At 39.5% G+C, this 288,358-nt stretch overlaps 2 protein-coding genes, 1 long non-coding RNA gene and 2 pseudogenes across 7 annotated transcripts; 2 read left to right on the forward strand and 3 right to left on the reverse strand.

The window, feature by feature from the left end:
* The first annotated feature begins 986 nt into the window (after positions 1–986).
* On the forward strand, positions 987–1,502 carry LOC117694032 (NADH dehydrogenase [ubiquinone] 1 alpha subcomplex assembly factor 4 pseudogene; annotated as a pseudogene).
* An 18,929-nt stretch (positions 1,503–20,431) lies between these two features.
* Positions 20,432–21,812, reverse strand: LOC117694959 (adenylosuccinate lyase pseudogene; annotated as a pseudogene).
* A 7,938-nt stretch (positions 21,813–29,750) lies between these two features.
* On the forward strand, positions 29,751–199,888 carry Zc3h12b (zinc finger CCCH-type containing 12B). Of its 3 annotated transcripts, XM_076918464.1 has the most exons (10): positions 29,751–30,226; positions 49,223–49,288; positions 64,203–64,277; positions 158,834–158,941; positions 159,231–159,320; positions 159,923–160,680; positions 189,775–189,914; positions 191,893–192,127; positions 192,942–193,048; positions 194,189–199,888. In XM_076918464.1, exons 6-10 carry the CDS (start codon positions 160,079–160,081, stop codon positions 195,607–195,609), a joined length of 2,505 nt encoding a protein of 834 aa, XP_076774579.1. In that variant the 5' UTR covers positions 29,751–30,226; positions 49,223–49,288; positions 64,203–64,277; positions 158,834–158,941; positions 159,231–159,320; positions 159,923–160,078; the 3' UTR covers positions 195,610–199,888. The 3 variants fall into 3 exon arrangements, with proteins under 3 accessions (XP_076774579.1, XP_076774578.1, XP_034341533.1); XM_076918463.1 differs by lacking the exon at positions 158,834–158,941; XM_034485642.2 differs by lacking the exon at positions 158,834–158,941 and having other exon boundaries at positions 159,986–160,680.
* Positions 199,889–202,532: 2,644 nt separating this feature from the next.
* On the reverse strand, positions 202,533–224,173 carry Las1l (LAS1 like ribosome biogenesis factor). 2 transcript variants are annotated; one of them, XM_034485777.2, is made up of 14 exons: positions 223,880–224,173; positions 223,159–223,284; positions 222,389–222,458; positions 220,871–220,952; positions 219,418–219,699; positions 218,930–218,976; positions 217,952–218,061; positions 215,053–215,138; positions 214,684–214,734; positions 214,174–214,380; positions 213,715–213,862; positions 208,259–208,890; positions 204,591–204,741; positions 202,533–202,849 (listed from the first exon to the last, which is right to left on the reverse strand). In XM_034485777.2, the coding sequence occupies exons 1-14, from the start codon at positions 224,068–224,070 to the stop codon at positions 202,732–202,734; spliced, it is 2,301 nt and encodes a 766-aa protein (XP_034341668.1). In that variant the 5' UTR covers positions 224,071–224,173; the 3' UTR covers positions 202,533–202,731. The 2 variants fall into 2 exon arrangements, with proteins under 2 accessions (XP_034341668.1, XP_034341669.1); XM_034485778.2 differs by lacking the exon at positions 214,684–214,734.
* Positions 224,174–228,972: 4,799 nt separating this feature from the next.
* LOC143435486 (uncharacterized) lies at positions 228,973–240,242 on the reverse strand. 2 transcript variants are annotated; one of them, XR_013105828.1, is made up of 4 exons: positions 240,090–240,242; positions 233,519–233,593; positions 231,552–231,638; positions 228,973–230,809 (listed from the first exon to the last, which is right to left on the reverse strand). It is a non-coding gene; the product is annotated as an uncharacterized LOC143435486 (long non-coding RNA). The 2 variants fall into 2 exon arrangements; XR_013105829.1 differs by lacking the exon at positions 240,090–240,242 and adding an exon at positions 233,707–237,464 and having other exon boundaries at positions 228,984–230,809.
* Between the last annotated feature and the right edge of the window lie 48,116 nt (positions 240,243–288,358).

A 288,358-nucleotide genomic window follows, 5' to 3' on the forward strand; every position in this document is an offset into this window, starting at 1 on the left:
TTTAAAGGTCTAATTGTATTTGATATATAAAGCAAAAAACCTCCACATATAAATAGCATTGTCTATATCAATATAACTTCTCCTAATTTCTTATAAGATTTATTTTTATAAACCTCAATTTATATTTATACTACAGACCAATTAAGGAAGGAATTTATAGATATAATCATCTCTACATTCATTTTAAACACCCAAAAACATAAAAAATAAGTGAAATTCTTGCTAAGATTTTTATGTTGCATCTCAAAGTAGGTTTAATTTGCACTTTCCTAATTCCTAAGAATTTTGAATTCTTTAAAGATATTTTAAGTCATTTTCATTCCTTCTTTTTTAGAGCTACCTGTTAAGATCTGTCTTTTGATTGAGCTGTTTGCTCGATACTTTGATTGTTTTTAGTTCTTTGAGATTTTTATCTTACCTCAATCAGAATGGCTAAGAATACACTGACAAATGCTGGGGATAATGTGGAGGAAGGAAATTTCTCATTTGTTGTTAGTGAAATTGCAAACTGGTGCAGCCTCTATAGATATCAAAAAGCTAAAAATCAATCAAAAAGCTAAAAAGAATTCTCAAAAAGCTAAGAGAGATTGTCTAAGTCAGGATTTTACTGCTGTGAACCAACACCAGGACCAAGACACCTCTTATAAGGGAAAACATTTAATTGGGGCTGGCTTACAGGTTCAGTTCATTATCATTAAGGCAGGAGTATGGTAGCATCCGGGCAGGTATAGTGCAGGAGAAGCTGAGAGTTTCCATCTTCATCTGAATGCTGCTAGACCACTGACTCCCACATAGTAAGGAGTGGGGTCTTTAAGCCCACCCCCACTGTGACACTCTTCCTCTGACAAGGCTGCACCTACTCCAACAAGGCCACACTCCTAATAAGATCAAACATATTGGGTATGCGCATGCTCCGCGAGCACAGAGGTCACCCGCGCCGGTGTCTCCCCACGTGTGTAGTGCACTAAGGGCATCATGATGTAGAGATGGGGGCTCGCTTGACCGGCGCCTTCAGGAACTTCAACGTGGAGAAGCGAGCGGAGCGGGAGATCAGCAAGAGGAAGCCGCGGCCTCCTGCGAGAGCACCTGAGTCAGTATCCAGAAATCCAAGAAGTTTCTTCTAGAAAAGATAACAAGCTGCTGTCATTACTAAGAGATGTATATGTCGATTCCAAAGATCGGGTGCCTTCCTTGCTGGTAAAAAAAAAATGTTATACCACAGAAAGAATCAAAGGAATTCAGACTGCCGACAGGAAATCACTTTGATAAGACTCTCATGGACATTCCCAAAGACAAGATTACTGTTGTGGAGGCATTGACCCTTCTCAATAACCATAAACTCTCTCCAGAAACATGGACTGCTAAGAAAATCGCCCAAGAATACCATTTAGAACTGAAGGATGTGAATTCTCTTCTCAAATATTTTGTTACTTTTAAAGTCAAAGTCTTTCCTCCTGAAGACAGGAAAGCAATACAATCCAAATGAAGAAAATCACAAAACAATTTCCTATGGGCACTCCCAAGCTCCCTGTCCTTGTTTTTCATGTATTCAATTATACAAGTTACTGTGAGTTGAGGGCCATAATGTTGAGAGCTCTTTGACCTCTTCAGGGTTGTTCATATATTTATTTTTTAATTTATGTATGTGTAGTTCCTGGGTATATGTTGGCAGTATTGATCATGTGATCCAAATCATTCAATATTAAGTTTTACTTTCCAGTTGAGGTTGGTTTGTTCTTTGTAAGAGACATTGAAATCAAGTACCCTCCTGACTCCTATGGGACTGGCATTGTGTTAGAGACAGATACTCAGCAGGGAGACACAGTGACTTGACTGTATTTCCCAAGTGAAGAAAGAGGAGACTGATTGCAAAGGAAGGAAAATATATATTACTACTCTAGAGAATAAAATAATCTATGAGGTTTTCTAAAATGTTTTAAATTGGTTATAAATATGAAATCATTTTTAGAAGAATTAGTGGTGTCTGTGACTTGCTAGCTGTCTCTTTTGACAAATAGAAATACATAACTTGAAGAGTTTTCTGAGAGGCAATACTTAAGACCATTTGAGCAAATAACTTAATTTAGAAATGAGAGAAATAAGAAGAGGATCCAATTTGATAACCAAATGTTTCTACCTGTTTTCATTCTAGTAGAAAAAATAGCTAGTAGAAGTATAAAATCCCTGAATGGACCTAGGAAGTTACCAATTCATTCACTTAAACTCTGGAGCCTGACACATTCAAGTAATAGAATCTCAGATGAGGTAATATGAGTTTGGCTCATTCTGGCATGTTATACCTGTAGGTTCTTGGCCGTACTGTTGAACCTCTCTGAAATTGAATTTCTATAAAAGTATAACTGCCTTATGTAAATTTCAAGACAGCAGTGAAGATAAATGACAAAAGACCAGGCAAATACAAAGTCTTGTAGTTAAAATGGGTGTAAAACATACAATGGAGTTGTCTGTAGTTTATGATGCAAGGAAACCAGAATTTATGTTCTCAGAATCCTACTAGTACTTTTACTTATTCTGCCAAAATGAAACACATTTCAAGAGGACAGAATGGAGTTGGAATTGGGCTTGTCCATATTCTTTCAAGGGAATACACAGACATACTTGTCTCGAGATTCCCCTGGAAATGATACAGAAGATGAGAGGAATCCAGCATGGTGATGGAGGGAGGCAGATGTAACAGCAGAGATGGGAGATGAATGGAAAGTCTGTAAGCTTTTTCAGATCTAGTTCCAGTGAATAAAGTACCTACTTATTTGTAGTTCAATACAGAAGTTTAAGAGAACATGCTAATTCTAATCATTGCAAATTATATTGGAAAATGCAGTCAAAACCATCTTTCTTTAATTCAAAATGAATATGTGAATCAGTAGTACTGACTCATGTTTCCTGGGTGGCTAGCAGATGTAAATATGGTTTCTTATCTGGTATCACACAATAAAATCCTTCCATTTTCCATATAAAAAAAGATCAAATATATTCAAACCACCACAGAGATCTACCATATGAACCCAAAACATTCCACCATAAAACTTCTAGAAATGATCCACTTTTTCAGCAAAGTGTCAACATAAAAAACTTACAAAAATTAACAGCCTTTCTACATAACAATAATAAGCATGTGGAAAAGGAGATCACATATATACTCATTCATAGTAGTTTAAACAGTCCTAGAAAATCAAGGAATAAACCAAATCATTTTAAATCTCAGAAGGCAGAAATTTGCTAAGTCACTAGAAAATGGAAAGACCTCCCATAATCATGGTAAAACTAGTATTTTGAAAATGACCATACTACCATGATATACAGAATTAATCAATCCTTACCCCCTTAAAAATTATATACAGAATAAGTTTATCCTGTTCCTGAATGTCATTATTCATAAAAATTAGATTCTCTTGTACTTTATAATATGTAAGTGAAAATCAACAAAAGATATTTGACAAACATTATTACTTTATCATATAATAGAAATTTTATATTATTAATAAAAATCTTACATTATTTGTATATTCAGAATAGTACAACAAAATCATTTCATTCTACATTACTTAGAGGTATTTTGAGTCACATAAAGCAATTTCTGTCTACTCTTCTTTCTTTGCCCTTGATGATTCAAAATAGAAATAAAATTGAATTTTTCTAGAGTCTGTTTGGAAGAAAATTCTTATCAAACTCGAGCTGCCATAAAATTTTGTGTTTTCAGAAAAGTTTTAATTTGTCACTACACTGAATGCTATTTTGAGTAGCCTAGCTTTTGTAATTTAGATGCTTATTGTGTTTTAAATGCTGCTTGTACAATTTCAGACATCTATTAATGCTGTGTTTAAAGCATTTTAATGTTTTATGAAACACTTGTAGATACCAAAATTGTATTTTAATAAATGTTAAGAAGTTTTTAAAGTACTTAATATTAGAATATTATATAGATTTATTCGGTATTAAAATACATAGGTAAGTCCAAAATATATTTACAAATTAATATGATGTTTTTGTTGTATTGTTATTTGGTAAACATTTAGTTATAAGTGAGATAAAGTACTTATGTAACCAAAATATTCTTTAGTCATAAATTCTATAGAAAACTATTAAACTCCTCTATTTTAGCTATGTGCATCCTTTAAGAGCAAGAGAAGAGGAAGCAAAAAAAGAGACAATAGTTTTTCTGAATTTATATAGTCAAAAATTATCACAGAAGTACCCACACATATATTCACAGACATATTTTCAATGAGAAATGCTACAGTAGTAACTATGGTGCACAAGGAATAAAAATGTAAAACTTAAATTGGTCCCAGGTTTTTGTTTTATCCCATGTTGATTTATATAAAGTGATGCTTGGCAACAATAATTATGAATACACATGCCACAATTACATTAAATCAGAGTGTGTAGTCTTAGTAAAAAGCAATGTGGAAAGTTTATATCTCTATCTCTTTGAGATGTAAGAAAGCTACAAAAGGAAAAAGATCAAAAGTTAAAACTAGTTATCTACATTTAAGATAATATTCTTTTCAATTTTAAAAGCTAAACAGCAATGGGGAGATACACTTACAAATAAAAGTTCTTACTTGTTGTCATTTTAGGCCAACATTTTTACTTTTATATGTAAATTATAAAGGCAGGTTAAACAATATTCCTTTTGTTTGCTTATATATTTAAAAGGAAAAAAGAGTTAAAAGAGTTACAGACTTTGAATAGTCAATGCAATTTTCAGTTCCCAACATGGAATAGACAAACATCACTGGATGCTACATGTTTTCTAGACTAAACATCAAATGGCTTGTCATGTACTTAAACCTGTGATATTCTACCAAGCATGTAAAATCCATAGCCAATGTATGCACCCTATAATAAGTGTCACTACAAGCAAAAGTATGAACTTACTTAAAACTTTACGAGAGAGCACCCTAATTTCTCTCTCTTCTCCCTCTTCTTGCTGTTACCTTTGCCCTTATCTCCTGAATAAACCTCACATGGATTAAATAAAAAAAAAAAACTTTACGAGATTAGGTGGGCAGTGGTGGAGCAGAGACAGGTAGATCTCTATGAGTTAGAGGACAGTCTGATAACAAAACACCAAACCAGCCCCCCCCCCCAAAAAAAACCAAAAAGCCATTGTGAGATTTAAAAAAGATTACTGGGGGAGGGGCTATGGTAGGGATTCAAGAGATCAGGCATTATAATGATGTCTTCCAGAGTAAGTTATTTACTCTTGCATCTGACCCGAGATCAGTATATGGAAATATCTATCGAGTACCCTACTTTTGGTGCCAATGACATTTATTAAGTGATTCATAGTTTTCTGGTCAGAAAACAGAAGTTTAGAGATATGAAAAAAAGTATGAGCCAAAATAGTGAGACTGAGCATTTAATAAGGCAATCAAGAAAATTACCAAGAATGCTTCACAGGGTTCTTGAATGAGTCACCCAAAAGATGTCAGAAACAATATAGCAGAAGACTTAATCCAGCTGTGCTGCTACCAGCCCAAGAAATTCCCTGTTCTTTAGGAATCTCCACTCAAGATTTTAAAGTGCAGTTAATAAAAAGAGATACAACCAGGGAAAGAATAAAGCACATTTGAGAGCATCACTGAGGACTTTGCAAAAAAAAAAAATCAGACTTAAGTGTCTTTCCACATATGATTTTTTGATTACTATCAAATTATAGCTCAAAACATTCTTTCTTCTTTTAGATGAGTGAGGTTATAGAGATGCCTTGAGTGGCCAATTTTATGCTAACTTGACACAAGTTGGATTTATTTTAGAAGACGGAACCTCAATTGAGAAAATGTCCCCAACAGATCAGCCTGTGAAGAAGATTGTAGTGCGTTTTCTTGATGAAGATTGAGGTATGTTGGACCACAGGAGGTGGTACCATCCATAAGAAAGTGATCTTGGATGATATAAGAAAGCAGGCTGAGCAGTTATGAGGAACAAGTCAGTAAGATGCATTTCTCCATGGCTTCTGCTATAGTTCCTGCCTTGGTTTCCTTCTCTGACTTCTTGTTGAAATAAAATAAATCCTTTCTTCTCCAAATTGTTTTAGCAATGGTATTGTATTAATTTTTTAAAAATAGACATCATAAGTAAAATAAAAATGCAACGTTGCAAGAAAGATCATGGGCCTCAAGAGTTTCACAGGCAACTATACATGTCTTTTACTGTAAAGGAGGTTTGGTACATTTCTAGAAATTTTCATTATTGCAGATAAGAAATGAGAATGGCTGCATACACTTAAGCTTTAAGTACTGCAATTTTAACATTCCCATTTCACATATTTATCTATAAAAGGAATTTTCTCTGTTGGCAACCTTTACAATAAATATTAATTATGTGTGAATTCTTGACGTTTTGCTATTAGAGGCTTCATAATAGAGAGCTCTTATCCCTACCTTTGCCACCATAATTGTTCCTGTCTTTCTATCATGCCTAAAGAACCAGGCTACCAATGAAAGGAAGAAAGAAGAAAGGAAAAATGAATGCCTCTTTGTTCTTTCTGAAGCAATAAGTAAGATTAACCTGTAGTCAATTTAGTATATTTCTACACAGTGTATGTTCAGTTGTCAAGTTATCAGAAGTATGTAATGAATGAAACAATGGTTAGAAATATGCTATCAATGAATTCTACCATATGTTATAAGTACTGATTAATTTGAGGCCTTAGAAATAGAAAATCTTACCTCTATAAGGGACAATATTATTGTTATTACTAATAAACATGTAAGGAAGACAGAGTGTGCTAGAATAAATACAATTAAAATATAAGAAACTAGTAAAAGAGAAGTCAATCAATGGTTGATATATGTATACTTTTATGGAATGGATCATAAATGCAAACCAGGATGTTTGAATGCACAGTTCTGTTCTATACTTGAACAGTGAACTGACCAAAAAGAAAATAAGACAGTAGAGAAGCAATAATATTCCTGACTATGAATTAGCATTTGAAAAGCAGTATGACTGCCTAGAATTCTAAGAGATTTCATGTTTCTTAATCAGCATTTGTAAAAGAAAAATGAGACAAAAGCTTTCAGTATACAGTCAAAATATTTATTGTGTGGATATTATGCATTATGCACAATCATTGGCAGTGAATCTCCCATAGTATATACTACAAACATAAACTCTGCTCTCACCAAGCTTTGACTTAATGTCAGAAACCAAGCACTATAAAGACAACACGTTACCATGGTGTTGTATTGAGAAAATATAACTTGGAAGCAGAAATCTAAGTTTCTAAGAGCATTCATTAGAGAAAACCTAACTCAGAGAAGTAAGCAAATAGTAATGATAATAATTAGGAAAAGTCTTTCTAAAGGAAGGAAACAATAGAAAATTATAATCATGTGAGGAAAGGAGCAGGATTCATCAAGGATTTACTAATACATTTGGCCAACAAACACTACTGGGAAATTACAATGTGATAGACACTCTCTTAGGTTTGAGGATATAGTACATTGTTAGTTTAATCCTAACTCTACTACTCTATTACTATTATATTAGTCAGGGTTACTATTGCTGTGATGAAACACCATGACTAAAAAGCAAGTTGTGGAGGAAAAGAACTTATTTGACTTTATACTTCCACATCACTGTTTATCATTGAAGAAAGTCAAGGCAAGAACTCAACCGGGGCAAGAAGCTGGAGTCAGGACCTGATGCAGAGGCCATAAAGGGGTGCTACCCTGTAGGTCCCTTGTTCTGGAGGGTGTCCCACGACGATCTCCCGACTGGGAACAGGGTGAGAGCAGGGAGGGCTCTATACTGTCTCCACACTGCCTCTGGCCTGCGTCTCCACTGTATGTAGGTCTCCGGCCCGGCCTGATGTGGGAGGTCAAGGCCAAAGGACACAGAGTGCAAGCAGGAGGGGAGATTGCCTGCCCCTGCCACTGCCTCTGGCACCCTGTTGCTGACCGGTCTCTCCCAGGTGCTGCCTCTGTCTCTCCACACTGAACCGGTCCAGGCCGGCTAGCTGGCAAGGAGGCAGCTTGGTGTCCCAGGCAGGTTCCAGGAGAGCAAAGCTCTTCCCAAGTGTTACAGCTCTTGTGACAAAAACTCTTGGACACCAGGATGATTCTTGAACATGCGCCTTTACTTCCCCTAAATAGAGCCCTTATATACAGTTTTGGGGTGGGTTAGGGTCTGACAGCAGATAATGTCTATTGGCTTGACCTGAGAGCTTGGAGATACCTCATCTGCATGTGGGAGAGCCTGAGGGACTGTTCCTTGGGACTGATGGTCGTAAACCTCTCTGTGGGAGGGGTTGTTGGAGGACTGAAGCAAGGTAAAAAGAACCAGGGCCTGGGAGCAGAGCTGAACTCCTGCCATCCGATAAAGGTTACTGGGTTCGAAACTCATGCTCAACCAAACACCCAGCTGCTTCTCACAGCCCACTGCCCTACACTACCCATGGCTTGCTCAGTCTGTTTTCTTTTTGTTTGTTTTTGTTAATTGTTGGGTAACTCATTTATTTACATTTCAGATAGTTCCCCATTCCCCTCTCAAAAACCCCTTATCCCATCCCCCCTCCTCCTGCTTCTATGAGGATGTGCCCCCACCCATCCACCCACTCCCATCTCCTTGCCCTGGAATTCCCCCACACTGGAGCATCCAGCCTTCACAGACCAAGGCCCTACTCTCCCACTGATACCCAAAAAGGCCATCCTCCACTATATATACAGCTGGAGCCATGGGTCCCTCCATGTGTGTTCCCAGGCTGTCAGCCTGCTTTCTTAAAGAACCTAAGATCACCAGCCCAAGACAGGCATCACTCAGAATGGATTGGGCCCTCCTCTATCACTTACTAGTTTAAAATTTTTCTAGATCTAGATCTTATAGAGGCATTTTCTTAATTGAGGCTTGATCCTCTCTCTACTGAGTCTAGCTTCTGTCGAGTTAACATAAAACTAGCCAGCACAATGACATATGAACATTGTTATTATTTTCAAGAAAAGAAAGCTGAGCAACAGAAAGTTAATCAACACCCAAGTTTCACATAGTTATTCAACGGTAGAAAATAAATTTGACTTTAGAATCTGGCTCCAAAAGCCAGTGTAGTTTTAGCCACTATGTTGTCTCACTTCCATAAGATTGCTGATCTTATGAAATTTACATTTTGGTAGAGGGAGTAGTCAGACAATAATCACAGAAAAGATTTTTTAAACCCACAAAAATATAGTAGTACCTCTGTGGCAATAAGACATAAGAGCTGTCCTTGTCCCAAGTTGTGTACTAGACATCTCAAACAACTGCACCGAGATGGGACCAATTTTATTTTCTTGCTGTGAAGAGACACCATGAACAAAGTAACTCTTATATTTAATTGGGCCTGACTTACAGTTCAGAGATTTAGTCCATTATTGTCATGGTGGGAAGCATGGTGGCATGCAAGCAGACATGATACAGGAGAGGTAGCTAAGAATTCTACATCTGAATTAGCAGGCAGCAGAAAGAGACAGTAGGCCACTAGGCCTGGCTTGAGCTTCTGAAACCTCAAAGCCCACCCCCAGTGTCATACTTCCGATGAGAAGGCCACACCTATTTCAATAAGGCCATACCTCAAATAATGCCATTCCCTATGAATCTATGGGGGTCATTTTCATTCAGACCACCACATTCTACTCCCTTGCCCCCATAGGCTTGTAGCTATATCATATTGCAAAATACATTCAGTCCAATTTCAAAAGTCTCCATAGTCAGTCACAGTCTCAACACGTTAAAATTCCAAAGTTTGATGTCTCTTCTGAGATTCATGGACTCTCTTAAATGTAATCCCCTGTAAAATCAAAATGAAAAGCAGATCACATATATGTCCAACATACAATGGTACATGATATACATTACCATTCCAAATTGGAGGAAAGGGAGCATAGTGTGAAAATACTGGATCAAAACAAGACTGAAAAACAGTTGGGCAAACTCCAAACTGCATCTCCATGTCTGATGCCGAAGCACTTTTCAGATCTCCAACTTTCTTCAGCTTTGTTGACTGCAACACACTTTGTCTTGGGCTGGTTCCACTCTGTTAGCAGGTTTTGTTGGCAGGTATCCCACAACGCTGGCATCTCCAACATCTTGGGGTCTTTAAGGCAATCCAGGCTTTACCTTCACAGCTTCACACAATGGCTTCTCTAGGCTTCTCTGACACAGGCCTTGTCTCAGTAGCTTTCCTTAACCTTGTATAATTAGATATAAACTATTATACTACTGCTACTGAATACTAAACAATTTACTATACAAAGTACTATACACTCGCCTAAGTTTTTATGTATTTATTGTATTTATTAATTTGGGGAAATGATTGTATTTATTAAACATTTGAGAAATGATCTTGAAAGGATTGCAGCGCAAACCCAGAGACCATCCCCAATGTTCCAATTTTTGTATTATTTCATTGTGCAGTAGCTTGACTCTATCAGAGTTCACAGCTTGGGGTTGGTTCACTAGCATATCAATACCACCTTGAGGTTTGTTCATTAACATATCAAGACCTGTCCTAGACTAGGTTCCTATCTGAGCTGCCAGCGGCTTGCTTCTGAGCTCTTAATCACAGCTAAATTTAGGAATTATACTATTTTAAGTCACATAAAATGGCTTTTGAGTTACACAAAATGATTTTTTACTTTAAAATCTGAACTGTATCCCAAATTAGATATACGTATTACACTAATTTTACTGAATACAAATATTTATTAAAGCATCTTTGCCATCTTAAAATTTAGATTTGTTTTCTGAGAAATGATTTGAACGATTTGGCTTTCTTGTGTGTAGAAGAAATACAAGAAATTATGTCAGTTTACCTAATATTTGACATAAGTATATTACTTGTTTTGAATGCTATTCTGGGGGGATAGAGACCTGGAGAAATAGGAACAGTTGCTGTTTTCATGATATTCATAAACAATGAAAGTACAATGTGAGCTGTGTTACAATGGAGACATGAAGAGCATACTCTGGGTTTATATAGTAGCCTTACTTTTCAAGGGTTTTGTTCTATGCACCCAGAAGCCAAAGCAATGGCAACAGACATTTACAAAATTACATTTGAATGTTGTTGACATGCAAGGAATTAATGGGTCAAATTTGCCTCCTGAATCAGTTGATTGTAGGTGGATGTAGGTTTACCTAGAAGGTTATCCCAGTCTCTTGTGGTCTCCATGGTGTAGTTTGGGGGGCAGAGGTACTTGAGCAGCATCAGTCTTTGGCCACCAGGCCCAGAAGATGAGAGGTTTTTTTTTTTTCTGTGGAGGAGGAACATTTCGAACTGACCTTACTTTTTTTTAAGGCAAAGTGAAACAATCAACTCTCCAGTGTCCTACTTGTCCACAGTTTGAGCTGGGTCCTCATGGCAGTCAATGCATTGGGGCAGTGTTTCCCAGTGGTTAGCTTTACCACAATTCAGGTGGAATCATCATCCTGCCCCAAGTCATCTTCTTGAAGACCTTGGGAGGTCACTGCTAGGATGTGAGGTCTCTGTCATACTAAGTGTTTGGTTTCAGACCAAGGACAAGGGACTGAGGTGCATATTTTACATATCAAAGCAGACCTGGCTTCCAGGTCCTCCCTGCTTCCTTCTGTTCCTACTTGGCATACCCTGCCCCCAACCCTGAACTTTCCAGCCCAGGGCTGCCCTTCTCCCAGAACATAATCTAAACATTTGGTCTTTCTTTCTTCTCCTTCCCTACCTTCTGTCTCTTTGGGTACATTCTTTCTCTCTCTCCCTACCAACTTCCCAAGGTGACTTCCCTGTCCTAGGTCCTTGGGGCCAATGAACTTTCCCAAGAGCAGCTTCCCCAAAAGTCTGCCTTTAATATATTCTAATTTGGCTCGAATTGGCCTATTTCACCAGTGGTGGTGAAGAAATAACCTATCAGTAAGTTTAAATACCTTAAATGCCATATTTAGCTGATGATCTCTGACAAGTTTGAGAACCATTATCTATTAAGTATATTTAAGTTAAACAAACTTTGCTTGTCTTTAGTTACTTCTTTAGGCTTAACCTTGAAAACATACAGGAGGATAAATCAAGCATTTTTAACATAATTAATTACATTAGTACATAGAATGACTACAAATATAGTTCTGAACATATTAAAGCTTAATCATCTTTAATAATAATTTTACAACAAAAAATAACAATTTCTGAACTGAACACCTCCTTCTGTAAGACCCCTCATGAAGGGAGGACCTCACCCAAGCCTCAGGAATTCTCAGCCACCCAATAACTCACAAGCTACTGATCTTGATGCAATCAGCAAGAGGTATATTTCAGGATCAACCGGCTGATGGTCAACTCATAACTCTTGAAGGAGCAGAGGAATTGACAAGACAGCCTGGATAGGGGCAGTCTTATATAGGGGAACCCACAAACGGGGGGAGGGGTCGGGGGGGTTGTGGTGGTGGTGGTGGTGAAGGGGTAACCAAGGAAACATAACACAAAAACAGTAGAAAATCCCCAAAAGTCCCAACCCATAATTCAGCCAGAGTCATGTGGATGGGGAAACATCTTACATACTCATCTTTCACAAGAATGTAACCTTGCCCAACCATCTTGCTTTGGGCCTTCCCCACCCGCAGGTGGGTTCTCTTCCCAGAGGTCTGAGGAATGTTAATCAGCCTCTCCCTTCCTCTCCTGAATGTTAATCTAGCAAGTGTCCTCTGACTCAGGGATAATGTACCCCTCCCAGAATGTAGAATGTATCCCAAAGACCTAAAATCTCACATTTAGCTCTGCTTTCTTGGTGGAACTAGTGAACCGGCTAGCTTGTATTCTTTTGCTCAGGTATAGGGGTCATAAAAACTTTCTATAAAACTTTTCGTAAGTTTTTCTATACCTTTCATTTTTTACTACCAAAATAAAAATTTTAAATCATGAATATAGGAGCTTGGCAACTTTCCTTTCCTTGTCCTTACATATTATATCATTACAGAATATCACAGTTACTTATATGACTCAGTTTATCAAAATAACTAAAGCTTAACAAAGTTAGTAAAGACAAGGAGTTTAGACATTCACTCTTAAATCAGTCTGTTAGATTGAATAAACCTTGGGTAAGGCAAGACCCTCTCCAGACTACTTAGATGACTGTCTTGCTGAATCATAAGAAAGGAATACCCCGTCTCTGCTGGTTAGCATTTGGTGTTCATGACTATGGTCCTAATGTTTTAATTTTTTATCTATTTATTACAATTACATATTAATAACTCATAGTAAAATCATCATAATAAAATACCATTTAAAATGTCCCATAATCTTTAAATAATTTTGAAGCTTTTCCTTAAAATTATCCAGGTTTTTTTATTTAAGTATTCTGTAAAACTCTAATTTTTTCTCTAAAAGGGATTTAAAATCTTTCAACTGAAAGTTCTTGTAATCTCAAAAAAAATAAAGTACCTTTTTAAAAAAAAATTGAAGAGTGAAGATATAGGGCACAACCATAATTTGCACCAGGCAAAAAGAAGCTCCAACACTGCAAACAATTCAATACTCAATATCTGTAATTCCTCTGGGACTTAGGTCACCTCTCTGGCCCCAATCTTGGCAGCATACATAGCATGCTGTCTAGACCCCAATGGGCTTTATAGACACTATCTTTCTAACCTGCAAATCCTACCGTTCATAAAAATGTATTCTAACGGGTAGGAGATACTGAGTAATGGAGGTTATAAGAGAGTTCATGTTTGGCAAGGTGCAATAAGTTGCACTGAGAAAAGGTCTCCCTTCACCAGGTTTAAATAGTTTTTAAAATGAAAGCAATGGAGAAAGGGGGTCAGACTGTTGAGCGTGAATGAAAAAAAATGAGGACATGACTTAGGTATGGTTTACTGTAGATATGAGAGAGAAAACCTCCAGAGACATCTGGAAGGGTTCACATTAAACACAGCCAGCAGACTGAACCAGGGGAAGTGAAGGAGAAAGAGAAGAGAGAAGGGGGCAAGGAAAAAGAGGAACCAAGAACCAAAGACCAAGAGTGCAAGTGGCACACACCTTTAATCTCAGCACTAAGGCAGAGGGAGAGGCGGAGCAGAGGCAGAGAGGAGGAGGAGAGGAGGAGGCGGAGAGGCGGAGGCGGAGGCGGAGGCTCAGGAGAGTCACAGGAGAGGTGGAACAGAGGTGGAGGCGGAGGCCCAGGAGAGGCGGAGCAGAGGAGGAGCAGAGGCAGAGCAGAGGTGGAGCAGAGGCGGAGGAGAGGTGGAGCAGAGGTGGAGCAGAGGCAGAGGAGAAGCAGAGGCAGAGGTGAAGGTGGAGGCGGAGGTGGAGGTGGAGGCGGAGGCAAAGTTGGAGGCAAAAAGGCAGAGGCGGGGGAGAGGCGGAGGGGAGGTGGAGCGGAGGCGGAGCGGAGGCGGAGCGGAGGCAGAGGAGAGGCGGAGGGGAGGCGGAGCAGAGGCGGAGTGGAGGCGGAGCGGAGGCGGAGCGGAGGAGAGGCGGAGGAGAGGTGGAGTGGAGGCAGATGAGAGGTGGAGCGGAGGCGGAGGGGAGGCGGAGGGGAGGCGGAAGGGAGGCAGAGGAGAGGCGGAGCGGAGGCGGAGCGGAGGCGGATGAGAGGTGGAGCAGAGGAGGGGGAGCAGAGGAGGGGGAGAGGTGGGGCGGAGCGGAGGCGGAGGAGAGGCGGAGAAGAGGCAGAGCGGAGGCGGAGCAGAGGTGGAGCAGAGGCGGAGGAGAAGCAGAGACAGAGGTGAAGGTGGAGGCGGAGGTGGAGGCGGAGGCAAAGGTGGAGGCAGAAGCGGAGGCAGAGGTGGAGGAGAAGCAGAGACAGAGGTGAAGGTGGAGGCGGAGGGGAGGCGGAGCAGAGGCGGAGCGGAGGCGAGGCGGATGAGAGGCGGAGCGGAGGCGGATGAGAGGTGGAGGGGAGGCGGAACGGAGGCAGAGGAGAGGCGGAGCAGAGGCGGAGTGGAGGCGGGGCAGAGGAGGGGGAGAGGTGGAGCAGAGGTGGAGCAGAGGTGGAGCGGAGGCGGAGGAGAGGTGGAGCGGAGGCGGAGGAGAGGTGGAGCGGAGGCGGAGGAGAGGTGGAGCGGAGGCGGAGCGGATGCGGAGCGGAGGCGGAGCAGAGGAGGAGGAGAGGTGGAGCAGAGGTGGAGCAGAGGCGGAGCAGAGGCGGAGGAGAAGCAGAGACAGAGGTGAAGGTGGAGGCGGAGGTGGAGGCGGAGGTGGAGGCGGAGGCAAAGGTGGAGGCAGAAGCGGAGGCAGAGGTGGAGGAGAAGCAGAGACAGAGGTGAAGGTGGAGGCGGAGGGGAGGCGGATAAGAGGCGGAGGGGAGGCGGAGCGGAGGCGGATGAGAGGTGGAGGGGAGGCGGAACGGAGGCAGAGGAGAGGCGGAGTGGAGGCGGGGCAGAGGAGGGGGAGAGGTGGAGCAGAGGTGGAGAAGAGGTGGAGCGGAGGCGGAGGAGAGGTGGAGCGGAGGCGGAGGAGAGGTGGAGCGGAGGCGGAGGAGAGGTGGAGCGGAGGCGGAGCAGAGGCGGAGCAGAGGAGGAGGAGAGGTGGAGCAGAGGCGGAGCAGAGGCGGAGCAGAGGTGGAGGGGAGGCGAAGCGGAGGCGGAGGGGAGGCGGAACGGAGGCAGAGGAGAGGCGGAGCGGAGGCGGAGCGGAGGCGGGGCAGAGGAGGGGGAGAGGTGGAGCGGAGGCGGAGCGGAGGCGGAGCAGAGGCGGAGGAGAGGCGGGGCGGAGGCGGAGGAGAGGTGGAGCGGAGGCGGAGGAGAGGTGGAGCGGAGGCGGAGGGGAGGCGGAGCGGAGGCGGAGCAGAGGAGGAGGAGAGGTGGAGCAGAGGTGGAGCAGAGGCAGAGCAGAGGCGGAGGAGAAGCAGAGACAGAGGTGAAGGTGGAGGCGGAGGTGGAGGCGGAGGCAAAGGTGGAGGCAGAAGCGGAGGCAGAGGTGGAGGAGAAGCAGAGACAGAGGTGAAGGTGGAGGCGGAGGGGAGGCAGATAAGAGGCGGAGCAGAGGAGGGGGAGAGGCGGAGCGGAGGCGGATGAGAGGTGGAGCAGAGGAGGGGGAGCAGAGGAGGGGGAGAGGTGGGGCGGAGCGGAGGCGGAGGAGAGGCGGAGAAGAGGCAGAGCGGAGGCGGAGCAGAGGTGGAGCAGAGGCGGAGGAGAAGCAGAGACAGAGGTGAAGGTGGAGGCGGAGGTGGAGGCGGAGGCAAAGGTGGAGGCAGAAGCGGAGGCAGAGGTGGAGGAGAAGCAGAGACAGAGGTGAAGGTGGAGGCGGAGGGGAGGCGGATAAGAGGCGGAGGGGAGGTGGAGCAGAGGCGGAGCGGAGGCGAGGCGGATGAGAGGCGGAGCGGAGGCGGATGAGAGGTGGAGGGGAGGCGGAACGGAGGCAGAGGAGAGGCGGAGCAGAGGCGGAGTGGAGGCGGGGCAGAGGAGGGGGAGAGGTGGAGCAGAGGTGGAGCAGAGGTGGAGCGGAGGCGGAGGAGAGGTGGAGCGGAGGCGGAGGAGAGGTGGAGCGGAGGCGGAGGAGAGGTGGAGCGGAGGCGGAGCGGATGCGGAGCGGAGGCGGAGCAGAGGAGGAGGAGAGGTGGAGCAGAGGCGGAGCAGAGGCGGAGCAGAGGTGGAGGGGAGGCGAAGCGGAGGCGGAGGGGAGGCGGAACGGAGGCAGAGGAGAGGCGGAGCGGAGGCGGAGCGGAGGCGGGGCAGAGGAGGGGGAGAGGTGGAGCGGAGGCGGAGCGGAGGCGGAGCAGAGGCGGAGGAGAGGCGGGGCGGAGGCGGAGGGGAGGCGGAGCGGAGGCGGAGGAGAGGAGGAGCGGAGGCGGAGCAGAGGCGGAGCGGAGGCGGAGCGGAGGCGGAGCGGAGGCGAAGGGGAGGCGGAACGGAGGCAGAGGAGAGGCGGATCAGAGGCGGAGTGGAGGCGGGGCAGAGGAGGGGGAGAGGTGGAGCAGAGGTGGAGCAGAGGTGGAGCGGAGGCGGAGGAGAGGTGGAGCGGAGGCGGAGGAGAGGTGGAGCGGAGGCGGAGCGGATGCGGAGCGGAGGCGGAGCAGAGGAGGAGAGGTGGAGCAGAGGCGGAGCAGAGGCGGAGCAGAGGTGGAGCGGAGGAGAAGCGGAGGCGGAGCAGAGGTGGAGCAGAGGCGGGGCGGAGGCGGAGGGGAGGCGGAGCGGAGGCGGAGCAGAGGCGGAGCGGAGGCGGAGCGGAGGCGGAACGGAGGCAGAGGAGAGGCGGAACGGAGGCAGAGGAGAGGCGGATCAGAGGCGGAGCGGAGGCGGAGGGGAGGCGGAACGGAGGCAGAGGAGAGGCGGAGCAGAGGCGGAGCGGAGGCGGGGCAGAGGAGGGGGAGAGGTGGAGCAGAGGTGGAGCACAGGTGGAGCAGAGGCGGAGCGGAGGCGGAGGAGAGGCGGAGGGGAGGCGGAGCGGAGGTGGAGGGGAGGCGGAGCAGAGGTGGAGCAGAGGCAGAGGAGAGGCGGAGCAGAGGCAGGGCACAGGTGGAGGAGAGGCGGAGGCGGAGGTGAAAGTGGAGGCGGAGGTGAAAGTGGAGGCGGAGGTGGAGGTGGAGGTGGAGGCGGAGGCAGAGGCAGAGGTGGAGGTGGAGGCGGAGGCAAAGGTGGAGGCGGAGGTGGAGGCCCAGGAGAGGCGGAGCAGAGGCAGAGCACAGGTGGAGGAGAGGCGGAGGCAGAGGTGGAGGCAGAGGTGGAGGCGGAGGCGGAGGTGGAGGCAGAGGCGGAGGCCCAGGAGAGGCGGAGCAGAGGCGGAGCAGAGGCAGAGCAGAAGCAGAGGAGAGGTGGAGGCAGAGGTGGAGGTGGAGGCCCAGGAGAGGCCCAGGAGAGGTGGAGCAGAGGCAGAGGACAGGTACAGGAAAAGCAGAGCAGAGGAGGAGCAAAGGTGGGGAAGAGACAGACCAGAGGCGGACCAGAGGCAGACCAGAGGCAGAGAGGCAGAGGCAGGTGTATCTCTGAGTTGCAGGTGTATCTCTGAGTTTGAGGCTAGTTCTACAGAGCAAGTTCCAGGAGAGCCAGGGCTATACAGAGAAACCTTGTTGCAAAACAAAACAAAAACAAATTAAAACAAAGAAAGATACTGGAGGCAAGGAAAGCACATCCCAGTCACTAGGAGGGGGAGGTTTGATGTAAAACACAGGATGAGAAGCGCTGGAGGGAGCCAGGGTGCTGAGTGTTGCTACATATGTTAATAGTACCTCAGTTAGCCAGTTGCCAAGGTTTGAGACTTAGCACAGTGTTAGAAAAGCAGGTCTCTCTGTTTTAGAGATTCTGGCAACCTGAGCAAGAAATCAAAGAATGAGGAACGTATTAATCAGAGCTGGGGAAAGTATCAATCCTTTCAAAATTGATATATAGGCTCAATGAGAATAATATAAAACATCAGAAATATTTTGATAAAAACAAGATAATTCTAAAATGTATTTAGAAAAGGAATGGGAGAATATCTAAAAGTATTTCAAAAGAGAAAAAGGAGAAGAATGACTATCTGATTTCAATAACCATTAGGTAGTTACTTACAATAAACAAGACTATATATGACAGTGGGAAAATTCTAAACGTAAAGATCAATGGAACAGAATAGTGAACAAAATATGCTTGAATAGATTTTGACAAAAGTACAAAAATGATTAAATGAAAGAAGAATGATCTTTCAACAAATAATGCTGAAGCCAGTAGATGTTCATTGGTAAACAGAATTTCATCTCTTTGGGTTGTAATTTAGATTACACTCAGAAAACTAGAGTCATTAATAAATGAGGGGCCTCAGAGCACTGGTTCCTTCTGGTCTGGGCTCAAGCACTGAGCAGATCCTGGGTGGCAGCTCTGCCCCCAGTCTCACAGAACCCAGAGGAAGCGGGCCTTCCAGGAGCTCTAATTCAGGCAGTATCTTAGATAAGGAGAAAGCAACACCTGCCCCAAACAGGGAGTAACTGGGACCCACTAGGACCAACAAAAGTTTTATATTAAAGAAGATAATATACAAGCTATAAAGCTAGCCAAACAACTTTCAATTTGATTGCCAAAGCATAAACAAGAAAAAGGTTCAATAGGGTTTATTGATAAGATGAACCCTATTGAAATTGATTTTTTGTGAAAGATGAAACCATAACCTGTAGAATAAAAAAATTTGAAAACCACATATTCAACAAGAATTAAAATCTAGAATGTACAAAGAACCCTTGAACTTCATGTGTAAAAAGAATTTCAAGTGAAAAATGGAAAAATAACATGAAAAGACATTTCACTGGTGGGGATGCATTGATGACAACTAAGCACCTAGAAAATGCAAATTAATGCCACAATGATATATTGCTACATATCTATCAGAAAAGCTAAAATAAAAATTGGGGATAACACCAAGTGATGCCAAGGCTACAGAGAAACTAAATTCCTCATGCATTGCTGTTTGTCTCTCTTGAAAGCTTTTGCTGCAGTTCCTACCTATAGTAGGAAAGTTAACAGTCCTCAGGGAACACCACATACTTAAGATATGAACACTGTACACTTCAGGTACAAGACTTTGAGAAATTGATCTGGTTTTGGTCTGAAAGGACTATCTCATATTATCCAAAGAAGCCATGCAAGCTGCCAAGGAGAAAAAGCAATAAACCGTCCTAGCCTAAACCTTTGAACCTGTTTGCCAATTTTAAGAACAAGGACCATCATGTTAAAAGATTCTGAATGTTACAGTAGTGGCACTTTACTCTACAGCCACTTAATTGAACTTAAGACCTGCTTAATAGTAGGGACTGCATGCTTGGCACTGTATACTTATAGTTGATAGGCTCCATGGAACCTATAGAACCTACTACTGCCTCTTCCCTAAAGGAGTATAATTCTTAAACATTTTTAAAATTCTTGTCTTTATATCCATTAATAAGTGGCACTCTCATATTATCAAAGAAGCTTCTGTCATGCAGTAGATTGGAATTACCACAGAATTCCATAATTGGTCAAATGCAGAGAACAATTGACTGTAGAGTCTTCAGCCCCAACGGATACATCAACAACAGAACCTCTATACGTTAAGGCTCAGGGAATATTGGAGAAGATGAAGCTGAAAGATCATAAGGATCAGAAGAGGAGGACATCGGCTGTAAGACAGCATCTTCTGAAATAACAAAAGGGGTGGGGCACAAAGTGGAGGAAGGGGAACTGAGGAAGAGTGGATATGAGAAATGAGTTGTGGGAAGGAATAAGGGTGAATATGATGTTCTCAAAGAATTAATAAAATATTACATTATTTTTTTAAAAAAAAACTACTGATGGAAACAAAAGGGGAGATATTCTAATGATAGAGTCCCATGTTTGCCAATTTTTAGAACTTAATCATGTATTAACTAACTGTAAACCATTTTGATTTTTTCACTCACTCTTTCTTACATTAAATGATATGTTATCTTCTCTTGAAATATTTGCTCATTCTCAATTCTATTCTCTCTTTCTCTCTCATTTCTCAACAATATAATTAGCAAACTCTCAATTATTTTCCTTAATTCTGTTCTGCTGTACAGACATAGCTCTGCTTTCCTGCCTTCCTCTCCACTACATTTTCATAGAGATTTAGCTGGGGATGCACTTTCTCTTCTAGAAATCTGCTGTGGTGCTCCACACGTTAAAGAAGAGGGGTCCAACAAATGCTCTGAGTGAACTGGGTTGAAGAAGGCATCTGCCTGAATGCATTTTGTGAGGCTCCTTCCTGCTTAACCATGGTAGTTGCCTGCTGGGAAAGCACTCTTATTTTCTTATGACAGTCCCGTCAGCTGCCCCAGCTTTGATCATAGCCATGATATTGTTCTTTGTGGCCATGAAAGGCAGCTCTTGCCGAATGCGTCTTTCATTTGGCAAGAGCTGCCTTTCAGTTACTTTGAGGTATACCATTAATCCTTCAAAAATGTTCTGTACAGTATTTAGTATAGCATCTTCAGTGAGAAATGCTTCTGCCAAACAGACCTGTGGGTTGTGCTATTACCCAATGTGTGTTCAAACCATCACACAGAAGCTGTCTGTAGTAGGTCCAAGATAGGGGCCATGAGGTGAACGGTCAAGATGCAGCAAAGTTCAGAGTACATGGGGTTCTGCTTGTATGACATTGCACTTGAGCAACTCTATTGTTTCACAAACTGCTTCTCCATCTCCTTCAGGTTCACTAGGAGGCTTATGTCAATGCAAATCTTGTGTACTGATGCCACTAAGATAACCAGCACAGACAACACTTCAATGTTCACTTTCATGTAGAAGTCTGCCTTGTGATGATGAAAGCACTCTTAAGTCTTGCCTTTCTGTCACTGAACTTGTTCAGCTGCTTCACCTTCTGTCGATCTCCCTCAAATAACTACTGGAAGTGGGCCTGAGTGCCAGTAGTGCCTTTCGATCCCCTGAAGTGCAGCTCATCACAGATACACTTCAAGTTCTGGCGATCCATACAGAGATCTTGAATCCAAAGGCAGCATTGTTTTCTAATGGCGGTCAGCTGAGCAGGCTGAAAATATGTGAAACCTACGGTTGGCAGATTAGCGTGTTCCTTATGCAAGCCTCAGGATCACTCTTGCAAGCTTCAGCAAAAGCTTGTCAAATTCATTTCTCAGAATAATCAGACTGCATTGTCTCCAAAATAACAGGAGGTGGCACCAAGCTGAATAATACCCACAGCTCTCAGACAGCAGTCACTGAACGTGTGGATGTGAGCCGTCACATCCTGTAACAGAAGCGGTCTCTTCTTCAGCTGCCAGCTACAAGTCAATATTGTTCAGGTTTGATGTCATCTCCTGGATTTATTTATATGTGATAGGTAAACCAGTGTCTGCTAGGCCTCCACCAGCCACAGCCACAGCTGCCACCAAATTGTTCCTGTCACTGAACAAGAAACACATCTTGAGGCTAGTGCAGCAGAGCCCGTTGGAGAATGTCAGCTTTCAGGACTGCCAGGGTTGCTGACTGCAACCATTTTAAACGTGTGACCCAGCTTACGATTCTGTTTCTTAACCTTTCTCTTTTTATTAAGATGAACTTGCCTCCTCAAAAACCACAATCCTCATTCTTCAGCCCCCCTAAATCTTGGCTTACAGGACATAACATGACTTCTTATTAATCCTTTGTTTATTTATCAGAATGTGAGTGGATAATCATGGCTATTCCAGAATAGAATATGATACAGTTACAGTGGAAATCACTATATGGATTCATCAGGAAAGTAAAAATAGAAATACATTAAAGTCCAACCATAATACTCCCGGGTATATATTTGAAGGAATCTAAGTTGACATACCACTGAGATGCTTGCTTATATATGTATATGAAATCAGCCTATATGTACATCAATACAATAGATTGAAAAATACAGTATATATATACTTAATGGAGTTTTATTCACCCATAAATAAGAATGAAATTATGTCATTTGCCAGAAAATAAATCATCATGTTAACTGAAATGGGCCAGAATCAGGAAGATAATATCATGTTTTACATATTTTTATATGAGTGTCTGTGTGTGTGTTTGTGTGTAATATTAAAGCAGAAGGAAAACTAAAGAAGATCAAAGAGAGAAAGGAACAAGGGAATAATAGCTATGGACAATAAAGACAAACTAACTGCAGGTTTTCTCTCACATATGAATCTATATGCGAATGTATGTATGTTTATATATGACATGAAAGTAGAAAGAGGACTATTTAGGGGATGGAAGGGTCATAATTAAACCTATTATTTTATATACCACATAAAGATATTAATAAAAACAAGATAAAATGGAAAACCTATCTGCTTGTGTCTGCTTGAAGACTATGTAGCAGCCATATTTTCAGCAGCAACAAATAAGAAAGCCAACTATATGGAGTCTTCTCATTTTGCTATTGCTAAAATAAGTCATAGAATAAGTTATACCAGGGTCAGAGGTAGTAACATTACCCACATGCTTACACTATGGTTGTTTGAACTCTAACCATAAAAGCCACAGTTATGGTAGAAAACTAAAGCATTCTAAGAAATGGTTATCAATTTTTTTTTATATTTAATGACAAGGACTGATCATATGGCCATCTCCTGAGCTTCAAAGGGAACAAAGACATTCATCTAGATGTATCGCTGCCTTGAATAAAATCAAATACCTTCTAGTAAGGAAAAATAAAAAGACAGATTCTATGTGAGAAGCTAAAAGTGTCTTCCACACGTCATCTCAGGCTACCACATGTAACTTAGTATTTGTACAGTTTAATACAAGGTGTTGAAAGCCTATCTCTTTGAGGATGTGCCAGGTATAACTTCAAGAAGTATTAAAGGATCTAGGTTAGTAGCTAGACTAACCTGCTTGCTAGTATTCACTTCTTTGTGTAATCACAACCAATTGAATTTGGATTAGACTTAATAACTTTCTTCTACAAATTTGAAAGTAATGGGAAATCATAACTAAGATTAGGTTACCAAAGATCACAACTTCCTTTTACTACTAGAATCTCTCTGATCACTTTCTAGTTCTTAGGCTTAGATGAAATTCATTTCAATTTGGGTTTATTTGGCAGAGACCAGAAGACAGAGGACATCCTTTGCTGAACAACGTGCAGAGATCTGAGGTAGCCTAGCCAAACAGTCTGTGAGTGGCTGAATCATGCTAACAACAATGTGGACTTGGAAGCAGAATTTGGCAAAAATTGAGCCTCAAAATGTGTATAGCCCAACCAATACAAAAGACAGATATGTGTCTCTGCCTGAAAGTTACAGTAACAGTGGACCTAAGCTGTATCTAGATTCCTGACCTAGATAAATTGTGAGATAACAAGTGTGAGCTGTTTGCAGTTGTTAGATTTCAAGGATAATTTGTTACACACTAAAAATAACATTCCTGAAGTAAAATGATGGACTTGCTCAAAAAATCATGTAAACTTTCTGCAATTTGAACTGACAAGCTGTAATTTAGGGATTTTCGCATCTATGTTCCCTTCCTCCAACTCTAGAGGAAGAGTTTTCTAATATTCAGGTTAAAGCAGTCTAAAAATAAAACTCAATTCTTCCTTCACAGGTGAATGAGCTCCCCATCTCTGAAGGCATTAAAGCAGAAACAATGTAAACATCTGTTAGATAGTTTTTGTGGTAAAGCTCCAGACATCAAATGACCAGATTAACTAGATCAGTGCTCTTCACTCTCATGAAATAACATCTGTGTAATAGAATGGAAGTAAATAACAAGGCTATTACAAACCAAAACGACCAGTTTATATAGGTTCTACCCAATCAGGTCTCTAAGTATCTATAATTCATCTGTGGCACAACAGTGAGCCTTGTTCCCCAATGTAGAATGTTCAACATGAAGTGGCTTAAGATTTTTTCATACTTAGATTTCTGGAAGCAATAATTTTGTCAGTAGGATTGCCAGAACAGCAATATCAGCATAATCAAACACTGGTAAAATACAACCTCTCAACTCCATTCTATACATATTGCATTAGAAACTCTGAAAGAATCTGGAAATCTTTGTTCTATCAAATAAAATTGAGCCTAAACATTCACATTTGTATTTTATGGTTAGAATGTAGGGAAAATAATTCTTTCTTTCTATAGTTTGGCTCCATAACCTATAAAAGTAACTGCTAAGAGTGCTCCAGGGTGTAATGAGACATTGACACAGTCTTTGTGGTATATAACACAGAGTAGGCAATCAATTACTGATAGTTCTATTCTTATCAATAAAAGTGATCTGGAGAATAAAGAAATTACAGCTTTCAAGTTGGATAAAATTATAGAGTAAATACTATAATTTCGCCTCATAGAGATTTTCAATGTATTACACTGTTTATGATTTTAGTCTGTTTTTTTTTTTTTTTTTTTCCCACGAGATGACGCGGGAAGACGGGAGAGACAGCGGGACTCGAACCGGCGCACCAAGAGACGGGGCGCCCTCTGCGGGCGGGAGCCTTAAGGGCCGAGCCACCGGCGGTTCGCTGTCTGTTTTTATTCTTGATAAAATAATGAATAAATAACCATTTAAACAGCTTCTAATTGTAAATAATGGTTATATACTGCCAACTCGTGATTATATGCTTGAGTATCTACTTTGTCAATAATTGTCAGCAAATTAAAATTTCCATATAGTTTGTTTCTGCTACATATGTCTGTGCTGCCTTCCCCTGCTAGCAATGAATATTTTAGTGAAATGAAATATTTATTTCATTTTTATATTGTTCCAAAGGAAAAATGCCAAGAATTCAGTTGTTACATTCTAGGAAACGGTAGAAATAGGACTTAGATTATCTAGGGGTTTATCCCTTTTCATTAAGACGGGGCTTAGAAAAATGAACCTGTGTTTAAAGACATTACTTAAGAAAAAGGCGAGTCACATGAACCCTTACAAGGAAGTACAATTTACAAAGGGATTTAATATATGTATACTGAAGATTACAGAACAGGTCTGGTCAGTTTGATTCATTTTAACAAGTTACTATATAATACATACTAAGTTCAAGACATTTGAAAATGTTGGAATGCAATAATGAATAAGATGCCAGCCTAATATACAGTGAGCTTATCTTCACTTGGTAAGAATAAGCAAAGCATAATAAAGGCATTGGCAGAACTAGTTTTACATCTCAAAGATCTTGGATCTTGAACTTCTGAATAAGATGGCAGACTAGGGACTGACCCTTTTGTGAGCTAGTAAAGAACAACCAGACCAAGAAAAAAAATATGCTATATTCCAAAAGAGAGAAATAGCAAAATAGCTTCAGATCTTCATGGAAGAAGTGAAGAAGTATTGTAAATAAGTAGGAAAAAAAAGATGAAAGTTGCAGAGAAGTAGTAAGCTGAGCACAGTGTAGCCGAACAGTTCACTGGCATAGGGAGGGGGAAGCAGAAGGCCCTTCCAAGAGATGAGCCAGAAAAAAGATGGGCAGTCCTACATCAGGATAAGCCCACAACCCCATCAATCCTCAAATTCAGCTGTGGATTTTGATGGAGCAGTGGTTCCTCCAGAGGACAGGTCACATTGGCAAGGTGCATCATTTTGCCACATTATATGACTTAGAGCAGCAGTTGGGCACTGTCTGGAGGGAGAACCTATTGTTCAAAATTGAGGTACCTCAGAGGCCTGAAATCAGAAAATACCTATAGGTGAAGAAGCCACAGCTCTTGTGTGAGCAATGGCCCAGAGAGGAAGCCTCAATTTGGCATGCCACAGTCTTCAGGTGAGGGGTGTCTCAGAGGTGTAGCTGTGCATAGCAAGAACAACAAATTCAGATTAGCCAAAGGGTATAGATGACAGGTTGTATTCACCTAAGAAGTGTTTGACAGAGGTAGCCTAGCTTTCCATTTATATGAACAGATCAATTAGAGTTTGATGATAGCTCTGAGCCTGAAGCCAATAGATGGATTCCACTCTGGAACTTCCTATCTTCTTTTACTGCTATAGAGCTCAATGCCTCTGAAGTTCCAGAAATGGACATGGCATGCACAGCTGAATCCCTCAAACAGGGTAATTAATATGCAGGATGTGTTAAAAGTATGAAGACAAGTTCTCTGCCCATACCCATCTGATTGCTGTGGTTTCTTGCTACATGTTCAATGTATCTGAGAGACATCAATGAGCTAAAACAGGAGTACCATCTGGAAAGTCATGGAACTTGAAGGAAGGACCTGTCTACTATACACAATGCAAATATTAAGTGTGGCCAGTAGAGGCCCCTAGTACACAAAGGAAAACAACTACAGAGAAAACCATTGACAGAAAGGAGATACTTGTCTAATGTAGACTGCAATGCAAGAGTCCATAAATGCAATCAATCCCATTCTCACAAACAGAATGGGCCCTCTTCACTACTTTTATAATTTTTAAGTGTATGAGTCTTCTGCCTGAGTGCATATTTGTTCACCATGGGATACTAGAGTAACAATGGCTGTGAGGTGGCATATGGGGGCGGGCAATTGAGCCTGAGTCCTTTAGAAAGCACTGTCTGTGCTTTTAACTGTCAAATTATCTCTCCAGGCTCCATCTTCAATTCTAAAGAAACTGTTCCAGTACATTATCTGTTTAAAGTTCTTGTAATTCCCAAATCCTTTACATATTTAGCAGGATTTTATTTTATTGTATTCTTTTTCTTTTGAAGATCACTGACTTTATTAATCTAAAAATCTTTATAAGGACAGTGACTGCCTTGCTCCCAAGATAGAGCCAAAGGGCATCCAACAGATCTTGAAATGAGGGAGAAAAGGGATAAGAACTCATTCATGAAAGCTGATAACTATTGCCATAGAACTGCAGGGGGCTACACAAGGACTAGACATGCAAGGACAAGAATTCCAAAAAGGTTGAAATGCTGAGGGGAGAAAACTCCCAAAACACCCCAGAGGAGGTGAGTGTGAATCTTTTCCTTCATCAAGTATAGGCAGGAGCCCCACCTGTCTGTGGACTCTGGAGGCTCGATGCTGTGGCTAGGAGGACTGAAAAGGGGTCCTCAGAGAATGTTACAAGAAGGCATCACACCAGTCTTGAAGGCATCTAAAGCAAAGCAGTCCTGGGACTGCTTGGCATTGGCAACACATGTATTTTAGTCTTCATCTTTCTTTAGCACCAGAAACTGACCAAGGACCACATAAGCATTGTTGAAGTTCCTTTCATCCAGCTTCTTGCCCAGGGCTTCACCAATCCCAGCTAGGCTCCCCACTGACTTTCCTCCCATCAGCTCTGCCCATGAAGTCTTAGTACTATATCTTGATAAACACTAAGGAAGGTTGTCATCTTGATAAAGCTGAACCAGTAGTTGTGGCTCTAGTTATACTTCCAGAGCTACTTGGCTTCTCCTACCCATACCTCAAACTATTAGAACATTCTTTGACTTCCTAATGTTTTCTAAAAAAGACGCAGAAACACTTCAGTCAAACATTAGATGGAGCTCAGGGTCTCTTACAGAAGAGTTGGGGGGAGGATTGGGGGCCCTAAAGGGGATAGGGACTCCACAGGATAGCCAATGGAGTCAACTAACCTGAACCATTGGGACTCTCAGAGACTGAGCCACCAACCAAAGAGCATACATGGGCTGGACAGAGACCCCTGACACATATGTAGAAGATATGGAGCTCAGTCTCCATGTGGGTCCCAAACAAGTGGAACAGGCTCTGTTCCTAAAGCTGTTGCCTGTCTATGGAATCCGTTCCCCAACTGGGCTGCCTTGTCTAACCTCAGTGGGAGAGGATGAGCCTAACCCTGCAGAGACTTGATGCTTAGCTCTGTAGAGTATCTCATTGTGGATAAATGTCTGCAGGTATTACAAACTCCCATTTTCTAGCATATTTATTCTTAAAATGTAAACAAGTATCTTCAAAGTTACGGTAACACCTCATATTAAGCTGCAACCATTCAGGAATATGTGTGGTATGATTCTGGAGATGTTTTACTATTGTTTTAGAATAAGTCAATAAATTAGGTGAACAACTACCTCAAATCCCATCTAAAAGCTCATCTTAAATTTGCAGTGCCTTTAAGGCCACTTATCCAGATGTACTTTTTTGTGTTTACTCAATAAATCAGCCCTCTTTCTTTACAAATTTGTATAGACACTTCTGTTTGTTCATAGGCGTTACTTCTTTATCAATATAATAGAAGCAGATATATCATGTGACCAAAGGAATGCAATTTAGTGTTTACACATCACTGAAAATACAGTTTCTTTAATATTTGCTGCTTATATGGTTACCATAAATTTTTATTTTAAATTTATAGTTCATTTGAAACTTATATTTTATTAACACTTTTAGAGCTTTGCAAAGTTTTTACATGGCCTAGATTTTTAAACAGTACCTAAAATGTATCTTTCATTAGATTATCATTCAGTAGAGTGCATTTTGTAAATATGCACATATTATTTTCACATTGTATTATGTTAAGAATTAATTACATTTTTATCTTATAATTACACATTACAGAAAAGTTGAGCCAGATTTTAATAAGTTCAATAGCCAGCAGAAAATGACACAAAATGTTTTATGTATAACCACTGTTTATATGTCAGTTTTTAGTATTAGTATTTTAACACTAATGAGTAGTTTGGGCAAGATCAACAGATGTTCATTAGTTCATGGGTTCACATAGATTTCTTTTCCAGATGAAAATAGAAAAAATGTATGTAGGCATTTTGTGCATTTCAATCTGAGAAAGTGTAAAACCTATTACAGCTGGATGTTTAAGGGCTGGAATTAGAATGAAATCAGACTACACTTGGAGGACTTTATTAAGCTAGAATGTTCAACTAGAGAGCATGTACTTTGTCTTGTATTGTACATAATGATAAGCCATAATACCTCCTTTTTTATTGAGTGCTTACTCTGTGTCACAGTAGGTTATGTATGTTAAGTGCTTTACATACTTTCTCTATTCATCCTTGTAAGTATTCTGAGTACCGTGTTTCTCATTTACAGTTGAAGAAACAGATTTAGAGAGGTGAGAAAAAGAACAGAAATACAAATTAGGCTGTAATTCCATTCTCCTGACCAGAGGCAAGTGAGACTTGGGAGTTTTATAAAGATCACTCTGGTAAAGTAAGAGAAAAGACTGTAGGAAAACAAATCGAAAACCATCCATAGTTTTCACATGCCTACCCAGTAGTGGATCTCATCCTAAGTCTCCAGGTCTCTCCATTTCAGAACATCTTGGACCTCTCCTCACAATTCTTTTACTCTGACGTTAGGGCCTTCCTAGGAAATGGGATTTTGTTCACTTTTTCTAGGTCGCAAACCAACTGGTCCGAGATCAGACCGCGGCTCCAGTGGTCCCTGGCGGGGGTGGGGCGCATGCGCGCGGTTGCTAAGAAACGGCGATTAAGGCGCCGCGGTGGTAACTGCGCCCGGGTTGTGTGTGTAGGCAGCAGCGCCAGAGGAAGAAGAGCACGAGGATGCAGCTGCGACCGCGGCCCCAAGAGGGAGCAGCCACTGTTCTGTGGTCGCAGGGCCGGAGAAATTGGAATTAAGCCTGGGGGGTCCTGTTGCTGAGGGGACGGGGCAGAAGGTCCTGCCAGAAGCTCAGGCCTAGTATCCGGGAAGAGTTCCGTCTGCTGGGCGAAGGCCTGCCGCCTTTGCTTCCTCCTGGCCCTCCAAGTCGATGCTGGTGAAGTTGGTGGCCGCCAGGGGCACAAGCACCAGGCTGGTTTTCTTGCACCCAGCGCCTTTCTGGCCCTGCATGAACAGCTGCGACGCCGCCTCCTCTTGTCCGCGCGGATCCCACCCTCAGCGGCGGGGGAGGGGGAAAGTTTTCCCCTCCGCAGGGGCTGCATGGTGCAAGGCGACAACAAGACCTTAGGAGAGTAGGGGTGAGTAGAGGCACCACAGTCTCCTGGTGCTCAAGCTGTTTTCTGGTCTCCGGGTCTCTGGGGCCCCAGCAGGCCAATAAAGCTCTGTGCTCTCATTCAGAAGCTTCTGACACCCTTCCTGCATTTGCTCACGGGTAATTTCTTCCAGTTAGTTTTCCCTCTGAAAGCCATCACTTTGTGATCTCAACCCTGGCTTCCAGAAACATAGTGTCAGCGATTAAGGCCTGGGTTGCTTCTTAGATGCTGATGATTCTAAGTGCAGTCATGCACCTTAGTCTCTGGTCTGGAAACATTCTCCTAATGCCCTGTTCACATATTTTTCCTTGCTCTAAGTGTGGCTCTGACTCTTGATCTTAGGAGACAGCCGGACCTGACCTCAGGCTTGTCAAGAGCCCATCCTCCGCATTGCTGTTGCTTCATGACTGAAGAATTGACCAGATAGCTTGAGTGGTGCCTTCCTTTGCAGTATTGTTTATACTCATGTGCAGTAGGCTTCTGCAGACCATATGTCTAGCCCCTGATTCTTAGACTGTAAATCTAGGCAGATACTAATTATGTTAAATAATAGTGATAATAAGACAAAACTAGTGACATGTTCTGTTTGAAAATCAAAGTACCACCAAACTTGAGAAGTGGACAAAGGAAAAATATTGACAATAGGGGAAACATTTTACGAGGTATTCTTCATCAAGAATGGCTCACGTCTTCATTTTAAAATGTGCTGATGAAACTTAAGATGCTCTTAATAAAAATAAGGATAGTTGTGATCTATTTGTTCTTTTAAAAGTAGGATATAGTTTTAAATATTCAATTTCCCCCTAAAAAATTTGGCAGGAGACACCCGAAGTGAGACTTTGGATACCATGACTAGATAAGGTTCTAAACTTGCAAGGTGTTTTTGACAATTATTTTGAGGTGTGAGACTGTTTCTTTAAAAGTAGAAAATTTACAGTTCCCAGTTGACCCTTTTCAAAAGTGAATTCAATTTGAATTGATGTATAATTTTAATTGCAAGGCACGCCTGTGGGCTGACAACAAAAGATGGGTTCTTTTATTTCACTCTCTTCCATCCTGACATTTTTAAGCCATTTCAGGTCTCTTATCTAAAAAGAATTGGAGAAAAAGAAGCACATTGGTGGGAAATCTAAATTTAGTTTATGGTAACCCCTTTTAAGCTAAAGCACTTTAAAAAGTATATAGATGCCGTGTGTGGTTAGGTAGCTTTGGCTAGTGAATCTGTTAACACAGACAGTTTCCTGATAGTTTTAGAAGAAATGTCTTATATTGTTTGCTTTTGTGTTTGAGATGTTCTTGTGTTTAAAGTACAATCCCAGGGGAAAATAGTTTTGTATCTCAATGTGAATTATCTGTTGTGCATTGGCAAACAGGCATGCTTCAAGAGCCTAGATTTCAAACTTAGAGATGGTTTCTGTTTGGAAAAGATCTTAATGAATTCTACTCGTGATTATTTGAAATACTATTAAATCTAAAGAAAAAGAATTCAACATTAATGAATATGACCAAGAAGGTACCACATACCCCAGAGCATTCACACTGACTGTCCTAATCGTATGGGAAATTGATATTTTGTTTTGAAAGTGCTGTTAAGGAGCTTGATCATTAAATTCTGGAATAAAGTTTCTTTTTGCTTGTTTTCTTTATTTCATTTTCAGAGATTTTTAATAAGCTTTTGCTTTCTAGATTTTACTCAGTGCACATCACTATCGTGGGCAAGGAGAAGAGTAGATTAGAAACAGGTTCCAGGTTCTGTTGGTGTTGTTCGAGGCAGAATATCTAGCATGCTCCAGAAGCATGAGACACTGGATCTGGTTGCCAGTAACCAGTAATAGAAAAAAATTTTAAAAAGCCAACTGAAACAGTTTTGAGGAATTCAATTGGGAGAGAAGCATACAGATAACCTATATTAATCAGAATAAAATAAGAGCTAAGAAAAATTAAGAGTACAGAGAGATTATTGAAGTCTAGGGATTTCCTGAGAAGGCTTCATAGGAAAGTCACAGTTTTTCTTGAAATTGTAGGCTTTGTTGGAAGGAAGAAACATTTATGATAAATCTATTAGATTAACTAAAGGAGAAAAGGATTATTTATAGCAGTTAACTTTCTTGATGTGAGCAAACTTTTCTATGCTATATTATAATTTAATAATGAATTAAATAGTAATAACTTTATAATGTATGTGTTATACAAGTTAGTTTTAAAATGATCGTCCTATCCTGGGGCACATAAGAATGTTTTCTAAGAAGCTATGCTTTGTGCTTCCCATAATTTTAGTTAACTCAGTCACTCTGGATTTCTGACAGGGTTGAAAACTTATAGTCTCATAGCCAATCCTGGCTATTTACCTTGAGAGAAAAGATTTTAGTGGATGGTTTTCAGCTGACATTCATTCTAAAGCCAAGAAAAAAGCCAGGTCCAGAACTAAGTGTTTTAGTTAGGAGAGATGACAGAGGTTCTGGTTAGTCAACAAAATGATGGACTGGGTATTAGGACTATCTTGTACCTCACTGGTACAAATTGGCATAATTATGCTCTAATTGTATTTTGAGAGAAAAGTTTTATTTTAACAGGAAGGGTGATATGTAGGAGGAGCTAAAGTGAGAGGGGTACCGAGAGGAAGAGGAGTAAGGAGAGGAGGAGAAGAAGGAGAGGAGAAGCTAGGTGATAAGAGAGAAAGAGAAAGAGAGGGGGGCTATGGAGGCAGTTGTTCACGTGTCTTCAGTCAAAGATAGTTGATATATCTAGGCTGGGTATTAAGTTACACTTCTGATTGAGCATTACCAAACTTATAAAGCCTTTGATTAACATTTTTAAAAAGTGTAGAAAAGAAAAAAGAAAAAGGGGGCATGGGATAGGGGTTTTCTGGGGGGGAATGAGGAAAGGGGATGGCATCTGAAATGTAAATAAAATATCCAATAAAAAAATAAGAAGAAGAAAGAAACTGTGTTAGAGATATAATGTATGAGAGAAGAATCTATTTTTAATAAATAAAATATTTCAAGAAAAAGAATGTTTTCTAAGAAGATACAAATAATTAAGTTCCCATATTTTATAAATGTACATTTTTTCACTGACTAGTAAATCACAGCTATAGTCAAAGTGTTTTATACAAAACTGATACAATAAACACAACCTTGTATTATTAGTATTCTCCAAAGGTTACTTCCAGATACATTCTATGAGCAACATGAATTTTGATTAAGTTATATCATATACTACTGTGTACAATAAAGGGAAGGGCTGTATTAGAGTTTTGAAATTAATACTGGTCAAAGTTCTAATATGTTAATGTATGTGTTAATATTTAGCAAGTAACATGTTAAAATTTCAATCATAAATCTTTGTAAAACTTATTTTAGTGCATTTCTAAATTTTTTGCTATATTAAAAATTGGTTAACATGTTAACAGTCTCTAGGTTTTGGTCAGCCATTGTAAATTAATATTTTTATGCAGAAAAATAACAAATCATACTGCAATTAGAGAATATCACTGATTTACTATAATTTCTTTCACAAATGCTATTGCATTTGTAAAAATGCAATATGAATTCAGTAAAAACTTTTCTTTATTAAAATATTATTTATTTTATTTTTTGTCTTTTATTTCTTCATCAGATCATCACCATTACTACATCCTATCATAATAGACCACACATACGTAAAACCAAGTAAAGTGTAAAGTTCCATCTTTAAATGGACAACACATATGTAGTGATGGAACCTGAACAACATTTATCAAATTCAGTAGGCAAAGTTTTCACTTTGTATTATAAAACAGATAGGCCAGATAGCAACTGCTGCAGAAATGAGGTAAAATGGAATATTTCAAGCTCTTTAAACCATGATCTTAAGGAGACCTTCTCCAATGGCAGATCTTGGATAGCCTCCTGGTCTATCTTCTTCACAGAATTGATAAACTTGGCTTCTACTTTGGAAAGAGAACCACTTTTTCCTCTACATGCTTACAATCTTGCTTTAATGTTTACTGCAGAACTAAGTCCCTTTGGTACTTTAGGAAGAATTTTCTCCTCCTCCTCTCCCTCTCCCTCCTCCACCTTTTTCTCCTCCTCATCATCATGGTGTTGATAGTTTTAAAGTCTTTTCCATGCTGCTTTGAATTTTCTGCATTTTTAGTTGTCATATCTTTTTGTGGAGGTGTTTTGAGACAGAGTCTGTACAACCCTGACTGTCCTGGGACTCACTCTGTAGACCAGGTTGACCTCCACCTGCTTGCCTCTGCCTCTTGAGTGCTGGGCTTAAAGGCTTATGCTCTCAATGACAGGCTAGTTGTAGAATCTTGTACAGATTTCTTCTCTGGAACTTTGACTTTCCTCCTTGTACTAGTTTGGTTTTGTCAACTTGGCACAAACTAGAGTAATTTTTAAAGAGGGAACCTCAACTGAGAAAATGTCCCTACCAGATGAGCCTGTGGAGAGGCCTGTGGTGAATTTTCCTGATTGATGACTGATATGAGAGGACCCAGCCCATTGTGGGTGGTACCGTCCCTGGGCTGGTAGTTCTGAGTGGTATAAGAAATCAGGCTGAGGAAGACATGGGAAGCAAGCCAGTAGGCAGCATTCCTCCATGACCTCTCTGCGTCAGTTCCTGCCTCCAAGTTCTGCCTATGTACCTTCCCCAACTTTGCTTCACGATAGACTATTAGATGAAAGATACCCTTCCCTCAAAACTTGTTTTTGGTCATTGTATTTTGTCACAGTACTAGAAATTCTAACTAAGACACTCCTCATCATTGTTGTCTCATTTACCAACAACTTTTTTTCTGCCCCGTGGAATCTTCCTACCACTACCAGGAGCCAGGTCACTGTCCAGTTAGACTTAAGAATTTTCCATACTCTTCATCTTCATCTTCTGACTTTGGATCCTCTTCTACAGCTGCTATGTGTTTCACACTAGTATGCACAGGCCCTGAGTTGAAGAGCAAGGTATTGTAATTTCAAAGTCCCTAAGAGAAACTGTTAGTTTTAAAGACATTTTCAAAGTTGCCAGTGTTATTTTAATGTGACTGCCCTCATAATACACAGTTATACATTCTCTAGCAATGCTGGACACTTGAAATAATCTGTAGCTGTCAATCATCTATATGATCATGAGAAAAAATACTCTCCATTGTACTGTGTTGCTACATTGTGATGTTTAGTGTGTTATGTGTGTTCAGTTCAGTTTTTATTCATGAGTTTTTAACTTTTGACTAAGTTATTGAGATGTAACCACATCACACACAAGTTGAGGACCATTTGTATCATATTAAAAAACGTTTTATGTCCCCCAACATAAACTCACATTTTAGAATATGCACATTTACTTCAAGAAGCAAAATACTCAATTTTCAAATTTCATCTGTTATCTTTTGCTGCCCACAGAATTCGTACTTGGTAAATATGTTACTAACAAACAATAATTCACTGTCTCTAGGCTCAGCAAATAATTGCTGTTTCATAAAATTATCATTTCATTGTTATTGATGGTTGGAGTTTGGATGGAGTGTTTCCAGTTTCTTGGTCTCTTATTTAAAGACTTGAAATGCACTGATTGCAAAGTAGCATTCAAAGAAAAGTCAGGAGTGACTGCAAGTCATATGAATGAGTGAAAGGGTACTCAAGAGTTCTGATTACAGTTTAAAGTTTCCTTTTGTATGCAGATTTAAAGTTATCCTATTCTAAGTATGATCTTTAGTATATCAGTGGACTGAAATTTTTCTACTTAAGCACATCTTTAAAATTTTGTGATAAGAGCTTATTGGAATCATGATTTTTATCCAGAAATTCTATTTGGATCAAATTGTCCTAGAACATAAACTTATTCACTAAGCAAAAGATGATGAAAGCCATTTCAGTATGAAGGGATAAAAGCAAAGAGTGGAATTCAAGTATTTTAGCAACTAATCAAACAAAAACTTTCACATATAAATTGTAAATGGATCTTCATAAGGAACTGTTACACAGAGTTCTCATTATATTAATCTTGTATCTCATATTATGAGTTATTAGTGATCTTTGAACCGTTGTCATCCAAAATGTAACAATTCACACTAATTTCCTAGTTACAAGTGCATCACTGAAATTAATTTTATTCTGTGATAGAAATTTGTAACTTTGTAAAATACCATAAATATTATTTGGAATCTGAAACTTATTTTCACAGAATAATGAGAAAATGGACATTTTTATAATAATGTTTGTTAAAAACTACTATATAGGAAGTGTTAGTGTCTTTATAGCCTTTTCTAGCCCTGAATTGTTGAACTAATAATTCAACTCAATTACTGTAGATATTTGTATTCATTCTTACTTTTGAGCTAAGCATATTTTATTAAAAATGCACACAATACGATATAGACTATATTAGTTATTTAGAATATGTTCCTAATAGTCTGAAAAGCTGTGTGCATATAAGATAAGCTATTTTTACATCTAAGTAACTTGACTGAAAGTTGTGTGGAGAAACATTACTAGCTATGCATGATTAAAAAATACTTTAACTCAGGAGACTAAATCCTTAACTTGGTTATTTATTTATTTGTTTTCCAAGACAGTTTTTCTGTGTAACAGCCCTGGCTATCTTGGAATTCACTTTATAGAGCAGGTTGGCCTTGAACTCACAGAAATTTACCTGCCTCTGCCTCCCAAATGCTGAGATAAAGGCATGTGCTGCCACCACCTGGCTAATTATGTTTTTATTTTGAAAACAAAATCTTTTCTTTGTTGAATAAAGAAAATAGTCGAAGTTCAAAACTTCTGTGATGCCATAAGGCTTCTTTCATCCACATCAATTCAAAGTTCATTATAAACTTCGTATCTTCATATATTTACACTTCAGAGTTTTAAAAATTTTATAATAAAAATACTGTTTTCTGTTCTTCCATTCTGCCTATTGTCACTATTTTATATTGTCTTCAGAATTTTTTTTATTTTATGGTATTTCTTGACATCTACCTGAAACTACTGTAATATATATTAAATATATATAACTTAATATAATGTGTAATACAAATATTTTACACACACACACACACACACACGGAAGCTTTTTAAAAAATACTGGTCTTCATATAGCTTTTTCAAACATGATTAGTGTTCTTTATCTCTTTGCGTACCCTTCTTCTGCCCTATATTCCAATTCCCCTCCACACTTTAAACCCCACTTTGTTCCACTTTCTCAAACTGGAAACTAGTTCACATATGAACTCTGATATAAGATATTTAATTTGCCAGGACATATATAATTACATATTTGGATTTTTTGTTTCTTTTGTATTTTATTTTTTTTGAGACAAAGTCTTGTGTAGCAAGCTACTAGATAAGGATGACCTTACAGCCTACACTTCCCAAGGGCAAAGATAGGTGTATACTATCACACCTAGCTTCATGTGTTGTATACTATTATATTTAATGTTTGTTGCTGAATTTATTAAACCAATGACTGTGCTTATATACATTCAAGGCTAATATTATTAGATTATCTTATTTCAGTTCACATAATTTTTTTGTTTAAATATAATTAGGATATTTCTTTTGGGGGGGTGGTATACACCTTTTTTTTTTATTTTACATTTCAGATGCCATCCTCTTTCCCCATTTCCCCTTCCTAGAAAGCCCTATCCCATTCCCCCTCCTCCCTTTTGCTTTTATACATTTTTTAAAATGTTGATCAAAGGCTTTATAAGTTTGGTAATGCTCAATCAGAAGTGTAACCCAATACCCAAACTAGATATATAAACTATCTTTGACTGGTGGAGACACATGAACATCTGCCTCCATGTCCCCCCTCTTTCTCTCTCTTTCTCTGTCTCATCACCTAGCTTCACCCTTCCTGTTAAAATAAACTTTTTCTCTCGAAATGCAATTAGAGCAAAGTTATTCCTAATTGTACCAGCGAGGTACAAGATAGTCCTAATACCCAGTCCATCATTTTGTTGACTAACCAGAACCTCTGTCATCTGTCCTAACTAAAGCACTTAGTTTTGAACCTGGCTTTTTTTTTCTTGGCTTTAGAATGAATGTCAGCTGAAAACCATCCACTCAGATTTGTTCTCTCAAAGTAAATAGCCAGGATTGGCTATGAGACTATAGGTCTTCACCCCGTCAGAAATCCAGAATGACCAAGTTAACTGAAATTATGGGAAGCACTAAGCATAGCTTCTAAAACTTAGCCACTGAACACCTGGAAAGCCCCTATACTACTGAAAGTTGGAGCATCAAATCTTCAGCCTTCTGGCCCAGAATCATCTGATAGACATTAGTGATGCAGAATTATTAAGGGCTGATTACTCTGTCTAGGCAGATATAATCAGTCGACTATTCTGCAAGTGTGTCCTTTTCTGGACAGTGATTTGTCTGTAGATGAAAAGAGGCAATTCTTGCCTAGTGGCTGTCTCACCATAACTGGAGTAACTCCAAGGATGCACATAATTTTAAAGTATTATGTTATTATTGACACTAATTATTCTAAATATCTGTGATTCCATAGAAACATAAAAATTAAGGCATAAAAAATAAGCATTAGATTTTATACTTCAGTTTTTCTTAATTTGCAATAATTTTGGGAGAAAAGGTCTAAAATGGTTGAAAATTTAAATTTTTATGAACTGGTATGTCTTATGGTTTCCTTATACTTGGAGCAATCAGAACTGGATTAATCTTTACAGACATTATCTTAATAAATGGATGAGAATGATTTGTAGTTAATACATCAGCAGACAGTATATGAAGATTTCTAAAGCACTTAAAGACACCTTTAAGTAATTTAAATATCTCTTCTCCTATCTTGTTTATTGATTTATTTAATACATCCTTATGTAACAAATTGCAAAGTTAATTTAATTTTAGTAATTTTTGGAATTATATATTTTAACAGTAGTGTGTTTCAAATTGCAAAACAAAATTTTACTAATTTGCACTCTACTAATCAAGAATTTGTTAAGGTTTGGGTAGATGTAGCAGTCACACTATTTTTTTTCCTAGATTATCTGTCCTATGTTAATTATGGATTATGCTGGACAGAAAAAAATTGCCATAGCCATATTAGAGGTTAAGACAATTTGAAGTTCCTTGCTGTCACCAGAAACTTGATAATGAATTCAAGTAAGTGATAAGAATTAAAGTAGGGACACCTAGGTTCAATGTACTTTAAAACATTGTCTAAGCAGTCTATCAGTAGTTAGGATACTATATGCCTAGTGCTGTGAAGGGGACTCGAGCAGTAGTTAATAAAATTTGAGATTCCTTATTAGAAATGCTTGGGACAGAAATGTTTCAGATTTTGGAGTTTTCCAGAAATTGGAATATTTGCATACAATTATGAGTTGATTATCTCTATTCTAAAAATCAGAATATGTTATCACATATCTAAGATCAAGCATTAATGTCATGGTATGAAACTATTTGAATTTTGAAGCATTTCAGATTTTGAACTTTCAAGTTGGTGTTAATCAGTGATGAAAGAAAATTTAAGGCATTATTCATTGGAAACTGTTTCAGATATAGAAAGTGCAGTGGAAACATAGCTAGAATGTAAACTCTTATACATTTGTAAACACATACAGTTTCATTGATACATCAGAAGGAGAAAATAAAATGTTCATTAAACATTGCAACCCAGAATCTTAATATACTTATAGTACTGTCAAACATCTGAAAATAACAAAACTTGGGGACTTTCTTTCTTAGTTCTAAAGTAACAAATTGAATGAATCAATCAAGTATGGTGGTATATACTTGTAAATCTTTATACTAAGAAAGTTGAGTCAAGTAGATTCCTCCGAGTTCAAGGCAAGCTTGACCTATATAATAAATTATAGATTAGCCTGGGCTACACAGTAGGTCCTATCTCAAAAAACAAAAATACAAATACTAGTAGTGATTTCTTCTACTTGTGTTATGATGCAATAAGACCTAAAACTCAACATTTCTTATGTTCTTGGATTAAACACCTCTGACAAGAAAGGTAACTTCTACTCCAGTTAACTTTGACAAGTTAAGATTAACACAGCATAGTCAGGTACAAGTGATAATAGTTGGTGGGAGATTATCATTTATCATTGATACTTTTCCAAGAGGGGATACGAGCTAGTTCTTTATTTTTCTGACTTCTATAGTAATACTTTGTTTCTATTGTGTAACTCAGTGCTCTTATTTGACAGGTTTTAGATCTTATGTCTAACAGCAGGGGAAGCAATAGCATGGGCTAATTTCTATAAGAATAGAATTTTAGCTCATTTGTTTTTTTTTAATAATTATCATTCTTCCTCTTTCACTTCAGCTTTGCCATTCCTGTGACATATTTGATGAAACTTTGCCATATATTTACTTGTGGAAGAGAGAGACTTAAAACATTTTACAGAGCTAACAATCCAATGCACAGTAGGAAATCTGTTTAATTCTTAGTAGTCTTCATGAGCATAGGGGAGTAGAGAATTAGAAAAAGTATTTGGAAGATAATTTTGTGTTTAAATTGAATATGGGAGCTAGATAGATGGTTCTGGGGTTAAATGCACTTCCAGAGGACCCAGGTTCAACTCCCAGCACCTCAAGCATGTATAACTCCAGGTTCAACTCCCAGCTCTCAAGCATGTATAACTCCAGTTCCAGGGGATCTGATGCCCTCTTCGACCCCTTCAGGCACCAGGCACACATGCAGTACACAGAAAAATATAAACATCCATACACATAAAAAAATATGTAAGGAATTTTTAAAATTCATTTTATACTTGAGTATGAGTACATCTTATCTCAGTAGATATAGAGAATTAGTTAACTAAAGAATATGGAATTGATAATGAATTTGCTCATTAAGGAATAATTTAAGCAGATGATAAAGATATGGCTAGAATGCTTTATATAAAATATTGGAGCTTTAAGTTATGAATAATTTGTTTATCCCTCTCCCATAATTAAGATGTTTTATAAAGTCAGGAGTTGTATGTTTGTAGTCCCAGATACTCAGTAGACTTCTTGAGTCTACAAGTTTGAGACCAGCCTGGATAAAGTAAGTAGATGTGGTCATATTGAATGAATCTCCTTTATCTGCTTTCCACTCATCTAAAAAATACTTATTTTGGGTAATTAATAAAGATGTATTTAAATCAACTTAAAGCAAAATGATACATATATATTTTTTAAATTAATAATAGAGAATTCTCAAGGAAACAAAGAAAAGGAAGTGTGGCTTAGGCATATGTGGAACTTAAACTAGGAAGGAAAGTAATTTCTAAGGAAACTTGTTTGAGATCATATACACACAAGTAACAGTATATGTACTGAACAGGTTATATTTATGAATATGCATATAGGTAATAACAAAGAAAAAGAGGCCATGAGTTTGAGGGAGAGCAAAGGAGTTGCATGAGAGGGGTTGGAGAGAAGAAAGGGAAGGGTAAAATTAGTATTTATATTATTATTTCAAATATTAAAAATTATATACAAAAAGACACTTGTCTTTCTCAATCTATCAGACTATTGATACAATGGACCCCAAATAAATGGGAATTTCCTAAGGAATATCATGCTGAGAGAAGAAAAATACTTTAGACAGTGGGGAAATTTGTCTAAAAACTGGTCAGAACACGATAAAACTGAATCCCAGATAACGATGGGTCAACAGTAGGTAGAACCACACTTGACCAAGACTGTTTAGGTATTTATATCCTTGGCCGGCCCCCTATTTAAACTTTAATTCCATGTCAGGACCCTGAAGACTAAGTTAGAGGTCTTGTTTAATCTCTTCATCCCTCTTCCCATTGTGACCATATTAAATATTTTATCTGATTTCCACTGTTATTATTATTGGTTATTTGAGGATAAGTGGCCTGACTAAGTTGACACATAGGTTGTGACCCCTTAAGATTGATCACATGTACATAAAATATATGAACAGTGACTACTGTATTGCTATATTTTCAATGAAAAATCACAGAAACTTGAAAAATATAATGAAGTAGGCATATTGATGATACATGCTTGAGTGGAGCTTCTCTGACATTTCTAGATATTTCACAGCCAACTTCCTGGTCTCTGTTCTCCTGGCTCTTATAAATTTTCCACCTTCTCTCTTGCTATAATCCCCGAACCTTAAGCTATGAATTTGAAAGAGGGCAACAGGGTGGTATGTGGGAAGAGTTGGAGGGAGGAAAGAGAAGGAGGAAACAACAATTTCAGAAAATTAAAAAAATGTAAAGAAGTCTTGTGTAAACTTCAAATAGCCTCTTTCAGTGTTACCTTGTACAAACATGCAATGCCAACTGAGATGTTGGTCTTACCTAAAGTTCCCATTTTTATAAGCAATTGTTTATGGTTATATACATTTTCCACATGTGTAGCTTCCTATAATCCAACACCACATAGAGATATTTGATTATACCATCACCACTGAGCTCTCATTTCAGTTTTTTATAAAGCCTTATCTACCTCCTCAATGCCATTCTTACACCTCTAACTTCTAATCTTTTCTCTTTCTCAGTAATTATATATTTTTTACATCATGGATATTATGAAATGTTATTTCTCTTTGGTAATTTACTTTTTTCTTTGATATTTATTTTATCTGATTTATCTATCCTATCTATCTATCCTATCTATCTATCTATCTATCTATCTATCTATCTATCTATCTATCTATCATGCTTTTTTAAAAAAAAACCCTATATTTTAGCCTATTGTGTGAGCATGGGCTTGAAATCTCAGCACTTTAGAGACAAAGGCAGCAGGACAGAGGATTCCCAGCTATCTCAGTCTATTTGGCAAGACCCTGACTCAAAACCCTTGCTAGTTCTTTGGTGACTCTTTTCTATCCATTTACTGTCAGTACAGCCAGGTTTCTTTTTTAAAGTCAGTGTCCTGTACATAGCATTTATTTGTGTCTGTTACTCTTTTTTAATCTCATAGGATTGCTAAATCTTATAGTAGGTCTATTTTTAACTTAATAAAGAAATAAAATAACTTTTGTGGTGTATACACCATTTTATTGTTCATGCAATAGTGACTACAGGTCTAATGATTAATATTGAATGTATAATTAGATCTATTATTTTGTACTCCAATCTAAAAAGTCTTATTTTGATCAAGTGTAGAAAATGTATCATGAGGTATATAGAAGTTGGTAGTTACTATGGTAAAATAAATTAGCATAGCTATCATATCAGTTGGTTATTCATATCCCCTGTTTAAAAAGAAACACTATAAATCTAGTTATTAGCAAAAACCCACCACAAATATAATATACTATCATTAAGGATATTTTTCACATTGTAAGAGATAGGAACAATAGTTATTTTCTGTTTGTTGGGGTTTTTTTTACGTTTTAAAAACAATGATCACATTAAAAGCATGAAATGAAAACACTTGAATTTCTCTGGTGACTAGTATAGTTGGGATCTTTTCATACACCCATTAGCCATTTGATCTTGGAAGAATTGTCTATGTTATTTGTGTGTACTATAGTGGGTTTGTGTTTCTATTAATTTCAATGAGTTTTTATTTTGCATACTACTCTCTTATCTGAAATATAGGTTTTACATTTTTCCTAGTCTGTAGGTTGCCTCTTAACTATGTTGATAGATTTGCACGTCCCCACTCCCTGTCCTGAAACAGGGTCTCTGCATAGCCCCGTCTGTCCTGAAACTCACTCTTTAGAGCAGGCTGGCCTTGAAGTCAAAGAGATCCACTTGCTTCTGTTTCCCAAGTGCTGGAATTAAAGGTGTGCACCAGCACACCAGAAGTGTTGATAGATTTGCTACATAGAAGCTTTTTAGTTGAATAGAGTTCCACTTGTTTACTTTTTACTTGTCTTTCTTGTGCTTTTGGTGTCACAGCCAAAATTTCATTGCCAAACAGATGTTGTAAAGCTTTGCTCCTGTATTTCATTTATAGGAGATTTTACACTATCAGGTCTTAAATTTGGGTCTTAATCTATTTAATCTATGTTAATAGATTTAGAGTTTAGTTTTATGTATTGTGAGAGGTGAATATACAATTTTATTCTTTTGCATATATGTCCATTTTTTCAGAACCATCTGTTGAAGATTGTATCTCTATTATGCAGCTTTGGCATTGTTATGAGAGATAATTTGACTATATGGGTGTCCTTTTATTCCTAGGTTCACTATTCTTTTTCAAATTACTGTGTTAGTCTGCCTTTATATGTCAGTTTCATATTGTTTTATTTCTTTCTATTTGTCATATATTCTGGGAGCAGAGAATGTGAGGTCTCTAGTTTCATTATACTTTTCTCAGTATTATCTCAGCAGTTGGGTATTGGTAGATGAGCTATATAAATTTTAGAATTCTTCTGTGTTTTAGAGAAAAATATCAATTTTTAAATGCAAATTTCACCAAATTTGTATATTGCTTTGGGTAACAGGGACACTTTAATACTGCTAAGTCTTTCAGTCTATTAGTACAGTAACTTGATATGATTTTATTCTCTTCTCCTGTTTGTTAAGAACCTTATGATTCAGTGAGATTTATCTGGAGGTTGTTCTAAGTATATTTGAGAAAAAGGTGTACTCTAATGTTGGTTGGAATGTTGTATACATATTTATTAGGCTCAATTAGTTTATGCTATTATTCTAGACCCCCATCTGTGTTTGTTCTTGAGGAGAATAACTATCTTACTACAGGGGGCATATATGTATATGTATATGTATATGTATATGTATATATATATTAGTTTCACTTAGTTCAACGTGCTATTCAAACCCTCTGTTCCCTTTTTAATTTACTATTAGTTTATATAATTCCTTTGAAGAGTAGTTGTACATTTTTCCTTTCTGATATTATAATGTATTTTTCCTTTAATTCTTTCATTTGGTTTATATATTTTATACTTCATTCTCAGGTACATATATCTTTATCATTATTATTTATTCCTTTAAAACTAACCCAGTTTTTATTAGTCCAGAATGTTCTTTTCTCGTCTGACATTTTTGGCCTTAAATATTATTTTATATGAAATGTAATCACTCCTATTCATCTTTGATAGCCATTTGGTGAGTATGTTTTATTTAACATATTGTTAAACCTTATTTTGTCATTTGCTTATCCATTCAGTCACTGTATACATTTTGATTAAGGATCTTAATTTATTTTCATTTAATAAAATTGTTGGACAGGTAGGACTATCACTGTTTTGTTGTTTTCTTTCTAGCAGACAGCCCCTTGTTATTTTCTTTCATATTTCACTCTATTTTTTGGCAGAGATATTTTGATTTCTTTTTCATTTTCTTTGGTAACCTTTCATATATATATAATATATATATATATATATACATATATACACATTTTTAAAATTTTTATTGGATATTTTATTTACATTTCAGATGGAATCCCCCTTTTCCAATTTCCCCCCACCCAGGAACCCCTATCCCCATCCCCCCTCCTGCTTCTATGAAGATATGCCCCCACCCACCCTCCGGCTCCCACTTCCCCACACATGATTACCCCTACACTGGGGTGTCCAGCCTTCACTGAACCAGGTCTAGGTCCAGCCCTTGTATGTTCTTTGGTTGGTGGTCCAACCTCTAAGAACCCCAAAGGTCCAGGTTAGTTAACTCTGTTGGTCTTTCTGTGGAGTTCCTATTCCCTTTGGGGCCCTAAATCTTCCATAAGTGTTCCTAAGTTCCATCCACTGTTTGGCTGTGGGTGTCTGCATCTGTCTGAGTCAGCTGCTAGGTGGAGCCTCTCAGAGGATAGCTATGCTAGACTCCTGTCTGCAAGTATAACAGAATATCATTAATAGTGCCAGGGATTGGTGTTTACCCATGGGATGGATCTCTAGTTGGGCTAATTATTGGTTGAACATTTCTTCTGTCTCTGCTCCATATCCCAGTCCCTGGATTTCTTGTAAACAGGATAATTTTGGGGTCAAAAGTTTTGTAGGTGAGTTGGTGTCCCTATCGCTTCACTGGGGTTCCTGTCTGGCTATTGGAGGTGGCCTCTTCAGGTTCTATAATCACAATGCTGAGAATTATAGCTAAGGTTACTCCCATTGACTCTTGGGTGCCTCCCTTATCCCAGTTCTCTGTTGTGTCCTGGAGATGCCCCACCCCCACCCCATCCCTATCAGATGCAGATTTCCACTCATTCTCATGACCATCTGGCCATCTCTCCTGTCCCTCCCCACCCCTGATCCTGATCCCCCCATACCCCTACCCATGCCCTCTCCAACCCAGGTTCCTCCCTCCATATGCTTCCTAGGACTGTTTTATTCCCCCTTCTAAGTGAAATTCAAGCATCCTCACTTGGACCTTCCATCTTGTTTAGCTTCTTTGGGTCTGTGAGTGTAGCATGGGTATCCTGTATTTTATGGCTAATGACCACTTATAAGTGAGTACATACCATGCTTGTCCTTTTGGGTCTTGGTTACCTCACTTGGGATGATATTCTCAAGTTCCATCCATTTGCCTGCAAAATTAATGATGTCTTTGATTTTAATGGCTGAATCAATATTCCACTGTGTAGATGTACCACATTTTCTATATCCATTCTTCAATTGAGGGACATCTAGGTTGTTTCCAGTTTCTGGCTGTTATAAATAAAGCTGCTATGATTCTCAGACTTTGGATTGGGTATGTGGGCTCCTCATCCAAAAATTTATTTATTTTCCCCCCTGATTTTTACAGTGTTTGCTATCTTTGGTGTCTCTCTTTAGTATTGCACTTTTAAAGCTGCTGGGTTTTTTAATTTAATTTTTTCATATTCATTTTATATCATGTTCCCAGCCCCCCTCTCCCACAATCCTTCCTCCATCCCTGATCCCCCTCCCCTTCTCCTCTGAGGGAGTGAGGAGCCCTGGATATCCCCATCACCCTTGCACTTCAAGTCTATTCGAGGTTAGGTGCTTCCTCTCCTACTGAGGCCAGACAAGGCAGCCCAGCTAGAAGAACATATTCCATGAATAGTGCTGTATTTTTAATATCAAATTATATATATATATATATATATATATATATATATATATATATATTCATTCCTGAAAATGGATATTGAAAATCTTGTACATGTAAGTACATTGTAATACTATTTAACTGTAAAGAAAAATGAAACCAGTATTTCTATAAACACACACATGTGTATGTATACACACACACACAGAGAGAGAGAGAGAGAGAGAGAGAGAGAGAGAGAGAGAGAGAAGCAGTGGTGGTGGTGGAGGAGGAAATTATGTTACCTGAGCTGCCAGTGTTCCCCACAGGAATCATAGACTGACAACATCGACAACAACAAATACCTCTAGTACTAGGCATGTCAAAGCTCCTTTTGCATAGTTGGGCAGTGTAGACCAATTGACTCCTAAAACAATATAAATCATTGATATTGTCTTTGGTTAATTCTTGGTGTATTGCTAAACACACTGAACACTTAGGACACAGGGCTTGGATGATTTGAGCTGGTTCAAACCTGAAAGCTTCCTTCTTGTAATGTAGTTTCTATGGTGCCAGAAAATACTATCCAAAGTGCCAATGGAGGGAAGAAATTAATATTCTTATCCCACAACACAACAATGAATCACAACATGTCCAGCATGCTAAGATATCCATCACATATGGCACACATGTTGGTGGTATCCAACAGCTGTCTAGTTAGATTGAAGTCTCATCGTCAGGAAGGAAATCATACTTTGTACTGGAAATCTATCTTCTCAGGGCTAGTGAGGCTATGGATCTTAGAAAAGAATCTATTACTACTGCTTTGTTAGACCAGCATTCCTTAGTACATTATTAATTGTATCCTTATACCGACATATAAGTATAGCACTACCTGCATCAAAGAAGCTTTTCTTTTCAGCAAATGGAATCCATCACAGAGATAACTGGTCACAATAAGGATATCACGGGATTGTGGGCAGCCCAGCCCGATTAGATCACCTACATTCCTGTTCCTGCATTTATGGCTCAGGGAAAATCAATGAGGAGGGGCAGGAAAAAAACTCTTAAGAACCAGAATATCTAGAAGAGAGCTGTAAAACAGTCTTTTCTAGAAATGACTGCTTAAACAAGCAGAATAATGGTAGTATTAGTAGATACACTAATGTGTAAGAGGCAAAATTTCACAGGGTTCTACCCTTAGAAAAAGAACTATAGGCAATTAGTAACTGCTAAGAGATGGAAAATTAGCTTCTCCCAGGGATGAGGCCCCTTATTGATTATCCAGTATAAAGTGGTTAGCCCAGAAACCGTATACACACATAAAACAAAACTGGACTTAGCATGTTGTATTTATATATTTGTGCGTATATACATATGAATGTATGTAACAATAATAATCAAAGAATAAAAGACTATCATTTTGAGAGTAGGGGTCCTGGGAAGTATTAGAGGGAGAATACCTGGGAGGAGCTGATGGGAGAAACAGGAAGGAGCAAAGTGATATAATTCTATTTTAATCAACAATGCATTGAAGCAATGTGAGTTTACTAGTGATACAAATCATTTCTATGGGAAGTAGCCTTAAAAAATAAAAATTTGAACACTCACCCTACTGTGTTCTTCCCTTTCCATTAAAATAGAAGTCACTATGTTGTATTGAACTCTGTTCTACTACATTTCAAATGGAGCAACAGCAAGTCATAGAAATCTATTTTATTCTCGGTTGCCTTTGAGACATGGTGAGCATTCCGGTTCTTAGAGTTTTCATAGAGTGGTATTCTTAGTGTGGTGGTATTTGAGCCTCTACATTAGGTAACTATCTGAAAAGACAGCATTTAGACATATGTTCCAACTCTTTTCCTTCTCAAGGAGAATTTTAGAGTTGGAATTTTTTCTCTGTTGTTCCATACTTTGTGGGGGTGGGGATTTAGCCTAAATATTTGTGTTATTTTCAATGGTCCCTCCACTTGGCACCCTTTAATATCAGTGCTTCTACACAGGGAAGATGTAACTTACTTCCACATACACAGACCCACCCCCACCCCTGTAAGTCCATATGTTCAACATATGTTTAGTCTTTTATTTTTTTCCCTCACCAGGAAGAAGCCAACAATTGAGTTTTCTCCAATTATACTGTGCTGAGCTGGACAGAGAGATCATGGCGAGTAAGTACCATAGCCTTTCATCTTGACTTTAGTATGGCTGGATTCATGCTTGCCTGAGATGCAGGAACCTATTAGCTGGTTTCTCGATTTCTCTTGGAGGAAATCAGTCTACAGATTGTTGTTGAGTTTTGTTTCCCCACTGTAAAAAGGAAGGTCTCAAGATTTTCTTTTCTACCAGTTTCTTCTTGTAAGCAGACTCCATTTTATTGTTTTCTTTTCATCCCCCTGTTTTTTCTTTTAGAGCTCTAGATCTGTGACAATACAGGCAAATTTTTGATCATTTGTTATGTTCTACAGATGCCTAAGAGCCTGTGTTTCCACTATTTTTTTCTTGTTAAGACCAGGTAAATTATACCTAAATTCTGCCTTCGATTTTGATAACTCTATTTTTTCTGCACTCTACTATTGAGTGCAGATAGCTATTTAAAAGACATTAGCTATTGTGTTTTATTAGTCATACAATTTGCATTTAGGTTTTTAAATTGAAACTAACTCATTTCTTTGCTGATATTTTCCAATATTTTTGCATTTGTCTCAAGATTATTTTAAATTGCTTGTTGAAGAATTGTATGTGGCTTTTTCAGTAAACACATTTTTATTTTAATTAAAATATATTTATTTAACATCTCTTTAGTAACTCTCATGACCTCACCCCTTTAAATACTTGAAGTCATCTTGGTAGTTTTGTTCAGTTAATTATGCTTAGGGCTTCCATAGCTCTTGATACAAAGAATAATTTTTCATTACATCTTAGACATTTTGGCTACTGTTTAGGAAATTCTTAATCCTTTTTAAGTTATGGGTTTAATCAGGATATCGTTCTTTTAGTTAATAGTATAGGCCATGGAATACTTCATTTTTTATTTAAATTTTTAGATGGTATGCTTTGATTATATTCTTTCTCTTCATCCAGCTCCTCCAAGATCCTCCCAACTTTCATTTCCACCAAAGTTTATACTCCCTTCACCCTTTCTCAAAACAACAATAACAAAACCAAACCCCAAAATGGACAAAAAACAAACAAAACCCCAAATAAGACAAAATAGCAAAGCAAAACAAAAAGCACACACAAAAATCATGGAGTCTGTCTTGTGATACCCAAGTACTTATGGGACCGGCCCTGGGGCATGTAGTTATTCCCATGACACTCCATAGAAGAAAACTGATTTTCCCTTTCCCAGCAGGTATCAATTGCAAATAGCTTTTTGGTTAGTGGTGGGATTGTCTGGCTTGAATTTGTTCTGTTTTATTTTATTTTATTTCTGTGTGATGTCACAGTCTCTATGAGTTGTGTGTATCAGGATGATGTTTCCTTAATGTCCCCATCCACTTCTGACACTTAAAATACTTCTACCTCTTCTTCCACATAGACCCCTGAACCCCTGAGCCTTGAGTTTGATCAAGACATCCCATTTAGGACTGAGTGCTCCAAAGTCTCCTACTATACATATTGCCCAGCTGTAGGTCTCTGTTAATTAAAACCTATTGCAAGAAGCTTCTCTGATGAGGATTGACTGAGGAACCGGTAGGGGGTATAGCAATATGTCATTAGGATTCATTTTATTGCTATGGCTTTTTAGCAGAATAATAGTAGTAGGTTTTCCCCGAGGCCTGTGACCTGTCTAGTCTGCATCCTTGGCCACTTTATCAGTGTGAAGTGTAGTCTCTATCTGGAATGGGCCTTAAATCTAATTTTAAAAGGTAGCTGGTCCTCCCACAAGCTTTGTGCCAGTATTGCATTCATAAATTTTGTAGGCAGGTCTCTGTTTTAGATTACAGGATTCCATTCAGCTATATGAAATTGATCCTTACTTTACTCCTCTGATAATATGCAAAGTACCTTCCAGAACCATAAATGCTAACAAGTAGGGATGAAGCTTCAAATTAGGAACTAGCTTGATTTTTTTTTTCTTATTTGATGATGTAAGTTGTGTGTTCAGAAGTATGGCCCTCTGACAGATGTCTTGATTTTTAAGTTAAATTTTGAAATTTAATAATAGGTATCTTTCCTTCATTATAGATACCCCTCCTAGCTATGTTCTCTGAACTCTGACTCACAAGTGATGCACTATAAATACATTTTCACCTTGCAGGCCACTGATACTTCATAAAAAGCTACCATAGCTACCCTCCTCTACTCTGGACACCTTCCATGCCTTTGCATTATGCTTTTTGAGTTGTTTGAGAAATTTAATGAGTTAATTTGATTTAGCTAGTTTTGGCTATTTTCCAAGGAAAAGATTTCCAGGTGGCTGAAGATATATAGAATGGATAATTATAAAGATTTTCACATATATATGAATATATATGAAAGGATATAAAAGGATGATGGAGTAAAAGGTATGAGATGAACATATGATTAGTGAAGTTTGCTAGTTTCTAGAGAGTTACTAAAGGTGACATTGAATGCATGAAAGTGAGATTTGGGAGCCTGTTAGTTGGCTCAGTCAGCAAAGACACTACCAATAACTCACCAAGCATGATGTCCTGAGTTTGATCTCTGAATCAAACTTTGTGGTAAAGGGAAGGAGAGAGGCAACTCCCACAAATCATCCTCTGACCTCCACAACATGGCATGCATGCACGTGCATACACATGTAGTTAAATAAGTGCAAACTAATAAATGCATAGCATTTCAAGTCTTTGACTGTGATGTAAATAGAAGTCTAACTATGGGACAGGGTAGCTGACATAATATGAAAGATCATGATGAGTCAAGATGATCAGGGAACTGGACAGAAAGCTTCTATTTTTGTCAGCATAAAACCAGAAATGCTTTAGAAACAACAAGCAAAAAGTGATCTTAGCTCAAGCATTTAAAAATATAAGTTGAAACTCATTGATTAAATTATGAATTCAATCTCATGAGTTCTGATCAATGGTATTTCACAAGTTAATGGGATATTAAAAATACCACAGTTCATTGGACACAGTGAAGATACATATTTATGAAATACTTTTGCACTTAGCAATGATGTAAAATGTATACTATTATGAGTCATGTCCTTGTTTCCTAGGTTTCTTCCATCCTCACTGGCTCTTAAAATCTTTCTGCCTCTTCTTCCACAGAGTTCCTTGAGAGGAGGGATTTGATCAAAATCCTTCCATTTAGGACTGAGTGTTTAAGGTCATTTACTTTCTGCACATTGCCCGGTTGTGAGTCTCTGTATTTGCTTCCATCTACTGAAGGAGGCAACTTTTCTAATGAAGGCTGAGCAAAACACTAATCTATGAGTATAGCAGAATGTCATTAGCAGTCATTTTATTGCTGTGCTCCTTTGGCAGGAAAGTAATATTTGGTTTTACCCTGGGTCCATGGCCTAGCAGGTGGGTTCTTGAGCAGTGTCAAGCATGGGTTCCATCTCATTGGGTGGGCCTTAAGTCTGCACATACAGTTCTTGATTACTCATAAGCTTGTGCCACTATTGTATCCGCATATCTTGTAGGCAGGTCCCCATTGTAGATCAAAGGATTTGTAGCTGGGTTGGTATTTATCTTTCTGTTCTGGTAGTGGGCAGAGTGCCATGAATACATCAGTAGGGGTGAAGACTCTAGGTAGGCACCAGCTTGTCTTTAACAATAGAACCTTACCATCAGTTTGTGGGAAACAATCAGTAGCCTTGGTAATATCTCGAGGATTTTTTTTTTGCAGGGGTAGGGTATGAGGGTGGTGGTGGTGGGTGTTTCCATGGAGCCCATTTGGTTAACAATACAATTAGATACAACCTATTCTCAGCACTGGAAGTTTCATTTGATGGTAAGAGATATGTCTAGTTGGGGCTTCGTTTCTCCCCTTTTATTTGGTGATTCCATTTAGGTTTCTTTCATATATGTACATATTTTAAGAAGCTGAAATAGAGAGTTGGAGGGAAAGGGGGTTAGGGGAGGGAATACATGGAGGGACAGCTAAAACTAAGGGCTATTTGAGAGGTCCATATATGATGGTTACTTTGTCAACTTGATATAATTTAGAATCACATGGAAAGAGAGTCTCATAGGGGGACTGTTTAGATTAGATTTGCCTGTGGTCAGGTCTGAGGGAACTGTCTTGATTACATGAATTGATGTGGGAAGACTTAGTCTAGTGTGGATGGCCCTATTCCTTATGTAAGAGTTTCCTGCACAGTGTACGAATATTAAGAAAGGTGAACACAAGTAGGCACGCCTGTATTCTTTTCTCTCTACTCTTGGGTGTGAATGTGATGTGACTATCTGTTTTAAGTTCCTGCCACCTGACTCTCTACTATAATAGACTATATCTTGGAATTTGGGGCTAAAGTATACTTTTCCTCCCAAGTTGGTTTTTTTTCTAAAATACTTTTTTATAGCAACTAAAATGAAACCAGGCCAGGTTTGCTCCCCTTTTCTGTTTTTATTTGGATTTTTAGGATGTGTCATGGCATCAGATGCATGTTAGTAGCATGCGATTTAATAAAGCAGATTATGTAGAAATGCCTTTCTAATGAAGAAAAGGATAGTTAGCAAGTATTTTGATTAGTCAAGTTGTACCTAGGCAGTTTTCAGTGGTCATGTACAGTTCTAACATGAGCCTTTAACACTATACAGATAGCCCTGCCCTGCCCTGCCCTGCCCTGCTCACATGCCTATTTAGTTTATCTCAAGAGAGATGTGTAGTCCTTAGCTCTCCATCTAGATTTTAGAACATTTAAAAAATTACCTGTTCATCTGCCTTCTGCTCAATTTTCATTGATGGAAGATTCACACTCGTAGAGCAGATTCATAATGATGTAATGATAACTTCAAATGATATAATTTGCAGCCAATATTCTTGGTCTAGTTTTAAATAATGATACAGAATAATACCTCTTCTATGCAATAATAATTTAGTAACTTAAGGATATTCTTTTTCACCTCCTGAATGTATCATCCATTCTCTGATGTCCTATAAAGATACCATAGTGGCTGTTAGGTGCTCCAGAGCCAGATTGCCTTTTTTTGAATTTGACCTGACAGTATCCTGGAATCTGATTCTGAATGTGTCACTTAATTTGTACCTTACTTATTCTCCTGGAAAATGTTGATAATTAACACATAATCTCTTCATGATAGAGTTATAAGAAACAAATGAGCTAATGTATGTAATCTATTTAGAACAGCGTCTAGCACATCTACTGTCGGGATCAGTGAGACATGCAGCCCTACAGTGACAGCTAAAGCAGCCTGAGTAGTTCTTTTTAGAAACCTTTATTCAGCCTAAATTCTTGATATACACTACAGAAAAGAAATTCATGAGATATAAGTTATATGTATGATTTCAGAACTGACCACTTGGTATTAGATAACTAATTGTAGGACTTTCCCTGGGGAAAACTATTTCTCTGACTCTTAGTATTTCTTATTTGCTTGTAGTTCTTTGTGTAGTACTGGGGTCCAGTATGACATTCCCCTTCCATATTATCATGTCAGTTGTTGTTACTCTTATCCAGGTATTGTTTAGGCAGCATTACTGTTACAGTATTATAGGTGTGACTTCCTTCTTCTTTCTAGAAGATGCAGTCTTACATCACGCATCCTGTTCCAAGTAACATTAAAAGCTGAACAGATTGTATTTACATGTGTAGGAATACATACACATGTATTTCTGGTGCGTGTGTGTGTGTGTGTGTGTGTGTGTGCATGTGTAACAACAATTAAAGAAAAAGACCAGAGGCCATGTATTCAAGATAAAGAACAAGTAGTATAGGAAGAGTTGGAGGGAGGAAAGGTAGAGGGGAAATTATGTAATTATATTTTAATTTCAAAAATATGAGAGAATAATATATACAAATTAAAAAAGAATTTTGGAAGAATCAGTATGAAGAAAAAATGGAGTAAAGAAAAGCTTTCAATAAGTGCAAGTATTAAGAGCAGGAGGAGGGGGGATAGGATAGGGGCTTCCTTGGTGGGAGGGAAATGGGGAAAGGGGATTACATCTGAAATGTAAATAAAATATCCAATAAAAAATTAAGAAAACTACATGTATTAAGAAAGGGAAAGAGTTGTATAAAGAAAATAATTGTCTAGAGGAAGCAAGAGAGACTTATATTTAAGTGTCTAATTAAAATTAATATATTTATTTACATTAAACACTGCACCCTTCAGGTTCTGCTCTCACAGAAACCCTCCTCCATTCCCCACTTCCCTTCTCCTTTAAGAAGGTGAGCTCCCTGGTATCCCCAAGTGCATCAAGTCTCTGCCAGGGTAGGCACATTCTTTCTCACTGAAGCCAGTCAAGGCAGCCCTGTTGGGGAACACATACCACAGCCAGGCTACAGCTTTAGGGAGAGCCTTCACTGCAATTGTTTTGGGGGCCCACGTGGAGACTGAGCTGCATATCTGCTACATATATGCCACCTTTAATCCTTCTCCAGAGTCTAACATATGAGTCTCCGACCTCTGTGCAATGTTTGGCTGTGGGTCTCTGCATCTGTTTCAGTCAGCTGCTGGGAAGATCCTCTCAGAGGACAGTTATACTAGGCTCCTGTCTGAAAGCATATCATTAATAATGTCAGGGATTGGTGTTTGCCCATTGGATGAGTTTCAAGTTGGGCCAGTTATTGGTTGGCCTTTCCTTCAGTCTCTGCTCCATCTTTGTCCCTCCATTTCCTTTAGACAGGACAAATTTTGGGTTGAAAGGTTTTTAGATGAGTTTGTGTCCTTATCCCTCTGATGGGGTTCCTACCTGGTCTTTGAGGTATATCAGGAGTGTTCTGTACTTTATGGTTAATAACTGCTTATCAGTGAGTACATACCATGCATGTCTTTTGGGACTGGGTTACCTCACTCAGGATAATATTTTCTAGTTCCATCCATTTGCCTGAAAAACTCATAATGTCCTTGTTCTTAATAGCTGAATAGTATTCCATTGTGTAATGAACTACATTTTCTGTATCCATTCTTCAGTTGATGGACATCTGGGTTGTTTCCACCTTCTGGTTATTACCAATAAAGCTGCTATGAACATAGTAGAGCACATGTCCTTATGGTATGGTGAAACATCTTTTGGGTATATGTTAGGGAGTGGTATACCTGAGTCTTCAGGTAGAACTATTTCCCATTTTCTGAGAAACCTCCAGACTGATTACCAGAGTGGTTTTACCAGCTTGCAATCCCACCAGCAATAGAGGAGTGTTCCCAATTTTCCACATTCTTGCCAGCATGTGCTGTTGCTTGAGTTTTTTAGAATCCTAGCCATTCTGATTGTGTTGTTTTGATTTCCATTTCCATAATGACTAAGGATGTTGAGCATTTCTTTAAGTGTTTCTTGGCCATTTGAGATTCCTCTGTTGCGAATTCTTTGTTTAACTCTGAACCCCATTTTTAATTGGGTCTAACTTGAGTCTTTTATAAATTTTGGATATTAGCCCTCTGTTGGATATAAGGTTAGCAACAATTTTTTCCCAATCTGTAGGCTGCCATTTTGTCCTATTGACAGTGTCCTTTGTCTTGCAGAAGCTTTTCAGTTTCATGAGGTCCCATTTATGAATTGTTGATCTTAGAGCCTGATCCATTTCAGAATGTTGTCTCCTGTACCAATGCATTCAAGGCTATTCCCCACTTTTTCTTCTGTGAGATTCAGTGTATCTGGTTTTATATTGATGTCCTTAATCCACTTAGACTTGAGTTTTGTGCAGTTTTATTTGCATTCTTCTACATGTAGACATCAGGTTAGACCAGCACCATTTGTTGAAGATATTTTCTTTTTTCCATTGTATGGTTTGGGCTTCTTTATCAAAAATCAAGTGTGCATAGGTGTGTGGGTTTATTTCTGGGTCTTTGATTGAATTCCATTGATCAACGTGTCTGTTTTAGTACCAATACCATGCAGTTTTTATCACTATTACTCTGTAGTACAGCCTGAGGTCCAGAATGGTGATTCCTTCAGAAGTTCTTTTATTGTTTGGCTATCCTGGGTTTTGTGTTTTTCATAAGAAGTTGAGAATTGCTCTTTCAAGGTCAATATAAAAACTATGTTGGAATTTTGCTGAGGGTTGCATTGCTTTTGGTAAGATGGCCATTTTCACCTATGTTTATCCTATTGATCCATGGGCATTGGAGGTCTTTTCATTTTCTGATATCTTTCTCAATTTTTTTCTTGTGGAGCTTGAAATTCTTGTCATATAGGTCTTTCAGTTTCTTGGTTAGAGTTATACCAAGATATTTTATATTCTTTGTGGCTATTGTGAAAGGTATTGTTTCCCTAATTACTTTTTCTGCTCATTTATCATTTGTATAAAGGAAGGCTACTGATTTCTTTGAGTTAATTTTGTATCCAGCCATGTTGCTGAAGGTGTTTATTAGCTGTAGGGGTTCTCTGGTAGAATTTTTGCGGTCTCTTATGGTGATAGTATCATATTTATAAAAAGTGACACTTTGTCTTTTTCCTTTACAATTTGTATTTCCTTGGTATCTTTTAGTTTTTTTATTGCTCTATCTAGAGCCGTAAGTACCATATTGACTAGATTGGGAGAAAGTGGGCATTCTGGTCTTGTCTCTGATTTTAGTGGAATTGCTTCAAGTTTTTCTCCATTTAATTTGATGTTGACCATTGGCTTGCTGTATAATGCTTTTATTATGTTTAGGTAGGTGCCTTGAATCCCTGATCTCTCCAAGACTTTTAACATGAAGGGGTATTAGATTTTGTCAGAGGTTTCTTTTTAGCTTCTAATGTGATGATCATGTGATTTTTCCTTTAAGTTTGTTTATATAGTAGACTTTGTTGATAAATTTTCATATATTGAACCACCCCTACATCCCTGGGATGAAGCCTACTTGATCATGGTGATCAAGTTTTTGATATGTTCCTGGATTCGGTTTGTGAAAATTTTATTGAGTATTTTTGTGTCAATGTTCATAAGTGAAATTGGTCTCAAGTTCTCTTTCTTTGTTGAGTCTTTTTGTGGTTTAGGTATTGGGGTGATTGTGGCCTCATAGAATTCATTAGTTAGTGTTCCATATGCTTCTATTTTGTGGAATAATTTGATATTTGCTCTTTTTTGAAAGTCTGGTAAGACTCTGAGACAGTTTTAATGACTGCTTCTATTTCCTTAGGGGCTATGGGACTGTTTATTAGTTTACCTGGTATTGACTTAACTTTGGTAAGTGTTATCTGTCTTGAAAGTCATTCATTTGGTTTAGATTTTCCAGTTTTGTAGAGTATAGGCTTTTGAAGTATGACCTAATAATTTTTTAAATTTCCTCAGTTTCTGTTGTTATGTCTCCTTTTGCATTTCTGATTTTGTTAATTTGAATACTGTCTGTGTACCCTTTAGTGTCTTAATAAATACCTATGTACATGATTTTTATGGCTGTTGAAGTTACATTGTTTAAAATGTTTTAAATTAATTTTTAGCATACTTTTCTCTACTCTCTGTCCATACTAGACTGATTAAATGGTTTTAAATTTATCAAATTTTCATACCTAGAATCTACACATATTATATGGTACTGGAAAGAAAACTCTGAAAATGTTGTTCAGTTATGGATCATGAGATATGATGACCTGGATTATTTTGATATTACCACAAATGTCATTATATGAGTGAGACAGATGACACTGGGCCTGAAAAGAAGACAATGTAACTGTTACTGGAGCTTTTAGAGTGAAAGGTTGACCCTAACAGCTCCAACAAGCAAGACTCAGTCTTCCTTCCACTCATCCATTTAAACAAGACAAGTAATAGGAAAAGTAGAGAAAGAAAGTTTAGTCAAGGTGGTTATATTGGGAAGAGGAACAAATAAAGGAGTTCAGTGAACCTCAAATCAGTCTTCAGGGTATTAGAATGAGGTTTTACTTAGGGGTAAAATGTATGCATGTTTAGACAGTCGTGGTCAAAATGCGGCCCCTTTCAATTACTGACCTTTGGTCTCCAGTGTCTTGCAAAGTACTTTAGTAAGTTGTCAGAATTTCATCTTATCTCCTCCTGGGAGTCAAGTGACTTCTCTTGCTGTCACCAGAGTTTCCCTTTTCCTAGCATGAACTTATTGAGGAAATTTTCATTCACCGAAGTCCATTGTTTCAGTAGCCTGATACCCAAAATGAGGAGCAAAAGTATCTCTCTTTAGAGTATCTTCTCTCTTACTGGCTAAATGATGGCTAAATGATTAAACTGGTTAAATGATGACGTAAACATTACACTGATGGCTTTGAAAGTGAATAAGAGGCTACAAGGTAAGAAATGCAGCTTCAAACTTTGAAACTGTGGAGCAAATATGACCCTGCTGATACATTGATTTTTTTCCTAAGTGAAATTGATTTTTTAGCTTCTAACTTCCACAGAAGTAAGAGAATATTTGTTATTTTAAGCCACCAACTCTGTGGTAACTTATTTTAGAAGCTACAGGAAAATAATATGTAGCAGATTGTTACTGGAGTTAGGATCAGAGCATGTACTTAACAAGTCAAAGATCTGTCCTTGATAGTCCAGTTAACAAAGCCAAATTAACAATGGGGAGGGGAAAAGGGAAGGTGTACTGGCTGATTTTGTGTGTCAACTTGACACAAGCTGGAGTTATCACAGAGGAAGGAGTCTCCCTTGAGGAAATGCCTCCATGATATCCATCTGTAAGGCATTTTCTCAATTAGTGATCAAAGGGGGAGGGCCCCATCCCTGGGCTGGTAGTCCTGGGTTCTATAAGAAAGCAAGCTGAGCAAGCCAGGGAAAGCAAGCTGTAAGTAACATCCATCCATGACCTCTGCATCAGTTCTTGCTTCCTGACCTGCTTGAGTTCCTGTCCTGACTTCCTGTGGTGATGAACAGCAATGTGGAAGCTGTATGAATTCTTCCCCCCACCCCCACCCCATGCTTCTTGGTCATTATGTTTCTGCAGAAATGGAAACCCTGGACTAAGACAGAAGGGGAAGGGGAAAAGGAAGGGTGAGGAAGAGAGGGAGAGAGAGAGGGAGAAGGGAGGGAGGGAGGGAGGAAGAAAGAGAGAGATAGAGTTAGAGAGACAGAGATTGATTGATTGTTCATTCTGCAGGCTATACTGAGAAAAGGGACAGAGGTCCACTGATACCTACAAGTCTGTCTTCAGGACCCCAACATGAGTGTAAAGCTTAAATAGAAGGTGAGATAAATGCATAAGTAAATAGTCCCCCTAAGGTGTGGATCTCCTAACCACCACTGTCTCAGCTCCAATGTCCTACTAGGTCAGTCTGTCCTTCAATGCCATCTGACTAGTTGTAAATCTTCCATCCTCTGTTAGCCTTTTTCTCTTCTTGTCATGAGAATCCTAAGGAAACTGTAATTTCTTAGGTTCATTGTTTCAATAATTTGATGGTCAGAGCCAGGAGTCTTTCTTTAGAATATCCTTTCTCATTTCTGCCTGGCAGGCAGGAACATAATTATCTTTCATCTTGCTAACTTTAGCCATTATTATACCCTGTCAAAATTATAGAGGAAAAATGGAATAACATTGATTTAGGAAATGTAAAATACAGTTGTATCTTTGTTTGCATTCTATTGCTGTGATAAAGACCATGACTGAAAATAACTTGGGTAGAAAGGGCTCATTTTGTCTTACAGTTTACATTTCGTCATTTAGGGAAGTCAGGGGAGAAATCTGGAGACAGGAACTGAAGCAGAGACAATGGAAGAATACTTCTTGCTGGCTTGTTTTTCATGGATTGACCAGCCTGCTTTTCCATAAAAGCCAGAGGTACCATCACCTACAGTGGGTTGTGGCCTCCCATATTAGTCCTTTGTCAATAAAAGGTCTCCCACATATTTGCTCATGTCAGGGCAACAAAAAACTTAACTGTTAGAAGTTGAGAGGCCATGTAAATCAGATTCAGCAGGTAGAACCTTAAAGTGAGACTGCAGATATAATCATCTTGAGTTTGTATCAACTTTGGAAAAACTATTCACTTTTGCTGTGCAATAGATTTATGAAGTATAGTAGACTTTTCCCCCAAAACTACGTGAAGTTTGAGGTTATACCTTACATATGGAAAGTCACTGAGATGCTCCTATTTAACTGTTGCTAACATCGAGTAGTCGAGACTTTTTGTCAACAATTTATTATGGGGATTTTGTATAATCCTCAAGGACGAGATATTGTAGAAGAGGCCCATGGAACTTTAAAAGATTGATGAGACATACTTATGCTGAGACAAAGAATGATGCCGACCTGTGAGCTTGCTGAGTGCCCTGACAAGGGAGACTGTGGAGCTGTATTGAACATATGTTCCTGACCCACTTTTGCTTGACTATATCCCAGATGGGACAAGCTGCCTTGACTCAAGTTTTTAGACCTTGTGGGATAGAGAATGAAAAGAGAAATTATGTCTCTTGTATTCTTCTTAAAGGTGCTATTAGGACTCAATCATGTACTGGTCTAGAAATCAATCCAATATTGGAAATAACAGTCTACTTTTGGAAGACTGGTTCTGGACTTTGTCAGAGACATATTTGGAAGCTAGCTGTAGCTTGCTATGATGTTACAATAGCAAGAGATAAAGTTGGGACAGGATCTGGATTTCAAACAAGGGTTTGTGCATGTTTTAAGGCTCTTTTAGTTGTCAAGCTAAAATTGGTTTTGTCTCTTCTACAGTATTTATTGTAAGTTGCATTGACTGTATAATTTCCAATTATGTTAGTGTGTTGAAACCTGGCATGTCTGTTACGGGGGTCTATCAACCAGCTTTTGTCTCACTGCCCTGAGTATTAGAAAATCTTGCTTCTCTGAAAAAAAAAAAAGCTTGAAAGTGCTGAAAGAAGTGAGTTAGGCTTTAAATAGAAGCAAGAGGGTAGCAGGCTTGATTATTGCTGGTATAACAGCTTCAATTCCATTAATTGCTAGCACCACTGCTTCTGCAATAGCACTGACACAAGGAGTTAAGACAACTATTTTTGTTAACCATCTAGCAAAAAAAAATGTTACTAATGTATTGAGTATACAAAGGGATTTATATAGATATCTAGAACAACGAATGGTGCTCTATAACCCATTCAGATTTTCTGAAGGAGGTTCAGGGTTCAAGAGTTAAGAGCCATCCCAAGTGTCATGACAAATATCATTGGAGTAGTGTTACTTTTGAAATTCACAATGATTGTCATTATAATTAGAAAAAGTTTAAAGACACCTGTAGGATATTTGGCATAATCCTAACACCTCTCTGAGTGTGTAAACTTTGTATAGTGAGATTATGAATTTAAAGAATGCTGACCTGTTGAGCTTTGATGCTGAAGATAATGCCAATAAAATTATCCATGGCCTGAGGTCAGTATTTCCATTTTGGTCAAACCTCACAAATGGCATATATAGCTTGATCAGGCTAGCCCTTCTTGTCCTGGGAATACTTTTATTCCTGCCCATCATGTTAAAGCTTGTCTTTAACAACATCAGCATGTTGCCAGCCAAAGTACATGGCTTGAACCTGAAAATGGACCCCCAGACAGAGTTATTAAATTAACAGGCTGGCAAGCCAAGGACTGATAAGATTCTGCACAGAGCCTTACCAACCTAAGACAGAAGTGCATTGCTTTTGGTAATGCATATTCCATGATGGATAAGGAAGGCTTTCTTGTCAGAATGACCTAAGACAGGGTCAGTCTTGTTAATGAAATAAAAAAGGGGGAGAGGTGGAGAGCCTTTGGGGCTGCTTAGCAAGAAGCTGACATGGGCCAAGGACAAGGAAATGGGCTTTTGACAGGAATATGACATTGGCCAAGGACAAGGAAGTAGGCTTCAAGCAGGAATCTGACATTAGACTAGAACAAAGAAGTAATTTCAGGTAGGAAGCTAAATCGTCGGCTACAACAAAGAAGTAATTTCAGGCAGGAATCTAAATATTAGGCTAGAACAAAAAAGTAATTCCAGACAGGAATCTAAATTTTAGGGTAGAACAAGGAAGTAGGCTTTAGACATGAAAATGACCTTGGGCTAGGATAGGGAAGTAGACTCAGATACTTGGGTCATCCTGATGAGCCTTTAGAGACAGTGATCACTGGAGTGTTCATGTAATTGTGTTTAATGCCTTGCTTTTTCTTTGACTATTTGTGTTTATTGTATTGCTTGTTCCTTTTCTATTTGCATCTATTGTATTGCTAGACCCTCAAACTAGAACTGACCTTAATACATGCATGTAATCAAAATGATATAAAAGCATAAAGGAAGAGGGGGTATAGGATAGGAGGTCCTAGGGAGGGGAATTGGGAAATGTTTATGACATCTGTATTATAAATAAATAAAATATTCAATAAAAAATAACTGTTGCTAACAAGCAAAAGAAACTTGTCCTAAGTATTGCCATTTTGTTTTTAGATTCCATTTAATCATAGGGGAAAACTAAGTTCAAGGTTCCAGACCCCTAAAGGAGCTGGGGACTTCCCAATAGCTGAACAGAGTCTGTTATTCATCTTCTGTTCCATAACCTAATGACTGTTGCTAAACACAGTTCCTATTATTCATCCTTTGTTCCTCCAAATATAATAACTGTTTCTAACTACAAAAGAACAAATGGATTTGATTGTATGGACTCTAAAACCTACATTCTGTATCAGTTGACATATATCAACCACATAAGGAAAGCCCTTATCCCTAAATCCTGATTGGTGGGGAAATGTAATTACAACTTGGCACATATGTTTGAGGTTTTTAAGCTTAAATATTATGTAATATTCTGGCTCATGGTTCCAGTTCAGGTCCTGAGTTTGTTCTGCAGCCCTGATCTACCAGTAGCAGCTTGATTAAAATAAAATTTGTCATCCTAATTGACCTGGTGTTTGAATTGTACTGGATCCAAATGGACCCCATAACACAAAAATTTGGTTTCCAGGTGTTTATGCTGTTTTTGGAAGGTTGGGGGAACTTTAGGGCATAACATTGCTAGAAATGGGTTCCTTGGATTGCAACTTGAGGTTTTATGGCCTGATCATGCTTCTTATCTGCTTTCTGCTTCTGACTTCAGATGCAACGTGACCAAATGTCTCGCAATCCTGCTGCCATAGATTCACTGCCATGATGGACTGTATCCATTCAAACTGTAAGCAAAGATAAACTCTCTCTTATAAGATATTTTGTCATAGAGATAAGAAAAGTAATTAATATATATCCTGAGTTCCCTTTCCTCCCTCTCTTTCTCCCTGCCTCTCTCCCCCCCTCCCTTCCTTTTTCCCTTCCTTCCTTTCCAGACTGACCTGAAATTTATGACCTAGTTCAAGATGATCTTAAACTTGACTCCGTGTGCTGGAATTACAGTCATATGAATGTTGTTTTTTGTATGTGACCCAGATGAGGAAGGCTTTCTAGCCTTTCGCTAGAACTGATTACCTTACATGGATAGTTGGTTTTCAAAACATCTGAAGTCTACAGAATTGACATTACAATCATTTCTGTATTAATGTTCATTTTGATTAGAGACCTGTCTGCTCCTGACAGCTTCCTGTCTTGGATTCTAAGAAGAAATTAAGCATCTTTGGAGTTACTCCAGTTGTGGTGAGACAGCCACTAGGCAAGAATTGACTCTTTTCATCTACAGACAAATCACTGTCCAGAAATTACACACTTGCAGAATAGTTGACTGATTATATCTGGCAAGACAGAGTAATCAGCCCTTAATAATTCTGCATCACTGGGTCTGTCAGATGATCCTGGGCCAGAATGCTGAAGATTGGATGCTCCAACGTTCTGTAGTATAGGGACTGTCCAGGTGTTCAACAGTCTCTATAAATTGGCTAAGTTTTAGAAGCTATGCTTTGTGCTTCCCATAATTTCAGTTAACTCAGTCATTCTGGATTTCTGACAGGGTTGAAGACTTATAGTCTCATAGCCAATCCAGGCTATTTACTTTGAGAGAAAAGATCTGAGTGGATGGTTTTCAGCTGACATTCATTCTAAAGCCAAGAAAAAAGCCAGGTTCAGAACTAAGTCTTTTAGTTAGGAGAGATGACAGAGGTTCTGGTTAGTCAACAAAATGATGGACTGGGTATTAGGTCAATCTTGTTTGTACCTTACTGACACAAATTGGTATAGTTATGCTCTAGTTATATTTTTTAAGAAAAGTTTTATTTTAACAGGAGGGGTGATATGTAGGAGGAGCTAAGGTGGGAGGAGTAAGGAGAAGAAGAGGAGGAGTAAGAAGAGGAGGAGGAGAAGGAAAAGAGGAGCTAGGTGATGGGGGGGAGGGAGAAATGGAGGTGGATGTTCGTGTGTCTCTGCCCGTTAATGATAGTTGATATATCTAGGTTAGGTATTGGGCTACACTTCTGATTGTATGGTCATCTTGTTATTGAGCATTACCAAGCTTATAAAGCCTTGATTAACATTTTAAAAAATGTATAAAAGCAAAAAGGAGAAGGGGGGATGGAATATGGGGTTCTAGGGAGGGGAAATGGGGAAAAGTGATGGCATCTGAAATGTAAATGAAATATCCAATAAAAAATTTTTAAAAAGAAAAAAAAAACTTAATTCAGGAAGGAAAACAATAAATCAGCAATATGACATAATTAAAAAAGAAAATTTGTTCCCATTAGCCATAACTACATAGCTTCTTGATGAAATCATTCAGTAATATTTAATGAAGCTTGTATTTTTAGGTTATGCAATGGAATGGGAAGATCTGCATAACTCAGTGAGTTAATACATCAAAACAAAATGTCGCAGAATTATGCATGTGTAAAATTGGTATTCAAAGTGGAAGACAGGACTTCAGGTTTCTGTCTTGGCATGTAATTAGCGTAGGATTCATAATTCCATTCTAAACAATTAACCAAACTGAAAAACAGCAATCTTTTTTAAATGTAACAGAAAACTGACATGCTGTTGAAAACCACTGAGCCTTTAAATTGAATTAATGCGGCAAATACAGAGAAGCACATCTTAGCAGGTAAGAGACTTTCAAGCAGAACATTTGTAGAATACATGTCCTTATGAGGAAAATCTGAACCATGTGTCTGTAATGAAGATCAGAAGTGGACAAGATAAGAGCTTAATCTTGAGTATATGTTAGTAGAAACTTCCAGAAGTAGAAAGCAAAAGGACAACAAGACAAAGCAAAAATAAAATAAAAACAAAGAGTCTCCAAGCCTGAAAACTTTGTAATGTAGAATGAAAATCCAAGAACCTTGGGGCAACTAAAAATGTGTAATGTATGCCACGTGTGAGTGTTAAGGGTGAAAATAAGGACCAAAAAATATTTGAAGCAAAAATGACTAAGAATTTATTCAAGTTAATATCAGATACCAAATCATAGATGTGGGGAGCTCACCTAATGTCCAAACAGATGGTAGAACACCAGATGAACCAAATCAAACCAAACAAAATTAAGGCAAGGTGTATCATACAAACCACAGAAAACTGAAGGTAGGGAAACAATATTAAAAGAAGTCAGAGGAAAAATAGACCTTACTTAAAATATAAGACTTATATTTTACCTCTCAGAAAGAATGAAAGCAAAAAGAAAGTATAAGATACTTTAGAATTTGAGGGGCATAAACCATATCAAACTAGAATCCTGAGCCCTAAAAGTTATTCTTTAAATGTAAAGGAGACAAGAAGAAATTAAGGAGGTTTATTACTAGTGGTCCTGACCTGCTAGAAATAATAGAAGTTTCTTTAGAGAACTGGACAATTAACTAAATAAAGGCAAGATAACTATACCAAGAAACTACAAATGTCACAGCTCTAGATAACTAGACCTATGTGCAAAATCATGAACAACCAAGACATGTCTCCTGAGAAGCCAGCAACCCTACTGCAATATGCCCTGAGAAAAGCAATTTCACTGAAGCACAAGTTGAGAACTTCAAAACAGCAATTATGAATATTTTCAAGCACTTTAAAGAGGATATAAATTAATGCCTCATTTAAGACCATGAAAAAACAAACTAATTAAATAAGGAAAACAACTTTAAGATTTGAAAGTGGAATTAAAAAAGAAATAGAATTTAGGCTGGTAGGTGGCATACACCTTTAATCCAGGACTTGGGAGTCATGGGCAGGCAGATTTTTATGAATTTGAGGCCAGCCTGGTCTACAAAGTGAATTCCAGGACAGCCAATGGCACACAGAGAAAACATTTCTCAAACAAAATGAAACAACAAAAATAACAATAGAAAATTTAAAAACTAAAAATAGAATTCCTAAGATAAGCCAAATTGAAATAAACTCAAAATGAGAAACTTAGGAAATCAAACAAAAAACTCTTATGTAAGCCTCACCAACAGATTAAAAGACACAGAAGAGAGAATTTCAGGTCCTGAACATAAAATAGAAGAAATGTATAACTCAACCAAAGAAAATGTTATATCTTTAAAAATTAGGAACAGACTATTCAGGAAATCTGGGACATTATGGATAGACAAAAACAAACAAAACAAACCTACAAATAACATGAGAAGAGGGAGAAGAAGAAGGAGAGAAGGAGAGAAGAAGGAGAGGAGAGAAGAAGCAGAGAAGGAGAGAAGGAGAGAAAAGGAGAAGGAGAAGGAAGGAGAAGGAGGAGAAGGAGAAGGAGAAGGAGAAGAAGAAGAAATAAGTCAAAGGCACAGAACAAATATTATTATTATTTTTAAATTTAATTTTGGGATTATAATATAATTGGTGCATTTCTCCCTTTCCTTTTCTTCTTCCAAACCATGCTACCAAACTAACCCACCAAGTAAAACCCTCAGTGCTAGGAATGAGTTACATCTTGCTGAGTTTTGGCCAAAGGGTTCCTAGAGAAAAGGAAACACTCATCCATCACTGGTGAGAATGTAAACTTGTACAGTTACTATGCAAATCATTGTGGAGAATCCTCAAACTGTAAGAAGTAGATCTACCAAAAAATGTATCTATTCAGTGCTTGGGTATATTAAATGAGGAGGGTTGGGCAAGTAGGGTTAAGTGAGGGATGTGGCAAGAAACAATTAATACTAAAGGCCTTTTGAAAAACCATATGGGAACATACTTTAGAAGCGTTTTAAATAGATACATATATGACTGTAACTTAAATGTAGTTAACCGTATAATGGGGGATACTTGCTCCAAATATCCATTTAATTCTACCAAGTAAAATCCTCAGTGCTTGGAATGAGTTACACCTTGCTAAATTTTTGGTCAAAGGGTTCCTAGAGAACCTTCCAGATATTATAGGCTATTATCTTATGGTAAAACCCTATTGTTGATGCTAACATTTATGTCATTGAACATAGAGACGTTCAGCTGGTACCTAACTAGAAGTTTCACTCCTACTGACTAGAGTTTATGGTACTTGAAGGTATTATGGATGCTACCAGAAGAGAATGGTAATCATCAAAATCTCCCAGCTCTAAAACTTGTGACCTACACTAGTGACCTGCCCACAAGATATATTGTTGTAATAGTGACACAAATGTTATGGGAGTAATGAACTGGTTTTTAAAAATTTGAATTTAAGGCTTATTCCATGAGATAGAATCCATATCTGACACTGGTAAAGTAGCCAAGAACCTGGGACCAGTTAAGCCACAGGCCTTGGGGAAAACCTGCTACTGATATTTTGCTATAGGATCATAGCAACAAAATAACTCCTTATGACATAATTTCTGTATGTGTAAGTACAGCACTAAAACCTCAATATAGAGAAGGTTCTTCTTGTAATAGATGATAATTTGTTTCCTTTCTTTATTTTTATTGGATATTTTATTTATATTTCAGATGTCATCCTCTTTCTCCATTCCCCTCCCTAGAACCCTCTATTCTATCCCCCTCCTCCTTTTTGCTTTTGGACTATTTGAATTACATGCAAGTATTCAGATCAGTTCTAGGTTGAGGGACTAGCAATACAATAGATACAAATAGTCAAGGAACAAGCAATACAACAAACACAAATAGTCAAAGAATAAGCAAGACAAAAACAGAATTCTGTGAACACTCCCATGATCACTGTTTCCAAGGGCTTATCAGGACAACCAAAATATCTGAGTCCACTTCCTTGTCATAGTCCAAAGTCATTTTCATCTCTGAAGCAAACTTCTTTGTTCTAGCCTAAAATTTAGATTCCTGGCTGAAATTCCTTCTTTGTTCTAGCTTAATATTTAGATTCTTGCCTGAAATTACTTCTTTGTTCTGGCCTAAGATTTAGATTCCTGCCCGAAATTACTTCTTTATTCTAGCCTAATGTCAGATTCCTGCCTGAAGCCTACTTTTTTGTCCTTGGCCCAAGTCAGTGTCTTGCTGAGCAGCCCCAAAGGCTCTCCACCTCTCCCCCTTTTTTATTTCATTAACAAGACTGACCCTGTCTTAGGTCATTCTCACAAGAATGCCGTCCTTATCCATCATGGAATATGCATTACCAAAAGCAATGCACTTCTGTCTTAGGTTGGTAAGGCTCTGTGCAGAATCTTATCAGTCCTTGGCTTGCCAGCCTGTTAATTTAATAACTCTGTCTGGGGGTCCATTTTCAGGTTCAAGCCATGTACTTTGGCTGGCAACATGCTGATGTTGTTAAAGACAAGCTTTAACATGATGGTCAGGAATAAAAGTATTCCCAGGACAAGAAGGGCTAGCCTGATCAAGCTATATATGCCATTTGTGAGGTTTGACCAAAATGGAAATACTGACCTCAGGCCATGGGTAATTTTATCAGCAGTATCTACCACATCAACACCCAGCAGAGCAGCATTCTTGAAATTCATAAGCTTACTATATAAAGTTAAAACATCTAGAGAGGTGTTAGAATTATGCCGAATACACTGCAAGTGTCTTTAAACTTTTTTCTAATTATAGTGACTACCAGTCTAAATTTTAGAACTAACATGAATCCAATGGTTTGGCATGATATTCAAGATGGCTCCTTACTCTTAAATTCTGAACCTCTTTCTGATAATTTGAATAGGATAAAGAGCATCAATCTGTTCTTCCAAATACCTATCTAAATTCTCTTGTATATTCAACACATTAGTAACATTTTTTGCTAAATGATTCACAAAAGTATCTGTCTTAACTCCTTGTGTCAATGCTGTTGCAGAAGCAGTGGTGCTAGCAACTAATGGAATTAAAGCTGCTATACCAGCAATAATCAAGCCTGCTACCCTCTTGCTTCTGCTTAAAGCCTGACTCATTTCTTCCAGTACTTGCAGGCTATTTTTAGAATACCAAGGTTCTGTGATACTCAGCGCATTAAAACAAAAGCTGGTTGATAGACCTCGGTAACTGACATACCTGATTTCAAAACACAAACACAATTGAAAGGTATATAATCAATGCAACTTACATTAAATACTGTAGAAGAAACAAAAGTATTTTTAACTTGACAATTGAAAGAGCCCTAACACATGTGCTATCATCTGTTTGAAATCCAGATCCTGCCCCAACTTCATCTCTTGCTAACATAACATCTTAGAGAACTGCAGCTAACTTCCATGTATGTCTCTGAAAATGTCCAGAACCAGACTTCCAAATGAAGACTGTTATTTCCAATATTGGATTGATTTCTAGACCAGTCCATGATTGAGTCTGAATAACTGGTCACATTTAAGAACAATACTAGAGTCATTATGAATTCTCTTTTTGAGTCTCTGTTTCACATGTTCTAAAAACTTGAGGCAAGGCAGCTTGTTACATCTGGGATATAGATAAGCAATGGTGGGTCGGGAACATATGTCCAATACAGCTTCCCAGTCACCATTGTCAGGGCACTCAGCAAGCTCACAGGTCAGCATCATTCTTTTTCCTGGCATCAGCATGTCTCACTCATTGCTCTAGCAGCCACCATGCTCCTTCAGCATCCTACACTCCTGGGTATGTTAGAGCTCCTTGGAGTTTAGCCTCCTCTGGGTTTGGGGGGGATTGGGTACAGAGCTGACACCTTAGGACTGCTTCAGGCGCAGGCGCAGGCACAGGCGCAGGCACAGACTGGAAGGGCAATAGGTGATAATTAACACAGATACCCACAACTGAACAATGTGTAGAGAGTGAGAGACTTTAGAATACTCAGTCCTAAATGGGATGTCTTTATCAAATCCTTCCCTCAAGCCTCAGGGATCTATTAGGCAGAAAGATTGTAAGAGCCAGAGATAGTAGGTGATTTACAGAAACAGTATCTTATAGACACAGCAGAACTGATACACATATTAACTCACAGAGACTGTGACACCATGCATAAGACCTGTACAGATTCAAACTAAACAAAATCCCAGTGTTAAGAAGGGGAAGTGGACACAAAATCCCACCCCTAACCAAGAAACTTTTTGCAATCGATAACTTTTAAGAGAGGGAAAAATCAGTTTTCTTCAAGTGAGTGACATTGTATATATCAACTCTCTCTATATATACTTTAAAGCATTTCTCCTGCTCAGGAGTACTTGTCCACAAAACAGATTCTAAGTTTCAATGGTTTTGTTTTTTTTTTTGTTTTGTTTTTTCTCATTTCAGTTTTTGTTTTGACTTTTAAATACTTTTTAGAGATATAGAAAGAACATGAGGTTGGGTAGTTAGTGAGATGGGGGGTATTTGGAGGTGATAAATATGATAAAATGTACTGCCAAAAACATTTTTTAAATCCAATAAATGGACCCCTGGGGCTCACAGAGATAGCCATCAACCAAAGATCATTCAAGGGCTTATTTAGAAGCTGGAAACAACCCTCAGCCAAAAAATGGGTACAGAAAATGTGGTTCATTTACACAACAGAATACTACTCAACTATTAAAAATGAGGACATCATGAATATTACAGGCAAATGGATAGAACTAGAAAATATCATCCTGAGTGAGGTAACCCAGACCTAAAGGACATACATGCTATGTACTCACTGATAAGTGGATATTAGCCCCAAAGTTCAGAATACCCATGATACAACTCACAGACCATATGAAGCTTAACAAGAAGGAAGGCCCAGGTGTGGATACTTCTGTTCCACTTAGAATGTGGAACAAAACAATCATGAGAGGCAGAGAGAGAGGGAGGAACCTGGGTGGGATAGGGGAGGGAGAGAGAAAAGGGGACAGGATCAGGTTTTGGGAGACAAGCCAAAACCTGGGGACAGGAGAGAAGCCCAGAGGGCCAGGAGGATGAATAGAAATATGTAGCATTGTGGGGTGGCGTTGTAATGGGTAATATTTAGAAAAGCCGCTGCACGGGCTGGCTATCTAATCTATCACAATCAGCGGGGTGGCTCTGTTTAGCTCTGGCTGCCTTGTTCCTCACTAGAAGTGGCCAGAAGCCATTCGTGCCACAGCTAGAAGCGGCCAGAGGCCAAGCATGCCACAAGTAGACCCACGAGATGCCAATCCACCACGATGCATCCACAAAGCTTGGCTGAACCCCAGACAATATCTGCCATCCTTGTGGTACCTGGTAGAATGAAGACTCTTAATGCTTAAAAATTATCCAATGGATAATAATTTCCATATTTGCAAATGCTCAGTTAACAAGATGCCCACACAATTAGAATAGTTATCCAATATCTAACCTTAGATAAAAGTTGCTACTCAGGACTGTTTTTGACTCATCCATCTTTCTTCATGGCCTATCTTCTTCCTCTCCTTCTCTCCTCCCAACTCCTCACTCTGCCTACCTTTCATACTGCCCAATCACTGAGCAAATGTAGCAGGGAAAAATATCCCACTACATGGGGTGGGGGGAAACCTCTAGAAATTTCCAGCAACTAGGGTTGTAAGAGGCTCCCATCCCCAGTCGGGATGCCCTTAGCTGAAATTCCCAACAGTGGGGAGAACCTAAAGAGACCACCTCAAGTAGATAGACATGGCCCCCATTTGAGCCACAGGGTCACCCACTCATCTTTAAAATTTTTGACCCAGAATTCTTCCTGTCTAAAGGAAATGCAGGGACAAAATTAGAGCAAAGACAGAAGGAAAGGCCATCCACAGACAGGTCCATTTGGATCCATCCCATGAGCAGTCACCAAACCCTGACACTATTACTGATGTCATGTTGTGCTTGTAGACAGGAGCCTAGCATGGCTGTCCTCTGAGAGGCAAGGCAAGAATCTATTCTTGACATTTCTCTGGATATATTGCACCACATTACTATAAGTTTGTTGATCCAGTCACTTACTTGTATTCTATCCATTATAAATGAACTGATGTGAGAAATGTGTCAAATATTTAACTAAACAAGATATACCATATCTCTGCTGTGCATTTCCTCTTTCAATCTAATAATCCAAGAGAAATACTTTTGCCTTACTCATTTCATTGAATTGGCACTGGCTGTTGTTAAACACCAGGCTATTCCTGCATTATTAATAAATCATTAACTTTATGATATTGCTGATCTTTTATATTATGTTCATCATTTTGAGTTTTGGGGTTTTTTTGTTTGTTTGTTTGTTTGTATTTTGTTTTTCGAGACAGGGTTTCTCTGTGTAGCCCTGGCTGTCCTGGAACTCACTCTGTAGACCAGGCTGGCCTCGAACTCAGAAATCCGCCTGCCTCTGCCTCCCAAGTGCTGGGATTAAAGGCAGGCGCCACCACACCACTGCCTGACCATTTTGAGTTTTATATAGCTTTTCTTTTCTTTTTTTTCTTTCTCCTCATTAGATAACTACAACTTTATATTCAGTCTTCAGGTATCTTCCACATTTCAAAATTGTAGACATTTCTTATAGCAACTGTCTGATTTGAATGAGAGTGACACCCATAGACTTATATGTTTGAATGCTTGGTCCCCAGTTAATGGAACTGTTTGCGAAGGATTAGGAGGCATGTCTCTGTTGGAGCAGATGTGGCCTTGTTGAAGGATGTTTGTCGCTGGGGTTGGAAACCTACACAAGGCCCAGTCTCTCTCTGTCTCTCCCTATCCCCTCCCCCTTCTTCTTCCTCTCTCTCTTCCTTTCCATCTCTCTAACCCTTGGCCTACAACTTAAGGATCATTCTGAGCTCTCAGCTGTTCTATTGCCCTCCCTGTCTGCTGCTGTGTTTCCTGCCATGATGGTCATGGACTAATCCTCTGGAGCCAATGGAACAAGTGTTCTCTAGACAAAATGGGCTCCAACTCACTGTTTCCTACAGCATTTATAGGCTGTACAGCATCATTTAACCTCCTATGCTGCTAGTGGGTTTAGCCTCTATGACTAGGGACATGCTGTAAAGGGTTTGAATTTCAGCCTATGCCCAAGGTTCATGAGCAGGTATGTTTAGAGAAGCAGAAACAATGAGGTTAGAACAATTATTTCATAACTGTCTGTTTCTAACCAAGTAGGGGATATTTAGTTATGCAGGAAGTAAGATTATAGAACCAAAACATAACATATAAGAGTCATAGCTGTAAGTATAGTAAGAATTTTAACTCATTTTCATCTTTATCACCACCTCACCTATTATATTTCAGTTCTCCATTAGCCATATTTCTTTTACTTTCTCTGGTTATTCATTCTTAGAGAAAATTAAATAAACTAGAAATTAAGTAATTCTGCCTTTTCATCAGTTAAGGAGGTAAGTACTCAGAAGAGTGAATATATGACCTATGTGCATTTCATTCTGATTATATATATCACAAGACATTTTGTATTAGTATTAGCATGCTTATGAGACTGTTTCACTTTACGCTCAGCCTGTTATACAAGTGACAGGGTTATTATGCTGTGATGTGTTTAGTCTCATCTGTTGAATGTCTCCCTTTCATCTTTTACTCATTATACATGAGGTATGATTTCAAACTTTTAAATCATGGCTTATATTAAGAAATGTATTTCACAAAAAAAGAAAAAAATACAAATAAAAAAGGAATGTATTTTTCAGTCATGACCAAGTACACATGCACACATGTAACTGAAAGAATATGTATTGTTTCAGTCTGAGCTCAATCCAGACAATTCTACAAGGATTACTACCCCTGTCTCTGTCTGTCTATCTGTCTGTCTGTCTGTCTCTGTCTCTCTGTCTCTCTGTCTCTCTGTCTCTCTCTCTCTCTCTCTCTCTCTCTCTCTCTCTCTCTCTCTGTGTGTGTGTGTGTGTGTAGTTTTTCTATATTTCCTTTCAAGTAGTTCAATGTATATTTCCTTGGTTTATGAATTATAAAGATTTTTATTTAATGTTCAAATGCTTGTAGATTTTCCTGTTTGTACTGCTACTGTTTTCTGTATTTATTTTGTTGTATTTGCAAAACACTTGGTATGACTTTTGTTCTTTCAGTTATTTTTAGGTTTGTTTATAGTCTATCTGGTACACGTTTTGTTGACATTTCAAAAGAATTTATGCTCTCTGCATATGTGACAGTCTGAAAAAAATCAATTAGTTCCTGTTGGTTAATGATGTTCTTGAGTTCTCCTGTGCTTTTGTTTGTTTTGTACTTTTTCCATTATTTAATCAAAGAGAGTTGTTGAAGTTTTACTTCATACATAATAACCATAGTTGTTACTTCTGTTTTTAGTTATACTATATTTTGTTTCACATATTTTTCCAAATTTAATCTTTGGTAGATTTACATTCATGGTTGCTGTGTTTTCATTATAAATTGATCATTTTTTGCAATTATGTGATTTCCTTCTGTTCTTAGTATATTTTGACTTGTTTATTTTTATTTCATGTGCATTGGTGTTTTGCCTGCATATATATCTGTGTGGGGCTGTGTTGCAGACAGTTCTGAACTGCCATGTGGGTGCTGGGAATTGAATCTGAATCCTCTAGAAGAGGAGCTAGTGCTTTTAACTGCTGAGTTGTCTCTCCAGCCCTGGTGTGTGTGTGTGTGTGTGTGTGTGTGTGTGTGTGTGTGTATGTATGTATGTATTCTGATACTTGCGTTATTTTATATCAGTCTTGAAAATTGCTTTCCTTTGATTATTTTTTATGTTTAACTTCTTTCTACCTCTTTATTTTAATTTGTATGTTAAGTTTGAACTGATTATCTTATGGATACCATATAATCAGGTTAATTAATTAATTAATTAATTTGATTTATAGCCTTGACCTCAATTTCCTCTCCCTTCACTCAGTCCTTCTCCCCCCCACACACACACACTTCTCTCATACACTCCTCCTCCCTTTCTCTTCAGTAAAGAAGAGGCCACCCATGGATATCAACCAGATTTGGCTTATAAAGTGGTAGTAAGACTAGACGATTCTACTGACACTAGACTAGGCAGCTCAGTTAGGGGAAAGGGCCGCAAAGGCAGGCAACAGAGTTAGAGACAACCCCTGTTCCTGCTATGAGGACTCCCACATGAAAACCAAGCTATACAATTGTCAGTCCTATGCATGCTTTCTGGTTGGCAGATCAGTCTCTGTGAGTCCCTGTGGGCTCAGGTTAGTTAATTCTGTAGGTTTTCTTGTGGTCGCCTTGACCCCTCTGTCTCTTTCAATCCTTTTTATACATCTTCCACGGGATTCCCCAAGCTCTGCTTAATGTCTGCCTATGGGTTTCTGCATCTGTCTGCATTTGTTGCTGGGTGAAGCATCTGATGATGGTTTTGCCAGGTTCCTGTCATAATATCAATAAACAGTGTCAGGGTTGAGCTTCCTCTTATGGCATGGGTTTCTTTTCCAATTCTGTAGACTGATGTTTTGTCCTTTTGATGGTACCCTTTGCCTTACAGAAGCTTTTCAGTTTTATAAAGTCACATTTATTAATTGTTGATCTTAGTGCATGAGCTACTGGTGTTCTATACAGGATGTTGTCTCCCATGCTAATACATTCAAGAATATTTCTCACTTTCTCTTTTATCAGATTTAGTGCATATAGTTTTATGGTGAGGTCGATAATCCACTTGGACTTAAGTTTTGTGCAGGGTGATAGATATTGATCTATTTGTGTTCTTCAACATGCTGGTATCCAGTTAGGTTACCACTATTTGTTAAAGATGCTTTCTTTATTACATTGTATGATTTTTGTCTTCTTTGTCAAAATTAAGTGTCTATAATATGTGGACTTGTATTTCTTTGATTCCACTCCATTTATCAACCTATATGTTTTTATGCTAATTCTATGAAGTTATTATTACAGTTGCTTTGCAGTACAGCTTGAAATTAGGGATGGTGATACCACCAGATGTTCTTTTATTATATAGGATTGTTTTATATATCCTGAGCATTTTGTGTTTTTCCATATGAGGTTTAATATTATTCTTTCAACTGCTGTAAAGAATTATGTTGAAACTTTTATAGGAATTGCATTGAGTCTGTAGGTTAATTTTGGTAAGATGGGCATTTTAATCTGTTATATTGTGGATTACATTGATGGATCTTCATATATTGAACCACCCCTGCATCCCTGGAATAAAGCCTACTTGATCATAGTGGATGATGTTTTGATGTTGTTCTTGGATTCAATTTGTGAGTATTTTATTGAGTTATTTTTTTGCATCAATGTTCATAAGGGAAATTGGTCTGAAGTTCTCTTTCTTTGTTGAGTCTTTATGTGGTTTAGGTATCAGGGTGACTATAGCCTCATAGAATGAGTTTGGCAATGTTCCTTCTGTTTCTATTTTGTGGAATAGCTCTTCTTTGAAAGTCTGATAGAATTCTGCCCTTGGTGCTTGGGAGAGGGGCTTGGGAGACTTTGGGAGAATATTATATTTATTTTCATGTTTTTTAGAACATTCCAGTTACTTTATTCAAGTAAAATTTACACAGGTTAAGGCTGCTGTTGCCAGGATAGGCATGACCCCTGCCCATACCAGGATCCTGACCATCTCAGGATTTAAATCTGAATCTAATGAAGTCACGACTTTAACTTTGACCCCAACTTGTTTTTTAAATTTACATCCCAAATGTTGCCCACCTCCCGGCCCCCCTCCCAGAGTTCTTCACCCCCCCTTTGTCTCTGAGAGTGTGCTCCCCCTAGGTACCTTCCCTCTCTGGGGCATCAAGTCTCAGGAGACTTTTTAATTAAATTAATTTATTCCCTTTACAACTAATATCAGCCCTTCCTTGACTCCCAGTACCCCCTCACGCAAATCCTCCACCCATTCCCTTTTTCCCTTCTCTTTTGAGAAGGGGAAGACCCCTCTGGGCATCACACACACCGAGTCACTGTGGACTAGGCATATCCTCTCCTACTGAGGCTAAACAGAGCTGTCCATTAATGGGTACAGGATCCATAGACAGGCAGGCAGGCAACAGGCTCAGGGACAGCCCCTGCTCCAGTTGTTTGAGGGATCTGCATGATGACCAAGGTACTCATCGCTATATATGTGCAAGGTGCCTAGGTCCAGCCTGTACTCACTCTTTGGTTGGTGATTCAGTCTCTGGGAGTTCCCAAAGGTCCAGGTTAGTTGACCTGGTGGTCTTCCTGTGGAGTCTCTGTCCTCTTTAGGTCCCCCAGTCTTTCTCCCAACTCTTCTGTAAGACTCCTTGAGCTTCATCTATTGCTTGGGTGTGAGTCTCTTCATTTCTTTCCATTGGCTGCTAAACATTCTTTTATGTTTGCCTTTGTTTGCTTATTTTTACTCCCATGCGTTTGCTTTCAAGATAGTTGTCATAATTTTCACAAGCGTAATTTCAATGAAATGCACTTATTTTAATTTTTCTCAGCTTCATTAATTTGTCATAGTGGCATTGGAAACCGCAGTCAGTCACACAGTGTATTTTTTGTTCAAACAGCTTTATTAAAATATTCATTGTAATGAGTTATTGGTTTGACTCAAGATTTCTGAAACACTGTAAACACTAGACCATCTCTGAACTCTTTTGATATCCTGCTGGATCCCAGAGTCAGGATGATCTTGTAGCTAGATAGGGCATCTGGTAGCAGGTTCCATGCTGCAGCACACCTCCCCCCCCATCCCACCCCACCCCACCCCAACCCCCTGGACCTCGATGTTGGCTGCCCAGAGGCTTGCTGAGCTTGACCTTTGTGCTATCTTCCAGCAGAGCATGTAGCCCAGGCTGTAGCCACAGAGTCTCCATGCCTAAAACCAGCTCTATTCAGTAATAACTTCAGGTTCTGCAGGCCCGGCTCCTCCATGCACTCTGGCAGCTCATGGACAGAGTAGCTGTTGGGGTGGACTGACTCAAAGCACTGGACCTGGGCCCAAATGGCAGCTGATTTGGTCAGCCTGGGCTCTATGCACTAGTGTTTTTGTTTGTTTGTTTAACCCATGAAAAAAAAATAAAATTTGTGTAGCTCTCTAGTTTGTTGTGATGAGAAACTGATATGGTGGTTAGTTATTTAACATTCCTTCTAGAGAAAACAAACTTGGAAAATGTGAGTAATTACGGCATAGGCCTCTTTCATCATTACTTCCACTTAATAACGTTTAGGAATTAAAAATAAAGCCACCTGTTAAGCACTTTCAAAGTAAAAATTAGAAGAAAATATCAGTAAATTTATTGAATTACTTAAATATCTTGAATTTATTAAAAGTGTTTTTTCTAATAACTTATTTAATTATCTATAAATATTCTTCATTTCAATCTCTAATAACATATTTATTTAGTTGAAAAATTAAATTAATCTCTTGAATCCATGTTTTCACTTTTCTTTCCTATTATCACGTTTTTATTATAAGACATTATTATATCTTCCTTAGGCTGTGTAGCCTGATACTAAAGTTGACAGAAGTCCTTTTTTATAAATTTAATTTATTTTTATTATTATTAAAATTGTATTGTTATTATCATCACAGTGATGATGTGTGCAGGATATGTGTTTGGGCACATATACACAGCACACATGGAAATTAGAAAATTACTTTGTGGAGTTGGTTTACTCCTTCCATCATTATGTGGTACCCAATGTGCATAATAAGTACCTTTATCCGTTCAGTCATCTCACTGTCTCAAACGAGACAAAAATATTTAAGCAGATTTCTTCATGGAACCATATAGATGTCACATATTTATGTCTACAAATATTTTTCAAGCAAATAAGCTTGAAGCAATAAGTGAGTAATTACTACAGCAAATAAGTATTAACTACAAGTATATAACTATAAGTAATAACTACAGCAAATAAGTATTCATTTGGACTTTTAAATTTTCTGAGATAAAGGCTAAGGATGTCAGTTTTGTTGGATAAGAAACAACTAATAAAATACCTAGCCCTTTCAGTCTTGAGAGCCCAAGGTCATTTCTTTCTTTTGTTTATGATACTTTCTTTGCTTTTCTCTTATAATGGAACTCACCACCACTCATTCTTTCCTTTGACATTCTCTTCTCCATAAGTATGGTCCATAGTGTGCATGTAAAATCTTCTGAACCCACTTCTTAGACTTCTTCCAAAGATAAACACATAATACCCTTTTTAATAAAATATTTCTACTTGACAAATAATAATTTTGTGTATTAGTATGGTATAATGTGGTTTACTCTAAGAAAAACTCTGACTTTGTAGCCAATACTGGCCTCAAATTTATGCTCCTTCTCCATAAGCCTCCAAAATGCTGAGCTTATACATATGGTTTATGTCTAAGCAATATTATGTTTTGACATAGATATAAATTATAGAAAGATCCAATAAAATAAATTGATATTCTTCCCAAGCCCCTTTTATTTTTGATATTTTTTAATGACTCTGGATAACAGACAATTGAAAAATAACATGTAGATAATTCCATTTATTTCTGTAAGCACTTGTTATTGGATGTTTAAAATGTGTCAGAAAACTGGGTTGCTCTCCTTGTACAAAGCTCATGTCCAAGTGGATCAAGGACCTCCACATGAAACCAGATACACTGAAACTAATAGAAAAGAAGGTGGGGAAGAGCCTAGAACACACAGACACAGGGGAAAATTTCCTAAACAGAACACCAGTAGCTTATGCTCTAAGTTCAACAATAGACAAATGGGACCTAATAAAATTGCAAAGCTTCTGTAAGACAAAGGAAACTGTCAATAAAACAAAACGGCAACCAACAGATTGGGAAAAGAGCTTTACCAATCCTACATCCAAAAGAGGGCTAATATTCAATATATACAAAGAACTCAAGAAATTAGACTTCAGAGAATCAAATAACCCTATTAAAAATGGGGTACAGAGCAAATGAGAAATTCTCAACTGAGGAATCTCCAATGGTGAGAAGCACTTAAAGAAACGGTCAACATCCTTAGTCATCAGAGAAATGCAAATCAAAACAACCCTGAAAGTCTGCCTCACACCAATCAGAATGTATAAGATCAAAACCTTAGGTGACAGCAGATGTAGGTGAGGATGTGAAGAAAGAGGAACATTCCCTTTATTGCTGGTGGGATTGTAAACTGGTACAACCTCTGGAAATCAGTCTGGTGGTTCCTCAGAAAATTGGACATAGCATTACCTGAGGACCCAGCTATACTACTCCTGGGCGTATACCCAACATCTTCTGGGCAGAAGATGCTCCAACATATAACAAGGACACATGCTCCACTATGTTCATAGCAGCCTTATTTATAATAGCCAGAAGCTGGAAAGAACCCAGATGTCCTTCAGCAGAAAATATGGTACATTTACACAATGAAGTACTACTCAGCTATTAAAAACAGTGACTTTATTAAATTCTTAGGCAATTGGATGGAACTAGAAAATATCCTGAGTAAGGAAACCCAGTCACAAAAGAATACACATGGTATACACTCAGTGATAAGTGGATATTAGCTTGAAATATCCAAGATAAAGTTCATAGACTATATGAAGCTCCAGATGAAGAAAGACCAAAATATGGATGCTTCAGTTCTTCTTAGAAGAGGGAACAAAATACGAGAGTTGAACAGAAGTATGTAGCAATGAGGGATGGGGTGCAGAGGGTAGCCACCAGCAAGTTCCAGAAAGCAAGAGGCTCCCAGACCCAACAGGGATGAGATTAGCTGAAATGCCCAACCAAGGGGAGGGAGAACCTGTAGAGACCATATCCAGAGGTTAGGCAAGGTTCCGGGTTGGGGGATGAGGCCACCTGCTCATCTCCAAATTCTTAACCCAGAAGAGCTCCTGTCTAAAGGAAATATGGGGACAAAGTGTGGAACAAAGACTGAAGAAAAGGCCATCCAGAGACTGTTCCACTTGGGGATCCATCCCATCTGCAGACACCAAACCCAGACACTATTGCTGATGTCAAGAAGTGCTTGCTGACAGGAGCCTCTTATAGCTGTCTCCTGAGAGGCTCTGCCAGAGACTGACAAATACAGAAGTGGATAAGGATGCTTGCAGCCAACCATTGGATTGAGCCTGGGGATCCCAATGGAGGAGTTAGAGAAAGGACTGAAAGAGCTGAAGGGGTTTGCAACTCCATAGGAACAATAATGTCAACTAACCAGACACCCTAGAGCTCCCAGGGACTAAACCACCAACCAAAGAGTACACATGGAGTGACCTATGGCTCCAGCCGAATATGTAGGAGAGGATGGCATTGTCTGGCATAAATGCAAGGAAAGCCCCTTGTTCCTGTGAAGGCTGGATTCCCCCAGTGTAGGGGAATGCCAGGGCAGCGAGGTAGGAGTGGGTGGGAGGGTGGGTGGGTGTTCTGCTCTTCCTTTCTATAGTTTTAACATTTTAGACCAGATTGGTCAGTGTATCTTAGTGGACTCCAAATAGTCCTAACAGGGTTAGTAGCTATCTGTCCAATTGGGTAGCCTTCCTAGAGTAGTTTTTTTGAGTTCAGTATGGAGTACTGCTCCAGAATACTCCCCTGTACACCTTTTTTTTTCATGTGAGTTTAACAGCCATGCTTCCCTTGTGTGGATTTTAGTATATGAGGCCCTAGCTGGATCTGTTCATTTTTACATGGGCGTGGTTTTCTTAGTTTTTGGTGTCTACAGTCTTTCTTTGAGTAAGTAAGTTTGCTTTCCTTAGTTCCAATTCAGTTGGCTCGAGGTATAATATAGTTCTGTGATTCTCTGGTTCTTGTGTCCTTAGTGGATAGGGGTTGGGCTTTGGGTTTGGAGATGTAGTTAGGCCCACTCATCTTCCTGGTCAGCATTCTATGGAGTTTTGGAATTTACCATCAGTATAGTTTGCTGATGTTTAAGGGATAAAAGAGATACACAGTGCTCATCCTGGCTCAGATCTTTGTTTCCACCTACTGATTTAGGTTTGACATGTCCTTGTTTTTCTAGGACCGTAGTTGGATGGTTATTTGTTTGAGAGTTCAATTGCTTTAATGCTGGCACTTCAAACTTTTTTTGCTTTTTGTTTATTTTTTAATAGAAGAAGAACAATTTTTAAAATACCATGCATTGCCCGAGCTAGACAGATTAGTTAATCAGATAATGAATGTCTTGTTTTACAAAGGGTTCTATTTTAACCATTTGTTACAGAAGAAACTAAAAAGTTATCGAAGCACTCTATTTTCCTTTTTTTTTCAATCCTGTAATCAAATTACTAACCAAAGAGACTTAAGGAAGGGAGAGTTTACTTTAGCTTACAGTTTGAAAGGATGCAATCTCTCATGATGGGAAAGTCATGATGGTAGGGACCAGAGCAGGCAGGTTGCATCATATCAGGACATGCAGAGATCAGTTGCCAGGGTACTTAAACTTCCTTCTTTAATCTGCATTCATTGTAGCCTACAGGTTGTGATCTATTTTCATTTTCACTTGTTCCTAGGATGTTTTTTAACCTCTCCTTATTTCTTTGGTAATATGCTAATTACTTAATACACAGGAATTTGTATACTGCCTCTAATTTCTACTTTTGTAAATTTCATAAACCATAGTAAATTAGTTTTTAAAGAATATATTTTATTTTTAAAGAATTTCATACAATGAATTTTGAAAACATTTACCCTTCAAATCATCCCCTTACTACCCTCTCAACCCTTCCATCCCATATCAACCAGCTTTGAGATTACATTCTCCTCTTTCCCCCTTCTTCTCCTACTTACCTTATCAAGTCTATCTTGTACTATCCAGATAGTATTGGGACTGGGGCCTGTTCTCATGTGCACCCCATCTTCCAGTACCCATGAAATGATAGACAATAATTTTTTAGCTAGTGGAGCAATTACATAGCCACCTTTCTGCCTTCTGTGCTGGGATTTTGCCTGAAGTTGGTGCAGTTCTTATTCATGTTGTTCCAATCATTGTGAGTTGATATGTGCATTTGTCTTGTAGTGTCTAGAAAACATTGTTTCCTTGATGGTATCCATAACATCTGGCTTTAACAATCTTTCCAACCCCTTTTCCATAAAAATCCCTAAGCTTGGGGTGAGATATGAGTGTATAATCTTGGGCTAAGTATTTTATAGTATTTTGTTCTCAGCATATTAACTATTTGGGAGTCTCTGTGATTGTTGCCATTTACTTCAAGGAGGAGGTTCTTTTATGAGAGTTGAGAGAGAGAGTTTCTGTGATCTGTAGGCATAGCTATAGGTCATTGGGAGTCACTTTAATACTGTGTTAATTTTTCATGATAATACTATTGGATTCTCTAAGTCCTATGACCTATCTAGCCAGAGGTTTTGGGCTACTTTAATAGTGACATGTATGGGTTCCATGTAATGGAGTGGACCTTTGATCTGATCAGAAAGTAGTTAGCTACTCCCATAACATTCTACTAGTGGGCTTACCTTGTCAGACCAATCATTGTTATATCTTACAGGGTTTATGGGTGGATGATATTAAGACTTATGTCTATTGATTTCTAATGTTACCCAGTTGTGAATGGATAAATTCTAAGAAATTACTTTGATTTTCTGTATTTACTATGTATTTTTGTGTCCTTAAACGTGATCTGTTTTAGAAACAGTCCCATGAACTACTGGGAACAATGTATATTTAGTTCTTTGGGTGAAATAGCCTGTTAAGTTGATTTGATCTATAATGTTGATTTAATGGTGATGTTTCTTTTTTAATGTTTTTGCCAGGATGACCTGTCTGAGTTAAGGATATCGAAATCAAGGTGTATTTGAGGTTGAGGTCAACACATGCCTTTGTCTACAGTAGTATTTATTTTATGAAAATGGGCTCACCAACATTCAGAGCACATGGTTTGTGGCTATAAATTCCTTTAGTTTGTGTTCTTCATGGAAAGTTTTCCTTTCTCCAATTGTGAAAGATGGTGTTGCTGGATATAGTAATCTGATTTGGCAGTTAATGTCTTTCAGAAAACTTGGAGTACATTTTTTTCACACCCTCTCAGCTTTTAGAATTTCTTTTGAGAAACCTGCTGTTATTCAAATGGGTTTAAGTATATGTGGCTTCTTGGTTCCCGTTTCCAGCTTTCAATACTTTTTATGTTGTGTATGCTTAATGTTCAACTATATTCTAAAGAGGTTCTTTCCTGGTCTTCTCTGCTCAATGTTCAAAATGCCTGCTGTATCCAGACGGCCATCTCTTTCATTAGATTTGTGGAATTTTCTGCTGTGAATTTATTGAATGTATTATCTAAGCTGTTAGCTTGAAATGCTCCCCTTCTTTTTCATGCTTCAAAAATTTGTTCTTTTAATAGCATCGCACAGCTCTTCTGATCTGTTTGTAGTTACTTATTATTTTATTGTTGCTGTTGTATAGATGTTCACATTCTTCTTCCTTGGCTTCAAGACTTGCTATTCTTGAACTTTATCCAGTGTATTGACAAGACTTCCCACTGAATGTTTTATTTTCTTACAAAGCTTTTCATTTACAAAATTTCAATTTTCCAAGCATTTCTGTCTCTTTGTTAAAATTCTCTTTCAAATATCCAGTGTTGACTTTTTTTATTAATCATTTTATTCATTTACATTTCAAATGAAACCTCTCTTCCCAGTTGCCCCTCCACAATCCCCCATCCCATCTTCCCCCTCCCCCCTGCTTCTTTGATGGTGCTCCCCCACCCACTCACCCACTTCCACCTCACCACTCTAGCATCCCCCGACACTGGCGCATCGAACCTCTACAGGACCAAGGGCTTCCCCTCACATTGATGCCAGATAAGGCCATCCTCTGCTACATATGCAGCTGGAGCCATGGGTCCCTCCATGTGTACTCTTTGGTTGGTGGTTTAGTCCCTGGGAGCTCTGGGCGCCTGGTTAGCTGATATTGCTGTTCTTCCTGCGGGATTGCAATTCTTTTCAGCTCCTTCAGTCTTTCCCCTAGCTCTTCCACTGGCATCCCCATGCTTAGTCCAATGGTTGGCTGTGAGTATCTGCATCTGTATTTTTAAGGCTCTGGCAAAACCTCTCAGGGAACAGCCACACCAGGCTCCTGTCAGCAAGCCCTTCTCAGCATCAGCAATAGTGTCTAGGTTTGATGTCTGTAGATGGGATGGATCCTTAGATGGGGCGGTCTCTGGATGGCCTTCTTTCAGTCTCTTCCATTTTTTGTCCCTGTCTTTTCTTTGGACAGGAACATTTCTGGGTTAAAAATTTTGAGATGGATGGGTGGCCCTATCCCTCAACCGGGGTCTGTGCCTATATACTGGAGGTGATCTGTATAGGTTCTGTCTCCACTTAGTTGCATATTTCAGATAAAGTCATCTGTCATCCCCACTCAGTCCTGGGAACCTCTTGCTTCCCTGGTGTCTGGGACTTCTAGTGGCTACGCCCAGCTCCTTATCCCCCACTGCTACATATTTTTATTCGATTTCCTGACCCTCTATTAGTTCTCTCCTGTCCCTTCCAATACCTGATCCTGGCCTCCCTTTTTTCCTCTTCACCTCCTCTCTCCCTCCTAGGTTCCCCTCTCTCTCTACCTCCTGTGATTATTTGTTCTCCCTTCTATGTAAGAATGAAGCATCCACACCCTGGCCTTCCTTCTTCTTAAGCTCCATATGGTTTGTGGGTTGTATGGTGGGCATTCTGAGCTTTTGGGCTAATATCCATTTATCAGTGAGTACGTACCATATGTGTTCTTTTGTGTCTGGGTTACCTCACACAGGATGATATTTTCTATTTTCATCCATTTGCCTGCGAATTTCATGAAGTCATTGTTTTTAAATAGCTGAGTAGTACTCTATTGTATAAAGGTACCACATTTTCTGTATCCATTCTTCTGTTGAGGGACATCTGGATTGCTTACAGCTTCTAGCTATTATAAATAAGGCTGCTATAAACATGGTGGAACATGTGTCCTTGTTATATGTTAGAGCATCTTTTGAGTATATGCCAGGTAGTGGTATAGCTGAGTCTTCAGGTAGAACTGTTTCCAATTTTCTGAGGAACCACCAGATTGATTTCCAAAGTGGTTTTACCAGCTTACAATCCCACCAGCAATGGAGGAGTGTTCCTCTTTCTCCACATCCTCGCCAGCATCTGCTGTCACCTTGTCACCTGAGTTTTTTGATCTTATCCATTCTGATTGGTGTGAGGTGGAATCTCAGGGTCAATTTGATTTGCATTTGCCTGATGACAAAGGATGTTGAACAAGTGTTTCTCAGCTATTAGAGATTCCTCAGTTGAGAATTCTTTGTTTAGCTCTGTACCCCATTTTTAATAGGGTTATTTGATTGGAGTCTAACTTCTTCAGTTCTTTGTATATATTTCATATTAGCCCTCTATCGAATGTAGGATTGGTAAATGTCTTTTCCCAATCTGTTGATTGGCGTTTTGTCCTATTGACAGTGTCCTTTGACTTATAAAAGCTTTGCAATTTTATGAGGTCCCATTTGTTGATTGTTGATCTTAGAACTTAGAGCCTGGTTCAGGAAATTTTCCCCTGTGCTGATGTGTTGGAGGCTCTTCCCCATTTTCTCTTCTGTTAGATTCAGTGTATCTGGTTTTATGTGGAAGTCCTTGATCCACATGGACTTGAGTTTTTTACAAGGAGATAAGAATAGATCAATTTGCTTTCATCGAATCTTTCTCAGGTATTTTCCATAAATTGAATATATTAATCTAAGATAAATAGATGTTATATATATTTGGGAGTTGGTGGCTCAGAAGTAAGATTGGAAGCTATAGAGATGAATTAGGTCTCCTGAGAATAGAGATTATAGCTGAAGGGGCCAAGATAGTTTTATCATCCAAGAAAAAAAAAAACTCGGAAAGAACTTCACAAAATATTAACCCTCTGTTGAACCTACTAAGTTCCACTGGATGATCCAAATCCATAGCTTCATAGTCAGCTCTGGATAATCTTGGTGTGTCACGAAACAAAATGAATAAACATGAGCATGAAAGGTTTGTGAGGAGTGGATGGATAGAGATAATAGGGAGGTAAGAAATTAGAATGGTCAGTGTGCAAGGCATATACATTTGTATTATTATTATTATCATTATCATTGTAAAATCCAGTTCCAAAGAATATGATGACCTCTTCTGGCATCTATGTGCACACAGGCACATGCACACCTACAAACACACATAATTTTACATACACTCATAAATAAAATACACATGCATGCAGCATGCACACATAAAGAAAAAAGGCAAATAAGTAAGTAAATAAAAACAAGATTTAAAACATGAGTAGAAAAAGAAGAATTCATAAAGGTTATTGAATAGAAATAAGCCAGAAGTAGAATGGGAACTTGAATAGCTACTTCCTCAGCTTTTGCTATAAAGAGGTGTCTATTAAAGACGGTAAGTAAAAGGGTATCTAATGGTGGTTATGACATGTGCAAATTAGGAAACCATTGTTGATTTTTGCATGATTGTTGTTAGACAAATTATGAAAACCAAAGCCAGGTCTTATTCACTTGAAAGATGAATAATATATTAAAAAATAGAAACTACTAGTCTTTAAAGAAACATGAATATGAATGGAAAAGAATATTAGATACAATATTAAAATATGCTGAGAGGATTTTTTCATTTTGATTTCAACTATGCTATTTTAAATGCTCCTTTTTTTCTTGCCAGTTCCCAAATTTTTTCTTTTCATTTTTTGTAACTACATTATTACAATATCCCTTGGGATAAACATATTTGGACTGTATCTGGTTGCTGCAAAGGAAATTGTTATTCTTCCTTTCCTCTCCTTTCCCAAAGCAGATAGTGTCCATGCCCAGGGTTAAGGAAGGAATAGTGAAAGCAGCCCTAAGACTGATACAAAGCCTGGCCACTAAAGCTATGAGACCACTATAGGTTAAATCATAGGCTCTCAGCATGTTTAACCATATCATGAACTGCATCGTGTTATTTCCCATTGTGATAATAGGTTTCTAGAAGTTCAGTCTGTGGAGTTTCTTTCTCAGTAATGGATCTAACAGTGATAGGCCTGGTAGTGAGTTCCAAATCAAAGATCTACACTTTTTTTTTCGTACCCGAGTGGTGTGCCTACCCTTTTCTGTGTGAAATTCAGGGAGTAGCTACATGGACAGTGTAATTATGTCTTCCTTATTCACTGGGAGCTTTGCTTCTTATGATGCTAAAAGAAGTATCATTTCATTTACTTTGCTTCTATTAATGTATTTTAATGCATGAATGAATATTGAAGGTAAAATTTATGTGTGAAAATGACTGATGCATTTCTTATTTTTCCATCTTGATCCACCTGCACTCAATCTTGATACTTTAAAAAAAAACTGGGGAAGATAAGGGAGGGTAAAGAAGCCAGTTGAGAGAGAAAATTGAAAGATCTTAGAGGGAATAAACAGTCTTACCAGTAGGAAATAAAGATCACATTTAAAGCAATTAATCTTGTTGAGGAAGATTAATTCTTATTCCTTTTTTGGTATTAGTATACATTAATAGTATAAATCAATGGATTTCATTATGATGCTTTCATACATGTGTGTCCTATACTTTGCTACCTTTTTAAACCTTTGTTAACTTTTCTTATCTTCCCAATCCCCCTTTCATTCTTTCACTACTTAATAGTTTTCTGTTACATTCATGTTTTCCCTGCTAAATTTCACAAATGAGAGAAAACATGCAATATTTGGTTTTATAAAACCGTATAATTGTACTTAATATGACCTTTAGTTTCATCATTTTCCTGAAAATGACATTTTATTCATCATTGTGGCTAAATAAAACCCTTACCTGGGACTATTATCTGGGCTAAGAATCTTTGGACAAGTTATAGGCCTAGGAAAGACTCAAACATGATTATTTTGTTAAATGGACATAGCATTAAAATTATTCCTAATGACTTACTATTTTTTAAAGTTTTTCTCTCATATATTAGATCCAGACTGCAGTTTCAGCTCCCTCTTCCTCTTTTCCAAGTACCCCCTTTTCTGGAGGGCAGACCTCCCAGAGATATCAACCAAACATGACATATCAATTTGCAATAAGACTAGGTACCTCCCCTCATATTAAGGCTGGACAAGGAGGAAAAGGTTACCAAAAGGCCAAAGAGTTAGAGACAGCCCCCACTCCCAAAACCAGGAGTCTCACAAGAAGACCAAGCTACACAACCATAACATATATGCAGAGGGCATAGGTCATACCCATGCAAACTACCTAGTCTCTGCAAGCCACTATGAGCCCAAGTTAGTTGATTCTGTGGTCCCTTTTCGCATGTGGTGTCCCTAAATCCTCTGGTTTCTACAGTCCTTCCCCCACCCCTTCTTCAGGTTTCCCTAAGCTCTATCTAATGTTTGTCTGTATCTGTATAAGTTTCTATTTTTTTTCTTAATATAGAATAGAGTTTATTCAGGACATGGGGAGGGAAGGTAAAAGGGTAGTAGAGGCAGAGAAAGGAAGAGAGGGAAGGGGGAGTAGAGGCCAGCCATGAGCACGTGGAGAGAGGTGGGGGGGAGGGAAGGGGAGGAGAGAAGGGAAGGGAAGCAGAGAAGGAGCAAGAGAAAAACAAGAGACCAAGAGCTGCATCAGTTTTTGTCAGTTGCAGGATGAAGCCTCTCTGATGACAATTATGATAGGCTCTGGTCTATGAGTATAGCAGAGTATTATTAGTAATCATTTCATTGACTTTTTTCTCCAGTTGTGATCGGGTTATCCAGCCTCTGGTTCCTGGCCCTCTAGACAGTGTCAGGGGTAGACTCCCTCTTCTGGCATGGGTTGCAGCTACCAATTATTGGTTGGCCACTCCCACAATTTCTGTGCAACCTTTATTCCAGCATGTCTTGAAGACAGGAAAAATTGTAGATTGAAGGTTTTGAGGCTGGATTGGCTTACCAGTCCTTCCAGTGAAATCCTTAACTGGTTACACAAGATGGCTAGAGTCACCCTTAAAGACTTCTGGGAATTTTCATTGCACTAGATTTCTACTTCATCCCAAAATGTCCCCAAATTCAGTTGTCTCTTCCCAGTAAGTACTCTGGTTTCTTTTCAGAAAATATAAATCATTCACCTTTTACTAATGACTTATTATACCCATAGATTTGTACATCTCTCTGCCCTCTTCAGAGAGAGAAGCTTATCATAGTAAATGACAATTAACACAAAGATTCCCTACCATTCAATATGCAGAGAACATGAGACTGTGAAATATTCAGCCCTAAGTGGAACATGTATATGATTCCCCTTTTCTCAAGGCTCAGTGATCATTGCAGAAGAGGGATTAGATGATTGGAAGAGTCAGAAGTGTTAGATGACTATATGAAAACTGTTTTCTCAACATAGAAGGGCCGTTGCACATTTGAAGCAAGCTCTAATCAAACAAAAATCCCTGCAAGGAGAGGGATGGTAGGCACAAAGTCCTATGCCTACCTGAGGACCTATTGGCAATTGATAACTGTGGAGAAAGGAAATTCAGTTTTCGTTAAAGGTATGATCCCTGATAAGTCCCCCATTCTCTAGTGAAAGGCCACATTGCCAAGAGGATAGGGACAACACAAATTGGACTTCATGGATTTTTTTAAGAGGACACAAATTTGTATAGGTGGGAAAGGGAGATAGATCTAGGAAGACTTGGAGGGGTGAATATGATAAAAATACATGGTAGGAACTTATCAAAGAGCTAATTAAAAACACTAACAAACCATTTTAATGCCTTCATTCTTTAGCACTTACATTTTTGTGTGTGCCTGCGTGTGTGCATACATGCATGTATACATGCGTGTTTGTGTGTGTGTGTGTGTGTGTGTGTGTGTGTGTTATGGGGGGCATGCGCTCAAGCAGTGTACCTCTGTTGTTCAGAGGACAATTTTTGAGAGTCAGTTCTCTGTGGATTTAGGGAATCAAACTCAAGTTATCAGATTTGGCAGCAAACACCTTTACATTCTTGAGCTACCTTACTAACTCCAAAACCTCCATGCTTTTTGGAAAGAGTTCTTTCCATTCTTTATTCACAGTTGTGTTTTGCTGGATTGGCTTTATGTTTAAATTTACAGAATTGTCGTGGAACTGCTATATGTTGCTAAATTCTTACTCATTCAGCTTCAGTATGCATGCTTTTGGGAAGGTGCAAATGCTTCTGTTATCTGCATTTTACTTTTTTTAATGTTCCCTTATATGACTTCTGTTTATTTTTAAATTAAATTATAGCTACATCATTCCTCCTCTTTCCTTTGTTTCCCCCAGTCCCTTCCATTCCACCCTCTCTCCCTTTCAAATCCATGGACATACATACATACATACATACATACATATATATGCATAATTATGTAAATACAATGTGAGTCGATTTAGAGTAGCTTACGTATACATGATTTCAGGACTGACCACTTTGTAGTCCATAACCAATGGGGGAGGTCATCACTAAGGAATACTAATTTCCTACTCTTAACATTTCTCAGTTACCAGTACTTCTAGGGTTGAGGCCAGGTAAGATTTCCCCCTTTCATATTTGTGGGTCTTGTTGCATTTCTTCATTCAGGTCTTATTTAGGCAGTTATATTATTGAAGTATCGAAAGTGTAGCTTATAGCAGACTTCTGGACCTCTGACTCTTAAGATCTTTCTGCCACTTCTTCTGCTGTTCCATAAGATATATCTATTGGGGCTGGGCACCTCATGACCAGTGATTTTCACCAGTTTTATTTTCTGTAATAGTCTCATCGTTACAAAGAACAATTTAGTCTTACTATTTCATAGTTTTTCATCACTATTCGTCTTTCAGGTTTTAAAACTACATCAATCCATTATTTTTTAGCCTTATTGAAGAATACTTCAGTGTAGTTATATATTCTGAGAAATGAAATTCTACATGCTATGTAATAAAAGAATTTTAACAGTTTTTGATAAATTCATATATAATTAGACTCAGAATATCCCAAATATATTTTGATTCATTTGCTCAGTAGGATTTTCATTATTCACATGCGTTATCCACCTTCTCAGATATCTCTCATCTTTCGTAGATGTCACTTGCCCTCTACCCACTTCTAGTTTACCTTATTCCATCTACTACTTGCCAAGAAAAAATGAAGCAAAAAATGTCGAGTTGTTACTTAAAAGATAATAAGTTTAAATGAGAGGTGAAAGGATATCATTGTGGATACTAGTAGCAATAATAACGGTTTCCATTTAGTGTGCAGTTACTATGTTACAGGAATTTCACTAAATGTTTTCTGTAACCACCTTATTTAAACACCCCTTTAATTTATCTGGTGTTATTCCTATCTTACAGATAGAGAAACTAAACCATAAAGGTTAAGTGAATTGCTGTAAGTCACATAGATAGTAAATTACAGAGCTGAATCTCCAACACAAATTATGTTTTAAAAACTTAATATCATTAGTATTAAAATTTGTAATTACATGTGTATGATTATTTCTAGTATCATTTCATTAATGTCTTTTTTGCAATTAAATTATAAGTTCTATGGGAATATTGACTATGTCGCTTTTAAATAGCATTACATATTATAGCTGTAACATGTAGCATAGTATCTGGAATATATAAGTTTATAATAACAGAATATATTTAGCATATTATATTTTTAAAAATTAATGAATGACAGAACCGTCTAACCATACTTATTCATAATTAATTCACGGTACATTTTCAACATTGGTCTGTGTAAAATGCACCACTTTTAAAAAATTTATTTGGTTTTGTATCTATTCTGTCTTACCCAACCCCAATTGAAATAGTTTGATTCTTATTTGAGTGTGACTTCTTTTTAAATTTTACTGTTTATGTATATGTGTGGTTTGCATATATGTCTGTGTATAATGAGCATGCAGTGCCCATGGAGGCCAAAAGTGGGCATTGGATCCCCTTGGACTGCCGTTACAGATGGTTGTAAGCTGCTTCTGAAAGCTGGGTATTAAACTAGCGCTCTATAGAAGAGTAAAGAGTGCTCTTACTTGCTGAGCCATCTCTTCATCTCCAAGTATGAATCATTATGAGATGGTTTTTTTCTTGTGTGTACATTTTAGTTCATAATAAATGATACTATGAAATAAATACTCATTTTTTATTTGCTCATTATGTCTTATAAAGTCTATTCATGTCTCTTGGGCTATATATAGTCCGTCACTTTGTTTGATGCCAAGTAAATTAGTCATCCCTAATACTTGATTTCACTTTGTGGTAACTGGTAACCACAACTGAAAACATTAAATTGGGAATTACATAAACAAACAATTTAAGCATTAAATTGCAGGCCCCTATTACCTACTATTGTGAGTAGCATGGTGAAATATTATGCTATTTTGTTCTGTCCCATGCAGTCCTGAATAACCCTTTGTCTAATGTAGCTATACTATGTACAGTTGACATGTGTTGGCCATGTAGTCGCTGTCTAAACCAGGAGATCAACTGTCATGGAACTTCAGTGCTCATGTTTAAGTAACCCTTCATTTACTTAATATCTCTAAAACACAAGATGAATAATGCTATAAATTCAGATATACTAAAAGTGCTACATTATAAATGAAAAGGTAACAGTTTCACAAATCATTTCACAAAGAAAGAATAAATCTTCCACTTAAGAAATTGCAAAGAAGGAAAAATAAATCCATGTTAGTTTTTCAAGTGGCAAAAGTCGTGGTCACTGTGCATATTAATAAGTACTTAGATTAGCTGTTATCTATGGCTTTAGAAATCTATTGGCAATCTAGAAATGTGTCTTTTATGAATGCAGGGGAAAGGCACTAATATAGCCTATAAAAAAGGCTACTACATATTTTGCATCAGTTTGAATGTGTTAGTAATGAACTCAGAGTCCTCAGTAGTGTGTTGGTATTGTAATAAGAAAATGAAACTAAGGGAACTTGCTATGCCTAGTACTGGATTTTTTGTTACTCTGTGTTTCTTATGGGGAGCATTATCAATCCAAGTAGCCTAGAAATGTGCACACACGCACGCACACACACACACACACACACACACACACACATACACACACAGAGGGGAGAGAGGGGAGAGAAGGTAGAGAGGGGAGAGAGGGGAGAGAGGGAGAGAAACATAAAAATCTTGGTTTCCTGAGTCATTATCAAACAACTCTGGTGTTATTTTTCCCTCATTCCAACTTTTCATCATGGATTCCTCCTCCTCCTCCTCCTCTTTCTTCCTTCTCCTTAGTTGTTGCCCCTCTCCACTATTCCATTTCCCATTTTGTGTTATCTGTAACCTACTATTCTCTTCCCACACCATCCCCAATATGGTTCATTTATATTTCATACTATGTTGGTTTCTGTGTTTACTCCATGTTATATATTCATATTTGAAGATTTTGAGCTAAAAAACACAGATGAAGAGAATGTGTGGCTTGTTTGTTTGTTTGTTTGTTTGTTTTACTGGGTCTGGGTTACCTCACTCAATATAATCTTTTCTACTAGGTCCATCCACTTACCTGCAAATTTCATGATTTCATTGTTCTTTACAGCTGAGTAATATTCCAGTGTGTTTATGTACCATTTTTTCATTATCCACTTTCTGTTGAAAGACATTTAGGTTGCTTTACGTACCTGGCTGTTGTGAATAGGGCAGTTATGAACATTACTGAGCAAGTATCTGTGGAATAAGAATGTAAAGTACTTTATGTATATCTCAAAGAGTGGTATAGCTGGGATATGGTAGATTTTATTTTTAGCTTTTGAGATTTCCCCACTCTGATTTTTTGAAAATTCTCCACACTGATTTCCAGAGTAACTGCACCAATCTGTATTCCTACCATTAGAGGATGAAGATTCCCCTTTCAGCAAACCTCTCCAGCATTGGTTGTTACTTTGTTGATCTTAGCTGTTCTGACTGAGGTCAGGCAAAGTCTCAAAGTTGTTTTAATTTGCATGTCCCTAATTTCTGATGATAAACACTTTTTAAGGTATTTCTCAGCTAACTTTAAGTGTCTTCTATTGAGAACTCTCAGTTTAAACCCCTAGCCCACTTTTTATTTGGATCTTTTTTTCTTGATTCTTTGCTTTTGAGTGCTTTGTATATTATATATATTAATCTTCTGTCAGATGAAGAGATGAAAACAATTCCAGTATCAGACAGAAGAAACTTCCTTTCCAGTTGTTGATCAGGGTAGTACATATAACTCCCCAAAGAACAAAATCCACTAATGTAGCTCTTTGTTGTTGCTTAAGGAGTTTACGGCATATTACTGAAGACACGGGAACTGAGATGCTTGACCTAGATCTGACCCAAAAGCCACTTTCCTGAGATCTAGCTTCCGTGGTTCTAGAAAATACCATACAAGCTGGGAAGGGAGAAAAGCCATTGAACATTCCTACTCAGCAGCAACACCTGTGAAGCACGAGAATTATCAATTTGGCAAGATATGCAAAATAGTGCAAGAAGTAGCATTCACATGTCAGTGGCAGTCAACAGCTTCCTGATGCTAGTGAGGTCATGGACCTTAGGAAAGAATCTACTTCTGCCACATTGCTAGAGCAGCACAATTCCTCACTACGTGTTAAATCTTACCCTTATATACACAAATAAATGTGGCTACCACACTTCATCAAAGAACCTTCTCTTTACAGCAAATGAAGACCATCACACAATGAACAGATCAACAAATTGTGTGGAGGCCAGTCCTAACTACACATCTACACAAAGATCCTGTATCCATTACTCAGGGAACATCATCACAGAAGAGGAGGCAAAAAGATTATAGGAGCTAGAATACCAGAGGATCTGCTGTTAAACAGTCTCTTCTAGAAATGGCCACATAAACAAAACTGAAACAATGGCAATATCAGTGGAATGTTAATGAGGAAGGGAAGACATTTCTCAGGGCTTTGCCAGTAGACAAAAAAAAAAAAAAAAAAAAAAAAAAAAAAAAAAAAAAAAAAAAAAAAAAAAAAAAAAAACCTACAGGCAACTAATAACTGCTGGAAAAAGGAGAATTAGTTCTCCAAAGGTTTAGTAGTCCCTTTATTGTTTGTCAAATGCAGTGTTATTGATCCAGAAACCATATACACACAAGCCACAGACTCAGCAAGTGTTGTATATATAGGGGTGGGGCGCATGTGCATGTGCACACACACACATACGTGTAACAATAAAAGAAAAGGGATGTAACAATAAGTAAAATAACAGGGAATTTGGGTGTATAGGAGTGGGTCAATGAAAGATAGCTAGGAGGGGCTGGGAAAAGGGAAAGAGGTGTAATTCTTTTTCAATTAAAAACATAATGTTTAAAATATCATTTCCTCTTGGCGTAATTTAACAAAAAGCAAGTTCAGATTTAAATTCTCAACTTCTCCTGCCCTGTGCCTTCCATCATTTGTTGTCTGTTTGTTGTGTATGAGTCAAAATCTGGGTCTATTTGAATGGCACAATTTTAATTTTTGTGTAACCTCAAGGTGTATTGCTGACTGTCTGTCCAGTAAAAGCTTCATTATCTTAGATTATAACCAATACTTTGATAATGCATTGTCACATATGTTAGTTATTAAACTATCTTGTTTCTAATAGTCTAACTCCACAAATATTATTGCAATTAAAATATTGAAATATATCATACTACTTTGTAAGTTCTGAAGTAAGGAAGAGCAAGTTGTTCAATGAATAGGGTAGTTAGCACAAAGAAAAACCTTACTATATTAACTAATGAGATGTTTATTCAGTGCTTACTCTGCAAGCCCAAAAAAATTGGTATAGAGCAATGAGCATAATGAAATTTTTATTTATATGAAGACCCCATGTATGGTAAAGGAATACATATTTCTCTTTAATATGTAAAATATATTTAAAATATGACTTAAATATATATTTAATTTGTGGTAAATATTCTGGGTTACTTCCTACAGACATTGCAGGATGGGGTTTTCAACAGTTGCTCTTTACCATCTAGAACTTGGAGATAAAATTCAACCCTACTTGCTTTCTTCCTTTTTTAATAATTACTTTTATTTTTTAAAGTCCAGGCATTGCCCTCTCCCAGTCCACCCTTCTACAGTTACTCATCTCACTATTCCTCCTCCCCTATCTCCAAGAGGATGTCCCCCACCCCACCAGGCCTCCCCACTCCCTGGGGCCTCAAGTCACTCAAGGGTTAAGCCCATTTTCTCCCACTGAGACCAGACCAGGCAGTCCTCTGCTGTAGATGTGTTGGGGGCCTTAGACCAGCTGGTGTATGCTGCCTGGTTGGTGACTCAGTATCTGAGAGATCTCAGGGATCCAGGTTAGTTGAGACTGATGGTCTTCCTATAGCGTTGCCCTCCTCCTCAGCATCTTCCATCATTCCCCTAATTCAATCACAGAGGTCCTCAACTTCAGTCTAATGGTTGGGTGTAAGAACCGTCCTCGTTCTCAGTCAGCTGCTTGTTGGGCCTCTTGGATGGCAGTTATGCTAGGCTCCTCTGTAAGCACACCAGAGCATCAGTAGTAGTGTCAGGTCTTGGAGCCTCCCCTTGAGATAGATCCCAAATTGGGCCCCTCACTGAACCTCCTTTCCTTCAGGCTCTTCTCCATTTTTGTTCCTGCAATTCTTTTAGACAGGTACAATTCTAGGTCAGAGTTTTTGACTGTGGGATGGCAACCCCATCCCTCCAAATGATGCCCTGTCTTTCTACTGGAAGTGGCCTCTATGAGTTCCTTCGCCCCACTGTTGGGCATTTCATCTAAGATCCCTTCCTTTGAGTCATAAGAGTCTCTCACCTCCTAGGTCTCTGGTACATTCTAGATGGTCCCCCTACCTCCCACCCCTCAAGGTTGCATATTTCCGTTCATTCTGCTGTGCCTCAGGGCTTCTCTCCTGTCTACCTCCACCATACCTGATCATTTGCCCCTCCCCCTCCCTCTGCCTCCCATGATTGCTTTCTTCTCCCTCCCAAATGGGATTGAAGCATCCTTACATGGGCCCTTCTGCTTGTTAACCTTCTTGAGTTCTGTGGATTGTATCCTGGGTATTCTGTACCTTTTTGGCTAATATCCACTTATTAGTGAGTATATGCCATGCATGTCCTTTTGGGTCTGAGTTACCCCATTCAGAATGATATTTTCTAGTTCCATCCATTGCCTGCAAAATTCATTATGTTCTCATTTTTAATAGCCGAATAATATTCCATTGTATAAATATACCACATTTTCTGTATCCATTCCTCTGTTGAAGGACATCTGGGTTCTTTCTAGCTTCTGGCTATTATAAATAAGGCTGCTGTGAACATAGTGGAGTACGTGTCCTTGTTATATGTTGAGCATCTTTTGGTGGGTCTTCAGGTAGATCTATTTCAGATTTTCTCCAGATTGATTTCCAGAGTGATTGTACCAGTTTGTAATCACACTAGCATTGGAGGAGTGTTACTTTTTCCACATTCTTGCAACATGTGCTGTCACCTGAATTTTTGATGTTAGCCATTCTGATTAGTGTAAGGTGGAATCTCAGGGTTATTTTGATTTGCATTTCCCTGATGACTGAAGACTTTGACCATTTCTTTGAGATTCCTCTGTTATGAATTCTCTGTTTAGCTCTTTACCCCATTTTTTATTGGAATGTTTGTTTTTTTGGAGGTTAGCTTCTTGAGTTCTTTATATATTTTGGATATTAGCCCTCTATCGGATGTGGGGTTAGTAAAGATTTTTTTCCCAATCTGTAGATTATTGATTTACGCTATTGGCTGTCCTTTGCCTTAAAGAAGCTTTTCAGTTTCATGAGGTCCCATTAATCAATTCGTTATTGATTAAGCAATATGTTATTGATTAATTAATTGATTGATTAATATGTTATTAACGTTGTGTTTAGATTTTGCCTCATGACAAAGCAAGTAGGGTTGAATTTTATCTCCAAGTTCTAGATGGTAAAGAGCAACTGTTGAAAACCCCATCCTGCAATGTCTGTAGGAAGTAACCCAGAATATTTACCACAAATTAAATATATATTTAAGTCATTTATTCTAATCTCTTCTTGTGAAATCTGTGTTTCTATATATAAAGTTATGCCTACTAGAAATACATACTTCCATTTCTTTCTTCTTTTCAACTTGAGCCTAATTGTTTTGGATAAAACTTCCAATGTTATTTTCAACATCAGTGACAAAGGCTGGAATACTTTGTTGGTCCTGATAATAGAAAGCTTTCAGTCTTTCTATCAGCAGGCTTTTCATATATTCCTTTTCTGTACTGAGGAAATTCATGTATTCTTGTTTAATTGAGTAAAAGTACCATGGGAAAGCGTTGGGTTTTTTTTTTTTTCATTTTTTTCTGCAACAACTAAAATGACCACTTGTTACACTTGTTATTTTCTCTCTTTTTTCTGTTAATGACATGAATATTGTTTAATGAACTTCATATATTGACCCATTTAAATCTAGATTTAAATCCATTTAATAGCAGTATATCACTTTTAATGTATTATTGAATTGAGTATATTAGTATTTTTTAGACATTGTTGACTTTATTATGAACATTGGTAAACTATACATTTGAGTTATCTTGCTTCTTGTTTTCTACTTTTCATATGTACTCCTTGTTCCATTTTTCCTTTTATGGATTGAACCAAAAGGAATATTAACTATAGAATTTTGTGTCATTATTTTATATGTTATCATAAAGTTTATTTTATGAAACTTAAAATTATCAATATTTTGACCATTACTTTTTAAAATCCCCCTTCTTTTCCTAACAATAAGGAATCTGGTGCATATATATATATATATATATGTGTGTGTGTGTGTGTGTATGTGTGTGTGTGTTGTGTGTGTATGTATGTATATATATATGTATATGTGTATATATGTATATGTGTATATATGCATATATGCATATATGTATATATATACATACATACCATATATATGGTGTGTGTGTACATATGTATGTATGTATGTACATAATACATATAGTTGCTTAAAATTTTCATTATGCATATTTTATTTTTTCCTTTCATTGAAAATAGTTTCTTATACAATATATCCAGATATATTGTATATATATCCCCTCCCTCTATTCCTCCCACTTCCTCCCCACCTCCCCTCCACTCTGGACTTTCATTAGAAAATACAGGTTTTTAAGAGATAACAACAAAACATGACAACATAAAATATAAGACAATGTAAAAGACTATCATACTGAAGTTGGACTAGACAACTCAACAGAAGGAAGAGTCCCAAGAGCAGGCACACAAATCAGAGGGTCGTTTGTTCATACAATCAGGAGTTCCATAAAAGTACCAAGCTGAAAGCTATAGTAAATATACAGAGGACCTGGGTATTATCAGCCACCAGTCACCAGACATAGAGACTGGGCTGATTAGAAGTATAGACTACAAACATAGAATGTGAAAGAATGAGAAAATAATCTGGACCTTAATAAACAGTGTTTTTAAATTGCAGCTAACCCAAAAGTACTCTGAAATGTTCAAAGAATTTCTTATAATAGAACCAGGCTAAAAGGAAAGTCTATTATACATTATATTAAGCATCAAATATTGTATGCAACAAAATAATCTGCATTAAATTGACTTTTAACACTCTACAGCTGTAGAAAAGTTAAAAATAGGTCGTTACAATCAGTAGCAAAAACACATGGTGAATGTTGTAACTTTTATAAATAGAAATTGTTTCACAGCTAATATACAATAAAGTCTTGAGCTCACAAATGATCCAACTGGAACTTTATTTTTGGTGTTGGGAAAAATACTAATTTCTGAGTAACTTTGTTCTTCACATTGAAAACTACAGTGTATTTATGTCTATTATAACACCATTTAATCTTGTTTGAGAAAATAGTCTAAAGAATGTGGGATATCAAAAGAAAAAATCCTCATGTAAAAAAATTTGAAGTAATAAATTATTCTTTACCAGTCTCAATACATAATGAGTAAAATTCATATTTCATTTTCCAAAATTGCAAATTAAAGGCACTACAAATTACCATCCTAGCTTTTTCTGATTTAGTCTACATGAAAGCTTTATTATCCAAGGCAAACATTGTGCTGGTTCTGATTTCATGATCTTTGTCTCAAATATTCTCCTCAATTCACCTTTGTTTTCACACACACCCACACACAAACATACACACATACACACACATGTGAAATATATATGTGTCTATAAACATACATATATATGAGTGTTCTTAAAATGTACAAGACTTGGAAGTAAGAAAGATGTCCTTCAACAGAAATGGATAAACAAATATGGCACATCTACATCCCAGAACATTATTTGACATAAAATGATTGAGCTACAAAAGGATATGGATAATCTTTAATTGCATAATGACAGTTACATATTTTGTCATAAGTATGCTCAACTATGAAATGTAAGGCAGACGAATCCATGCTCATTGTTAACAAAGTATCTTTCATCATGTGTCCTTTCACGTGCTTGCTTTAGCAGAACATCCTTTCTCCCGTGTCAGCTTCAGTGAAGTGTTCCTTCATGAGTCAGCCTTAGCCTTTCACACCTGTGTCCACTTTAACAAAACGTTTCTTTACAAGTTTGCCCCAGTGAAACACCATCCAACACAACCAACTCTCCGAAGAACCCTTTCCACTTCAATTGCCCATGAAGAAATGGACTTGCTAGGAGGCGAACCAAGCAATCCAAGAGCAAAATCTTCCTTTTTCCATGTCCTTGTATAGGCTCCCAGCAGGAGGTGTGGCCCAGATTAGAGGTGTATCTTTCTGCCTCAAAATCCAAACTGAAGGTGTGTGTGCCTTCCTATCTCAGGATCCAGAATAAAGGCATGTATCTTTCTACTTCACAGGTCCAGATTAGAAGTGGATCTACCTATTGCAAGTTAAGCAAAAATCCCTCACAAGTATGCCTCCACTTTTGGATTTTAGTTAATTCCAAATGTAGTCAAGTTGACAAGAATAGTCATCACAATGGGGGAGGAAGGAATCTTTCAAGGAAGGGGAAATAAAATATAGTGTAAGGATGAATGGGAGAAATGGAACAGGAAGGATCAAATGGGATAGGGATGGGAGGGCAAGCAAGGGAAGAAGACAGAATTTGGGGAGAGATAACTAACATTAATGGCCTTTTGAAAAGCCATACAGAAACTTACTACTAATCATCCTAAAAACACAAATACAGTTTAAGTTGAGTCACCAGATAATGGAGGTGCAGAGAATACCTCACTTATATGTCACACTCTAGCAAAAAAAAAAAAAAAAAAAAAAAAAAAAAAAAAAAAAAAAAAAAAAAAAAAAACAATGCTAGGAATGGGTTGTATCTTTTCAGATTGTTGTATGATAAATTACCATATATTACAAGCTATTCATTGTATTGTCATTGGTTACCTCCTGAACTTGACAATAAGAATATAAATCCACATTAGCATGCCTATTATTGTTCTTGTTCAACTCATGTTTAGACAGTCATGTTGGTGAGATGTTGTGTATAACTTCTGGCATTCATAGGAGACAAATCTCACAGCAAACTCCCTGTTCTGCTGATTCTTACAGTCTTTCTACTCCTGCCCCCCTTTCCACAGTGATCCCCGAGCCTTGAGACTGAGCTTACTGCATTTTGAGCACATTTGGTTTTCTAAAATTGTATCTGTCTATTGCAAAGAGATGTTTTGATGAGCGGTAAGGAATACACTTACTTCATCTTTGGCTGTAAGAACAAATATTTACAATGTAGTTGGGAATTATACTGGTTTTGTATAGTGGAGGTTGTAGTTTCTCCTCCAAGATTTCATGTCACTAGCATTGAGGAGTTAGCTAGGTTTCCAGTACCAGACATGAGTTCCCATTTGTTGATTGGGAGGAATCTGAAGTCCAATTAGAGAACTGTTGGTTACAGCCAATGAATGCATGCCATTATTGCATCCTTAAGGTTATCCATCCATACTGGTCATTGATATGGTTCATAGGTTGGTAAAATTTTTGGTTGCCTCCTTTACTTGAAAGAGTGCATGATACCTTATGGTACCATGAAAACTAGTTGTCAGGGAGAAATCGTTCAGGTCAATTCCAAATCAGTGTCTCTTGGCCCTGTGTCTGAAGTACATGATGTCTTCAGCAATAAGAACTTACCTTCCATGTCTGGGTGACAACCAAAGATAATAGCTAGACGCTATAAGTTTTTTGGAAATCTCTTGGGCAACCCTAACCAAAACTTAAAAGAAGATTTCTCATGCATGATATTAGGGTTTTAGTCAGATGGTGTTTGAGTCTTGGAAAAAACATTGTCAGCCCCAAGATAGGACATTTTTATTTAAACTGTCTATGTATATTTTTATACAAACTTGTATGTATTATAGGCATTTTTGGATAGATAGTTGATGGTATTATTCCTTACAAAATTCTGACATCTGTACTGTTATTTTACCTTGTTTCATCTTTCTTCTGTATTTATCTTCCTCCACATCCCTAATTATACTCACCCATTTATCCCATCTCCACCTTAAGATTAATTGTACCCTGCTTTATTACACTGCTCTTTATTACACTCTGACCCCACCCTAGATTTTGTCCAGTTTTATTTTACTGGTTGAGAACTTGAAGCTAGGATCTTCTGATGAGAGTGAACATGTGACTTTTTTTTCTGGGTCTGTGTTACCCCACTTAATATTTCCTAATTCCATTTACCTGAAAATATTCATGATTTTATTTCTTTACAGCTGAATAGAATGCTATATTATGTAGGTACTACATTTTCATTATTCATTCATCAGTTGAAGGGCATTCAGGTCATTTATGTTTTACAGCTACTGGGAATAGATCAGTAATGAACACATCTGAACAAGTATCTCTGGAATAGTATGCTAAGTCCTCTGGACATATGCCAAGGATTGGTGAAGCTTAGTCATATGGTAGATTTTATTTTTCTATTTTAATAATTCTCCAAATAGATTTCCAGAGTGGCCAGACCAGTTTGCAGTCTCCCAGCAATGAATGTGGAGTCCCTTTTCCCCACATCCCCTCTAGCATTTGATGTCCATTGTTTTACTAATCTTTGTCATTCTGACTGAGATGGAATTTCAAAGTTGTTTTTCCATTTCCTTAAATACTTGGGATGATCATTTTTGAGTTATTACTTATCTTTTGTCTTTCTTTTGAGAACTCTCTGTTTAGATTCTATGGCAATTATTTGCATTGTCTTTTAGTTCTTTTACCCTTATATATATTTTAATTAATTAATTAATTAAATTATTTATTTACTCACTTTACATCCAAATCGCAGCTCCCCCCTCCTCCCTTCCCAGTACAACCCTCCTACTCTTCTCCCCCCATTTTCCTCTCCCCTTCTCCTCAGAGAAAGGAGCTTCCCCATCCCCAGGTACCAACCTGACCTAGCATATTAAATCTTATCTGGACTAAGTGCATCCTTTCCCACTGAGGCCACACAAAGCAGCCCAGCTAGGGGAAAGGGATCTTAAAGACATGCAACAGAATCCAAGTCAGAGACAATCCTCATTCCAATTGTGAGATCGACATGAAGACCAAGCTGCACATCTACTACATATGTGGAGGGGGCCCAGGTTCAGTCTATGCTTGCTCTTTTGTTGGTGAATCATTTTCTATAAGCCCCCTGCGCCCAGGTTAGTTAGCTCTGTAGGTCTTCCTGTGGGGTTCCCATCCCCTTCAGGGCCTTGAGTCCTTCTCTCATCTCTTCCATAAGAGTCACTGATCTCTGTCCAATGTGTGGCTGTGGGTATCTATATCTGTTTTAGTCAGCTTCTGGGTGGAGCCTCTCAGAGGGCAGTTATGCTAGGCTCCTGTCTGCAAGCATAACAGAGTATCATTAATAGTGTCAGACTGGCTCTCTCCCATGTGTTGAGTCTCAAGTTGGGTTAGTCATTGGTTGTTCATTCCCTCAATCTCTGCTCTTTATCCCTATCTTTATCATCTCTATCCCTACACATCTTGTAGGCAAAGAAAATTTGGGGTAAAAGGTTTTGTAGGTGGGTTGATGACCCCCTCCCTCCACTGGAAGTCCTGCCTGGCTATAAGAGGTATCCACTTGAGGCTCCATATCTCCTGCTGCTAGCAATGTCAGCTAGGGTTACCCCTATGTCCTCCTAGGTCTCCAGTCCCACATCCCAGATCTCTGGCTTGTTCCAGAGATGCACCCACCAATGTTCTTTCTCTTTCCCATCCCTTTCACCCCCTGCTATCCCCATACCTGATTCCCAACCCCCATTTCCCTATGTACCCCTTCTTCCACCCAGTTCTCTCTTTCCATCCACTTCTGATGTCTGTTTTATTTCCCTTTCTCAGTGAGATTCAAGCATTCTCCCTTTGGCCCTCTTTGTAACTTAGCTTCTTTGGGATTGTGTTATCCTGTACTTTATGGCTAATATCTACTTATAAGTGAGAACATGCCATGTGTATATTTCTGAGTGTGGATTACCTCATTCAGGATGATATTTACTAGTTCCATCCGTGTGCCTGCAGATTTCATGATGTCTTTGTTTTTAATATCTGAATAGCATTCCATTGTGTAGATGTGCCTAAATTTCTTGATTCCTTTTTCAATTGAGGGACATCAAGTTTGTTTCCAGTTTCTGGCTATTACCAATAAAGCTGCAATGAACATAGTTGAGCAAGTGTCTTTGTGGTATAGTCAGACATCTTTTGAGTGTGTGCCCAGGAATGGTATAGATGGGTCTTAAGGTTCAACAATTTCCAATTTTCTGAGAAACCACCAGATTGGTTTACAAAGTGGTTGTACCAGTTTGCAATCCCTGCATGTGTTATCACTTAAGTTTTTGATCTTAGCCATTCTGATTGTTATAAGGTAGAATCTCAGGGTCATTTTGATTTCTATTTCCCTGATGACTAAGGATGTTGAGCATTTCTTTAAGTGCTTCTCGGCCATTCCAGATTCCTCTGTTGAAAATTGTCTGCTTGGCACTCTACCCCATTTTTTAATGGGATTTTTTTTTTTTTTTTTTTTTTTTTTTTGGCTTTTCGAGACAGGGTTTCTCTGTGTAGCCCTAGCTGTCCTGGAACTCACTCTGTAGACCAGGCTGGCCTCGAACTCAGAAGTCCACCTGCCTCTGCTTCCCAAGTGCTGGGATTAAAGGTGTGCGCCACCACTGCCAGGCCTAATTGGGTTATTTGGGATTTGGGGATGTAACTTCTTGAATTCTTTATAAATTTTGGACATTAGCCCTCTTGGATGTAGGGTTAGTGAAGATCTCCCAATCTGTAGGCTGCTGTTTTGTCCTATTGGCAATATCCTTTGCCTTTCAGAAGTTTTTCAGTTTCATGAGGTCCCATGTAACAACTGTTGATCTTAGAGCCTGATTCATTGGTGTTCTGTGCAGGACATTGTCTACTGTACCAATGTATTCAAGGCTATTTCCCACTTTGTCTTTTATGAGATTTAGTGTATCCAGTTTTATGTTGAGGTCTTTGATCCACTTGGACTTGAGTTTTGTGCATAGTGATATAGATCTGTTTGTATTCTTCTACATGCAGACATCCAGTTGGACCAGCACCATTTGTTGAAGATGCTTTCTCTTTTCCATTGCATGGTTTTGGCTTCTTTGTCAAAAATGAAGTGTCCATAGGTGTGTAGGTTTATTTCTGGGTCTTTGATATGTTTCAGTGATCAATGTGTCTGTTTTTATGCCAATAACGTTCAGTTTTTTATTACTATTGCTCTGTAGTACAACTTGAAATCAGGAATTGAGATACCTCCAGAAATTCTTTTATTGTACCGGATATTTTTTTTTGCTATCCTGGGTTTATGATTTTTACATATGAAATTGAGGATTGCTCTTCCAGGACTATAAAGAATTGTGTTGAAATTTTGATGGGAATTGCATTGAATTTATAGATTGCTTTTAGTAAGCTGGCCATTTTTGCTATGTTAATCCCATCTATCCATGAACATGTAAGATCTTTCTAGTTTCTAATATCTTCTTTGATTTTTTTATTCACAGATCTAAAGTTTTTGTCATATAGATCTTTCACTTGCTTGGTTAGAGTTACATCAGGGTATTTTATATTATTTGTGGCTATTGTGAAAGGTGTTTTTTCCCTAATTTGTTTTTCAGCCCATTTTTCATGTATAAAGGGGGGACTACTCTGATTTTGTTTTTTAGTTAATTTTGTATCCAACAACTTTGCTGTAGGTGTTTATCAGCTGACAGAGTACTATGGTAGAATTTTGAGGGTCACGTCATGATACTATCATATCATCTGTGAATAATAATACCTTGACTTCTTCCTTTCCAATTTCTATTCCCCTGATCTCCTTTAGTTGTCTCATTGTTCTAGCAAGAACTTCAAGTACTGTATTGAATAGATATGGAGAGAGTGGGCAGCCTTGTCTTGTTCCTAATTTTGCTGAAATTGCTTTAAGTTTCTCTCCATTTAATTTGATGTTGGCTATTGGTTTCCTGTATATTGCCTTTATTCTGTTTAGGTATGGGCCTTATAGTCCTGATCTCTCTAAGACTTTTATCAGGAAGGGATATTGGATGTTGTCAAACACTTTTTATTCTGAATTTTTAAAAATTTGGGTACTGTCTCTGCCTATTAGTTAGTTTGGCCAATGGTTCTATCTAATTGATTTTCTCAGATAGTCAGCTCTTGGTATCATTGGTTCTTTTATTGCTCTCTTTGTTTCTCATATATTGATTTTACCCTTGAATTTGATTATTTCCTGCCATCTACTCCTCTTAGATGTGTTTGCTTCTTTTTGTTCTAGAGCTCTTAGCTGTGCTTTTAAATTGCTAGTATGAGATCTCTCCAATTTCTTAATTTCTTTTTTTTCTTTCTTTTTTTTTTTTTTTTGGTTTTTCGAGACAGGGTTTCTCTGTTAGCCTTGGCTATCCTGGAACTCACTCTGTAGACCAGGCTGGCCTCGAACTCAGAAATCCGCCTGCCTCTGCCTCTGCCTCTGCCTCTGCCTCCCAAGTGCTGGGATTAAAGGTGTGCGTCACCACTGCCCAGCTCCAATTTCTTTATAAAGGCACTTAGTGCTATGAACTTTCCTCTTGGCACTGCTTTCATTGTGTCCCATAACTTTGGTATGCCATATCTTCATTTTCATTGAATTCTAGAAAGTCTTTAATTTCTTTCAGTGGTCATTGAGTTGAGAGTTGTTTAGTTTCCTTGAGTTTGTTGGCTTTTTGTTGTTTCTGTTGTTATTGAAGTCCATCATAAATCCATGGTGGTCTGATAAGATATAAGGGGTTTTGATTTTCTTCTGTCCGTTGAGGCTTTTGTGACCTAGTATATGGTCAATTTTGGGAAAGATTTCATAAGTACTGAAAAGAAGGTAAATTCTTTTGTGTTTGGGTGAAATGTTCTGTAGATACGTTAGGGCCATTTGATTCATAACATCTGTTAGTTTCATTATTTCTGTGTTTAGTTTTTGTCTCAATGATCTATGTATTGGTAAAAGTAGGGTGATTCCCTTCTTAGTTTTGCTGATATTATGTTATTTTTATTGGATATTTTATTTACATTTCAGATGTGATCCCCTTTCCTCATTTCCCCCCCACCCAGGAACCCCCTATCCATTCCCCCTCCTCCTGCTTCTATGAAGATATGCCCCACCCACCTACCCAGACCCACCTCCCCACCCAGGAATTCTCCCACACTGGGTCATCTAGCCTTCACTAGACCAAGGACTTCCTCTCCCACCTATGTTCTACAATGCCATCATCCCCTATATATACAGCTGGAGCCATGGGTCCCTCCCTATGTGCTCCCAGGCTGGTGGTTTAGACCCTGGGAGCTCTGGTTGGTTGGTATTGTTGCTTACCTCATGGGGCCGAAAACCCTTTCAGCTCCTTCAGTCTTCTAACTCCTCCATTGGGAACCTCATGATCAGCTCAATGGTTAGCTGTGAGCATCCTCATCTGTATATGTCAGGCTCTGTCAGACCTCTAAGGAGTCAGCTGTATTAGGCTCCTGTCAGCATGCACTTCCTGGCATCCACATTAGTGTCTACCTTTGGTGACTGCACATGGGATGGATATCCAGGTGGAACAGTCTCCAGATGACCCCTCCTCCAGTTTCTGTCCCATGCTTTGTCTCCATATTTGCTCCCATGAGTATTTTGTTACTCCTTCTAAGAAGGGCCAAAGCACCCACACTTTGGTCTTCCTTCTTCATGAGCTTCATGTGATCTGTGAGTTGTATCTTGGGTATTGAGAGCTTTGGGGCTAATATCTAATTATCAGTGAGTGCATACCATGGATGTTCTTTTGTGATTGGGTTACCTCACTCAGGATGATATTTTCTAGTTCCATTCATTTGCCTAAGAATTTCTTGAATTCATTGTTTTTAATAGCTGAGTAATATTCCATTGTGTAAATGTACCACATTTTTTTATATCCATTCCTCTGCTGAAGGACATCTGGGTTCTTTCCAGCTTCTGGCTATTATAAATAAGGCTGTTATGAACATAGTGGAGCATATGTCCTTGTTATATGTTGGAGCATCTTCTCGGTTTATGCCCAGGAGTTGTATAGCTGGGTCTTCATGTAATGTTATGTCCAATTTTCTGAGGAACTGCTAGACTGATTTCCAGAGTGGCTGGTATGATGCTATTTATTTTCTTTGTTTTCTTGGGTGTAGTCTCCTTGAGTTGGAGTTCTCCTTCTAGTACCCATAGTATCCATTTAAATGATAAGTATACACATATTGTTTAAAATTGCTTTTACCCCATGGAATATCTTTTTTTAATTGGATATTTTGTTTATTTACATTTCAAATGTTATCTCCTTTCCCAGTTTCCCCTCTGCAAACCCCCTATTCCATCCTCCCTTACCCTGCTTCTATGAGGGTGCTCCGCCAACCACTTACCCATTTCCACTTTATCACCCTAGCTTTCCTCTACTCTGGGGCATCAAGCCTTCACAGGACCAAGGGCCTCCCCTTCCATTGATGTCAGGTAAGGCCCCCTTAGCTCCTTCAGTCCTTCCCGTAACTCCTCCATTAGAATATCTTTTTTCTCCATCTATGGTGATTAAATATTTTGCTGAGTATAGTAGTCTGAGCTGACATCTGTGGTCTCTGAGGGTCTGTAAGATACCTACCCAGGCCCTGCTGGCTTTTACAGTTGCTGTTGAGAAGTTGGGTATAGGGCTGGAGAGATGGCTCAGCTGTTAAAGGCTAGGCTCACAACCAAAAATATAAGAGAAGTTGGGTATAATTCTAATAGGTCTGCTTTTATATGTTATTGACTTTTCCCCTTTCAGCTTTTAATATTCTTTTTTGTTCTGTACATTTAGTGTTTTGATTATTATATGGTGGGAGGAATTTCTTTTCTGGTTCAACCTATTTGGTGATCTTTAACCTTCTTGTATGTTTATAGGCATCTCTTTCAGTTGGGGACAGTTTCTTCTATGATTTTATTGAAAATATTTTCTGTGCCTTGGAACTGGGGACTCTTCTTCTATTCCTGTTATTATTATGTTTAGTCTTTTTACAATGTCCCAGAATTTCTGGATGTTTTGTGTCAGGAACATTTTAGATTTAACAGTTTCTTTGAGAAATGTATTAATTTCTTCAATTATATCTTCTGTGCCGGAGATTCTTTCTTCTGTCTCTTGCACTCTGTTGGTGATGCTGCATCTGTAGTTCCTGCTCTCTTCCCTATTTTTTCCATCTCCAGGATACCCTCAGTTTGTGTCTTCTTTATTGCTTCTATTTCCATTTTCTGGCCTTGAACAGTTTTATTCCTTCACCTGTTTCATTGTATTTCCTAGTATTTCTTTAACGGATTTATTCACTTCCTGTTTAAAGGCTTCTATCATCTTTATATGATTGGATTTAAGTTCATCTTCTTGTGCTTTGGCTATGTTAGGATATCCACAGCTTGCTGTAGTAGGATAGCAGAGCTCTGCTGGTGCCATACTGCACTGGCTCTTGTTGGTTGTGTTCTTACACTACTAGCCTTTAGCCATCTGCTTGGCCCTAGTGTTGGCTGGATGCTTCTGATGCTGACAAGACTCCTAGGGGAGGCAGGTAGAACCTTGGGTCTGACAGTAGAGCTCAGGGAACAGCAAGTTGCTCCCCTCTGTTGGCTGTGCTCCAAGTGGACCTGGCAGGCAGGGAATAGTTGGAGCTGAGTCTAACTTGGGTGTTCCTGGTTCACCACAAGGCTGGATATTCCTGGTGCCTGATTAGGTCTCCTTGGGAGGTAAGGCCATTGAGCTGGGGAGGGGGTGGGCAGCAAACAGCTCACCTCTCTACTCTTTGATTTTTGAGTTCTTTATATATTCTGGATATTCATCCTCTGTTGTCTCACAAATGTGTTGTGAAAACATGAGCTGAAAAAGGATGATATCCCTTGATGAGGGAAAACCCAGTATCCTCAACCCTCCACCCTACACAAAGGAGTACACAAAACTAAGGAATGCTGAGAGCAAGAGAAATAGTCTTCCTCGGGAAAGAGGGTGTCAGTTGATTATCCCATATCAAATGGTCAGCCTTGAAAACATATACATACAAGTGTGTGTATATGTATACATGCATATATATGTACAAACACAATTAATGATAAAAGAGGCCATGAATATTAACCAGAGCTAGAAGGAATATATGGGGTGTTTGGAGGAGTGAAAGTAAATGGCAATCTGATATTATATTACAATCTTAAAATAATAATAAAAAAGTTCTCAAATAAATAGCTTAATAGACCATCTTAGAACCTAATAAAACAAAGCAGGACAAACCAAAAAAATAACTAGACAGGCATAAAGTATAATGATCAGGATGTTGTGAGGAAATATTAGTATTTTTCAAAACCTCCCCCTCCTTTTTCTATCTATTGAGCTGCTCATATGATTTCTCTGCTTGAGTTCATTCATATGGTGAACTATATTTATTAATGTACATATCTGGAAATATCCATATGTGTCTGGAATCATGAAGGATGATCTATATTTCATTATATTTTAATACATTTTTCCTTTGCCATTTTAAAGTACATGTAATGTATTCTCTTTATGCTCTCCAACTGTTCTCTCCAGTCTACCTCTTACCACTATATGCTTCTTTTCATAAATGCTTTTTTTCTCTACACATTCCTTTTTCACATTTGTGTAATTTTGTCATTGTCTTATTTTGTGTCTCATTGAGTTTAATCAGAACTGTCTCTGTAAGGAGGGTATGGAACTACCTTTTGGAGCCTGGTGGCTTGCCTGTGGGTGTGTAGCTGAAAACAATGGCTGCTTCTCCCCTCCTCTGGTATACCAGTAGCCAACAATTCCCTCCTGCTGAGCTAACCTCAGATTCAATGAGAGTGGGTGGTTACCACTATAACAACCATGCTTTTATTGCACAACTGGGAATATCTTATCTGGCTTCTTAATATTGTAGCTTTTGGGGATCACAGCTGGTAATTCATCAATGCTTTTTCTCCCTCAGAAAGCTGCATAGCACCTTTCAACACTATGAAAAGCTAGCTAACAAGAAGTCTCCCACTCAATTCCATTTGATTTCTTTATACCTTAAGTTAAATATTTAAACTGTCATCAGCTGTAGTGTCTTATTGACTGTTCTGGTGGAAAATTAATAATAATTGTAAGAACCTACATGTAGGTTTCTGTGGCCTCCCTAACAACTCATAGAGATTTGTCTGACTCTTGGTACTGTGCTTTTTATTAATATTGCATTGATTTTAGGCACATCTTTACTCATCCATATGTGCTATCTATCTTCTAGCTCTGTTTTTATAAATTAGTTTACAAAGTGATCAGATTCCATATGGATTTTTCAGAAGCCCTTTGTTTTGATCAGCAATCCCTCTTTCCTGCATTGTCACAATTCCTCATCATCATCCCTGCTTGAACCTTTTTAGCCCCAGTGTTTCTCCTTTCTGCTTGTATATAATGTGTGCTCTGTTATCCTCTATCCATTACAGCTTCCTGTTCTAGCTTCCTGGTTTCTTCAAGTACTCAAAGTTAAACACAAATCTAAAGATTATAAGTGAAGATCCTCCACATATGAAGAAGAACGTGTAATGTTTGCCTTTCTATGCCTGGATTACCTCACTCACTTTAATTTTTCCACTTATATTCATTTACCTGTAAATTTTCTAAATAAGGACAATTGAAAGTTAAGATCTCATGAAACTAAAAGGCTCTATTATAGCAAAACAGTCATTTGCGTGAAGAGGTAGCTTAAAGAATAGAGGGAAACCCAATTTAAAGAACAGACTATTGAACCAAAAAGAGAGTTCTCAAAAGAAAAAAATATGAATGACTATCAAGTGTTTTTAAAATATGTTCAATATTTTTAGTTATTGCAGAAATATAAATTAAAACTACTTTGAGATTTTATGTTAACCAAGTCAGAATGGCTATCATTGAGAAATCAAAACAACAAATGTGGAAAGGAATGTAGGAAAGAAAAAACTCTTACTGTTGGTGGACATATAAGTTGATATTGCCTCTGTGGAAGACAGTATGACAACTACTCAGCAAGCTAGAAATAAAATTACCATGTAAACCAGATATACAATTTCTGCACAAGTGCACACGTGCGCATGTGTGTGTGTGTATCTCCAAAGGACTCTATATTTTACTACAGGGATATATGATTATCTATGTTTATTGCTACTATATTCACAATAGCTAGGAAATAAAATCAATCTCAGTGTCCAACTGATGAATCAATAATGAAAATGTGGTGTAAACACACAATGGAAAATTTTCATCTCTGAGTGATTTTTTGGAGTGATCTTGAATTTGTTTTGCAAATATTTTATTGAGAATTGTTGCTTCTATGTTCATTAGAGAGATTGGCCTATAATCTTGTTTTTATATTTTTTAATTATTCTTCTAGAGCTCCATACATATTTACAGTGAATTTTCATTATATCCACCACCTATTCTCATCTCCAGACCTACTCTGAACTTCTCAAATTCATGTTCTCTCTCTCTCTTTTTGATCTACTGAGTCTAACTAATGCTTCTAGTATGTATATACATGTAGGCTCTTCCACTGGCATGTGGGCAAGCTTCCAGGAGCCACAAACATGAAAAAAAATAGACAGTTGCTTCCCAGAGCAACTGCCAGTTGCTATTCTGTTTGTTTTTTATGAGCCTCTCCCAAACCCATTTTGGAATTATTGGGTTTTAGTATCAGGATAATAATAGCTTAATAAAAAAATTGGAAGTGTTGTTTCTTCCTTATCTATTTTATGGATCTATTTAAGAAATATTGATGTTGTTTTTCTTTGAAGGTCTGGTATAATTCCGCACTGAATCTATCTGAACCGGGGCTTTAATTTTTTGATTGGGAGACTTTTCATCACTGCTTCAAATTTACTGAATTTTAATATAGATCTGTAAATAATTTACTTCCTTTCTCTTTAAATATAGTAAGTCATATGCATGGAGAAAGTCATATGCATATATAAATTCATCCATTTCTTTTAGATTTTCCAATTTCAAGGAATAAAAATTTCTATAATATATTCTTATGATTTTATTAAATTCTGTTGGTACCTATTATATGTTCTTTTTTATCTCCTGTTCTATTAATCTGTGTCTTCTCATGCATTTCTTTTGTTTAACTTGGCTAATGGCTTGCCAGTATTATTATTTTTTAAGCCAGCTCTTTGTTACAATGATCTCTGTGCTAGTTATGCTTTCCATTTTATTTTATCTTCTTATTTTTATTACTTCCTTCCCTGATCTTAGTTTCTCCCAATCTATTTCTTTTGGGGTTGTTGTATTTCTGTTTTTATAATGCCTTAAGGTAATCATCAGATTATTTATTTGAGATCACTCTGATTTTTAATTTAGTTTATAATTTGATAGTTTGATATATTCATACAATATATCTTGATCAAGTTTACCAAAGCTGTACCCCACATTTATTTCTGTATTTCTTCTCTCATATCCTCTTCTCAATTTCATATCATCTTTTATTTTATAACTCACTGAACCTAACTAGTGCTGTCCATGTATGCCTGGGTATGTGACCATTCTCCTCCTCAACCTCTCCCAAATCCATCCTTTCCCTTACTGCAACACTCTGTCCTCTTTAAATATAAATAAATAAATAAATAAATATCTGTTAAGTCCTATTTTTACTTCCCATATACTCTTAAGTATGTTGTCTTCAATCAGAGTGTGGTCAGCCTACGAGCAACTATACCTCTAAAGAAAACCCTCCACTCTTTCTTTCTCTCTCTCTCTCTCTCTGTCTCTCTCTCTCTCTCTCTGTCTCTCTCTCTCTCTCTCTGTCTCTCTCTCTCTCTCTCTCTCTCTCTCTCTCTCTCACACACACACACACATCACCCACCATCAACTACCAATAGCTTCTCAGCTAGAGGTGTGAGCTTGTATGTCTTTCCTCATTCATGCCAGAATGTTGAATTGGTTGATTTAGTGCATGTTTGTGCAGGCAAACACAGCTGCTTGGAGTTAATGACCAAAGAAGTCCTCTTATCTCCAGAAATAGTGTTGTCTCATTTCTCTTTCAACTTCTGCCTCTTACAGTCTTTCTGCCCCATGTAATTAGCAATCCCCTATCCGGACAGAGAACTTATATAAAATCACAAGTGCAATTTAAGAAATTACAACAGACAACTCAAATGAAAAGTTTCATAATGAACTATTATTTTAAAAATTTCTTAAAATTAGATCATCAAGAAGAATTGAAATCCCTTGAAAAAATATTACATATCAATATAGAATAGTGAAAACAGACAAATGACTAATAAATATATTAAAGAAGTAATTAAAAGTATTCTAGCAGAAAGGCAGAGCAATAGGTTGCTTGACAGCAAAGTTCTACCTAAGTTACAAAGAATGCTTATCAATCCTCCTTAAATTCTGAAAAATAAAGATATAGGAGAACAGAGAAAATTACATTACACAAAGTGAAAATCTTCAAAGACCAAAGACATCATGAGAAAATTATATAACTATAATTCTGGGGCACTTTCATGAAAAAAAAAACTTTGGCTTCAGGGAAGGACCTGACTGGGGTGGCAAGGGAATGAAGAAAAGACAACCAGATAGATGTGTAGAAACACCTGGGACAGGGTGGTGTAAGTTCTCAGATGGAGAAATCAAAACACCCTTGAAGTTCACCATGTTTATTATATAGAATGAAACAGGGAGCTGAGATTATTGCATATAAATGAACAAGAAGGTGGTATTTTATGCAGATAAACAAGAAGGCAGGTTTATGGTATACAGCTAGATCAAGGAAATAAGTTTAGCTATCCTGGTAGGAGCTATCTACATACTTTTCCAGCCATAAACATCTGAAATAGGGAAAGCACCTACCATATCTGGAACAAAGTATATAGAATCTAAATCAGAAGAACTTTGTGAAAGAACTTCTTGTAGTATTGTGAAGCTGTCTTCACCAGAAGAAGAAGAGGAGGAAGAGGAGGAGGGGAAGAGGAAGAAAAGAAGGAAGCTAGAAAGAAAAAAGAAAGAAAGAAAGAAAGAAAGAAAGAGGAAGGAAGGAAGGAAGGAAGGAAGGAAGGAAGGAAGGAAGAAAGAAAGAAAGAAAGAAAGAAAGAAAGAAAGAAAGAAAGAAAGAAAGAAAGAAAGAAAGAAAGAACAACAGCAAATGTAAATACATGTGGGCATGGCCTTAACACTTTATAGAGCCTCAGGCAAAGAAAGCCTAACCTAACCACAAAGCACCATAAATAAGGTTGTGATTTGCAACATGAGGAAATCAGACAAGGAAGTCTCAGGAAACTGATATTCTGCTAGAGAAATGTTTTTTTTTTTTTTTTTCCACAAGGACAAACGTACTTAACGTGTTTGAATTAGTGAAACTAGTAGTCTTCCACCAGCACATCTTATAAGAAGACAATACATGGGGAGGGAGAAACCATACCTTCTCAACAAGGAAAAAACATGGATTTAAAGCATAACTCTCCTCACTTATATTTTACCATTTTAATCTTTAATTTTACTTCATTTTTATATTTTTGTACATTAGTCATTAGGTTGTAACTTAAGTCTTGCTAGAAAAGACTTTTTTATCTGTCATTTCTTTCTCTAAACCTAATGTTCAATATTTTGCTTACTGCCATTCATATCTCTAAAACATGTATTCCTTATCATCTTACTTTACCCATTCTTTCTTCCTTTCCCATTCACTCTCCCACTTGGTCACTTAAATGTTGTTTCCCTTAACTTTAAAAACAAAAATGAGCAAAATATGCTACAGTGCATTTTTTCCAAACTGTACTCAATGGCACCTCTTTCTGAACCTTACAGTGGATAAAAATAGAGGACAGAATTATCTTCTCCTGTAGGTACCAATAAGCTACTTCTAATTATATTTGTTTAGGGAAAGGGGAGGGAGGCAAATAAGGGGAAGTGGGGAAGTAGGTAAACCAGTGATATAGGTGAATGGAATATTAACCATTTACCAAAAAGAAAAATTATAACACACTTAATTTAGTACATAAATATACCCATGTAGTTTTAATGAACTTTTCTCATCTAGGCTGATGACACTCTCTCCAAGAGCCAAAAATCACCTAACAGAAGTCCCAACATCAGACATGAGATCCTTCTTTAGAATTGTTACCCAGACCTGTCCAAGTGCCTCCCCAAACACACAGTCTATTGCTGTTGTCCTTGGTTACTCCCCAGAGGTGGAAGGTAAGTCTATATTGCAGAAGATACCATGCACTCCAGAAGGCATCATGCAGTCTTCCAAAGGAGGAATGCAACCAATAGTTCTACCAGCTATGACACCCATGAACCACACCAATGATCAGTATGGCATTATAACCCTAAAGGTGCAGTAGTGACACAGATACATTGGTAGCTCTCTATTAGACTTAACAAGAGGGTTACCATGCTCAATAAGATGATTACCATGGTTGGTACTTGAAACATAGATAACTACTCACTGCTAGTGAGATCATGGTAATTGGAAAAGAATCTACAACCACTAATTTTACTGCACCAGCAGAATCCCTGACAACAATCTGTAAACATTTGTCCTTACACTATAGATAAGTGTAGTCTTCACCACTGATACTGGGTTCTACACCTACAACATCTACAAAACATGTTTGCACCTAAGGCTCAGAGAACATTGTGGAAGAGAGAGCATAAACACTATAAGAGATAAAGGATCCAGGAGTTTGCTGTAAAATTGTGTATCTTAGTTACATCGGAAGCTACACCTGTAAAATGTCACTAATATGACTGCCTAAATGTGACTTGAACAAGGAGGATGCCAATGAAGACTCCAAATAACATCAGAAAAATTACATGAAGTCTCAACCCTATATAAATAACTCTTAAGAAACTGAGTAAAGTTAGGAGTGAGAAAGATGACTCTCCCAGAGAAGATCATACCAATTGGTTGTCCAGGACCAAATGGTCAGCCCTGAAAATGTGCATACAGTAACATTATATGGACTCAAGAGGCTATATTTTGGAATGAAATTGTGTGTTTGTGTGTGTGTGTGTGTGTGTGTGTGTGTGTGTGTGCAGTAATTGATTTAAAAAAGAGGCCATGAATTTTAAACAGAGTAGAGAAGGGTCTCAAACAAGCAATGATATTTGTTATATAGCTAATGCTGTTCCCCCTTTACTGAACATAAATTTAAGAGTGATAAAAATAACTCATGGAAAATAAAATACACAAACAGTGGGGAAAGGTAGAAAACCTACACATGCATACCAAAAGAAACAGAAAACAACAGGTTAACACAAAAAAAGTGAGATGACATTCTATTATGACATTCTCACACACTGTCAACATATCAATATCAAAACCAAAGTTAATAAAATAGTCAAAAATTCAGGAAAATATTTAAAAGTTCTGGTTTAAAGAAAGATCACACATCATGTAAAGGACTCACAGAAGCAGGTGATTAAGAGAGTTCAGGACCTAGAAAAGAAAGTTATTAAGGTATGCTAAATGTTTAGTTACTTGAGGGAAAATAGTTTAAAGGAGACATCAATTGTGACAGCATGCACAAGATTTGTGTAATCCCCAACTGGTCAAAATTTCAGCATAGAACAGGAAAGGTGGACATATAATCCTACTACTAGCTGAGGAACTATCAACATTTGATGGCTGCCTGAAGAGGAGAAATCTCAATTATTTTTTTAATTGTGACTACTGCTGGCTGACCACATATTATATCAGGCCTCAATTCCAAGACTAACTGTTCAACGTCAATTCAACTTGTTGGGGATAGAAGAAATAAAACGTAATCTTGAAGTTCATTGGAAAGGGATGGACTGTTTGAGAAGATGGTAAAGGGAGGAATTATGGGAGTGAATGTGTTAAGATACATTGTATGAAATTCTCAAAAACTTAATAAAATATTGTAAAAGTGAAAAACATAGACAAAAATTACAGAAAAGAAATATATACACCTGAAAAAATTATACCAAAATTCTGAAAAGGAAAGAATCAATTAAAAACAACAGAAAGTCAAGACCAGAAAGAAAAATAAATTTTGAGGATGGAGAACAAACTCTAAACAACAATATACACATACTTTTAAATAATGAATATGGGACTGAAAACCTGTATGCTGAGTGACTTGTGAATTCCACAGGTAGTACCACCTCAGTTCCCACTACCTCAAGAACCTGTGAGCCAATTACTACCCAGTTGATCCAAAACCTACCAGTTTGGGATAACAGTAAATAAGGATCTGAATTCTCACTTAACAAAAAGTAAGACAAATTCATACCAAAATACATAGCCAATGATGTAATTCAAGATGGTCAGATCCAACTGCACATAAACAACATATGAAAAAAGTCAATATGTCTCCTCAAAAAATTAGTATCATTATGGTAATATTCTCCAAAGAAAGTAACATATGACATACAAGACAATGGACTCAAAATAGAAGTTATAAATATGCTCAAGAAACTCAAAGGGGGTATGAATAAATGATGGAATGAAGGCCAAGAGTATGCAAACAGTTGAATAAAATAAGGCAGACAAATCAGGACATAAACAAGCAGAATTCTGTAAAGAGATGGAAATTCTGCATAAAGCACAAACAGAAATAAATCTTTAAATGAGAAATCAAAAAATCAAATAAAAAGATCAGTGGAAAATGTCACCAATAAAATGGACCAAATAGAAGACAGAATGTCAGGACTTGAAAATAAGGTAGAAGAATTATATCACTCAATCAAATAAAATGATGAATCTAAAAGAAAATATGACTGGAACATGCAGGAACTCTAAGACAACATAAAGGCCACATTGATGAAACATAGGTAAATAAGAAGAAATCCAGATGAAAGCAGAAAACATTTTCAACAAAATTTTAGAATATGTCCTAAATATATATAGAGAGATGCTTTTTCAAGTACACAAAGCATAAATGATACTAAACAAAACATAAAAATTTCACGCTTTCTATAATAGACAATACACTAATCCATGAGCACAGGAAAGCTTTCAATTTTCTGTTGTCTTTAATTTTTTCAGCATTTAGAAAATATTGTATATGTCTTTAACCTTCTTGGATAGGTTTATTTATTTACTTATTTTTGGATCTTTCTTGATATGCTTACCATTTGTATATAAGAAAGCTACTCATTTTTTATATGTTAAATTTGTAGCCTGTGATTTTTTTGGAAGTTTATAGGAATTTTTTGTGCTCATGGATTAATAGATTTTATATTGTGAAAATGGCCATTCTTCCAACACCAGTGTACTATTCAATGCAATGTTGATCAAAATTGCAACCCAATTTTTCATATAAATTGAAAAAATCTTAAAATTCTTATAAAAATACAAAAGACCCATGACAACCAAAAACTATTGAACAATAAAAACATTGCAGGAGCTATCACCACATCTGATTTCAAGTTATACTATAGAGATATAGTAATAAAAGACATTATAGTATATAAGAAGACAATAAAAATAACATAGAATATAATAAGCACATATCATATATAATACATGAGTATAATAATAAGCAGATGGTGATCAATGCAGCATAATTGTAGATATAAACCCATGATCCTACAGCTGTCTTATATTTTACAAGTAAGCTGAAAATGTAAGTAGGAGAAAAGATAGCCATGTACAAACGAGTGAAACTAAGTCCTTATCTCTCATCCCACACAAAACTCAACTTCTAATGGATCAGAGTCCTCCTCTGAAGACCCAGTACTGTGAATCTGCTAGAAGAGAAACTACACAATAGCTTTCATCTCATAAACAGAAGAACTTTCTGAAGTGGACTGAAGTAGCATGAGCTTCAATACTAACAATTAACAAATGGGACCTGATGAAACTAAAAAGCTAGTACAGTAAAGGACACCATCAATCAAGTGAAGAGGCAGCATACAGAATTGGGCAAAAGTCTTTATCAGGTAACATCTGATGGAATGTTAGTTTCTAAAATTTACAAAGAGCTCAAAAACACCAAGAAAACAAAGGACACAATTAAATATGGGCTATGGAACTGAACAAAGAGTTCTCACAAGAAGAAATACAAATGACTAAGAAATATTTTAAAATCTTCAACATGCTTAGCAATCAGAGAAATGGAAATTAAAACTATTCTATAATTTCTTATTACTCCAATAAGAATAGCTATGGTTAAAAAATAGATGAAAACAAATGTTGTGAATGTGGGGACAGAGGACTACTTATTCACTGATGTTAGAAGTACAAACTGGTACAAATGCTATGGAAATCTTTGTAGAGGGTTCTCCAAATAAAGACCCAGCTATACCACTCATGTAAACATACCCAAAAGACTTATTCTTCTACAGAGATATTTGTTTATTCATGTTCACTCATGACATATTCACAATTACCAAATAATGGAATCAGTCTGGATGTCCATCAACTGATAAATGGATAGTGAATATGTAGTACATGTATGCAATGAAAATTTATTCAGTTGTAAAGAAAAATGAAATTTGCAGTTAAATGTATGGAGCTAGAAATAGTCTTTCTTATCCTATCAGAGAAACTTCTCATTCTTTTTTCTATAGGTGATAATAGACATAAAGACTCACCATTGGACAAAGGAAGACAATGGAGAGCTTATCCTTAAATGTCCTATCTATTACACACTGTCTCTTTTTGGCATTAGAAATACTGAAGAAAACTCAAAATGAGGTGAAGATGAACTTGCAAAAATACAAGAATCCAATTAGAAAATTTAGTGGAAAAACAATTATGGATGAGTCAGAAAATAGAACACCAGAATGCCAGATGATTAAGTAGATCAATCAGAACACTCAATCAAAAAAATGTGAAAAAACAAAAACCCAGGAAATGAATCTGCAGGAACTTTGGGACACAGTGAAAAGACTAAATATATGAATTATGGGCAGAGAAGAAGGAAGAGACTCCATGACAAGATTGGTTTCAAAAGCATTATTAAAAATTTTCCAAATTAAGGAAAATATAGCCATATAGATAAAAGAGGCATACAAATTATAAAATAAGAACAAAAAATGAATCCCCTATATCATATTATAGATAAAGTAATAACTAGACAGACCAAAATAGGGTGTTTTAAAATCTGAATGAGAAAAACGAGTCACATATAAAGAAAAAAAAAAAACCCACTAAAAAAGAGCTGATTTCTCAGTGGAAACATTAAATGCACCCTAAGGTCCAAAAAAGACACAGATGCCAGATGCCAACCCAGACTGCTTTACCCAACAAAACTATCTGCTATAGTTGAAGAGGAAAATAAAAACTTCCCATGATACCAAACAGCTAAAATAATTAATGTTACCAAACCAACTCTACAGAAACTACTGGAAGCAACAGTTTGGACTGGAAGAAATAAATATTCCCAAACAAAAAAGAAAGCAATAAAGACACACCTTTCAATATCAATTTTCAGTATCAATAGCCTCCACTACCTAATGGAAAAGACACAGTGTAGCTGGATGGATTAAGAAACAAAATCATGTTGTGTACAATAAATTCATCTTACTTACAGGGATACATATCTCATTATAGTGAAAGAACAGATGGAAAGGGTGTTTCAAGCAAATGTAACCAGAAAGCAAGCAGATGTCACCATCATAATATCTGGAACAAATAGCCTTCAAGTGAAAATTAATCAAAAGTGGTTAAGGACATTTTATTGTGATCAAGAGGAAAATACCAAGAATATATTATAATCTTAAGCATAATGCACCAAAGTATGGCACACCCAATTTCATAAAATATAATTATAGTACTTAACTTCAAGACACAGATTAATACCAGCTTAATAATAATAAAAATTCCAATACCCCATTTTCTCCATTAGACATGCCATATAAACAAAAACATGAACAAATATCAGAAATAAATGACATGGAATGGCTATAATAGATTAGAATAATACACATAAACAACTATTGTTTGTATCGTATACATATATTCTACTCAACCTCCAATTGAAGTGTCTCAAAAATGATACCACATATTGTGAACTAAAACAAAACAACTTTCAACAAAATAAAAAGAAATAACTTTTTGTATTCTATCGGACAATGCTATAAAGCTCAAAGTAGCCAGGAGAAGATATGATACAATTTCATAGATCCTAAACAACACGCTACTGAATGTTCAATGTTGAATTGGCTAAAAAAAATTAAGAGATAAATTTTTAAAATCCTAGGAATAAATGAAAGTAAAAATACAAACCAACAAAATGTCTCAGGTACACTGGAAAGACTCTGAAGAAGGGTATCCAGAGTTCTGAGCACTTACATTAAAAAATCAGAATGATGCAACTTAAAAAATTGAAAACAAAACTAAACAAAATTAGAAAACATGAAGAAATAATGAAAATCAGATGTGGGGATTTGAATGAAAATGGTCTACATTATCTATTAGCTCACATATTTGAATGCTTGGTCCATAGTTGGAAATGTTTGGCAAGGATTAGAAGATAAGGCTTTCCAGGCTGGAGAGATGGTTCAACAGTTAAGAGCACTGGCTGCTTGCTATTCTAGAGGTCCTGAGTTCAATTCCCAGCAACCACATGGTGGCTCACAACCATCTGTAATGGGATCTGATGCCCTCTTCTGGTGTGTCTGAAGACAGCTACAGTGTACTCATCATATACATTAAATAAATAAATAAATAAATAAATAAATAAATAAATAAATAAAAGAAAGATATGGCATTATTGGAGGAGGTATGTCATTGAGGGTAGGCTTTGAAGTTTCAAAAGCCTAGGTCATTCCAACCTCCCTCCCTCTCCCTCCTTCCCTTCCTCCCCTCCCTCTTTCTCTGCTTCTTAATTATTGTGTCAACATGTAACTCTGAGCTACTGTTCCAGTGCCATTTCTGCCTGCCTGCTCCTGTGTTTCTCACCATGATAGTCATAGGCGGCTCTTCTACCCTCTGGAACCATGAACCCCAAGTGAACGATTTTCTTTTACAAATTGGCTTGGCAACAGTATTTTGTCATGGAAATAGAAACGTATAAAGTTGTTAAATAAAAGCAAAGAGAACAAAAACTCAACAAGCATGAGAACTGGTTCTTTAAAAAAATAAACAAAATTGCAGACCCTTAGTCTAATTTCCCTTAAAAAAAGAAACCAAATTAACAGAACCAAAGATGAGTAGGGAAACAGACAGTGGTGATTCGAGAATATTATGAGGGAATACTTTAAAATCCTATACTCCATTAACTTATTTAACCTAAAAAATGGATACATTTTGGGTTCATCTACATCACCAATGTTAAAAAAGAAGAGATAAATAACTTTAAACAGACCCATAATGGATAAAGAGATCAAAACCCTAAAAAAAATCATTACATCTAAAAAGTCCAGGCCTATCCAGACTCAAAGCAGAATTTTACCAGACATTCAAAGAACAATAAGCAATATTTCTTAATTATTTTTTAAATATAAAAAGAAGAATTACTTCAGAATTCCTTCTACAAAATTGGTTTTACTCTAATACCCAAATCAGGTAGAGACAAAACAAGGAGAACTACATGCCAATATTCCTGATGAATCTACATGCACAAATTCTTAGTAAAGTATTGCAAAACCAAATACAGGTGTACATCAAAAAGAACATTCGTACAACAATGAAGTTGGCTTTATCCCTGATATGCAATAATGTTTCAACATGGGTAACTACATAAATATAATAAATCATATAAATGGACTTGTGCACAAAATTCACATAATCATATCAATAGATGTGGAAAAGGCTTTTGACCAGATCTAAATCTAAACATGATTTTCTGATACCAATCCTAGAGACAATAAGATGGAAAGGAACATAGGAGTGAGACAGAATTTTTCACTCTCTCCACTCCTTTTCAATGTAATGTTTGAAGCACTAGCTGGAGTAATACACCAAAAGAAGATACACAGATAGAAAAAGAGCAAATCAAATTCTCCTTGTGTTCAGATGGTATGAGATACATAAGAGATCCCCAAAATTCCAGCATAAAACTTCTAGGGATAATCAGTACTTTCAGAAAAGTGGCAAGTTACCAAAAAAAAAAATCAGTAGTGATTCTGAAACATGATTTTTAAAAAGAGATAATAGAAACACCTCCACTCACAGTAGCCTAAAAAAAACCCTAGAAACAAATCTAACAAAAGAAGTGAAAGACCCCTGCAATGAAAACTTTAAATCTCTGAGAGAGAGATTGAGGAAGACACTAGAAGATGGAAAAACCCGTGTATTAATAAGGGTTCTCTAAATGAACAAATCTGATATAATGTATATATCTATATATAAATGGTTTTCAGGGTGTGGTCAGAAAAGTACAACAGTGGCTGGCTGACAACAGAAAGGCTAAGAATCAAGTAATTTTCCAGTCCACAAAATTTAATTTCTCAGCTATCCAAATCTGGCACAGGATTCCTGGAGGATTCCTGGAAGGCTACTGTTCAGTCTACATTCCTGGAATCCTTAACAAGATGGAGTTAACAACATCAGGATAGATAAGCTTGCTAGTGAGAATGAGGACAAGCAGACAAAAGGTAGTTTCCTTTTCCATGTCTTTTTTATGTAGACTGACAGCAGAAGCTGTGGCCCAGATCTAGGGTAAATTTTGCTGTTTCAAATAACATGATTAATAAAGAAGTTTGGGTTTTAGTTGATGCCACGTGTAGTCAAGTTAACAACCATGATTAGACATCATAACCTATCATGCACATGGATTGGTAGAATTGTATTGTGTAGATGACCATTCTGTCAAAAGCAATTTACAGTATTGCTCTAATACCAAAATCAGGTATGCAATGCAATCTCAATAAAAATCTGAATGGCATTCTTCATTGAAATAGAAAAAAACAGGACCATGAGATTTAAATAGAAGCATAAGACATTTGATAACCAAAACAATCCTTCCCCCAAACAGAAACACTGGGTGTCTCAAAAAACAAACAACAACAACAACAAAAATGTTGGAGAGATTACCCTATGATTATGCTATTAGATGTCAAGCTGTATTTCAGAGCAATAGTAATTTTAAATTGGAAGATCCAACTGAAGAGGGATCCCACAGAATGGGAGGCAATCTTTTCAAGCCATATATCTGAGAGAAGACAAAGTACTTCTTGTATACAAAGAGGGAGAAAGGGAAGGAGGGAGGGAGAGAAGGAGGAAGGAAGGGAAGGAAGGGAAGGAAGGAGGAAACAAATGACCCAATAAAAACTTGACCACAGAGTTCTCAAGAAATAATGTCTAATAAATTTCAAAACTGTTCAGTATTGTTAGCAATTAGAAAATGCAAATTAAAACTACTTTGAGATTTCATCTTATCCAGCAAGAAATTGTTATGATAATGAAAACAACTGACAATGGGAATACTTATTTACTGTTGGTGGGATTGCAAACTGGTACAGCCACTCTGGAAGTCAGTGTAGAGCGTTCTTAAAAAGCTAAACATAAACTGCCATATGACCTCAATATACTCCTCCTTGACATGTACCCAAAGGCTTACATGCTCAGCCAGACTTGTGCTACTCTATTCATGACCCCTAGAAAACAAAAACAATCTAAAAGTCCTTCATCTGTTGAATGGATGATGGAAAAGTGCTGCATACACAATGGACTTCTATTTGGCTGTAAAGAAAAGTGAAATCTGCAAGTAAATGGAAAAAACTGGAAATTATTATACTGAGTGAGATAAACCATACCCCAAAAGACAAACACCATATGTTCTCTTACTTGTGTATAGTGGCTCTGAACATTTAGGTTTTAGTGCATAACCTGAAGTAACTGCTAAAGACAGGAAGGTAAAAATGGGATAGTGGAGGGAAGTGAACGAGGAGCTAGGATATAGCAAGATATTTGGTGTTATGAAGCAGTAAAGTTAGAAAAGTGGGGGTGTGCCTTAACTGGGGAGGGAGTAATGTGATACAGAGAAGAGGGGGGGAAAAGAAAACACAAAAAAATGTTTGAAAACAGGTAAACATAATCGTGTTTAAGCATATGCATATTTTTTTATTTTTTCCTTTATTTAATATTTTACTTACATTTAAGATGCCATCCCCTTTCCCCATTTCCCCTCCCTAGAAAACCCCTATCCCATGCCCCCCTTTCCTTTTTGCTTCTATACATTTTTTTAAATGTTAATCAAGGATTTATAAGTTTGGTAATGCTCAATCAGAAGCGCAACCCAATACCCAACCTAGATATAAAAACCATCTTTGACTGGTGGAGACCTGTGAACATCTGCCTCCATGCCCCCTCTCTCTTTCTCTCTCTCATCACCTAGCTTCTCCTCTCCTTCATCTTCTCTCCTTACTCTATCTCTTCCTCTCAATACTCCTTCCCACTTAGCTCCTCCTACATATCACTCTTCCTGTTAGAGTAAAACTTTTCTCTTAAAATACAATTAGAGCATACTTATTCCTAATTGTACCAGTGAGGTACAAGATAGTCCTAATACCCAGTCCAACATTTTGTTGACTAACCAGAGCCTCTGTTATCTGTTCTAACTAAAACACTTACTTTTGATCCTGGCTTTTTTTTTTTTTTTTTTTTTTTTTTTTTGCTTTAGAATGAATGTCAGCTGAAAAACATCTACTCAGATCTTTTCTCTCAAAGTAAATAGCCAGGATTGGCTATGAGACTATAGGTCTTCAACCCCGTCAGAAATCCAGAATGACTGAGTTAACTGAAATTTTGGGAAGCACTAAACATAGCTTCTAAAACTTAGCCAATTAATAGAGACCACTGAACACCTGAAAAGCCCCTATACTACCAAACGTTGGAGCATCAAATCTTCAGCCTTCTGGCCCAGAGTCATCTGACAGACCTTAGTGATGCAGGATTATTAAGGGCTGATTACTCTGTCTAGGCAGATATAATCAGTCGACTATTCTGCATGTGTGTCCTTTTCTGGACAATAATTTGTCTGTAGATGGAAAGAGGCAATTCTTGCCTAGTGGCTGTTACCACACAACTGGAGTAACTCCAAGGATGCTCAATTTCTTAGAATCCACGACAGGAAGCTGTCAGGAGCAGACAGGTCTCTAATCAGAATGGACATTAATATATAAATATTTGTAGCGTCAATTCTATGGACTTCTGACGTTTTGAAAACCAACTATCCATGTAAGGTAACCTGGACTGTTGTCTGTTCACTCCTCTCAGCTATTTCTAAATAAAATATGGGAAACCTCCTAACAATAAACTCAAAGCCATGAATTTGCTATAGTCCCTTAACTCATAGGTTAACCATCCCAAATCAGTTAAAAAAGTTAAAGAAGGACTGGGTCTAGGTCTTGTATTCCTAAATGTGTTATACAGGCACAATGCCCATGAGAGTATCAATATTCATCTCACTTTTATATTAATAAGAAGCTCGTACCAATGAAAACCTTAAATTTGAAATCAAAGTAAATTTTGTACCATTTAAGAAAGTATAACTTCATCTTGATAATAATTATACAGATTTCTACCAATAGGTTATGGCTATGCAATAAGTCCTAGCTAATCCCCCCTGTTCCAACAAAACCACTACTTTTCCCCAGAAAGACAGACCATTATTAACCACATTAGTCCCCAAGCTCAGGGAATAGGGGCGCTGACTCTTCTTTAACTTCTTCAAGCTGATTAAGGGCGTTGAAATTTTAGAAGAGGGGTGGGGGGAAGAGTAAGTTGATAAGCCTCTGATGCTGTGTCTTCACTGAATCCAGATGAAATTCCAGGACATCGGAGGTTTGGGCAGGTCTGCTCAGCTTGCTTGATGAGTAGATACACCAAGGCTGTGTATTCTGCAATATACAATTCTCAGAACAAGTTTTAGTATCAAAAAAAAAAAATTTCCCCCTAGGGGGCTCACTTTTTTTAAAGATGTTGGTTCTAACAACTTTTCTTTTTTTTTTTTTTTTCCTTTTTAAAATTGGTTGTAATATTTACATTTCAGATTTTATCCCCTTACCCCACTTCCTCCCACCACCCAGAAACCTCCTATCCCATCCCCCTCCTCATGCTTCTATGAGGCAGGGACCGTACCCCCCCCCCACTATCCCCTCCCCACCATCACATCCCCCCCCACTCTGTGTTTATTTTTTTATGGGACCAAGAAATTCCCCTCCCGCCTATGCCGGACAAGGCCATCCTCCCCTACATATACTGCTGGAGTCTTGGGTCCCTCCTTATGTGTTCCCAGGCTGGTGGTTTAGACCCTGGGGGGCTCTGGTTGTTTGGTATTGTTGCTTTCCTCCTGGGGTCACAAACTGTTTCTGCTCCTTCAGTCCTCTAAGTTCTCCATTGGGAAACCCCTGATCATATCAGTGGTTAACTGTGAGCATCGTCCTCTGAGTGTGTTAGTCTTTGGCAGACCTCTAAAAAGACGACTATATCATGTTCCTCAGATTATGCACTTCTACCCATCCACAACAGTGGATGTACAGCTTAGGTGGCTGTACATGGGATGTATACCCAGGTGGAATGGTCTCCTGATGGCCCCTCCTTCAGTTTCTGTCCCATGTTTTGTTTCCGTATTTGTTCCCTTGAGCATTTTTGTTACTCGTTCTAAGTAGAACTGAGGCATCCCCTCTTGGTCTTCCTTCTTCATGAGCTTCATGTGGTCTGCTGGTTGAATCTTTGATAATCCAAGCTTTTGGGCTAACATCCGCTTAACAGTGAGTAAATACCCTGTGTGTTCTTTTGGGATTTGGTTAACTCACTCAAGATGGTAATTTCTAGATCCATCCATTTACCTAAAAATTTTTTGAATTCATTATTTTTAATAGCTGAGTAATACTCCATTGTGTAGATGTACCACATTTTGTATCCATTCCTCTGTTGAGGGACATCTGGGTTCTTTCCAGCTTCTGGCTATTATAAATAAGGCTGCTATGAACATAGTGGAGCATATGTCTTTATTATATGTTGGAGCATCTTCTGGGTATATGCCCAGGAGTGCATATGCATATTTAAATGGAGTTACACCACTGTCTGTTAGGGTTACTATTGCTGTGATGAAATATGAACAAAAGCAATTTGGGGAGGAAAGTGGCTTTTTGGTTTACATATACTGAATCACATTCCACTGAAGGAAACCAAGACAGGAACTTAAACCAGGTAGGAACCTGGAGATAGGGTTGATGCAGAGGCCATGGAGTTTGTGTTTTGCTCAGCCTGTTTCCTTATAGCATCCAGGACCACTGCGGCGGGGGGTGGGGGGGGGGAAGAGGGAGGCCGGTGGCGGGGTCCCTGGCAGGCTTCCCACACCACCAGCAGAGGGTCCCACATTCATGCAGCTGCCGTGGGTGGGCCAGCAGCTACCTCAGGAAGGTTCAGGCCCAGGAGACACGTGGAGTCCAGTTTTCCAAAGCTTTTATTGTTCATGGTATGGTGAGTGGGTGTAGATGGTTTGCACTCCCCCCCCAAAAGCCAGGCTCCCCTGGCTTTTATAGGGAGGGGGAAGAGGGGAGGGAATAACTTAATTAGCTATGCCCCCTGGCCTATAGATAACTCATTAATATTTAAATCTCTGGAGGTGGAGACCTCTACCTGTGCTATGTGATTGATGTTGCAGGTTAAATGGCCAAGACCGGACAGACTGCCACCCCAGGGATTTCACCATGCACAATGTGCTGGGCCCTCCCCATCAATCATTAATTAAGAAAAAGCCTTACAGTCTTACCCTACAACCAACTCATATGTGGGGAATTTATCAATTGCAGTTCCCTTCTTTCACATCACTTTACCCTGTGTCAAGTTGACATAAAACTAGCCTACACAACTACCGGAGGTGATCAAGCTTTCCATAAGAACCACACAGAAACAAAAACCCAAGAGTCAGGACTGAGCCGGGCGGTGGTGGCACACGCCTTTAGTCCCAGCACTTGGGAGGCAGAGATAGGTGGATTTCTGAGTTCGAGACCAGCCTGGTCTACAGAGTGAGTTCCAGGACAGCCAGGGCTACACAGAGAAACCCTGTCTTGAAAAAACCAAAAAAAAAAAAAAAAAAAAAAAAAGTCAGGACTGATAATCCTTTTGAATTGTTGGTCAAAAAGGTCCAATATCAGCTACAGCCACTGGTTTTGGTTGCCTCCCAGAACTTGAATGTGAGGTCATATTGTTTATCCACCACACCTTTCTCACACAGATTTAGAGGAATCTGACTAGAACTGACCTGTTAACGCCTTGTATCAGGATTAACTTTCATAGCATTGGGAAGTACTATGTAAGTGCTATGGGAGAAAAGCAGTTATTTGTCCTACCTAGCTGTAAAGCCTATGAACCACAATAATGACTGGTCTTGAAAGAGACCCTCAATGATATAATAGTGGTTATTTTACCTTAGAGGTAGCCAACAGCTATCTAAATAGCTTTCAGACCCCTCAATAAGAGGGAATTCATACCTGGCACTGTAAACCTAAACCAACACAACTACCCATGGCTGGAGAAATCAGAAACCCTAGAGGAAAACCTATGAATTTCACTTTCCTAAACCCATAAAATTCCTAATAGCATTCTAAATACTTATGTTAAACCCACAAGTAAGTATAGCTCTCACCCATGTGGCCATGGAATGGGGAATCTCAAAATGTTCATGTACAATACAACCCCTATACCAGGACACCTACTTTGAGATGTATTTTCTTTATATGACAGGGAAGCTGTACCCATGAAATCTCAACAATATAGTAATCTAAAGAAGACCTGCACAATGACATCAGTCAGCATGACGATAAGTGTGGGGAAATTTAACAAATACCCAATCCTGGATGAAGTGATATAGGCAATCAATGGCTGATTAGAAAGGATCAGTTTTCTCCCGGGGTGATACCACCAATAAACTGTCTAACCCCAATCCCAGGTGGTCTTCTCTAAACATATGTACATACCACCAACACTAAATGGATGCTACAGGTTGAATTTATATATAAATATGTGTGTTTGTATAGATTATATATGTAATAAAGTTATTATTTGACTTCAAAATATACACAGTGGCATGCATGCCTCACCCCTTCATGTATATGCATACAATAATAAAAAATGTTATTAATTTAGTAAATTAAAGGAATTGGGATAATTTAACAAACTTTTTATCTGAACCCTAATTTCAAATGTTACCAATATAAAAACACAAACCAGTGTAGATAATATATAATAGAAAAATTCATAATAAATGTGTATGTATTATATATATATATATATATATATATATATATATATATATATATATCCCCAAGCAGTTTGTATCATTTGCTAGTTTTATCTAATTAGATTTTTCATGTCTTTACACAATGTCTATGCTTTCAAGATGTAATGTGAAAGACTTTACATTCCTAAAGACACAAAACTAACCCTGGTCATTGATAAGGTTCTACGCAGACTGTGCAGATATCAATTCTTTGGAATTTTGTTTTGCTTTGTTTTTGAAATGGGTCTCAGCATACACCCCTGGCTGTCCTGGAGTTTGCTATATAGACCATGTTTGCCTTGAACTCATAGATATGTTACCTCTGCCTCCCAGGTACTAGAATTAAATGTATGTGCCCTCACCCAGCACAAAAACTTAGTTTTTAAATGACCAATATTTATTTATTTATTTATTTATTTACTTACTTATTATATGAGGGCTCTATGTGTATGTACACCTGCATACCAGAAGAAGGTCATGAACCACCATGTGGTTGCTAGAAATTGAACTCAAGAACTGGAAGAACAGCCAGTGCTCTTAACCACTGTGCCATCTTGCCAGCCCAAATGACTAATTTTTTTAAACAACCAAAGTAATCTTAAAGAAAACTTTCTTAAAGAAACTTGGTTTGGAGGAAATGGAGAGCATATGTAGACACCAATAGTTTTTATATTTTAATGCTGTGAATTTAATTAAACAATTATTTTAAAATCTAAGATTTTTAGGTTAATTATGATTATTATTGAGACTTAACATATCCACTGCTATTACATAGAGGAAGCTAACCAAGACTTAATGTTTTTACTTCTTGGAATTGTATGTCCTATATCATTTGTTGTGAAATGTAAATTCAAAGAAAAAGAACTATGACAAACAAATATATCCGTTATTTTGTATGTATCATAGTTTTAAATAAAAATCTTATTTTATCAGTTTTAATCAAGTATATTCCTATAAAAGAAATCCATGGAATTTAACAAAAGAATGTTTTTATATTTGTATTTATTTTATCTGTGAGTGTTTCCTTTGCATGTGTATCTGTGCACTATGTGTATACCTGGTGCCTTAGAGGTCAAAAAAAGACTCAGATCTCCAGGAACTGGAGTTATAAGTGGCTGTTTGCCACAAGGGACTGTTTGTGTATTCTGGGAAGGAAACCCAGGTCCTCTATAAGAATAACAAATGCTCTTAAATATTAACTCATTTTTCTAGCCCCTAACAAAAGGATTGCTAATAAACATTACATAGAGAATTTTAATTAATATAAAGCACTTTATTGTCCATTATTTTTGGTACCTGTTGTGGCTATTAAAAATTAAATAAAATGTTTATTAACTTTGTTCTCTTTAGAACCTGTTTTGGAAAGAAATCCTTATCAAAATCTATTATTTTAAGATTAATTTTATGACTTAATGAATCTTTTATGGCTCCAATTAGTGTTTTTTTTATATAAACAACCCTTTAAGGTTCAGTAATACATTTAATAGATATGCCATTGTGATAAATTGTGAAAGTCCAGAGTACCTAAGTTTATATGGCAGCATGTATTTTTCAGGCCTTTTAAAAGATCCCCCAATAGGCTTGCAGTCCTACATACATGCACTTTTTATAGTTAGTTTACGAAAAACATTTTTATTGCACAAATAAAAGGAAAAACATGAAGTGACTACAGGTTTTGTTATTTTGGGATGTTTTAGGGGTAAGCTGCACTCTTCCCCATGCTGTCTTAACATCGACTGCCATATAAACAATTATATAAATAATACATATAAAAGATATATAAATAATATATATAAAACATAATTATGAACACATATGACATAGTTCTTTAGTGTTAGCAAAGTAAACATTATTTTGTGTCTAGCACTAGAGAGAATAAGATTAATGCTTTAGGAATCAGGGAGACTGCTTTTTACTTTTTTATGTGCCAGTCTATAATATTACTGTGTACTCTCAGTCCTGTAAAGTAGTAATGTCAGAGACTGGTCCCTTCTTTAAATTATCATTCTAATCTTATAGTTAATGGGGTTTTCAACACATTTTAAACCTTTCTGATGATGCTATTGCCACCCTACAAATGTGGGTTCCTTCTGGGGTATTAAAATTCTAAGCAGTGGATTCCTGATCTGGGAGGTCCAATACACTGGATAAATGTAATGGCTGCATGTTATTTACTTCTTCACAAATCCTCTGTTTTGCCCAAGTTGGACAGCAAGCATTGAGGATTAAATAAAAGTCCTTTCATGTTAGGTTATAACACAAATTTAAGATCTGTAAGTTCCTGGTAAATTAAAATGGACCCTCAGAGAAACTTCCTGTCTCCCTCTTGCATTGTTGAAGGTCCCTGATTGAAAAAGAGGCATCCACTCTAATTGTCCAAAAGAGTCCAGGCTCTTCCTTTAAAGAAAGAGCTATAAGCATAGAAGTAGATGGTTGATAGGAGGCACTACTATTTGTGTACCCCATATGGATCGTTTCCCTTTGGTTTTGTTGTTGTTGTTTAGGTTTGGTTTTTTTGTTTTTGTTTATTTTATTTTGCTTTCTTTATATAACTCCTTGATCTGGTGATAAACTTGGAGGGTTTAGATCAGTCCCCAAGATTCTTAGAAAACTGGTCCAGTTTGAGGATGATGTTGTAATTTTGGCTTCCATCCTTTAGCTAACCTTCTCTATCACCCAACTTATATCAAAGACATAAGGTGTAAGAATAAAATATTAGTCTCTTCTTTAGATTCTCGGGATCTATCCTATTTAAATATTTGAGGATGCATTTTGGACATCCAAGGAGCTGAAGATGAATTCTATAATGACCCAACGTAGAGACACAAGTACCAGAGCCTCTGAAGTAAAGAATCTCTTCCATTTACTTTGAGTCCTCAAGCAAGTTTAATGGGTTGCAATTTTATTTCCCATCGTTGTACTCTAGACAAGTATTGGAGTAGCCCCAGCAGAACTAGAAATGCTGGTTTTGATATGGGTAGCCGACCAGAGATGACCACTTAGACACAGTTTATAGCCTATTAAAACTCTATTCCAGCTGGCTGGGACCTAGGTGTGGTCCTGAATGTCTAGAACATGGGATTTTTAAAGGCAAGATCCACTTCCTGGCATCTTTCTCAGCATCTGCAGGGAGGCTTCACAGAAAGAAGTAAGCAGTTTAAAGCAAGAAGTTTTAACTAAGACAAGCGGTTAGCTAGAGGGGGTTCTGTACAAACAGGCAGTTTAACAGTAGCTGAGATAAATAGCTAGGACAGCTTGACATTTAGAATCTCAAGATAATTTTCCATAGGATTCTTAATCAAGGAGATCAGATTCTAGTTAAGCCTGAAATAGCCTCAGCAAGAATAGAAGATGGAGGAGCCTCTGTACTGTCTTACCCAGTCACAGTTTGACTTCCTAATTCCTAACTTGATTCCCACTGAGGTTTCAATCTATTGTGCATATCATCTCTTTCCTGAGCTGAAGTTCCATAATATGGGGATGCTCATCTGTATTATGGGCATTTCTGAGGTTATTTCTGGTGGAATTTGAAAGCTGTTAGGATATGATTAAATAGAAATAAATAAACCATAGTAGTATTAAAATGTGGAATAAAGAGATAAAGAAAGTATGTGTTGTGGGTTTGTGTAGAGGTATGGGGGAAGGGGATGTCTCAGCAGGCCCATGCAGAGGCATCTCTTCCCCCTGAGGGACCAGTCACACACTGGTATAGCATAGAATAGAATTTATTCAGGGCATGGGGAGGGGAGCCAGGAGTATAGTAGAGGCAGAGAGAGAGAGAGAGAGAGAGAGAGAGGGTGGGGGTGGGGCGGGGCGGGGAGGGGAGGGGAGGCGAGGAGAGACGAGCCGAGACGAGACGAGACGAGACGAGACGAGACGAGACGAGACGAGAAGAGAAGAGAAGAGAAGAGAAGAGAAGAAGATGAAGACCCCCAAACTCGGGAGACCCTTCCTCAAGTCTCAAGAAATCACGACCACCCAAAGATCACAAGAAACCATACCTGGATGCAATCAGCAGAGGCTTTATTAGGGAAGTTGGCCGGCAGTCAAACCACAAGCTCTCTCTCAAGAGCCAGGTTTGGCCCCCAGTGATGGGTCAAGGGGTCTTTTAAAGAGGAAAACCACAAACCAGGGGAGTGGGGAGTGGGGGAGGGGTTGCCAAGGATACATAACATAAGAATAGTGAAACATTCCAGAGAAACCCACCCTGAATGGTTTACCATGTCACTGTGTCCCACCCTGTCATTTACCAACTATTTCAGATTAACTATCTTCACTTCTTCTGGCTATAGCCTCATCTAGGTGGCAGCATCTTTATCTGTGGTCAGGAATGTGTCTTCCTGCCTTGGGCCTCTCCCACCCATAGGTGGGCCTACCTGCCTGAGACTTGAGGAATGTAATTCATCCAGCAAGTGTCCTGGGGGGGGCTGAAATCTTATTTTCAGTTCCGAGTTCTGGGACCTGCATTTTTCTGCTCAGGTCTAAGGCAAAAAAAATCTACACATATTTCATAAAATAGCCTTTATAATTTTTCACTCTAAGAGAGAAGAGAAGAGAAGAAGAGAAGAGAAGAGAAGAGAAGAGAAGAGAAGAGAAGAGAAGAGAAGAGAAGAGAAGAGAAGTAGAGGCCAGCCATGACCATGTGGAGAGAGGGGGAAGGGAAGGGGAGGGGCGAGGGGACAGAGAAGCTAGAGGCAAGAGGTCAAGAGAGAGAGAGGAGGGGGCAAGTAGCCCCTTTTATAGTGGGCCAGGCCTACCTGGCTGTTGCCTTGTAACTGTGGGGAGGAGCATACCTGGCTGTTGCCAGGTAACTGTGGAGGTGGAGTTTAGACAGAATACTAACAGCATGTGAAGTCTGTGGGCAAGTGAGACAGTCTGGATCCATCTCTTTAAGCCTTGGAGTGGAATTCTCTGAAGAATTATTTCAAGTGGAAGATATAAAAAAGAGCTGCCAAAATTTTTCATTGGAGTTGAAGACCCCCAAATTAGGGAGACCCTTACTCAAACTTCGGGATATCGTGGCCACCCAAGAACTCTCGCAAGACACCGTACCTGGATCCAAAGGCAGAGGTTTATTAGGGAAATAAGCCGGCGGTCAAACCTCAAGCTCTCTCGCAAGAGCAAGCAAGGTTTGGCCCTGAGTGATGGGTACCGGGGTCTTTTAAAGAGCAAAACCACAAACCAGGGGAGTGGGGAGGGGGTAAGAGGTTGCCAAGGATACATAACATGAGAATAGTGATACATTCCAAAGAAACCCACCCTAAAAGGTTAATGGCCATGGAAATTACCGAGTACAATCATTTTCTCAAAAATGTGGTTTCACCAAGTCACTGCCCTACCTTGTCATTTATCAACTATTTATTCTCACTAGCTCCAGCTGTAAAGCCACAGTCCTGTCATTGTGTTTTTACCACCTGAATGACTTTCACTCCTTACAGCCAGTTCCTGGAACTGGCCTGGCTTGTTTCAGAGAAAATTTTCCATGTCCCTAAAAGAACTTAAAAGGCATCTATATATGTATATATTCTATAAAAATGATTTTTATAATTTTTCATTCTTCAGAGTCCCCTGAGTCTAATGCTTCTGTCATTCCTGAGGACCTCTGGAAAAATCAAAGGAAGAATGAAAGAGTAGGAGTTCACAAAAGTCTGTGGGTTTGGTGATTCGTAAGAAATTTAGTAGATTCAAGCCTTTGTATGGATAGCATTGTTTTTCTTAGCACCATCTTGGCCACCTCCATTTGGGTTGCTCTTTGTCTGTAGTTTGCAAGCAGCTCCCTGAATCTCCTAGGCTCACTCAGTACTAGACCACTGTCTATACACTTGGGCATTTTAATAAATATGAACCCTTCAGGCAGCTGTATGCATGCTTAAACTGCATTTTAGGCAGCAATGGTTAGTGAACACATCTTTGCCTCAGCTCACATTCCATTATGGCAGGGAAGAGGGTCCAGACACTAAAACATCTTGGAGGGAGATTCAGTGGGAAACTGAGACAGATTGTTGGGAGTATAGTGTTTAGTACAAAAGTTATTAACATTGTGGTTATACAAACAGATGACAACAGCATAGTAAAGGCTCTGAAGAGAGGAAATCTGAGCCCACATGGCAACTTCTTATCCTTCACATTTGATCTTAGCCAAAAGGCCAAGCAAGAAGAGATTCTTTTCAGAGAATGCAGATAGTTTCACAGCAAGAGCCATGCATAGTCAGGGTTTCTTACTCAAGGCAGGAGTGAGGAGCAGCATGCAGCTTGCCAATACCTTCTTTGATGTAAACTCATTTCCCCAGGTGGCACCTGGAAATCTGTTACCTAGATTCACAGACAATATCTCAGTAGGGTGCCTATTGGTAACATCTGCAAGAGGGGGGAGGGCCGCTATAGGTTTGTGGCCTGAGCAGCAGCTGGATTCTAGCCTTGCATTCTTATAGGCTACAGGACACCATAAACTTTGGAAGGAAAGAGGGGAAGAGGTTGATCAACATCCCCTATGGTATCCTCTTGCTTTTCCCAGGAGCTTTCTAGACATTCTCAAGTGTTCCAAAGAAACTGAAAAGGGGAAGATATGAATATACTTTACCTCCTGAGTGTTGGCATTATGGTTATAGTTGTGGTTCTGAGTCCAGCAGGCACCCACTGAGATTTCCAGCTTCATGTGTCCTGAAGCAAGTGAATGGACCAGGAACACAAGGACAGTTATAAAAATAGTCTATTAAACAAGAGACACAGTCTCAAGAATGGAAGTGGGCCAGAGAGCCATCCAGGACAGGTCTGAGATTTAAAATCCCTACACATACCCCTTAAGTATCATATTTATATTGTTTATTATAATTTACTATCATAATTTTAATTTTTATATATTTACATTTATAATTTAATTTAATATGTAAAATAATTATATAGTTATATATGCTATATATAAATAGTTATAATTTACATAGCATTGCCTTCCCTGTGAGATGTTTAGGGATTTTTCTTGATGTGTTTTATTACATGTAGCACTGTTGATGAGAGATGTGCCATCTTTCTGACAACTGACTCCTTTCATACTTATCTTGATGCTTTTTTCCCATGCCTTGTTTTCCTGCCACAGGTAAGAAATAAATAAATCAAAGGTTATCCATTCTGATTGTGCTAGGAGTTTTCTCAAGGCACTGGCCTCTATTCGTGTACCCCATATCACTTTTGAGATCTGGAATACTTGAGAAGCAAAAAGATCATTACAAAAAAATGTGTGGGAACAAGAATCCATGTTTGAATAGGCTAGTTATTGAGGGTAAGTGCTAGTTTTTTTAAGAAATCCGACCGCAGCTCAGAACAGACCACTCCAGACCACGCGGTTCCAAGGGGGAGGAGGTTTATTCAGGGGATAGGGCAAAGGTGGGGAGAGGAAGGTGGAAGAGATAAGAGAGAAGAGAAGTAGAGGCCGGCCATGACCACGTGGAGAGAGGAAGGTGGGGGAGGGGACAGAGAGGCAAGAGGGTAAGAGAGAGAGTAAGAGGGTAAGAGGAAGAGGAAGAGTAAGAGAGTACGAGAGAGAGGAGGGGACAAGCAGCCCCTTTTATAGTGGATCAGCCTACCTGGCGGTTGCCAGGTAACTGTGGCAAGGAGCATACCTGGCTGTTGCCAGGTAACTGGGGAGGTGGAGTTTAGACAGAATACTAACAGTAAGTCTATAAAGGCATATAAAAATGAATGTTTTATATAGACTAACTAGCAAAAGACGTCAAGGAAATTAAGAAATAGGAAAATGTTTTCCAAACAAAGGAACAAAAAAAATATTTAGAAAGAGATGCTAATGACAAGAAAATCAATGGAGTTAGGCATAATGGTGTGTCAGTTTTCCCAGGTGGCTAATTCAGAAAAAAATCTTTAGTTCAAGGCCAGTCTGAGCTACAGAGAAGACAATGTTTCAAAATGTGTATTCAAAGTAACCATAATAAAAATGACATAAAAGGTCAAATGAAAAAAAGACATGTATGGAGAATTTGAATGAAGAAAATGGAAATACAAAAGGTACCGAACATATCCTTGGCATCAGTACTGCTTTCTGTAAGTGCCAGGAAGGTGGCAAGATTATACCATTGTTCTGTGCCAGCTAGAACCCAGGCCTATTCATCCTTCCTTAGACCGTGTCACTCAGCTAAGTCATGCCTGAGAAATGGTACTCTGGAGCAGTACACTGCTCAATCTGCTAGAAACTGCAGGAAAGATGGCTATGAAACATGTTAAAAGCCAGCCTAGGTCTGCTTCAGTAAATCTCCATCAAAGCTATTATTGGTGCTATTATGGCAAGCTCTGAATGGAAAGAAAAAGGATTAAAAACAAGTTGATGAATATGTAATCGGAACATTGTGATCCTGCCATCATTGTGAACTGTATTAAATGCAGCACCTACCTAGACTGACAATGGAGTTCTTACAAAATAGAATTAGCAGGTGGATGTCTTGTAATTAGATTCCTATAGCAAGCAGTAAGAAATTCATCCAACTCATGTCTGACCTTTCATAGGGCAGTAAGAATATTAGACGTGAATGACAAACTTTTTTTTCTTTTTTCCCATTAATTTATTTATTCATTTTACAACCTGATCGCTGCTCCTCCTCCCAGTCTGCCCGAACACAGTCCCTCCCCCATCCCTCCTCTACTTCTCCTCTAAGCAGGGGGAGGTCCCCTAGGTATCACGGAACACTGGCGCATCAAGTCCCTGCACACTAGGCACATCCTCTCCACTGAGACCAAACAAGGCATCTCTACTAGGTAAAAGGATCCACTTACAGGCAACAGCTATAGGGACAGCCCCTGCTCCACTTGTTGGGGGAACCACATAAAGGCTGACCTGCACATCTGCTACATATGTGACAGGGACCTCTGTCAAGACACAGATAAACTTTTTTGTGCTATATACTTTGAGTTCTTTAAACTCAATGTTCAATCTTACATTTTTCCACTAAGTATAAATGCAGTGATGAAAGAGACCTTTCCTCAATTATTATTGAATAGCTTAGAGATGCTAGTCAGGAGACTTAGGGAGATAATTGATGAATGTGAGTTGGAATAAAATCTAGTTGTTACCCCCAAGCTGGCCAGCATTTAGTATATTTAGTTTTAAGTATTTTTTCTCACAACAGATATGAAAAATAAAAGCCTTTATAAATATACAGTGTTGAAATTAGTGTTGTGAGAAAAAGGAAGCTTGAGTCTAAATTCAGTGACGCACAGTTTAAAATTCAGTAAGTAATATACATTTCACATAGAATTTTGTTCTGTGAGATCTTTTCAGTGATCTTATATCATATATTCTAAGCTAAATGAAATGTAAATATTAAGAAACCTTAGGGATAGTGAGAAACAACCTGGTTAATTTATTTGTAACACAACTGACCAATTCACTTAAAACCATACACTGTTCTTTCAGAGTTCATTTTCCAGCACCCAATATCTGGCAGCACACAATTGCCTATAATCCTAATGCCAGAGAATTTAATATTCTTTCTTAAGCTCTGTAGACATTTGTGTTCATGTACACATACCCTTGATCCATCCACGTGCGTGCCTGCGCATGCACACACACATACACACTTAAAAATTAAAAATAAATCCTTTTTAAAAATCCTTACCATCAAGGAAATGTTCATTACCACTGAAAGATATAGAACCCAAATTTATTCACTTTATTGTATATGCTATGGATCACTCCATCAACACTGGCAGAAAATAGTATCCTTAGTCACATTTCTATAATAACAAAACTAAGAAATTTATATATACAAGAAGAAAATACTAAAGGTATATGGGTATCAAAAAGTATTATTGTTAGTACTTTCATGAATTGGTTTTCTAACCTCAGTTGATCACAGTCAGTACTCTGATGCTACTAACTTTAAACTATCTTAAGCACTATGAAAATTGCTGATGCACTAAATAATAAATAATATGTATAACAATGACCATCTACTGTCATTATTGTCACAAGAAATATAGCTTAAATAAAAAAAATCAGTGAAGTACACAAAAATCTTTGAAATTTTGTCAGCTCAGTCAGAGTAGAAAAAAATTGAAAGGCTAAGGCACATATGGAACACCATGAAACAGATCAATATGTGTAGTATGGAATTTCAAAAAGATAAGAAAAAAGAAAACTATAGAAAGGTTATTTAAGGAAACAATACACACACATACACCCAATTCTGAGGAAGAATATGCACATCCAGATTTTAAGAAGGCTAACCAATCAAAATGAGATTAATTAAAAGAAATTACAACCCAGCCACATTTAAATGTTTATTTTTAAATTACAATATAATTACTTCATTTTCCTTTCCTCCTTCCAACCCCTCCAACGTAACCTTCCATGTTTGTTTTCCAATTCATGACTTTTTCTTTATTGTTGTTAACATAGTCACGTTTATTTACGTGATTAAAATTCGAGAGCAGCCAGGCAGTGGTGGCACACGCCTTTAGTCCCAGCACTCAGGAGGCAGAAGCAGGCAGATTTCTGAGTTCGAGGCCAGCCTGGTCTACAGAGTGAGTTCCAGGACAGCCAAGGCTATACAGAGAAACCCTGTCTCAAAAAAATAAAATAAAATAAATTCAAGAGCAAAGAAAATTTTGAAAGCAGTAAAAGTGACTTTCACATAAAAAGGAACTCATGAAGCTATCACTTTCTCAGAACAAATCTTAAAAACATAAGGGAGGAGGATGATATACTTAAAATACTGAAATTAAAAAAAAACTACTGAACAAGAATATTATGCCTAACAGAACTATACTTCAAAAACAAAGGAATACTATCCTTTGCAACCAAAAGTTAAGAAACAACATCACCTTACCTTTAAAACCTACCAAGCACAATGTTTTAAATTAAAAGGACACTAAGCAGCAATATGGCTGCATAAAAATATATAAAAATATTTTCATAGACTAATAAGGAATACTACTATAGTGTTTTATTAATCATTTTTAATTTGAATATAAAGACAAAGGTTACTTAAAGTAACTATTTACAAAAGATGTATATGGATATACAATGTGAAAAACATGAACTATAACACAATTGATTTCATAGGAATAAGTGAGTTATCATATGCAACTAAACTAAAGTTAATATCAGCAAAGATAGACTCCCAAAGCTTGCTTTATATGAACCTTATGGTAAACACAAAAATGTTTATAAAAATACAAACAAAAATACTAAATCTTGCCAATACAAAAAAAAATCAGTCAAATATGAATATGGACAACATAAGGAAACCAAGAACTAAATAATATCTATGAAAATGATAGAAAATTATTTATAAATAATTATTTAAAATGGAAGCAGATTAAGACCAAAAACCAAAGGTGTCTAATTGTTTCATGAATTAAGAACAAAATTCAACAACCTACTTTCTAAAAGATAATCTCTTTAAATGTAAGGATAAAATAGACTAAAGATAAAACAGTGGAAATATGTTCTTTACAAATTATCACCCAAAGTAATCAGAGAGCGCTATATCAGGTAACATATACTTTGAGTCATAAAGGAAGCAGTGATAACAAAGTATCATTATATAATATGATGTGTCAGTTTAACATAGAGATGTAATTGTTATAAATCTGTATGTACCTATCATTTGAACACCAAAAAGCATCAAATGAATAGTAATAGAATTATAAGCTACCACAGAAATAGAATGATAGTTTTAACTTTTGTTCCCCATTTTCAAAAATAGATGGGCTATCCATACAGAACTATCATAGCACAATACTGGACTTGAGCAGTGTTATAGATCAAATACATCAAGATCGTAAAAAGAACATTCTACTAGAGACTACCCCTGCAGGAGGCATGGGCGGTGCTTTGCCCAGTGTCATGCTATGCAGGTGGGACACCACAGAGATGAGCAAGTAAGTGGTGGAAAGATGGAAGAGAAAGAGAAACAGAACACTGTGCACAATGAAGAGAGGCAGAACCAGAGACTCAAGCATAGTGAGAAACATCCTGATCTGACTGGCTAGAGATGCCACCTGAGGCCACGTTGAGGTCCTGGGCTGTGCTGTGACCAAGAACCATGTCTGAGTCTGTGGCCTTGCAACAGCAGGGGTCTCAGTCAATGTCTGTGGCCCATGTTACCACCAAAGGCCATGCGGGTGTCTCTGGTCTGGACTGCCAACTGGGATCATGTTTATGTCTGAGGGCTATGCAGAGCTGGCTCCTCCCCTCACTGGCTGCAGGACTCAGGAGAATGGCCCCCGCAGCTACCTTTTGCACAGTAGAGCTGGCCCTGGTTTCAGGGGTTGAAGGTGAGCCAACCCAAGGGTGTGAACATGGCTGTAGCACTAGGGTGAGCTGTCCTTGCCTCTCATCTCCCCAGCATTGTAGAACTAACCCAGGTGGTGTGAGTATGGGAGAGCTATTGAGCTGACCAGTTGGCACCCAGGCCCAGAGCTGACTCTGATACCACCCAGGCCCATATTCAATGCTTTGAGTTCACCCACCCCAACATCTACCCCATCTATGAACTGTTGGAGCATGAGAAGGGGCTGGCCCCCCTGAACCAAAGCTGCAAGATCTCCACAACACAGGACGACAATAGGACATCTGAGAGGAGTCTCAGACAGGCTCCAGTATTGATAGTGTAGCAGAAGCCAGAGGTCTTCTGCTAGAACCAGACCAATGACTCACTGCACTGAACATTTGCAAGTAAAAGCTGTTTGGGCAAAAGGGTATATTATGGGACACACCATGACACACCACAGCTTCTATGGTGAGAAGTGTGTTTGTTTTCTTTTGTGGGGAGGTTGTAAGGACAGAGGACAGATTATGGGGGGACAGGGAGATGAGTGGGATTGGGGTACATGCTGTGGAATTCACAAAGACTCAATACAAAGTTAGGAACAACAACAAAACCAAACCAAAACAAGAACAGTCTACTAAATAAGAGAATATTTTTTAATTAAATATACATGGAAATTTATCCAGGTTTTATCACATATGCGATACAAAACAATGCTTAAGAACTCTAAGAATACTAAAATCATATCAGATTTTTTCTGACCACATTAGAAAAAAACTATAAATGAGTAATAGAAAAAAACTTGGAATGTTCACAATATGGCTTTTGAAATAATAATGAGGCAAAAAATCAAAACATAAATTAGAATCTTGAGACAGAAAACATGTATACAAAATAAAAGAGAAACAATAAGTTAAGGACCTATTTTGCTTAAAATGAACTCTAGTTACATTGATATTTACTGCAAATGACATAATATATATTGTTCTTCATGACTGAATAGAATTCCAATTTGTATACATACACCATTATCTTTGTTTATCTGTTATCAGATACCTAGGCAAATTCTATAACATGGCTATTATGAATAGTGTTACAATAAGTATAGATGTTCAAGGATCTCTGTGGTATTTTGAATTATAGTTCAGCAAATATATACAGATGAGTGATACTGGGGAATCATGTGGTAGTGTTATTTTGGGATTTTCCAATAACCTCAATGGTGATTTACATAGTAGCTATACTAATTTACATGCCCATTAGCAGTATATAAAGATTCTCTCTTCCCTGCATCCTCTGCACTTGTCTTAATCATAGCCATTTTGACTGTGGTAAAATGGAATCCCCTTTTTATTTTAATTTATATTTCACTGATGGCTAAGGATGCTGAATATTTTTATATTTATTGGCCACTTATCCATATTTTAAGAACTGCCTGTCTGCTTTGTTAGCCCATTTATTGATTAAGTTGTTTGAGGATTAGAGTATTTCATCTTTTTTTGAGCTCTTTACATATTGTAGCTACTTCTCTGGCATTGACAGTTAGCAAATATTTCTTCCCATTATATAGGCTGCCTCCTCACTTGATTAATCAATTCATTTGTTTCACAGAAACAAATTTGTCATTTATTTATTTATTTATTTAGCTATTAGAATTCCTTATGAAAGTCATTTCCTAGGCTGACCCCTTGAAGCATTTTCTGTAAGTATACTTTTAACAGTTTCAGACCTTACATTAAGGTTCTTGATAATTCTGAACTGAATTTAAAAATAGGATTAAAGATGAGAAAATATCTTTAAACTTCTGTGTGTGAACTTTTGGGTTTTCCCAGAGCCAATTGTTGAAGAAGCTTTCTTTTGTCCAAAGTATGTTTTGGGAATCATCAAAACCCAGGTGGCTGTAGCCAATGTGGGCTTATTTTCCAGCTTCTATCACAGTGATTAAAGGGAACTAGATATCCACTATACGATTTCATGATTTTCTTATGAATAGAGTTTCTACTCCATTTTCATTTTTTCAAAAAAGTTTTCCACATGGTATATCCAGAAAATACATCATTGGTCCCAATGTATAAATGTGAAAGAAAATACCAGCATAAGACAAAAAACCCCAACCATTTTCAGCAATATAGAAAACATGTTTCAGCTGGGGCATCTTACAGTGATAGCATACTTTTCTAGCATGCTTGAGACCCTGGGTTTAGTCCTCAGAACAGAATAAATGAAGAAGGAGATAAAAATATGAAGGAAGGAAACTGAGAGGAGAAGGAGAAAGAACACAAGAAAGGCAGCTGTTAATTATGTCAGTTTTTCCTTTTTCCTTCTACATTTTTCATATATTACAAAAGTAGAAATCGTATTTTTCAGAGTAGGTGTATCTTTTGTAACTATAGAAACGAAGCTTTCCATTTTGAAATATTTATTTAGCTAAAAACAGCAATGCAAATTCATTCTGATTCTAAAATCATGTACAAATTTAGACAACTGCTCAAAGAATTAAAGTCCTTTGATATTGTAATTTAGAAGTATTTAGATATTTTCAAGGTACGTTTACCATATAAGTCTATTTCTGTTATATGCAACCTTAAGATTTAGAAAAATTTCCTCATGGCATATTGATTTTAACCACATATTTATTTTTTAAATACATTAAGCATACCCAAATCATAGGCACTTGTAATAGTGTAAAAACCCTTCATATGAAGTCAGAAAATCTAAGTTGAAATTACAGTTTGCCTTTTATTATAGACTGTAAATTTGGGCAATTGACTTACTGTCTCTGAAAATAAATATTCTTTTATCAGTAATAAAAGTATACTCTTTACCTCATATAGTTCTTGTGAGCATCAATTTATGTAACAAATATGAAAGTACTTTGTAGACAGTAAGTTTCCATACTAAAAATGTGAATAAAATGGTATAAAATTAACATTAAGTGGATAATTATCATGTGATGTCCTTTGTACTAGTTTTTCACTTATTTTTTATTTATTGTTCTTAGCAAGGCCAAGACTTACATGTTGCTAAAAAAGTAGTAGTTGGTGGGACTTTACAAGTATAGCTTCTGATGCACACAATCTCACAGCAAAGTCCTGGATACTCTAGCTCTTACAATCTTTCTTCCTACTCTTCAACAATGTTCCCTGAGGTGAAGGAGTGTTTTAAAGATGCATTCATCAGTACTGGGATCCACAACTGCATTTTTATTGGTTGTGGTTTTCTATACTGGTCTTCATCTGTTGCAAAGAGAAGTATCTTTGATGAAGGGAGAAAGACTACACCTGTCTCTGGGTATGAGAACAAATGTTTATAAATTGTTGTTAGGAATTGTGCTGGTTTAGTAAATTAGTGGTTGTAGATTCTCCTCCAGTAACCATGATTTTTACCAGAATTGAGTAGTTCTTCAAGGTTTCCAGTACCAAGCATGGTATTTCTCTTGTTGAGAGGGTCTGGATGGATGGATGGATGGATGGATGGATGGATGGATGGATAATTACCCATATTCTGTTATTCTCATTTCCCTCTCATTTTCAGTGAACACTTTCTTTTTACCTGTTCTTCCTTTCTTTCTTCTTCCTTCCTTCCTTTCTTTCTTCCTTCCTTTCTTTCTTTCCTTCCTTCTTTCTTTCTCTTTCTTTCTTTCTTTCTTTCTTTCTTTCTTTCTTTCTCTTTCTCTCTTCCTTTCTTTCTCTTTTCTTTTCTTTTTCTGAATACTTACTTCTTCCAAATGTTTCCTTCTTATTTGCAGGCCTTTTAGCAACCAACTGTGCTTAATTAGGGTTGCTTGCAGGAACAGGGTTAGGGGTTATTTTTCATAGTGTGGTCAACTAACCACTGGTTACTGCAGCAAGAAAATGAGTCATACTCTCATGGTAGCCATGGCTCCTCAGGGAGGGATAAAGCCATCCACAGTATTTATTCATGATGCAGAAGATCTGCACACAAGATTGGATGCATCAGGAAGAAGGCTTCTTAACAATCTAGGTCACTAGTTTTGTTCAGAAAAGTTATATAACGAAAATTTTACAGGTGCATCAAGTTAAGGCATTGTAGTAGAATTGGAAAGGAACTGAACTGGCTGAAAGGGAGCCAGGGTTCTCATGCTGATTCTCACTGCAGTCGGATTGTATCCTAGTTTATCTATACAAAGACTTCGAATTAATAAGACACAAGGCAGATGATTTGTCTCTTGAAAAAACTATGCTTACTTATGACATAAAAAGTATTACTGTAAACTTATAATGAACTTATAATCAACCCACGTAACAAATTATTTTCCCCTGCTGCAATCAGCAGGAGTTAATTGGCAGAAGCCAGCTGCTTTTGGTCCTAGAATAACAAGAAAGAGTTAAATTGCCAGAAGCTATCAGCTTTTGGCCCCTATCACCAGCCAGCAACATCCTTCAGTACCTTCCTCAGGCCTGGATGCTGAGCTGGACCTCTCAACACATAGGATCATCCTATAGTTAGATGGACCACAAATTAATAGGTGTCTTCATTAAAAAAAATAGAAGAAATTTAGGAACCTATGAGTACAATTGCAGATTTAAAACTTTGTGTGATCCAGTGAAGGAGAAGAGTCAGTATAAGAAAAATCAGACTCAATTCCAAAGACAGATATAAAGGAAGAGTTTGAGAATTCAGACAGGTAAGAAGATGACCAAAAAAGTAAGAAGAAAACAAAAGATTTAATTTTTTAAAAAAAGGGAAGCAAACAACAGCTCCAGCTCTGTGGGTCCCCAGAATAAGGAGGAGTAGCAGAAGTTTCATTCAGAAGATAGGTTTGTGGGTATGTGATGGTTAGTGTTAACTGTCAGCTTGCCAAAATCTATAATTGCCTGGGCTATTGTTTTCTAAGCATATTTATGCAAGATCTTCTTGCTTATACTAATTGATGTGGGAAGCCATACCCACTATGGGAGGGCACCATTCTCTGGGCAGGAGATCCTGGACCATAATAACTAAGCACTTGCATGCATGCATTCACTCCTCACTTCTAACTGTGGACATAATGCAACCCAACTCCTTTAAAGCTCCTGCCACTATGGCTTCCCTGCCATAATGGATTGTAACATAAACTATGAGCTAAAACAAACTTTTTTCTCCCTTAAGTTGCCTTTCTCTGAGGATTTTTATCATAGCAACAGGAAACAAAATTAAGATGGAATCCTAGTGAAAACACTTGCACTCCTACCCAAAAGTCAACCTGCAACTATCAAAAGCCTCAAATTCAGTTGCAAGTTCTGATGAGACAGTGATTCTGCCAGCAGATGGGTTAGTAGCAAAGCGAAATCCCACTATGTCATTTTCTATAACTTAGCATTCGGGCAGTGTATGGGCACTATAATGATAAAGAGTTTGTTTAAAACTGGACTACTCCAGGGCTCAAAGGATAATCATAAGTCAGGAAGTGAAGTCCAAGTTTAGTTAGCCACTGCCCCTAGGACATAACTGAGAGATAGTTGTGGAGAGCAAGATGGATAGACAGACAAACCTAAAAGAGCAGCTGTCAAAATTAACAGCCTAAGCAGTAAAGTGCATAGGAAAAAGTACCTTTACTTCTGTGGCTTAGAACAGACCCCATAACTCTGGACTTTAATATCCCTAAACAGCAGATAGATTAACCTCTGGAGGCACCTATATTCTATTTACTACTGTAGAGTCTTAAAAATCTACAACTACAAAAGACTCCTTGAAACCCATAGCTCCATCCTCACAGCAGGTTGATTAATATTTACCAGGTTTTGAAAATACAAGAACAGGTAATTTGCCTGTACTGATCTCAGTGCTGCAATCGCTTCTTACAACCCAACCCCAACCCTGGTTAGAATATTAGCCACCTCTGGGGATACCATCTGAGAAGCCTCTAGAGAATGGAGAACACACTCAGCCCATAGACTTCAGTGTCAAGTGTGTTTAGCAGAGAATTCTGATTTTTATTTTTACTTTTTGAGATATCCAGGCTGGCCTTGAGCTCACTGTACAGCCAAAGTTGACCTTGAACTACTACTGATCCTCTTTCCTCCACCTTCCAAGTGCTAAAATTACAGGCATATGCCACCAGGCCTGATGCATCCAATGTTAGGGATTTATGCATAGACTGGAAGCTACAAAAACATTGTTAGTTCTGATAGATAGATAGATAGATAGATAGATAGATAGATAGATAGATAGATACATAGATACATAGATAGATAGATAAAGAGAGAAAGAGAGAAAGAAAGAGAGAGAGAAAGAGAGAGAGAACCTCCTCAGCCCCAGCATCAGTAATATGAAAGAGTTCAGAAGCCCAACAATCCCTCCCTACCACATGAAGCATGTGTCAGTGCCCAACTTTTAGTGACCTCCCCCAAACACTACAACACATATCTTAATTTACCTTTTGTGCTTCACATGTTGTTTCTTTTTGTCATACTTACACTACAATTTTTACTTTATTATATTATTAAAACTTGAATGTCTTTATATTTTATTGCTCTTTATATCTTCAACTTTGTTTCTGAGTTTATTAGGCAAATGTGTTTCTTCTCATTCCTTTTTTAGTTTTGTTAGTCCATTTCATCTATTCCTATTATAATTTTAGTAGTACTTCAATTGTAATTTATTGTTTGTTTTTAAAAGCCTTATGTTTTTTCCCATTCCCATGTTTATATAATTTGCATATAATTTGTTTATATAATTTGTGATTTGTAATTTTAGTTTTTCTTTATTAATTTATTTTTTTATGGAAGGTCTTAGGATGCTGTTTAAACTGGTTACTGAATCCTAGACTCAAATGGTCTTCTTACCTCCATTTCTTCTGTAGCTGAGACCACAGACAGCAGGATAAGGTTGGAAGAATTCACAGAAAAAAACTCAGTATGGCAGGAGCATCAGTCATTCACCCTACACTAGAAAAACTACAGCACACTAACACAACAAATGAGAACAGAAGAACAAAAGACCAAGAGAGACTCTTATTTTATTTTGTAATTTCTATAATACCTTATTTTTCCTTCTCTTTCCTAACAGTCATTTCCACCGCTTTCTTTCCCTTCCATTATTTAAACTTGCCTGTATGTAGTTTATCTTTTTTCTATACCCTTCCTTTATTTCATTCATTTAATATATCCACAATTATGCCAAATAATTTATATATTTAGAGCACACTCTGTTAGTTTTGTCATTTTTAGTTTTTATTTTTAATTACCTTCCTAAGTAACAGGATTGCTTATGTTTTCATACATCTTTAGTTTTGGTTAATCCTCTCAATACCCTCTGTTCCTAGGCCTCACTGAAATGGTACCACCAGTATTTCCCCTGCCACTTTTATATCACATACATACTACTATTCCCCTCACTTAAAGCCCCTTTTACTCCCTTTCCTGGGCTCCACACAGACTGTCATATAAATAAACACTTATAAAATTTAGAAGCTAGCATCTGCCTATGAGACAAATCATGTTATTTTTGTCTCTCTGAACCTCATTTAACATGGTATGTTCTAGTTCCAAATTGGTTTCTCATGTTCTGCTACCAAAATATGTTTTGTTTTTATCAATAAGGTCTTAACATTTATTTGCTCTGGGCAGCCAAGAGCAAGGCCAACAATGTGGTATTATGAAGGTCTTTTGTCCCTTCCTAATCAATAACTTGTAGGGCCCATGTCTACCACTTAGATTTCTTAGATTTTTAATAATCTATATTCATCCATACAGAGTGATTCTGTTCAAACTCTTTTTTGGATGACAGTATATTTTGAAATTAACATGCATTCTTACAAAACAATCATCAAGTGGCTTAACCACTTGAAGATAATCAAGATTACTATTTGGTTGTTTCTGGATAGCTTCACTCTATATGGCTATAGGACATTATTTTAGCATTTAACTATTTTAGTTTAATAAACATGGCAAGATGGTTCTATTTCCAGTAGGTATTATGTACCACATTTTGAAATGGATTAAAGTAAAGCTGAGCATGGAAAACTGCTCTGTGTAAATGGAAACTGAAAATGAATTTTGTTACAAAATAAAAGGATTGTAGTTAGGAGAAGAAAGTAGAACTGACCTTTTGGCTTGGTGAAATTTCCATGAGACAATATTTGGAATTTTTGCCAGCATATGTTTCTCTGCTGCTTTAGGTTCAGTTGAAAATGATCATTTATTCAGTTGTATTTATTTTGTTGCTGTTTTGAAGCAGTGTATTTCCCATTGATTCCAAGGTCAACCTCCTGAGTACCAGGAATACATGCTAGATCACCTAGCTTTAATTATATTATTTTTACATTTATTATTATTACTATTATTATTAATTAATTAATCATTTTTTACAGTTGGGTCATTATCCCCCCTCTGACTGTTCCTCATCCCATTCCTCCTCATCCACCTCACCCCCATCTCAAAGAAGACGTTCCCACCCCACCCACCCCCAACTCACCAAACCTCGAAACTCCCTGGGACCTCAAGTCTCTGGAGGGTTAGGTGATTCTTCTCTCACTGAGGCCAGACCAGGCACTCCTCTGCTATAGATGTGTCAGGGGCCTTGGACCAGCTGCCTGGTTGGTGGCTCAGTGTCTGAGAGATCTCTGGCCGGGGGATGTCCAGGTGAGTTGAGACTACTAGTCTTCCTATGGGGTCTCCCTGCTCCTCAGCTTCTTCCAGCCTTTCCCTAATTCAACCACAGGGGTCCCTGGCTTCTGTCTATCATTTGGGTGTAAGTATCTGCATCTGACTCTTTCAGATTGTTGGGTCTCTCAAGGGACTGACATGCTAGGCTCCTGTCTGTAAATATATCATAGCATCAGTAATAGTGTCAGGCCTTGGAGCCTCCCCTTGAGATGGGTCCCAAGTTGGGCCCGTGACTGGAACTCCTTTCCCTCAGTTTTTTCTCCATTTTTGTCCCTGCAGTTCTTTTAGGCAGGAACAATTCTAGGTCAGAGTTTTTGACTGTGGGATGGCAATCCCATTCCTCCACTTGATGACCCATCTTTCTACTGGAGATGGACTCTACAAGTTCCCTCTCCTCACTGTAGGGCATCTCATCTAAGTTCCCTCCCTTTGAGTCTTAAGAGTCTCTCATCTCCCAGGTCTCTGGTACATTCTAGAAGGTTCCCTACCTCCTACTTCCCAAGGTTGCCTGTTTCCATTCTTTCTGCTGGCCCTCAGGGCTTCACTCTTGTCCTCCTCTCCAATACCTGAACATGTTGCCCTTTCCCCTTCCCCCCCCATCTTGATCTCTACCTACCTACCTCCCTCTGCCTCCCATGATTGCTTTCTTCTCCCTCCCGAGTGAGATTAAAGCATACTCACTTGGGCCCTTTGGCATATTAACCTTCTTGAGTTCTGTGGATTGTATCTTGGGCATTCTGTACTTTTTTGGCTAATATCCACTTGTGAGTACATACTATGCATGTCCTTTTGGGTCTAAGTTACCTCACTCAGGATGATCTTAACTGATAACCTGGTAGCAAACCTCTAAATTTCTAAAACAAACTAATTCAGTTCTACAGTTTCATACAACTAATTTGATTTTCAAAACTATGCCAAACTTTGATGATTTGTGATTTTCTTCAACTCAATAACAATGAAATATAACAACTCTTTTAATTCCTCCTACAAGTGGTAGCTAAAACATCATCTAAGTTTGCCCGTTTACAATCCTTTCAAAGCCATCCTCAATGTTTTCGTTTATCTTTCCTCACTAGTAATATTAAGCATGTGATGTTGACCAAAGCATTCTATCAAATTGATCTTCATGTGTTTATTATAATTTTAAATACTTTTTATTGTCCAGGAGTTGTTACTATTTTCATAAAGCATACCTTATGACTCCATAGGCTTTTAAATAAATAGCAACTTAGGCACAATTTATATTCACATACTCATTTTGCTATCTATATCAAGTCCCCATTTAAAAACAACAGAATCTGTTGCTCTAGTAGCTATTCTTGATTGTCACCTTAACTACATCTGGAATTCACTAAAACCCAAAATTGGAGGGCATACTTGTGAGAGATTTTTTATCTACTTCTAATCTGAATCTTTGAGGTAGGAAGACATATCTTTAATCCAGATATTTAATCCAGATTTAATCTGGGCCATGCTATCTACTGGAAGCCTACGATAGACTAGGGGGACTTTTAAACTTTGACTAGCTGCATTTTGCATTATGATACAGCTACAAACCTATGGGGGTCAGGAGTTTAATGTGGTGGTTTGAATAAGAATGGCCTCCATAGTCTCATGTACTGGCAGATTAGGTTACGTGGCCTTGTTAGGGTGGGTATGGCCTTGTTGGAGAAAGTGTGTCACTAGGAATGGGCTTTGGAGTTTTAGAAGTCCAAGCCAGACCCAGAGGCTTTCTCTTTCTGCTGCTTTGAGATCCAGATAGGAAATCTTAGCTATATCTTTGGCACAATGACTGCCTTTGTGCCACCATGATCCCCACTGTGATGATGGACTAAACCTCTGAAACTGTAAACAAGCCCCAATTGTTTTCTTTTGTAAAAGTTGCCTTGGTCATGGTGTTTCTTCAAAACAAGATAACATTGACTAAGACAGCTATGTTATTTTTTTTCAAATATTTATTTCTATTTTACATGTAAGAGTATTTGCCTTCATATTTATTTATTTATTTACTGAATGGGGCCTGGTACCCTTGGAGGCTAGAAGAAGGCATCAAAATCATTGGAACTAGAGTTACAGATGGCTGTGAGCGACCACATGGGTACTGGTAATCAAACGGGGATACTGAGACTCTGGAGAATGAAAGGATTTCACTAATAATTATACCAAAATCATAGGTACAGACTGAGAGTTGTTACAGGAAAACTTGTGTTTACAAACTTCTTAAGACAAGACAGCAGAAGTATAGTATCTCTTCATTCATAAGAACAGTGTTAGACAATGTGTTGAGCCCCAGGGTTAGAAAGAACAATCAAAAATGGGTCTTTAGCCAAAGAACTCAAAAAATAGATTTTAAAAAGTGACTAGAAAGAGCACTAGTAGATATTGAAAGTGCACACTTTAGATGTAACTTACATATCAGTGGTTATTACAGCATTAAACATTAATCAAAGGAAGAATCAGAAGTACAAGATCATCATCAGCTAATCAGCTATATACCAAGTTATATATACCAACCTGACATCCTGTCTCAAAAATTATATATATATATATATATATACATATATATGTGTGTGTGTGTGTGTGTGTATGAATGAGATGGGGGAGAGAGAAAGAGAGAGGGAGGGAGGAGAGAGGAGTATTTGGGGGAAGAAGGTACTAGAGGTAAGGAATTAGAGAAAAAGGCAGAAGAAAGGACAGATGAATATAAGCACACACAGTATATGACTGTGTGCAGCAGGCGTGCAGTTATATATAAATATATGAAATATACATAAGGTAAATCAAATATAAGGAACCATTGTGAAATATTAAATTGTATGTTAGCTAAAAATTAATTTAACAATGAATGTAGGTATAGAAATTTGTTTCAGGTTCCATTCTGAAACAAAAATATATATGGCATATACCAATACAAGATATAGGACAAATAACAGTTTTCTTAAAATTCGTTAATAATTTTAAAGGTTGATCCAAGTTTATTTCTACTGAGTTCTTTTTCTCCTGCTTTAAGTGAGAAAATGTGCACTGACTAATGATTTCAATAAGAGTTGCTTGTCTAGGTAGTATTTTCTGTGAGTTTAATTGTGTTTTGTGTCTTTATGAACATGGTGGACATTTTCCCAGGATGTCAATGTAAGTCCCACTAGAAGAGGATCAGCAAAGTAATATAGAGTATATTATCTAAGAGAAACAAAATAGCCTTTTATACTTACTTAGTAATGTGTGCCCAAAATAAACAGGAAGTCCTATAAATGATTTTTAAGTGATTTGGGGGTTTTGAATAAGAGCTAGACAATAAAATCAGTACCTTTGTACACTAGATATTCTGATTAGAACAAAACATAAATCAATAAATGTAACAATTACAAATTAAATCAACTTAAAAGTTTTAAGAACCCAATAAATGGGAAAAGCAAAGTTAATACTGGTATCTTTGTACTGGGTAATTAACTAAGGGAAAGTTTTAGAGACAGAGTCCCACAGTGTAGACCAGACTTGTCTTGAACACATGGAAATATTTCTGTATCAGATTCCAAGGGCTGGAATTATAAGCATGAGCCACAATGTCCAGCAAACAGAAAAAATTAAAGCCAAACGTACTAGTGAAGTGACTGGAGAAGTCATTACATACTTCCTTAATACCAGTTCAGAAATGTCATTTTTGTATGAATGTTTCCAGATATGAATCCCCAAATTAAAAAAAAAAAAAGCTGTGACACGGTTAAAGCTACATGTAGCTTTTCTTCCTGCCTGTATAAATAGAATTGATATGATTTGGAAGTCTCTAGTATATTGGTTACGTGGATAACCTTGTTTTGTATTAGTGAACACAGATGATGCCTAAAAAAATTTCCCATGCCCACAGCCCTTATAGCCTTGCTCCACTTTCCTTTAACATAATATGTAAGAACACTTAAAGAAAAAGTGGCCATGAATTTGAAAGAGCACGTTGGGCTACATGGGAGAAGAAAGGGGTCAGAGAAAATAATGTAATCATAATCTCAAAAAATAAAAATATTAAAATAAACCAACAAATAGATGAGTATCACTGTACATGCCTTTGATTCCAGAACTGGGCAGATAGAGGCTTGTGAATTTCTGTGAGTTCAAGTCCATCCTGGTCTACATAACAAGTTCAAGGCTAACCAAGCTACATGGTGGGAAACTTTTCAAAAATAAAACAAGTATGTAAAAAAGAAAACAGCTCTGAACCAGATGTAATAACTTACATTTATAATTTTGCTACTCAGGAAGCTGAGCCAGAGGATTTCTATGAGGTGGAGCCAACCTGGGATACAGTGTGAGACACTGACCCAAAGAAAAACCTTGTACACTGTGGAATCTGCTGCTTCCTTTATGTATGTTGAGAATTTACTGCATTCTATTGACTTTTCTACGCATCTTCATCATTCTTTTCATGTAATCATTAAAATTATTCTGTGAGATATCAGTTAACATCTTCACTTCACACATAAGAAAAACTCAAATCCCAAAAGACAAAAAGAAAAAAAATAGAACTGAAAACTGCCAGGACCAGGTGGAGTGTGTATATGAGAAGTTAGAAATAAAATTGCATCTAATCCTCTTCCATAATTAATATTTTAATGTTTATCAAACACATTGAGTTGATATTTTTCTATTTTACAGGGTCTCCCTCTGTTGCCTATAGGGAGGGATATCTCTCCCAAGGCTCAAGGGAACCTCCTGTCTTGGCCTCCTGAATTCATGGGACTTGAGGTATGTATCACTATGCATAGCTGGTTTGCTTCTTTTGTTTACCAATTACAATGAGTAAAAGAGATGGCAGATATATTAAGGAATGAGTTTGCACACATCTAGAACATGCCTTTGTAATGTTTCCCTTGTGTGATACTTTAGTTGTGTAAAAGTAATTTTAGTCTCTATTCAATTTCCCTAGAAGATGAGATTCTTAATACTTTGTAAACAGTAATGATGAGAATATGCTTTTCAGGAGTAGATTGCAATCTTAACAAGACAGATCTGGTGTGTATCTAGAAATACTTTCCCAGGACAAAGGAAGAAAAAGAGTCTTGTTGATACACACACACACACACACACACACACACACACACACACTGATGGAGTGCTATTTCTCTCAAATTTGTAATAATAACTTTAGCTATGGTTTCAGGGGTTATAGTTTTATTACCCCTACTGAAATTTCATCTAGAACTATTGGAATTAATGACTCTTCATACCATTGTAAACAGAAAAGTCAAATTTGAGAGAATCTGTAATTTCCGAGGGAAAAACTGTGTATTCTGTGTTTTTCCCAAAATGTTACTATATATGATTCTGCCATATGTGTTTATTTGTAGAGACTGCTAACATCTGAACATACAAAACCAAACAGACAAACTCTTGCACCATTGCTTCCCCAGCATTCTACTCTAGAGGAATGCCACTGTACATGGATTCCAAGGAGGTTAAAAAGAAAAATAGCTGATTAGATCTCAGAGCACCCAGTGAACGGGATGACGGCCACAGCTGCAGTGGAGACACCAAAAATGGAGAAGAGTGCTTCCAAGGAAGAGAAGCAACAACCAAAGCAGGAGGACAGCACAGACCGAGGCAATGCTGATCCTGAGGAATGGGTGAACTCTGAGAGTGACCCTGAACAGAGCTTTAAGAGTGGCCACAACAGCTACCAATCTGCAGTTATTCAGTTGAAGAAGAAAGAGATGCCCTCCAAGCCACATCGCCCGCTCTGTCGGTCACCCTGCCTGGACCGGCCAAGCTTCTCCCAGAGCAGCATTTTACAGGATGGGAAGCTAGACTTGGAGAAAGAATACCAAGCCAAGATGGATTTTGCTCTCAAGTTGGGCTATGCAGAAGAACAAATTCAATCAGTACTTAATAAACTAGGCCCAGAATCACTTATTAATGATGTATTAGCAGAGCTTGTCAGACTTGGAAACAAAGGTGATTCAGAAGCACAAGTCAACTTGAGTCTGTTATTGCCCCGAGGAGCTAGCTCCAGAGAGATTGCAAGCCCTGAATTGTCTCTTGAAGATGAAGTAGACAATAGTGATAATTTAAGACCAGTTGTTATTGATGGAAGCAATGTGGCAATGAGGTAAGCCTCGTGTATTTTTTCTTTTCCTTCTAAAACAGCAATTGTCTTCCATCACAAAGTACCATAAGAAATTCTTTGTTGTTTGTGTCTTACATTCCTATAGATGGACAGAGTCTGGAATTATCCTTCCCTGGCCTTTTCATTCTCCTTTGGAATTGCTACCAATTTATCTTCAAGGTTTTTTTTGATGAAACATTAGATATTAGTGATGCTTCAACAGAAACAAATTATTTAATGCTGATGTCCTGTCCTTACTAGACTGATCATCTTCAAAACCACTGCTTACACATTGCCAGTTGAAGTCTCACTTAGAAACTTTCTGTAACTCCCAGTCACTAATACACAACACTGGGATCTTTCTTTCTGCCTTCAAGGCAAAAGTATGATCTGGACTTTTCTCCTCCCACTTAATTGCCTCATCTATCTTAGTTTCTTTAATGTTCTTCTTGTAAATTATGCTGGTTTCTATATCCACTACCTGTATTCATATCATTTCCCAAGCTAGAAATTATACTCTCCTTATCTTCTTAGCCTTAACCACCTACATCTCTGTGGTTTTTCTAAACTCAATGATTATCCATGGTAGGATAAGGGATAAGTATTTACCCCACAAAGATATCCACATACTAATCTCTGAAGCCTGTAAGTCTGTCAAATAGTAAGATAAACCTTGTATATTTCTTTAACTTAAGAAGTTTCAGCTGGGGAATGTTACTTTGTATGATTAAGATTATCCAAGAGTTGATGCTAGAGGAAGGCATCAGCATCAGAATAAATAGCAAGACATGCTACAGAAATAAGGAATGAGAGTGTACGAAGGGGGCCATGAGTACAGGAGTGAAGGTAGAAGCTAAAGCTGAAAAGTGTTAGGAAACATCTTCAACCTGAAGAAAGCAGCCTTGCCAAAACTTTGATTTTAGATTTCTGACCTCTTAAACTGTAAAATAGTAATTACTATACATGTAGTAATTTGTTATAATAACAATGAGAAAGTAATATACTGACTCCTGGTGAGACTGTCATCACTATGAAAGTCAATGTGCTGATTCCTCAAAAAACTAAAAACAGAATTAGCATGTGGTCCAAGTATACTAGTCCTGGATGGATAACTGAAAGATCCAAGAATGCCACAGAGATACTTGCATGTTTCTTAGTGCACTATTCAGAAGAGCCAAGATATACAATCATTCTCAATGCCCATAGACCAATTAATGGATAAGGAAATTGTGGTATATACAGAAAGGTGTTTTGTTTGAAGGAAAATTGAGTAAGCCAGAGATTTATCATTTTAACTAAAATAACTCAGATTCTTGAAGAAGAAAGACTGATTTTTTCTTTTGTGTCTATTATATATATAAAAGCATAAATATTATATATGACACAGAAATAGAAAAAGAGTATGAGGGAGGAGGAACAGGCCTATGAAGAGTATGAGGGAGGAGGAACTGAAATGAAAGAAAATGTATCACATATTTTCTCCTATATGCAGAACTTAAGTTTAAATATATACATATATGCCCCAGCCAGCAGGTCATTGAATAGGGGTCCAGGGAGATTACCTGAAAGAGAAGATGGGGGACAGGCGAACGCAAAGAACAGTGGCTTGTCTATAGGCTGAACAAACTGCTGATTTTACTTTTTTCACACACGGGTTATATGCACATAGAGGCAGGATGTGGGGAAGGGGATGACACAGGAGCGTAGGTGTTCAGGGGGAGTACAGATATCTTCCAGAACAAAGTATCAGCTGGGTGAAGGTTCAGGGGACAGGTCACTATGACTCTGCCTATGATTCACTTGTCCTTATCTAAGTTGGTACTATCCACCAAGGCTACCTGAGGTCTATGACTATCCACAAGACCTATGACTACTTATTCTTATTCAGGCTGGTAAATTTCCACCAAAGCTGCCTGTTTACAATATCTTAGAGCTATCTGTTTCAGTGTTTTTCCACAGAGACCCAAGACTATGTTAACAGGCTAATTTAGGCCTATTGCTGATTTTAGGCCTTCAGTGTATGAGCAGGGCTGCCCCTGGCACATATATGTATACATGGTATGTGAGGGGATCTCCCACCACAGCAAGTGGGGAGGCTATTGGGAGGAAGGGACCCATTGAAAGGCAGAAAGGAGAAGAATTTACTAGTTATTTTTCTCATTTATATGACAAAATACTATACAAAAGGAGCTTAAGAAAAGAAGTCCTTATCCTGCCACACAGTTTGATGGTACATCCCATCATGCTTGGGAAGGTATGGAAGCAGAAGCAGAAGGCAACTGGTCATGCTGCATTCGCAGTCTGAAAGACAAAAAGATGAATGCTGCTGTTTAGCTACATTTCTCCTTTTGTTCAGTCTGGGTTTGCAGGATAGATCTTTGTTAGTTAAACCTTTCTAGGAACAACCTCCCAGACACAGCAAGAGGTATATTCTCATGGAAATTCCAACTTCCATCAAGTTGACAGTCAAAGTTAGTGTTTATAACTCTACCAATCAAGTTTATTCCTAAATACATAACTTTAGACCATAACATTCTAGCTCAGGACTTTAAAGACTCAGTTTCAGATGCATTTAGTCCATCCCAAAACTATTCTAGAGTATAAGATCTTTTTCTAAAACTCAAGAGAATCTCTTAACCTTGAATATCTATCAGATCAGTAAACAAGTTACATACTTCCAACCTACAAGGCTCCAGAATAAACAATCTCATTTCAAAAGGGAGGAATCTGATAATAGCAAGGAAAAATCAGATTAAAACAAAAGCAAAACCTAGTAGTGGAGAAAGCAAATCCTATGCCTTGATGTGTCACATTTGGGACTTGTGATGGCATCATCTGGGCTCCAACAATCTTGGGAATCCCTACTTCTCCAGGTTTGCTCCCTGTAATGACTCCATGGATACCTTCAAATTTTCTCAGTAGTGGTCTTATTGTACCAGTACCTCCAAAATCCTGGAGTTTTCATTGCGACTTAACTTCACTTTTTCAGTTTCATGAAATGGACTTTTAGGGACTCCTTACAAGTAGATTGCCTGGTCTCAACACCTCTCAGAAATGTGGGCACAAGACTTGATTACCCCCAAGTCTTTCATTTCATATGTGTGTAAAAGCATCACCATGGGTATGATGCTTCCAAGTTCAGCTGAGATGTCAGGATGTAGTCTAGGTCCTCTATCACTGCAGTATTAGCCCTTGTGTGCCTTTGTTGCTGAACCTGGAAAAACCCTTTCCTAGACAGTTATTTTTGAGCAGAGAAACCCTTCAGTTGCATTTTTGGTTTAAACTCTCTCCTTACAAATGTTTTAACATTGTCACAACATGTAACTTTGCCCTAAAAAAAATAAGAACCCTTTCTCACTCAAGGGAGATTTCTCTTTAATGTCTCTAATCTCTAACAGTTACATATGCTTTGTCTTCATCTCCCTTCTCCACAATTTTAAACCTACTCTCATTTCCTGAACAAACTTTACATTTTTTCATACCTGTTGGCTCTACATTTTCTTCTTTTTAAAAAAGATTTGCTCGTTTATATGTGTGCATATGCATATGAATATATGAGCCCATGGAGGCTAGCCCATGGATCACCTGGAGCTGAAATTATACACAGTTGTAAGCAATACAACTTGAGTGCTGAGAGCTGAACTCCACATCTCTGCAAGAGCAGCAAGTACTCTCAACCCCTGAGCTATCTATCTGTACAGCCCCCTCTCCTTGTATCTTGATCTTACTGTAGACTTGAATAAGTGCAATCAACAATGACTATGTATGATACAGCCTGAATGACACACCCTTTTGAAATTTCCTCTACCAGAAAATTTAGTCATTACATTTGAATTCAGTCCATTTCTCAGTAAAGTGTAACAGAAGGGGCTTGAGAGATGGCTCAGCAGAAAAAGGCCCTGAGTGTTCTTCCAGATGATACAAGTTCACATTCTTCATTTTTACTATTTTTTCTTTTAACATGTGTTCTTTCCTTTTCTTTTTCCATGCCCACATTTCTTATATTCTTTTTTTAAAATTACACCTCTCCTAGTGAATGTTTAACTTCACAGCTTATTCTGTGTTACCATTGCTATTTTATTTTCTAGTGTTATTGGCATATAGTGGACTTTGACTAGATTTAAATTGTATCTTTCCTTGTAACTTAGTTTGGTGGTGTTGCTAGAGCAGCAGTTGGTTTTCTTCTCTTTCAGTGTTGTGGTTGAGACCTCAAAATAAGATTGACCAGTAAAATATCCCCAAAATAAAGCTAGGGAAGAGACACGCACCTCAATAATGCCCAAATCACAACTTAGAAACACAAGAAATAGAAAAATGCAAGAACACATGACTCTCGAAAGACCACAGTGCCTAATGGTTAAATCCAAAGATATGAAATGGTTGACTTCCACACATGTCATTCAGGAAAATGATCATAATCATAAAATAAGTACATTTTCAAAAATTAAAAAATAAATTATTGCATAAAACTTCCAAATCTAGGGAAGGATATACAGAGCAATCCAGGTGGGACTTAGAGAACTATGTGGTGTAAAAAGCTAATTGGCTTCTGAAAGTTGGTCTCTGTTCTCCACATAGATGCTAGGCATGTGTATGACCCACTCTACACAGACACACATAGACATACACACACACACACACACACAAATGGTTTTAATTCTCCAGTTTAAAAAACAAAGTAAATGATTGGTTTAGAGGCAAGATCCACTTATCTGATATCTGTAAATAACATGTTTTATAACAAACTTCATACTAAAACTTCGCTATAGACTTAATAGAATTAAGAGACATCTATGGGATAATCCAGACCCACTGGATAAATGTACAATACAGCTCCAGACCTAAGGATCAGGAAACATCATGGAAGGGGTGGCAGATAAATGGTAAAAGCCAGAGATCCAAGAAATTTGCTGCAAAATTGTTGCTTTTTATATAGGATAGGGAACTACATTCATGAAATCTTAACAGTATAGGTGCTTAAACAAGACCTGAACAGTGACAACACCAGTTATCATGCCAACATGGATGGGAGGAAATTGTAGGTTTCTCCATCATTAGATAAAAATCTATAGGTAATTAAAATTTGCTGTAAGAAGGAGAATTAATTTTCCCCAGATGTGAGCTCCCTAAATTGTAATCCAACTTCAAGTGTATGTGTGTATACACACACACCACTAAACAGGCTCAGCAGGTTGCATTTATATATTTATTCACATATGTGGTATAAAAATAATTAAAGAATAAAAGACCATGAATTTGAATGGGAATGAAGGGTATGTGAGTGATTAGAGGGAGGAGAGAGAGGCCCCCCCAGAAAGATGGCATAAGGGAGTAATTATATTTTAATCAAGTAAAAAGGCACTAAATTGATTTCAACATTATATACATGTACATGATTTTCAAAAAGAAAATGAAATAACATTAGTTCTTTGAAAAGATAGACAATATGGTTAAACACTTAGCCAAATTAATAAAAAGAAATTTAAAAACAAATTTACAAAATTGAAAATGAAAAGAAAGGAGGGAGATTAAAGCAAACACCTGTGAAAACTAAAGGATCATTACAGAATACCTTGACATTTTATATTTAAAAAAACCTTAGAATTTCTTTAAAATATATATATATATATGTATGTATATATGACCCATCAAAATTAAACTAAGGGAAAAGGGGGGGAACTGGGGAGATAGCTTAGCAGTTAAGAGCACCGACTGCTCTTCTAGAGGTCCTGAGTTCAATTCCCAGAAGCCACAGGGTGGCTCACAGCCATCTGTAATGGGGTCTAATGCCCTCTTCTGGTGTGTCTGAAGACAGCTACAGTGTGCTCATATACATAAAATAAATAAATCTTTAAAAAAGAAAACTTGAGGGGCTGGAGAGATGGCTCAGTGGTTAAGAGCACTCACTGCTCTTCCAGAGGTCCTGAATTCAATTCCCAGCAACCACATGGTGGCTCACAGCCATCTGTAATGAGATCTGATTCCCTCTTCTGGTGTGTAAGAAGACAGCTACAGTGTACTTATATACATAAAATGAATAAATAAATCTTTTTAAAAAATTAAACCAAAGACAAAGAATGCAATGCATGCATCCATTTATGGGTTGCTACAATCTCCAGAAAGTAAGCAAGGGATAATTGGAGATTATTACCCATCCTGTGAAGTGAGTAATGGTGGCAAAACACTCATTTCAGATACAATGAAGAAAGGAAATGTGGGAAAACAGAAGAAAGTACATACAGATTTTGTTGCTAGTTTTCCTTTGCTTGTTTACCTTTTGTTCCCAACCTTCATAGCTAATATCTTAATACACACCATACTATTCATGCTACTCTCCGCCATAAAAATTTTTGGAGTTGAAGCACTCATTGTTTTTAGTTGAATGTTGTTATAGTTTGGTCTATCTGCTGTCCTTGCTTCTGCAAATGATACACTCTTGGGGTAGTGTTTGAAATTGAGTTTTGGGTATCCTGAGCACATGGGCTGAGGTTTTACCAATTGCACTATACCCAAACATAGATTAAAACCTTCTTTGGTGGCTTGAAAAAGAAATGACCTCCATGGGCTCATATATGTGAGTGCTTAGTCATCTTGGAGTAGCAGAATTTGAAAAGATTAGGCCTTGTTGGAAATGTGTCCCTAGGGAGGCTTTGAAATTTCAAAAGTCCAGGCCAAGCCCAGAGTCTCTCTTCCACCTGTTATGGATCCAGATGTAGAACTATTAGCTACTTCTCCAGCATCATGTCTACTGTGTGCTGCCATGCCATGCTCCCCACCATAATGAGAATGGACCAAGCCTCTGAAACTATAAGCAAGTCCCAGTAAATGTTTTATTTCACTAGAGTTGCTCTGATTACGGTGTCTCTTCACAGCAATACGTTGACTGACACCTTTCTTTTCATCTTGGGGGAAAGCTCATTAAGACACAGGTGTTAAAGGGGGAGGCAAAACATTCCACTCTGCAGGAATGCTTCTTAAAATCACAAAGCAAACAACTCAAAATATCTTCAGAAAGCCCCTTAGAAGGACCATATTTACTATTTCTCTCTTTCCATAAGTGAAGTGTTTATAAAGAGATAAAGAGAGTATGTTCTGTGGGTGTGTGTGGAGAGGTATGGGAAGGGGATGTCTCAGCAGGCTCATGTAGAGAATGTCTTCCCCACTCCGGTATAGTAAAGAATAGAGTTTATTGAGGGCATGGGGAGGGGAGCCAGTAGGGAGGGTAGTAGAGACAGAGAGAGAGAGAGAGAGAGAGAGAGAGAGAGAGAGAGAGAGAGAGAGAGAGAGGGGGGAAGGGGGAGGGGACACAGAGGCAAGAGAGTAAGAAAGAGGGTAAGAGATTAAGAGAGAGAGGAGGGGCAAGCAGCCCCTTTTATAGTGGACCAGGCCTACCTGGCTGTTGCCAGGTAACTGTGGAGGTGGAGTTTAGACAGAATACTAACAATAAGCATATATAAGCCGCTGACAGAACATTTCACCCAAACACTAAAGAATATATTTTCTACTCAGTAATTCATGGAACTTCCACCAAAACTGACCACGTGCTAGAATATAAAGCAAGTATCAACAGATACAAGAAAACTGAAATAATACCCTGCATCCTATTTGACCACTATGGATTAAAGCTGGATATCAGTAACAACAACCAAAAAGCAGAAAGTATTCAAACTCACGGAAACTAAATTAATTAAATTAAATTAAATTAATTACTACTAAATAAATTTAGTAGTAAGCCATTTAGCTTACTACTAAATGGCTCAAGGCAGAAATCAAGAAATTAATTTTTTTAGAATTAAATGAAAATGAAAGCACAACATACTCCATCTTTTTAAATTAATTAATTATTTGATTTATTTACATACCAAGTGTTGTCCCCCCACAGAGTTTTTCCCCCATCCTCTCTCCTCTTTACCTCTCTCCCCTTTACCCCACTCCCCACCCCCAGGCATCCTCTTCCCTGGGCACATCAACTCTCTACAGGATCTTCTCCCACTGATGCCAGACAAGCAATTCTCTGTTACATATGTGTCAGGGGCCTCAGACAAGCCGTGTATGCTCTTTGGTTGGTGGCTTAGTCTCTGGGAGCTCCCAGGAGTCCAGGTTAGTTGACACTGTTAGTCTTTCTATGGGGTTGCTGAAGTGTTTATAAAAAGATGAAGAGATAAAGAAAGTATGTTCTGTGGGTGTGTGGAGACTACATAACTACATACAGAAAATCGCCTAAAGACTCCACCAAAAACCTACTAGACCTCAATAAACATTTAGGGAAAGTAGCTAGATATAAACTCAACATACAGAAATTACAAAGAGACCTAGTGAGATGGCTTAGAGGCAAAAGCACTTCCTGTACAAACCTGATTATCTGAGTTCTGTCTCTGGAGCTCATATAAAAGAATGGAAGAGTTGACTGCACAAATTTGTCCTCTGACCTTCTCGCATGTTCCAAGTCATGCATGTCCACCCACATCATACACAGGCAGACAGACTATTAAGGAAAAACAGTAACTTTTCTGTATAGCAATAAGAAACATGTTTAAAAAGAAACCAAGGACAAGACCACTTGGAGCCTATGAAAGCCAGAAGGATCTGAAAATTATTTCACCTTTCAACTCAGCACAGATGTAAAAAAAAGCCCCCATGTTTGTATTTCTCCACCCAACTTCTATAAGCTGTTTTTATTATACATCTTTTAAAGTATCCTCTTTCCTTTGTCATTTTTCTTTTATTGAAACTAGATTTTTTTTCTCATACACTATATCTTGATTATAATTTCCCTTCTCTCCTCTCCTTCCAGTTTCTTCCCATATCCCCTCCTCCTCCCCTCCAAATCCTTTTTGTCTTTCATGATAAAAGAATAGACTTCTAAGAGATAACAAGGAACTCAGTAAAATATAATAAAATGAGGCAAAAATATCATATCAAAGTTGGCTACAGCATTACAACGGAGGAACAGTCAGTCCCAAGAGCAGGTAATAGATTCAGAGACACACTCACTCTCATAGTCAGGAGTCCTATAAAAATACTAAGCTAAGAGCTATAACATATATGCAAGGGACCTGCTGCAGACCCATGTAGGCCCTGTGCTTTCTGCTTCAGTCTCTGTGAGCCCGTAAGAGCTGTGTTCTCCTACAATCTTTCCTCCCTATCTTCCACAGGATTTTCTGAGCTCTAAGGTTAGGGATTGGATAGACACCTCCTTCTAAGACTGTCTCTCTGTCTGGCTGTGGGTCTTTGCAACTGTTCCCATCTGCTGCCAGAGGAAGTCTCTCTGATGACGATTGTATAAGCACTGATCTATGAGTATAGCAGAATAGCATTAGAAATAATTTTATTGATTTTTTTTTTTTGCAGGCCAGTCATCTTTAGTTTTATCCTAAGTCTCTGGGCTAAGCAATGTTTAGTAGGGGTTCCTTTTCATGGAGTGGGCCTTAAGTCAAATCAATCATTGGTTGGCTACTTCCACAAGTTCTGTGCCACCATTGCACTAGCATATTTTGCAGGCAGGACAGCCTGTATGTTAAAGATTCATGGCTGTGTTGGTGTCCATGTTTCACTTCCAGTAGCTTGTCGAGTACTATCCTGCACCTAAGAGACTCAAATATAAGGGTGAAAGCATCAGCTCAACTTCTGCATGTTAAATGAGTTGTGTGGGTGCTGTCCTCAGCAGTGGGCTCCTGCTGCCAGTTTGTAGAAAGCAGCCCTTTTCTTTGCATCAGCCTGGGGATTTCCATGAGACTCCTTTGGCCAACAACTCAGTTCCCTCCACTGGAAACATTGCCTGGCTACAGAGATGTGCAGTTGAGACTTCTTGTCTCCTGTTACTAGGAGACCTCATTAGTATCACCTTCATAGGTTCCAGGAAGCTTCCACTGTACTAGGTTTCCACATTATTCCCCGAATATCCTCCAATTCCAGCTGTCTCTTCCCTTATTCTCTCCCCCATACCTGCCACCTAATACCATCCCCACCTGCCCCCAGTCTACCCATAAAATATATTCTATTTCTCCTTTCCAGGGAGAGCCATACTTCCCCACAAGAACCCAAGTCTTCACCTAACCTTACTGCACCTACAGATTTTAGCTTTGTTGTCATTTAATTAACAGCTAATATCCACTTATAAGAGAATACATACTATCTTTGTCTTTTGTAGTCTGAGTTTCCTCAGATTATTTTTTCTAGTTATATTCATTCAGCTGTAAATTTTATGATGTCATTTTTTAACAGCTGGGCAATACTCCATTGTGTAAATATACCATACTTTGCTTGTCCATTCCTCAGCTGAGAATCATCTAGATTGCTTCTGGTTTCTGGCAGCTACGAATAAAGCTACTGTGAGCATGGTTGAGCAAGCATCCTTGTGGTAGGAAGGAGTTTCATCTTTTTTATATAGCTAGGTCTTGTTATATCAATTCCCAGTTTTCTGAGGAACCACCATATTGGTTTGCATAGTGGCTATAAAAGTTTGCACTCCCACCACCAAAGGAAAAGTGTTCCCATTGTTCTATACCCTCACCAGCATGGGCTATCACGTGTGTTAGTGACCTTGGCCACTCTGACAGGAGTAAGATGGAATGTCAAGGTACTTTTGATTTGCTGGTGGCTGAGGATGTTGGCTACTTCTTTTTATTAGTTAATTATTTACACCCCAAATGCTGCCCCCTCCCAGTCACCCCTTACAAAGACATTCCCCTTTTCCCTCCCCTTCACCAGGATGGATACCCGTCCTAGGTATCCCCCAACCCTGGCACATCAAGTCTCTACAGGATAAGGTGCATCCTCTCTCACTGAGGCCAAACAAGGCAGCCCTTTGCTCCTTAAGTGCTGGGGGCCTCGGACCAGCCCAACTATGCTCTTTGGTGGTGGTTCTGTCTCTGGGAGCTCCCAGGGGTCCAGGTTAGTTGCCAGTTTGTGTTTTCTTTATTGCTTCTATTTCCATTTTCATGTCTTGAACAGTTTTATTCTTTCCCTCAATGATTTGTATTTTCTTGGCTTTCTCTAAGGGATTTATTCATTTTCTCCATTTCTGTGTGTGTGTGTTTTGCTTGATCTCTTTAAGGGATTTATACATTTCCTCTTTAAGACCTCTATTTGTCTTCATATAGTTGGTATTCAAGTCTTTGTCCTTGCTTCGTCTATGTTGGAATTATTCAAGGCCTCCTGTAGTAAGATGGCTAAGCACAGTAGTGAAGACATCATACTTCTGCTCGCCCCCCCACCTCCCACCCAACAAGGTTTCATATTTCCATTCATTCTGCTGGCCCTCAAGGCTTCTCTCCTGTCTCCAGCCCTTCCACACCTGATCATGTTACCCCTTTTCCCATCCCCCTCCCCTCTCTCATCCAAACCCCTCCCTCCCTCTGCCTCCTATGATTGCTTTCTTCTCCCTCCCAGTTGGGACTGAGGCATCCTCACTTGGGCCCTTCTGCTTGCTAACCTTCTTGAGTTCTGTGGATTGTGTCCTAGGTATTCTGTACTTTTTTGGCCAATACCAACTTATTAGTGAGTACATACCATGCATGTCCTTTTGGATGAGATGATATTTTCTAGTTCCATCCATTTACCTGCAAAACTCATGATGTTCTCTTTCTTGATAACTAAGTGGAAATATACCACATTTTCTCTATTCATTCTTCCTTTGAGGGACATCTGGGTTATTTTCAGATTCTGCCTATCACAGATAAGGCTGCTGTGAACATAGTGGAGCACGTGCCCCTGTGGTATTGTGTGGCATCCTTTGGATATATGCCCGAGAGTGGTATAACTGGGTCTTCAAATAGATCTGATTTTCTGAGGAGCCTCCAGACTGATTTCCAGAGTGGTTGTACCAGTCTGCAATCCCACCAGCAATGGAGGAGTATTCCTCTTTCTCCACATCCTCACCAACATGTGCTGTCACCTGATTTTTTTCTTCTTAACTTATCTGATTGGTATAAGGTAGAATCTTGGGGTTGTTTGATTTGCATTTCCCTAATGATTAAGGGCTTTAAACATTTATTTACATGCTTTTCAGCCATTCGAGATTCCTCTGTTATGAATTCTCTGTTTAGCTCTATATCCCATTTTTTGATTGAGTTGTTTGGTTTTTTGGGAGGTTAGCTTCTTGAGTTCTTTATATATTTTGTATATCAGCCCTCTATCGGATGTGGAGTTAGTGAAGTTTTTTTCCCCTATCTGTAGATTGTTGACTTGGCCTATTGAGTATGTCCTTTGCCTTACAGAAGATTTTCGGTTTCATGAGTTTTCATTGATCAATTCTTGATCTTAGAGCGTGATCCATTGGAGTTCTGTTTAGGAAATTTTCCCCAGTGCCAATGAGTTTGAGACTCTCCCACTTTCTCTTCTATTAGATTCAGCATATCTGGTTTTATGTTGAGGTCCTTGATCCACTTAGACTTGAGCTTGGTGCAAGGTGACAAATATGATCTGTTTCATTTTTCTACATACTGAATGCCAGTTAGAGCAGCATCATTTATTGAAGGTGCTTTCTTTTTCCATTGTATATTTTTGGTTTCTTGGTCAAAGACCAAGTGACCATAGGTGTGTGGGCTCATTTCTGGGTCTTCAATTCTATTCCATTGATCTTCCTGCCTGTCTCTGTACCAATACCATGCAGTTTTTATCACTATTGCTCTGTAGTACAGCTTGAGGTCTGGGATGGTGATTCCCCAGAAGTTCTTTTATTATTGACAATAGTTTTTGCTATCCTAGGTTATTTTAGATGAATTTGACAATTGCTCTTTTTATGTCTGTGAAGAATTGAGGTGGAATTTTGATGGAGATTGCATTGAACCTGTAGATTGCTTTTGGTAAGATGGCCATTTTTACTATGTTAATCCTGCCAACCCATGAGCATGGGAGATCTTTCCATCCTCTAATGTATTTTTTGATTTCTTTGGTCAGAGATTTGAAGTTCTTGTCACAAAGACTTTTCACTTGCCTGGTTAGAGTTACACCAAGATATATTATTTGTGACTATTGTGAAGGGTATTATTTCCCTAATTTCTTTTTCAGTCCAGTTATCTTTTGTGTAGAAGAAGGCTACTGATTTGTTTGACTTAATTTTATATCCAGCTACTTTGCTGAATTTGTTTATCAGCTATAGAATTTCTCTGGTAGAATTTTTCGGGTCCCTTATGATAATACTATTGTATCATCTGCAAATAGTGATACCTTGACTTCTTCTTTGCCAATTTGTATCCCCTTGATCTCCTTTTGTTGTCTTACTGCTCTAGCTTCGAATACTATATTTAACAGTTATGGGGAGAGTGAGCTGCCTTGTCCTGTGTCTGATTTTAGTGGGATTGCTTCGAGTATCTCTCCATTTAATTTGATATTGGCTGTTAATTTGCTGTATATTGCTTTTATTGTATTTAGGTATGAGCCTTGAATTCCTGATCTCTCCAATACTTTTAACATGAAGGGATGTTGTATATTGTCAGATGCTTTTTTCAGCATCTAGTGAGATGACCATGTGATTTTTTTTCTTTGAGTTTGTTCATAGTGGATTACATTAATGAATTTTCATATGTTGAACCAACCTGCATCCCTGGGATAAAGCCTACTTGATCATGGTGAATGATGGTTTTGATGTGTTCTTGGATTCGGTTTGCTGAAATTTTATTGAGTATTTTTGCATCAATATTCATAAGTGATATTGATCTGAAGTTCTCTTTCTTTGTTAGATATTTGTGTAGTTTAGGTATCAGAGTAATTGTGGCTTTATAGAATGAATTATGTAGTGTTCCTTCTGTTTCTATTTTTGTGGAAGAGTTTGAAGAGTGTTGGTATTAGTGCTTTTTTGAAGGTTTAGAAGAATTCCTCTCTAAAAGCCATCTGGCCCTGGGCTTTTTTTGGTTGCAAGGTTTTTAATGACTGCTCCTATTTCTTTAGGGGATATAGGACTGTGTAGATAGTTGACCTGCTCTTGATTTATTTGGTACATGGTATCTGTCTAGAAATTCATCCATTTCATCTAGATTTTCCAGTTTTGTTGATGTGATGTACTAGGATCTGATGGTTTTTTTTTTTTTTAATTTCCTCAATTTCTGTTGTTATGTCTACCTTTTCATTTCTAATTTTGTTAATTTGGATATGATCTCTGTGCCATTTGCTAGTTTGGCTAGGGGTTTATCTATCTTGTTGATTTTCTCTAACAAACAGCTTTTGGTATTGTTGATTCTTTATATCATTTTCTATTTGGTTGATTTGGGTCTTGAATTTGACTATTTCCTCATGGGTGTATTTGCTCCTTTTTTGTTCTAGGGCTTTCAGGTGTGCTGTTAAGTTGTTAGTGTAGAATCTTGCCGATTTCTTTACCATGGTACTTAGTGCTATGAAGTTTCCTCTTAGCACTGCTTTCATTGTGTCCCATGTTTGATGTTGTATCATCATTTTCATTGAATTCCAGGAAGCCTTTAATTTCTTTCTTTATTTCTTCTCTGACCAAGTTATCATTGAGTAGAGAGTTGTTCAGTTTCCATGGGTATGTGAGTTTTCTGTTGTTTTTGTTGTTATTGAAGTCCACCCTTAGTCTGTGGTAATCTGATAGGATGCATGGGATTATTTCAGTCTTCTTGTATCTGTTGAGGCCTGTTTGGGAGTTGCCATTCTAATATCTAATAAAATAGACTTTCAACCAAAAGTCATCAAGGGAGAAGGGGAAGGACACTTCATATTCATCAAAGGAAAAATCTAACAAGAGAAAGTCTTAATTCTGAACATCAATGCCACAAATGCAAGGGTACCCACATTCATAAAAATAAATATTACTAAAGCTCAAAACACACATTGAACCCCACACAATAACAGTGGGAGATTTCAACACCCATCTCTTACCAATAAACAGGCTATTGAAACAGAACCTAAACAGAGACACAGAGACACAGTGAAAGGAATAGAGGTTATGAACTAAGTGGAGATTATATATATATATATATATATATATATATATCATTTCACCCTAAAACAAAAGAATATACCTTCTTTTTGTCACTAGAGTTTTTTATCTTAGCTATTCTGATTGGGGTGAGGTTGTTTCAATTTGCATTTCCCTGTTAATTAAGGATTTTGAATATTCCTTTTTAGTGCTTCTCAGCCATTCAAGATTCCTCTGTTGGGAATTCTCTGTTTAGCTCTGTACACCGTTTTTTAATTGGGTTACTTTTTTTGTTTTTGGAGTCTATCTTCTTAATTTTTTATATCTTTTGGATATTAGTCCTCTGTTGGATGTAGGGCTAGTGAAGATCTTTTCCTAATCTGTAGGCTGCCACTTTGTCCTATTGACAGTGTCATTTGCCTTTCAGAATCTTTTCAATTTCATGAGGTTCCATTTATTATTTATCTTAGAGGCTAAGCCATTCGTGTTCTGTTCAGGAAATTTTCTACTGTGCCAATGCATTCCCACTTGCTCTTCTATTAGATTCAACGTGTTAGGGACATGTAGGTTTTTCCCAATTTCTGGCTATTATGAATAAAGCTGCTATGAACATAGTTGAGAAAGTGTCCCATCTCATCTTTTGGGTGTACGCCCAGGAGTAATATAGCTGAGTCTTGAGGTAGAACTATTACTATAATCTGAAAAACTGCCAAATTGATTTTCAAAGTGGTTATATTAGCATTTTGTCTAGGTTCTGCCCCACAGTTACCTGGCAACAGCCAGGTGTGCCTGACTCACTATAAAAGGGGCTGCTTGCCAACACCTCCTCTCTGTCTCTTTCTTTCTTACTCTAGCTCTGTCCTCTCCCTCCTGTTCCCCCTCATCCCATTCCCCTCCCCCCTCTCTCCATGTGATCATAGCTGCTCTCTCTCTCTCTCTCTCTCTCTCTCTCTCTCTCTCTCTCTCTCTCTCTCTCTTTCTCTGTCTCTACTACCCTCTCAACTCCCCTCCCCATACCATAAATGAACTCTATTCTATACTATACTGTGTATGTGGCTGGTCCCTCAGGAGGAAAGGATGCCTCAGCATGGGCACACAGAGGAACCCCCTTCCCCCAGACCTGACTGCACATCCACCAGACATATTCCTTCTCTCTTTATTTTTATAAAGCACAACATTTGGTGCCCACTCCCACCAGCAATGGAGGAGTGTTCCTCTTGTTCCACATCTTTTCCAGCAAGTGCTGTCACTTAAGTTTTTGATCTTAGCCATTCTGACAGGTGTAAGAAGGAATCTCAGAATCATTTTGATTTTAATTTGTCTGATGACTTAAGGACATTGAACATTCCTTTAAGTTCTTTTTAGCCATTAGAGAATTCTCTACTTGGTTCTGTACACCAAATTTTGATTGTGTTCTCTGGTTTTATGGTGTCTAATGTTTTTAAGTTCTTTATATATTTTTGATATCTGTCCTCCACCTGATGTAGGGTCGGTGAAGATCTTCCTATTCTGTAGACTGCTGTTTTATTGTATTGATGGTGCCTTTTGACTTACAAAGACTTTTCAGTTTCATGAGATCTCAATTATTAATTATTGATCTTAGTGCCTGAGCTGTTAGTGTTCTGTTCAGGAAGTTGTCTGCTGTGCCAATGTGTTCAAGGCAGTTCTCCACTTCTTCTTCTATTAGATTTAGTGTATTTGGCTTTATGTGGAGGTCTTTGATCCACTTGTACTTAAGTTTTGTGCAGGGTGATAAATATGGACCTATTTTCATTCTTCTACATGTAGACATACAATTAGAAGCACCTTTTGTTGAAAATGCTTTCTTTTTTTCCCTATTGTATGGTATTGGCTTCTTAGTCAAAAATCTGTAGTGTATGGGTTTATTTCTGGGTCTTCAATTCTATTCCGTTGAACAACAAGGGCAACATGACACCACCTGGACCCAGGTATCCTACTACAGCAAGCCCTGGATATCCTAACACAGCCAAAGCACAAGGACATGACCTTAAATCCAATCTTATAAAGATGATAGAGGCCTTTAAAGAGGAAATGAATAAATCTATTAAAGAAATACAGGAAAATATAATCAAACAAGTGAAGGAAATGAATAAAACTGTTCAAGACCTTAAAATGGAAATAGGAACAATAAATAAAATGCAAACTGAGTTAATTCTAGAGATGGAAAACCTAGGAAAGAGAAAAGGAACTACAGACACAAGCATCACCAGCAGAATATAAGAGATGGATGAGAAAATGTCAAGCATAAATAACATAGAAGAAATTGATATGTTGGTCAAAGAAAATGTTAATCTAAAATTTTCATGACATAAAACATCCAAGGAATCTTGGACACTATGAAAAGGCCAAACCTAAGAATACACGAAGGGGAAGAGTCCCAGCTCCAAGGCACATAAAATATTTTCAACTGAATCATAGAAGAAAACTTCCCCCACCTAAAGAAAGGGATGCCTATAAACATTCAAGAAGTTTGCAGAGCACCAAATAGATTGGATCAGAAAAGAATAACACTCCTGCCAAATAATAATAAAAACACTAAATATGCAATTAAAAATTTAAAACACCAAGGGAAGAAACTGAAGAAAACAATATAAGAACAAAAGACCTCCCATGTTCATGGATAGCAGATTTAATATTGTGAAGATTACCGATATCAAAGGACCGAATGCAATCTCATTCAAATTTCAATGGCATTCCTTGCAGAAATAGAAAAATAATACATGAAAATTGTAAGTAAGCACAAAAGACCAGGATAATGAAAATAATCATGAGCAAAAGTAATCATATCCTTGATATAAAATGTACAGAGCCATAGCAGCAAATAGGGTAAGGTGATGGCATAAAACCTGAGACATACACCAAGCATGAAGGACCTAGAGGTACATCTTGTAGCTATAGTCACCTGATTCTTTACAAATACATAAAAAATTACACATTGGAGAAAAAGATATCCTCTCAAATTATGTTGGGAAAACTGGGCATCTATATAGAGAATGAAACTATATCTCTGTATGATATCCTTTACAAAAAGTAATTAAAAATGAATCAATGGCATTAATTTAAGGCCTGAAACTTTAAATATTTAAGAGGAAAACAGAAACATTCTGAGAAACAGTTTGTACTGGTTAGTTTTATGTGTCATGTTGACACAAGCTAGAGTCATCAGAAAGAAGCCTCAGTAGGGCATTTCCTCAACTAGTGATCAATGGGAGAAAGCCTTGACTATTGTGCATAGTGCCATCTCTGGGCTGGTATCCTCGGTTTTATAAGAAAGCAGATTGAGCAATCCAGTAAGCAGCACCCCTCCACTATCCCTACATCAGCTCCTGCCTCCGGGATCCTGCCCTGTTTGAGTTCCTGTCCTAACTTCTTTTGATGATGAGCAGCAATGTGGAAGTGTAAGCTGATGAAACCATTTCCTTGCCAACTTGCTTTTTGGTCATGTTTTGTCACAACAGTATAATCTCTAATTAACAAGTTGTGTTGTCTTGTTCTTATCAAATTGACATAAGCTATAGTCATTTTAGAAGAGGAAGCTTCAATTGAGAAAATGTTCCCACCAGATTGATCTTGGGCAAGCCTGTGGGGCTTTGTTTTTAAATTGATGATTGATGTGGATCAGCCCACTGTGGCCAGTGACATCTCTGGGATGGTGGACTTACAAGCTGTAAGCTGAAGTAAACCCTTTCTACCCAAGTTGCTTTGGATAATAGTGGTTTATTTCGGTAATAGAAATTCTATTTCATTGTCATCTAGAAATAAGCTAAACAGAAAAAAATCTGTGAATTAAATGATATCATAAATCAAACAGAACTAACATATTTTTAGAATATTCTGTTCAGATACTAAAGAATCCATATGTACCCCAGCAGCCCATGAAACTTCCCCCAACACAAAACAAAATCAAATATGGGTAATTTAAAGTTACATCCAGCATTGTATCTGGTTATAACCTGAATAAAGCTAAATAGAAACTTCAGTAGAAAGTACATGAACTCATAGAAACTAAATAGCACACTACTGAATGAACATAGAATCAAGGATAAAATAAAGACAAAAAGTTTAAAAGTCAAGTACAACAAAAATCTATGGAGCACAATGAAGGGAATTCTCAGAGGAATGTTTATATTCATGAGTGGCACTATGGAAAAAAATGAGAGACCTCAAATTGATGCATGATGCATCTGAAGGCTCTGTAAAATCAAGAACAAATAACACCCACAAAACCACATGAAACTGGAAAGCTTCTGTAGAATTTCTAAACCAAAAGGAATGGCAAAGTCAAAACAAAACAAGCAGTCAATGAAATGATTCCTGATGCTACTCTGCTATACTCATAGATTGGTGCCTGGTCCAGTTGTCATCAGAGAGGCATCATCTAGCAACTGATGGAAACAGATGTAGAGGTTCACAGCTAAACATCAGGTGCAGCTCAGGGAATCCTGCTGAAGAGGTGGAGGAAGGATTTGTAAAAGCCAGAGAGGTCACGGACACCACACAAAACCCCACAGAATCAACTAACCTGGGCTCATAGGGGCTCACAGAAACTGAGCTGTCAACCAGGGAGCCTGCATGGGTCTGACCTAGGCCCTCTGCACATATATTACAGTTGTGTAGCTTGGTCATTGTGTGAAACTTCTAACAGTGGAAGTAAGGGCTTTCTCTGACTCTTTTGCCTGCTTTTGTGACCTTTTCCTCCTACTGGGTTGCCTTGTCCAGCCCTAATATGAGGGGAGGTGTCTAGTCTCACTGCAAGTTAATATGCCATGTTTGGTTAATATTCCTGGGTGGCCTGCCTTTTTCTGAAGGGAAAGAAAGAAGAATGGGTAGTATAATGGGAAAAGGAACTAGGAAAAGAAGAAGGTGGGAAACTATGGTCAGGATGTAATATATGAGAGAAGAAGGAATTAAAAATTAAAAATAATATCAACAAAAAGTAAATTACAAGAAACTATCATAATCTCAAAAAAACTTTAAAAAAAAGAACTCTGCATTGTGTCTAGTGGCTTTCTGTGATGGTCTCCATTTTCTGGAGAGAGAAGAATCTTTGATGAGTAAGGGTAGCTCCAGTTATCTGAGGGGATAAGGATAAGGTATAAGGATAAGATTTAAAATGCAGTAAGTCATTATGCTGACCTAACAAAGTAACAGTCCGATGTAGAGATCAATGGACCTTTGACAACCCACCCTCAACAGATACATTTACATCACAGATCCTGAGTCTGTGGCTCAGGTAACACCACAGAAGAGAAGGCAGAAAGACTGTGAGAGCCACAAGGCCAGAAACTGGGAAACAGTCTCTCCTAGAAATGACTGCATTAACAAGACCAGAGCAATAGCAGCATATAACATAGTAGGGGGGAATTTTTGAGGTTTCTCATCTCTAGACAAAGAACTACTGGCAACTAGTAACTGCTGGGAGAATGAGAATTAGCCCAGGATGAGAGTTCTCCCAGGGATGAACACTTGTATTGGCTGTTAACTGCAGAGTGGTCAGCCTTCAAAACTGTGTACACACAAACATCAAAAACAGACTCAGCAGGTTAAATTTATATATGTATATATATGTGTATATATTTATATATAATAAATATATAAAAATAAATGCATATAGATAAATATAAATATATATTTGTGAATACACACATATGTAATAAATGTAATCAATGGAAAAGACGTTATTAACATGAGAATTGGGCAGCACAGGTGGAGTTCAAGGGAGAATAGCTGGTAGGGATTGAAGAGAGAAAAGAGGTGCAGACATGATTCTATTCTAATTCAGTTCAAAATGAAGGAACACTTTCCAGCTCATTTTATGGAGCCAACATCATCCAGATACCAAAACTAGACAGAGACTCAACAAACAAAAATGAAAATTCTAGGCCAATGTCTCTGATAAACATGAATGGAAATGCTCTCAATAAAATTGTTTGAAAACAAAATTCAAGAACACTTCCAAAAGATTATCCTATAGGATCAAGTTGGCTTCAGTCCAGAGATGCAGAAATGGTTCAGCATATGTAAATCAATAACCATAATTCACTACACAAATTGATCCAAGGACAGAAACCACATGATCATCTCACTAGATGCAGAAATGCCCTTTGACAGAATTCAACGACATGGTAAAAATCGTAGAAGATATAGGGATAGAGGGGACAGATCTTAATATGACAGTGACAACTAATAAAAATCCCAAGCCATGGGCTGGTGAGATGGCTCAGTGGTTAAGAGCACTGACTGCTCTTCCAGAGGTCATGAGTTCAAATCCCAGCAACCACATGGTGGCTCACAACCATCCATAATGAGATCTGATGCCCTCATATGGGTGTCTGAAGACAGCTACAGTGTACTTACACAAAATAAATAAATAAATTCTAAAAAAAAAAAAAAAAATCCCAAGCCATTATCTTGCTAAATGGAGGGGGGAAATCTAAATATTTTTACTAAAATTAGGAACTAGACAAAGATGTTGGCCCTTCCTTTTCCTATTCAAAATAGTGTCAGGAGTCTTATCTACAGCAATAAGACAAATGAAGGCGATCAAGGCTCTGAAAAAGAAAAAAAAAAAGAACTTAACCTATTCTTATTTGCAGACAATATGACTCCATATATAGAATGAATCTAAGGATTCTACCAGAAATATATCCTATAGCTGACAAACACATTCATAAAAGTACAACATTACAAAGAGTACACAAGTGACAAGCATTCTTGAAAATAAACCACAGAAGCAATTCCATTCACAATAGTCTCAAAATATCTAATGGAATAAATCTAATCAAGTAAGTAAAGGCAGTGAAAATACAATTGAAAGGATAAATTGGAAAGACTTCTCACACTCATGGATTGATAAAGTTAATATTGTGAAAATGACCATCTTAGCAAATACAATTTATCAATTCCCAGAGACTGAACCACCAACCAAAGAGCAAGCATGAGATAGACCTAGGTCTCCTACACATATGTTGCAGACCTAAGGCCCCTGAACATATGTGGCAGATGTGCAGCAGGTCCCCTAATGAGCAGGGACTGTCCCTGACTTTGTTGCCTGCCTGTGGATCACATTCCCCTAACTGAGCTGCCTTATCTGGCCTCAGTGGGAGAGGATGCACCTAGTCCTGCAGTGACTTGATGTGCCAGGGTGGATTGGTACCCAGGAGGAGCTCCCCATTCTCAAAGGTAAAGGGGAGGGGGTGCGAGGGAGGAGCTGTATGGAGGGGGGACCAGGAGGAGAGGGGGGCTGCATTTGGAGTGTAACATGAATAAATAAAATAGGAAAAAAGTGAGACATGGGGCTGGAAACATGGTTCAGTGGTTAGGAGCACATATTACTCTTCTAGGGACAAGAGTTCAATCCCAATACCTATGTCAAGTGACTCACAGAAACCTGTAATGCCAGCTGCAGAGGAAACGAAGCCTCTGGCCTTCTCAGCCATCCACACATTTGTGGCAGCCACGCGTGCACACACACACAAACATATATATATATATACACACACATACACACACACAATTTTAAAAATGATCAGAGAACCATAGAGACAGCTCTCAACGGATGAATTATAAATGGTTGGGAAATGTTTAAATAAATTTCAACATCAGATAAATGCAACATAAAACTTTGAGATTTTTATGTTACCCCAAACAGAATAGCTAAGATTCAGAAAAAAAAAATGATGACAAATTCTGATATGTATGTATGTGGGGAAAGAACAACAATTATTCACTTCTGATATGAGTACACACTGGTGAAGTCTCTCTGGAGGAACCTCCAAATTGATTTCCCTGAAAACAAGAATTGAAGTAGAGGTAATGGAGAAATGCTACTTAACTGGCTTGCTCCACATAGCTTGCTCAGTTTGCTGTCTTAAACATCCAAGGGTGACACTGCCCGAAAGTGGCTAAATCCTCCCATAGTAACCACTAATCAAGAATTGACCCACAGTTTTGCCTCTAGGTCGTGCTAGTGGGAGGCATTTTCTTGATTTCCTGCTTCCCAGATTATGTCAAGTTGACAAAAATCCCCAATGCAGTCAGGTAAATGGATGAAGCTAGAAACATTTGTTCTGAGTGAAGAAACCCAGAACCAGAAAGTAAAACATCAAACATCATATGTTTTATCTCACTTGTGGATGTTAACCTTAAATCTCCACATATGTGTGCTCCATTTAGAATACCTACAGAGGTCAGGAAATTAGTGAAGGACCATAGCAAGGGTAATTTCAGGGGAGGGGAGAGAGAATGCAGTGGTATAGAGTTAGAGAGGAATAGTGGCACAAAAGTATTCAGTGTAATAAATTAGGGAAAATGGGGAGAGATAACTGTGGTGATCTGAATGAAAATGGCCCCCGAAGGCTAGGAAGAAGCACTATTAGGAGGTGTGGCCTTGTTGGAAGAAGTCACTGGAGATGGGCTTTGAGACTTCAGATTCTCAAACCAGGCCCAGTGCCTCTATCTTTTCCTGCTGCTTGCTCACAGGGATGCAGAACTCTCAACTACCTCTCCAGCACCATGTCTGCCTATGGGCCAACATGCTTCCCACCAAGTTGATAATAGACTAAACTCTGAACTGTAAGCTGGCCCCTATTAAATTCATTCTTTTATAAGAGTTGCCATAGTCATGGTGTCTCTTCACAACAATAGAACCCTAACTAAGACAATACCTAACACTAAAGACATTTCAAAAACTTCTATGGAGACCTTCTATGGTAGAATCCCCCTAAAATCTGTACATACACATATATAAAAAATTCAAAGGATTTACCTCATAACAGGGCAACAAGTGTCTCTACTAGACACCACTGGATAGCAAATAAAAAGCCTAGTGACCAGAAAGAATTATCTTTTTACCAGTTGTTATCAAGTGAGATCTCAAGAAACCCCAAACAATATATACAAGTTATTGCCAATGCTCTTGGTTACCTTCCAAAACTTGGTGGCAAGACCCTGTTGCTAAAAATGCCATATATATCTGGTATATTCATCTGAGTCATTAAACATGGAAAAGTCAACCTGTTACTGATCAGGAAGCTTCATCTATACTGGCTAGTTTTCATAGTACTAGAAGGTGCTATGAAAGTTACCACGAGAGAAAAGTAATCATCAGTCTTGCTCAGTTGTGTGCTCTGCTAGCTACAAAAATTACCTGGCAATACATGTTCACCAGAGCAATAGTGCCAGAAATGTTATAAGAGTAACTAACCACTTTCCACTTGGATTTAAGGCCTACTTCACAAGTTGAAACCCATTTCTTACACTGTTTTGGGGGCTTAGAATCTATAGCTAGACAAGTCATAGATCATGGGGGAGAAGTTAGTATTATTACTTTCCTAAAGGAACATAATGTTAAACTGACTCCTAATGATTTATCATTATACCCATAAATAAGTATATAGGCCAACCCACATCAGAGAAGCTTCTTTTTCAGTACATGGTGATTAACACAGAAACACAACTGATCAAAGAGCAGAAAATGAGAGACTGGAATGATCAGTCGTAAATGAGATATCTGTGTCGTAAACACACACACACACACAACCTAAGGCTCAGGGATCATGGCAGAAAATGTAAAGACTGTAGGATGTGGATGTCTTTAAAGAAATCATTTTCTGGACACATCAGAGAACTTGTACATATGAATTCACAGCACTTGAAACAACGTGCACAAGATCTATGGAAATTCAAGCCTGACAAATTTCTAGCATGGAGGGGAGGTAGTCACTAAGTCCCACCCCCTAGATAAGGAGCTATTAACAGTTTCTCACTGCTAGGAAAGGAAGAGTTTGTTTTTATTAAGGGTGTAACCCCTGTCTAGTTAAGGCCACCCATCCAAAAATATATGAGCAGTATAAATAGTACTTAATGGATAAAAAAAAGAGGACACAAAGTTGAGTGGTTAGGGAAGAAAAGGTGGATATACAAGAAATGGGTTGGAGGGAGGGAATATAATAAAAATGAACTGTACAAAAATTTCAAAGATCTAATAAAATGAGAGGATAAAGAATAAAAATAATAATGTGAAAGAATCATATAACTTAAGAGGCTCATAGTGAGGGTGATGTGAGAAAATTGTATCTGGGTGAAGAGTGGACAGGTTATGTTTTCCAAATCAGTAGTGGGGATAACAAACGAGGTTTTTCCAAGAAGCAAGGTGTCATGACTTACAACTTAGTGTGCCTTCTTTTGAATAAAGTGAATTATTGCTATAGACCAAAGAGAACTAGAGAGAGGAAGCATGAGTCTGTTCACTAATGCATAGTGGATGCAAATCTGAGTGTTGTCAACTTGGCTATTGGAGAGAGGGAGGATCTAGACAAATATTACTGTGCCTCCAGAGTTAGCGCCCCAATGTCAGAAGCACAGGACCAAAGCACCCATAATTCAGCTTCTTGTTACTACTCCAGTTGTCTTGCAAAAAAAAAACAAAAAAACAAAAAACAAACAAACAAAAGGCTGCAGCATTTACTAAAGTTTTGGCCAAAGATAATGGAGGAAGCAAAAAAAAAAAAAAAAAAAAAAAAAAAAAAAAAAAAAAAAAAAAAAAAGCTAGGAGAAAACGACCAAGAGACATAGGCTGTCCTAGCTGAGATCTTGTATTTCTGTTACTGTTTAGACTGTTACTTTTGGGAGGATGGGGGGGGAGTGTTGTTGTCACAGAAGCCTTCCATGTCCCTCTTTCTCAACTATGTATCTGCAAATTTTTCTGATTGACTCAAAAATAAGAGTCTTTAAGAATAACATATAAATGATCAGACCTTTGGAAAAATAATAAAATAAATGCAATACAGCATATACATACATAGACTCACAGACAGAAATTAGGATCATCTGAAGAGAACAAAATGGCTTTTGATGCACTTCTGCACTTTTTTATCATGAGAAAAAAAATACCTAAAACTATAAAATGATAGTATGTCAACATCATAAGGTGTACACAAATCTGTAGAACACCTTATAATAAATAGGGGAAATACCAAAATGTTTCCTTCTAAAATCAAGAACAAGTGTATAGACTTTCTCCATTTTTATTAAACCTTATCTAGAGAAATAAGCATAGGGAAAAAAGCAGTGACAAGTGGGAAAATATATATGTATAATTGATTTGATAATTGATATATAATATATGTATAATATTGTGTGTGTGAGAGAGGGAAAGAGACTCAATAAACTATTAGAAAATTCTTAGGTCTTACATATTATTTAAGAAACCAGAGTTTCTGAAAAAAATCAGTTGCTTTTCTGTTTAACCAATGTACAGAAAACAAAATAGGTGAAATAATTTCATTTACAGTAATTCTCAAAGTAACTTAGAAATAAGTACACATAACAATGAAAGTGGTAGAACTTTATAATCAACTTTCAAAACTGAAAAAAATTGAAAATATTAGATGATGGAAATATATATATATGTGTGTATGTATTTGTTATATATATATATATATATATATATATATATAGTTACATTGTATAAATTTAAATACACATAAAATAATGATGTCCTATGGCTTTTTTAAACATTCTCAATGTTGATAGTATTAACTATCCTACCACTCACGAAGGATCAAACCCTAATACCATCAGTGAGTAGAAAATAAATTGCTGTAGCAGCAACATTAAATTATATAACATATATAAATATACATAAAATCAGTTACAAAAAAACCTAATGCTGTATCAATGACCACAAAGCTGAAAGTTGCAAAATTACTGTATAATGTGCTATAAAAATATAGTTTAGATTTTTCATAATAGTTTTTAATTGATTCTTTGGGAATTTCACATGATGTATTCCAATCATGCTCATTTCTTAGTCCTTCCATGTCTGCCCTTCCCTTGTGACTCCCCCAACATAAAAATAAAACAACTCCAATTTGTGTTATCTATATACTCACTGGAGCATGGTCAAACCCTCAGTGGCCTGCCCCTTAAATAGAAGTGAGTCCTTCCACTCCCACACCCCTGCCAGAAGCCGTCAGCTGTGGAGAACTACACTTCAGCATCCTTATCACACCTTTTAAGAGTTCTCTCAGTACTTGCTGTTTAGGCTGTTACTTTTGTTTGGGAGAAGGGAAGGGGGGAAGGGTTGTCATAGAAGCTTTCCACATCCCTCTTTCTCAACTATGCATCTGCAGCCATCAGTATCACTGCAAAAGTAGCTTCCTTGTAAGAGGCAGCTCAGATCATGGGCTTCCACATTGTTTCTGACAAAACCACTGCCCTCAGCTGCCGAAGGACCACAGAGATCAATATAGACTCAGGTGGCAGCACAACCCAGGGACATCAACACGGCTTCTGGCTGAAGCAATGACTGTGGATATCCTTATAGCCTTGCATGATAACATGGGCCACGAGCTTCAACAAGGCTCCCAGCCATATCAGGACCACTGACCTACTTGGCCCCCAGTAGCAGCATAGACTGTGGACCTCAACATGGCCTCAGGTGGCTACACAGGCCACTCCCATCAACATGACTCCCAATACAGGCAGCAAAGCACAAGGCTTCGGTCAGTGGCACAGATCGCATACATCCACATGGATCACAGGCTTCATCATGGCCAGGGGCAGCACCATGGATCACAGATATGAACATGATCTCTACTAGCATCATGGACCATGGTGGTCATTTGAGGAGGTCCAATCTAGGAAGTGAACCATTCCTCAGCTCAGCCTCCATCGTTGCCCAGTACCAGGACAATCCCACAGCTGGCTGACATGTTTGGGGGCTGAGTCTGCTTCTGCATAAGCTCAGGGCTGCTGTACACAACCCAGCTGACTCTCTAACTGGGCAGCTGCCGACCTCAGGCCTCTCTTCCATCTGTCACTGCCCTTCTTGTCACTGTCCTTCTGTTTCTACTTCTGCCTCTCTTCACAGCACACTTACCACACCTTTGTTCTATGTTTCCCACCTCTTCATCACGTAAGTATATTCATTATGGTGGAATATAGTATGGAATGTAGTATGGAATATAGTGGAATATAGTATGTTCATTATAGTTCATTCCTCATGAGGAAGGGCAGGTGGCCTGGCTGGCTTGTGCCCTCCACCTCCTAGATTTAAATATGTGTGTGTGTGTGTATGTGTGTGTGTGTGTGTGTGTGTGTGTGTGTGTGTGTAATGGTTGTGAGTCACCATGTGGTTGCTGGGAATTGAACTCAGGACCTCTGGAGGAGCAGTCGGTGCTCTTAAACACTGAGCCATCTCTCCAGCCCCTCCTGGATTTTTTTTAAATTACACAATGTTTGTGGAAATAGATTGTTTCTCTTATTGCATCATGTTCTGATTATAAAAGAAATGTTTGACTTTAGAGGAAATTTTAAACATAGAAGAAGAGCATATTTATTTTGTCATTTCACTGTCATTTTAAGCATAATATATGTACTTAATGACTGGGAGTATGTCACAGAAGAGGCTCCTCTAACATTTGTAAGGCCATGAATTTGACAATGTAGAGTGGTGTGTGTGAGTGTGCACATTTGTGCATATGTGTTTAAGCTTCACATCAACTATGTTCCATATAAACTTTTTCTAATCCTCTGAAAAGTACCCTTCCTTTTCAATCTGTTGTGAATACCCAAATCTTTGTGTAAAGGTGGCAACAAAAATAGAGAGGAAATGAAACTAATAGTAGTTGTCATGTCTGCTGTAAGATGTGAGTTGTTATTAATCACCCTTGGCATTGGGTGAAATTTATAATAATACAACAGCAAAATAAAAAGAATACAGTTTTCTCTTTTAAAAAGTATTTTTTGGCGCAGAGGTATGACTTAATAGTAGCAAGTTTGGAATGGTCCTGAGTTTGGTCACCTGCACTTGAATATAGATAGATAGATAGATAGATAGATAGATAGATAGATAGATAGATACATACATACATACATACATACATACATACATACATGTATGTATATACGTTTGACATCATCAAAAAATGTTAGTCAGGAATGATGTTAGTACTCTTTAATCTCTGTGCTTGGGAGGATGAGGCAAAAGGATCACCGCAAGCTGGAAGCCAGGCTCTAGATAGTAAGTTTCAAGCCTCCCTAAGCCATATAGTGCAACCCTGTCTCAAAAGAATGTATGAGAAAAGAAATAAAAATGCCTGTCATTAATTCCAGCACTGAGAAAGGCACTGGTAAAGTGTTTCTCTTTGCTGTCTATAATTAACCTTTTTGTCTCTTGCTCTCTAATGTTTCTGAAGCCATGGAAATAAAGAAGAATTCTCCTGCAGAGGAATACAACTTGCTGTGGATTGGTTTCTAGACAAAGGCCATAAAGATATCACTGTATTTGTACCAGCATGGAGAAAGGAGCAATCCCGCCCTGATGCGCCAATTACAGGTATTATTTTAAATAAATAAAAAAGGACTTTTCCTCGAGAGTCAAAGCTAAAAAGCTAGTTTGGAGAGAGGCAGATGGTCCCAACTTAGATAATTGCTTTTCTAAGTTAAGTATGCTTAAAATGTCTTTTAGTGAGTGCATTTTTTTCTAAAGTGATCCATATGAAACCATCCTTGTTTTGTGGTATGTGATAGTTGAATAAAAATTTACATGTGGAAACCCACAAAGCATATAATTGGAAAAAAGATTATTATTCTTATGGAAATCTGCACACGCCTGCAATCCCAGTACTCAACAGACTTAGGCCAGAGGCTGATGAGTTTGAGGCTAATCTGTATAGTGAGTAACAGGGCAGCCTGTTTGATCATAGATTCCAGACGGTAGGGAACAAATATGGTTATGAATATAACAGATTTTTTCATTAAATTAAAGGTTACATGATATACAGTCAATCTTATTTTGTATTAGAGAAACAACTGTGGGGTTTTCAAGGTAGGCGCAACAGAGAGGAGAAAAAAATCCAAAGACAAGAAAAGCTAGTTAGTGTCTGAGACAAAGGAGGCTCAAAGCCTAGGGGCGATCCCAGTTTTTAAAGCTCTATAAAAATGTTTTCATTTTGTTGTTTTCACATAAGAAAAAACAGAGAATGACAATAAATGTACAGTAATACACTTAATTGGATTGTGTTTGTCTTCATAATAGTGTAATTCTAAAATGAACTTTTAGATATTTCTTTGTGGAAGAAAGAGCTCATGAAAATAAAGGTGCCTAAATTTCACAAGAATTGTGCTGTGCACCTCATGCTAGTAGCTCAGTCAGTACATTTCCTGTACACATAAGATGTGCTCTGTGTATCACTGAAGAACATACAGATCTCAGTCTCCTGATTACCATCTCATTCCTGACGTAACTACTCAGAAAGTACAGTGAGTGGGTGGTTAAGTCTGTGTGGAGCTGTCTATATCTGCAGAGCAGGCCTAAGCCCCAGTGTGAGAGTAGATCTTAGTACTGTTCAATCCCAGTAAGCAAGTTTTCTCTCCTAAACAATTGGGTCCAAGTCAGCAAGATGGCTCAGCAGGTAAAGGCACTTGCTGCCAAGTCTGATAACCTGATTTTAATCCTTGAGAACCAAATAGTGGAAAGAAAAGTAACTCCCACAAATTGCCCTCTGACCCCCTCAAACGTGTCATAGCACACGCGTGCAAACACACACACACACACACACACACACACACACACACACACACACCGTGCGACTACTTAAATGCTATAGCTTGTGGTCCCACCTCAGTTTTGTCTTTCTTTCAGGTAAAAGTAAAAAACAAAAGTCTTCATGAGTGATGGCTTACCCTCCTGACAGACACAGCCTTTGCTATTTCTGAACTTAAATAGTCAAGAAGCCAGGCTAGGGATGCAGATGTGGACCAGTGGTAGAAAGAACACTTGCCTACAAAGCTCTTGAGTTTGTGTTTCAACCCCAGCACCACAGGGGGAAAAATTTGATGCTTCAGACAAAGAGCAAAACAAGTATCAAAATGCTAGAGTAAGCTCACTGTGTTGGAACAGACACATGTTATCCCAGCTCTTGGGCCACTGAAATAGAAGAATCTGAAGCCTCAGGCTACACTGGGCTGCATAGTAAGACTATCTTAAACAAAAAAGAAGGAATGTTATACCACATGTTAGTTCTTATTCTTTGTGATAGTTTTTTTTAATTAAATGTGTTGGCATCTAGGGTTGGTTTTTTTTTTGGTTTTGTTACTCATTTTACTGAAAGAAAAACTAAAGTGTGAAAGAGAAAATGGCTTATATAAGGTCATAGTTCTTTTTAATGTCACAGTCAGAAAAGTAGCACACTTGTTCTCCAATTAAAAATAAATCATTTATCTAGTATTAACTCTTATTTTGGTAATATGGGGATAACACAGTTAATTTCCAAAGATGATTTCTACTATGTGGCCTAAACATATTTTGATAGATCAAGATATTCTACGTAAACTGGAGAAGGAAAAGATTCTCGTCTTCACACCATCCCGAAGGGTCCAAGGCAGAAGGGTGGTCTGCTATGATGATCGGTTCATAGTCAAATTGGCTTTTGATTCGGATGGCATCATTGTATCCAATGATAACTACCGAGATCTTCAAGTTGAAAAGCCAGAATGGAAGAAGTTTATAGAGGAACGGTTGCTGATGTATTCTTTTGTGAATGATAAGTGAGTTTCTTTCTAAACAGTTGTGTACAAATTACTGGTAGTAATGTATTACATTTCAATAAACATATATTAAACACTGTATACAATGAATTGTGCTGATTTGCTCTAAAGATAAAATACAGGACTCACCATCAAGGGGCTCAAAGTATATGAGAAGAAAGGTAGAGATAAGGTAGAGGGAAAATAATGACAGGATGTTAGAAATTGCTTTGTCTTTTGAAATGAATTTTACAGAATAAAGAGGGCTGCTGGGTATGACATGTAAAAGAAACACTATGAATAAATCTATAAAAGTATGAAAGTGGCTGGTGTACTAGGGCAAACCAACATTCATACCAGTATGACTGCTGTATATAGTCTATGAAAAAATGATGTACAAGGAAATAATCCTTTCTGTGTGACCAGTTAGAAACAAAGGGGGGAAACACTGTTTTAACAGAGGATAGATGGAAGCTGGAAAGCACAATTAGAATGTTTTTTTCATTTTTTTTTACTGGATATTTTATTTACATTTCAGATGCCATCCCCTTTCCCCATTTCCCCCCACCCCCCATAGAAAACCCCTGTCCCATGCCCCCTTTTCCTTTTTGCTTTTATATACTTGTTAAAAATGTTAATCAAAGGCTTTATAAGTTTGGTAGTGCTCAATCAGAAGTGTAACCTAATACCCAACCTACATATATTGACTGTCTTTGACTGGTCACAATTAGAATGTTATGACTGCAGTACAGGCAAGGGAGAAGGAAGGCCTGAACTCTTACAAACTGGTAGGGACAGAAAGAAAGACATTGACCTCTTGTTGGCTTGCTTTCAGATTTATGCCGCCAGATGATCCTCTTGGACGCCACGGTCCAAGCCTTGAGAATTTCTTAAGAAAGAGACCTGTGGTTCCTGAGCATAAAAAGCAACCGTGTCCTTATGGTGAGTACTTCTGGACAGAATTAAGTTCTGTACTAAGGGAAGCACACAGATTCTTTGAATAATTTTCCTTTTCAGATTTCTCTTTCAAGTGAGAAATCTTGGCATATTCACTCTCTGTGAGTGAAAATGTGTCTTTATGTACTCTCAGGAGCACAAAGAACCACCCTAGAAACTGCATGAGGAAAGGATAATAGAATTGAAGGTGGGAAATAGTTGTCACTTATGAAAATGTGTTCTACATACCTAAGTCCTGAGTGATGTTGCTGGAAGTAAGGACATGCAGAAACTATATAGCCTATGGAAATAGAAGGGGCAATTTCTAAGGGTTGACCCCAAACAAGATCATATTTCTTAGGCAGGTGACTATGCCTTCTGTCAACTAACTCTTCCATTTTCCTTCTGATTTGTACTTCAGTTGCCTCCACTTTTTTCACTTGTATATTTAAACTTTAGCTTTCTTAAATATTATTGTGCTCATACGAACCCCCCCCCCCCCTGCTACAAAGTTCGTGAGCCTAACAATGCAACATGAGCTGCTTGATAGGAAGCTATTTTGGATGTTTGAGTTTGTGGAATAATCACTTGTTGAGGGGTGTGGGGTTTTTTTTCCCCTCCATTCATATGTGTTGTGTCATTTCATCTTTACAATACTCCTGTAATATAGACACGGTTAGGAAACTAGCTTACCAAAGAGGAAAATGAGCCTTAGGAAATAGTCACCTGTCCAGGTTACACGGTAAAGGACATGGTCAGACTTGAAACTCAGCTCTCACTGGCTTCCAAATTTGCGCTCCTTCCCCTGCATCACTTTGCTTTCTGTTCCTCTAGACTGCCTCAGCATACAGATTATGCCTAAGAAAAGTTGTCCATCACCAGAAAAAGAAGGCTAGTCCACAGCTCAGCTCTTAGCTCTTACACTGCAGTTTCCTCTGAAGCTTTCCAGTTACTTCCTCTCCCTTCATAGTATGTGGTGACTCCTTGGTGTTGTCTGACTCTCGTCTTTGTGGAGAGTTAATTTTCTGCTTTAACCCTGAACAGTATACCTCTAACCTGAGTGGTCAGATTGTTAGGACAATTTCTGGTACAGAGGGTTACACCACTATGTAAGAGAGAGTCTTACTCCAAGGCATTATTTTTCAGGCAAAAAATGTACCTACGGCCACAAGTGCAAATACTATCATCCGGAGCGGGCCAACCAACCCCAGCGTTCGGTGGCTGATGAGCTCCGCATCAGTGCCAAACTGTCCACAGTGAAAATAATGAGTGAAGACACCCTGGCCAAATGTGGCACAGGGATGTCTACTGCCAAAGGTGAGATAACCTCAGATATCAAACGTGTGGCCTCCAAGCGCCAATCAGATCCCAGCATCCGGTCTGTGGCTGTAGAGCCTGAGGAGTGGCTGTCCATTGCTCGTAAGCCTGAAGCCAGTTCTGTCCCTTCACTTGTGACCGCTTTAAGTGTCCCTACAATCCCTCCCCCCAAAAGCCATGCAGTGGGTGCACTCAACACCCGTTCAGCCAGCAGCCCAGTGCCAGGGTCCTCCCATTTTCCCCATCAAAAGGCCTCTTTGGAACACATGGTCAGCATGCAATATCCACCTATCCTGGTTACCAACAGCCATGGCGCCCCTATTAACTATACTGAGCAATACCCAAAATTTGAGACCATGGGGGACCATGACTACTATTCAGTGTTAAGTGACTTCTCCAAACTAAGCATCAACAACATGCATAATCATGAATATTATATGGCTGAGGCAAGCCAGGGGGTTTATGTTCGTAATCCCGGCCTGTGTACCGACAGCCATATGAGCCATACCAGGAATGACAACTATTCCTCTTACAACAACCTGTACTTGGCTGTAGCTGATGCCCATCCTGAAGGCACTTTGAAGCTGCACCGCTCAGCATCTCATAACCATCTTCAGCCTTTTTCCCACGGTTACCATGAAGCCTTAGCAAGAGTTCAAAGTTATGGTTCAGAAGATTCCAAGCAAGCACCCCACAAGCAGTCAGTCCCTCACTTAGCTGTGCATACCCAGAATTCAGCAACTGGAGCACACTCTAGCTCTCCTGGAGACTATACCATGCCCCCCAATATCCATGCTGTGGGACCCTCTCAGCCAGGCCGTGCTCTGGTGATGACTCGGATGGACAGCATTTCTGACTCCCGCCTCTATGACAGCAACCCCATGAGGCAAAGGCGGCCTCCTCTGTGCAGGGAACAGCATGCTAGCTGGGACCCATTGCCTTGTACAACCGACTCCTATGGATACCACTCCTATCCATTAGGTAACAGCCTCATGCAACCATGTTATGAACCAGTCATGGTAAGAAGCATGCCTGAAAAAATGGAGCAGCTTTGGAGGAATCCTTGGGTTGGAATGTGCAATGATTCTAGGGAGCATATAATACCAGAGCATCAATATCAGACATACAAGAACCTCTGCAACATCTTCCCTTCTAACATTGTTCTTGCAGTGATGGAGAAGAATCCCCACACAGCAGATGCTCAACAACTAGCAGCCTTGATTGTTGCCAAGCTGAGGGCTGCACGTTGACATGACAGGACGTATTCCTTTACATAAATATGAATACTATTAATACATTAATACTGTAATTCTAGTAAGTAATAATTTGTGTTGTGCTTTTAAAATTACAGAGTATTTCTATCTTTTAAGTACATAACAACTCTATGAGGTAGATCTCAGTAACACTCGATTTTATAAGAAAGAAACAAAGCTTGATGCTAGCAAATGACAGTCAAGACATACACCTAAGTTCTCTGGCTCAATGTCTCATACCCTTCCTTTTCCACTAAAGTGTGGAGATAATGGAGGAGAAAACCCAAGAAGCCTAAGTGTACAAGAAACCCCAAGGTAATTCATTACTATTATTTTCTTATCATTTTCTTTTTTAGTTTTCTGAGACAGGGTCTCACCTTGTCACTCTGCCTTTCCTGAAACTTGCTCTGTCGACCAGAACTCAGCCACTTTCTCTGCAACATGCTGGGATTGAAGGTGTCTGCCACCACACCCAGCTACCGGTGTTTTTCAGTCACACATTCAATATTACAAAGTGTGAATCATCTATCCAATTTAGAAAGCAAATATATGAGGATCAGATTGTATTGTAAATTAACCCTTAGGGTTTTTTTTTAATAGAAATATTCAAAATCAAAAGTAAAATGATTTTTATTGCATGGGTATCTGATCATTCAGTATCTTTAACCAAGTATAGGGTCACATTGAGGCTTCTAGAGAAATAGTTGAACCTTCCTCTTAGCAATTCTACTGCATGTATGAATTTATGTATTTGGTTTCAGATGTGTTTGTATCTCTGGTATCAACTTTTCTATAGTGATGAGATGGTAAGCTCTATACAGTCTATAGTTTACATCTGTATAGATCACAAATACAACTTGATTTTGTCACATTTTATAGTTTCAATTAGACTTGAAAGTGAAATCACATGACATTTAAATTTGCTTTCTTATAGACCAGAGTAAAGCCACATTTATTAACCATTCTTAGCTTTCAGAAAGTCTCTTCACCTTAGCAAACTAGGGGTCAGGCTCAAGCCTTCTACAGAGGAAGTAGTCTATAAGCTCATGTTCAACACTTAGTATGTATGTGATACACAAGTATTAAAGAGCTGGACCAGGACCAAGGGACTTCCTTGCAGAATCTACTTCCCTTATCCCAGGAGGGATGGCATTAAGTGATAGCTACAGCGTTGGAACTTCTGACCAATTCAACATTACATGACAAAAGTGTAGTGAAAGAGAGTGCATAGGCATACAAGCCACTCTCTCTAGCCGTCCACCCTTTGAGCAATAAGATCAGTAATTAATAGAGCAGAATTTCTTTCGGAAGCAAAACCAGGGTATTTTCTAGGTGGCCAAAAGCAGTTTCCAAAGGGGAAGTGTTCTGTTATGCACTTCAAATCCATGCAAAGAGGGTGCACTGGATTAGATCATACTGAGATGCATTATTAAAGAAGGTATGACTTTGGGCCAGGCAGCACCCTTGCACAATTTGAATCTTACTCTAGGTAGAATCATTTGTAGCTGCATGCCTCTAGAAGGGGCATTTGTTGGTTTTATTTTTTAAAAGATGCATTAAATGAGCCCTCCTTTCTGAATTCACTGTATATTTCAACATTTTGAACCATGACCAGCTCCCAGTTTCTGAGGCTGGAACTTACTAACTTCTACAGTCCTTTTTCATGAGAGTTGAGAAGGCCTGGCCTTGGCCTTTTGTTTCTTCATGAGAAGGTGTAATACTGCCTATAAATGTTTCTTACTGTGAAACACTCTGAATGTGAGGCTGTAGTCAGGGTTGTTTCTGGTGGTTTGATAATGGCTTACATGCTGCTTTCCAGCTTTCTCTCTCTGTGAAAGTTGATGAATAGTACATCCTAACCAGTATTCACTTAACCACAATTTTACATCTATCTCTTCCTACCCTCTGATTGTTCCATTCCCCAGTATACTGATCCAGTGTAACAATATTTTCTATCAAGTAGATCCATAAAACCTGACAATTGCCACTGCAGTCCTTGTTATCTCACACAAGCACCTCTACACACCTGGAAACTCTTAGACCTTCGAAATCTGCCCCTTGACTAGATCAGGGTATTTGACAATCTCAGAATATTCTGATGCCTTTGTACCAATTAGGTCACCTTCCTACCAATGACACTGCAGTGTCCATTGGCTTCCCATTTTGCGGGAAAGCCCAAGATTTGTCTTGTCAGCTGCAATTCGTCTGGAATATGTTCATGTTTAAAATTCAAAATAATTGTAAGCTCCTCTCAGTAGGGGGAATTTTTTTTTAAAGATAGCATATGTATTTTTTTACTTTCTAAGAAAGGATTGCCATTCTTCTCTCCTTGTAAAATGTATATGAACCAAAGCAGCTAAGAGCAATGCCTCAAATAACCAGAAATGACCTTTTGTTGATACAAATTGTATCTCTTTTTCTCCTGATTGTATAGAAACAAATATACAAAACTCATCTTAAACTATGTTTAGTACTTAATTTTCACCATATTTGTGGCACTGTGTGTCACAGGAAAGTAGCCCAGGGGTCATGAGGGAGCTTTTATTTCCAAAGGGCAGTAGTAGTTTATAGACAAATACAGTTTTCAAGGCCTCTTTATTGTTAGATGCGCAACTATTGTGTGTACAATCTGCAACAGTGTGATTCTCTTTAGCCTATTAAACTTAATATGTCCTTATAAAAGGGATTTTTATAAAGTGTCAATAGTAATAAACCATATGTAAGAATCTTTAAGGAGCTGTATAAATATGAATGCATAAATCCAACTTGGTTCTTACATTAGAGAAACATTTTTTATATCAAGATCTGCATACTTCTTGACTTTTCCATTTTGTCTATTAATTATAAAATAGCAAATAAAGAAGAGCATTGAGACCTTGGTAGCACCCTTCAAGGGGCTAAGTGTGTTGTCCTTCAAGATACTTACCTCCAAGTACACAGCAGGGGTTAAGGCACAATGTTCTGTGTGGTTTCCAAGAAGCAGCGGATTCTGTAAGAGGTGCTTTGTCATTTAAATTCCTTCACTGATTTTCTGACCTCATAGCAAATCTCTGCCTGTCCGGGCCTTAGACTTTGTATTTTCTGATTTTCGTTTTCTTGTTGTGACCTTATTATTGTTGTTTTCATTTCCATCTAAAGGAGAAAACTGACTCTGGCAGGGCATGGTCAATCCAGAGCACCCTTTCTATAAGACAGCTCAAAGAAAGAGGAGCCTTTTCAAAGGTAACACAGAACTATTGAACTCACTTAAGGTACCAGGTATGGAAGGGAAAATGACAGATGCCTTATGGAAATGGTCTGTAAAACTTTTCTTCTAAGCAATGAAGCATATGGCATGATATTTCTCCCCCTTTCTTATTTTCTCAAACCCCTTCTAGTTTCTAAGAGACTACTTCACCACAATCTATTTTTTTTAAATCTCAGAATAAATAACCTTTATAAAACAATTCAGTCATTAATATCTATTAATCTTTGTTACAGTTTCCCTTTAACGTGGAACAGTTCGCTGTGAAGAGGCTCTCAGTTAACATTCTATCTGTGCTCTAAGTGTGTGGCTTTGTACAAGTGCCCTTTTTGGGGGCCAACAATTTCATTAGAGTTTGTTTTGCTTTGTAAATCAGGTTTGGATTTGCACAGGGAAAGTAATGGCAAGCTGTCCAAAGAGCCCCGCTCAGGTCTCCTCCTAACCCTTCTCTTTCCACCTCCTAGTTTGCTTCTCTTCGGATATGAAACTGAGGAGTGCATTATCTTCAACCAAAATGGCACTAGTTTAGTTTTCATTTGAAACCAGTGTATTTCTAGAACTTGCTTGTCTAAAGTAGTCAATGCCTCTGTGAAGACTTAGCATATTTGGTATCTATTGTATTATAGCTAGCTATACACATAGGCAGATTGACTATTTTTTAGTCCTGGTTTGTGTATCATTGAGCTATAGTAATTTGTTTTATCCATTTGTGGGATTAAACAGTATTGTTCAATGGTTGTAAACTTTTTATAAAACCACTTTGGGTTCCTTGTTTGACCCAAACATAATGTAAGTCTCAATGACAAAATACAAAGAGCCAACCTGAGGTGAGTGAAAATATAACCCTTCCCCAGTATTGTCTGCCTCTAAAATGCATGTGCAATGCTTTATATAATATTCTCACTCGCATGAATGTATTTATGACTTCTTCATGAGGTTTTTATTTGTTTCACCTATAATTGTGATGAAAATGCTGTATCGTTGACAACAATGAACTGTAAACCCATTTATTGCATAAACTTTGTCTACTAATCACTGATGGCTCTTTCTTTCAGCAACAAGTAATTGCACACACAGACATGCATACTCAAATTTGTTACTGAAATACTAAGCATATGCCCTTTTGACTTGCACTGTTAAACAGTGGGGCACAGATCCCTATTCCCCACTCCCAGAGTTCACCTGAACTTTACCAAAGTCTTCTAATTTTTGTGTTTCTTGTGGTTTTATGGATCAAACCCAAAGTCTTACAAATGCTAGGTAAACATTCTACCACTCAAGTACATCCTCAGGCCTTAGCTTTTTGATGAGAAAAAGCCTTGCTATGTACTTTAGACTAGCCTTGAACATTACACACACACACACACACACACCACAATTTGTATACAGCTATGACTTCCCAGTTCTTCTGATTTTGCCTTCAAAGTGCTGGGACTACAGGTGTGCTTTGGAAAATTCACTTTGTTTTCTTTCTTTTTGAGACAAGGTTTGTGTATAGCCACCAGTCACATATATAAAACATGATATGCATCAGAAAAACAGTTCATTCCCTAAATATTTATTGAGGACCTGTCATGTATCAGGCACTGTTCTATATTTTTAGGAGATAGCATCCAATGTGGGATTTACCAGTGTTTTCCCCAGAAAACAGTTTTTATGTGTGTGTATGTGTGTTTGTGTAAAGTATGTGTGTGGTGTGTGCACATGTGTGGGGGTATGCACCTGTGTGTGCACATGTGGGGGCCCAGAAACCTCAAGAGTTTTCCATTATTGTTCTTCACCTTATTGTCTTGAGATGAGATCTTACTGGAGTCTCACCGTTTTGGCCAAGCTGGCTGCCCAGACAGCTCTTGGAATCCAGCTGTCATTCCCTCTAATACTGGGATACAGCCATGCCTGGACTTACACAGGTACTGGGGATTTGAATGCAGGTCCTCAAGCATTCTTATCTACTGAGCCATTTTCCCAGATCCTGAAAAGCCATTTTCTAATCTCTCCTGTTACATATGAGATAAATATCCTGCTAATTAAGAGAATGGCATGATTTGCCTAAGGTTGTTCCAGTTAAGTACTGGAGTATGCCTGGAACCTGTCTTTTGGCAGCTTTTACCTGTCCACCAGTGCATCTCAAACTCCATTGTACATCAAAATAATCACATCTTATTGAAGTTATAGTCCTGGTTCTTCCTCCCAACCCCATGTTCCCAGAAGTTAAGATTCAGACTCAAAATATATTTACAAATACCTTGGCCATATAGCTAGACTCTTCTCTTACTAGATTTTAACTAAAATAACCCTATTTTAACCTACATTCTGCCACATGGCTGTTTACCTGTGCTCAGGTACCTTATGTCCCTCTCCTCACATTTTTCCAGGTGGATCTTCCTAGCTCTACCACTTCCTTTCCCCTCCCAGACTTTCCACCTTCTACATAAGCCATAGGCTTTTAAATTGACAGGTGATGCATCTATACAGTACACAAGATATTCTTTCTACATCATCTATGCCAAAACCATAGATTGTGGCCTACTCCCAAACTTTTTGATTCGTGTCAGGAGTGGGGTCTAATAATTTGCACTCCTAATATGAACCCAGATGATGTTCAAGAAAATACTGATCTACACCAACTTAGCAACTGCCTTCTGCCCACAGCTCAATCACTTCTCATTTGTCTGTCTCAGTATCTCAGTGCACTTAAAAAGCAGGGGACTAATCCAAGTGGTGATGGTATACGCCTTTAATCCCAGCACTTAGGAGGCAGGGCCAGAAAGATCTGAGTTGGAGGCCAGTCTGGTCTACAATGTGACTTCCGGATAGCCAAGGACTCTGTTACACAGGGAAACTCTTATTTCAAAAAAATAGTGGGGACAGGAAATCTGGAAAAAAAATAGGTAAAAAGTGTACATATACTGGGGTGGTGGTGGAGGTAGGGGTAACCATACCAGAACTATTATTTTCAAAAGTGTTTCTAGTGGAAAGACTAATCTTTAAAAAGCAATATCATTTAAGTTCCCAAAACATATGCAGTAAAATGAGAACTACTCTCAGGTAGACTAGACCCGAAAGCTTGTTGGCACCATCCCCTGAGACCACAATGGATGAATACTCATATTTGAAGTTCCTTCTCCATATTTAATCTAGAAGTTCACTGAGGATCTTTCCAGCTTCAACTCTCCAGTTGCCAGAAAATGTTTGTCATTGTGGAAAGAGAAGCATCGGGAAAAAACCTTTGTCTAACCCAATGCACAAGCTTGCTTTGTCAGTGCCTGCTTGTTACATGGAAAAAGTCCTTTGTGCTTGTGGATTCATGGAATTCTGATATCACTAAGGTATTTCTTAAAGCTCCAAAACCCACTTCAGGAATACATTGTGTCTTTTCTAGGCCAAAGGACAGAGAATGACAAAGTATGACATATTTTAGCTTTCAATTCCTGTTTCTTGCTCACTAAAAACTGGATCCTCCTCCCACTCCCTGCTACCTCCCATCCCCACACAGCTCCAAGCTCAGATGTTCAGTCTAGCTAGGAAAATAATCAGAATTGGTAGACTTCATAGGTCTCAACCTCCTACTTCTACTCAAGCCTTGTTACCATCTCACCATCTTTAGAACAGCCACAAAGTAAAGAAAGAATTGCACTGGTCTACCCCAATTTACACACCCCTCATCTCACAAAACGCCATGACAAAAATTTGTTTATTATTTTTCAAAACACAACAGAAAATGCGGGTAAAATCATTCAAATTTCCACTGTGGTAGAAAGCTGAATTGATACGGCTGATCTGTCTCCCAGGTTGTCCAGTCTGTACCACGGGTGGATTCTGGACTGAGCTGTGACAATGGCAGGACTACATGGACACCTGCATCAGGACAGTGATCAGAAGAGCTGCAGGCCAGCTTTGAGCCCATGCATTTGTCCTTGGTTCCAGACAAGGCCCTCCATGTTGCCACCGCTGCTGCTGCTGCTAGAGTTGGTATTGCTGCCATAACATAGGCTGCAGACAGAATGGGCAGTTGGTCAGGGACAGGGACAGCTCTAAACTCTGCGGGAGCTCCTGTATATGCCTGTGGGAAGGGCCTGTCTTTATAGAGACATGAGCTACTCTGATAAGTGATTTCAGATGAGAACTGGGGGTGGCTCTGGCCCCAACCTGCCCCCCCCAATTGAAGGGTAGAACTAAAATGAAGCATTATGCACAACTGCAGTATAGAAACTAGGCATGCAGAGCGGTGCTGCTTGAGATTAAAGGATCGAAGCCCCAGCCCAGCCCCAAGAAGAGAAATCAAAGTGGCTGCCTCAGCAGGGCCTCTTTCCAAGGTCCTAGAGCTTAGGGGCCCACAGAAGACTTGGCTGGATCCCTTCCACATCTAATAACTAGTTAGCAGCTTAAGATGAGGCTTGGGATATAGAGAGAAGATGGCCAAAGTCCACCCCATATTTTAAGACTGCTTGAGGTACATAAGTACCCTCTGTCTCGCTAACCTGGCTCAAAAACACTCAAGTCCCTGCTTCCTGTAGGTCAAAGGACTTTCCAACTGGACGAGGTGTCATCCTTTACTCACTCAGGCAGACCTATAGCTATACTACTGTAGCAGAAAAAAATAGCCTTACAAGTACTCTAGTCCCACCCCTTCCCATCACCCATAACTTTACAAACAAGAAAATTGAGGTCCAGAGTTGAGTAAGAAATGATTTGTCCAAAGTCACAAGGCCAAGTCAAGGGTAAGACTGAGGAAAGAATTAAGGTTGGGCACTTTATCAACTCCTAATGACAGAGGGCTAACGAGCTGGGCCAAGTCAACAGCTCTGTCAGCCCACACATCCCCCTTCCTTTATATCCGGGTACTCATTGGGCCAAGCTTTCCTAGGGTCAGGTTATTTGGAAGAGAATGGGGCCTCTAAAAATGGAATCTTGTAACAGTAACTTATTCGCCTGAGGTAATTGTCATCTGCGAATCTAGACTTGATCTGAGAAGCTTCTAGCCTCCATACAGTATTATCTAGGCCTAGAATGTTTTCAGCCTCTGAGACTTACTGCTGAATAAACTCACCCTTTCTAGCTCTTTCTGAGCTCTGGCTAGCTGGTCAACTCAGCTGTTCTGGCTCAAAACTCATCTTCACGCCAACTGATTCAATCTGGCTTCTCTCTGGGCTTCTGAATTGCTCTGCTTGGCCTTAAACTAACTCTAGCAATCTGTTCTAACCTTCTGGATCCTTCTCATTCTCTGGCTCATTCTGTCTTTATGAGGGATTAAAGGTGTGTGCTAAGGGCTGAGCCACACCACAACTAGAAACAGGTTTTCTCAATAAATAATACAATCTGGGGGTTAACCGTGTGATCAAATACCCTGCAACAGAATTCTACTTCTAACTGGCTTCCACGGCTACCTCCTCTATTCATCTGATTCAGGGATACTTGGCTTCTAGAGCTCTCTTCTAGAATGCCCATGTGAAAGGCAATTCAAGTCATCTCCTAGGGAATAAGCAAGCAGAACATGCATGGACTCTCAATTCCAATGACCCAAAGGCCAGTGCATACACAGACACTTGCACACAAACTGGTCTCAACCTGGAAGGGATGTCAAATCATCTCTGTGATGATATCATCAATTCTTTACATTAGGGTAAAGGAATCCTAACAAGGGTACAGTCACTGACTCATTTACCCCACTTTGTTTCTTATCTAAAAGGTAGCAATCAGAGAGGTGAGAAATCCCACTGCCACAGGTACTCACCTACTCTTGGACTTTTGGGGTTCTAGCCGGTGCTCTAGTACAGGTTGGTCCAAAAGATACATGGTGTCATAATTATCCAGCATAAGCTCTGCTGGGTCCTCAGTCTGACCTGGTATTCGGCCTATAGGGAATGTACCCCATCGTACATCTTCTGTACAACAAAGAGAAAAGAAAAGAATGAGCTTTTCAAAAAATCAAAATTATATTCAGATTCAATCTTACCTCAGACAGAATGGCAGCCATTAAGAAAACCAATAACAGTAAATGCTGGTAAGGATATGGAAAGGGAACTCTGATGCACTGCTGATAGGAATTATAAACTAGTCCAGCTACTGCAGAAGTCAGGATAGGGATTTCTCAAAACAAACAAACAAAAAAACCCAAACAAACCCAGAGTACCTTTCTACCCAGGAATACCACTCCTGATTATTCACCCAAAGGACTCCATAATCAACATATCACACAGGTATTTGCACATCAATGCTTTATACAGCATTATTCATGGTAGCTAAGTCATGGGACCAACATAGGTGTCCAAGAACAGGAGTGACTAATGAAAATGTGATAAAAAAAAAATCAAAGGTTTTTTTCTGCTTTCAGAAAGAAAATGGATACAGCTGCAGATAATCATTAAGTATGCCAATCTCAGAAAGAAAAATATCATGCTTTATCTCCTTTGTGGTTTCAGGATCTTATAAAGATGCATATGCACTATGTCAGACATTAATGTAGAAATTTTAACTGTCAAGGGAAATGAGGTGAACTAATAAAAGTATGAAATGAGGACAAAGGGGGTATGATGGGGAATATGTTTAACATACAGTGTATGCTTTCACAAAAACTTAAAAGATTAATTTTAAAATATCAAATAATATTTACAGAAAAAATGTGGGTTGATAAGCTTGTTTTCCTATTAGTAGTACACAGGCCCACCCCCATCTATACCTACCTAGCCCTCTTAGCCAATTCAGCATGGGTTTTCTGCATATCCCTTGGCTCTGTCCTCACTGTTACCACTTCTCAAGACTGCCTCTCTGTACATCTTAGCACTTTGTAACTCTTACCTCTGTGTGCTTACATTATATACACATACACATAGCTACAGACATTTTTGTTCCTTCTCACATTCTTCTTAGGTAGATCTCCACATAAACCCAAACATCTTCAGATGTGGCAACACATAAATTAATAGAAATCACAGAATTCTCACAGCATGCTTTCTCTATACCCACCAATACACACAACCCCAGATGCACAGAAAGAACACCACATATTCTAAGATTTATTTATTTGTTATTTATATGAGCACACTGTAGCTGTCATCAGACACACCAGAAGAGAGCATCGGATCCCATTAGAGATGGTTGTGAGACACCATGTGGTTGCTGGGAATTGAACTCAGGATCTCTGGAAGAGTAGTCGGGCTGTTAACCACTGAGCCATCTCTCCAGCCCCCGAACACTACATATTCTACCCTGCAAGGATATGCAGAGAAGCACACACATTCCATTCACTGAATGTCTCCTACTCCACTTCTTGCCTCCTACAACTCTCATTTCTAGGTGGAAACCCCAGATATCTTAATGTCTTTACACATGTACACATGCACACATGCACACATTCAGAGAGAGAGGGAGGGAGCAGAGGGAGAGGGGAAGGAATGAGTGCAAAATGGGGAGACGGAGGGACTTCACATCATAACCTTTCTTAATTCATTATCTACAACTTCCCCAAAACACACATACATGAAGATGTTCCACTCTGGGATGAAACATAATTCTCCCTGTCACATACCTTTGGATGTACGCCATTTAGCCTTGGATCAACTTTTTAAATGCAAAAACCATAGAAACCACTCAAGAAGGGGTGTTCCTGTATTATATATTATGTATCAAATTATCACACTGTATCTCATAAATATACACAATTAAGTGTCAACTGAAAAAGGATGGGCTCTGGGTATAATTCAGTGGAAGAGCACTTGCCTAGTCTGCTGATTTCCTGGGTTTGATTCCCAGAATTGTATACACACAAAGAGAAGAGCTACTCCCAAACTGCCTATCTCTCTAACCTTGGCCCTTACAGGAACTTGTATATGTTTTAATGATCTCTAGCACCTAATAATATAGATATTTGCACACACAAGGATCACTCCCTGTGTTCTATCTAATAGCACTGAGTTGACTATTTCCAAACCTATGTATATTATTGTCCGTGTCTCTTTAGCCTGACATTCTTATACATATCCCTTGGTGACAGCACAGATACAATTCAAAATGACTATCTCATTGCCTAGTCATAAAACCCTCCCACAGGCTCCCAAGTCTTCCCTCACATAAATACCTCCTGGATCTCATGGTTCTTAAGTTGATTCTGCTTCCTCTTCAGAAAAAAATATACAACACTATGGCCTATTTGAGATTCTTTTTGCAACCCCTACTTTTCTCTTATACCCATATCTAACCCCCTAGCCTCCCCCCCCAGACAAAACTGTTCCTGTACTAATTCCTCTCTCTTTTTTGCTATTTACAAAAACTCCAACTTCAGCCTTCCTTGCCCTAAGAGATTTTTTGTCACTAACTCAGAATTTACCTATCAGGTGTGGACACACACACACAGTGCTCATTCAGCCCTAGCACTCCCACTTGAGTTTTTATACAACATTTCCACACCTGTCCTCATAGGGCAAAGGCTACAGCTTTCCCCATGAGCTCATTCAATGATACCTGTTTGATTATATCTCACTCCTCACTGGGCTCAGCTATTTCTCTGCTCTTCTCCAGGTCCATGTCCCTGTCTCTGGTGTCCATGTGCATATGAACACGTACCACCCCATACTGACTGTTCTATTTGCTCTGTCTGCCTCCCTTGAGGCTCTTCCTTCTTAAACTAGATGAAGTCATTCAAAGGAAGACCCTCAGAGGAGCAGATTGATGCACCTCATTCCCTATCACCAAGCTTCCCTGTATCCTTTCTGAGCTTCAATTTCATAGACTTGGATAAACATCTAAAATCTGAACCACTCCATATTTTCTTTTGATCCAGTTTCTCAGACTTAATGCCCTGGGTTTGAATACACATAGCAAAATCCAGTTTTACCACAGTGAGTAGTATACATGAAAACGTGTGATCTAATATATTTTACCCCCCACCTTTCACATTGTTTTGCTCCTACTGCGCAGGGCTCACACACAGCTAGTTCTATGAAACAACAATCAGCCTGAGAGCCGTCCCTGATGCTTATATACTCCAACCTAAGAGGGAAGCCACTTGCCATTCATGTATCTATCCAGTTGCCCCTGAGGCTTGCCATACACTGTTCACACCTTATTCCTTTCATATCTATTCTCTAGGGTGAAGAAAAGTCTCAAGGGTTCACCAACAGAGCACAGTAGTATCAGACTATAACCTCACCTACTCAGGAGGCTGAGAGAGGGAAGATCTTCAGGAAATCTTCATTTCAAAAAGAGCTAAAGCTGTCAGGATACTGGGGCATGCACTCAGAAGGCTTAGGCCACATGATCTCAAGTCTGAGATGACACTATGATACTCAATCTTAAGAGAGGTGGAGGAGAGGCAGAGGGGGACAGAAAGGAGAGAAGGGGCCCATCAAGAATGGAGGGAATCAATGATGGAAGAAAATAAAAGTGGGTGTTAAGACTACTTACCAGAGCTTACTTGCCATGCTGAACCCTGCAAAGCTTCTCTTTTCCGAGACATGATTCTACTATTCTCAAAAACACAGGATCCCTGTAAGAGAGAGAATCCCCCTACTTCCATCCTGTCTTCTTCTTCATCATCATCATCATAGTCTTCATCTTCATCATCCTCATCTGCTTCCTCCTCTTCTTCTAAATTATCACTTTCCTCTACATCTGCCTCCATCTGATCTTGAAAGACCTTTTGCTCCTCTTCTTCCTCTTCCTCCTGTTCTTCCTCCTGGTGCTCTTCTTGCTCCTGCTCTTCCTCTTCCTCCTCCTCTTCCTCTTTCTCTTCCTCGTCCATCTCCTCCTCCTCTTTCTCCTCCTCTTCATTCTCCTTTTCCTCCTTTTGCTTGACATCCTTAAGGTTGCCTTGCTCCTTCTGTTGAATACTTTCTTCAGACTCACAGTTGGTACCAGGTGGTTGTAGGTCCTGATGTAAGGTATCCAATGTGTATGGAGCTTTGCCAGTGGAGGAGGAGGAACCTTCGATTGCCTTTGCCAAGCCACTGTCTCCATTCTGAGTATAAATGGAACAGACTCGAAGCAGCTTCTCCTGCTCTTCATCTGGCAGGACCTGTCCCATGGCTTTGAAGACTCTAAGCAAGCAGAGGAACAGAGTAGGGAAAAGGTCAGTGTCTCAAAGTCACCTTATAGCTCAACACTCTGCAGTTTGAACTTGCTCTCTGAACTTCACACCTGCCTCTGAAAGGCAGCACAACAGAGCAGACAGAACAAAAAACCAGTAGGACCATGTATGCTGGACCAGTTTTCTGCTACATCTGTTTTAATTCTTATTACTTCTCATTAGAATGAAGACAATAACAGAATTCAATTTCTAGGGTTCTTGGGGTTAAGAAATAAGAAAGCTCACATAGAATGCCTGGCAGAGTGCCTGGCACATAATAGCAAGCAATTAATGATAGCTGCTAGTCTGCAATGAAATACTACATAAATATAAAAACTAGCTAATAGGCATGCAAGGCTGGAAATCAGAACAGAACACTGGAGGAATCTGTCCTGAGGGCCAAGGATATGGAGGGCAGTGTGCTGGCTTCTTGTGCATGGAATACAATGTGTGATTCCTTATGGAAGCAGCTACAGGCCAGCCTGGAATAGAGGGAAAGAAAGCAGCTGCAGTTGACTAGACAAAGCCAATGTGGAGGGGAGGCCTGATGAGCACTGTGAATTGGTTGTGGGTGCTACAGGAGCTGAGGGGAAGCAGAGAACACAAAGGAGGGTGTAGAGACTGGGGGAGGGCTTCATGGAGGTGAGGCCCAGGTGGCCCAGGGGCAAAAGGGTGCACTCGGCCTGTGGCCAGAGTAGCTGGCTGAAGGGTAAGGCCTGTGCCAGGGAGCTGCAGGAAGGAAAGTGTGTGCATTATGGGGCAGGACACCTGCCAACTCCGAGGACAGGTCAAAGTTGCCATTTCTGAAGATCGCCATGTTAACCACAGGGAGAACTGCAAGGGCTGGACAGGGAAGCCTAGAGGCAAGAAGACCATGGAGCCACCTGTCTTCACAATCCAAAACAGTTGGTAAGGGTGGACCTCGGGTATTGTTGGGAGACATGGGAGGGAGGGAGCTGTAGGAGACAGACACACAGCAACAGAGCCCAACTTGCTGACCAATGGAGATGGTCAGAGGAGTATTAAACAAGATGGCGCTGTGCACACACAAGACAGTGCTAACAGCAAAACCACTAAGAGATAGAGAGCTGCTAGGGAAGATGAGGGTGAGCACACTTCACAGACAGAGCCTGGCCTCTTAAGAGGCAGCCTGCACTGTGGGACACACAGCAGGAGGGAGGGATGGAGCACATCCTTCTAGAAGTGCCGAGTGTGAAGCATGCATGCTTTGTGGAGGGAACATAAGCCATGCATGCAGACTGGTCACATGTGGCTGGCCACTGTCTTTGGGGACAGAACTAGGATCTACTGACTAGACTGGGAGTCCCTGTTGGCAGGACTCATTTCCTATTCCAAGAGGACACTGGTTCAAACGGAATTGATCTCCTGGCTGGGGGAAGATCCTGAAATGCTTACAACTTTATGTAGGGAAAAGCCAGGAAGAAACCCTCCCCTCCCCTTCCCTCCCCTCACTGTCATCCATTAGTGTGATTAATAATAAATATCCCCAGGCACTTGGTGCTGGCAAGCTGCCTTGTCACTGCTGCTTATTACCCATTGGCCATCCCCAGCTTCCAGGGTGCCCATTAGGTGCTGTGGTGAGAGGAGTCATAAAATGTACCCTCCCCTCCCCCCCCCACCCCACTCTCACTCCAACCCCCCACCCCTACCCTGGCCAAGTGTGCCTGTCACAGTCTGGGACTGAGGCCAGGCATTTAGGCTGGTGGAAAGAAAGTGGAGTTTAGATTGACAGAACTCAAGCCCAGATTCTCATCCCATTATCATCAAATCACCATGATTTTAAGGTACTTCAATCCTCAGTCCCTAGATATCTGTAAAAATGTATTTTACTTAAAGGAAATTACCTATTTAAGAAAAAAAAGCATGATGCCTGATAATTAACTATCCATGGCATCCTCTTGGAGGAAAAAAAAAAAAAACAAGTTTTGTATTCATACAGTAACAGAAGTCCTCTGCCTGAGTTCACTCTTTGTGAAACATTAGGGAAAACTCCAGACTTAGGGACCGGCTACAGGGATCTCTGGCCCTAGCCAATGTGAAGCATACCTAGGCATAACCCCTCTATTTTCCACTCTGTAAACAGGTAAATCGATCTAAATTCATTGATTATCTGAGAAAGGTAGGATCTGTGCACAAGGAATGGTACCCAAGTGAGCCACTATTACCAGTGGCATGTGTTGCATCCCTTTGATATGCTTGGGCTGGGAGAAGATCTCTATGGTTCAGACTTCTCCACTTTGCAGGCACTTTAGGATTGGACAGTGTCTTGAAGGCCCCACGCTCTTTTCCCTCCCTCCCAAGTATACATGTCCTTCCTTTTCTACTTTTCTCCTTGAAATGCTAAATGCTTCTCCTTTGATGTTCTATCCTGACTCCTCCAGAAACTGCTAATTTAATTCCCAGTTTCTTATTCATGTCAATTATAGTCCGGAGCTCACACATCTGGCAATGTCTATATAGCTCGGTCCCATCTCCTGGAGCTCGTGCCTTGGCTGAACTTGTCAGCAAGGCCACATTTTTATTTTTTAAGTATGTCTGTAGCTCAGATACTGGTAACTACAGGTTCAAGAAAGATTTTTGGATCAAAAAGATGAATCACAAAACTGACACTGTCTTGGCATCCAGTCCCCCACTTTACTTACTCCTTGGACACTGGGTCATCTCCTTCCAACAGAAGAAGATATTTCATTCAGTTTAAGGGCATTAACTAAGACCTGTATGGTGACTAGATTGGTGTGATGTGCTGGAGTACAAATAGCTAATGCAGAGATCTTGCCCTCCTTGTAGTCTAGGAGAAGGAAGGAGACACATGGGCAGGGGGAGGAGACATGGCAACACAAATCTCAAATTCAGGAAATATGCAGGAGTCAACAGGACGGGCTAGGCTGTGCTACCACCAAGTGAGATCTATAATGGTCAAGGAGCATCGCTCTGGAGTTGGACTGCCCATCCAAAGGCAGATATTAAGCATACAGTTGAAAAGTAGAAACCGAATTATAGAGGAAAGAACTGGAGTAAGGAGATCTGGGCTGAGTAGTTTATATAAACCAGAAATAAGCACTGGCATTTCTAGGAGGGTGTGGCATCCAGCATTAGTGTAACAGATACAGGGATTAACAAGGAGCTCTGGTTTGGGTAATTAGGTCAAGGCAGCACTGGTACTGAGTACCAACCAAACTGCAGCAGGTTAAGGAGGAAAAATAGTGAGAAAAATCAAGATGAGACCCTTTTTGGAGATGGGAAAAAAAAGATGCCCAACAAAATACACAGGGGGAGAGCAGATGCTACTTGGGTTATTACTCTTTTAAGATGAATAAAACCCCATACCTCAGGCACATTCATAAAGGGTAATAACCAGCTAAGCAACGGAGACAATGAGGTAGGGCCCTAACAATGCTGACATACTTGCCCCTCCAGAGCACAGACAGAACAGACCTTGGTGCAGTGCAAGACCACCTCAAACTAAGATTGGTGATGTTGACTCTAGAGACTATTAGAGACACCTCAAACTAAGATTGGTGGTGTTGACTATAGAGACAAGTCAGCTCAAGAGGGCTCAACCTTGGGTTGAGGGAGACCTGGTACATGCTTTCGTCCACTGGAGGAAGCTAGGGTGAAATGGGAGAGCAGCAGGGACTTGAAGTCAATGGTGTATGTTCAGAAGAGTCCAGGATGGGAGACAATGTGGTCAATAAGCAAATGGTCAGAGCACTGATGCCTGGCATGAGATCAAAACTTGTAACTCTCCAGTGGCAGCAGTGAGCAGTGCTATGTAATTCTCAGGGAGAACTCAGCTACCCAGGCTGAAGAATGAAAAGAACCAGAGCAGGGAAATTAATCCCAGCTTGAGAGGTTGGAAGTCGGACACTGCCAAAGGATTAGTAGAGCAGAAGGTGTTAAGGATGAATGAAATGATACACTATAGACAAGGCTGAGGAAGCAAAGGGAAGGAAAGGGATAGAGGTTGGGACACAAGGGAAAAACAGTGTCATGGGATAGGAAGTTCAAAAACCAAAAGGACAAGACATGGTGGCCACCAAGTGGGATACTGGGCTGTCAGCTTTCTGAGTCATGAAAATATGCTGCTGTATACAGTGAAGAATGAAAAATCTCTGGAATTGAGGAAATGCAGGGGTCAAATGAATTGTTCAAATGAAAGAAATACTGCTCTAGTAAGCAGGAAGAGGATCAGGTACTAAAGGCTTCTAGGAGAAAGAGAGAAGTAGCTTAGGGCCAGGAACTGACAGAGACAAGGGAAAAGAAGACAACCATGGGTATTTACAGAAATCACAACACTCCAGTTGACCACACAACCTAGAGAGAATAGAGTATGGTTACCATGATAGGTAATGCAGAGCAGAAAGATCACTGAATGTCAGGTTAAACCTTCACTTTGCTAAGAGGGCATTAGGGATTGTTGAACAACTTTCAAAGGTATACTCAGGGAAGCAAATAAAGGAGATAGCACTGGGCTTGGAGAAAGAGCTGGGTCCACTAATAAACACTAGATACTATTTATTGTGCACTTACTCTGTACAGGTCACTATGCTAAGCATTCTCCCACTGGACTCAGTTTAGCCAAGCCTTACACTGAATGACTATAGGCAGTAGCACCCTACCCCCGCTTCCTCCAGACTCAGTTGTCTCATCTGTTATTGGAAGGGATATGGGATTAGACATCACCAAAAGAGCCTTCCAATTTAGTCAGTCTAATGCTGAGAGGCCCTGAGCCTTCCAGGGCCATAACCTCTTATCAGATGGAATTAAGACTTACATCTGAAGGAGCTGGGGGCTGGCCCAGCAAGGTGAGCCCAAGCAGGACTCGATCACCTGGGGCCAATCAAGGGTGGTAGAACAATTGAACAGCCTCCAGCTCTTTCTTGCTTCCCACTGGCCTGGGGAAAACCGCCTCGCATTCCGTCCTGAAAGAAAACAGAGGCTTAAGAGAAAGAATCATGTGAGTCCTTCACCCAGTCTTCAACCTCAAAAGTGATAAGGCTCCATCTCTCTTCATCTCCCCAAATTTCCACTCTGTAATTTCTATGTACTCAAAGCATCCAGAGTGCCTCCTTTCCATGGCATTGAGAAGAAAGGAGAAAAGGGAGATTTCCCTCCTAAATCCTGTAGCTTTGGCAACTCTAAAAGTTTAATAAGGGAGTTAAAGGCAGAGCTGAGGACACTGGCTGAGGACTTGGGATGCCTGGGCCCCGGGATTAGGGCTAATTTTCCTCACCAGCCTTGGTGTTGGCCACGATCAGTTCAACAGTCCATCTAAGGATGTAGGTAGGCCGGATCCCAGTGCTCCCCAGCGTAGACAACTCAGAGAACATCTTCTCTAGCAGGGCCTGTGTGAAGGTCTGGGAGTGCAGGCCCCTGAGCAGGGGCTGCCAGAACTGAGAGAAGGGCTTTGGCACCAACACGTCACTCAAGTCGATGTTTTCTGGTTTGTGAGGGATATCCGTTGATGGACGGGAAGGGCAAAGGGACCAAGATCAAGAGAATGATAGAGCACCAAAGCAAGCCAGCAAAAGGGGTGGGCAGAAGAGAAGAAAAATTGCACACCAAAGAGAAAGAACAGACATGCCCAAGTTCCAACAACAAGAATTGCCATTGCAGAACAAGAGGGAAGAAAAGCAGAAGGGCAGGGAAAGAGAAACCAGTTAGTATCTGGCAAACAACAACTGATTCAAAACTAAGTATAAACGAAAGAACTCCTTCTGACTTCAGGTCATCAATAACTCACTGTGTGAATTTGGTTCAGTAACTTCCCCTTTCTGGACCTCAGTCTGAGCATCTGTAACATGAGGATGTTGGACTAGATGACCTCTCAAGGCCCCTCCAATGCTGCTGTTCTAGCTCTCTAGCTAGTGGCTAAATCACATTTGACAAGGCACAACAACAGTGTTAAGAAACCCCACCCTACCCATTCCAACCCACCTTAACGGATTCAACACCACCTAAGTAAAGTCCCATGGCATGTCAGCAGGACTACTTAGTCTGTTCAGCCAAAGGGACTGACATTTCAGCCCCACCCCACACTCCAGCCCACTTCTGGAGTTCCCACACAAGAAACACAGAACCCTAGGGTTTCAGTGAACACCCAGGACCTTACCTTCATACTCTATCTGCAAAGCTGCCAACTGTTCGAAAGTAGGAATGAGGAAGCCATCATCTAGAAAAGCATCCAGCACAGCATCCCTAAAGTAAATAAACAGTAGTTTAGAGAGGCATGGTTGCACATGCCTATAGTCCCAGCTACTTGGGACACTCAGAGACTGAGGTGAAAGCATCATTATGCCGGGCAGTGGTGGCACACGCCTTTAGTCCCAGCACTTGGGAGGCAGAGGCAGAGGCAGAGGCAGAGGCAGAGGCAGAGGCAGAGGCAGAGGCAGAGGCAGAGGCAGAGGCAGAGGCAGAGGCAGAGGCAGAGGCAGAGGCGCAGAGGCGCAGAGGCGCAGAGGCGCAGAGGCGCAGAGGCAGAGGCAGAGGCAGAGGCAGAGGCAGAGGCAGAGGCAGGTGGATTTCTGAATTCGAGGCAAGCCTGGTCTACAGAGTGAGTTCCAGGACAGCCTGGGCTACAAAGAGAATCCCTGTCTTGACAAAAAAAAAAGCATTATATTCAGAACCACCCTGGGTAATTTAAAAAAAAAAAAAAAAAGAGTCTCAAAAGAAAGTAAAAAGTTACCTTTCCAAATAGGCTGGACTGGTTGTTTAAAGTTGAAATGACTTAAGGGGCTGGAATATGGCTATATCTCAATGGTACAAGATTAAACATAGTGTGCATAAGGGCCACAGTCTAATTCCCAGTACCAAGAAGAAAAACCAAAAGGCACACTAGAACGGAACTGACAAAAAGACACCTATTCCTGCAACACTTCCAAAACAGCTAAGCTAATGTCTCTGGTTTAAATGGCCAAAGTACCAGTGGTAGAGACTAATCAGAAGATAAAGCTGACAGGCTTCAGGCTCCTGGGATAGGGATTGAACCAGAATCTGGAATTGGTGGGCTTTGAACACTCACATACCAAGCACGTGGTGATCTACATCACATAAGTGAGAACAGTGGTGACTAAATAACTCAAATCACAGAATAAAAGTCTTAGGCTGACAGAAGGAATTAAATGCCTGGGATGACCACGTGCTTTTAGACCTCAGTTCCTACAATGTTTTTGTTTCTCCTGTCCGTTTCTCTATCCTTCACACTGGCTATCTTCTTCTTTTAGATCCTAGAAGTAGAAATGCTAGGTATGCAACTGCTAGTCTGGATATGACTCAGGCCTCCTTACAGAGAACCCAAATCAAAGTTAGAGGGGTCGAAAACATCAGAAATAGGGGAGATTTCTCAACTTCAGCTAGCTCAAACCTAAACCACAACAGCAGGTTCTCCAGTTACTGGCTTGCTAAGAGCCTCTCCTAACTGACTAGATCTAGCAGGTGTCAAGCTTTCAAGATGTCCCAGTATCTAGAGGGATGCTAACAGGTCAGCTCCTTCTAGCCAGCAGACTAGGCTTGAGAACACAGCTATCCCTCCACTCATCTCCCATCTCAGATAAGAATCCTAAAACTTAAAGTAACCTACAAGTTGCCTGCTCAGCACAAAAAGCCAGATACTGCTATGTAAGGCACAGAAGTAATTTTTTTCCAGCTGCTGGGGAAGCTGCTCCTCAAACCTTTGATGAAGGGTACAGCTAAGAAGTCTAGCATGGGTAAACTCTAATGAAATGCCTTTGGAACTGAGCATCATGGAATATAGATATTTAATGCAAGCACTGGGGAGGCAGAAGCAGGTAAATTTCTATTTGAGTTCCAAGACAACCTAGTCTACGACAGCCACAGCTACACAGGGAGACCCTGTCTCAAAAACAAAACAAACAAACAAAAACCAGCACCATCACCTTTGGGACTAAAGACAAAGGAATCCTAGCTTACATGGCAAGCTTTCATCTAAACTCACCTACATCAGATCTAGTGTAGATTCTTTGCAACTCTGCATCTTAGATTTCTTTGAACTTTCCTTTACTGTAGGGCCAGCATTGTCTGCATAGTTTTTTTGTTTTATCTTCTTTCTTCCCTTTGTGGCACTGTGGATCAAAACTAAGGCCTGTGTATACTAGACAACTGCTCTACCACTGAACATCACGCTCCCAGCCTTCTTCCACAGCTTGTTGGCTCAAGTTCTCCAAAGCCCTTTCACACTGAATTTAGGCAATACAGAAGAGCAACAAGTTCTGCCTACTCTGGTTGAATTGAACACTGTTTGTGGACAGGGCAACACACACAGCCATAATGAGAGGAGGGAACCTCGCCTAGCCTCTAGCAGCCAGGACCCAAGGTCTGTCCTCTGTCTGCCTAGCCATGATTACCCAAAAGATACTGACATCTTCCAAGAGCTGTTTGAAAAAAAAAACAGACTAGCAGCACTCAAGACTAGGTGATGAAGTGTTATATATCAAAAGCATTTTTCTATTTGTCAAGTCTGTCACATTCTATGTGACAGAGGGAAAAGGTTGCCAGGGACTGCATGACTACCCAAATTTATAACTCTGGTTATTCAGTAACTCACAATAGGCAACTTGGTAGCTAGGCTGGAGACAGATAATACAGAAGACAATCACCATTTAGGGTAAGAAGATTTACTCTAGGATTTCCTACAATAGAAATCAGCAAGCTAGAACATGACAACTGTTGTTTCTTTCTGGTACTAGGAGTTGAATTCTGGGCATTGTACATGCTAGGCAAGCACGATACCACTGAATTACATTCCCAGCCAGTTTTCTTTTCTCCCCCTCAACTATTATTTTCGAGACAGAATCTCACTAAGCTGCTCAGACTGGCTTTGAACTCATTCTGTAGCCCAAGCTGTGAATTTGCAATCTGTCTACTCAACCTCCAAAGTAGCTAGGACTACAGGTCTACATCACCAACTATGTCTTGTCTTGAAACCCAATTTCAATGAGGCTGTTACTCTCTACTGTAGAGAATAGGCAACCCTGAGTTACCAAGTTACAAACCTGTTCTCCCATGAAATGCTCTTGAGTTCTTCTATGATGCATTGTACACGTGGGGAAAGGTTATTCCACACCTTAATAGCCTGAAGTAAATGCCTATATTTCTCCAGCACCTGACAGCAAAAAGAGTCCAATCAGAATCTGACTCTGTCAAGTACCCCACCCCAAACCCATCCAGGATCTCTTCTCATAGGACCTCAGAATTGTCCTTAAGGGAACAGGACAAAGCATGCATGGTGGGCCCACAACTCCTTTATAAGCCCCAAAACTAAAAATAACTCGGGTTTCTCCTTCTCCTACTCTCCCCAGTGCAAATCCTCTGTGGCTCCCAATCATCAGAGGTTCTGATACTTAGGTGCCTACTGGGAGTATTTTGTTTGAGATGAGCAGAGATCTTTGGGCCAAAAGGTAAGAAGCAAATGGGAGAAATGAGTTATACAAGCAAGAGAACTGTTGAGACCCAGGTTCCAATCCTAGTTCTGTCATGCACTGTGTATATAACCCTGAATCTGTCCCTTCTGTCATCCACAGGTTTCAATCTGTGAAAAAGAGAGGACCTAAACGGTTTCCGAGCCTTTATATATATATATATATATATATATATATATATATATATATACCTTAAGTCTCATCTGATCTAGGGATGCTCTTAGTCTCCACCTGCTGGCCATCTTGAGAATCATAGGGCTATACAGCTGTACCCCATTCCCAGTTCTCTACACTAGAGCAAATAGTCCATCAACTTCATTATCTGCTTGCTCTCTTCCATCAGCTCACAGGGTCATCTGATTAGACCCTGCTGGTCTCCTTCCATCCTCTCCGAGAAGTACCTTCATGCTTTGCCACTTTTCCAAATTCTCTGAGAAGTTCCCTCATGCTTTGCCTCTTTCAAATTCTTTCTCAAGACTTCTCTTTCAGGTAGCTGGCAAGATGAAGAAATGGCTAGGATAGGTGACAGCATACCACACCAAGGATACTTACCTTAAACTGTTCCTCTTCATATGATACCAGCAATTCTCGTGCTTTTTCTGAAAACAGAATGAAAAACAGTGAAGGAAGCCTAGCCTCTCATTCTCTCTGGGAATCTGAGCTCCTTGTACCTTGAGCTATAAGCTGACAACTAAAATTCCTTCCCTACTTACTTCACATAACTCAAAAAAGGGGGAGCAGCACCAGCCAAGCCAAGCACGCCCTCCCCTCCCCACCCTGGGCCCCAGGTGCCAGCAAAGGAGAAGCCCAGGTAAGCCCCCACCCTGCCTGTGACCGCCCCTTTGTGGGGCAAATGTAATATCCATTCACCATAGAAACTATCCCAATAAGATAGTTTGTGACAGTGTTTTTTTTTTTTTTTAAATCCTGGGACTCCATCGTAGCATACAGAAAGTAATCTATCAAGGAAAAAGAAGCAGTACTGACCCCAAGCTTGAGTGTTCCAGGAACATGTCCCTCTTTGCCCCATGAATACCTACCATACAACTCCCTATGTCTTGAAGATGGTTCTGGATGAGAAGCTACCTCTTCATTGCCTTTACTGTTTGCATCATCCTCGACAGCCACCTCTTCACCTTTGTCCTCATCCTGAGATTCTGGTATCTCTTCAATTATATCATCAACAATAATTTCACCTTCCTCTTCTTCAGGTTCGTCTGCTTCTACCTGGTCCTCATCCAACTCCCAGGTTTCTTTCAGGCTGTCTTCCAGTTGCCGGCTCCAGAATGTCTTCTGGAGCCAATTGAGAACAAAGTAGCAACCTAGAAGAGGCAGGGGTGGATGCAAGATATATGCCATAGGACCAATTATGGGCAAATAATTAGCAGGTCCCCAGTTCTCTGGGCCTCTATTCTCATTTTGTATGCATAATGGGAAAGTCTAAGGAAGAGGCTCTAAGGATCAAATCTAAAATATTTGCATATATCCTCTCTTGTATTCTCCTGCTCACTGGTATCTTTCCTTGGGGGGGGGGATATAATGCTAGCTTTAGACGGGTGCCAACTAAAGCAAGGGGTGGTAAATGGGAGAACTGAAACCTAGGTATAACAGCTACTTATGTGGCCTTAACAAAGTCTCTTCCCTTTTCTAGATCTGTTTCCTGATTACAAGGGAAGAGACTAAATCAGGGATTTTTAATCAAGATGGAATGAACATAAAAAGAATGCCTGAGTTCATGACACTATGGTTTACACCTCTCAACCCACCCTTTAGACAACCATACTACCCACAGAGCAAAATTTAAGAGGAAAGCAATACGCTACCATTAAAATAGCAAAAGGGACCAGAACAGAGGCTATACAGATGGCTCAGCAGTTAAGAGCAATTGCTGTACCTGCAGAGAACCCAGGCTTAGATTCCAGACTCACAACTGTCTGTAACCCTAGTTTCAGGGGACCCAGCAACCACACACAAATAGTGAACACACACTCATGTACATATATAAAAAATAACTCTGAGATTTATAAAAGAACCAGAATAGTACACAGCCAAGCCATATTAAAACATGAAACGGGCTGGAGAGATGGCTCAGTGGTTAAGAGCACCGACTGCTCTTCCAAAGGTCCTGAGTTCAATTCCCAGCAACCACATGGTGGCTCACAACCATCTGTAATGGGGTCTGATGCCCTCTTCTGGTGTGTCTGAAGACAGCTACAGTGTACTCATATACATAAAATAAATAAATTAATTAAAAAAAACATGAAACAAGGTAATATTAATCCTGATTCCATTTTTTTCATACTTTCCACATGGATTTTTGCCCTATGAAAAGGCTACAGTAAGCTTGTGAAAGCCAAGCCTTATACTGTAACCAAAAAGAGTCAATAATATTTTCACTTGTTCCTGATACCAGGTACAATCCTCCTTTTTGTTCCTCTTCCCCAAATGCCACCCAGTCCAGGCCCACGAGCTTAACACACCCCTGGCACTCACCTCGGCGGCAGTCATTTATATGGGGCATTTTCTTATGGGTCAACTTGTGGCGAAGTTCAACAATCCATTCTGGAATGTTCACCTGATTAGGGGTGGAGAATGAGTTTAGTTAGAAATAAGAAAATAATAAAGCTTGCAGAAACTCAGAGACGAATCACCCTGGCCATCCATCTCAGTGAAGTTTCCAGTCTTACTGGTGGTCAAGATTACCAGAGCGCACAGCTTAGAACATGGGAGAAAAATCTTTGCCAAGTGTATATCATATAGAGCATTAGTAATAAAGAATCCAAAAAAATTAAACATTACCCAATCAATAAATGTAATGACGTACAGTTCTCAAAGAAACATACATGGCCAATTAATATTTGAAATAGTGCTTAACAGCCTCAGTCATTAAGGAAATACTAATTAAACTTTTTCAAGATTTGATCTCAGCCCGGTCAAGATTGGTATCATTAAAAAAAAAAAAAAAAACAAGCAACAGTAAATGCTGGTGTGGATGTGGGGGAAGGAATAACCCTCTTCACTGCTGGCAGGAGCACAAACTGGTATGGCCAGTAGAGAACCCATATGGAGGGTCCTAAGAAACTAAAATGAAATTATCCCATGATCCACCTATACCACTTATAGGCACATACCCAGGGATTCTAAGTCAACATACCTCCGAAGTACTTAAATACCCCACTAGCTGGGCAGTTGTGGCACACGCCTTTAATCCCAGCACTCGGGAGGCAGAGGCAGGTGGATTTCGGAGTTCAAGGCCAGCCTGGTCTACAGAGTGAGTTCCAGGACAGCCAGGACTACACAGAGAAACCCTGTCTTGAAAAACCAAAAACAAAAGAACAAAAAACACCCCCCCCCCACTTACTACTACCCTGATTTATAATAGCTACAATATATAATGAGCCTATAGGTCTATCGACACATGAAGACAATATAGAACAGACACTGAATAGAATTTTATTCAGCTGTAAAGAAAAAATGAAAGTATGGTATCTTCAGGAAAACAAATCGAATTGAAGATCAGTATGTGAACCAACAAAATAAGCCAGACTCAGAAAGACAAGTGTTTCAAACCTTTTCTCACATGCAGAATCTAGACTTAAACGTATATATGTGTGTATATATGTTTAGGGCAAAGAATACAGAAAGAGGAGTGTGAGCAAGGGAGGAAGGGAGCTACTGAAAGGGACAAGGAGAACAAGGAAGGCTAATGGAATGTGACATGCAAGCACCAGGAAGGATTATTTGAGAGAGGAGGGATCGGGGATAGGAGTGGAAAGCAGAGAAGGGCAAATAAAAACAAAGTATAATAATATACGTACACATGTCGTAGTGGAACACGTTATTTCACGCATTAACAACAACAATAAACTTGAAAGCTAAGTGTCTGAAGCTTCTACTGGTTTACCTGGTTGTGATGAGATAAACTGGTCGATTTGCATACTTTAACCCATGACCTACTTAGGAAGCCCTCCTAGAAAAAAGAGAATGAGCAATGTGACCTTTCACACATACCTCCTGAGCCAGGTATTTGAGGGGAAGGTTAGAAGATTTTGTCTTCCTCTCTGAGATAAGATTCACAAACCTGGGTTGGGAGAGAAATAAGTGGCATAGTCCAAAAAACTGTTTTACTCAAAATTCCTTGTGAAGTTACCTTTCTACTGACTGCCCTGTTCTTATGCTTGGTGTCAGCCAGAGCAGGGATAGTCCCTACCCACCCCAACATTTACTAAGGTCTCTGCTATGTACTGAAACAACACAGACAAATAATACACTGTTCTGGTTTTGGCAAATTTGGTCTAGAATAATCATAACATATGGTAGAACACAATATGCTATAGATGTCAGAATAAAGGACTACATCAAATAATATGGGGAACACAGATAAATGACAGAAACAGAGGACAAAGGGGGAAGACATCAAAACAAAGATTGAACAATATAAGGCTTTGTCACATGAGAAAACTCAGTGGGAACCCTCCCCCCAACATGTATGAAATGTTCTGAATTTCATACCTCCTACACATTCTAGGAGGGAAGGAAGAACAGAAGAGAGAAAACTCTCTAGAAAATAGAAAGAGAGTTGTGTGGACAAGACATAGCTGTGAACAAGACATAGTCATGGCCAAGTTAAAAAAAAAATCACAGGTTGATTCACACACAAAGACCCATCCGTGGCTTTTTGTTTCAGGTAGCGCCCAAAACCAAGCCTTTGAAATCCATGTTTACCCACCCCCCCCGGTTCCCAAAGCCAACCCCCGAGTCTTACCTTATGCAGGTCTTACCTGACCAATGCCATGCCATAGAGCAGTCTAAGTTCATCAGAGCCCAAGCTACCGGCTGCATCAATGAGCTTACATCGTATCAGGTCAGCAGTAGACGCCACTGCCAGGGGCAGTTCGTTGCCTAACCTAAAGGGCCACAGTCCAGCACCATCATAAAAATCCTTACATTGTTCCATCCTCTACCACAGAAGCTTGGTTGTTGCACTATACTCCCATTACACACTGAAAAGTGCACGGAGATACAAAACACGGTGGAAAAGATGGGGTAAAGTCCCCGAGATCCACCAGTAATAAAGGAATTGAGAAGCTGGCTGCGGTACACAGGACATCATCAACAGTTGTGTGGGTGGACACAGTCCATTCTCTCCCCCCTCAAACTATTTAGCTAGAGACACCCCAAATCTTTATACCTCCCTCTCTCATCAAACGAACTGAGCCATCTCAATCCTGAATCTAACCTAAAGGGTGACAGTCCAATCCCTAACTGGAACAAGAAAGCCACTGTAACATAGCAACATACTCCTTTAGTCCCGGCTCTGGTCCCCTCTATTTTGCACGTAAAACTTAAGCCTCACAGACACAAAAATATTATTGGAACATACTCCCTACTTTCCTTCGATCGGATGACTACAGGAGTTTGGCTGCAACTTTTCCCCAGGTTCTTAGGAAGGAGTGAGGCATCACCAGCACCCAGGCAAGAGGGCTGACCCGGCCACCTTACCTGCTCCTCCATACTGTAATTCGGTTCAGCGCGTACTGCTGCAATTTCTGGTCATCACAGAACAGATAAACCGTCACTTGCTCCCATTCAGCCCTGCTGAGCCAGGAGACTACCATACTCCTGCCACTTGACGACTCTGGCTGGTTCTCATCGAAGGACTGCTCGTCCCATGCACGCCACACGCGATCCATCCCCTGGTAGGCAAGACCAGGCCTACGCCTGGATTCCCACCTGAACTGAAGTACGCAGTCTGGCGCGCGCTTCACACAGCCTTCTCTCCAACCGGCGCCGACATTATCAGCCAATTGGAGAGCATGACCCCGATGTAAGCCCGCCTCTCAACTGTAGTGTGGCCAATAGGAACGTGGGACACTCGGCTTACAGGATTCTGTTACCACTCTCTACCGGAAGTGTTCATTCACAAAGCCGCCTTACCAGAACTACAGTAGCTTCAGCTTCTAGGTTCTGCTATTTTCCTGGCTGTTGAGCGTCATCTGTCCCAGACAGGAACCGGTGTGCCCGGATTACAAAAAGAAAAAAAAAAAAAAATACTTTGCGCCCCTTGGCGGTCTACGGAGGAATTTTTCTTGATTACAGTACTTTCTTGGTTAAGGTGCTTTTAAGTTTCCTGGTGGGTTTTTTATTTTGGTTTTGCTTTTGCTTTTGCCTTTTTTTTTTTATTTTTGGCTCCACGAACAGTTACTAATCCAGCAGGTTACTTTGGACACAAAAGAACTACAGAGAAGATTTGGTAGAACAAAATCGGCTTTCTTGACAAGTACTGAGTAAATAAATACCACCCTGTTTGGAGGAAGGAAAAAGAACAGTGTGAGAAGGTTCGGGGCCAGTGAAAGATGGTAGAGGGGCAGGAAGTTAATATTAGCAAAGTGCATGCATGAAAGTGTCAAAACGGCTCCTGTCAACATATAGCTGTGTCCTTAGAGGTCTTCCAGAGCCTGACATATTCAGAGGCAGATGCTCACAGCTAACCATTGATCTGATCATGGGGTTCCCAGTGGAGGAGTTAGAAGACTGAAGGAACTGTGGTTTGTGGCCCCATGGGAAGAGCAAACAATACCAACCAAGCAGAGCTCCCAGGGTCTAAACCACCAGCCTGAGAGCACATAGGGAGGGACCCATGGCTCCAGCTGTGTATGTAGGTGAGGATGGTCTTGTCGAGCATAGGTGGGAGAAGAGGTCCTTGGTCCCATGAAGGCTGGATGCCCCAGTGTGGGTTATTCCTGGGTGAGGAGGTGGGAGTGTGGTTGGGAGCACATCCTCGTAGAAGCAGGAGGAGGGGAATGGGATAGGGGGTTCCTAGCTTGGGGGGGGGAATGGGGAAAGGAGATAACATCTGAAATGCAAATAAAATATTCAATTAAAATATTATAAAAATTAAATTAAAAAGATGTCATAACGGAACCCATTATTTTATATGTTAAATAAAAAGCATCAATATGAAATAGGTAAGCTGGTATGTGCCTGTTGCACGGTGATTTTGAGGCCTCAATGAGTGGAATTAGAATTATCTTGAGAGTATACAGATCAGGGTTCTAGTCTTACCTTTCCTTTGCCACTATCAATGTGACCTTGGTCAAGTCTCTGCCCTTTTCCTGAGTTGGGTTTTGTTTTGTTGTTTTGTTTATTTGTATACTGAGGTTATTAGTCTAGACTCCAGTTATGTACCACACTCCATGTGCAAATTCACTCAGTTAATACTCTTTCCCTTACTTCCATATGACTCCTCCTAACAGTCATGGAGGACTTTCATGCTTATCTCCCTCTGCCAAGGCAGCTATTGTGTTGTTCTTTAAGCATTCTCCTTATGATGATAGCCTGAATAAAATAATTTCTCTGATTGTCCTGTGCATTTTATCATTTTACTGAGGTTGGTTTTGTCTTTATTAATTTACAAATGAGAAAACTGAAGCTCGGTCTCGTGGCCTCATATGGGCCTGTTAAGAAAGTAGGTAAATGAGCCAGAGGTGGCTCTATGGTTCAAATGGTGTATTGTTCTAGCAGAAGACTGGAGTGCAGCTCACTGTTAACTCCAGCACCACAGAGACCCAACGTCAGTGGCTGTATCTGGCACCTGGATTCATATAATATACCCCAACACAAATACACATAATTAAAAACTCTAGAGAATTAAGAAAATGTGTTTTCTTAAGTTATGCGGTACTCTAAGGCTAGGCTCAGTTTAAAACTCTCAGATACGGAGCTGTGCTCTTCCTGTTTACTACTTATGACCACGAGAGCTTAAAAACAGGAGTCCCCAGTGCTTAGCACACTCTGTCCCTACTAGTTAGCTGTTTGATGTTTATTTATTGGATGGTTCCTGAACAAAAGAATTACTGTGGTGTTTCTTGGATTCTCTTTTTGATAAATATCAAGATTTAGTTTATGTGTCTGAGTGCTTGTCTGCATGTATATCTATGTACCAAGTGTGTGCCGATGCCCACTGCTGTCCCTGCCTCTCCTAATCTCTGCCTTGCCTGTACATTTCTGCCTCTCTCCTTATAGCACTGCTCCCCACCTCTGCAGTTTCCCCTCTGCCTGTCTGCCTCCACCTCATCCACACCCTGCCTCTCTGCCTTTTCACCCAGCCTCTGCCTCTTTACTTCTCCCTCTGCCAGTGCTTCCCTGACTCTACTGTTTCTCTGACCCTCTGCCTCTATCTTTTTCACTTCACCCATCTGAACCTCTGCCTGTCACTTCAGCCTCTACATTTCCACCTCTGTCTCTCTGTGTCCATGTTCTGTTGCTCCTCTGCCTCTTTGCCTCTGTATTTCTGCCTCTCCGTCCACTACTCTGGGTCTCCCACTCTTGCCTCTTCCTGTCTACAGATACTTTTGTTGCTCCACCCCTGCCCTGTGCACCTCTTTGCCTCTCCAATCACCACTTCCCCTCTCCTCTGACTTTTTGCCTCATTACCTGCTCTGCCTTTCTGCTTCTATTGACCTGAACTAGCAGGACGTTCTTGAGTAAAGGTCTCTGAGGGGAAGGATCAGGAAATAAAGGAAATAGAAAATTTGGGATCAGGAGCTCTTGCCCAAGCCGTCTTATGCCAAGCAAATTTATTAAGCCACACAGCTTCTTACTTACTGTTGGCAGGGGAGAGGGAGGGCTAGTCAAGGTCAGCAGAAAGCAGAAAATGATACAATGATGGCAAAGAGAACACAGAATGCTTCAGACACAGTTGCCTTAGGACTGATAACCACAGCCCCAGGGAAGAGTCATCCCGGAAAGTGCAACTCTGACTCCTTTGAGGCCCTGGCTCCAGGCCCAGAAAGGACCCTGCCAAGTCAGCCCCTTGTCTTTTCATCAGGACCACTGAGAGACCCATGGATGGGCCTGGCTCCCAACAAGTTCCCTTATTTTTTAAAAGCTAGATAAACTGTTAGTGTTTCGATGTCTAGAGACCCTGACACCCCTTAAACTAACAAATGCCTCCAAATATTTTCAAAGAAATCACTAACACAAGTAATCTGGGCATAATACTGAATGGGTGTTGAAGGTTGTTAAAGAGGTTAAATCCTTGTAGCTTGTATAATAAATATTTGGCTAACCCCAAACAGGATGAGCATGGCCAGGTCACTAACTCATTTCTTGAAGATTAATAAATATAATCTAACATTCTCATGATGCCATGTTCTATGCAGATGATTTTTTAACTTCCCATTTCCATTCAGACTCATTATAGCTTAAAGGAGTAACACAGACATATCTAAAGCTAGAATGACGCTGTAAAATGTTGTTGTATTGCTTGTACTGTATCTTTTAGATGCAATACCACAACTTTTAGGACATTTAACTTAGCTTCTAGTTTTTTTTCAATGCACATTCTTCTACAAATGCATTATAAGCAAGCTGATTTAAAAAAAAAATGGCTGTTTGCAATTTTGGGGTAAAGCCCACTGTGGGAACAGCTGCAGATTCTATAGCATTTACTACCACAAAAAAATGTTAGTTGAAACCTGACCTAAAATCTCTACTTCCTATTAAAAGCTTGATGTGGTTCAAGGAAGACCTGTTGTCCAAAATCACCATACTGTGTATCAGGTGCACAAGAACCATAACAAAGAAAGGCTGCCGAAGCAAGAGAAAGCTCTTATGAGCAGAAGAGTAGTTTACACAATTAGAGAGGAAACAATTGATACAGGTCAATTTGAAGCATCTCCCACTCTCTTGAATAGAGGGACTCTCAGTCAGTAAAATATGCAGGGTTAACACAGGCAGTGAGTTCAAACATTAAATGACCATGCCATAGTTGTTCATTTTCTCCAGAAGTCACATAAACAACCACATGTCCAGGGCTGTGGGTAACAGCCAAAGGTCCAGCTGAACTTTTCCCTCTGGAGACATTATAACAGGGTGTGGCCAATGAGAGGGTCCTACGTGCCAATGACCACCTTTGGCATCCATGTGGTGGGTAGACTGACAGGCAGCCATTGGGGGGTCAGTGCTTAGAGCAGATGACAAGGGTGGATCCAGATACCTACAGGGACTGATGCCAAAGGCAGCCAATGATTAGAGAAGTTACTCAACAGACATTTTTTTCTAAGGGAACAAAGCTTAATTTACAGGGCTGGCACTCCCTGTGGCCAGCAGGAGAACTATGAACTCTTTTAACATCTAGGGGCTTGCCAGAAAGAGAAGAAAAGAAAATTCACAGGCACACACACACATGTGCACACACACAGAGTGGATAAAACAAAAGGCAGAATCTAATAAATTCATACACACAAACATATATATATATATATATATATATATATATATATATACCTACAGAAGACATATACACATTCACACATGGAATGGTTAGAGCAAGGGTCCAGCAAGCAGACTCCAAACATTTCACAATACATACATACATACATACATACATAAATTAGTGGATAGAACAAGCTCCAACACACTCAGACAAGCTTTACATATATATGTATATACATATACCCACACCCACAATTGTTTCATCCCCCATTCACTAAAACCTTACACACATAATTACATACATACGCATAGTTGATGGACAGAAGAAACAATGCACCAACCCACCATATACATCAACCTTACACATGCACATAGTTGATGGGTGCTTCAACTCTCATACTTTATTCTTTCTTCCATTACTTACATATCCCAGCAAAATTTTTCAAGCAGTATACAATTACAATGTGATTACATTTTAGTTTCCTTCTAGTGAATGGTTATGAAAATACAGTGTGTTCCCCAATACCTTTACAAGAAACATTACATAGTACAGGTAAAGAAAACAAATTATTCCCCAAAACCTATGTACATTAATAACTAAGCAACTTGTTATAGATGAACAAAGTGTGAGCAAGCAAGGGAGTTTTCTCAGCCGGTTTCTCTTACTGGCAGGCAGCAATTTGCAGTTTCAAAGAAAGAATGAATTATTTATCTTTAAAAGTAATCTTGCAAGTGTCTTAAAAGAATCAAAAATCTAAACTTTTATATAAAAATCAGTCCTATCTACCTTAAATCCTTAGAATGCACATCTACTCATCAGCAATTCTTAATAAGCCATATTAGGAAGCTGAGGGCAAAAATGAGAAGAAATCAATCAGCAGCAGTGAGTCACGTCAGCCAGTGCTGCCATTGTTCTTGTTCCCTGACCATAAAGGGTCCCTAGCTTAACTAATAAGAGTGTGCCTTTTTAAACTTCAGATTGTTCCTTAAGATTTTCTACATCAGAGCCAGTAGCAACATCATCTTAACCTAGCTTCACTAACAACTTTATTTTTCCAAATGTTTTCTAAGAGTGGTGGTCACAGCTGACAATCTGCATCTCTAAGTTCTTTCCTAGGGTGGTGATTGAACCATTAATCTGCTCCAGCAGCAATGCCTGAAAGAGACCAAGCATTAGTATTGTGAGTGCCAGAGATACTGCCCAGTGAGGGGCTGGAAGCCCCCTTAAAGTTTTCGTATAATTCTTAGATTAAGACGGAAGTGAGGGCAGCAAGAAGAGCAGAACTCTGTAACAGCATGAAGTCCTCAGGACACGTGGTCCTTGGGGCTGTGCCACATGGAGGCTCACCCATGAGACTGTGGTTAACCTGTAGGCCAAATTCCATGAATTCTAAAGCCATTTGTCATTCCTCCTGCTTGGCCCTCCCTCAGCACCTAAGAAATTATCTTCATCCAGACCAGGTGGGCACCTCCAAGACAAGTCAACAAGCACCTTAGGCCATCCATTCAGAGGCACAGAATTCTTTAGAACCATGGAGTGGGAGTTCCATTCTGGAAACCAGGGCACAGGACTCTCATTGCATACTTGGAAGCATCCATCTAATGGGGTAACTTGTGGGTGATTAGAGATTGGAAAACTAAATTGATGAGTGAAATTGATGTTTAAAAAACTCTCCTGTACTCCAAAGACATACACTTTTTGGATCGCTTGGATTAGAGGGACAAATCCATAGTGACCCACCAATGACAAATAGGAATGATGGATGAAAGTGAAGTGCACGCCAGGCAGCACATGAGAAACATCAAGACTGTCGAAACACTATATCATTAGTAAACACTCTAGTTGCTGAATCCTTCCAAGTAACTGGGTGGGTCAAAGTGAGATCAGGTACCTAAGCCCAATAGACTCCCACACTTTCTACCAGCGGGGCGGAGAATAATGCCAGAACTGCTTAAAACAAGTGAGTAGGAGAAACATATTGCCCTTTGTCCTTGACCATTTGAATTCCTTTAGCAGTAAAGTGTTTAATCTGTTTCCAAGTTTGGAACAGACGCTTCTGGGTAGACTGGATAGGATGCTTTGGGCTCTGCTCTGCCTTGAAATTCATCATCTTCTGCATTCTCAACTTCTGGCACCTGTGATGCAGGCATCTCTTTTGTAACCTGGGAGTGTTCGACAAGACTCTCGGGAACCCAAGACGGACCATCAGCTTCCTGTGGGGAAAACTCAGATATAACCTTTCCCATACATTAGCATGGAATCAGGCCTGCACCAATTCCCTGTGGCAAATTTTTCCACAACCTCTCCTTCAAGGGCCTGTTTACTCATTAAATGTTGTGCAGCTGTTAATACCTGTAGATTCATTCTCAAAAATTTAAATAAAGTATGATTAGAAAGATTATCCAGGAGTAGTAGAGTAGTAAGAAGAAATATATATATATATATATATATATATATATATATATATATATATATATATATTCCCTATTTTTTTCAAGCAAAACTTTAATAGATCCATGTGTCTTTGATGACTGTAAGGGTTACCTGTTTTATGCGCAATTTTGAAGGTGGTGGTACAAAACTTCTCAAAAGCATCAGAAGTATATAAAGGAGTATTATCTGTATTTCAACATTTTTGGAAGGACAACTACAAAAAATGACAGCAGGCAGTGCATAATGCAATGCTCAACAGCTTGCATCCATCCAAAGGCCATAATGTATTAGGCAGTAAGTCTAAAGGATTAGCACCATAACGAGGAGCAGGCAGAGAAGCTATTCAAGCAAAGCAGTCTGGAACAATTTGTTGTGCCTGTTCTCCAGATAATTGAAATTGACACCAAAGTATAACAGATGGTTGACGAGGGAGTACATGAGATTCTGTAGCTTGCTTAAATCAAACCGACTCAGTAAGCACCTGAACAAGATGGTGAGAGCTACATGTACAATTTGATTTACCTCTGCCAAAGGACCAAGGAGACCAGACTGTACTCAAATGTATTGGAGAAAATAAGGTGCCTCCTAATTTTGGAGCTGTTGCTGAACCTGTTGAAACAAATGAAATTGTTCTTTATCCCCAATCCATTTTATAAAAGCACCAGGAAGTATTTGAGAAACCTGTCCAACAAACTATCAACATAGATATTCAGAGGTTCAGGGAATAACCTCAAAGGTTGGAGTAAAGCAAACAGACAAAGTTTCTGTGTCTCCATCAATAATAAGGTGACTCACTGACTGTAAGAGGTGAGAAACAAATTTGTGAGAGAGCTCTTCCAGACTCTGAAGAACTGATGAACATTCCTCAGAGGTCTATGGTAGACAGTCTCTGAGAAAACTGTTGAGCACTGGCATTAATTTGATCATAGGAAGTCCCTGAAACTTGCCAGATTCACTAGGCCCTCTCATTGCCAGAGTAAACAATAAGGGCTGATGATAGTTGCTCTTAGACAAGCCAAGCTGCAAAGAAGACTCTATCATCAGACCAACTGCCAGGAAGAAGCAGAAACTAGCTGAGTTGCCTGCAAGAGGTTTACACCAACTGAGTTGTCTGGAAAGGACACTCTCCAAGTCTTACCATGCAACAGGGTGTAAAAGTAAACTTTATTCTCCTGATGTAAATGCCATCTCGGAGGCTTACTGCCTCAGTCTGCTAACCTGGGCCTAGTCCTGGAAGCTTCTAGATTCTGTACAATCTTACATGAAACTGTGCTATATTACAGGGGGTTCAGGCTCACCTGGCTTTTAAAAATGAAGGTCAGGAGGATAACAGAGGACCCAATAATCCCTTAGTTGATGAAGGAGGAGCTTTTTGCTCAGTTAAACTGGTAAGAGCCACTTCAGGTGATTTTATAACTATACCACCAAGCAAAAAAGAAGGCTCCTCTGAGGCATCACGGAGATAAAGTAACTCAAGAAACTAAAGCTGCTTCCTTGTTCTCAGGGCCTTTTTAGTCTATTTCTTGAATTTTGTTTTTTTATATCTTCTTCTCTCCCACCCCCAACCCCACAGTCTCTTTTGAAGTAGACTGTCTAGCTTCAAATGACTATTGAATCACAACTAAATGAAATTCACACTGTGGGTGTAAACAATCACATATAAAATTCCATAGTGCTAACCCATCAATGGGAAACTCACATGGCCCTCATAGGTGACACTCTGGTTTTTAAAGTTTCATCCGTGCATTCCCATGTCTTTAAATTTACAGAAATTTCTTCAGGGAACCAAGGGAAAAATTTTTAAATGAAAATAAAGAAGCTTTCTAAAAGCTTTAGAAAATTACAACAACAATACAGAAGAAGCAAATGAAGCATCTGTAGACAAAGAAAGTGCTTTTCAGGCTCTTGCTGCCCCCATGTCTCACTTCTGACTCCATCACCTTTTCCTTCATAGTCCCTCCGGACAGACTTCTCTTATTTAAGATAGGCTAAGAGCCATAAAGACAGAGAAGCGAAGGATCAATACAGGCTGAAGTGCATAGACACACAGAGGTGGAGGGGCCCGAGAGGCTGTAGGAGCCTGAGAGATCAAAAGTAGAAGAGGATGAGAGGCATTGAGACAAAGGGACATAGAGGTTGGGTTGGTGGGGCATAGAGACTGAGCTATGTCCAGACAGAGAGGTTGAGGCTCCCAAGAGGATGAGGGCCGTAGAGCTGGAGCGGTATAGAGGCTGAGGCTATGAGTCAAAGACAGAGAGGACAATGGGCATAGAGCCCGAAGAGCATAGAGACAAAGAGGTTGAGGAACCGGAGAGGCCAAGGGGAGCATAGAGGCTGAGGGGCATAGAGACAAAGGGACAGAGAGGCTCATGCACTAGATCGGGTGGTGGTGGTGCATAGGGGTGGAGCTGCATGAAAGCCAAGGGGTATAAGAGGGTGAGGGAAAGAAAGTCCCAGGGGCATAGATGTATATTACATGTCATACTTACCCTTTTCTCCTTACTCTAGTCCCTGTTCAGGTGCCAATTGAGCTGAGCCAATGGGTCGTTCTTCCAGACAGATCCCTAGGGAGAAGAAGCAGAAAATCAGAAGGTGAAGACAGGAAGTTTGGGATCAGGAGTTCTTGCCCAAGCCGTCTTATGCCAAGCAAGTTTAAGCCACACAGCTTCTTACTTACTGTTGGCAGGGGAGAGGGAGGGCTAGTCAAGGTCAGCAGAAAGCAGAAAGTGATACAATGATGGCAAAGAGAACACAGAATGCTTCAGACACAGCTGCCTTAGGACTGATAACCACAGCCCCAGGGAAGAGTCATCCCGGAAAGTGCAACTCTGACTCCTTTGAGGCCCTGGCCCCAGGCCCAGACTGCACCTGAGCAAGGATGCAGAACTAATGTTCCTCTTTTCCTTTCATTGGGGCCCCTGAGAAAACCTTGCATCCGCCTGTCTCCCAACACTCTACCTTTGCATTTTTCTACCTCTCTGCCTTGCTGCCTCTCCAACTCTGCTTCAGCTCTTCTTGGCCTCTTTGCCTCCCTTCTCCAGTCTCTCTGCCCCTAAGGTTCTGGGCATCTCCATTTCTTCCTTTGCCTTTCTGCCCTTGCTTCTTGGCCTCCTTGCCTCTGTCTCTGTATTTCAGCTTCCACCTTTCTACCCTTGCCTCTCTATCTCTACTTCTCTATTCCTCTGAATTGGCCTGTGTGGCTCACTGGGCTCAACCTCTACTTTTGCCTCTGTCTCCAGGCCTCAGCCTTCACCCCTCTGCTTTTCTGCCCCTTAGCCCGTCTCCCTCTGCATTTCTTCCTTTGCTCCTCTGCTTCTGCATCTTCTCTGCCCTCTAGCCCCCTTCTCTGCCTCTACCTCTCTGTCTTTGTGCCTCCGATTTTCAGCCTCTCCAACTCTATGCCCCACATCCTCTCCCACCCTCGGCCTATCTGTCCCTCAGCCTCCCTAGCTGCACTGTCCCTGAGCATCTCTGTCTCTATGCCCCTTAGCATCTCAGGCCCTCAGCCTCTATACCGCTCCAGCTCTACGGCCCTCATCCTCTTGGGAGCCTCAACCTCTCTGTCTGGACATAGCTCAGTCTCTATGCCCCACCAACCCAACCTCTATGTCCCTTTGTCTCAATGCCTCTCATCCTCTTCTACTTTTGGTCTCTCAGGCTCCTACAGCCTCTCGGCCCCTCCACCTCTGTGTGTCTATGCACTTCAGCCTGTTGATCCTTCGCTTCTCTGTCTTTATGGCTCTTAGCCTAGATGCTCCTTGGCCTCTCTGCCCTTCTGTATCTTTGCCTCTCAGCTTCTGTGCTCCTAGGCCTTTCCTTCCCCTGGCCTCTGTCTCTATACAGTTCACCCCATGCCCCTTGGCCTTTCTGTCTCTAGGCCTATCTCTATGCCTCTCTGACTCTTATGAAGTTCAGACTGTATGCACTTTGGTCTCACTATGCCTCAGCTTCCCCTAGCCTCTGACTCTAAGCCAGGCTGCATCTGTCCCCCTCTCTCGCTATGCCCCTGGGACTTTCCCTCAGCCTCTATACCCCTTGGCTTTCATGCAGCTCCACCCCTATGCACCACCACCACCCGATCTAGTGCATGAGCCTCTCTGTCCCTTTGTCTCTATGCCTCTCAGCATCTATGCTCCCCTTGGCCTCTCTGGCCCCTCAACCTCTTTGTCTCTATGCTCTTCCGGCTCTATGCCCATTGTCCTCTCTGTCTTTATGCAGCTCAGCCTCTATGTCCTATGTCTCAAAGTCCCTCTGCATTTCTTTCTGACACTCTATGCCCCTTGGCCTTTCTGTCAATCTATCTCAATGGCTCTCGAATTTTTCTGGCTCCTCAACCTGTCTCTAACTCTTCAGCCTCTATGCCCACTGGCTTCTTTGTCTCAGTGTCTCTCAGCCTCTATGCCCATTGTCCTCTCTGTCCCTCTACCTCCATGGTCCTCACCCTTTCGGGCCCCTTGGCGCCTCTGTATCTATACAGCTTGGCCTCTATGCCCCTGGCACCTCTCTGTCCTTTTGTTTTTATGCCTCTCAGCCTCTCCCACTTTAAGCCTGTTGGAGCCCTCGGTCTCTCTGTCCCTCTATCTCTGTGGCCCTAGGCATATAGGGCCCCTCGCCCTTTCCTTCCCTAGGCCTCTAAGTCTCATACAGCTCAGCCTATATGACACTTGGCCCCTGTCCCGTTGTCTCTATGCCCCTCCGCCTCTCCTACTTTCAGTTTCTCCAGCCCCTCAACCACTCTGTCTCTATGTCCTTCAGCCTCCATTCCCCGTGGCCTCTTTGTACCTCAGCATCTACTAGTCGCTGTCTCTGAGCCGCACTGCATCTCTGTCTCTGAGACTCTATGCCCCCCCCAACCTCTCTGCCTTTCTATCTCCATGCCCCCGTGGCCTCTGTGTCTGTGCAGCTAAGCCCCTATCCCTCCACTCCACCGTGGCCTATCTGACTCAACGCAGCTCAGCCTCTATGTCCTCCGTGGCATCTCTATTTATATACAGCCCAGCCTCTATGCCCCTCTGCCTGTCAGCTTCTCTGTTGCTGAGACTCTATGTCCCTCAGCCTCTGTCCCTATTTCTCTATGGCTCCCAGCCTTTCTTTCCCTCAGCCTCTATGCCGCACCCCCAACCTCCGTGGCTACTCTATCTCCCTGCAGCTTGGCCTGTATGCCCCTCAGCTTCTCTGTCCCTGTATCTCTGGGTCCTCAGCATTTCTTTCACTCAGCTTCTATGCCCCCCACCCCCGCAGCATCTGTCTCTATACAGCTCAGCTTTTATGTCCATTGGAGTCTCTGTGTCTAGGCCCCTTGGCCTTTATGCCCCTTCCTGTGGCCACTCTTTCCTTTTGCAGCTCAGCCTCTATTCCCATGTCCCCTCTGTCCCTCTATTTCTATACGCCTTTGTTTCTATACCCCCACAGGCTATATTTCCTGCAACCTCTACAACCCCTCCCGTGGCCACTATGCTCCTCGTCTCTAAGAATTTTGTCCTCTATGTCCCTTGGTATCTTCGTGTCTAGGAACTTGGCCATTATGTCCCCATCCCCACCAATAACTTCTGTGTCTCTAGTCAGCTCAGCCTCTATGCCCCTCCTGGCCTCTCTGTTGCTGAGACTCTATGCCCTTTAGCCTCTATGTCTCTATATCTGAGGCCCTCTGCATTGCTGCCCATCTCTATTCTATGGCCCTCGGCCTCTCTTTCCGCCAGCCTCTATGTGCTCGCCACTCCTTCGAGCTTTCTCTGTCCTTATACACCTCGGCCTCTATGTCTCTATACCACCCAGGTTCTATGTCCTCCGAGTCCTGTGTCTATACAGCTCAGCCTCTATGCCCCCACCCCACCCCCCGTGGCCTCTCTGTGTCTATGTAACTCGGGCTCTATGTCTCAGTGGACTTTCTGACTCTATACAGCCCAGCCTCTATGACCCTCAGCCTCTCTGTCCCAACATTTCTGTAGCCCAATGGATCTCAGTCCCTCTATCTCTATGCCTGTATTGTCTCTATGGACCTCGGCCTCGCTTTCCTTCGGTCTCTTTGCCCCGCCCCGGGGGCCTCTCTGTCTCTATGCAGCCCAGCCTCTATGCCCCCTCCACCGCCTGACTATCTCTATGCAGTTCGGCCTCTATGCTTCTTTCTGGCCTCTCTGTCTCCTTGGAGCTTGGGCTCTATGGCCCCAGGGGACTCTGTCTCTATACAACCCAGCCTCTATGCCCTTTAGCCGCTGTATCAACATCTCTGTAGCCCTATGCATTTCTGTCCCTCTATCTGTGCCCCGCCCATTGTCGCTATGGCCCTCGGCCTCTCTATCTCTATGCAACTGGGCCTCTATGCTCCCTCCCTGTGGCCTGTCTGTAGACAGCCAAGCCTCTATGCCACGCCCCCTGGGGACTCTCTGTCTCTATGCAGCCCAAACTCTATCCCTCCCCTAACTTTCTGTCTCTATGCAGCTCGCACTCTATGCCTCCCCCCAACCCCCCCCACCCCCGTGGCCTGTCTCCCTGTAGCTTGAATTCTATGCCCCTCCCTGTGGCCTGTCTATATACAGCTCAGACTCTATGGCCCCCTGGAGCCTCTCTATCTCTATGCAGTGTGGCTTCTACGACCCCTGTGGCCTCACGGTCTCTATGTAGCCCAGTATCTATGCCCCTAGTGGCCTCTTGTCTCTATAAAGCTCAGCCTCTATGCCCCCCAGCCTCTGTACCTACATCTCTATAGCCTATGCATCTCTGTCTTTCTGCCTCTCTCTTCCCCCGCCCCCTTAGGCTTGCCCTCCCCCCCCCACCCCGTGGCCTGTCTCTGAAGCCCAGCCTCTATGACCCCTGTGACTTCTCTTGTGTCTACTAGCTCCGCCTCTATGGTCCTCGTGTACTCTCTGACTCTCTACAGCCCAGCCTCTACGCCCTCAGTCTCTCTGTAGCCCTATGCATCTCTGTCCCTCTATCTCTATGCCCGTATTGTCTCTATGGCCTTCGGCCTCGCTTTCCTTCAGTCTCTGTGCCCCGCCCCCGGGGCCTCTCTACACAGCCCAGCCTCTATGCCCCCTCCACCGCCTCACTAGCTCTATGCAGCTCGGCCTCTAGGCTGTCGTCTAGCCTCTCTGTCTCCATGGAGGTTGTGCTCTATGGCCCCTGGGGACGCTCTGTTTCTATACGAACCAGCCTCTATGCCCCTCAGCCTCTCTGTCCCAACATCTCTGTAGCCCTATACATCTCTGTCCCTCTATCTCTATGCTCCATTGTCTCTGTGGCCTTCAGCCTCTTTTTCCCTCAGCCTCTATGCACCCCTGTGGCCTCTCTATCTCTATGCAGTTGAGCCTCTATGCCCACTCCCTGTGGCCTGTCTCTATATTGCCAAACCTCTATGCCATTCTCTCCCCAGCCTCGCGTGGCCTCTGTGTCTATGCTATCCAATCTCTATGCCCATCCCCTCTTGGTCTTTCTGTTTGTACAGAGCCCAGCCTCTACGCCCCACTCCTTGGTGGCCTGTCTATATACAGCACAGCCTCTGTGGCCCCCTGAAGCTGGTCTATCTTTATGCAGTTTGGCTTCTATAATCCCCGTGGCCTCTCTAGCTCTATACAGTCCAGCCTCTATGCCCCCTCCCCGCCCCCCCACCCCGTCCTTATGCAGCCCGTACTCTATGCCTCCCACCCCACCGTAGCCTCTCAGCCTCTATGTAGTTCCGACTCTATGTCCCCCATGTCTTCTCTGGCTTTATACAGCTAAGCCTCTAATGACCCTCCGCCGTCTGATCCTTAACATTTATGTTGCTGAGACTCTATGCTCCTTAGCCTCTCTGTCCTTATATCTCTGTGGCCCTCTGCATCTCTATTTCTGTCTTTCTCTCAGCATCTTTTTTTTTTTTTTTTTTTTTTTTTTTTTTTTTTTTTTTTTTTTTTTTTTTTTTTGCCCTTGACATCTTTGCCTAAGGTTGTATGCCCACGCTCCCAACGCCTCCTTGTATCTATGCAACTAGGTCTCTATGCCCTCCTCTTTGCCTCGATACAGTCCAGTCTCTATGCAGCTCAGCCTCTATGCCCACCAGCCTCTGTACCTACATCTCTGTAGCCTATGTATCTCTGTCTCTCTCTTCCTCTCTATTCCCCTTTGTCTCTATAGCGTTAGGCCTGCCCCTGTGGACTAACCCCCTGCCCCTGTGGCCTCTCTGTATATGATTCGGTCTTCATGCCCCTGGTGGACTCTCTGTCTCTATGCAGCCCAACTTCTATGCTCCCTCCCCCGCCTCTCTGTCTCTATGCAGCTGGGTCTCTATGTCCCCTCCTCATGGCCTGTCTCTATACAGCCAAGCCTCTATGCTACGCCAATACCCCCCCACCCCCACCCCGTGGCCTTTCTGGCTCTATGCAGCTCAGCCTCTATGCTCTCCTCTGGCCTCGCTGGCTCCGTGGAGCTTGGGCTTTATGCCCCCCCCCCCCCCCGCCCCGTGGCCTGCCTCTCTCTCTCTCTCTCTCTCTCTCTCTCTCTCTCTCTCTCTCTCTCCCTCCCTCCCTCCCTCCCTCCCTCTCTCTCTCTCTCTCTCTCTCCTCTCCCAACTTCTTTGCCCCCTGTGGCCTCTCTATGCAGTTCATCCTCTATGACCTCCATGGTCTCTCTGTCTCTGTACAATTCAATCTCTATGCCCCTTGGCCTCTCTGTCCCTCTGGATCTCCTAGCCTCTGTCTCTAAGCACCTCTGCATTTCTGTCCCTGAGACTCTATGCCCCCTCAAACCCTTCTCTCCCTATATCTCTATGGCCCTCACCATCACTTCTTTGTCCCTATGGAGTTCAGCTTGCATGCCTCTTGGCCTCTCTATTACTGGGCTCCACCAAGCCCCTGTCTCTAAGCCTCTCTGCATCCCTGTTCCCCCTCTCTCTATGCCCCTTTATCTCTATGGCCCTCAGCCTCTTTTTCCCTCAGCCTCTATACCCTCAGTAGCCTCTTTGTCTTTATGCCTCTTAGCGTCTATGACCCCATTCCCCACTATTGGACTCAAACTTGGGGAGTCCACTTTGATCATAACACAAAATGCAAGTATAGCTTAGAATTCATTGTAGGGCAGGGCACTTACAAGGAAGCCAAAAAGCAGCAGTGCAGGCAGTCTCCTGAACTCTCCTTGTTCTGTAGTATAGGTTGGTCATAGATCTTCTATATGAACTGTATAACAAGGTTCCAGCAAAGAGGAGCTTGTCTACTTAGCCGGCCAATGTACCACTGTGGGTATTCTAAGAAAAAAGTGAGCTTTAACTCCACCCCAGGAAACTTGGCACTGCATAGTTTTCTCTGAGTAACAAATTTATCAATGATCTCCCAAACCAAGAACAATGCTCAGGATTGTGTATACCCAAGATCAAGGTCTACATACAAAGGAGCCTAGGAAAAGTCTCATCTGCTGGGAATGCTGACATTAGCCAAAGACCTTGTCTTTCCACAGATAGCATAGACCAGAGCAGCCAGCCCTCTACTAAACTACTGGAGAAGGGAAGAGAATGAGCTTCCAGTGCCATTCTTATTTTTCTCTTAACCAATTTCTCCAAAAGTGGTTCCCATATAACTATCGTGTTTCCACCTGTACTTTAAAAAATACATGTTTTCAGCATGCAGTCTCTGGATATAGCTGTCTCCTTAGATATCTGCCAGAGCCTGAAATACACAGAGGCACATGCTCAGAGCTAACCATTGAACTGATAATGAGGTTCCCAATGGAGGAGTTAGAGAGAAGACTGAAGGAGCTGAAAGGGTTTTTAGCCCCATGGGGAGAGCAATAATACCAACCAACCAGAGCTCCCAGGGTCAAAACCACCAGCCTGAGAGCACATAGGGAGGGACCCAAGGCTTCAGCTGTATATGTAGGGGAGGATGGCCTTGTCAGGCATAGGTGGGAGAAGAGGTCCTTGGTCCCATGAAGGCTAGATGCCCCAGTGTGGGGTAATTTGAGGGTGGGGAGGTGGGAGTGGGTGGGTGGGGGCACATCCTCATAGAAGCAGGAGGAGGGGGAAAGGGATTGGGGGTTTCTGGGTGGAGGGGAAATGGGGGTCTTACCAAATTTTATGCTTTATTTATTTATTTACTTATTTTTGCAGTTCTAAGGATTGAAAATCAGGGTATGCCCATGCAAAACAAGAGCTTTAGTGCTATGTTTTTTATATTAAATGTATGCAAGTTACTGTATGAAATTTTAAATCCAACAATTATGAAAAATAAATTAGATATTGGTGAAAGTAAAGACTATAGGTGCAACAAGATTGGTACATGTTGATAATTCTTGAGATACATTGTTTTATCTTTGAAATTTCCCTATAAAACTGTGTTGCCAAGTATTGAAGCCAGGCTTTCTATATAGGGATCATATGCTCTGTTACTTTGCTACATTGCCAACCCTAATATTTTTCTTAGAAGTTTTTAAGTCAATTTTACCACAGAATTATTCAACCAAAAGTGGTCAGCCAGGACATAATCTCACCACTTGGAGAGGTAAAAATAGGAGGATCAAACGTTCAACACCATATAGCTAGCTATATAGCCACTTTGAAGCCAGTCTTGGCTACATGAAGCACTTTCTTAAAAGAAACACTAAATAATGTTTTAAAAAGGAATGGAACAGTTACCAAGAAAGAAAAGTAAAGTTATTAGATAAGCAATTATACCCGGCCTCTCAACAGAGACTCTTAAAGCAAGAAGATCTAAGACAAATGTCTTGCAGACTCTAAGAGAACACAGATGCCAGCCCCAGACTATATACCCAGCAAAACTTTCAACCACCACAGATGGAAAAATCAAAATAATTCATGACCAAACCAAATTTAAACAATATCTTTCTTCTAATACAGCCCTACAGAGGATAATGGAAGAAAAACTCCAACAGAAGGTGGGTAACTATACCTAAGGAAACACAAGAAACTAATCATCTCACAGAAAAACCTAGAGAATCACAACACACAGTACCACCACCAACATCAAAATATCAGAAGGTAACAATCACTGGTAATTAATGTCTCTCAACATCAATGGACTTAATTCACCAATAAAAAGACATAGGCCAACAGACTGGATACATAAACAGGATCCATCATTCTGCTACACATAAGAAATATACCTCAGCAACAACGATAGACACTATCTCAGAGTAAAGGGTTTTAAAAGGTTTTTCCAATCAAATGGAGTAAAAAAAAAAAAAAAACAAGCTGGAGTAGCCATTGCAATATCTAATAAAATAGATTTTCAACCAAAAGTAATCAAAAGAGATGGGGAAGGACACTTCATACTCATCAAATGAAAAATCCACCAAGATGAACTCTCAATTCTGAAGATCTATACCCTAAATGCAAGGGCACCCACATTTGGAAAAGAAACATTACTAAAACTCAAATCACACATCAAACCCCACACAATAATAGTGGAGACTTCAACTCCCCACTGCCACCAATAGACAGCTCATAGAATCAGAAACTAAATAGCAAAACAATGAAACTAAGAGATGTCATGAACTAAATATAATATAACAGATATCTACAGAACCTTTTACCCCAAAACAAAAGAATAGACCTTCTCAGCACCTCACAGAGCCGTCTCCAAAGTTGACCATATAATTGGGCTCAAAGCAAGCTTCAAAAGATACAAGATTGAAATAACCCCTTGAAATTTATCAAATCACCATGGAGTAAGGATGGGCTTCAACAACATAAACAATAGAAAGCCCACATACTCAGGGAAACTGAACAACTGTTTACTCAATTATCACTTGGTCAGAGAAGAAAAAAAAGAAATTAAAAAGTTTCTAGAATTCACTGAAAAGGAAGGCACAGCAAACACGAACTTATGGAACACAATGAAAGCAGTGCTAAGAGAAGAAGCTCATAGCACTAAGTGCCTTCATAAAGAAATTGGAGAGATCACAAACTAGCTACTTAATAGCACACCTAAAAGCTCTAGAACAAAAAGAAGCAAACAGACCCAAGAGGAGTCTTTTATCCAAATTAAATAAAAGGTCCTTTTATCCAAATTAAATAAAAGGTCCAGTATCCAAATTTAAAACAATCAGAAATGAAAAGGAAGACATAACAACAGAAACTGAGGAAACTAAATAAGTAATTAGGTCTTAAAGCCTATACTCCACAAAACTGGAAAATCTGGAAGAAATGGATGATTTTCTAGATGGATATCATTTACCAAACTTAAATTAAGATCAAGTAAACTGGGATGGAGAGATGGCTCAGTGGTTAAGAGCACTGTCTGCTCTTCTAGAGGTCCTGAGTTCAATTCCCAGCAACCACATGGTGGCTCACAACCATCTGTAATGAGATCCAGTGCCCTCTTCTGGAATGTCTGAAGACAGCTATAGGGTACTCATATACATAAACAATTCTTTAAAAAATCAAGAAAACTAACTAAACAGTCCTATAACTCCCAAGGAAATAGAAGCAGTTATTAAAAGTCTACCAAGCAAAAAAAGCCCAGGGCCAGATGGTTTTAGCACAGAATTCTAGCAGACTTCAAAGAATACCTAATGCCAGTATTTCTCAAACTACTCCACAGAATAGAAACAGAAGGAACACTGTCAAATTCATTCTATGAGGCCACAGTCACACTGATTCCTAAACCACAGAAGCATTTGACATAGACCAATTTCATCTAGGAACATTGACTCAAAAATACTCAATAAAATTCTAACAAACCGAATCCAAGAACACATCAAAAACATCATTCACAGTGATCAAGTAAGCTTCATCCCAAGGATGCTGGGATGGCTGAATGTACAAATCTCCATCAACATAATCCATTATATAAAAAATCTGAAAGAAAAAAACCATGATCATCTCATTAGATGCTGAAAATGCCTTTGACAAAATCTAACACCCCTTCATGTTAAAAGCCTTGGGAGAGATCAGGGATACAAGGCCCATACCTAAATTTAATAAAAGCAATATACAGAAAGCCAATAGCCAACATAAAATCAAAGGTAAAGAAAGTTAAAGCATTTCCACTAAAATCAGGGACAAGACAAGGCTGCCCACTCTCCCACTATCTATTCAGTATAGTACATGAACTTCTAGCCAGAGCAGTAAGACAACTAAAGGAGCTCAAGGTGATACATAATAGAAAAGAAGTCCAAGTATAGCTATTCACAGATGATAAGATAGGATACATAAGTGACCCCAAAAATTCTACCAGAGAACACATAGGGCTGATGAACACCTCCAGTAAAGTGGCTGGATACAAAAGTAACTCAAAGAAATCCGTATCCCTCCTTCATACAAATGATAAACAGCCTGAAAAAGAAATTAGGGAAACAAATCCACCACAAGACCTACAAATAATATAAAATACCATGCAAGTAAAAAAAATCTGTATGACAAGAACTTCAAGTCCATGAAGAAAGAAATCAAAGAAAATATCAGAAGATGGAAAGGTCTCCCATGCTCATGGATTGGCAGGATTAACATAGTGAAAATGGTCATTTTACCAAAAGCAATCTACAGATGCAAAGCAATCCCCATCAAAATTCCAACATAATTCTTTTTAAAAAAGATTTATTTATTATGTGTAGTGTTCTGCCTGCATATATATGTTTGCATGCTAGAAGAGGGTGCCAGATCTCTTTAGAGATAGTTGTGAACTACCATGTGGTTGCTGGGGGTTGAACTCAGGACCTCTGGAAGACTAGTCAGTGCTCTCAACCTCTAGGCCATCTGTCCAGACCCATCACAATTCTTTACAGACTTTGACAGAGCAATTCTCAACTTCATATGGAAAAAAACCAACATAGCCAAAATAATCCTGAACAATAAAAAAACTTTGGTAGGAATTACAACCCTGATCTCAAGCTGTACTACAGAGCAATAGTGATAAAAACTGCATGGTTTTGGTACAGAGACAGACAGGTATATCAATGGAATAGAAACAAAGAACCAGAAATAAACCCACACACCTATGGTCACTTGATTTTTGACAAAGAAGCCAAAACCATGCAATGGAATACAGAAAGCATTCTCAACAAATGGTGCTGGTCTAACTGGATGTCTGCATATAGAAGAATGCAAATAGATCCATATTTATCACTCTGCACAAAACTCAAGCCCAAGTGGATCAAGGATCACTTGATATTATACATAAAGCTGGATACACTAAATCTCACAGAAGAGAAAGTGGGAAATACCCTTGAACTCATTGGTACAGGAGATAACTTCCTGAACAGAACATCAATAGCTCAGGTTTTAAAGACCAACAATTGATGAATGGGACCTCATGAAGCTGAAAGTCTTCTGTAAGGCAAAGGACACTGTCAATAGGGCAAAATGGCAGTCTACAAATTGGGAAAAGATCTTCACTAACCCTACATCCTATAGAGGGTGAATGTCCAAAATATACAAAGAACTCAAGAAGTTAGACTTTAGAGTTTATTGGTTTAAACTTATTGGTTTAGAGAACCAAATAAACCAATTAAAAAATAGTGTAGAGAGCTAAACAGAGACTTCTCAACAGAGGAATCTTGAATATCCAAGAAGCAGCTAAAGTATTGTTCAAAGTACTTAGTCATCAGGAAAATGCAAATCAAAATGACCCTGGGGTTCCATCTTACACCCATCAGAACAGCTAAGAACAAAAACTCAAGTGATAGCACACACTGGGGAGGATGTGGAGAAAGAGGAACACTCCTCCATTGTTGGTGGGATTGCAAGATGGTACAACCACTCTGGAAATCAATCTGGCAGTTTCTCAGAAAATTGGAAATAGCTCTACCTGAAGACCCAGCTATACCGCTCCTGGGCATATACCCCAAAGGTGCTCCAACATATAACAAGGACACATGCTTCACTATGTTCATAGCAGCCTTATTTATAATAGCCAGAAGCTGGAAAGAACCCAGATGTCCTTCAACAGAGGAATGGATACAGAAATGTGGTACATCTACACAATGGAATACTATTCATCTATTAAAAACAATGACTTCATGAATTTTGCAAGCAAATGGATGAAACTAGAAAATATCATCCTGAGTGAGGTAACCCACACCCAAAATGACATGCATGATGTGTACTCATTGATAAGTGGATATCAGCCTTAAAGTACAGGATACATCCTACAGACCCAAAGAGCTAAACAAGAAGGCACAAGTGAGTTTAAGTTTAATCCCACTTAGAAGGGAGAATTTTAAAAAGTCATAGGAAGCAGAGGGAGGAAGGTAATTGGGTGGGAGAGGGGATGCAGAGGGGAATAGGGGGATCAGGATCAGGTTTGGGGAGACACAGGCAAGAGGTCCAGAGGGCTAGGAGAACAAACAGAAATCTGCAGCTGGTGGGGGTGGGGGTGGGGTGGGGTGGGACCTTCAAAGGATAGCTTGGTTCCTGGCTGGGCGCAGGCCTCCATCCTGGACCCTAGTAGGACAATGGCAGGTGTTTGGCCACACCCCCAGACCCCAGGCTCCTGACATGTGACCAAGACCTCCATTGACCCTTGCTTTTCAGTGATGTAGGGCAATACAGCCCCTCCCTAAGAGAAGTTTGCTTCAACCAGCACAGGTAGAGGGTGTGACTACAGGCCTCAGCCTCAAGAGATTTATATACTAATGAGATACCTGAAGGTCAGAGGGTGTAGCCAATTAAGCATTCTTCCCCAGACCTTCCCCCCTCCTCCCTCCCTGTTTAACTCTGGTATGCCCTGAGTTTCAAGGGGGTGCATCCAGATTCAACTACCATCCACTATGAAAATAAACCCTTTGGAACCATGGACTCTCTCGTGTCTTCTAGGGCCCGAGCTGTAGGGAACAACGGAGAAGGCCTTTAATGAACTGTGCCACGGCTGCCATGCTTTCCTGAGGACCTCTCTGTGTTCCAGCAACAGGGACTGCCTCTTCAAGCAAGCTAGCTGGGCCACTGAGTCTGCTAAGTGAGTACAGTTAATGCCCCCAGTGTTAACTCTTCCAAGGCTTTCAGCGGCACCTGGGAGCCCAGGAGTCTGAGACCAGTCGATCCCTGCAAGCCGTCTTATCTTGGGGTCCCCATACAAGAGCTCTGCCCCCACAGGACCTCAGACTGAGATCTCCCCTCGAACCTCTCCACACCTGGGCGGGGCCTCGCAGCACCCACACAGCACAACTGGGAGTGAACTCAGTCAAATTCCTGTGCACTTTTGCCTCTCTGATCCGTGGCAGACCATAACACTGCCCAACAAGATTCAGGAACCCAAGCCCACGTGCCCACATATGAGCTAATCATTCCCCACAGGGTGGGATATCTCTAGGAAGTCCCAGAGACCTGGCATAGGAGGAGACTCCCAGAAGTCAATGTGGGTGACCTCAGCCAAGATGCCTAACAGTGGGAACACAGAACCTGAAGTGGCTACCTCCTGTAATCAGGCAGGAGCTCCAGTGAGAGATAACGACACCAACTCACCCACAAAATCTTTCAGCTTCCAACTTGCCCTGTCTAAAAGAAATGCAGGAGCAAACATGGAGCAGAGACTGAGGGAATGGCCAACCAATAACTGGCCCAACGAGATCAATTCCATGGGGAAACACCAATCCTTGACACTATTAATGATATCTTTATGCTTGCAGATAGGAGCTTAGCATAACTCTCCTCTGAGAGGCTCCATCCAGAAGTTGACTGAGACAGAGACCCACAGCTAAACATTGGACAGAGGTCAGAAACTCTTATAGAGGAGTTGGAGGAAGGAGTTAAGAAAGGCCCTGAGGGAATAAGAACCCCACAGGAAGACCCTAACAATCAGCTAATCTCGACCCCTGGGAGCTCTCAGAGACTAAGCCACCAACCAAAGAGCATACACGAGCTGAATATAGGCCCCCTGCACTTATGTAGCAGATGTGAAGCTCAGTCTCCATGTGGTTCCCCCAACAACTGGAGTGGGGGTATTTCTAAAAACTGCTGTCTTGTCTGGCCTCAGAGGGAGAGGATGTGCCTAACCCTGCAGAGTTGTTGCACCAGAATATGTGGATACCCAGGAGGGTCTCACCCTCTCAGAAGAGAAGGGAAGAGAGGGTGGAGAGAGGCATTGTGTGATGGGGGAAATCAGGATAGGGGACAGCAATTGGGATTTACATAATAAATAAATAAATAGCCTTTCAGTGATCACAGATACATTGACAAGAATATAAAATTAGAGTTCAGGAAACCATGAGTACAAAATCCACATCCCACCCCCACTTTTAAATGTTCAAGGATGGAACCACCTCTTCTAAGTTTCAGTTCCTTAATACCCTCTGGGTGTCTGGGCCAGCTTTGGGCTCATTTTTCTCTGCAAGCTAAATAATTAAAAGGCAGGAGAAACTCTGCAAGCATGACTGATAGCAGCAGGGGGAAAAATCTCAGACACAACAGCAGGCAGAACAGATGGAAAACACTTTTATTAAAGGTGAAGATGTGCACAGACACAGCAAGGGACACAGAGACAAAGACCTCCTGCAAAGCAGAGGGGACACCCAGGAAGCCAAAGCTCTGTCTCTCCTCTCATGCCAGGGCTTTTTTTTTTGGGGGGGGGGTTGAGACAGGGTTTCTCTGTATAGCCCTGGCTGTCCTGGAACTCACTCTGTAGACCAGGCTGGCCTCGAACTCAGAGATCCGCCTGCCTCTCCCTCCCAAGTGCTGGGATTAAAGGCGTGCGCCACCACCGCCCGGCCATGCCAGGGCTTTTAAGTGAATTTGTTGGGCTGGAATCAGGGTCTTCTCCCAATTTTAGGGCTTGTCAGTTTGAACGAAGACAGGGAAGTTGATAGGCCCATAACATTAGGTAAATGTGTCCTTGTCAGGCCTTAAATCCCTCAGACAGGTCACAGGACAGGAGGGCCAGGAAGAATCCAGAAGAAAATTTGTCATATTTTCTAAATCTATGACTTCTTTGTCTAGCTGTACCAGGGCCTTCCTTTGTACAAAATGGTGACTCTAAAAGTGGTTTATTAGGAAATGAGAAAATTTGGACCTATGGATGTAGCTTGGTAGGCAGTGTACTTTCCTAACATGCAAGAAGCCCTGGGTTTAATCCTCAGCATGACATAAAACCAGGTGTATATTGCTATACTTCCTGTGATTTCAGCATTCAAGGGGATCAGAAGTTTAATGTTTTATCCTCTGCTATATACAGAGTTCACAGTCTGGAATACACGAAACACTGTCTCAAAAACTAAAAATTAAATAAAAAGAAAAAGAAAACAAAAATTTTAATTTTAATTTAGAAGGGATTCATTTACTTAGTGGTCCATATTTGAAACCAGGCACCAAGATGCAAGGCCAAGCAATACCTAGAAACAAATTTGCTTTCATGAATTTTTCCATTTCTCTGCCTCTTCTTTTATTCCATTCAAGAAACAGATGCTGAGCTCCTTGTATGTGCAGATTTTCTTGCTGGGTACTAGGAAAACAAATGGATGAGGTGGAGTCCCACCATTAATAGGTGAACAACTATTTCATCCAGCTCTGTGCCTCTTACTAGCAATATATTCTCGGACAAGTTATTTAACCTCTCTGGACATGGCTTTTTATACACCTAGAATTTAAGGCAGAATATTTGCCATAATTGAAGTCAAGATGGGCACGAAAGAAAGAGATATCAGTTCCACCTCTGAATATCAGTGTTGCAGATTTAACCCGTCCTTGCAGCTATAACAAAATACTACATATGGATGAGGTAATTTATAGGCAAGAGACATTTCTTTTTCTCCATTTGAAGGATTACATTGGGGCAGTATCAAGAGGGTTGGTTTCTTTAAAAGTCTGTTTGTAGCTTCAATATGGTCTTTTTTGCTAGTCTGTCTGCCTGTTTCTTTCCCAATCTGCCCTTTTAAACAGGCCACTAACCTGTTCAATTGGATAAGGGCACATAAGAATGGCCACATTTTAACTTAATCACAATGTCTCCAAATAGAGTCACACTTTGGGGTACTATGGATTAGAATTTAAACATATATTTTAGTGGGCATAAACTTCAGCCCTTAATGTTGACTATATGATCTTGACCAGGTCACTTCTGAACCCATTTTTCTTGGGGTAAATGGAAATAAAGTTTAATTTTTTTCATACAGTATATCTTGATCACATTCTTTCCCTTCCCTCAACTTACCCAAGATTGTCTCTGCCTTCCAATAAAGCAAACTTTATGTTCTTTCTCTCTCAAAAAACACAACAAAACAACAAGGAGAAGGGAAGTGGATACAAAATTAATTTTTAAAACACCTAGCAACTAGCAGCTTCTGACCAGCCACAAACTTTGGTGGTTGCATTTATAGAGCACAGTCCTAAAGGCCTTGGCTGTTACAAGCATTAACCCTTAAGCTTCTGGGTTTTGTGTAGAAATTCAAAAGAAGAAAGATCCCACAGATAGATCAGGGAGGTTGTAATGGTCATAAACACTGATACCAATCAGCACAGTTATTTTTAAATATTTTAAAATCTGTATCTTTGTATTTAAACATCACTTTTAGTAGAAATGGTATCTATATAGTCTGTATAATTACACACACACACACACACACACACACACACACACACACACAGAGTGATCTCTTTTCCAAACATTTGCTCTTGTTTTTCTAAGGTTTTATTATTCTCTTAATATTTTCTTTTGGGGGGGTGGTTGCACTGACCAATGTTCTGTGAAAGTCTTTGCTAGAAAACAGGAAACATTTGTAGTATCATCTTCTAAGTCAGAGAAAGTATCTGTCATCTTATAAGAAGACACTGACTTGACATTTTCTTTCCTACAATCCAAATGTCTTTGGATAAGGAAGATAGAGAAGGTTGTGTGTCACTTGGCTGAATGCCATGGGTCCTACAACTTACCTCCTGACTTCTGTTGCTCCTTCCTCACCCCTGATTTACCAATTTGATGGAAGAACACAGGGGAAGAGCTTTATCTTGGGAGTGAGGTTGTTGCAGGATCATTAAGAAGAACTGGAGAAGAGACAATATTAGATTTGTGGAAAAGATATTGACCAGCCTCACAGGGTGAGTGGAGAGTAAAATCAATTTTAGTATCAGTATACTTAGGGCTAAAGCAAGCAAGACTTTTCTGGAAGAGTGAAGAAGGGGCAGGAAGAACACCACATCATGAGGGCAGCAAACTATAGAAATGGCTTTAGAGGTAGAGCTTCTAGGATATTCCAGAAAATTCTTTACAACCAGCTCTTAGATCATCTGACAGTAGTAGCCACAGCAATGCTCACTTAGATCAGGATTGAAGGGGACCAGTATTGTCTCATCTCTCTTTGACAAAATCATGAAATCAAAGCTTATTACTTTTGCAAGCTAGTAGGGCAGCCTACTATGGTTAAAAAATAATACTGAGCATAAAGCTAGAAAGCTTGACTTGATTCAAGAAAAAAATTTTCACTTCTTTGATACCTATAACATGAGAGAAGGGACCTTCTCTTTAGTATCTGAGGGGTTCTTGCTGCACTATCATCTTAACCCTGAGTCAATGAAGAATAAAGTCACCCTCCAGCCTCTAGACTTCCCTCAGCATTGGAGCCAATACACTCAAAAAAGCCATGCATACATATATACAGTATATTCCAATCATATTCACCACCCCTCATTACCCTCTCTTTTCCCATTCCTACTCCTAGTAATCTCTTTCTTCTTGCCAATGAGTCTCCCTTAAACTTTTATGTCTTTTTAAACGACTCAATGAGCTTCATTATGATTGGCTAGAGAACTGTGGGTATATCACAAAAGAAAACATCTCTTTCTCCTTAGCAACCAGCAACTGAATATAAATCTTTAGGGAGGGATGGTGACCAATGAGCACCTCCTTGCTTCATGATAAGATGTTGACACATTGGCAAGCCGTATTTTATGCAATTTTGAGTAGGTGATTACAGCTGTTATGAATTTGAGAGTATAACTGCCATGTCATGCACAGAAGTCAGTATTCTATCATACTTCCAGCTTCTTACATTCTTTCTGCTTCTTCATGCAAAGAATTTCTGATCCTTGGAAGGGGCATGTGTTAGTTTGGATTTCCATTGGTGTGAAGAGACACCATGATCAAGGAAACTCTTTTTAAGTTTTTTTTTTATTTAATTCAAGGCAACTCTTATAAGGTACAACATTTAATTGGGGCTGGCTTACAGTTTCAGATATCCAGTCCACTATCATCATGACAGAAAGCATGGCAGCATCCAGGTAGACATGGTACTAGAGAAGAAGCTGAAAGTTCCACATCTTGATCTGAAGGCATCTAGGAGACTGACCTCCAGGCAAGTAGGAGGAGGGTCTTTTCAACAATGGGTGGAGCCTCAGCATAGGAGGAGACATCTAAAGCCCACCCCCACAGTGACATACTTCCTCCAACAAGGCCACACATACTCCAATGAAGCCATACCTCCTAACAGTACCACACCTTACGGGCCAAGCATATTCAAACCACCACAGAGTGATATTGATATCTCATTTAGGTTAAGAAGTGTTAGTAATAGTGTTGAGAGAAACTCACTATTCTATACAACCAGAATAGAAATTGTACAATTAGACAATATCTATAAAAATTATATGGTTTTGAATGCTCAATTATAAGCAGAACATCTTAATTTGCTAGCTGAGAATTGAAATCTTAAAGTTTAATTTCTTTCACTATGGGTGAAACTAAGTATTTTTATTGCTCCATAACACTACCATCTCCCACTTCCTTCTTTTTCTTTTAAAACAATTTTTATTGGAGACATTTTAGGTTCACAACAAAATGAAAATGTATAAAAGTATGACATACATCTCCTGCCCCAACACATGCATAGCTTTCTCTATTGTCACCCTCCCCCCCCCACACACATTTGCTACTGTTGGTGAACCTACATTTTAAAATAGTTATCACTCAAGATCTGTAGTTTACCCCTGACTTAACATTTGGTATTTATTGTACATTGTATGGTTTTGTATATTGTCAAACATCATGATATGTTAATGCCACATAGAGTAGTTTACCTCTGTGTCCTACCTCTTTTCTTTATAACCCCTTGTAACCAGTGATTTGCTTTCTAATCATGTTTTAAAATTTTGTCCTAATATACATTATAACTATATATATATATATATATATATATATATATATATATATATATATATAATATGTGTAAAGTGATGAATTTCATGACACTTTTGTTCAAGTATGTCACATATATTTTTGACTTTGTTCAATTCCCACTACCCTGTTGTTCTTGAAGTGGAATAAAGTATAAAAGACCAATTACTGGGTACTGATTTATTTAGTGATTTACTTAAAGCACTACTTGTACTGCCTATTTGCCAAGCACGACTTCACTTCTACCTGGAACAGAATGACCTGGAGAAATAGCTGGAACAATCAGCTGTTGCTCTTAACAACCTGCTGACTGCCACATACTCTTCTGTAAAATCTTGCTTGCTTGACTACCCCAACTTGTGGTTTTAGAGTATAAAATGAGAATACAAAAAATTTAAATAAAAAATAATAAATGAGAATACAAATTGGAACCCATACAAAAGCCTTTCAGGAGCTATCCTGGCATTGGTCCACTAGTGACATCTGGTCTCTTTCTCTTTCATTGGTGTCAGAGTGTTTATTCCAGAAAGATTCTTGCAACATCCTGTCTCTTTTCCTTCTCCTGTAAGTTCCCTTCCTTCCCCCTCTTCTCTCTATAGAATATACAGACACACATACACATATGTACACATGCACACACCTGTGCACAATAAGTCATTAGGAATGTTGTATATATGGAATCATACAATATATGACCTTTAAAAGTGTCTCATTACTTACAATACTCTATGAAGTTATAGAATGCAGAAAGTTTTGGTAGTTGCTCTAGGTACCACATACCATACTCTAAATATTAAATCCATAACATATTATAGTCACATTTTTTGCAACCTACTTTTAATAAGGGTTCAACCTCTCTTCTAGCCCACTACTCAGCAGAGGTAGTGGAAGAGAGAAGTTATTAGAATATGAGTAATTAGACTTGTTTAGCAATAGTTCTTTGGGGACGAGCTTGATCTTCTTGGGCAGCAGTTCAGTCCTGTAGCAAAAATCAAATACAATTCAGCAGCTGTAGACCAGTCCTCTAGGCAGGCAGACACCACACACAAACCAACAACTACAGTCTAGTTCTTTAGGCAAACAAACACCAGGCATGAACCAGAAGCTGTAGTTCAGTCCTGAAGAAACCACCAGGCTCATGGCCTGAGGTAAGGCTACAGAAGCAGCAAGCTTTATGACCAGTTCTTGGGCTAGTTTCTCTCAATGGCAACATTACTACAAGTATGAATCAATACATGCATTGTTTTCTGGCAAAGAATAGTGAGGCAGAGCAAACCAAACCAAAGCTCGGTGCTGTCTCCCACTGTCTGTGGGGTCATATTTATACTCCTTCATCATGGGTCCTTCCATGTGTTTCCTATAGCCAAACATCCTTTCACCTGTGTCTGCTTCAGGAATCATACTTTCATGTGTCTGCTTTAGCAAGACATCCTTTCATCTGTGTGCCCCAGGAAACCATCATTTGACATAATTAATTTTCCAAAGAAACTAGAAGTTTCCACTTCAACTATTAGTCTATTAATGTTGAAATTTTACCAGTTGAGGGGAAATATAGAAACTTTACACCACTTTAATTCCCTTTATTATGCTTTACACATGATTTAATTACCCAAAATGTTTTCTTTAATACATTAAAAATCATATCACAAGTTTTATGTTTTTTTTTTCTTTAGCTGTCAAACAGAATTAAGAAACCTCAACAAGAGAAAGTAAATCCATTATACATGTTGAAGTCCAGGATTTGCTTCACAAACCACAGAAACACTGATCTCAGTCCGACAGGGATAGTTTATTGAGCATATGTCCCAGGACTGATCAACTCAGGAGCTGAACCGAGATGTTGAGTCAAAATATACAAATATTGAGGCTAAATATACAAATGTCGAGGCTAAATATACAAAACAGTTTCAACTGAATTCTATTGTGATTGATTTCCAAAAGCACAGAACGTATCAGAATGTGAAATCAAATTGGGCATGAGAAAGTTTCCTAGTAACAGCAGAAACAACATATGAGAAAGTTTCCTTATAATATTACTAACAGCACAAAACAGCAGGCTAGACAGGTAACGGTTACCTAGGCCTTAACAATAACCAAAGGTCTCTTTAAACCCTACAATAGAGGTACTTGCACATTCATGTTTATTACTTTACTATTTATAACGACAAGTAAATGGAATCAGCAGTCTATATGTCCATCAACTGATGGATAATTAAAATGTGGTACATATACCAAAAGGAATTTTATTAAACTGTGAAGGAATAAATTATGAAATTATCAGTAAAAATGGAACAGGAAAAACTTATCATAACTGAAGTAACTCAAGATCAGAAAGAAGATCAACCCCAAATATTATTTCTCAGGTGAGGATCCTGGCTGCTAATTTTTATATGTGTACATTTAGGTGAGAGTGTGTTTAGGGCCATGAAACTAGAAAGAGAGCCATGAAAATAGAGAAACAGAGACTTTAAGGTGAGGGGAGTAGTAGAATGTGTGTTATTTAAAGAGAAGGGAAAAAACAGAGAGGTTTAAGTGGATAGAGAAGTAGAAAATAAGGAGAGGAAGGAGTGAAGGGAGAGGACCAATCAAAACTACTGACACACAAAAAACCAGAGGGAAACATGATAGGTAATCAAACAACCAAGTCAAAGACTGGAGAGATGCCTTCATGGTTAAGAGTACTTACTGCTCTTCCAGAGAAATGGACTTTGGTTCCCACTACTCACATGCCAGCTCAAAAGCATCCAAAAGTCCATTTTCTGGGGGTCTGACATTCTTTTCTGGCCTTAGAGAGCACCAAACATATACTAGTTAGTTTTTTTGTTGTTATTGTTATTTTATTGCTTAGTGGTGGTAGTTGCTGTCAATTTGACCGAAGCTAGAACCATTTCTGGAAAGGTGGTCATGGGTGCTTTAAGAACACAAGCCAAGTAAGCCATGGAGCTTGCAAGCTCCTAAGTAGCATTCCTTCATAGCTTCTACTTCAGTTCCCACTTCCATGATCTTTCCATGAATTCCTGCCTTGGCTTCCCTCAATGATAATTAAGAAGTGTAAGCTAAATAAACCCTTCCATCCCCAAGTTTTCCAAGCATCAAAGTGAAACCATGAAGGAAAAGATGGAGAGGAAGCAGACATAGAAACAAAACAAATGCTGAAGGTGAAGTGGGTAAAAGAACACCCCTTTTATTAAGTTTGACAATTTCATACATGCATTTAATGCATCTGGTTACTCTCTCCCTACATCTTTCTTATGTCCCATCATATTCCTATGAAAAACCCCACTCACTCTCTTACTAGTCCTTTTTCCACCTTCATGAGTTTAGGGTTTGGTTTTGTGACCTGTTTAGTTTTACCAGGGTGATTTGTGTGACCACTGGATTCAAACTATCCCTTGGAGTCATGGGGAGACAATAAAAAGCAACGACTTCCCCTTTCCATGAATCTATTAGTAGTACATAGTTCAGTAGTGAGGAGTAGGGTCCTCTAAGTCATTCCTCTACAAATGCCTGACTTTTGATGTGTCTATTCTCGTGCAGACATAATATACTAGCAGCTACTGAGTCTTGTGCAGAAGGTGGCATTTCATTTCTCTGTATCTTCTAGCTCTTACATCTTTTGTCCCATCTTTCACAATGTTCCCTGAGCCATAGAGGAAATGATGTAAATGTCTTTGTTAGGGCTGAGCACTCATTCATCTCTTATTGTTAGAACCTGAGGCCACTACTCACTGGGAAAAGAGGTGGGTTTTTTTGTTTGTTTGTTTGTTTGTTTTGTTTCATTTTTTTGGATTAAGGCCAAGGGTAACATTTATATATGGGTATAATCATAAACATTTAAAAGGTAGGTTTCAGAGATCAGGTCTTGGGTTCAGACTCCATCTTAGAGAATCTGACCTAATGTTAAACTAGAGTTACCCCCCAACAAGCCTGTGTCCAGCACCAGTTTCCAGGTTATAAGCCTGCCCCTGGCACTTCACTTCCTAACAACCACCAATCAGAAGGAAAGCAGAAGTTCGGTTTATGATTTGGCTATCAGAACCAGCCAATTATTTTAAAGGGCAAATTCCATAATAGCTCTTCAATCGGATGTGTGCCAGGTTAGAAACCTCCTTGCTTGTTTGCTTACCTCTATAAATGCTTACTTGAAACTGGGCTCAGGGCTTCACCTTTCTGTCCTGCTGTGTCAGGGTCAGCTGTGAGCCCAAGCTCGAGCTAGTGTGATTGCATTGGAATTGGCTCCTTGATGATCTTTTGGGGCTCGTGAACAGTGACAGCAGTTTGATTTTTTTTTTTTTTTTCAGTTTAGAAAGCCACAGTATCCACTTGCCCTGGAGCCTATATCTCCCCCTGTGTGTGGAGCAGATGAAGTCCTAAATAAATGTGTATTTTTGACATGAGCACAGCCTTATCAAAAACACCAATACCTGAGACCCATGGAAATAGCAAGACTCACAGGTCAGGCTCAGGGGAATGGTAAAGGGGTTCCTTGGTCTGAGTACAGATGTTGACAGATTGTGCAGAAATTATCAACCACAGCTTCCTTCTCCCAGGAGACTGTATCCTGAGACTTCTCCTCTAAAGAGAACTCCTATCAAGAATAACTAACTCACCTCCTCATTAACCTGTATATAATAAATATAATAAATAAATATATAAAAACCTGTATATAATAAATATAATAAACCTGTATAAATAAGTGTAAATAAATAAAACTGTATTCTGAATTTTCAGGTAGCTGTTGACTCTCCATCAGCCATGGACAATGCTTCTGTATTTGGGTCTGTCAGGTTTTTGTTTTTGTCTTTTTTTTTCCAATTCCTCCCAAGTCAGGTTCGTCCCAATGCTATACAGGTCATGGTACTCTGCCATGAGTTTCTGAATAGGTTTATAATACCAGGCATGGATTCCTTCCTGTGGATTGGCCTCAAATCCAAGAAGACAGTGCCCCAAAGCAATCATGCTACTGTTGGACTAGTTAGTAAAAAACATGCCTGGCAGATAGGCTAGTGTCTAGAGAGTAAGACTATTGATCCATTTTCTCCTCCAAAAACTTTTATAGCACCTTCCAAGAACATCCAAGTCATTAGAAAAGAAGCTTCCAGCTTAGTTCCTACTTGAGTTCTATATGAGATGCAATCAAATTATGTATTGTATTCAACGATGGGGTTTCATCATCTAGTTCTGGTGACAGCCAAGAGGACAAGAGCCTATGTTGTTTGGAGGACTCTATGCTCTCCCTGGCCAACAACTCATAAATTCATATCCTACACCTAACATATATTTTTGTAAAAAAATAAAACCAGTATGTTTAAAAATCAGGATATTGGGGTTCTCATTTTTTGAAATGGTGAGGCAGACCTGAAGGTCTACAATATGTGTCCTCAGTTCCTGGTACTATACTGGAAAAAAAAAGATGAAACCCCAAGAACTACCTAAAAGAGAAATCGCTATTAGCAATTGTTTCAGGGTTCTCCTTGGCTCTCAGAGGAAGTTAGCAGGAGTTCTAGTCTAAGATTTTGAGGTAAATCTTTAAACCATGAGACTCTTTTCTAGAAAAGACTAGGCCCTGGCTACATCCTCAAAAGCTCTTTGAAGAAGTCCTCTGGTTACTGGTAACAGTTTTAATTGTTAACTTGATACAATCACCATGGAAGGGAGTCTCAATGGGGGATTGTTTAGATTAGGTTAGAAAAGATCCTGAATTGTTCAAAGACAGACAAAGCACCAGCATGCATTCATTAATTCATTACTCTTTGCTTTTGACTGTGGATACAAAGTAATTAGCTGCTTCAAATTCTGCTACCTGACTTATTCACAATGATAGATGTAACTTAGAATTGCAAGATAAATAAACACTTTACCTCTTAAGTTGCTTTTCCAAGGCATTTTGTCATAGCAACAGAAATAAAGCTAGGACACTGGCCTTCTCCCCTAGCCAACTTTAGCTAAAGAACCAGAATACTCATCATGTTAAGTGCTGCTGTAGCACCTTGGGAGACCCTTGAGCACTGGTCTTCTTTAGTCTTTGAATCAAGTGGATTTGGAATCTAGATTCTAAAACTGTGATGGAATCTTCTTGTAATCCATCCACAAGCAACATCTTGAGGAGATAAGTAGATATTAGCCAAAAAAAAGTACAGAATATCCAAGCTACAGTCCATGGAACTCAGAAAGGTCAACAAGCTGAAGGGCCCAAATGAGGATGGCTCCGTCCCACTCGGGAGGGAGAAGAAAGCAATCACAAGGGGAGAGGGAGGAACCTGGGAGGGAAAGAGGGGACTATAATCTGGTATTGGGTGGGGAAAAGGACTGAAGCCCTGAGGGCCATCAGAAAGAATGGAAACAGGCAACCTTAGGAGGTAGGAGGTTGGGGAGACACTCCAGAATGGACCAGAGACCTGGGAGGTGAGAGACTCTCAGGACTCAAAGGGAGGGACCATAAGATGAAATGCCCAAAAGTGGGGAGAGGGAACATGTAGAGCCCACCTCCAGCAGGAAGACAGGGCATCAATTGAGGAAGGGTTTTGCCATCCCACAGTCAAAAACTCTGACTCATAATTGTTTTTTGTCTGAAAGAACTATAGGGATGGAAATGGAGAGGAGTCTGAGGAAAAGAAGGTCCAGTGACAGGTCCAAAGTGAGATCCAGCTCAAGGGGAGGTCCCAAGACCTGACACTATTACTGAGGTTATGGAGTGCTCACAAAAAGGGACCTATCATGACTGCCTCCTGAAAGACCCACAAGCAGCTGAAAGAGTCAGATGTAGATATTTGCACCCAACCAACGGACAGAAGCTGCTGACACCTATGGTTGAATTAGGGAAAAGCTGGAAGCTGAGGAGGAGGGCGAACGACCCTGTAGGAGGACCAGCAGTCTCAATTAACCTGAACCCCAAGATCTCTCAGACACTGGGCCATCAACCAGGCAGCATACACCAGCTGATATGATGCCCCCACACATATACAGCAGTGAACTGCTGGGTCTGGGTTCAGTCAGAGAAGATGTACCCTGAGAGACTGGAGGCCCCAGGGTGTCTAGTCCAGCTGAACAATCAAGTGGGACCCCCAGACCCTGTGGAGAGGACTGAGATGCACAAGAAAATAAGGAGGCACAGCACGTCAAGAAGTCTGATCAAGCTGGCAACATTGTTATTGTTCACACAGGTTATATACTCTAAAAACAGGATATGGGGAGGGGCAGGAAAGGAAAGAGGGCTTTGCAGGTGGAGGAAGCTAGCTGCAGCTGTGGGGTCTAACTAAGTTGTTCTCACAAAGCCTTTCTGTTACCAGGGGTTCTAAAAACATCTATCTAGCAGGATGTTGGCTAAATCTAGAGATCAGGAGGAAGGGTTACCAGGGTGGATTGCTATGAGGCCTTGTTTGAAGCTCTGAGAACTGAAAATACAGCAAGTAAATCATGGAAAGTAAACAGAAAGAAGAATAATAGATAGAAGAGCCAAGGGTGAGTGTTTGCCAAGAGTAAAGCCTTGCCATGGCTTCCCACACCAGGGAGTTTAGAGGTCTGGTGGGGTGGGGAGTTGGGGGTGCGGTGGGGACATCCTCGTGGAGACAGGGGGTTGGGTGGAGGTATAGGATATGAAACAATTGGAGGGTGGACTGGGAGGGGAATAAAATCTGGAGTGTAAAAAACAAGATTATATAAAAAGAAGGAATATAAAAAATGAGAAAGTGAAACAGTAAAGGGAAAGCTTTTATTTTTAAGTTGGATAAATACAAGCACAGTTAGTTTTGTAGTGGTAATAAATATTTATGAACTTAAAAAAGTTATAGACTTGTGTGCACAGTCTTCTTCATCAAAGTAAGAACTACTTTCCATCTCACAGCAGGAGGAAACTGTCCTAGTCCAGACACACATACAGTTTTCTTAGTATTTCTTGCTTTAGAGCAGTACTTTTCTTGGTGTCTAGACTGTTGGGCAGTGTGTTAGTTAGGGTTTTACTGCTGTGAACAGACACCATGACCAAGGCAACTCTTATAAGGACAACATTTAATTGGAGCTGGCTTACAGGTTCAGAGGTTCAGTCCATTATCATCAAGATGGGAACATGGTAGCATCCAGGCAGGCATGGTACAGGAGGAGCTGAGAGTTCTACATCTTCATCTGAAGGCTACTAGGAGAAGACTGCCTTCCAGGCAGGTAGAATGGGGGTCTTAAAGCCCACACCCACAGTGACACACCTACTCCAACAAGGCCACACCTACTCCAACAAGGCTATACTTCCTAATAGTGTCACTCCCTGTTCGGAGCATATACAAACCATCACAGGTGGCATTTACTGGCTATTAATTTTGGGACTCAGACAGTCATATGCAAAATAATGGGTTCAGGCCGGGCGGTGGAGGTGGCGCATGCCTTTAATCCTAGCACTTGGGAGGCAGAGGCAGGCGGATTTCTAAGTTTGAGGCTAGCCTGGTCTACAGAGCGAACTCCAGGACTACACAGAGAAACCCTGTCTCGAAAAACCAAATAATAATAATAATAATAATAATAATAATAATAATAATAATAATAATAATGGGTTCAGACTAAACAACACGGAATTAAATGTTTAGAATAATAAGGCTCCTAGAGAGGTTATGTAAAAGTGTTCCTGTCTTTCTGAAACATTTTGGTTGCCTGAAGACTGCATATGCAATGCCTTTTATTCTTACTGTTCCAGATGTAGACTTGGGATAATCAAGGTGGGTTTCAATTGATGCCAGTTCAAGTCTTATTCCCAAAGTTCAATCTCTGGTGTGTGATCTTTTTTTGGCCAATTCTCTTCAGAGATAGAATGGTGGCACAAGGTACTGAGGGCAGAAGTATCTCTTGCTCTGGGGAGATCTCTACTTTTCTGGAGAATGCAAGTTTGTAGGCTTCAGAAGAGCCAGGACCTGGTACTTTTAAGCTCTCCAGTGTACACATCATTATCGTGAGACTTGATAGTGAACTATATGCAAAGAAATCTTTGACAAAAGGATGATGACAAGGCTAATAAATCTGCACCTCAACTACAATAAGGTACAACAATACACTATATACCCAAAGAACTCTAAGCTGCTATTACAATAGAGACATTTGTATATCTATGTTTATTACTGTACTATTTAAAATGCCCAGGAAATTGAACCATCCTAGATAATCATTGACAGATAAATGAATAAACTACATTTTGACACATGTGCACAATGAATTTTATTCCACAGAAAAGAAAATGAAACTGATGTTTTCAGAAAACAGATGGAACTAGAAATCATTATGTAAAGTGAAATGAACTAGACTCAGAAAGTCAGTTACTGAGTGTTTTCTCTCACATACAGAATCTTGAGTGTGTGATGAAACTAGGAGGATCATGACAAAAGAAGACCTTAAGAGAAGATGAAGAGTGAAAGTGTTAGGGGGTGTGTATTATCAGGGTTTCTATTCCTGCATAAAACATCATGACCAAGAAGCAAGTTGAAGAGGAAAATATTTATTCAGCATAGACTTCTACATTACTGTTCATCACCAAAAGAAGTCAGATTGGAACTCACACAGGGTAGGAATCTGGAGGCCAGAGCTGATGCAGAGGCCATGGAGGGTTGTTACTTACTGGCTTGCTTCCCCTGGCTTGCTCAGCTTGCTTTCTTATAGAACCCAAGACTACCAGCCCACGGATGGCACCACCCACAATGGGTCCTCCCACCCTTGATCACTAATTGAGAAAATGCCTTACAGCTGGATCTCATGGAGGCATTTCCTCAACTGAAGCTCCTTTCTCTGTGATAACTCCAGCTTGTGTCAAGTTGACACACAAAAGCAGCTAGTACAGGGGGCTACACAGAGGGAGGAATGTACTAGGAAGAAGTAGGCAGGATGGATGGCAGTAGGAGAAGACAACATATAATAAAACATTTATATAAAGTAAATTAATACCTATGCATCAAAATGTCATAATAAACTCATTACTTTGAATGCTAACTTTTAAAACTTTTGCTAACTTTTAAGACCCTTTGTGTTCTTTCTTTCTTTTCCAGAAAAAAAGGAGAAGGAAGAAGAGGAAGAGGAGGAGGAGGAGGAGGAGGAGGAGGAGGAGGAGGAGGAGGAGGAGGAGGAGGAGGAGGAGAAGGGGGAAGACCAGAGCAACAGCAGCACCAGAGCAGCAGTGGTGGCACTTCCCCTCCCTGCTGTGCCAGTTCCCCTTTGCTTGAACACTCCCACTGGGCCAGGCCAGAGGTCACCACAGATAGCCTCTGGTACACAGACAAACTTGGTTGCATCAGTCAGGCAGTAAAGAAAGGTGAAAGGAAGAATGAGATTTCTACTTTTTAATTGTTATTCTACAGTGGCACCTATGAATTCCCAAATATTATCAGAATAAATTTCCCATCCTTAGAAAGGTAAATTTAGTCCCTCAAGTTGTTTTAATTTCCAGGAGATTGCCAGATCTTCTACTTTAATTCTAACTTAACTGGGCCCAGCCTAGGGGGAATCATTTTATTTTTTAACCTCCCAAAGGGTGTACTTGGGAATGAATCTACAGGCCACTGACAAGTAGTACCACTTGGGGGTCAAAATGAATGGAAGACTCAATTACAGTTTGAAAAGCATTAGGAGATGATCAAAACCAGGAGCTGCTATTTTATACCAGGTAGTAGGGGAAATCAAGTAGTAAAAAAGATGGTGTGGCCTCCAGTAAACATATGAATGGTCATTTCCTGGATGAAGAAGCACTTAGAGGTCGTGGGAAATTCCAGTCTTGTGAATATTAGTTTTGCCCTTTCTAAATTCGAATATATCCACATTCTTTCAAAACCTTCTCATTCTGGTCATCTCATATCTGTTGACGCCCCAGAGCTGTCTCTGTAAGTCACACACCTGCTTCCACAAGCAGTTTATCTTGGCCACTAGAAGCTGTGGCCTGAGGACTCACTGCTTCAAGCAAACCAGCTCTGTGATATCTTTGATTCCTGCCCCTCTGCCTGTTCTTGCTTTCACCCCCTTGGAGAAAAGAGTACTTCAACTGATAGACATGAGTGGTGAATAGGTGTATGTAAATGAGGAGAGCTGAATCAGAGGTCATTAACCTTGATTGGGGTCTTTTAAGGTTTTTGTAAGTTTCCTTCATTGGAACCCCACGCCAGTGCTTGGGTTTATAATGTGACCTAGACTGTGTAGTTTTCTACTTAGGAGGATTGGTTGTTGATTTCTCTCAAGAATATAGAATAACCCAAAGAACTATCGAACAGGGTCCTGGTTTCTCTTGCAACACAGTAATTTGACCTGTCTAATGCTCTCCTGTTGGGAGCCAACTTTTAGCAGAAAGCGGCTAGAAAGCAGCTATCAACTTAGCAGCCATCTCGAACCATATACCCTGATAGAGACTTGTTTTTCAACAGCCTACAACAGCTGAGCACATTCTGATAAAACATCTTGTTTATCCCACATAGCTTGTTTTGCTGTTTAGTGACCCCAGGTGCATGGTGCACGTGGTAAAGTGTCTTCAGCTGTGTTCCCCTGCTTGTGCTTATATATACCCAGGATTTCCTTGCAATAGGGATAGACAATAAGAGAGGAGGAGACAATAAGAGGGGGACAATAATAAGGAGGAGACAATAAGGAGAATAAGGAGACAATAAGAGGAGACCATAAGAGAGAGAGGAGACAATAAGAGAGAGACAATAAATGAGAAACAAGACTTGATCAGACCCTCTGGCTTGTCCCCATTCTTCACATCTTTTCCCCTTCCTTCCCCACTCTCTCTTAGACCAGAGCACTTAGCCCCAAAGTGTGGGGCAGAACGGTCTGCAACACTCTCCTTTGTGGGAGTCAGACCCAAAGATGGCAAACTTACCTGTTGTGAGAAGTCAGGGTATCTGTGGACAAATGATACCTTGGTCTTAATGTGTAAGCCTTAGGCTTGTGTGAAGGAGCATTGGTGTGGTGTGCAGCAGCAGTGGGCATAGCAAAGCACTTATCCAGCGGACTTGATTGGCTAATAGCTAGGAAGTGGGCTTTTAGAGAGATAACCATGGTTTAATGGGCTTTTTAAAAATACCATTGGTGAAACAATGAAAGGCAGTTTTCCCTCTTCATGTCTTATTTTCCTTACAGATAGCTGGATCTAAAGAAAGCAGATTTTTTTCCCACTCTACTACTTTGTTCCTCTGTTATAAACAAGAGTTGACTTATGTCCTGCTCTCAAATACATGTGAAATTTGTACAAACATTCCTGTTTATAAAAATGATTTGTAATCTGTACACATTACTTGAATGATGTTTTGAGATGTAAAATCTAATTCTTTGGGTTGAGGGTTTATTTTTTCCCCTCCAAATAAATTTCTGTCTCTAAAGTTGAAAAAAAAATCTTCTAATTTTCAAAAACAAAAGGAAGAACAATATACTTGCATTCCTTTTCTTTAGAAACAACACTATCAGATGATGTCTTCCAAGAGGACTTACAGGGAACAAGTACTCTGAAGTGGAAACTTAAGGGATCTTTAGAAAGTCAGTTGTGTTGGATGGTGTTTTGCTGGGGTAAACACATGAAGGAGTATTTTCCTGAAGTGGACACAAGGTGAAAGGCTAAGGCAGACTCCTGAAGGAGCGTTTCATTGAAGCAGACAGGAGAAATGATGTTCTGCTAAAGCAAACATGTGAAAGGAAATGTGATGAGGGATTCTTTGCTAATGACACCACATGTATTGGTCCGCCTTATATTGCATAGTTGAGCTGCATTTGTCGAGCCTTCAAGGAGAAAAACTGCACCCAAAAGCTTCAGGTGGCGTGTTGTGTTGGGGTCCACACTAGCCCCACGTTGGGGCGGCCAAAATAAATGTTGCAGCCCAGGCAAAATGTTGTAGCCTGGGCCGACCCACGTTTGGGCGGCCACTGTATCCTGGCCCAAGCTGCTGCTCCGGTCTCCGGGTCGAGGTTCAGCAAGAGCGAGGGTGAGGGCAGACTCAAAGAATGGAGACCAGACAGGGTGTGATTCAATCCCGTTTATTCTTCAGTCTTTCTTCCTCTAAGTGTCTCCTGTCTGATTCTCCCTCTATAGTCTCTGATTCTCTCTCTATAGTCTCCCTAATGTCTGATTCTGTCTTCTATAGTCTGATTTTCTGATCTGTTCTGTCTCTGCCTTTTATATGTCTCATTTCTAAGCCAAGCCTCTAAGTTACACCTTTAATCATGCCCTTAGGTCTTGTCTCTAACTCTGATCTCTATACTTCTAAGTCATACTCTTAAGTCACACACCTTTAATCTCACGCACCTTTAATCTCAAGGTATCTAAACCAAGATTATCAGAGTGTGCTCAGCTGTTGTAGGCTATTGTAATCCAAGTCACATGTCAGGGTATATGGCTCAAGATGGCTGCAAAGCTGATAGCCGCTTTCTGCTAAAAGTCGGCCCCCAACAGTGTTGCAGTTTCTTGCTGCTACTTTAGACTCAGGCTGATTGGCAGAGTGATGTCAGATGAAACAGACGCATGTGCTGAGACAAGACCCGTGGAGGACACATGATTTTTAGAGGATGTATAAAAAGGAATCCATGGAAAGTGGTGGAAGCCGACCTTGGCTTGCTTATAGAGCTAGCTGCGCAATGCTTGCTGGCCTCACATCTTCACTGACCTTTACTTCAAAGATTCCTGGAGGCTTTATCAAGCAACCTTGGTGATCCCCCTCCTCCTTGTTCCTCCTTCTGTATTGACCTCCCTCCCCACTATCCAGTTGGGATCCCCCTCACTATTTTTCCATTTCCTGCTTCATAGCACCTATATCCCAAATATTCCCCTCCCCACCCTTTCCCACCTATGGTCCTTTTAGACTTTCTTGGTTTCTGTGGTTATTTAATGCTATATACCCACATCTGAAGATTTTGAGCTATGAGCCACAGATGAGAGAGGACTTGCAATGTTTGTCTTTCTGGGCCTGTATTACCTCACTCAATATAATCTTTTCAAGATCCATTCATTTACCTTAAAATTTCATGATTCCTTTAAAAATCAGGTGAATAATATTCTACAGTGTCTAATGTACCACATATTCATTGTTTATTCATTTACTGGAGAACATTTAGGTTGTTCCATTTCCTGGCCATTGTGAATAGGGTGACAATGAATATTGCTGACCAACTATCTGTGTAATATGATAGCAAGTCCTTTGGGCATATGCCAAGTAGTATTGTTAGGTCATTTCATAGATCTTTTATTATTATTTTGTTTTATGAAGATTCTTCATGCTGATTTCCGGAATGGCTGGAACAGTGAATGAGACTCCTCTTTTCCACAACCTCAGTGGCTTTTTTCTCAGTTATTTTGTTGCTTTTGGCCATTTTGTAGTGAGATGAAAGCTCAAAGGTCTTTTTTTTTTTTGTTTTTAATTTTGATTTTGTTGTTTTTTGTTTTGTTTTATTTTGTTTTGCTTGCTTGTTTGTTTATTTGCTTTGTATTTCCCTACTTGCTAAGTGTCTTAGTTAGGGTTCGCTAGAGTCACAAAACGTATGGAATGTCTCTATATTAAGGAAATGTATTGTAATTACTTACAGTCTGTAGTCCAACTAAGTCAACAATGGGCAGCTGTGAATAGGAAATTCAAGAATCAAGAATTCAACTACTAGTTGCTCAGTCCCATGAGGCTAGTTGTTTCAGCTGGTCTTCTGTAGAAGTAGATTGTAACAAATGTGCTGGCTAGTAAGTGCAAGCAGTCCAAGAAGAATGAATCTTCCTTCTTCCAATGTCCTTATGGAGGCCTTCAGCAGAAGGTGTGGCCCAGATTAAAGATGTGTACCTGAATCTAAAACTTACTTTGTCCCTTGCTGACCTTGAACTCAGAGGTATGCTTGCTCCAGTCTCTTGGGATTAAAGGTGTGTATTACCTTGCCTGGGTTTAAGATTTTCATGACCATTATTCCTCAAGATGTCCATGTCAAGATGCAGGTCAGAAACCTGTATTCCAGCCTCAATATCTGGATCACAGGTGTGCCCTCCATTTCTGGATTGTAGTTCATTAAAGATGTAATCAAGTTGACAACCAGGAATAGCCATCATACTAAGGATAGTCAATAGTTTCTGAGGTATCTCATAGTCATTTTTTATTTTTTCTAGTGAGAAATCTCTGTGTAGATCCATGGCCCATTTTTAATTGGTATACGTGTTTCCATAGCCTTTGTTTATTGGGGAGGGGGTGTTTTTAAGTTCTTTTTATATTATGGGTATTAATCCTCTGTCAGATGTTGTTTTCTTCTTTGCTCAGTTTGTTTCCTTAGCTGTGCAGAGGCTCTTCAGCCTTTGAAAACTGTAAATCTCTGAGGAAAGATTAAGACCACTAGAAATGGACAAACGTCTTGTACTCATGGGTCCATAGAATACTATTATGAAAATGACTATCCTACCAGAAGCAGTGTACAGATTCAACGCAATTCCAATCAAAACCACAAAAGATTCCTGATAGCCAGAGTACTCATGATCAAAAAGAAAAACATTGGAGATATTGTTATTCTAGACTTTAAGATGTTACACAGTATATTACTTGTACAAAACAGACATGCTGATCAATAAAATAAAATGGAAGATCCAAATATGAGTACTTGTAACTATAGCTATCTTATATTTAACAAAGAGGCAAAAAATACCCTGGAGGATACAATATCTTCAATAAATGGTGCTGGAAAAAACTGAATGGGTCCACAAGCAGAAGAATGAAATTAAATCATTATAATTATAATAATTATATTATTATAATTATACAAGGTGATAACCTTGCATAAAAACTAACTCCAAATGGATCGAATACCCAAATATGAAACCTGAAACACTAAAACATCTAGAAGAAAACCTAGGCAGTACCTACACGATCTAGCTTTAGGAAGTGGATTTCTGAATAGGACTCCATTTGCCCAGGATTTATGGCCAACAATTGACAAATGGTGCCTTATAAATCTAAAAGAGGTTCAATTTCTTGTTTTGTTTTGTTCTTCAAGACAGGGTTTCTCTGTATGGCTTTGAATGTCCTGGAACTTACTCTGTAGACTAGACTGGCCTTGAACTCTTAGAGATCCACATGCCTCATCTGTGTTTAAAGGCCTGACCACCACCTGACAGAGGTTCAATTTCTTTATCTGTGAAATGTAGGTATGTTACCAAGTCTCTCCCATCTCCTAGCTCTATGAGATGATAATTCCATGTGCATCCAGAATATCTCCAGCCACAACTACATTTCCCTGACATTCTAATTGACTGATATATGTTTAAAGGAACCAGACATGATAGTTCACACATACAGTCTCCTCCCTCAGGAAGCTAAGATGGAAAGATTGCTACTGAGATCAGATTGTGTTATATAATAAAATCCTATGTCAATAAACACTTCAATTATGTTAAATTAAAACTAAGCTTAATTTGGTTGCATAAATTCCATCCCAACACAAAAATTATGTTTGTCCTCTGCCCGAGGTCCTGTTCCCTGTAGTGCTTTTCTAGTTTCCATCTCATAGCCATCCTTTCCTCCTCTTCACCCAGTTTTCTAAGCATGTCTCACTTCCCAGCTTGCCAACAACCAGTTCGCTCAGGGGTCCAGAGTTGGACATATTATAAGAACTCACAACAAAATCAAGATACATTATAACAAAACTTTTGCCTGAGTTATCATTGGCCATTTGCCTAATTTATAATTTTCTGACCCTAATTCCCACTGTTTTGACCCTAATTTCATTCCTGGACTATGCTAGGGCCAGGCCTCATTTTCCTTGAAGCCAGGTTCCTCATCAGTTTTTTTCCATTCATGAATCCTTTCATAGCCAAATAGGGACCAGGTAACACTGCAAGCACCACGCATGTGTCCCTAGCTGAGGGTCAGCATTGAGAAACCTTTTATTTTCTTCTAGCCTTCCCAGACTCTCTATCCTCAGATGAGGCGCACCATCAGATCTTGACAGACGACATGTTCCCTTTCTTTTCTTTTGCCTCTACAGCTCTATTTCCTATGGCCTACCTATGAGATTCCAGTAAGTAACAATCAGAGTTTGGTTTTCTGTGAAAAAGATAAAAATAGAAAAAGACCCAACTTTCAAATTTCTAAACACATTTAGTAAAGCCCCTATTTGAAGTATCTGAGGGTGGATTTTGGTATCCCGAGACCTGGATCTTTGTATCTGCTATTCTGGGAAGAAAATCCTATATCAATCTGAAAAGCCAGTTCTTAGCAAGCCAGATATAAAAAACAACAACATGTTTCTAAAAGCAGCTAAGCCACAAACTCAAAAAATATCTTTCCAAGCTGTTCCAGAGAAGATCTGACTCTTTATTTGGCGTGTCTTTAGGAATCTCTGTGGCCACTATGCTGTGTACTGTACCCAAGTCCCCACCTATTTTAGTGAGGAAGCTAAACAGTATACTTGGATACTGTTGTAGAATTATAAACCTGAGGCTATGTAGATATCTTGTTCATTTATTACTAGAGACGATCTTGTCCCCTCATTCTTCAGGTGAGAAAGCATGCAAGGGCTAGTAATTCAACTTCTAAGGAAATTTTTCAAGTGAAATTGGTTGGTCAGCCACTGTGTGGCACTATCAGCCCACTTTTCTGGTCACGGCTTCTAGAAAGTGGCTGTGTAGAAAGGAAATAAATTTTAAAATTTGCTAAAACCTTCATGTATATGTTTCTAGGGCCGATCACTTGGGATATTGCATAACAAATCAAGGGAGGCTCATCCATAGGGAAGACTAAATCGCCCTCTCTCAGCAGCTGTTAGTCGTGTGTAGCCCTTCATCTAGGGGTGTAGACGATCCGATACTGAATGGACTCAACACGTTGTGTTATGTCAACAATGGTTAAAGAAGAGGAGGTCATGAATTTGGGAAGAAGTGGGCCACAAGAGGGGCAGAAAGGAGGGAAAGGAGAATCAACTCAATCATATTTTGATTAAGTAAAGAAAGCTTGAAAACTTCCCTGAGATCTAATTCTGACTAGAATAACAGTGTTGCAGATGCTTGGCTAAACCTTTTACCTTTTATAGGCCTTGACTCTTCATTTTGTTAAGGAAGAAACAGATGAAACTCACTAAGTTATTTTCCAGCTTCATAATCCTGTGAAAATATGAGCATACAATTGATAACCTTCATCCATGTGAAACAATTTTCTACCTTTGGGCCCCAAACAGGATGCATAGAGAAAGAGGTACAAGGGTCAGGACATGAATACAAGGCTAATGATGGGGGGGGGGGAGAGGTGTCAAGGAAGTGTGAATTCTTTGCAACACAGGAACCAGGATTTCTTTTGAACTTTCAGTAGTAATCAGGAAAGGTAATGGATCCATTTACTTGCTGAGTAAACCTGATCATGACCTTGGTGCCAGGCATTGTGTGACAGAGGCGAAGCTGTGGTGGTTGATGGGTAAATAAAGCAGGCAGTGAGGAAGAAGATGAGTAAACAAAATTCCAGTAACAAAGTAGAATATTGTCTGCACTGATTAGAATTCAAACTGCTAGATGAAGAGGGAAGGAAGGATATACTCTGACCAAATCGTGAGGAAGGACTCATGGAGAAGAAAACCGCCTCAGTTGTGCTTGGGTAGATAAACAGATATTTATGAGGAAAGGGCTGGAGAAAGTTATGGCAGGAAGGGAAGGGAAAGGCAACCATTCTGGGAAAAAAAGAAATAGCTTTAAGGAAAGATGGGAGGTCAATGTATTTATGGTCTCTGGGGCAAATAGGGAGTGTCTGAAATGACAAGAAGAGTAAAGTGAGAGATGAGTTTGCAAAAAAAAAAAGAGAGACCAGATTGTAGGTTTATCAAGCTGTTTTTACATGTGTACTTCTGTACATAGTGTAATGGACATATTCCCATGATATACATAATTCTGACCCTTCAGCTTAGGGAAGGCAAATTTACTCACCCACCCACCCACTCACGCACCCACCCATACCAAGACTGTCAAAGAACAGTTAAGATGAATATAGCACAAGAACTTACAAAGGAAATTACATGAAATTAAAGTAAATGTTTTTAAATGTTCAGTAGCCTTAGCTATCAAACGAAAATTAAAATTGCTTTGAGATTTCATCTCTTTCCAGTCAGAAGGGCTATTATAATAAATGCTATGTAAAATGTGGGAGGAAGAATACTGTTGATTAGAGTCTGCACTGATTAGAAATTCAAACTGCTAGATGAAGAGGGATGTACTCTGACCAAATAATAAGTAAGGAGAAGAGATCACTCCAGTTGGGCTTGGGAAGAGAGACAGATAAGTATGAGGAGACTAATGCAAGTAATATGTTAATGAGTATGATGGCTTCTCAAAAAACAAAAAAGCCAACAACAACAACAATGCCACCCTCCCCCCCCAAAAAAACCCAGGAACACATGAGGTGGCTCAGCAGATAAAGGTATTAGTAGAGCAGTCTTGACATCCTGAGTTCAATTCTCCAGAACATACACAAACACATACACACACACACACACACACGAAGAGACCCAAGTTCACAAAACTGTCCTCTCCCCTCCACATGTGAACTGTGACACGCATGTCTATACACCCATAAAAAATAACTTAAAAATTGAACTTCCATTTGATCTAGCAATGCCTGGCCATTCTCAAAGGGCTCCATACCCTACCACAGACATGCCTGCCCAACCATGTTTATTGCTCCTTTTCATGACAGCAAGGAAATATAATCAGGCTAGATGTTCATCAAAACTAGATTTTCATTATCCATGATAGTTTTAGACAATGACAATATAGTACATAGGCACAATGGAGTTGTATTCAGCCCTAGAGAAATATTAAGATTGTAGGAAAATAAATAGAACTAAAAAATGTATTCAGTGAAATAATCCAGGCTCAGAAAGACAATGCTGCATATTTTCTACGTGGATCCTGGCTTCTAATTGTTAAATATGTATACTTAGGTGGGATTAAGTGTGGATAGAGGATAGGAAATGAGACAGGGGTCATGAGATGGGGAAAAGGAAGCTTTAATGGAGGGGAATAAAACACATGATATGAAGGTAGAAATGGGGATACTAGGAAGGCAGGCATGTGCAGAAGTGTAAGGGTAGGCATGGCAAAGATATGGGGAAGAGAAAAAGGAGGGAAGAATCCACCCAAACTAAGTCTGTATGAAGACATTATACGGAAACCTATTTTGTAAGTAAAATAAAATAAAGCCCACATTGATTTATCCTGAAAAAGAGGGGGAAAAGATTGTAAAGGACTAGCTTGGAAAAGTGCCCACAGCATAAGTACTGAGCTCAGATCTTCAGTGCCTAGGTAAAAGGTAAGTACACTGGCAAGTGTCTGTAATCCTAGTGCCTGGGATTGGGGGAGAAGAGACAGGTGAATTCCTGAAGCATGCTGGCCAGCCAGCCTTGCTGAATGGTTGAGCTCCAAGTTCACTGAATATCCTAGATTCTAAATGAACAAATGAGGTGGAAGAAGGCTATAGGAAAGAAAAGATTTGACAGTGCTTTCCCTTGTATCCCTAGGTTGGAAATGCAAGAATATTTTACAAGCCTTAGAATGCAGGTGGCTTTAGAAATCAGGGAAAGGCAGAAAACTCCAGAAGTGGCTAGAACTTTGTCAATACCTTCACCTTAGCCAAGTAAGACTTGTACTATAACTGTCTATATGGCCAGCAGAAAACAAACTCAATATTTTTGTAGGTTTTTTTTTGTCTCACACTTTCTTTGTTTGGACTTTTTTGATCTTTTGTTTACATTATTTGTATGGTTTCCAATTTTGCATGTGCGTGTTTTTTTGCTCTTTTTTTAAACCCTGGTTTCTTTGTCTTCTTTGACTATTTTTTTTCTAAATGGAGAGAAAGAAAATGTGGAGTTGAATAGGTGGAGAGATAAGGAGAATCTAGAAGGACATGAGGGAGGGGACACCGAGATCAGAATATAGTACATGAAAAAATATTTTTAATAAAATAAAACAAAAAGACTTCTAAACTACTGAGCTGAAAAGTAACTCTGTTTTGAGCTCATAGGTGTATTGAAAATTTGTAAAGGCAGAAGTTACAAAACAGATGTAATGGGGCAATGAGAAAATAATAACAATAATGTTTTTGTATCAAAGTGGTCTAGGAAAAAAGAACTGTATTAATTATGAAAATTCAGAGAATCTTATCTTTGGGGGAATGAATTAAGGAAAGATTCTCAAAAGAATTGACAGTGGATATGTTATAGAAGCAAAAGTAGTTAGATACTTGGAAGAGATTGAGCAGTGTCCTGAAGATAGAGAAACTGTGTATGAAGGTTCCACCACAAAAGACACAACCAAGCTCAGAGACTCAAGAAGAAAATGGACTAGAGTACATAAGGAAGGAGTTGTCTAGGGAGAAGGGGAGTTGGTTCAGAGAGAGAAAGAGGAAGCTGCTTCTTTTCACTCCACTCTGAAAGCCAAGTTATTCTTTTTTCTGTTACTGGAGCTCTTGGTCATAGGCCTGTCTTACCTGTATTAAAAGAAAATGTGTGTGCATGCATGAATATGCATATATATATGATGTAATATGCTATATGTTTATGGAAAATTAATTTATTTATAACTTTGGCCAGAACTGCTTTGCCTATAGAAGTATTACAATTTGTAGAAAAGATTAAACAAAAGGCAGGAAATACGCATGTGTAGATTTAGTTCTGGGCCCAAGTTGCCAGAATTCAGAGAGAAGACTTCCTCCTGGCACCAGAAACCAGGGCTTCCTGGGGCTGGCCAATTTTACTTTAGGAATAGTATTTCCTGGAGGGATCCTATTAGTGCCCAGTTAACACTGATGAGTTAATGTGGACATCATAATAAGTGAATTAATTTTGTCTTTGAAAGACAAATACTGCATGCTGTCTCTTACTTGTGATTCTTAGATCTTATATAGGTACATAAAATCATATATATGGCATGAAAGTAGACATGAAACTGCATGGGAATCCAAAGAGACTAATGAGGCTGAGAAACATAGGAGAGAAGGGGGAGCTGGAGATAACATTACAAATGTACATTACATACTTATATGAAATTGAAATTTCTTTTTTATTATTACTTCTTTTTAAACATTTTTATTGGTTATTATTTACATTTCAAATGTTATCCCTCTTCTTAGTTTCTCCTTTGCAAATCCCCCATCCCACGATCCTCCCTCCTGCTTCTATGAGGGTACTCCCCAACCCACCCACTCACTCCCACCTCACCACCCTAGCATTCCTCTATGCTAGGGCATCAAGCCTTCACAGAACCAAAGGCCTCCCCTCTCATATGGAGGCAGTGGCTGGGCCAAGGAGCAGAAGTAGGTGCTATCTTGGAAGTAAGAATCATGAGGGTATTCCATTAGCAAAATCCCATCTGTATCAGGAGATGAGGTCAGTTCCAGAGATAGGAACCTGGAAGCAGGGGTGATCTATCAGGTTATCAGGAGAGGAGGACATAGTTTATCTCAAAGGAATTGGAGTCTCTTCCAGTCCTGACACAAGCCACAAACAAGAAGATCTCTCTCTCTTATTCTCCTACTCTTCCTCATTCCTTATACCTTCCTTTACCCTTGACAAAGAGTCTCAGAATCAAAGGGAAGAAAAATGAGTGTGCAGAAAAGAACTGGATGCATCCAGGAGCACACATGGCCTCTTCCAGGCTATCTCCTGGTCCTTTCTTGCCCCTCTCCTGTAGTCCTTGGGGTGGTGGGTGAGGAATTCCATTGTGGCTGGTTTAGGGAAGAAAGTTGTAAATAATAACTGTTTTTATAATATAACTTTTACCTTATAACTTCCTGTTTCCTCCAGCTGCCTGTTTCCCTTCCTAGTGCTCTGGGTTGGAACTGAGATGGGGAGAAAGGAAGAGCAGAAACATTGGCCAAAGTTACTTAACTGATTCCCTTAGAGGCTAGGACCTAGATAGGCTGCCAATAAGCAAGCGGCGGCACATATAGTTCAAGGTCTGACACTCATCCCTCTGACTACAGCAGGAACAAAAACCTCCTGCGTGGCTCCACTTCCTCTCCATTCTTCCATGAGCACATCCTCTTCCTGGAACTTGGAATCTTTCCAAGCAGAAGCAGCAACAAACTCCTGAAAAACATCCTCCTCTCAGGCCCCAGAATCTGCCCACCACCTCAGGACCGCCTGCATAGCCAGCTGCTGTTCCCTTTGTTGTCAGTGTTCATAGACTCTGCAATATACACAACTGAGGGAACAAGGGCTGCTTGGGGCTGGCATGGAGTTTCTGGGCTGGTAGTGTTTGCCTATGTCATATTTTATTTTGTACGCAAGGACAAATACAAGAGGCCTGATGTGGGTAGGGAGCACTGAAATCTTGATCTGAGTTATGTTTTGGTGCTCCCTAGTTTGCTGCTTTTTGCTGCTCCAGTTCTCTCTTCACTGCCTCAACACTGTTCTCAGCCTTCTTTATTCATAGGCAAGGATCTCATTAAAGACAATTTTAGGTTGTCTACCAAAGAGACCTATGGCAGCTGCTGCTAATAATGATGCTGGTGCATCATAGGAGGAGGAGGAGGGTCTGGCATAGGGGAATGGAAGTCAGAAGTCATCACAGTCAGGCCCACTTGTTTCTCAGCCAGTCGCTCAGGCCAGACACCTTCTACTTACTTTGAAAGACTAGGAACCTCTAAGACACACTAATTTCCTCTGCCTTTTCCATTTTTATTTCCATCCCTTATACTTCCTTCCTCCCATTGACCTCCAATATCTATTTTGTTTTCCCCTCTGAGAGATTCAATCATTCTCCCTTGGGCCTTCCTTGTTATTTGGCTTCTTTGGGTCTGTGAATTGTAGCATGGTTATCATGCACCTTATAGCTAATGTCCACTTATCAGTGACTACATACCATGCATACCTTTTTGGGTATGGATTACCCCACTCAAGATGATATTTTCTAGTTCCATCCATTTGCCTGCAAAATTCATGATGCCCTCGTTGTTGTTGTTTTTTTTTTTTTTTTCAGAAAAGGCTATTTTTTTTTAATTATTCAAGTAACTGCAAATAGGAAACCAGAGGGGAAGCCCCGGGCTGGGACAAATACTGGCCACCCCTCCCCTCACAGAACAAGGGGAGGTGGTCCTACATCCTTTTCCCATCAAAGTGGGCCCCCCTCTTCACTCTGCTGCAGCATCCATGGGGCGGGCCCCATTTTCCCTAGTGTGGGGGTTGTTGTTAACCAGCCTGCTGCGCCCCAGCCCCCCTTCCCCTAGAGTGTACTGTGGGGGTGTGGGGAGAGAATACAGGCAAAATTGGGAGGATGAACATCTGATGCTGGTAGCAGCAGCAATGGTAGGTGTCTAAGAATGAACACTGAACTGAACAAAACAAAACAAAACAAAACAAAACAAAAAAACCACAACCGTCCAGAGGTAGTTTGTGAACAGAAGAAAAGATGGAACCAGAACCTTGGGGGACAGGGAGGATCGAAAGGAGGGGGCGGCAAGGCTAGCTCCTTAGTGCCCTGCTGGAGGAAGGAACTGCCTAGAGTGTAGTGGGGGAGGCCTGTTGGTGCCTGTCTGCCTTAGGTGGAAGATTAGGACCTCCGTGGGTGGAGCCAACACCATCCTACTTCCTGTTGTCCAAACAAGGGGCTCAGCCAACCCAGTGCAGGATCTCCGTAGGGTGGGGCAGGAGGGGGCTTGAGAAACCCACCCGGTGACACTTCGGTGGGGGACATGCTGGGATCTAAGCATCCCCTGTACTGACCACACTCCTGCCAGGTCAGCCAATGGGGCTTGTCAGAATGAAATGGAGCTGGGGCCCCTTAAGGCCAGGGAATGCTCCCAGGAACCTCTACGGGGAAGCCAGGAACAGTAGGGCAGATGGGACCAGCAAAACAAAGCACCCTGAGAGCCAGGATGCCCTCGTTTTTCAAATGGCTGAGTAGCATTCTATTGTGCAAATGAACTACATTTTCACTATCCATTCTTCAGTTGAGAGACAGTTGGTTTTTTTCAGTTTCTGGCTATTACAAATAAGGCTGCTATGAATATAGTTGAGCAAGTGTCCTTGTGGGATGGTGGAACATCTTTTGGGTATATGCCTAGGAGTGGTATACCTGGGTCTTGAGGTAGTTTTCTAGTTTTCTGAGAAACTGCCAAATTGATTTTCAAAGTGGTTGTACAAGTTTGCACTCCCACCAGCAATGGAGGAGTGTTCCCCTTGCCCCATAACTTCACCAGCATGTGTTGCCCCTTGAGTTTTTGATCTTGGCCATTCTGATGGTTGTAAGATGGAATTTCAAAGTCATTTTGATTTGTATTATCTCCCTGATGACTAAAGATGTTGAACATTTCTCAGCCATTAGGAATTCCTCTGTTGAGAATTCTCTGTTTCGCTCTGTACCCCATTTTTCAATTGGGTTATTTGGTTTGTTGGTGTCTAATTTCTTGAGTTCTTTATATATTTTGAGTATCAGCCCTCTGTCTGATGTAGGGTTGGTGACTATCTTTTCCCAATCTGTAGGCTGCTGTTTTGCACTAATGATGGTGTCCTTTGCCTTACAGAGAAGCCTTTCAGTTTCATGAAGTCCCATTTATTAATTCTTGACCTTAGTGTCTGGGCCCTTGGTGTTCTGTTCAGGAAGTTGTCTCTTGTACCAACAAGTTCAAAGCTATTCCCCATTTTCTTTTCTATAAGACAGTTAAATAAAATATCTCTTAGTGTCAACAAGATGGCTTAGTGAGTGGAAGAACTTACCTCCAAACCTGACCACCTGAGACTGTTTCCTGGAGCTCACATGGTAGAAGGAGAGAATCTATTCACACAGGTTTCCTCCTGACTTACTCTATACATGTGCCCAACCCAAAATAAATAATTAAATGTAAAAGTAATATATCCTGTGAAGTCTCCATTCCTGGGTCGTCTGTGGTTTTTCTAGAAAAGACTCACCATCAGCACAGGGGTGCTGCAATAAACTAATGACCAGTCCAATCGTTTCATAGAGTGAAAAGTTTGCTAACTTCATTGTATCTTTTCCTCACAATAAACTATTATCAGTCAGACACCTTAACAGAGGAAAAAAAGATTGTTTATGTTGAGAATGGTTTGGGGAAAGCAGTGGGCTTGGGAGTTGGGGACTTAGAGAAATCTGAGACTTTCCTCCGTGGAGCATGCTGGCAGAAAGCCTGGGTTCTTTTCAGACATGAGTGGTTGTTAAGAGGAGAGGTTTTCATTTAAGCAGCATCTATAAAGCTGGGAGTCATGACAAAGCATCAAAGATAGATGAAGATTCACTTCCTTGCTTTTACAAGTGTAGTAACTTGTGACTTTCAGAAACCATTCTTAGTCTACTGCCTCGAAGATGCCTCACTCAGTAAAGTGCTTGTTATATAAGCATGAGTATCTGAATGTGCTCCCCAGAGCTCACATTAAAAAGGTATGTGCAAGCTGAGAGTAGTTTCTCACTCCTTTAATCCCAACACTCAGGAGGCAGAGGCAGGTGGATCTCTGAGTTCAAGGTTATCCTGGTCTTCAGAATGATAGACAGTACTCCACAGAGAATCTGCCTTGAACAACAAACAAACACAAATGGCATGAGAGATGATACAATTGTAACCCCCAAGCCACTGAGGTGAAAACAGGCTTCCTGGGCCTTGTGGCCAACTAGCCTAATCTAATTGCTGAATCCCAGGCCAAGTGAAAGACCCCATCAGAAAACAAAAACAAGAACATGAACAAAAACAAAAAACCCCAAGATGGATGGCACCTCAAGAATAGCACCAGAAGATGGCATCTGACTCCCACATGCATGTGTATATGTACAACTGCACATGCGCACACATGAACAGATACACAAAGCTACAGACAGAGAAAATGAAGTCTAGAAAAGGGAAAGGATTTCTCAAGAACACAAAAAGAAGTGCCAGTGCTAAAGGATAGATCACCTAAAAGAAGTGCTTTATTATTCTTTGTCAACTTGGTAGTATCAGAGATGGATCAGTAGAATTTACAATCAAATTATACAAAGTGCATTGTTGCAGGAGCAGCAGTAATGTCAGTGAAAAAGAAAGGATAAGATCATGCTCCATTGGGTGTATGGGCAAAACAAAATTTGTTGTTTTTAGGGGAGGGCACAAGGGTGGAAAGGTGGACCTGGGAGGAGTAGAAAGTTGAGCAGGATGGGGTGCATAATTGATACAAATATTATTTTGAGAAAGGAGTGGGATTGGAATGATAAAGTCAAATTGCATTTGACTAGATTGTCAGATTTGTAAACCAAAAGAGGAAAGAAACCAGGACAGTGAAGAGTTTTATGGCCTGTCTAGTACTTTGTGAAGCATTGTAGAAAGAAAGTGATGCAAGGTTAGTTATTTCTATTGAAAACCTGTATATGTTAACTCATTCTAATCCCCCAACATATGATGCCTTGCAAAACTGAACCTACTGCTGGGCATGGTGGCACACAACTGACATCCCAACTAGGAGTTTAAGGTCAGTCACAGAGTATATAGAGATTGAGGTTAGGTCAAGCTACATTGGATCTTCTCCAAAAAAAGCTGGAGTTGTAGGAGGCCTAAATGCAGGGAAGCAAATTATATATACTTTTAAATTCTGTGAACTTTCTAACCTCTCAACATGTATTATTATTATTTTTTTTTTGAAAACAGAATCCCAAAATCTCTTGCCCGTAGGTTAATATGTAAGAGGACTTGATCTCCATTTACTGGCACTGTTTGTGGTGGTGCATGTTCTTGTTTGGAGGAATTATGTCACTGGAGGCTGGCTTTGAGAATTTAAAGACTCATGCCATTTCTAGTTTGTTCTGTCTGTTTCATGCTTGTGACCGAACTGTGAGCTCTCATTTCTCAGCTTCTAGCTCTAGCTGCCAGGCCTGCCACACATCATTATGGTCTACAAACCCTCTGTAAAACTGTATGCTGCTTTGGTCAAAGAGATTATCATAGTATCTGAAAAGTAGCATGTACAACTCTAGACTTCAGGGTATTTTGTAAACACTAAACACTTTTTGATAGTTCATCCTCCCGTCATGATTAGGTTTAAATTCTCATGCCAAGATCACAGATTTCTTCTTCCTAATCATTAGCTGTCCTTCTTCTAGGGGTAACAGGGACATAATGGACATTACAGTCTGTATAAGTATTACCCAAATGTTCATGTATTGAAGGGTTAGTCATCAATCCATGGTTTTATTGGGATGTGCTGGGAGAATGTTAAAGTATTGGGATTTTTTACCAATTTTAAAATCTCTCTCTGTTTCCTAGAAACCACAATATGAACAGCTGTCATCTAGCACATGCTTTTGCCATGACATATTTCCTTGTCACAAGGCCTAAAAGCAACGGAACATAATGACTGTGGACTGAAACCTTTTAAATCGTCATCATCAATATCATCAACAACATGGCTCTCCTGGACATTGTGGCAATCTCTTTGCCCTTGCCCCACAAGTGCTAAGATTACAGGTATGCACCACCATACCTGAATAAATATCGCCTTCTTTAAATAGATTACAATATTTTCATAGCAACAGAAAGTTAACTCACTGAAGATATTGATACATCTTGAGCAGATACTACCATTTGTTAAGAAGGCTTTTTTTGTCTGATGAAAACTCTGAGGCCATCAGCTACTTTGTTTCCAGACTATCTCATGGCACAATGACATTCTACTTCCAAATATTCATCTATATCCTCCTAAATACTTTGCCTGTGGCAAACCAAACCAAACCAAACCAAACAAATGAAACAAAAATCCTCTCCTAGTCTTTTTCTCAACAGAGCTCTTCAAGGCTTCCTGTTTCTGGTGAGTGGATGGGAAGAACATCATCCAACACACACTTTCTGAATGAATCCCTCTTATTAGGAGGGTCTGGAAGGCTGTGGGCTAATGCCAGACTGTGTCTGATCCTATCCGGTAAAGCTGTCATCTTGGCCATCCTGACCAAGCCTTTTAAGTAGTTGCCTTGGCTAGGTGTCAGACTGGGCCTGCATGTTCATCTCAGACCCATAGAGGGCAACCAAGACCAGTTTATGAGAATTATTCTGGGTGTGGCCTTTCTCTCTCTGCTTCCTTTCCAGTGCTTGTAAAATTCTAGAATCACAGGCTGTCAGAATCCCAGTATAGGTTAGATAATTTGTATTTACATCTCTTCATAACAAAGATGAGACATTGGATGTAACTCTGTAGTAGAGCATTTGCCTAACATGTTCGAGACCCTGGGTTCCATGTAGATGAAACTGAGGCCAAAAGAAGTGCTGAGAACAATCTAAACTCAAATAATTATACGTTCAGTGCCAGCTTCAATTAGAACCTGTATTTCTTGGGTCCTATTTAAGAACTAATATATAAAGTCCAATAAAAATGCTTGCTTCCTTCATGGTTGTGGCAACTGAGGCCCAGGAAAGAACTTGTCTAAGGTAATAAAGTTGTGGCAGAGCTAAGATTGAATTCAAACCCTCTAAATAACAGCCCAGGATTCTGAAAGCACAATGCCAGGATTCTAGCTCATTCTATTTGCTACAGGTGAAAAGGACTCAGAGAAGGAATGATATTTACCAGCAGCTGCTGCGTAAATTAGTGGCTGCTGGCTGCCTTTTAGATTTGGGACTGAATGAAAATTGGGTACCAAACTTTGAGTCTTAGAGAGACCCCCAATAGCTTAGTGCCCCAATGTATCTCAGAATTATATTTCAGAAGTTCTTGTTAGTTCTTACTTGTTTTGTCCCCAAGAGCCTGGCATCTGTGGTAAACTGTGTGTAGGAGGGGCTGTCCACCTCTGTTCAAGCTCTCCCCTCCACAGGAAAGAAATTTTCTTAACAAAAACCTCACCTCATTTCTCCCCTGTCAAGGCCTCAGGCTTTGAGAGTGAGAGGATGAGTCACTCTGTGCCCACAGTCGCCTCTGTGGAGAACATAATTGCTAGCTAGGATGTCACCATAGCACCCAGCCATCACATTTGCAGAGCTTGTTTTTGTCAAAGCTCTTTCCTATCTTTATTTTCGCTGCTACTTCCCTAAGCCCCAGGGAGCCGGATGAGGCAGAAGATGTCATTACCTCTTCTTTTACAAAGAAGAAAATGACTTGTGAGGGGTGGATAAGGGACACCTGACCAAGTCTAGGACAAACCGAGACTAATTCTCCAGATCCTTAATTTTCCAAGTTTCTGGAGTGTTCTGCATCAATACCAATATCCCAGAGGAAGTACCAGCATCCGTCAAGAACCTGATAGCAGTTACATCTCTCATTTATTAATCAGTAAGCTGTGGCCAGATACTGTGCTAGCCGTTCATTGGAAGCAAAAAGCCAAAACCAAACATCCCCTCAAGCCCTGTCTTTCAAGTGTTCATGATTTGCATGTTGGTCATGTCACTGCCCCACCCAATGGCAATCATCTTTCTTTGGCAAAGTGATCCAAACAGTGACTTTCAATGGATGGTGGTGAACCACCTTTATAATTTTTCTCAGAGCACTTGATTAGGAGTCAGAAGGACTAACCTTCTCCATTCGGTTTTTCCATGCTCATTATGCAGCAAAGGATATATACCTATGGGATGTTTCCACATTTGCAAAAGAATAGGATTTGGAAACAGTGGAAATAACCTTGCTAACTCCTTTGGCTTGGGTTGGTAAGATTACTCAGTAGGCATGAGTACTTGAAGATACGACTTCAATGCCCAAAACTCAGATAAAGGTGGTAGGAGAGAACTGTCTTCATGGAGTTGTCTTCTGAATGCCACAGCATAATAACAACAACAATGATAATAATAAAGAATATTTTAATCATGTCATTTAGGAGAAAATGACTCTAATCTATGGAACCTTCTGTTTGGAAGAAATGCTGAAGCACAGTAGTCAGAAGGCCATGCTATGGGACCATTTTGTATTATGTTATTTTGTTTTATTTTGTTCCCTTTCTTTTCATTTTGCTTCGAGGGAGGGTCCCAATACATAGCCCAGGATTTCCTGGAACTTACTATGATATCCAATCTGGCCTCAACTCTCAATCCTCCTGCCTTGTCCTCTATAGTTGCAATAGTACACCTGGCTTCTCTAAGTTGCTTTGGCCTGCTATTTTGCTTCTTGGTTCTGTGAGCTGTACTAGAATAGGGGATGTGATCTTCCTAAAGACCTCAAATGAACACTTCTGTCCACCAAGAGCACTCAGGAATCACCAGAAATGTTTAAAATGGGAAGCTATTTCAGTCAGATTCTGAGTTTGAGGAGGAAGTGAGAGAGTGATAGAAGGGGGGTGGGGTGAGGGGAAGGTGGCAAAATAGGAGGGGAAAGACAGACAGAGAAGGATGTAATAATGGACAACCAACCATATAAAAGGAGCTGTATCATAAAACCCTGCACCTTGATGTTAATGTTATCTAGAGTAAAAGTAATGCTTGAAATAAATCAAGGCAAGAGAAGTATTGAGAGTTGATTATAGTCACACAGCCAAATAGTAGCAGTGCCTTGACTCAGATCATGACTAGAATAAAGGTAACCCAAAACAAAATGGCTGAGCTGGGGAAATAGTTCAGAAGCAAAATAATTGCAAAACATATACAAAGCCATGATATGACTGGATATCATAGTAAGTTCCAGCACAATTCCCAGCACAATAAAAATAGCCTGGAGTTTGTCAATATGTCTTTGCAGGAAGAATGTCAGTACATTGTCTGCTCCAGAGGAGGCACTGGCATCAGGGAATCAGTCCTTTTCATGTCAACTTTCCTTTGGAGACTAAAACACACAGACTAGACTAGTAAGCTTGACTGAAGCAAGTTAATGTCTGTGCATAATACAGTGTTTAGAGATTAGTGGCAGACTTCACAGACAATGAAATTTGTGCTGTGGGCCTTAACAGATGAAAATATTAAACAACATTCTAATGGCAAATATATAGTTATCTTTCAAAAACGTTTCAAAAGGACTAGGAATGTAGCTCACTTGCTAGAATGCTTGCCATCATGTCTGAATTCCCTTGATTTGGTTTATAGCAACACTTAAACTGAGTATGCTGGTGCATACCTGTAATCTCAGCACTTAAAAAATGGAGGCAAGAGGATCAGAAATTCAAGGTTATCCTCAAATAAGGCCAAGCTGAGAGCATGGACTTCTGTCTCAAACAAAACAGAACAAAACCAACAACAGCCCAGAATATCTACATTGGGTAGAATTTTGATAAGGTGGAGCAGAGAGTTCTGTTTTCTCAAGGGACTACTACAGGAGGAAGAAAACTGGAGGATGGACACTGGTAGGGATCTTGGCAAAGTTCAATCTGCCTGCTGAAAGACAAGGAACATTAAGAAAGGTCATAGGGAGCTGGCTATGGTGCTGTATATCTTTAATCCCGCCCAACACTTGGGAGGCAGAGGCTGGCAGATCTCTGAGTTCAAGGCTAGCCTGGTCAGAAGGAAGGAGCGAGGGGGAGGGGAAGGGGAAGGGGGAGAGGGAGAGGGAGAGGGAGAGGGAGAGGGAGAGGGAGAGGGAGAGGGAGAGGGAGAGGGAGAGGGAGAGGGAGAGGGAGAGGGAGAGGGAGAGGGAGAGGGAGAAGTGGGAGTCACGGGAGACCCAGAGTTTGGTCACTTCATGAATTTCTGTTATCTGAGTTGGTTTGTGTTGTGCTAGCAACAGGGTAGAAAAGGAAGAATGGAGAGGTGGTGAGATGGTTTAGCATATGAAGCTGCCTGCTACCAATCCTGATGACTTGGGTTCTAGCTCTGGGCCCTATAATGTAAAAGGAAAAAACCTGACTCCTGAAACCTGTCTTCTGACCTCCATAAGTGAGCCATGGCTTGTGTGCATACACAAATATTAAACACACACACAAATAAACAAATGTGAAAATGTCTTAAAAGGAAAATGTGGACCAGGGCCTAAGCAAGAACAAGGCTGAGTTTTAGAAAGATTCACTCTGGCAGAGAGCCCATGAGAGATGGATTAGAGGGAAGGTACTGTGACTGAAGAGCTCTGATAAAAGATCTCTTCTATAGTCCAGGAAACAGACAGGTCTGTTATGATGTGGTAGGATACATATGGATGTAGGAAGTGAGAGAAATAGCATCTGTACAGAAAACACTGTAGTGTTTGAATTAGGCACATTGGTAGAGAAGGAAGGAGAAAAATGAGTAAGGCACTCTAAAACAGAATCAACTGCCACTCACATCCTTAAACTGCCAGACAGGTATTTTTTTTCCTGACTTTTATTGGATTGTGTCTGTGTCTGGTGCTACTGTTGTTGCTGCTGCTGTTGCTGGTATGTTCACTTACACGCCATTTTCTTTCTCCCAAAATGCTTATGTATGTAGCTTCCTGGTTATTGGTCTGCATCTGAGTATGAATATACATTTTCAGGCATGTAAATGAGGCTGTACTTTGCTCTGTATGTCCTACACCTAGTCCTTGCTGTGGGTAAATTGATTGGTTAAAGGAATTGCTTCAAATTGTCTTGTGCATCTTTAGGTGAAGAAATCTTTTTTTCCCCAAAGGTGTTTCCAAATTCTGTTGCTATTCTAGAGTGTGATGAATTGATTGGTTATAAGAGATATTTCAAATTGTCTGTGCTCCATGGCACAGCTACAGCCTGAAATTCAATCATTGCTGGCTGCAGGAATTACCATAATACATTTGGCTCGATTTTCCACACAATAATTTAAGACTTTGCTGCCTCTTCTTTATGCAAATCTATCCAACTAAATGACACCAAACTGGGGAACATTTTTGCAGACTGATATCTTCCAATGAGAACATTGTGCTGCCTTGTGGTGATGAGTGGGCTGGAGAGGCGAGAGCCACAAAAGACCCCAGTTCTGATTACCACTGGATTCTTACAGAGGACTGGTCCACACAGGTTTCAGATCTCAGAATTTAGAGCATGACTTTCATTTTCTTTTCATTGCAACTTGTGAAATAGGAAATGTTAAGGGCCAGAGAAATGGTTCCATGCTTAAAAGCACTTGTTGTTACAGAGGCCCTGGGTTCAATTCCCAAAACTCTCATGGCAGTTCACAACTGTCCCCTAACTTCATTTCCAAAATGCATTTGACACACAAACATACAAGTGAGCAAAACATTGGTGCACATAAAATAAATACAAAAATATTTATTTTTTTGAAAAATTGTAAAGGGATCCAGGAGATGGTAGCACATGCTTTGATACTAGCACTAGGAAAGCAGAGGCAGGTGGATCTTTGTGAATTCAAGGCCAACCTGAATTCTGAGAGAATGTTCCAGGACAGCTTGGGATACACAGTGAAACTCTGTCTCAAAAAGCGGGGAGCGGGGGGGGGGGGTTATTATGATGTTTCTCATCTCCTGTAGCTACCAGCTCTACCAAGTATATTGGGCTCTCAATAATTACATCTTGCCTTGAATTTAGTTACATCTGGCTTAAGAACCAACGGGAAGGATAAAATTATCCAAGCTTTACCAAAGGAATTATTCAGACTGCAGTTTCTTAATTCTCTGTCAAGCACTCTTAGAACTATACTTACCTTGGAAAACTTCAGGTCTGTATTTCTATTGTGCATGACTTAAACTGTTCTGACCCACATGTCCTCAGTCGCTTTCCTGCTGGGCCTCACTACTCTTATCTGCACCATGGAAATAATAGACAACAGCTTTGTTTCTTTATGTGAACAATCAGAGCATAAACCTGTAGGTCCTGAACCAGGATGATGAGAGGAAGAAGCAATCAGGGCTTGTCTCAAGAAACTATGTGTCACAACCTCCTTTGACTCCAAGTCTCCATTAAAAGAAATAAAATAACTTTTCCGGTTTGGGAAATCTTACTCTAACCCATAAGTTTTATGGCCTCTGAGAAGTGGGACAGCACATCCGCTTTGCAACCTCTAATGCCTTATAGGGCTAGAAAGACCTAAGTGACTGGCTAGTCAAGTGAGGGAATTGTTGGCCTGGAGAAATTTCCGAGTTCCGGGGGGATCTAACTCTAGTGGGGAAGGGGGTGAGTGCACTCAGCCCTGGGCAGATTGGCAGGCTGGGCTGAGCCTGCATGTTCTGGAAAGGCCAGTAATGATGTCATGGGACTCTTTGGGCTGCAACAACAGGAAACCACTGAATTGTTACATTGGCTCCCAGAGCCTAGGCGGCCTGTTTTTTCTTTACTTCCTCAGTCTATCTGTTTCCTCTGATTCAAATACTACGAAGAGTGGCTCACTACCCAGGCTAGGAAAAGCGGAAGGGAGGCCCAGAAAGAAAGCCTTCTTCCCAGTCTAGAGAGCCAGATGATTGGGAGGGGAAGGCTGGATTTACCCTATCTGGGGCCCTGCCAAGGGTAGCACTTAAGGCAGGGGAAGCAAAGCAAATGGTATGTGGTTAGAGTACTCCAAAAGCAACTTCAGAATTCTCCTTATGAACCAAGTTCTAAACTTAGATCCATCTTTA

The sequence above is a fragment of the Arvicanthis niloticus genome, chromosome X (genome assembly GCF_011762505.2).
Source record: "Arvicanthis niloticus isolate mArvNil1 chromosome X, mArvNil1.pat.X, whole genome shotgun sequence".
NCBI classification, from domain to species: domain Eukaryota; kingdom Metazoa; phylum Chordata; class Mammalia; order Rodentia; family Muridae; genus Arvicanthis; species Arvicanthis niloticus.

What these genes read in the sequence shown, in the direction of transcription:
- Las1l (XM_034485777.2), bottom strand. Translation starts at nt 224,070, where the DNA reads ATGGATCGCGTGTGGCGTGCATGGGACGAGCAGTCCTTCGATGAGAAC. An exon ending in AAGACATAGGGAGTTGTATG is followed by an intron (nt 218,977 to 219,417) that starts GTAGGTATTCAT and finishes TTCTGTTTTCAG; the next exon opens with AAAAAGCACGAGAATTGCTG. An exon ending in TTTGCAGATAGAGTATGAAG is followed by an intron (nt 214,735 to 215,052) that starts GTAAGGTCCTGG and finishes CTCATGTTACAG; the next exon opens with ATGCTCAGACTGAGGTCCAG.
- Zc3h12b (XM_076918464.1), top strand. Translation starts at nt 160,079, where the DNA reads ATGACGGCCACAGCTGCAGTGGAGACACCAAAAATGGAGAAGAGTGCT. An exon ending in CCCTGATGCGCCAATTACAG is followed by an intron (nt 189,915 to 191,892) that starts GTATTATTTTAA and finishes ATATTTTGATAG; the next exon opens with ATCAAGATATTCTACGTAAA. An exon ending in TATTCTTTTGTGAATGATAA is followed by an intron (nt 192,128 to 192,941) that starts GTGAGTTTCTTT and finishes GCTTGCTTTCAG; the next exon opens with ATTTATGCCGCCAGATGATC.